This window comes from Aedes albopictus, chromosome 2 (assembly GCF_035046485.1).
Source record: "Aedes albopictus strain Foshan chromosome 2, AalbF5, whole genome shotgun sequence".
Lineage (NCBI taxonomy): Eukaryota > Metazoa > Arthropoda > Insecta > Diptera > Culicidae > Aedes > Aedes albopictus.
The window spans coordinates 196,842,965-197,131,322 of record NC_085137.1 but is presented as its reverse complement, the minus strand read 5'-3'; the positions used below and the strand labels follow the sequence as shown (position 1 = coordinate 197,131,322).

The window sequence follows — 288,358 nt, the reverse complement described above, 5'->3', positions numbered from 1 at the left end:
AGAAGTCTACTGCTTGAATTGCTTTTAAATGATTAACAATCTTGAAATGTTTACATTGGTGGAAGCGAGACAAAGAGGTGCTATTTTTGTTTGTTTGTTTATAAAACAAATGTAAAAAGGCAACACCACTACTGTTGCGCTCGATGATTGTTAGAAATAAGAATCGAAAAAGAAGAGCTGAAATAGGAGTGATACAGGGAGTCACCTTAAGGCGGAACTGGAAGCATTTCCTAATTTTTTTGGTTTTTGATTTTTTATAAAATAACGAAGCAATATTTTCAAAATCGGTTTTCGTGCACATGTTGAGTATGGATCAGGGTATATTCTGATTTTGTTACGCGGCATAAAATGTTTTTCGTTTTTGCACAAACCATTTTTTGTGAAATTTTGTTCAAACATGGTTTCTGCAAAAACGAAAAACATTTTATACCGCGTAAAAAAACCAGAAGATACCCTGATCCACACTCTACACGTGCATGAAAACCGATTTTGAAAATATTGCTTCGTTATTTAATAGTACATCAAAAACCAAAAAATGAGACAAGGCTTCCAGTTTCGCCTTAACTCATCGGTTTTGATAAAAAAAAACTTCTGGAAGACTCTAATTTCACTTTAAAATTGATAAATCTATTGGTTTATTTATTTGTGCACTTCTTCAAGATGTTGAATTCCGACCAAAATTTCCAAGGGGGACCCCTCTGGACTTAAGAGCAAATCAAAATTTGTGTCAGCCTTATTCAGAAAAGCAAGAATTTCATCAAAGCCATAATTGAATTTGGAAACTTATTGATGGCTCATATTCCGACGCTATGTTAAACGTATAGGCCGAGCTGAAAAATATCAAATCTCTCAGTTGACTGCTTGACCACCTTCACTAGCACTGGATGCCAATCATTATCAAGACATTTGGGCAATTTTTTTCTGCGCACTTTAGCCTATATTTTATTATCATTAGTTATAAGATTCATGTAAAATTTGACCAAAAAAAAAGTGCAAGCAATCGAAATTTCCCCTATTAAAGTCCATTCAAATTTCTACCGTGTTACAGAGCGCGAGGACTCAACCAGTTGCATCAAAATTGTTCGCAGTAATTTTAGACGCAGAAGGGGATTGGTGCTATAAAATTTAAATTTTTCATACAACGTTGATCCATCCTACTGTAAAATGACGCCTCAGGAATCGAAAATGATGTAATTTGACAAGATCGCTTAAATTTTTATCAAGATTTTGTTCTTTTACACATATTAATCGCTTGCTTTGATTTTGTTCACCTGCGTAATTTCAGCAATGGATCCAACCCTGATTCTGCAACACTGCCGGTAATCTTAAGTGTGGTCAGAGACTATTTTCTTGCTGCCCGTGTATCTGGTTAACGAACATTTTTGATGATTTGATGTTTCGCATGCATGGGTTTGGTTTTGTTTTTTAATTGGTCACTTCCGACGGGACACCTGGAACCGGTTCCGGAACACAACCGGTTTAGATACGGTATGAAACTGTTTTCTTGCTTACCGTTCATCTGGTTATCGAAACACCCCGCTCTTCCATGTGTCACATGCATGGGCTTGGTTCACTTTTTTAATTCACCACTTCCAGCGGGACAGCTGGAACCGGTTCCGGAACACAACCGGTTCAGATATAGTCTGAAACTATTTTCCTGCTTACCGTTCATCTGGTTATCGAAAAAGCCGCTCTTTGATGTGTCGCATGCCTAGGTTTGGTTCACTTTTTTAATTGGCCACTTCCGGCAGAACATCCGGAACCGGTTCCGGAATACTACTGGTTCAAACATGGTCTGAAACAATTTTCCTGCTTACCGTTCATCTGGTTATCGAAAAAGCCGCTGTTTGATGCGTCGCATGCCTGGGTTTGGATCACTTTTTTAATTGGCCACTTCCGGCAGGACATCCGGAACCGGTTCCGGAATACTACCGGTTCAAACATGGTCTGAAACTATTTTCCTGCTTACCATTCAACTGGTTATCGAAAAATCCGCTATTTGACGTGTCGCATGCATGGGTTATGTTCACTTACTTATTTGGCCACTTCCGGCGGGACACCCGGAACCGGTTCCGGAACACTACCGGTTCAGATATAGTCAGAGACTATTTTCCTTCATCCCGTTCATCAGATAATCGAAAATGCCGTGGTTTGATGGGTCGCATGCATGGGTTTGTTGCATTTTCATATCTGGCCCCTTCCTGGGGTACCGGTCCGGAACACCTAAATGGCCATAACTCCGGAACGGCTGGACCGATCTGAACCATTTTCAATAGGAAACAATGGGACAAATTATCCCGTCGAATGAACCATCGTTCGTTTAAATCGGTTCATATTTACTATCTAAAAATGAGGTGACCTTTTTGTACACATACACACATACACACGCACACACATACATACACACACACATACATACACACAGACATCATCTCAACTCGCCGAGCTGAGTCGATTGGTATATAACACTTGACCCCTCCGGGGTCTCTATCAAATTTTCGTTTTTTGAGTGAACATATAGCCTTTCGGTACACCTTGGTGTACGAGAAAGGCAAAAAAACTCAAAAGAACTCGAAATATTTTGGGTGGAACTTTAGGATAATTCATGGGTATGCGGTAGAATATACGGAAAAAATCTTGGGAAAACTTCTGAAGAAATTTCGGAAAACCTCACTTAAGGATTTCTTAAGGAAATCTCAGGAGCTTTTCTGGAATTTCTACTAGAGCTCGCCTAAGATTTAAGAAATACTTCACATTGACATTTTTCAAGGGAAATCTTCTGTAAAAGTTCCTGGAAATACCAAATAATCCTCCATAAAGTTCTTCGGAAGGAACTCTGAGCGAATGCTACTTAGAGGCTATATTTAGAGAAGATATCCTTAAAGATTTTATAGGGCACAAGTTCTGAAGAATAAGGACAAACATAGCCTATGTTAAAATAAATCAAAATAATAGATGCAAAAAAATCTGGGAGACATATTGCAAAAGTTCCGGAAAAATCTAAGGAGGGAAGCTTCTAAAATTCCGAAAAAAAACTCAAGAAGATATCTCTGGGGAAATTCTTCAGAAATTTCTGGAAGAACTCAAGAAAAACTACCCGAACTACTACTGTAAAAATCACAGAAGGAACTCCGAGCGATATCTTCTCTGATAGAAATATCTGGAGTAACAACGGAAGGATTCTGGGAATTTCTCTAGAAAAAATCCAAAAGAATTCACGCAAGAAGCTATGGGAGCAAGAGATATCCGAAAAAAAAACTTGCAAATTTTACTCTGCTATCACAATAGTGGATTTTTCGATCCGCAGTAGCCATTCAGTGTAATGAGTCGTGCAAATAAAACATTACTGTTCGATTTGTTGTTTGCAAATATCGATTTGCATCAGCGATGACGATGGTTCAATAAAACGCGTCATAAGCAATCATTACTACGATGAGAAAGCTAGTATAGATAATACGTAATTGCATGCGTCAGCTTTCTTGCCACACTGCTGTTGTGCCCTCAAAGATTGCATAATATGTACTGCCCATTAGTTGAATGAATCTTCTTACGTGGGTCCATCCATCGCACGATCAAAGCAATAATGCTGCAATAATTTTAGGAGCGTTCCAACAACAATGATATCTAACTCTTGGTACAGTATTTGCCAGTGGTCAATATCTCATTATCTTATCTACCTCGACGTCTTAAAAAACCCTAGACGAACTACTTTTCTTCAAACGGCTTCAAACAATCAAACAATTTGGAACCAATTTTAAATGAAATGTGGTTAGTCAGTCTTCCAATATCATGAAGGATGGTGGATGGAGGATGGAGGACGGTTTGGAGACACACAGCCATGGACCGAGTGAAATGGAGGCGACTACTATGTACAGCACAGGCCACCGACAGATCCGTAAGTAAGTACGGTCTTCCAATATCTGGGTGTGGCATTCCCCTTGACCCCTCCTCCTTTACCGGGTATTGAGAAATGCCTTGCCACGAGGGTATTTTTCAGCATTTTCATTGAATCTCACACATATTTTCGTTTTGAAGCATCCCAAGCAGAAAAAAATAGTTGAAGAATACCTAACTCAGGTATAGTAAACCGAATACCTTCAAACTGAATGAGGTGTTAAGAAGCCCAGCATAAGAGGTAAAATGCCTTAAATAATAACTGATGTGTATTCTGTGCATAACAAGTGAATGCCTAAATAATAATCGGCGTTTTTTCCATACAAACAGTGATTTTTCCATGACTGAATAATACCTCAAGCAGTCCTCAACACCAAACCAATAACTCGATGAGGTATTTTATCGATATCTGCAAAATACATCAATAGGTTATTTGCAATATCTCCCGAGCAGGAATAAATAACTGACACATAACAGGAGCATACCAAAGTCAGGTATCACACCAAGACAAGGTGTTGGTCGGTTACTCAGGTACCGTAATCCGGGGTCAAATTGATCACTTTAAAACAACTTTTGCGGATAACATCGGCACCTGTTCAAATATTGCCAAAAGAATTTCTGTAAAATCAGTACCCAGTGAATCTCCATGGAACCATGTGACAGAATTTTGTTCAACAAATTTAAACTTTAAGTTAAACTAGCTGTACCCGGCAAACTTTGTCTTGCCTACTGCGTTTTTTGACGTTTCAACTTTCAATCCAAGATCAAGTCCCCGGTCACAAAATGTCTGGAAGATCGATTTTCAAAAACTCTAATTTTTTCCATGTTTTTTGCCTCATAAACCTTCCTTGGGTGAAAACTAACAGAACAAAACTAAGACGACCAAAATCGGACCTTCCATTCTCAAGTTATGCGCGGTCCCACGTATGCCACTGCATTTTTATATATATAGATAACTTCAAATATCAAAATATTGGAAATGCCACTTTGGGGCGAAATTGATCAGTATACAATTAAGCATCGGTTGGAAAGAAAAATTTCCTTCACCGCTTGATTTTGCTCTTCTTAAACCGAATAGCGCGTCTAAAATCTTACAACTAGTGAATTTAATACTTTAAATGCAAAATTAAATTTTGAAATTTCCCCTTAAACGCCTAAAGGTAGGCAATTTCATTTGAAATAAGTGATTTCTATATTAATAAATGACTATTTCTTCATAAAATAAACTTTTTACTACAATTTCATATTCTGATTAGCTGCATAACATCCCAACCAAGGCTCCACAAAAATGTTAAAACAGAGAATTCACGGGATGTCCTATTAGCAATTGATTGTTTAGCAGCAATGATTTCAGCTAAATAAGAAATACATTGCAAATTCCTTGAAAAAATAAGGCAAAACTAACTTTTTCTAAAAAATAAAAAGTCTACACTCATCTCTAGACATCTACGAATCAGTTGACGTAAAAAGTTTAAGATCATTACGACGCTTAAGAGTTCCTCGTATGGAATTACAATGTAGTACCTGAGTGATCAATTTCACCCCGCTGATCAATTTGACCCCGGTTTACGGTATCGGAAATATTTTATTTTGGTATTTTGTAAGTATTGATAAAATAACTCGTTATTGGTTTGGTGTTGATGACTGCTTGAGGTATTATTAAATTATGGAAAAAAATACTATTTGTATGGAAAAATAGCCGATAATTATGGTATGACCATACCTGATGTCATTTTTCACGTGTTATGCACAGAATACACACCAGTTATTATTTTAGGTATTTTACCTCTTATGCAGGGCTTCTCAATACCTCATTCAGGTTGTAGATATTCGATTTTCCATACCTGAGTTTGGTATTCTTCAGCTATTTTCTCTTGCTCGGGCTGGGTAAACCGACTAATGCCTTGCCTTGGTATGATAACTGACTTTGGTATGCTGCAGTTATGTGTCAGTTATTCGTTCCTGCTCGAGTTGAATTGTAAAATGTATTTGGCCATAAAATGATCGCTCTGTGCTTTGAACATATCGCCGCTACGGATCCGGTTGAAGATGTTCCGGATTTCGGTTCTACGTGGTCATTTTAACGCTTTGCGTCCTGGAGTCAGCACAAACGAACTAAAACTTCGTTCAGCGAATATTTACCTAATTTGAATAATGTGTATACAGTATACTCGTATGTCTTGTTGTAGCTTGTAAAAGTGGACTGAACATGACAGAATGGTTCCTGTGGTCGGAGTTGTTCCGGTGGGTCATTGGGTCAGATTCTTATAAAAAGCAGTTTTCGGTACACAGCGTGTTTTCTATTATGATCCGCAATCCAATTCTCTCTATTTCTATTGTAGCTTACACCCCCATCATCGAACATTTTCAATAAGCAGTTTTGGACCGTCCGGGAACCACCGGATGTGGCCACCGCACATAATCTCCGAAGATACCTGCTACATACTGTATAATGGAGTTCATATCGATAATCTATTTTTTGCGGCTTCAAGTATTGAGTTCAGAAGTATGGTGTCTTAGAAGAGTTTATTCTATATATTCTTAACTCTTTATTTTCAAATTTTCTCCTTCATGATTAATCCACCTAAAAGTGCGATGGGAATTCATATTTCCTATAAATGAAATGATTCGTGTATTCTGCAAAGTTACAGAAAAATGTAATGTTGGAAAGTTTGCCGAACAAACAAACAAACCTTAATTGATCAACTTCAAGAGTTACGTGTCATTTTTTGTGGACGACCCCTTGTAATAGATTTTCCGAGACACTTTTTCAAGAGATTTTTTTGGGGAATTTTCGAGTATTCTACAAAGTTGTTCTTTCTAATAAAATACACCTCTTTCTGCTTTTCTCTTTTTAACGCTCCAAGTGGAACACAGCCTGCATCTGAGCAGAAACCTCAAAAGACTTCTCGAAGGAATTCTTGGTAAAATTTCTGCAGGGAACCTAGAATTTTTGGAGAAATTATTGCTGGAATAGGGTATTGTACCATTTGAGCAGGTGTACCTATTTTGGGCACTTGCCGCTTTAACTAAGTCAATTTCAAACCGATTGATTTGAATTTTTGTACAGAGTTAGATACTGTACGTGCCTAACTCTATACAAAATTTCAAATCAATCGGTTTGATTGGCTTAGTTATAGCGGCAAGTGCCCAAAATGGGTACACCTGCCCAAATGGTACAAGACCCTACCTTCTCTTTCACGTGTTTCTGCAGCAGAGTGAGTAAAAAATAGAAAAGCTGCCCTCGCTATTTATTACAGCGGCGAATCCTCTAATAAGTCCTGCTATGATTCCTTCGGGGATTTATACGAGCATTGTTTTTGAAATTTTCTTACAATTTTTTTAGCTGAAATCCCCTTGAAATTCCTTTAGAAATTCTTGTTGGGATTGCTCCAGGAGTAAAGCTGGGAAACATTCAGAAATTTCTGGTAAAACCCACCAGGAAGTTTTGCTAACATTACTCAGGCAATTTTCGCTGGGAATTCTCTACGAATTCTAAAAGGGCTCTCAAGAGTGAAATTACTATAGAATTTCTTGGAGAAACCCCTTGAGGAATGCTTGCAGGTATCATAGATGGAATAAGTTTAAAATTCCTTGGAGAAATTCCAAGTTGAATGCATCCAGGAATACCTGATGGGCTTCTTTAGGGGATTCTTGCTGGGATTGCTGAAGAAAGGGTTCCTTTAAGAATTTCTCCTGAGATTCCTCCAGGGAATCCACGCCAGGTATTGTACCAAGAATTTATTCATGAACTAGCTGTAACCGGCAAACTTTGTCTTGCCTACTGCGTTTTTTGACGTTTTAAGTTTCTAGCCAAGACCAAATCCCCGGTCCCCGGTATGAAAGATCGATTTTCAAAAACTATTCATTTTTCCATGTTTTATGCCTCATAAACCTTCCTTGGGTGAAAACTAACAACTAACAGAACAAAACTAAGACGACCAAAATCGGACCTTCCGTTTGCAAGTTATGCGCGGTCCCACGTATGCCACTCCATTTTTATATATATACTAGCTGTACCCGGCAAACTTTGTCTTGCCTACTGCGTTTTTTGACGTTTCAAGTTTCTATCCAAGACCACGTCCCCGGTCACAAAATGTATGGAAGATCGATTTTAAAAAACTCTCAATATTTCCATGTTTTTTGCCTCATAAACCTTCCTTGGGTGGAAACTTACAGAACAAAACTAAGACGATTAAAATCGGACCTTCCGTTCGCAAGTTATGCGCGGTCCCACGTATGCCACTACATTTTTATATATATAGATATAGATATATAGATTTACCCAAGAATTCTTATGGTACACTCATTGCACAATTATGGGTCACACACAATTATTAGTCACTTTCCACTTTAATCGATAAATACTAATTAATTGCAAGCTTTTGTTAGTTATTATTATTTTTCGCACATAAGTTAATTTGTTTTGTGTCACTATACGTATCGCACACGGACTTATACATCAAAACATTCATATTTTCAATATATTTTTGTTCGGCGCAAAACTAGCTGTCAAAGTAACGCTTCGATTGTGAATACCGGACAGTGCGTGCGCTGCTTTCGTAAGCTCTGTAAAAACGAGATTTAGTGATTTTCAAGTGCGAAATGGTATCGTCGCCAGAACAAAGGTATAATTTACGTTCTAAATGTAGAAATTCATGTGACTGTAGCTAATTAAAGCTTATTTCAGGCAAAATTTAAGTGACTCATTATTGTGCCAAGGAACACCGAAAATCACACAATTATGGGTCACCTTTTGTGCAGCATAATATTGACAGTTCTTCGTACATGGGCATTGCATACTTTTAGGCGTTTATCGGTGGTTGTGTTGGAGAATTTGTCCCAATTTTGAAAAATTGATTTCAAATCGTGAAAACATGCTTCGTTAAGAGGTTTGAGACCAGTTTTGGATTCTACTATAGTTGATCTATCGAGAATAAGTGATCATTCATTGAAAAAATAGACAAAACATTATTTTTGAGCCAATTTCTCTTGAGTGACCCATAATAGGCAACAAATTGACCCATAATTGTTACACAGCCAATTTTGACCCATTATTGTGGTTTTCATTATTCACCAACATTTTAGTAATTTTCACCGCCTAAAGTGAATTTTACAAGCAGATTTTTATTTAAAACAATAAAAAGGGGTTTCAATGAAGAGACTATAAAATAAAAATAATGAAAGTGTTATTTTTGTATGAAAAACGATTCATATTATGAAATGGTTGTTCCTTGAGTGACCCATAATTGTGCAATGAGTGTATTACTATTAGGAATTTGTTTGCTGGGATTCCTCCAGTAATTCCTACTCGGAATCCTCTTGAAATTATTTGAATTGCTACATAACTGTTACTGAGGGTTTTCTAGACATTTCAGTTAGGAGTTTTGCAGGATTTTTTTCTTCTGTTTTTCCCATGCTCTCCTCTCTCTCCTCCTCTTCTTGGCGTTACGTCCTCACTGGGACAAAGCCTGCTTCTCAGCTTAGTGTTCAATGAGCACTTCCACAGTTATTAACTGAGAGCTTCCTCTGCCAATGACCATTTTGCATGTGTATATCGTGTGGCAGGCACGAAGATACTCTATGCCCAAGGAAGTCAAGCAAATTTCCTTTACGAAAAGATTCTGGACCGACCGGGAATCGAACCCGTCACCCTCAGCATGGTCATGCTGAATACCCGTGCGTTTACCGCCTCGGCTATATGGGCCCTTTTCCCATGCAATATCTGTAAAGAATCCTCCAGAAAGTCGTTTAGGACTCTCAAGTGCAATAAGGCGCTGTCCATTAACTACGTAGACTTTTTTCGGCCATCTCAGACCCCCCCCTCCCCCCTCGTACACTTTTGCTCATACAAAATTTTCGAAATTTGTATGGAGCGTAGACTTTGGCCAGACCCCCCCGTCCCCCCCTCAGAGTCTACGTAGTTTATGGACAGGCCCTAATTGGAAATATTCCTGCTGTAAATGTTTGGAAATCTCAGCAAGAATATTAGAAGAAAAATAATTTTAAGAAATCACTACTGTTTAGTTCCGAGAAGAATCTCGGTAGAAAAGTCCCAGAAAGAAATCCTGGAGGGATCCTAAGAGGAATTTTCGGAAGAACCCCAGCAGCTATGCCTGCAAGAATTGCTGGATTAATCTTTTGAGAAATCCTCTTAGAATTCCTCCAGGAATGTGATGTGGTTCTGCAAGAAATTCCTGCTAGGATTCTTCCATTGATTATTCAAAGATTTCTCCATAAATTCTTCCGATGATTGCTTTAGGGATTTCTTCAATGAATCCTTTAGGAATTCATCTCGGAATACCTCCGAGAATTATTGCAAGGATTCCTTCAGGAACTCTTACAGCACTGATTTGCGTTGCGTAATGAACCATTACAGCACTGTTAATTTGGTGTAGGAAAGTAGGCCTTTTCCTGTCAGATTTGCATGAGGTAAAACAGCCTATTACGATGAGAAATTGCAAAAAGTTATTTATGTAACGAGTTGCAAAAAGTTGATTTTTTAGCACGAGTCGTACATTTATCCAACGAGGCTTGCCGAGTTGGATAAATACGAAGAGTGCTGAAAAAATTGAGTTTTGCAACGAGTTTCATACAAAATTTTATGCAATGATTTTTTCATTTTACAACTCATTTGAGTTGCATAATGTTCATAATGCAACTCAAATGGGTTGCATTTTGAACATTATGCAACTATTTTTCATTATGCAACTCATTTCAGTTGCAAAATGAACCAGTTCGGAAAAATGTCTATTATGATACCAAAATGAGTTATATAAAATAGAAATTATAATACTGACTTGCATAAAATAACTATTACAATTGTAATAGTAATTCATTCAATTTCAATAGTTATTTATGTAACGAGTTGCAAAAAGTTGATTTTTTCAGCACGAGTCGTACATTTATCCAACGAAACATGGCGAATTTAATACATACGTAGAGTGCTAAAAAACTCGAGTTTTGCAACAAGTTCCTTACAAAATTGTATGCAATGTTTTTTTTTTTCATTATGCAACTCATTTCAGTTGCATAATGAAATTTGGTTCTACGTGGAACGTAGAAGAGTTTGTTCGATATGCTTAACTCTTTATTGCAAAATTTTCTCCTTTTTTATTAATCCAGCTAAAATAGGATGGGAATTTGCTTTTCTTATAAATGAAGATAGAGTATTAGTGTCTTCTGCAAAGTTACAGAAAAATGTATTTTTGGACGAACCCTTGTAATAGATTTCCTGATATAACTTTTTTAAGGTATTTTTGGGAATTTTCGAGTGTTATTCATTGTAAAAAAAATACAGCCTCTGCTTTTATTTTTTTTACTGATATAACACTCCAAGTGGAACAGAGCCTGTGCCTCAACTCAAAATCCCAAACGGACTCTCTGGAGAAATTCCTGTAGGAGTCATGGAAGAAATTTTAGAGGAATTCCTACAAAGATTATAAAACTCCTCCAGAAATTATTCCTGAAATTCTTCATGCAATTACAGCTGAGATTCCTACATAAAAATTCTTCTGCTGTGATTTTACAAGATAAATACGATGATTCCTTCCGAAACTTTTCTTAGCATTTCTTTCTTCCTGTAATTCCTGCCGGAAATACACTTAAGGCTTTTTACGGCGTCATCAGCGTCGGCAGCCATGTTGGATATGTGGCTCGAAATTTCAAAGTGATAAATCTCAGCCACGAAAGCAAATATTCGTATGAAAAAGTATCATCCCATATGCTCACTCGCAGTGACTGCGATGATACTTTTTCAGCTGCGTTACTGCAGAATTAACAGCTTTTTATCACTTCAAAAACGCGAAGCGCACAATCATTGAAAAGCAAAAATTCAATGATTCGTTTGAAAGCTCAGTGACGCATCATGACACCTTAAGATTCCATTAGGAATTCTTGCCTGAATTACTAAAGGAATACTCCTGGGATTCATTTAGGAATTTGTGGTGGAATTTACCAGGTAGTGTTGTTGAAAATCCACAAGCAATTCCTGCTGATAATCCTCCAGGAATTCTTGGTGGACTCTCAAGCAGGCCCGGATTTAAGGGGGGGCAAAGGGGGCAAGTGCCCCGGGCCCCCCGATGAAGGGGGCCCCCCAAGAATCCGAAATACAATTTATATTTTTCAACGAAACCATATGAAATTCACGTGAATGAGCGTTCATATTTTATACAAAGCCCCTATAGCCACAGCTGTTAAGGTGTTGATATTCAGCATGACCATACTAAGGGTGACGCGTTCAATTCCCGGTCGTTCCAAGAACTTTTCGTAAGGGAAAATCCTTGGAAAAGAGTGTCTTCGTGTCTGCCACACGGTATGCACATACGAAATGGTCATTGGCCAAGGAAACTCTTTGTTAATAAGTAACAGTTCCACAGTTACTGTGAAAGTGCTCATAAAACACTAAGGTAAGAAGCAGGGTCCCAGTGAGGACGTCAAACTAAAAAAAGAACTTATAATAGGGTTCCTAGGTATCTAAACTATGTTTGGCCATTTATCTGGATTTTCTCTTAAGAATAATTCGAAATCAAAAGTTTCATAATTTTTGGTGCAGTATTTGAAAATATGCGATTTTCTCTAAAAACCCTTGAAAGTTCTTATCGAGTGGAAACACTTTTCCGTTACTTCAAGTTGCTACAAAAAGTGTCTCTAAGCAGAGTGCAAGAAAGATTAAGCCTTTGAGCAATTGTACATCAATATAAATTTCAATAGTTTCACAAATTTATTTATTATTTCACAATGATTATACAATTATACATACGTTTGTTGATAATGATTATATTTTGGAAACAATTGTCTTATACTTATTTGCATCAGTTCGCTGCTATCATGAAAAAGAGAAGATGATGAATTCTGGAGATGTTTGGGAGTTAAGGCTAGTTTTGAAAACCGAGTGTCCTGGAAACTGTAACTTTCCATATCTTTATGTTTGGTTTTACTGAAGATATTAAGATTTATTGCTACAGTTGCTCCCAAGAGACTAATCCTTATATAATCCGAATTTTGAAATACTCGTCGATCCCGTACAATCTCAAATAAAGTTGCTGCATGTTTTAGTACATTTTTAACCGAACGCTAAGTTCATAAACTTGTATAAATGTTTTCAATTTGGATGATAGTTTAAAATATATGTACTATCTGACCGAGATGTCATTTACGCTAGCATTTTGACATTTGAGTCAAATATCAAATTAAATGTTCGAATAATTTTCTATTTGTTGGAGTTTAGGAGAAGATCAAAAATCAGAAGCTTTCAATATTAGGTCTAAAATAATACGTAAGATTAAGAAAAAAAAACGTAATTGTATGGTTCATTTATTTAGAAATTTTTATTCTGGGGGCCCACTTTTTAGGGTTTGCCCCGGGCCCCCCGAGGCCTAAATCCGGCACTCAAGAGCAATTACTAAAGACATCTCAGCTGATATTGATTGAGAAATTCCAGCAATAATTCTTGAAAAAATCTTAGTAGGAATATTAACAATATCCTAGCAAGAATTTCAGCTGTTGTTCCAATAAAATTTCCTAAAGGAATCTTTGAGACATCTCTGGAGAAATAACAAAGGGAATTTCTATTGGAACCCTTGGTGGAATTACTGTCAGGATTTGTATAGGAATCCTTCTAGATAAATCCCATCGGAAATTTATAAAGAAATTGCAAAAGGATTTCTCCACAGACTTTTCTTTGGATTCCTCCAACAGTTCCGCTTTGCATTTCTCTGCGGATTTCACCAAGAGTTGCTTCAAGAACTCCCTTGGGAAATACCCTAGGAGGGCCTTATAATTCCACTTCAAACTTCCCAAAATACCTCTTGGAATTTACGCAAGAATACTTCTGGGATTACTTCTACACTTTCTTGTTGAGATTCTTCGAATTATTCTTGATAAAATTCAACCACTAACCACTGCTGTCACTTCTCTATGGGTTCTTCCAGAAATTAACCCGAAGATTTTTTTCCAGAAATTCCTTCAGAATTTCTCTAGGGATTCTTGCAGGTATTCCACTTCGTTTCATTGAGAGTTTATGTTGAAATTGCTCCTGGAATGCTGATGGGATTCCTACAGGAGTTCGTGTTGGGAATCCTCTAGGAAGTCGTGCTGGAATCCCTCAAGCAATTCCTGACGGAAATTATTCAGCAATTCCTGGAGGATTCCTAAGGCTTCCAATAACTGCAAAAATACCATCTGGAAATGCTTGTGAAATCCTAGCAAGAATGCTTGGGGAAATTCTGGTAAGAGTTCCTGAAGGAATCCTTGCAATAATTCTCGGAGGTATTCCGAGATGAATTCCTAAAGGATTCATTGAAGAAATCCCTAAAGCAATCATCGGAAGAATTTATGGAGAAATCTTTGAATAATCAATGGAAGAATCCTAGCAGGAATTTCTTGCAGAACCACATCAACTTTTTGCAACTCGTTACATAAATAACTATTGAAATTGAATGAATTACTATTACAATTGTAATAGTTATTTTATGCAAGTCAGTATTATAATTTCTATTTTATATAACTCATTTTGGTATCATAATAGACATTTTTCCGAACTGGTTCATTTTGCAACTGAAATGAGTTGCATAATGAAAAATAGTTGCATAATGTTCATAATGCAACCCATTTGAGTTGCATTATGAACATTATGCAACTCAAATGAGTTGTAAAATGAAAAAATCATTGCATAAAATTTTGTATGAAACTCGTTGCAAAACTCAATTTTTTCAGCACTCTTCGTATTTATCCAACTCGGCAAGCCTCGTTGGATAAATGTACGACTCGTGCTAAAAAATCAACTTTTTGCAACTCGTTACATAAATAACTTTTTGCAATTTCTCATCGTAATAGGCTGTTTTACCTCATGCAAATCTGACAGGAAAAGGCCTACTTTCCTACACCAAATTAACAGTGCTGTAATGGTTCATTACAGCACTGATTTGCGTTGCGTAATGAACCATTACAGCACTTTTTTCAGTTTTGATCAACTTCTTGATGCTTTCTGGATGCAGTTTTGAAAAATTGTGACAACTGCACAGTATAACCTGCTATGATCAGATTTTCTTAAACATGGCTGTGAGCTTCAGTATGCAGTTTGATGAAAAATTTTGTTCAAGCAGTAATTTATGAACTTGCAAAAAACGTTGTACGCAACTCGGTGCAGAACTCGATTTTTACAGCACTCGTCGTAATTATCCAACTCGGCAAGCCTCGTTGGGTAAATGTACGACTCGTGCTGTAAAAATCGTCATTCTGCACCTTGTTGCGTAAACTACTATTATGTAACGAGTTGCAAAAAGTTTATTTTTTAGCTCGAGTATTAACAAGATTGAGAACAAAAAGGTGTGTGAGATTCAGTGAAATTTCCGAAAAATACCCTCGTGGTGGCAAGGCATTTCTCAATACCAAATAGAGGGGAGAGGTCAGGAAGGATGCCTTACCCAGATATTGGAAGACCAACTAACACTAACCGCATTTAATTTAAAATTGGTTTCGATTTTTTTTTTTTTGATTGTTTGGTCGTCTAGGCCTAGAGCTTTTAAGGGTTAAAAAATGTAACAAATTTTTATCACGCCAGAAGGCAGACGCCGGATGTAAGTTATCTTTATTTGGGATAATGATTTGATCATTAAAAAAATATTATTTCATCTAGATGATGAAGTCGGAAGAAAATTTTGAATTGGACTGTGGATAAGAGCATGTAGAGGTGTAGAGATAGTTTTTTTTTTTAAAAAGGACACTAACGCATGAGCGTATGGGTAAGAGGGGAATAACTCTCCATTTGAGAAAACGTGGTGAAACAAAACGCGGAAAACGCCTTCTGGCCTTTTTCGCTTTGGTTTGTAATAATACACCCAGGGACTCCATCGAATTGTTCACCGCTGCAATAAAGGAAGGAGAAGGAGGCGCATGGTAGTTGATAAGGTAAAACCATGAACCAACACGAAATCTCTAAAATGCTGTGCGCTTCAGATTAGATAGTCTTTGCAAATATGGGAAATATGTTTTTCATTGCTCTTTTCTCGACTGTGTGAGTTGTTTTCTCGCTTGAACAGTTAGCTACCGCTGCTGCTAAGCACATAACTCTCAACTGGCATCCATGGACTAGAGGAATAAAGATGTAGGATCTTGTGAGGAACAGAACTGAGTTAAGAGCTTCATCTATATTGTCAACTTGCATATAGTAGCTCAAAAGACCACTTAGCAAGATCTAATTTCTTACGTTCAATTTGAAACTTTCCGTATCAATCATACCCAAGATCATACCTTATAAATTTTAAACATTACCGCTTTTTACAGTAATTAAATTATATTAGTTTCAGTTAGCACTTCAGCTATTAGTAGGACAGGATCAAATACAGTACTTTTTCGATTATATCACGAATAAAAAAAATAATCGCGTGATATACTGGAGCGTGATAAAATTGAAACATATTTTTGCGAGTGTTTTAATTACTCAAAATACACCCAAATACAAAAAAGCAAATAAAAAACTAAAAAAACATCAAACCACGCAATGGAAATTGAAAATTTCAAAAAGCATTTTGAAAAAAAAAAGCCAACTGTCAATAAAGATCAAGGAGTCATCCTAGACTGTATTTATGCTGCATTGTAGAGCAATGTGAAGATATCCCTTCAACGCCTCAACTAACTAGTGAAGACGAAATGGGGCCACATGAAATGGAACGCATGAAGTCTGAAATGGCACTCAATAGTTTGCTCGAGTGAGCAAGCAATGAGTAGCATTTTCAGTCTTGAGTATTATTTAAGTTATGACATCCGTGCTGTCGGTATTTGCATGGTAACAATTGATCATTGATCAATTTATAACAGCCGTTCAAGTGATTTTAATGGTCTATTCTGACAAACATCTTTGGATTCTCTTATATTAGGAATCTTCCAAAACTTATATAAAGTTGCGAACGGAATTCCATTTAAAGCTTGCACTTTGACATTTTGTCAAACCAACTTTTATTGAAATGAGTAAAATTGAAGTTTTATACAGCTTTTCGTTTGTTAGGTGAATATTTGAGATGTTTTAGAATGCGATTCTAGATAATCAAGTTCAGTACCCGGTCTGAAATCCCTTATCATCTTTACCACTGAAACCATGTAGGGTAGAAGCATTTGTTTTAATCATAATACAGATTGAAACCTTTCATATTGGTATATTGGTAGTTTTAATTGATTAATTTGTATTTTTAGGTATAGTTTCCCTTAGACTGACCAAAACTGGTGAACGAACCCTACTAATGTGCAAAAGTAGCATAATTATGACAATTTATATGTCCTACTTAGCTTGGAATATGTACTTGTAAATATTTCTGTCAAATATCATAGCGTGATAAAAACGAAAAAAATACCGTGCTAGAATCGAGCGTGATATAATGGAGCGTGATTAAATAGAACCGTGACAAAATCGAAAAACCACTGTATTTGACCAAAAACAATGCTCAAACATCTTGTTTGATTTTATCGAATTTTCATTTAGTGTCTAACAGTTGTTGTTTCTTGAGTTCTTTTCTTGTCTAATATTAGACCCTGTGTACTTCAGGCCTCAGCAGTGTGACCCAATAAATAGTGTCCATATATGTCAATTTATATGCTGTAAAGAGTCGTATTCCAAATGCCGGTTTATCTTCTCCTCATAAATAGTACTTCAAGTCCCACCAAAACGCCTCATCATTGTTGTTACTAAATGATATTTCTCACAATCAATTTATCAGCGCCATTTACGGGATGAGAAATTGATGAGATCTTCTTCTGTAGCATCCCGGTCATCCCATCCGCCAAATCACGTCTCGTTTGCCAAGCTTATCCAAAAATCAGTGCGTCATGTTTGCCGGTCGGAGCCGCGTGTCTTGACACAGAAGAAGCACGCGAAATTACGGGGGCATCGCTTTTTTTTTGTTGATTATTTTTGCGTATAGGGTTAGGCATACACGCTCCAGTCATTCGAGGCGTTGTTGTACAGTTCGAGTGCTATAGTCGGGAAGACGATTACAGTCATCGACAGTCTCGCAGTGAAGTTCGATCTAGCAACACATTCCTGGAAGATCATGGGTTCGCAGGTTCAATCGGAATGCGAGCCGGCCAAAAGGTCTCCATTGTTGAATGTGATCGCGGAAGTGCTTTGTATGGTGTTTGATCTGGTGAAAGTGCTTTCAATTTCAATACCTCTTCTGATATTGAGTGTAGTTAAGATTTTAGTGCCATCTAAGCTTAAGAACGTTCGTGGGCAAACTGTTTTGGTAATTGAAATGCCCATTCCATGTGAACAAATATTTGTCGTAGTATATGCAGTATAAATATTTGTCTAGTGTAATGATACCTTCAGAGGTTCTTGATCAAAAGCTTGAGTTTTGTTCTGATTTATGGACCCAAATCAAAATAAAACTTCCTAAAACGCTTGGGATATTCACAAATATCTCCTCTTCGACAGATCACCGGCGCCGGCAATGGACTGGGGAAAGCGATGGCACTCGAATTTGCCAACCGGGGAAGCAACGTGGTGATCGTAGATGTTGATCTAGAGGCGGCAGAGCGCACATGTGCGGAGCTTAGGCGCGAACGGTCGGTCGCTGCTTACGCTTTTCGAGTGGACGTGTCGTCATACGAACAAGTGGAAGCGTTGGTTGACAATGTGTATAAAAACGTTGGGCCGGTGGATGTACTCATCAACAATGCAGGGGTGGTTGGTTTCAACTTTTTACAAGATGCAGACGAAGCCAACATCAACCGGATGATCGATGTGAACGTTAAAAGCGTCATATGGGTAAGTCATCGTGATTTAGGGAAACATTTGGTAGAATGGTAATAGTGGTCAACAAACTTGAAGTAATTGTCACGCACCTTCGCTGTTCTCAGCGTACTCTAATTAGAAATAAGATTTCCTAAAAGAACACTGGGACGAATTCATTAAGGAACTTCTATATTTGTAGGTATTTCTGAAAGAATAATAGAAGTAATTTTGGAATGAGTCATTGATGTAATTCTCGATAGAATTCGTACGGGAATTCCTGAGCGAACCTTTGCACAATGGTCCAGATATGAAAATACCTGGCAAGAATTGCTAAATCGTAGTAGTCTGCTAGTTTTAGCCTAAATGAATGTATTGGAACATGATTTAGCGCTCTGTCATGTTAATGGCATTTTCATTATTTGTCGATTTCTTCGAACAAAATCCGAACAAAATTGATCTTTTTCATACAATTTGACTATACAGTGTACACATATTGTCATGACATGTGTTGGCAGTTGCATTTTTCTTAACCAATTCTACATACATAAACGTGCATTTGAACGGAACAATCTCACGGGGAGCGTTTTGTAAGACACTTTGAAGTCGAAGGGTAAGAATTTCTCGTACTAATGACATGTAATGTCAGTTTTGAATCCAAAAGTGTTATTTTGATCTCTTGCTCCATTGCAGATGTCTGATATTTTTTTTTTGTTATTATTATAGAGGTTTTAAACCATCTGGTTGATTCGCCTCTGAGATGTCTGATATACACAAGGACTTATAAACAAACTTTTGGAAGCAATTGAATTACTTATATTAAAAGACTTTTGTAGTGGTTGAACTTGTTTGAATTCTTTATCAAAAATTCTGTAAATTTTCCATCAGAAGCTATTCAGTGTTGTAACAAGATACAAAATCAATATTTCCAAATTTTTTAAAGGCCAGTCAGTGCTCCTGGTATTATAGATAAATGCTCAATATACTCCAATTAAAATTAAGTTTCTGCCAGCTTTTTTTTTCAAAATTGGACCTCTGTTCTTTGGAGGGATTTCTGAAGGAATCCTTGTAGGAGATTCTGAATAACTTCCTGGGGGAATTTCTGAAGCAATCTTTGGAGAAATTTCTGAAAAAAAAAACTTTGGAAGAATCTCTGCAGAAATCCCTTGAGGAAAGAAGGAGTTTCTTAAAGAAAGCTTGAATGAATAACTGCTGCAAAACCAGATAAATGAACTTTTGAATGAATACTTGGCGTTATAACGCCATGCAATAATACATGCAGTAATGCTTGATGGCATTTTTGTAACAATATCTGAATTCCAATATATCTAAAGAATATTGCATAAATTCCCGAAAGATTTTATGGGGAAAATCTTTGGAGGATTTTCTCAAAAAATCTTGGACAAGTTGCCAATGCACTGAAGGAATTTCTAAACTAGTCATGGCGGAAACATGAAAATATTTCAGAAGAAATTCTTGAACGAATTTCTGAAAGAATCTTTGAGCATTTTTTTAAAGAATTCATGAAAGTATTCCTGAAAAAATCCTTGGAGGAGTTCCTGAAAGAATCACTAAAGGAAGTCCTAAAGCAAACCTTGTAGAAATTTCAGGATGGGTCATTAAAGAAATCATTCAATGATGGTTGAGGGATACAGGGAAAGAAACCCTGGAAGAGGTCTCGTAAGATTACTTGGAGGAATTCCCTGTGGGATTCTGCGATATACTCCAGATGGAATTTGTGCAGGAATTCCTGTTAGTATCCTTGAATAAATTATTGAATTATTGGAAAATATTAAAAGTGGTGAGTTTTTCAGAAAAGCTATACAGAAATGTACCGGTTTTGACCACTCTAAGAGATTTTTTGAATCAACGGCAATTCTATGGAAACTAAAGACAGACACGGACACGTTAATGCTTCCAATGAGCTATTCGCTCTTTGAAGGAAGCACGACACTAGACGACGAACTAGCATGCAACGCCCAGTGGCACAGCCGAAAACTTTTCCTGACATCTGCGGTACGAATCGAACCCAAACTCCTCAGCACGATGCGACTAAATGCTTGGTGACACTAGCCGCACGGCCACGAAGCCACACAAACTAACTATATGTTCAACAAAATTGTATATTAAACAACTATATTTTATTATGGGGGGGGCTTCAAAAACTCGCAGATGATTGCAGGTGGGTTTCAGAGGTGTGTCAAAGTGTTTAAAAGCATTCCATGGCGTTTCAGGAAGTTTGAAGGAGGCTTAAGGGGGCTTCACAGGCTCGCAGGTGAATTTCACGGATGTTACATGGGGATTTAAAACTCGTTGCGAAGCGTTTCAAGGCATTTCAATGCGTTTCAGGGCGTTTCAGCAGGTTTCAACGGTGTTTAGGGCATGTGAATTTCTCGGAGGATTCATGGGGGTTTCAGAGGCGTTTCAAAGCATTTCTAGACGTTTCAGGAGATTTCAGAGAGGCTTTCAGGGGCTTCAGAGACTCTCAGGTGAATTTCATGGAGGTTTCATGGCGATTTAACCCTTTGGAGCCAGAGGGGTCAAAATGAGCCCGGCGATGAAACTGAGCATTACAAACGTATTCAAGGCCAGGGAGGTTGCGACAGCAGTGTGAAATTATCCGGCTCCAAAGGGCTAACAGGCATTACAAAGCGGTTGAATACATTTCAGGAGGTTCCAAGGGGACCTAAGGGGGTTTCAGAGGCTTGCAGGCGAATGTAACGGAAATTTCAAGGCGTTTCAGCAGGTTTCTTGGAGTTCTTCACCACTTGACATTTTTAAGTAATTTCGGAACTTTAAAGTTCACATAAGGTAGCTGGATAGCCTTCTCAGCAGCTTCTGACAGAATTCTGACCTAATCAATGCTGAAACAAAAATGTATTTTTCGGAATCACAACCTTGTTCATGGTATAGTGTGACTCATATCTGAAATTGCTTCTGATAATTACATTTTCACACACGCCATAGATTTGAATTGGATCCTTCTGTGTGATAGCCAGCTGACTTACCGCTGCGCTTCTGAAGACACTTGACAAAGTTAAGCCAACTTCACTACTGTACAAAACTAGCTGTCGACAGAAAATCGATTCAAGTCGGACTTTACCCGTTGTTCATTCTATCGTTACTGTAGAAATGTGGTAGAGCATAGAGCTCTCACGCAGCGACTGCCGGTTCGAATCCGGTGGGCGGTATATTTTGTTTGTTTTTAAGCCTAATATTTATTGATTTGATAAATTCAAATTTGTCTTTGATTCGTGTATGCTCGAACAGTTATTATAGTTATAGTCAAACGACATTTAATCTTTATTGATACACAATGCTACTGAACTGAACTTCAATGAACTTGAAAGTTCCGAGTAGCATCGTAAACAGCTTTAAAGCTGCTTAAGAGGCTAACAATGAGCCTTGCCGGAATTTATGTCCGAAGTTCCAACAAGGCTAATCGTTAGCCTCTTAAGCAGCCAGAAAGTTCCATTCGGAACTTTGTCTGCATTTCGCGGAACTTGAAAGTGCATTTTGTCACGGGATGCGGAACTTTTGGTTACTTGAGTAAACTCCAGCAAGTTCTCGGATACTCCTATATAGTCATAGAACCCACCACTTGATAGAACATAGATGCCAGAGGCAGTAAGAGTAGGAACCTCATTCATCACTCAAGGAAGTTCTTGAAGAGTTCCTTAAAGAATCATTGAACACCCCACTTGATAGACGACCATACCCGGGTAGAGGTAAAATACTGACGATCAAAACATGATATTGGCTTGATTGATATAAGAGATAAAAGATCTGAAAATAATATCTGAAAAATGTTCCTGGAACATCTGAACAATATCAAAATTTGATATTTCAAGATCATACGAATAGCTCGCTGCTATTGGCTAGATCTTACAAAATCTAAATATGATTCGATGATGATGTTCCAGGAGTAAATTTTTGATTTTATTTTTAGATCTTTTATCTCTTATGTCAATCAACCCCATATCACTTTTTGATCTCCATATCAAAATATGCTATTATTGAGTTCTTTTCCTCTACTCGGGTAGTTACCTGTGGCTGTGTGAGTATGGACCTTAGTCATAGAATTCATAGAGACAACCAAGTACTTTAGTAGATTCGATGACCTATACTCAATACGGGAACGCCCTTGGATGTCAAAACAGCTTTTTTTTTCTTTTCATAGAACCTTTATGAAAAGAAAAGTGGGTTTGACGATTGTTTCATCCAAGGTGAACCACTTCTTCTGGCCTATGGAGTTCTTAGAGATCCTCAAACAGACAATGGACTCAGCACTTGACAGCACATAGTTGCATAGGCTCTGTAAGCATAAGTTTCATGCATTAAGCTCAAATAGATCACTGATTATGCCGAACGGAGTTCTCGGATACTTCAACACAATCATGAAATGCACCACTTGATAGAACAGAAATACTTGATGCTGTGTAAGTATCAACCTTATTTATATTTTTTTGTGGATACAACTAGTAGTTATCGTAGATTCAATGACCATTACTCAAGAGAGATCTTAGAGACCCTTAAAGAATTATCGAACTCATTACTTGATAGATAACAACTACATGAGGCTGTGCGAATATGAAACTTAGTCATAAAGCTCTTAGAGACAACCAAATACGTTGGTAGATCCGATGACCTATACTCAAGAAAGTAACTCGCGCGGTTGGCTACCACGTACTGGGTGCAACATGTTATACAAAATACAACTGCGCGATTATTTGAGGTTTAATAATCCTACCTAATAGATACAACTCGTGGCTCTTTTTCGATGATCTTTACTCAAGGGAGGTCCTGGCAGTCCACAAACAGAAAATAAACTCACCACTTGATAGCACATAGTTGCATAGGGCTGTGCAAGTATGAATTTGATTCAGGCTCGCTTCAAAGGTTGCTTTTAACAAATTTCGAAAAACTTGCTTAGAAAGATCCTTGGAAAGATCTTTTGTTTATGTCCACCACGTGTCATTCGATTCTGAAAGCGTGTTGCCAACCGCTGGCCGAATTGGAACAAAATTCGCCTCATATTGATCACGAAGGACACATTATTGAAATATTATTTACCATAACGATTTAGTTAAGGTTTCCACATATTTCAAAAACCAATTCCCACTATTACCTTTTGCAGATGACGAAACACTTCCTGAAGCGAATGATCGAACGGAAACGCGGACACATCGTTTCCATTTCCTCCTTGGCTGGTATCCATCCGCTTCCGTGGGCAACCGTCTACTCCACATCGAAACACGCCGTCAATGGGTTCATGGGTGCCCTGACGGAGCAGTTGCGCTTGCAGGGTCATGCAGGCGAAATTCGGACGTCCTGTGTTAATCCGTACTACATTTCCACGCGGAAGGATATAACGGATTTTCTGAAGAAACCAAGGTATGCCCAGACGATTTGATAGAATTTTGATCATTGGAATGGAAATTGTAATAGATGATTTGTTTTAGGTTTGGAATCCTAACAACCGAGTACACGGCAAAGTGCATTGTCGAAGGTGTACTACGAAACGAGGCAACCATCACAGTTCCTAGGTTCTTCGGGCTAGGTGTAAAATTTATGCAGTAAGTTTTTTGATATACGTATGAATATCAACTTCAGTAATTCATCGTATCTTATATTCCAACTAGGTTGTTCCCTACGAGAGTTCAGCAGGTAATTAGAGATTATATATTACGAGAGTATGAACTGAACTCCGCTTGAATATCTTCGAAGAAGATAAATAGAAAGGTATACAAAAATGTGATAAATTGATAGTAATAAAGGATCAAACTAAATAAAAAGCACATGGAGTTTTTCAATTCATTGTATCATAGCCGTGTCCAAATTAGCCCAAAAAAGTAGTTTGCCAGCTTGAGTTTTGTTTTTCTCTTTCGGATGTTTTTTTTTAATTTTCTATATCTATTACTTTTTTTGAATCTCAATCAATTGTTACATTCATCCACTTAAAACTATACGTTTTGTGTATCGTTAAAAAAACTATCATCCAAATTTGGTGAAGCAAATGTGAGCTATTATCAATCTTTGTTATAGCAGTATAAATTTTTGCAGGCTCTATTTTTCACCAGCGTATCAGAAGTACATTTTTCTAACTTTAACCTTACTTAAACCAATTATACATAGAGCTAACCGTAGCAAAAGAAAACTGTGATTTTACGAAAATTTGTTTTTTTTTCGTTGACATCTGTTTAATTATTTTAATATTGGAAACTTGATGCAACTCATTAGTACTTTACCAGGGAGGCAGCTGAAAAATCATTTTCAAAACATTATTCTTAAGTCTCTGAAATGGCTTCTTTCTGGTATTTCAACAGCTTGACCTTATTGGGACAGCATGGCCGTTCTGAAAATTTGTTGAAGTATCGTACGTTTGATATTACGACAAAGTTTGGATTTTTTTTATTTAGAAGTGGATATAAACACTAGCGTATTTGTTCCATTTAGTTTAAATGTTTTCCACGTGGTTTTAAAAAGTTAATTTTTCGGCTAGCAAGAGTCCTTATACATTGCTGCGCCTTTATATTCAAAGTTCAAATACTTAACCAGAACGCTTGAAGGTATGCAATTTTCTTTGAAAACAGGCGATTACAGCCTAAAATTTTACTTTTATGAATAAATGTAATTATTTTAATATGTAGGATTTTCCGTGGTGAAATCGGATTAAGATATTGCTTGAGATCTAAACATATATTCAACGGAAAGAAGTGGAAGTTTACATGCTCGAAAACACTACGAGAATGAAAGTTTGACGTTGTCTTTAAGTTCTGATCCAAACACATAATTTGGAAAATATTTACTAACTCTATATTTGAGTTTAATGCATTAATTTTGATGAATTTATTCTGGAATCATTGTAGGTCATTTTGACACTATAATGAGTTATAAAAAATATAAAAGTTAGGATATGTACCCATATGGAATATTTTAAGCCCAATACTATAAACACAGTAAGAAGAGTACGCAAAATCGACTCCAACCGGTATGCGATACTGTCAATCGCCTGCATGTATGCAAGCAGACATTCTATTACATTTCGCCTTTCTTGCACTGCTTTAAGCCACCATATAGGCCAACATGTGGCTGCAAGAAAACAAACCGATCGCATCGCGACACATCGTATCGATCGTACGCAAACGAAACGATTGCACATCATACCGTCCTATCATTGAAAGACTCATAACTATGTTCCAAATTTCTAAACCTATCAAGATCTTCTTACAATGGAACATAAGTATTTAAGGTACCTATTCAGAGCCATGTTTCCATTAGTAATCTTACGCTCTCAATTTCATCATATTCGAAAACAAAACAAAAACGGCATCGATTGATGCTGATGGGGTCTAAGGGGCGTTGCTGCTACGATTCAGGTGCGTTTTAGAAGGTCTCTGAAGGATTACAGGGAGTCTTAAGGGCCGGTTCAGGGGCCCCAGGGGCCCCAGGGGGTCTCAGGTGTGTTTTATGGATCTTGTGAAGAATTTGCTTTAGTTATAATTCACGAATAAAAAGAAATGAAAAAATGTGTTTCATGGGATTTTATGGGAGTTCTGGAGACTCAGGAGCATTTTAGGGGGACTCTAGAAAGGTTCCAGGAGGTTTCAGAAGCGTTTCAGGCAGTCTGAAGGGTGTTTCAGAGAATCTCAGGGGCGTTTCTAGGGGTCTCAAGAAATTTCAGATGATCTCATATGAATTCCAGGGGGTCATAGAGGCGTTTCTGGGCCGCAAAACGGTGAGTCGATAAAGAAAGCATTTAGCATAGCTCTGGTCCTCACAACCTACCTCATGCTTCCACGGGTCAAGCGATGATAAAGACCGCCAGCTAAGAGTTGTGTGCATAGCTGGTAGTGCACCCTGGGCACTGTTGTCCTTCTGACTTCAGCTAGATTGAGGAGGTACGAACCGAGCGTCTGTACTCAGTAACGTTTCAAGCGGGCTCCGGAAGGTTTTAGTAGGTCTCAGAATCGTTTCAAGGGATCTCAGGGGCGTTTAAAGAGTCTCAGGGGCGTGTCTAGGGGTCTCATGAGATTTCAGGTGATCTCTGGGGAATTACAGGGGGTTTTAGAGGTGTCTCAGAGGTCTCAAGTGGTTCTAGGGGGCCTAGGAAGTTTTACAGGAGGTTCTGGAAGCATTTCTGGTGGTCTAAGGAAAGGGTCAAACATTCTAAACGAACGAGAATTAAAACCTTAACCTTTGCATTAAGTGTCCCTAATCGTATAGTGCAGACCAACCAGACACTTGAGTTGTGCACAGAAAAAGTTGTTAAGGTTCTCTACGTTACCAAGAAGTTGTTTTCGCCTTAAGGACAGACTTGTTAGAATCCCAAAATGGCCGCCACAATGGCCGACTTAGGCACCTACTCTCGATTTTGAGAGCACAAATCTCTTCGTAAACAAAACCAGCACACTTGAGCTTCTCATTTTAAGCTTATTACAAGTGAGCAAGAACAAAATAATAAAATACTCTGTCGTTTAAAGCTTGGTTCTTGAGATTTGTGCGTCTGAAGTTCTGATGCACTGTTAAGCGGGACTTCAAGACGTTTGTCCTTAAATACCAACAGCACACGCAGTGCATGAGGCGAGCTCCCCGGGAGCTATATAGGGGAGACTGGGGAGACTTGATCCCTTTTTCTTAATTTGCCTGTAACTTTAAGAAAAAACACAAAACTAGATCCATTTTTCGTACAGAATGGCAGGTAAACATCTATTGCAAGTTTATACACAACAGAAGGACTTTAAATTATTGTTAAAGTTTTCAAAACTGTGTTTTTATGGAGGCATGTCTTATGATGTATTTTTTAAAAATGGGTCAAAATTGATCCCCTTTTGAGCACATGGTTAATTTAAAGGGAAAATAACTCTAGAAGATTCCTATTCATTTTCTTTTCAAGTTTTCTTGCATTTTTTATGCATACGGTGTATTTGAAATTATAAGATTTCCTTGAATTGTTAAGGATATGCCGTATCTTGAAAATGGGGAGACTTGATCCCTCTTTTCATGGTTTGTACTAAAATAATATTTATCTGACATGTTTTATCATTGAATATACTAGAATTCCGAGTAAATAGAGGCTTCCATATAGAATTTTATTTTTCACATGTATAATGTGTGTGTAATCCTCGAGGGGTCAAGTCTCCCCATGTCACTGTTGTATACACTAAGCTACATTAATTACAATATTAATAGAACAGCTTTATTTGGATAAATACGTTTGATAGTACTTTATTCATACTATGTACTGTGAAATTTTGACACGATTTGGTTCAATTTTCACAAAGTTATTGAGATTTTTCGGAATCGCCTAAAAGATTTCTGAAAGACTGAAAACAAACCATCAGCCGTTAAAACATAATGCAATACAAAATTAAAATCAATTGTAGCCAAAACATTGTCGTCTGTCCAGATGTCGTTTTGGAAAAAATATGCTAGAAGAAAACTGTTTTTGATTCCGAGAAAATATGGGGGGAACAAGACTCCCCAGGGATCAAGTCTCCTCAGTCTCCCCTACTAAGACGGTTCAAAAAATCGTTTTGACTCCACGCCGCTAATTCGATTCATAAACACATTATATGCCTTCTCTCAAAATGTGAGCTCATTTGGATGAAAGTTGAAACTGCACAAGCAGCCCTTCAATGTTTGTATGGTAATCACTACTGGATACTCCCAAAATACTCTATTAGCTACAACTTCACCGAAGACTTGTTAGAATCCCAAAATGGCCGCCACAATGACCGACTTTGGCACCTACTCACGATTTCGAGGGCACAAATCTCTTCGTAAACAAAACCAGTGCAACTGAGCTTTTTATTTTAAGCTAATTACAAGTAAGCAAGAACAGAATAATTAAATACATTGTTGTTTGTAGATTGCTTCTTGAGATTTGTGCGTCTGAAGTTTCTATGCAATGTTGAAGCGGGATTTTAATACGTTTGTCCTTAATACAGCTAAAGAAACATTAATAGTGACCCAACGAATAGTTTGACTATTACCTATGACTAAAGATTTTGATTCTGGATAAAAGTCGGTAGCTTATGAAGCATGCGATTTGAATTCATTCTTCGGAAAAGTTGTAGCTAATAAAGTAGCCTAGAAGTATCAAAGAACAAACCCATTACTATACACTTTGCTTGCTTTCATGAGTCAATTTAAGCGCAGCTAACTGCGATTTCGAAGAGCTAGGAGACAATTTGGTGGGAGGCTTGCTGTCATATTTATGCACACATGAGAAATGGGAAACTCTGGTCTCAGCAAGGGTCACAGTGGATTTCAGGAGCGATTTAGGGGGTTTCAGATACGTCATTGAAGCTCCCTGAATCCATCTAAAACGTCCCTTAAATCTCTTGCCTCTGAAAATGCTTTAAATTGTCAAATCATATATCAAGCCCCCTGAAATCTTTCTGGAATGCCTCTGAAGCGCCTGAAACTCATTGATACCGCCTTAAGTCCTCTTAAATTCCTATGAAGCCCCCCAAAACTCTCCTGAAACCCCTGGAGCCCCTTATTTTTTTTTTTTTGGCTCCTCTAAAACCCCTGGATATTTCCTCTACATCATTTTCTGTGGAATCAAGTTCCTTCATTTGAAGTGCTGACTTAGTTTATGCATACAAATCCCTCTTTTTATGTTATGACTGGAAAGAGTTAGCAAACGATAGAGAGAAACTAAAAAAAAGCAGAAGAAATTTACAAAGGCATCTGTAGTGAAATTTCAAGCGGAGAGGAAATTGTGTAGAAAACAAAGAAAAGAGACGTTAATCAAGACAGTATTTCAATTGTATGAACATCTAAACAACCAGTTTCAATAAATAGTCAGAATAAGGAAACATACTGTCAAAAGTTCCACTCATTATTGTTTGATGATACTTAATAATGGATTATTCACTAATCATGGAAAGAAAGTATATGAAGCTACTACGTCATGGCACAGGAATCAAAAACCCAAGACATGTGAGCGTACCTTTATTATCGGTTTATATCAGCAAAGGTAAGTCATTATTGAACGATAAAATATTGTCGTAATTTGATGACATATATCTATTTATTCCTTTCACTGATTATTTGACATAGCTTTTTACAATTTCCATTTTTATATTGTGGGGAGAACACTCACACACACCCACGCATACACACGGGGAGGGGTAGCCTAAGGGAGTTAAAAGAAATGATGACCGGACTCAAGTTCGTGGAGTAGCCAGCCTTTTGTCATGAGATAGCAACTTTTGTTGACTACCGAAGGGATTCAGCAATTTTAACTCACCCTGCTACAACAAACCATCAGGTAGATAATTCCCTACCGGAATTATTCTGCAGTCATAGGTAATCCTTGCGCTGATGGTGGGTACACATTTATCATCATCATCATCATCACAAATCCCTCTTTTTACATCCCATTTTAATTTACGCCCAGCACCCAGAGTTCATGGCATTAAAATAGGTTCCAGTATAACGCATTTGAGATAAGTACGGTCACTTCATGCAAAAATGTTGTGGTTACACTAGGGGGGGTCTGATGGTCATTCATCACATTTAATTAAATCAGTTTTGTTTAATTTTGTCACTAGAGTTATGAATTCATAAATAGAGTGGTTAAACAAGTCTCCGTACGGTGGAGCGGACCTGGTGTGATGGTTAGAACACTTGACTATCACGCCGAGGACCTGGGATCGAATCCCACTCCCGACAAACTCGCAAAATGTGAGTTTTTCCTTCGGAAGGGAAGTAAAGCGTGGGTCCCGAGATGAACTAGCCTAGGGCTAAAAATCTCATTAATACAGATAAAAAAAAAGTCTCCATACGCAATTACATGGAAAACAAATTTTCAAAAATTCTCAATTTCTCCATTTTCTTTTTGTCTCAAAAACCTCCCTTGGGTGAAAACTAACACAACAAAATAAAAATGACTCAAATCAGACGTTTCGTTCGTGAAATATGCGCGTCCCATGTATACCATTGAAGCTAGATAAATGTATCATGTTATAAATTCATTTATGTCTGATTTTTAGTTTCTCAGATGAGATTTGTTTTTAATTGACGATCAAAAGTAAAAAGGTAAAGTAAAATAAAACTCAGCATTTCAAAAGGAATATCAGTTTCCTGAAGCTGATATTAATTTCAATTTACTGATCTGATCCAATTATACATATTTACTCATTTTTTGACGTTTTCATTGGCCGTGGTTGTGTAAATATATATAATTTTCAAATCTTTTAACCCGCCCCTAGCTTATAACACATACTTTGAGTGATTTTTTTTCACCATGTATATCAGATAGGGACATTTTTGAATCTCCAGTACGAAAAATGTCAAGTTCCATCACGTCAAGGTCGACCTCAAATGTCGAACTAGAACTATTTACCATTTTACTTATTTCGAATTATTCCTTCGTTCAATTCCGATCAGGATACCGTGGTTGATCGTTTTATTCAATAAATGCGAGATTTCGTCTTTAATTTTAGGACCCTATTGTAGCTGCTCTGCTAACTTGCTCATATCAATATTGGTTGTAAAACAATGCATTGTTTACCATATTTTAGTGGTCGCTTCTAGTTTCTAAAGTTGTAGTCATTGTGGGGTCTCCAGTTAGCCTAGTGGCTCTGGCTATAGATCGCCAATCCGGAGACGGCTTGTTCGATACCCGTTCTGATCGGGGAAGTTTTATTGACTCCCTGAGCATAGTGTATCATTACCCTTGCCTCACAATGTACAAAATCTTGCCATGGCAAGTAACTATGGAAGTGCTCAAAGAACGTTAAGGTTGAAGGATTCGTCATCGATATAATCGTCATCATTGAAAATTCCAAAGCAGTATTCTCGTCCAAAACTGAAAATTTCGCTGTGAAAATATATTGACTGCATTGTGGACGGAGAATGGGGTGCAGTGAATACATTTTCAAAGTGGAGTTTTCAGTTTTGACTGAGAAAACTGCTTTTGAATTTTCAATGATGACGATTATTTCACTGACGAATCCTTCAACCTTAAGTTTAAGTTTTTATTGTTGAAGTTATAACAATTTCAATTCTGTAGAAATAGGGAAGGTTCAATCGGTAGGTATGAAAATATTCCTTCTGCCATTCAGTTTTAAATTAAATCAGATACGTGACATCGTCTTTCGGAAGAAAAGTGAAGTCGTTGGTGCAGCGATGGATCAACCTCAAGCTGAAAATCTCATAAACACAGATAAAAAGAAATAAGCCCCGACAAACAAACAAACCTTTATTTAAACGTTCCAATGCAAACTTGCGTTGTCACTCAGCCAGATCTTAAAACCAAACCACAACAATATAAATTTAATTGATCCAGCAGGCACGAGGCGATCTATCCACAAAATCCACTTTAAATATTTTGCAATCGCAAATAAAATTCCCTCGATTCCTTTTAATTGAACACTTGACGCACATATACTCAAGATTCAACAACATCAGTTAATCTCACTGGCTCTAGCTCTAGCTATTTGTTAGAAAACCTGTTCCTTTATGCTGCTGTGCGTCATCTCCAAAATCGACCTATTTTGTGGAATCACTCTCGAGCGCCCATCGCACTCAGCATGCTATTGACCCCAAGCAACGACGCAACGCCAGGCAGGCTGCATGCTCTATGATTTTTGTTTTCTTAGGTGGTATCATATAGGTTCTCATATTTGGGCAAATCTGTGGACCCGGGAAATGAATACGTTATGTATGGCACTTTTACTGTCGGTCTATGCACGACTGTCCCAACCGGAATTAGTGCAACGTTCACATTATTAGTTTAGCATAGAGTTAAGTACGAGACACTGAAGACGACGTTACAGTTGAGGTCGAATCCGACAAATACGTGTCAAAGGATGCAAATTCTTAGTGGAATTAAAAGCAACAGTATTTATTTATTCGCCGTCAATCATATGTAGACCATTTGTTACAAATATGTTTTCTTAACCTAACATTATTTTTTTAGTAACGAATTACATTCAATTGGGTTTTTAAATTTAAAAAAATATATTGATTTTTCGATTTCATACGAAAGAGCACCTTTCTCTGAGCCACTATGATTTTTTTCAGAATTTTAGAACCTTATTTTGGTACCTAAAATCAATTTCGAAGCAATATTTTGAAATCACCTTTTGACAGCTGGGCAACTGTTTGACAGCTCCGCCCAGTACAAAATCCGACGAGGGGTGATTCATCGAATCGCTCCCATACAAACTTCAAATTGATTTTTAAATAGGTTCCCGGGCTCCAAAATTCATGAAAATTTGGATTTCGGCTCAGTTTGACATGCAGATTCAGAATATCGAATTATCTCAACACCGTTAAAGAAGATAAATTGTCTCTTTAGCTTAGCTTTCGACATACCGAAGTCAATGGACTCACATTGTTCATTATATATCCTCATCATTTGATTTAATACCACAGAGGTCCAATTTTGAGAAAAGCTCAATTTTTGAACATGCCTTTAATGGGTCACAGTATATCGAGCGCTCATCTATAATGTCATGAGCATTGAAAAGCTTTTAAAGAACTTGAAAATATTGATTTTGTATCTTGTTACGGCACTGAGTAGCTGCTGATGGAAAAATCACTGATACAAGTTTGCAAAATTGATTGAGGAAAAATGCAGCTGCCACGATCTATCAAAACATTAGCGCCATATGGCCATATGGTGATATGTATGAAGGCAAATTGTATTAAAAAAGCTATTTTGTTCGGATTTCGTTCGATGAAATCGAAAAATAATTAAAATGACATACTTAACAATGAAAATGAAATTGAGGGCTTAATAAGGATCCAATACATTGATTTAGGCTTAAACTAGCAGACTACTATGATTTAGCAATTACTGCCTGGTATGTTCAAATCTGGCCCACTGTGAGTACTTATTCCTATTTTCTTTGCACTTACAGGTATTCCACTAACACGCCCAGGTTCATCGTCATCATTAAGATAACTTCTCTTTCAAAAATGATAGGTAAATTTCAGGGCTAAGTCCAGTTACCGTCTACCCCCGTTGGTTTGAACAGTTTTCAATTTGACCCCCTCTAATCTGCACATCGTTCAAACTAAAAAAGGTTCAAACGAAGAAGCTCATGGAACGGGGTGAGACGGAATGCAGAATCAATACAAAACAGCAAAAAGGTTTACCATCAGTGTGTTTTTCGATGCTCACAGTGTTACTAGAAGTTCAAATTAAAAAATGAACCCCGTTGGTTTGCATGAGGTGTCGTTCAAACCAATGGGAGTAGACGATACAATCTCTAATGGAATTCTTGGCGAAGCCGTTGGGAGAGTAAAGTATCTTCTCAAGTTCCTGAGGAAATGCCATGGGAATTGGATAAAATTTATGGATTTTTTTATCTGTATATTCTTACTGTTTTTTTTCTCAATTAAAGCTTTTTGACGTAGGACTACGTTTCTGTTGTTTAAGGTTACTTACTTACTTTCAGTCCTGGGCACCCACGGTGGTGCAGAGGGCCGAATTAAATGATCTCGATCCTGTGCGATTGCCATCCATCGCCTTGACCTGTTGCCAGGTCAAATTTCTGTCGACTTGCTTGATTTCGTTGTTGAGGCTGCGCCGCCATGAGCCTCTGGGTCTGCCTCTGTTGCGATGTCCTGCTGGATTCCAATCTAACGCTTGCTTTCAGATTTCGTTTCCACCCCTGCGTATAGTGTGGCCGCCCCACCTCCACTTTCGCTCCTGAATTTCTGTCGCTATCCAATTTGGATGATCCATATGTTATGATATGTTGGAGATCCAATTGAGGCCATCATGCACGAATACCTCAAGCATCTATTGATGAAGACCTGCAGCCGTTGAGTGTTCTCCACTGATACACACCAGGTTTCACAGATTTCACGTTCGAGTTGAAAATTTGGATTTTGGTGCGTCGACTAATCTGGTTGTTTTTCCATACATTTCTTAAACTCGCAAAATCAGCCCTCGCCTTCTTGATCCGTGCACCCATGTCGATCTTGGTGCCGCCATATTATGGCTACCAAGATATTGGAAGCTTTCAACATTCCCCTCTGATTGCCCCAGGGGTGCAAGGTTCTACCCTCAACACCCACCCAAAAATGCCCACTTGCACGCCATCTATTGTTGGTTCTAATTTGTTAACATCTTTTGTTTAATGATTTTATAAACATCAACAGTAGCACAAACATCAGTGTTTTTCTCTCGATTTAGATGCTTATGATCAGTGTTTTCGGTAATTATCGAAATGTCTGAGAAAAATAATCGCCCAGGGAGTTTTCAATTTATAGCCGATTTTCGCACTTCAAACAAAGCAATAACAAAAACAAGCGAGAGTAGAGGCTAATATTTTATAATGGTGAAAACAGAACACTGATTTTTTCGGAATGAAATTTTTTAATCTAATATGCTGAATATAACAATCTTGATGTTCAAATCACATACTGACTTGCTTTTAGCATGATAAAACGGTATTAAATTCAGTTTTGCAATCGAAAATTGAACTTTTCTTGTTTGGTAGTTGAACTAGGAGAGCAACGTCATCAACCAATTCGAAGTCATTTAGGTGCTCCATGTTAATGGGTTGCCACAGCAATCCACGATTTGGTTCACGGTCAATCGCACCAACCAGGATCTCGTCAATTACGATGAGGAACAGCAGCGGTGATAGTATACATCCTTGCCTCACTCCAGCAACGACCCGGATGGGATCAGACAAAACACCGTTGTGCACTGAGGACTGCGAATAGGAATGGTTTTATTTTTCAATCTAGCTAACGCACACCAACACACTTCTGACGCTTGGTTTGAAAACACGCACTAGTGTTTAAATTTCATGCCTCCATAATCAATTTGTATTCGTTAAGAATAAGGAATTTATATTGTTCAAAAAAATGTTTAAACTGGCCCAGAGAGTTATTGAGAGAAACACTTGTAGATCAACAAACAACTGTAAATAAAAGTGTTAGAGTAAAACTTTTTTGCAGGTACTGTAATTTATCTGCCATGATAGCAAAAAAAAAACAAAATATTTAAAATACGTTTTTGCAATTACGTTGCTTATTACCCTACTTTTCACTCGCGGTTGCAACGATAAAACGGCCTACTTTTCTCCACTAAAGCAAAGGTGCCGAAAAGTACTACTTTTCGGCACTCTTAAGAGTGCTGAAAAGTAGCACTTTTCGGCACTTTTGCCATCACATACATTTTGCTCACTACCGCGATATCCGTAGATAAACCTGTTGCTCCTACATCCAATTAGCAGCTCGAATCCAAATCAGGACTATTAACGATTCGATTCGGACCGTCGATCAGGTGCAAAAGCAGCAGCTGAAGCTACTTTCACGGTGCCCCCACAGACCGTTATTATAAAATAAAAATGTCCATCAAAACTAAGCTCAGGGATCGATTCCTGGTACCATTCTGCACCTCTGGGCAAATTTTTAAAATAATCCCTAGGAGGAATTTCGAGAAATCTCGATTTGATGTTTTATACTTGGTTTTATACTGAGAAATTTTAAAGAAATCCACGTTCAGATTGGACAATATTGCTTAAATACCTACAAAAATTTCCCAAAGTTTGAACACTGTTTCAAACCAGTATATATTTATGAACGTTACTTCAATTATACATATTAACTACTTACCCAACTCAGTTAACTGATTAAACTGACTCATTAAATGTTTGATTTTTCCCTTGTTTTTTCCCCATTGTTTTATGAACATATTTTACTTATTTTACTGTGGAGTTATGGCAATAAATGTGAAAAAGTGTTGAAACATTTTTTTTCTGTGATTTTCTACTTAGTCGATGAAGTGCGTTGTGGTGTGCCTCTGTGCTCCGTTGAAATAAAACCAATCAAAATATCAAAATACAGTAGGGTCTTCTATTAAACGCTGCCACCCACTTTACGCCCATTGCGTTTCCCAGGCTGTCCTCTAACCATTTTAGTTCATTTTTTTTGTATATGATGGAGTATATAGGGTCTGGGACCATTTGGGCAGGAGCACCTATTTTGGGCACTTGCAGCTATAACTCAGTCAATTTAAAACCGATTGACTTGGATTTTTTGGAACATAGCTAGATACTGCGCCTTCCTGATCGTGTTTCAAAAATCAAGTCAATCGGTTCAAAATTGACTGAGTTATAGCAGCAAGTGCCCAAAATAGGTGCTCCTGCCCAAATGGTCCCAGACCCTAGTAAGCACTAATCGCACTGAAAATCAGCTGAATTGGATGTAAGACAGTTGAGAAACTGCGGTGGGCATAAAGTGGGTGGCAGTGTTTAACACGAGTCTCGACTATATATAATCAACCAAATTTATGGAAAACCTAAGTGATTTTGAAAAAAATAAATATTTATTTTTAAGTTGGGTACGAATTGAAAATCAGTTGCATAGTATTATTCCTCGCGTAAATCATATTCCTTCAAAAATGTAGCCAAATTTCATAGAAATAGCGCCAAATGTTCACGAGTGGTATCCTAGTTTGTAAGGAAATATCATTTGGAAGATGTTATTCTACTTCGACATGAATCCACAACAACGTATTAAATATGTAATTACTAATTATACGTCGTGGTTTCCTGTTCTTCCAAAATTGGTGTACTATCAGATCTTTATTTAACACATCCCAACAAACATTTTTGTTGTACAAGAGTGGAACAAACCACTCTAAAGCAAACTTTAGCTTAAGCAACTATTAATCAGCTAGTTCTGTTACTTGGGATATTTCTCAGTGATTTTCTAGTGTTCATGTGCAAGAGTATGTAGCACTTTTCATTCAAAAAATTGTTCAAAATTCTAGGCAATATCAAAGAAATTAAATTCGAAGATAACCGTACACATCGTATTTGCTACTCCGTGATTGACCAGAGCAATCGAAGTTGCACAGAGTACCAATGAATGTTAGGCTTGGTACTAGCTAATCATTCTTAATGTGCACAATTCGAGAGTTGAACATTTGAAAGTCAATAACGGCGCTGGCCACGTCCTTACGGTCATCGGATCGATTATGTGTCAATACTCGCCTCACATAGGAGCGATGCATTTACAGCAAGGATCAATATAATACTAAACACTGAGCGCCCCTGTTCAAAATGCTTAGCAATATCGAAAAAAAAAACAATTTTGTTTATGACTATTGTGACTGAAAGCGTTATTCATTTGAAGAAAACTGAGAAATGATTCTGATTTTGAAGATCGTATATCGCATGTATATACCACAACGCACTTAATCAACTCAGTAGAAAATTGTAGGAAAAAACATATTTCAACACTGTTTCACATTTATTGCCATAACTTCACAGAGAACGCAAATATCGCTATGAAAATTGGAGTGAAAATTGCAAACATGTTGTAGAATCGGGGAAAGTTTTAATGTATAACATTTGGAAGTAAAATTTGTTTATGAAACAATGATGAAAAAATCTAAAAATCTTTAAAAACGCATTTAAAGTTTGTTAAAACTAGTGTATGGCTTAGCATAACATACTTAAGTCAGTTTAACCAGTTAACTGAGTTGGGTAAGTAGTTAATATGTATAATTGAAGTAACGTTAATAAATATATACTGGTTTGAAACAACTTTGAACACTTTGGGAAATTTTTGTAGGTATTTAAGCAATATTGTCCAATCTGAACATGGATTTCTTTAAAATTTCTCAGTATAAAACATCAAATCGAGATTTCTCGAAATTCCTCCTAGGTATTATTTTAAAAATTTGCCCAGAGGTGCAGAATGGTACCAGGAATCGATCCCTGAACTTAGTTTTGATTGACATTTTTATTTTATAATAACGGTCTGTGGGGGCACCGTGACTTTTGCTCCTTCTTATGTTGCTGATTGACGACGACGACGACGGAGCTTGAAAATGTGTGGCACCTTCAACACCATAGCCTACCTGATCGAACAAAAAACTGCGCCGGTGCGCATGGATGCTCCCACGTGGTACCTCTTGATTTCATGTATGTGTAGCTATATAGATTATCCGGAGCGAGTATTTTTCGTAATTGCAAAAAATGTTGTATGCAACGCGTTGCAAAACTCGATTTTTTCAGCACTCGTCGTATTTATCCAACTCGGCAAGCCTCGTTGGATAAATGTACAACTCGTGCTGAAAAAATCATCATTTTGCAACTTGTTGCATAAATAACTATTGAATCACATCTTTTGAACATATAAATAACATGTTTATCGAATTGATTAAAATACATTTCAAAAACATCATAGTAACGTATTTTAAACATTCATTCTCAAATCGCTCCCAACGATGTCTTTGGATACTTGTTTTGAACATAAGTATAACAATAACAAACTTGGAGAGAAAAAGTTGCTTTTTAATATTTCGTAGGTTCAAAAACAGTGTTAAAGATTGATTTAGCTGCCACGTAAGTAAGGTACCCCGGGGCAAGTGGGACCTAAAAAATTGCTAATTTGGTTTTGTCATGCCAAAAATTTCAGAACACAATTTTTTTAACAATTCCAATGAACCCAAAAGACGTTGTTGGTAGGGTATCGCGCTACTTGGGCGGTGGTTTTCTTCGTCTGTTATTTTCATCTGTTTTCCACTGTAACTCGGTCAATTTTGAACCGATTGACTTGAAATTTTGTACACGGGTAGATACTATACCTATCTCACCGCATTCCAAGAATTGTGTCAATTGGTTCAAGATTGACTGAGTTATAGTGGAAAACAGACGAATATAGAAGCCACCGCCCAAGTAGCGCGATTCCCTATATTTTTACTTATTAACGTGCATTAAAACTGTTTCAAAATTTTAAAATTCCATATATTATGCATATAATGAAAAGTGTAGCAGATCTTTATTTACTGCGTTTCACGGGGCAAGTGGGACCTATTCAGAGTTTTTGTTCAAAGGGCTTAATATAAGTTGCAACAAATAAGGTAACATAAATCATAAATCTCTTTATGAATGACTATCTTTAGAGATTAAAATAAGAAGAGGTTTATGGTATCGTGCATAAATTACGTAACACATAAAAAATCGCTGAGGAAAAAATACTTGAATCAACTATAGCAGCTCATGCAAAATAAATTATTTTTTTATACAAAAAGCGTCGTAAAGTGAAGAGACAAAGATTTCGAAACTTGGTCTCTATATTATATAGTTGATGAATCTCGCCAAAATTAAATCTGGGGCTTCGAGATTTTCAGTAATATCTTCTCCCTTATATAATCTTACGAACATTAAATAATGATTTTTTTTAAATCATGAGTTTTGAAAAAGTCATTTCCCTATTTTAATTTTTTATGGACGGTTCCTGAATGCTTAAAAGAATTCATTATGCAGCGTTAAGTGAAAAAAAATAATGGAAGACATTTAGAGAAAAACATAAAAATACATGCTTTTTTTTTTTGTTTTACCCAAGGTTTTACAATTTTTAACAAGAGTTTCAACATCTAAATAGAGGTGATAAAGTATAACTCAACAGTAGATTACTTACCGCGTCAATTTTTATTGACTTTCGTGCTAATTTCATCTTAGGCTGGACAAGGCAAGATGAACTCATAAAATTGTGTTTAATTATTCTCATAGGTCCCACTTACCCCAGATAGCGAAATGCACTGGGGCAAGTGAGAGCAGTAAACTAAAGGTAATAAATAAAAATAAAATACAGCTTTTTCTCTTGAAATCATTTGCAAGAACTCCAAATACTATCCTGAAACCGAAAAAGTATTTGTATAATGACAAATCTATTTTCAAACGACGAATGTAGTAGAGCACGTCAATCTCACCTAGTGAATTGAAAATAACATATGAACAACAATAACGTATATGGTCTCTTTATGGTTGAAACAATAACATTTTTTGTATTCAAAGTATCCGTAGGTGTGATACCTATGTTTTTCATGAAGAATGTTAGTCTTAAAAATAAATAATAATAAAAATACTAGCTATAGGTCTCACTTGCCCCCGATTCTCACTTGCCCCGGGGTACCTTACCTCAAATGATTATAAGATGACGGGAGGCCTGATATTTAAGTAAAATTCAATTATGACTTTCTTCTTTCGAGCCATTCAGGTTAAAAAGGTGTTCTACAGTCACCAAACGTTTTAGAGACCATACCTATGTGTTCACCTATTTGGCAAATTCGTACCCTGAACAATTATGAAATATCAAGCCCTAAGGATCAATAATCGCAAAGTATTAAATATATTGATGCTATCATAGTTGAATTGTGATGTATTTTGAAGTACTAGATATATTTCATAAATAATTTTGCACTTAAAGTGATAACAAACAGTGAACTGATAATCTTGCCCATTGACGTATTTAATAGTAAAAATAACGTATTCCAAACATATTCCAGCCCAACAGTTAAAACTATGTGCTGTTGATGTTTTAAATATCAACTTTAATTGAAAAAAGATGATAAATGAACATTCTTGTGTAATCAACGTTAAATTTACGTAACTGAAACTTGCAGAGAAGCTGATAAGATTTTTCAGCAGTTTGTTATTGGCACAAATTGTTAAAACATTATTTCAACACAAGATGTGCGCAGATTATTTTCAAAGATGTTTTCTGTGTTACTTGGGGAATAAGTTATTCTGTTACACTTTGGCATAGTGTTGACCAGCACTATAAACGAAATGTTCGAAATTGAGAACAAAACAGTATTTTACATATAAAAAATAAACAGCATTCCGATATTTCAAGTACCGCTGTACAGCAACACTCAGTATACGGTACGCTCTTCAGCTCAAGCGAATTTCAATTTTTACCGCGAGCGAAATTGAATCGGGCTATGGACACAAAAGTAAGAAATTCGCGAAATTCTGGTGACAAACGATTGTTAAAACGAAAGAGTTCCCAAAAATCGATCAAATTTTGCCAGTGCTGGTGAATTTGTAAGTAAAATAATAAGTGACTTGAAGAAATTGCGCGACGGTTTCGCCAAAGAAAAAAGTGTGCTAAATTCTACATTTTGTCACAAATTTTTGGAATTACAATGAACATTGTACAGGACTAGCACTCAATGCAGAATAAAACCAACAACTAACAGCAAGTAGCGATTCCAATGGGATTTATGCAGGTAAGCTTGCATAATTTGATGAATTTGTTCGTCAGCCTTCTTGCTCGTCGATCATTAGGGCAAGGGCTAGAAGGTGGGTGGGAGTCCGTGAGTGCTACGTTCCGTGAAGGGAACAATTACCCTAACTTCGAGAAAATCGCACAAACAAATCGTGAGAATAGTTGTTTATTTTCGCATTCGAATACCTACAAAGATACCCAAAACAAAATTTAAATCACTCATAATTTTTTGACTTACTGGAGATCGCACCAACTGACACCCTCAGCATGCGCTTGTGGAATCGCTGCTGGCTCGTCGGTTAAGCTATCACTAGCTATGCCAGATTTTGTTGGACGTGAGACTTTATAATGAATAATTTATTTCTAATGCGTTGTGCCGAATACGCCCGGCTTCAGGTCATTTCTCTTTAAAGGCATAGTATGTGATTTTGCGGGATCGATTGACCCAAAAACAACAACTGTCATGAACTTTTGAAAAATTTTGCGTAACCAAAAATGCCTAAGTTACGGCTTTCATTGATAAGTGATTCAAGCTTTATGCCATACGTCATACGTGCTCAACTTTGACTATCAACACAGCAACCAGCCAGCTTGGGTGCTTGTTTCGAGAATGGGGTGTGATTGACAACACGCAAACATCGGATACAGATTATTCAACAAGGCTACCGATCAAGCCCATATTTATTTTCAAAGCGAGATTACTGGTTACAAGCACAGCAAGTACTTGCAAATCAATTGCGTACCTTTACAAGTTTACAGTAGAACGCACCTGCTTCGTTACGCAAATACAAATGCTGAACAGCATCCGCCAACAATTCGCATTTCACTTGTTTCTGCTTATCGAGATCCAAGGGCAGTGAAAAGTGATAATGTAAATTTTACTTCATGGCTCCCGGCCTGTGAAATCTCGAAAATGTCGAGAAACATCTGTTATTGTTTTCACATACATTTACTAAACAAAAACAAGTAGAAAATGTTAAAGAATTTCAGTCGATAGCGCTCTACGATTCCACTATGTTAATAAGGTTAGCAGATTAATCAAGTGTTAAGTTAAGTCTATGTAATTTTAAATGTTTAGATCACGCCCAACGTTCGCCAGATCACGCTCCACCTGGTCCGCCCATCGTGGTCCCTGCGCTCCACGCCTGCTTGTACCAACCGGATGGTTGCAAACACCAACATTACGAAGTTGCTGTCCGGCATCGTTGAAGCATGTGCTGCCTACCGTATGCAGCACCGTAGAGTGAGCTCGTGATTCATCCTTCGCCGTTACACACCGTTCTCCTGTAGGCCGCCGAAGATCGTCCTTTTAGCACGCGTCGCTCGAAAACTCCGAGTGATTGTAGGTCCTCCAGGAGGACTCCTCCTTGAGCATGGTCCATGTCTCGTGTCCGTAGAAAACCACCGGTCCTATTAGCGCCTTGTACATGGTACATTTGGTGCGGGGTGAATCTTTTTTGGTCGCAGCTTCTTCTGGAGCCCGTGGTTGGTACTCATGATGCGCCTTCGCATTTTACAGCTCATGTTATTGTCAGACGTTAGCAAGGCACTGAGGTAGACGAATTCTTTTGCCACCTCGAAAGTCTATCGTAACATTGCCGCCAAAGCTAGTCCTGTCTCGCTCAGTCTCACCAGCATGTATTTACCCAAGTAACACACTTGTCACCGAAGAGTCACGGCGGCGCAGGTTTTTGTTACGCAGAAGTCACTGTGACTTACTTCTAACAAATAAACACTCACTTGCTAGAAGTAAGTCACAGTGACTTCTGCACAACAAAAACCTGCGCCGCCGTGACTCTTCGGTGACAAGTGTGTTACTTGGGTACTTTGTTTCAACCGCATTCACCACCAGTCCGACCTCTGCTGCGTCACGTTTTAGGCGGGTGTACAGTTCTGCCACCGTTCCAAATGTTCTAGCAATAATATCCATGTCATCCGCAAATTAGACAAATTGGTAAGATTTTGTGAAGATTGTACCCCGGCTATTGAGCCCGGCTCGTCGCATAACACCTTCCAGGGCGATGTTGAATAGCAGGCAGGAGAGTTCATCACCTTGTTGCAGTCCGCGTCGAGATTCGAATGAACTGGATAGTTCACCCGAAATCCTTACGGTGTTTTGCACCACACCTCTTATCAGTCTGGTAAGCTTCCCGGGAAAGCTATTCTTGTTCATGATTTTCCATAGCGCGGTGCGGTCGATACTGCCATATATCGCCTTGAATTCGATGAACAGGGACCTGGTATTCACGACATTTCTGGAAGATTCGCCGTACGGTGAAGATCTGGTAACTTTCCAAGAACTCATTTACTTTAGTTAAAAGACAACGGAAGATGATCTGGGATAGCACTTTGTAGGCGGCATTCAAAATGGTGATCGCTCGAAAGTTCTCACACATTAACTTGTCGCCTGCCTTGTGGGTGGGACAGATTATTCCTCCCTTCCAATGCTCCGGTAGCTGTTTGGTTTCCCAGATCTTGTTGACTACACAGATAAAAATAATGAGATTTACACGTCATGTAAACTTCATGTTAGTCATGTAAACTTAGTGTTATGATGGTTTACATGATATATCATGTAAATTTGTGTTATATGTCATGTAAACACTCAGAGTCATGCTGAATTACATGACATATAATGGAAGTTTACATGACATTTCATGACTTTTACATTATATATCATGTAAACTTCTGTGATATCCCACGCTCCAATTATGTGCATCATATGTCACAGAATTTTACACTCTTTTTTAGATCTGTGTACTAAGGCCAAGCCCACTCATGGGCTCAATCAAGCGTTTTAACGTTAAGTAGAGCCCCGAACAAAGAAGCGAACCGCACCGGTCGCTGCTAAGTAGGGCTCGAAAGCGAAAAGTTTACGTACGGTTCGTAGCAGGGCTTAGAATATAGAGACACGCAAAGTACGGTCTCTATCCGTAGGCTCGTGCGCTCTCTCGCGTTTAGCTCTCTGGGTAGCGTAAAGAGGAGACGAAAGAACATGAGTATGGATTTGTTGCCAGGTATATAGTTTCTAGAGAATGATTTTCTTGTTTTGTATAGGTAGGAATTTATTTTAGTTTGCATCAAATATTTAAAATTTTTATTTTTTCTTGCTTTGAAATTTTCAACCAAATAATATCATAGATCGTTACACGAATAACACAACAAATTGTCTGACATATGTACAATTGTGATAGAGTGACAATACAAATGCAGAAAAATAATAGGTTTAAATTGACAAGCTTTGCTTAAGTATGTTATGAATAAAGTTTTCCCTTCTTCGCCAATTTTAGGATCATGCATAACGAAAATGTATTGATTTTCTCTTTAAAATAGTTACGATTGTTCATAATCGCACCTTTAGTTTTTGATTCGGCCGATCGTTTCGAAACTAATATTTGAAGAAATGTATAGTGATTCAATGAGTTTTGCTATTTCAACACGTACATGTTTGAGCCGGGGTTTCTACGCAGCAAGTAAAGTTTGGTTTCGCACATTAAGAAAAATGTCCAAATAAATAACTCGCGAAGTTCGTTCCGACAAGTTCCAAAATGATCGTCATCCGTCGCAGATTCTGGTGAGAAAATGTTCCTATTTTCTAACCCGAAAAGATACCATTTGACGGTAATAAGTGACCACAAGGTTTTCTTTCTTCACTGAGCTGAGATCCCCCGCTTTGAAAGAGCAGTGCCTCGCCTTTCGTTTTGTCGTGTATATTTCGAAAAAGGCAAAGGAGTTTTGGTTTGATTGCTGTTTTTGAAAATGGTGGTCGTCAGTGGGTGGTTTATTAAATATAAATTTAAAAATATAAATTAAATAAACGAGACATTAGGAAGAAAGTGTGCGAAATGGGTAACTTCAATCTTGTAGAAACAATAGGGCAAAGCAGAAAAAAAAATCTGCGAAGACCCCATGTGAATAACACCGATCATACAGAATAGGAGGTTCGATATTAGATCTATAAAAACAACTCAACAATTGGGGAGATATTTCCAATATTACACATTTATTCATAGCTCTATTATCCACATTTTCATATATTTAAAACATATTCATCAACATGTAATCTGGATCGTTTGGTACAATATGTGCACGCATCCTTCCTCCCCTGTAAATTCGAGAAGTACCTTGGGGGCTGTCCATTTATTACGTAAGGGCATTTTTACGATTTTTCAACACCCCCACCCCCCCTTGTAAGATTTTTTGTATGAGAACCCAAATATTTTTGTATGACGTGTAAGATTTCTCAAACCCCCCCTCCCTCCATAAACCCTTACGTAATTAATGGACAGCCCCTTGCCGAAATAAAATATTCTGTACTCCTAGTATTTCGAAGAATCATCTTTGCGCGTAAATACAACGCAGTAGACCTGACCGCTTTGATGCATGTGTCATATCTCTGATATTCTGCAAGCATCAATATTGACAAGAAAAGTAACACGATTGCTTTCCAGGGTGATTCCGCGTATGTATGAGATTAGATAAGAGTAGTTACGATTTTTCAAAGATGCATTGACTGTACCTAACTCAACTCAAATATCATAGAAACACTACAGTTATTTCTTTTTGTAAAAACTAAATCATACCGATAAAAATCTTAAAAAATGTAGTCGAGCTGCCAAGTTTCATCAATTAAAATAGGCGGTGTGCAGAACTGCCATATTGTGGGTTCCTCGTTATAGAAAAAGCAAGGTGTTGGATGTTAAAATACAACAATTATTGTATGAAGTGCCAAAAAGAAGAGTGGGCTCATTATGAACTTTGACAAATACGCAGTCTACTTCAAGCGCATAGAATCTGCTTCCAACAAAATATTCATATATCAGCATCCAAAAGATCGCAATATATATGTTAAGATTTCCGATTCATGCTTTGTAACTAAAAGGTTGTGACTGAGTATAGAATTAGCTGATGTTAAAATACACGTTAATGAAAAAAGGTTGCGCAAACTTATCGCAGACAGCTAGAAGACAGCTTCTACTATGACTAGGATTCAAGAATCTTGACCTACGCGAAGTTGTAAAGGAGACAACTACGTTATAAATGTGTTGGAAATGCAAGGGATGTAATTATTCAATAAACCTAATTGTTAAAAAAGATGCTCAAAATCTTACATTCAGATAAATTTCTTGCGAGAAAGGCAACATGGATATCGAAGAGATGGATATTATTTTAGATAAAAATTCAACCTACAAGTCATACAGTAAGCAACAAACAAAAAAAAATATTGCTTGAATTCCGGGATTAAATACAATCATACATTATTGAGAAAACGATATCTTTAAACGCACCAAAACTGGTACAAATCTCCAAGGGAATTATTCATTTGAGTTCAATTTTTACTAACTGTTTTCAGTCTTATCCAAAACTCCTTCTTTCAAAATATGAGCACAGATTATTATACTGAATAAGATTGGCAATAACACCATAGAAATACACAAAATATTGCGATGATTTACAGGAGTGCAAAAAACCGATGGTACGAATAGAATAGAGACCACCGGTGCGCAAAGGCGACCGATCATTATTTTACTTACATGGAAACGAACGACCGGTGCGAAAATGGGTGGATAACGAATTTAAAAATCGTTAACGACGTGCTGTTGCATGTGTAGTATGAAGCCCACGAGTGGGCTTGGTCTAACCGGTGCAGACAGGTGGCTAATTTTCCGTGTCCATCTGCCTTGATCCTCCGCTGCCTTGATCCTCCGTGCCTACATTCTCTTCGCCATTCAGGTGCTCGTCGAAGTTCTGCTTCCACCTTTCGATCACTTCACGTTTGTCCGTCAGGAGACTGCCGTCCTTATCCCAGTAGATTTCGGCTTGCGGCACGAAGCCTTTGCGGGATGCGTTGTGCTGCTAGTAGAACTTTCGTGTTTCTTGTTACTTGAGGGTCAGACGGACCCTTAGCTACCGTTGTTGGTCACCGGTATGCCAGAGCTTGGGACCTATATACTCAAGGTCGGCTAATCGGGAAGCTAATTAAGGAACAACTGCACGGATTTGAAATTAACTACTAAGTGTTTATTCACGGTTACCTTATAATGTGGGTGTGTGTAGGTGATTGGTGTGCCGGCCGGCTGGAACTGCTGTAGGGATGAAGCCGAGGGTAGGATGGCTTGCGGCTGCTCCTCGGAGTCCACGCTTGGTCGGTCGTACTCGGGGTAACACGGGAAAACGATATCTCGGGAACTCGTCGAGGGCTGGGGTTCTACCATTGGCTGGGGCTCGTCTCTTCATCCAGGAACGATCGCCTGGGGAGTCGAGTCGTAGCGAGTTTCCCTGAATCGTCGCTGTCTGCAAGGATTTCTCGACCTTGGGAGGGTTTTTGCGGTCACTCAATCAAGTCCAAGGATGGAAATCTAGTGATCATGATCAGATCTCGAATGTGTCGCGGTTCAAAGGCATCGCGCGATCATAGCAACAACGATAACATTTTGTCGTCAAGCACCATAACAAACTACGATCCGAGAAGAATGATTCGCTCGGCGTGTGCGGGCGCGATGCGATCGCTATCATGAAGTCGAAATGATAAATTCGCGATTTCATCCACTTTTTGAGCATTCTTACTTCTTTAACTTCCAGATATGTTCATGAATGCATTATTTCTTATAATGAATGAGGTTTACGGGTGCATAAGAGGCCTAAATTGTGATGAATAAAATTTATCACGACTTGTAACATGATCCGATAACGGGTCATCACGCGATAGAGCGTGCATCAGATGCTTTGATTGCTCTGTGATACGAGCACGGTGTGAGGCGTCGGCATCATGCTACTGCAAGAACAAGGCTATCTTGGATTGTTCGTATCCTGTATCATTTATCGCTTGAAGTGATTTTCTTCCATCCTTGATCAAGTCCTTAATGTGGACATGGATCCTGAGTCCAAAGGTCTTGGGTCTGTGAATTCCGGGCAACTCACTGGAACAATCCGTTCCCAGCCATCTTAGCAAACTGCAGTAGAATCACTTGGCATAATACGGAACCTCACGGTGATGGCGACTTGCTCCGCCAACAGTCCACTCGTCAATGAGGCAGCATCACACTGACGACGACCCCGTCATGGTGCTGGCTGTCACTGATGCTTGCTAGGGGAAATACACGCATGGGAAATGCTACTCAGCTTTGTTCATACCCCACAGGGTCCTGGTTGGAAAGAGGGTTATATTTACAGGTTAGGGTATTTGCGTGCTACTGGGTCCAACTCCAACTGAGGTACAGCGTATAGATCAGGCATACCTGGTTCTATCGTAATTCTCGGAGGAAAGATTAACTTTTCCACTCTCTCGAGGCTTCCAATGCGACAATGCGAGTAACGTCCGAAAATAGACACTATTTTTTCCCCAGAAGAGACGAGTCTACTGCTTCCGCTTCTGTCTGTGTATCGCTCCACATTCTGTCGAGTTCCATGCTGCAGCATCCTCCAGGACCGCTCTGCACTCCTCGTCGAACCAATCATTTCGTCGACTTCGTTCTGCGTACCCGATGGTGCTCTCGGCTACGTTGTTGATGGCTGCTTTGACTGTATCCCAGCAGTCCTCAGCATTGAGCCACATCGAGCACACCCTCTTCCAGCAACGCTGTCCCGAGATTCTACGTGTATGCGGTGGCGACATCCGGTTGCTTCAGTCGCTCTAGATGGTACCAAGGTGGCCGCCGGTACTGTACATTGTTAATAACTTAGAGTTTTGGCACAATTCCGGACCAACAATTGAAAAGGCCGCAACAACATTGCGTAAACAAACACGTTTCTGTCGACTTAGGGCCTTCTGGGATCCACCCACGCATTTCACCACCATTAACAGAAAGCTTGATGTTTGCGCTTTCTGTTAGTGGTGGTGAGGTGTGTGGGTGGAGTTCAAAAGGCCTCAAGTCGACAGAAACATGTTTGTTTACAAAATGTTGATGCGGCCTTTTCAATTGTTGGTCCGGAATTTAATTATCACCAGGTATTGTCGCGCTTATCTTTTATTAGAGTGCCACGGCGGTCGTACGCTCGCAAGGCATACCGACGCATGACAGTCGCAAGGCAAAACAAAAGAAAAAGTGTTCCCGCCAAAAACAAAAGCACGTGGGTTTCGTGAAGTGACATATGTTTTTGAATGTATTTGTGACGAACGGCAAAAGTGGCTCAGTGGAATTGTGGAATCAGTGTTCTTGCTGTCAAACCCCATATAATGGAATTATATACTTTTAAATCTGGTGACGGTGTTATGATTAGTGGCTGTCGCGCTAATATCAGAAGCCAGAGGCAGATAATCGCCATATTCTGATTTTTATTAGAAGGCATAATAGTGATCACACAGCAAAAATTTCTGAAAATTACACCCGACGTAAACAAATTTGACATATAAATTTCTATTCAATTTCACTGAATTTTACATTAAACAATTTCTTGTATAGAATGTTGAGCGCAAGCTTCATACTGAGAGCAAGCTGTAAATTTAAAAGCTGATGGAAAAATGTGTGAGATATGACGGGGTCCTTTTGTTACAGGCGATATGATGTAACATTTTCAAACTGTGCAGAGTCGATATCTGCGCCACGATAGGTCCTAACGTCGATAATATCGGAGAAGTGTCGTTCATCAATTAGAACGTGATCAATTTGCGATTCCGTTTGATGTAGTTATCTCTAGGTGTAACAATAAAAGAGGCTGTGCTGGAAGAAGGTGCTACGAATGGCCATGTTCTTGGAGGCGGCAAAATCGATGCGTTGTAGGCCATTCTCGCTCGTCAGCTGGTGAGCGCTGAACTTTCCAATCGTCGGTCTGAATTCCTCCTCCTGGCCTACCTAAGCGTTTATGTCACCTATGATGATCTTGGTGTCGTGGCTTGGGCAGCAATCGTACTCGCGTTTGCGTACAATGCGTCCTTGTCATCATCAGTGCTTCCGGAGTGAGGGCTGTGCACGTTTATTATGCTAATTTTGAAGAATCGGCTCTTGATCATCAACCTGCACATTCTTTCACGCGTCTCTGCATGTCGCCCATCACTATCGATCGTAGAGTTCAAAGTAAGCTCGATTTCCTGCCACAACGCGTCTCTGAGTTTCTCTGCTGATGTCGTTGTTGGCGGTCACCAGTGAGCCCAAGTACACGAGTTATTCCACCGCCACGATTTTATCACCGTTCAAAATTCGGGGTTCCGGCCGCGTTAATTCTTCCCTAGAGCCCTTTGCCACCATGAAAACACGAGACACGGCAATGAGGACGGCCGTACAAGTGCGGCCGAAATACATATCTGTCATGGGATGGAAATACATTGTTGGAATTAAAAGAAACAGTACTCGATCGGATTTTCTTCCAAATAGCATTGTATATTAGTTCAAGAGTCCTTCTAATTGCGAGGTGATACGGGATTTCGTTTCATAAGACATTCTCTAAATTCCTGTTAAAAATGTTGTACATGCATATATGAACAACCAGGGGAGGGAAGGAATGTTAGTTTGACAACCCTTGTTACTAGAAGTTATATGTACTACTGGGCTCTCCTCTGTTGTCACGGGAAGAATTTATCGTTTGTAGCGAGGGATGCGGGTAGTTACAAAGGTCATGATTCTCTCTAGTATGTGATGCGATCCACGTAACCAAGAGCATAATGACGTGATCGGCATCGATATTGACCCAATAAAGTTTCAGCTCTGAGAACGTGCACATTTAGGATGGAGTGCTAATCTCAAACATCATCTATTGATTGATTGATTGATTGATCTGTGCGATTGCGCTAGCTCTGATCAATCACTGAGCAGCAACTACGAGGTGTACGGTTGACAATTCTCATGCTCGATGCTATTGCCATGCGTAGTTGTCATCATCAGTACTTCTGGAGTGTGGGCTTTGATCGTTGATCAGCCGCCCTTAAGGACAAACATCTTGAAATCCCGCTTCAACATTGCATCAGAACTTCAGACGCACAAATCTCAAGAAGCAAGCTTCAAACAATAGTGTATTTTATTATTCTGTTCTTGCTCACTTGTAATAAGCTTAAAATAAAAAGCTCTGGTGCGCTGGTTTTGTTTACGAAAAGATTTGTGCTTGAGAAATTGTGAGTAGGTACCAAAGTCGACCATGGTGGCGGCCATTTTGGGATTCTAACAAGTCTGTCCTTAACATAGGGAACATACACTGTTATAAGTCGCTCCTTCTGGATATTGCTGAAGCAAACCAACTCCCCATTCCTTTCCAAAAGTTTCCAACGATTTTCTCTAAGGTTGCTCACAACTCGGTCGGTACCTAGAAAAGGTAGTGATAGGAACTGCTGAAAGGAGGCTAAGATGGTGTTTATGAACCACGTAAACTTTTTTGGGGGAGGGGGGGTGTCTGGCCAAAGTCTACGCTCCATACAAATTTCAAAATTTTTGTATAGACAAAAGTCTGCGAGGGGGGAGAGGGGTCTGAGATTGCCAAATTTTGGTCTACGTGGTTTATGAACAACCCCTAATGACCTCAATGGGGTCGGTATTATGCGTTACACAGGCTTCACTGTGCGTGCCCAATCGTCATTTATAGTGTAACAACTTATTTTGCTTCCATTACAAAATACCAATACGAAATTATTCAAACATAACTATTATATTGAACGCAACTGTAGCTGCTATCAGGGAGTAATGTCTATACCCAGCAAAAAAACTTTATGCACCTACATCTCAATCACGAGGAAGCTAACCAGCCGAAAAAAGCCGGTTGATTGATTTAATACACCGCGACTTTGAAGACAATCACTTCGACAACTTGATTTCGGGACGCTGTTATAAAATATCCTAAAACTTGGTATCGAAGACGCGAAGGAAGCCACCGCAAAATCTTTTTTTTTTTTCTTTTGTTGGTTCCCAACAAACGGATTGGAGGTCGAAATCGAGGCGCATTTGTGCGAACCGGCAGTCGTGCAAAGGAATTCAAAAGAGCAACATCTAATTGCACTCTAAGCCCAAGACAAAACGGACAATGACGGGCCCTGAAGCGAAACCTCGGTCGCCGGTGCTTACCAAAGTGTGGTCAGTGTTTGATCTGATAGTGGAAGTGGCACTGTTCGTAATAGATGTCGTTAGAGTGTTTTTAATTGGTGTGCCGATTTTGTTTCAACGCACCTTCCGTATGGTGTTTCCTAACGAGCTGAAAAACGTGACAGGTCAACTTGTGCTGGTAAACAGTTGATGATAGTTGGCTAAAAGGCAGATGGTTTTTTTAAAGTTTGTTTTGTTCATGCTCACGTAGATAACCGGTGGTGCCGGAGGCCTTGGAAGGGAGATGGCCATTAAGTTGGCTAATCAAGGTTGCAACATAATCATAGTGGACGTGAACTTGAAACTGGCCGAGCAAACCTGTGAAGAGCTGCGCGGGAAAAACGTTTCTACTTATGCGTTCAGAGCGGATGTATCTTCGTATGATGAGGTCCGAGCCCTGATGGATACCGTCTATAGAGAGATCGGGCCGATAGACATCCTGATCAACAATGCTGGTTTGATCCATTTTACGTTCCTGCAGGATAGCACCGTTGAGGATATCCACAGGTTGATTGATGTGAACGTGAAAGGATACATATGGGTGAGTTGTTTTACACATAAAGTTTTGACATAGTTATTAACGATATCTTTTAAAAAAAATTGGCTTTTTAATCTAATTTCTGATTTTGCTGACTTGGGGTAACATTGATCACCTGCGTAGATGGTTAGTGCAAGAAAGTGCTTCTTGTTCGAGATGAATGTGTAGTTGGGGGATATTGGCAACGTCAAAGAGAACTTCTAGCGCTGCCGTCGGAGTTGAAGAGAACGCTCCAGACATCGCCATTAGGCACATCCTTTGAAGATGACCTAACTTTGATTGGATCGTTCTCATTTCGCCGTTTTGAAACCACACAAGACATCCATAGGCCAATATTGGCCGAACAACAGTTGTGTAAATCCATTTGATGTATTTGGGTTTTAGACCCCAAGTTGTACTGAAGGGTCGCCGGCATTGCCCGAAGGCCATCCAAGCTTTCTTGATTCTGAACTCAATATGAGGTGTCCAGGAAAGCATGGAATCAAGAATAACTCCAACGTACTTTACCTGTTCAGTCACATCGATTAAAGAATCAAAGAGACGTAAAGGTCGAACGCCATTACGGTTTCGCCTTTCCGTAAAAAGAACAATAGATGTTTTACTCGGATTTACCGAAAGGCCATATTGGCGACACCAACCCTCAACTACCCGAAGAGCGTTTTGAGTCAGGTCGAAAAGGGTGCTGATGCACATACCGACTAACAATGTTAGGTAGTCGTCGCCAAAGCCATGAGTAGGAAAACCGCTATTATTGAGTTGCCTCAATAGCGTATCTGCTACGAAATTCTCCAAAAGCGATGATAAGACTTTCCCTTGGGGGCATCCACAAACATTCAATTTTCTAATCCCTGCTAGACGCAATGTCGAGAAGAGATATTCGTTTTTGAGCATTTGATGAATCCAATTAGAAATCATTGGAGATATACCATGACTCCGTACGGCTTCCAATATGGCATCGAAAGGCACGTTGTCAAAGACACCCTCGATCTAAGAAAACACCCTAACAAGATTGATTTTGAGCGAATGCTTTCTCGATATCGTAGACAACCTTGTGTAAAAGAGTCACATTGGACTTGGTACTAGATTGGTAGGCATGTTGGTTCACATGAAGAGGCACGTTGGCCAGATGAACATCACGGATGTGATGATCCACAATGCGTTCTATGCATTTCAGGAGAAAAGAGGTCAAACTGATAGGTCTGAAACTCTTTGCATCTTCATACGACGAACGATCCACTTTCGGAATAAACTTCATTGTAATATCCCGCCAAGATTTGGGAATATACCCTGTAGCAAAACTGCAAACAAGTATTTTTTTCAAAACATTTGAAATAATCAAATCCCTTCTGAAGCAAAATAGGATAAATCCCATCTGCCCCAGGAGATTTGAAAGGAGCAAAGCTATTAAGTGCCCACTCAATCGATTCTATAGTTACAATACACCGAGCTGAAGCCAGGGACTCATAACTACAAGAAAAGACATCAGGTTCATCCGAAGATGTAATATCCACACATCCAGGGAAGTGTGTGCTGAATAAGCATTCCAGAACATCCTCATCAGACACGAATGCCACTACCAAACGTGGTAAAGTGTCTTTAATAAATAAATAATAATAATAATAATAAGAACATCCTCATCGCAGGAAGTCAGATCGCCATTTGGCAAACGAAGATCGTTCACTCGGAAATCCTCAGATTTCGCAAGGATTTTGTTTAACCAACTGACTTCACTCAAACTAGAAACATTTGTACAAAGGTTTTTCCAGCCTATGAGAGATTAAATTCTTCGCAATAACAGCACAACAAAGAACAACAGCAATAAAACCAGATCGGTATCGATTGGAAAACGCCAAAGGCGAGGATACACAGAATACACTGTGTAAATCGCATAATGTGAAACCCCCAAGCAACACACTTGGACGTTAATAAATTCCTATAATTTAAATGCAACTACATTGAATGTTGTGCCCTTTGTACCAATCGTCATATTAACGACTAAATTGCAACGAAAAAAGCGCAAGAGGTGGAGCCAATATAAAACATTCATTCGTGTTATAAACGGTTTTAATTCGCAATCGATTTACAACCGAGATACAACTCATGGTCGACTTACAAATTGTGACCGATTCGACAACTAGTCTGCTAGTCATCACATTCGTCACTGCCAGTGATTATGCGTCAACAGTTTCATCAATGTGATTAATAATTGTGTGGGTAAAATTTACCGCCAAAAAGGCTGAACAAGAACGTCAATTTTTGTGCCGCTCCTGTTTTATTGGTAAATCATGCATTCTGGCTCAGTATTTCCAATGCGCCACACTCTACTTATCATTTTGCGAGTGAAAATTTAGACATTTGTAGTAAAAATGTACGCGCCATATTGCTTTGACTGAGTTCATTTCAGCAGCTTATTTAATGCGCCCGTAAAATGTTGGAAATTAGTTTAGAATTTTTGCTTGCTAAATCATGACAACATTGCTGCACACGGTAGGACATAAATAGCCAAAATATGTTAACACTTGGACGTTTACTTCTCGTCGACAATCAAGGGGATATCGATTTATAACGTAAAGGAATTTGATCATTTTTTGAACCACTTTATTTTGTTTTTTCATAGGAAACCTCAAATATTTTAGTACGGAGCATAAGATTTCTCAATCCCCTGCTCACCATACTATTACGTAATTTATGGAGAGCCCCTAAATACCTTATGACTATTTCTAAATTTATCTAAGTATTCTGCTAGCAACTGTGGAAGTGCTTGTAGAACTCCTGTTTCATTGTAATGATCAAAAGAAGATGATAAAACTTCCGTATCATACATTTAAAAACGAAATGCTGTGCCTGACATTTTGCCTGATTAGGAATCAAAGTTTGCTCGAAAAAATGTCAAAATTTAAGCAAACGGAATGCTGCATCTTTTTGCCAGATATTTTTAGGAAGCTTCAGTCCGACTGTAACATGTATTCAAACTCTTCCAGTGGTACCAGTCGTTCTGTACTACGTAAATAGTGTAGAATTTGACAGCAAATGAAGCATTTCCCAGTGCTTGTACATTCTTCTTGGTTTGAAGAAGGAATGCTATAATGTTCTTTATTAAACAATTTACTGATGTTCATGATGTTATTTCAATTTAATATGGAGCATCTATGGTGTAATAATGAATCAATTGTTTAAATATGAAAATCAACTTGCATTTTTTTAATAAATCAAAGATGTTCAACCTCCAATTAATTTTTTAACCACTTTAATTCAATAAAATTATAGTATATAAAAATATGTTAGACCAACAGGTCTTAGAAAAAAAATATTTATTTGAACTAAAACTTAATTACATTTGAACATTATAGTACTAACTAACTAAACCGATATCGATAAGAACCGAACGCGTCGCGATCTAGAAACTGAATGAATTATGATACCGAGTTGCCTACCAACTGTACTCAATACTCCTAACTGCTGACTAAGCTGGGTGAAGTCCACCGGTCGGATTGCTGATGTCTGCAGTGGCGCGATCGAATAAATTGGGCCATTGGTTTAGGAATGCTGAGCTTGCCGTTATCCAGTATGTAACTATATGTCGAAAAATTTATGAAGAAAATGGTACATTTTATTTGTACATAACTTCGTTTTTTTGGAAACATTTAATTTTTATAGTGCATTTTATTATTTCTGTGATTTCAAAAATCTTTTGTCGCACATTTTGCAGCTTCCATCCCTTCTGTCAAAAATTTTCGTTATGTTCTAAATTAGTTCCAAGTAAACATGTTTATAACAATCAGTATCAATGTTTTGGTTGTTTTGGTTTGTGAACGGTCGTAACTAAGATTCGTTGAAACAATCAGATTATACCTCAGTTACAAATTGGTTTCGCAAGTTTCAACTAACGATGACGTTTATTTACATTGCGCTAGTTGTTATAACTATGTTATTCCTCAGTTTGGCTTTAACAACAGGATTTTAATATCCGTTGTTTCATGAAAACTCAGTTGCAACATGTTTGCAACGATGATCATTTCTATTTTAGTTGCAGGTGCTACTTGGGATATATGTACATAGGTGAAAATGTAAACTAATTAACAACATTTTCATAATCCCGCCCTTATTTAGCCTCAAGTGAGACATTACAGTTATTACAGTGATTTCGAACCTCATAATGTATCTAGTATACATGTCCATTGCCGTACATGAATGTATGAGAATATATCCGATTGCGGTACGATACACCAATTTTCTTATGGTTATGAAAAATCAGTTTATTTATAAGTTTATGAAACTCAATTTTCATGATTTTTTTTTGTTAGGCCGTTACAAATATTTATTTCACTTTTTGTCCCACCACTCTTTGACTGGTCGAGGGGGGGATAAAAATAATAAAGCATTTAATTTGAAAAATATTAAAAACTCATCGGATTTGTTAAAGAATTTTGAGCAAGACCCTAAATTTTGATAAATATTTTTTATCTGCCCCCTCAAAATGTAAAATCCAGCCAAAAAATTTTGAAGGGGGGGGAGACAAAAAGTCAAAATAAAATTTGTATCAGCCTTATTCAGTAGCTAACCAATAACAGATTACGAAATACATTTCATGATCATTTGTTCTTGTGATGAAAATTGCTTGTTTGAATATTATATGAGAATATGCAGGTTATGGCGTTCAGCCTTTGGAGGAATAACTCAAAGACGGATTCTTAAGTTTTCATCCGACGTTTCGTTCGCTATATTGCGAACCTTCTTCTTTTTCTTCTCTTTATTCTTCTTCTTCTTCTTCTTCTTCTTCTTCTTCTCCTTCGTCTTCTTTCTGGCTCTACGTTCCCACTGGAACTTGACCTGCCTTATCTTCAACTTAGTGTTCTTTGAGCACTTCCACAGTTATTGATTGAAGGGCTTTCTTTGTCTGCCATTGCATGAATGTGTATATTGTAAGGCAAGGACAATGATACACTATGCCCAGGGAAGTCGAGAAAAGTTCCCGACCCGAACGGGAATCAAACCCGCCGTCTTCGAATTGGCGATCCTTGGCCTTGTCCACTTGGCTAACTGGAGACCCGAATATTGCGTACTATTGTCCACAGATTCCTTTAGAAGAAGGCGCAATATTGCAACCTATTATTCCTCCGAAGACTGAAAAACCTCCAATTATATAGTAGCATATAATTATCAATCTTTTTATCGTTGTCTTGCTATCAGGTTGAACATTGAACAACAACAACTTTTCTTGATAATCTTTGCAAAAGCAAACATAAAACAGAACTCGCCCATTAAAAAGTCAAAGCTTTTTTTTCTTCACCTCGACTGAATCTGGTTGAAGTACGGTATCTTTTTATGCACCATCTCGCTATTAAATCTGTATTTTCATTGCCACATTGTTAACTAACTAGAGTATCGACGGGTACATGGAACGGAGTTGACACAACGATTGGTTTGACAAAAAACCGTTTTCAGGACTGTTCGTCGGAAAGGAGGTGAAAACGCTACCTGGAAGGGGTTCTGTCACATTCGCCCGAATTCCAAACGCCCGAATATAACAAACGCCCGAAAGTAATTGGCCCGAAAAGACCATTCTCCCGAATGTAACAAACTCCCGAAAATCGTCATAATCTTGAAAACACTTTTCTGATACTAATTTCGCCATTTGGCCAAATATCACCCGGTCCAAGGTTTTTGCTTTCTTTGAGCACAGTCTAATCTAAGGCTTATACTGTGACAGAGCAATATTGCTGCGGAAATATTTATTAGAATTTGTTCTTCTTTTGTGAACAGCTATTTTTTCTCGTTTTACTTATCAGGAAATTAAATTCAGTTTGATGTCATTGCTGATCAAGTGATACATTTGTTCAATTGAATAGCAAAATAATAGCAATTCTTAATATTAAATTTAAATGTCAAGGATAACTGAATTTCCGCTTATTTATTTATTTATTTTCATTTATTTGTTTGTTTAATAATTTCAATTTTAGCCGGGGCCCGTGGCGTAGTTGGTCACACGTTCGCTTCATATGCGGATGGTCATGGGTTTGATTCCCAGCCCCGGTACTTGCAATTTTTCGTCAGTTGCTTTTCCCCTGAGAGCGGCTGGCACTGACCCTCTTCTGAGCCCCGTGGCTCAAACGGACCCGGATACCTGGACATCGGCGAACTGCTACTCATAATGGGCCCCCAATCGGACTGGAAAGGAACAACAGCCATCCATCATCTTTGAACTCGTCCATCTACCATGTATAGAGTAGAAAAGTGAAAGCAGCAGAAAGGCAACCAGTTCGCTAAAGTAGAATAGAATATACATCTAGGCGCTGTACAAAATGTAAGTGCTGCTGTCAATTGAAATCGCTAACGTAGTGCCCTAGTGGACAATAGAGCTGTAATTAGGTTAAGTGTTTAAGAGGCCATGATGGCTTCCAATTTGCCGTTTGTCTAACACGCACACTACTACACAAATCATTCATTGTTTGCATCATTCAGCAATGTGTTCACTGGCAAACGTCAAAGCGATCGAGCACTAGCGCCTCTGGTGGAAGGATCGCGGAAATTAAATGAAATTTGAATTGATCGTTAAATGCATGTGCCAAGCCGCTTTGAAGAGTGTTACGTCTGTTTGTCTGTGACCATAATATATTTAAGAAAACATTGGTAGCTGAAAGTTTTTACATCGCCTTAAATATTGCAAAGCTCCTTCCTGCAGAGTATCATAGGCGCTATTCATAAACTACGTTGGCTCATTCCTGGGCCTCTCAGACACTAATACTCCTTTTGTTGACTCCAGAGTGTCTATGAAGCGTTGACTATGGCCAGAACCAATGTGGATTTACTTATAGGTGCGGCGATAGGAAACTAGCCGGCTCTTCCATTCCTATATATATATACATATATATATATATATATATATATATATATATATATATATATATATATATATATATATATATATATATATATATATATATATATATATATATATATATATATATAGTACCGAAAATCGATCATTAAATAAATATACGTGCATTTCTAAATATGTTTAAACTCAGTTTTCGTTCTTGTACCGATTTTTAGGGCCCTCTAAGCAGAATACCCTCTTCGTATGAGCGTAATCAGTTTCGTACCTTTTAATTCCAGTTTCGTACCTTTTAATTCCAGGGCGGATTTAAAAGGTACGAAAGTGATTACACTCAGTTTTCGTGCATGAAACATTTATTGTTTTGGAGGGATGAGAAAGTTAATTTTCCGACACTTTCTATGTTCTGGGACAGCCTAATATATACGACCATCTTTTTTCCGTGATGCATCTGCCTATAGTCTCAAATCTCGTAATAAAAAAGCAATAAATATCTATATGATTTGTATGAAGCTGGGTAGCTGGGGAATGATAATTCAGTGAATTTTCAAATCATCACGAAAGTCGAAACATCCAATACTAAGTACCCACAGTTTAATCGTAATAGCACAGACAAAAAGACGTCCCACTCTACCCACTTCCCACCGGTTGCCTTTTAACTGTTCAGTTCGCAAATCTCTCTCTCATGGCGCTCGCATCGTTTTTGCTCAAGATTGTTTGTTTTGTTTTGTTTGACGTTTGCTTACTACCGACACCTACTTAGTGGGTTTGCGAAACACAGCGGCATTAGCATTGGGCGATAATTTTTTGTGACGATGATTTCAATCACACTTTGTTCCAAGTGATATGTCTGTTTGTCTGTGTTGATAGGGTTTGTGACGATTTGGGCAGGAGGACCTATGTTGGGCACTTATCACTATAACTAAGTCAATTTCATACATAATCACTTTATTTTTGGCACCCAGTGAGATACGTACAGTATCTATCCCCTACATAAAAGTTCAAATCAATTGATATGAAATTGACTCGATTACACAGCGTAACAAAAATTAACTTTTGGTGTGTCTCTAGAGAAAACTTATGTGTCTCTGACAGATTTTGGGCTGCTGAATCCGAATCCGGGCTCAGATTTGCTCTAACACGTCACAATTTTGAGCTATACCCCAATTTATAGGGTAATATATGCGATTTTGGCCTTTTTTGACTGCAAGCCATTAAGTATGGAAATATTTTTTTTAAGCAATCAAAAGGTAAATTGCTCAATTAACATCTGAACTAACAACTCATGCAAAATATTTTGTTTTTCCAAATCAAATTTGATAGTTTTAAGCGATTTATGTTAGGTACGATTTTTCCCATACAAGTCACCCTCCAGAAGTTGCATGCAAGTTTCGATACTAACATAAAATGCTTAAATCTATCAAATTTGATTTGGTAAAATGAAATATTTTGCATGAGTCGTTAATTTTGATGTTAATTAAGCAATTTACCTTTTGATTGCTTAAAAAAATATTTCCATACTTAATGGCTTGCAGTCAAAAAAACCCAAAATCGCATATTTTACCCTATAAATTGGGGTATAGCTCAAAATTGTGACGTGTTAGAGCAAATCTGAGCCCGGATTCGGTTTCAGCAGCCCAAAATCTGTTAGAGACACATAAGTTTGCTCTTGAGACAAAAAATTGTTTCGCTGTGTTATAGTCGCAAGTGACCAAAATAGGTCCCCTGCCCAAATAATCCCAGACACTATAATAATATCGATAGCAACATAGAACGTATTTCCATACGTTTGAAGCCATGCGACTAGTGCCGTGTCTTATCACCGTGAGTCAAACATAAAACGATGGATTTTTTTTTTCTAGTCGCCGTCTGCATCACCCCTGGTAGGTATTTAACACAAGAGACTCCGATAGTTGGCTACAAGGCAGCAGATGTTAAGAAGCCTAACGAGCAACTAAACGGCTGCAATAGTCGTTTGGTCGTCTCACTATTTTTTGTCTACTGAAAGTCCAAAGGAGCATCCATAAAAGGTGTAGCATTTAGAGAAGTGGGGGTTTTGGATTTAGATATGAATGATATATTAGTTATGGGACTATAAGCTACGGAGGATAGAGGTCAGAAATCGACCAACAATGCTACGTCATTTATAGATGTTCCCAAATGACGTACTGGAACAATGATGAAGACTTCAATAGGATACCATGCATCACAACACGAATTCATTTGATTGAATGGAAAATTTTGATAATCACCTCCGCTCTTGTGTGTTGTGATGAAATGTACACTACGTAAGGGTTTTATAAACAACAGTGATATCCGCCTTATGCAGTTCAGTATCAAAAAAACCCTTTGATCCTGCAGATCAGCCAAGATGTCGTATTTTAGAAAAAGCTCATTGATAAACTACGTAGACCAGTGTTTCTCAAAACACTGTTGGGTTATAGGCTGATTCAAGGGCTGATTTTTGGTAGATCGCGAAAGCTTGGACGATATTTTAATAAATGTCCTACACTAATTTATGTCAAATGAAACTGTTCGTTATTTTCTAATTTACAAATACTTTTTTGGTGAATCAACAGAGTTATTTTTAGCAATAAGCAATTCCTTGTGTTTAAAAAAGAGCTGAAATGCTTGCTGTTTGAAGGTTCAGTTAGATTAGCATGCTAATTTGAGCAGGTCGAATTTCAAAAAATGTGGAAATACCATTAATCGGCGAAAAATTACCAAATTTCAACAAGAAACCAGCGATCGTTTGGTAATCTCTACCGAATTATTTATTTATTTTCAAAGTTTCAATGTTCAATTTAAATTATCTGATCTTTACACAAATCAGCTCAGCTGAAAAGTGATGTCAATAAAATAGAAACAAAGTAAGTGTTAACGAAGGATCTGTTTGAAAATCTCATGACCACTCTACAGTACTATAATTCATAAATCTCGGTTTAATGTTACCACATTTTTAACCCTCTGCAGAAACATAAAATTGCCACTAAGTCGTATTTTTTTTTGCAAAAATACTGTTTTATGTATTTCCGAAATATGTAATAGGGTATCGGTTGCCTTTTTAACCCTTCAGCGCGCGCGCCGTTGTAAAAAGTACAACACTGCCAAAAAACCTCGCTCGTTGTATACAGGGCGAGCGCGGTGCAGTTTCAGCTGCTTGATGACGTGTGTCCTGGAAGGTTAAGCATGTGGCTCCCATTTTCATCTTACGAAAAACAAAGGATTGAAGCGTTATTTGTTTTGTTTCATATTTTCCTATTTTTGTTAGAAGTGAGCACGCATGAAAACAAAAAGAACGGAGTCAATCGGTGCCGTAATCGCTTGTTTTCGAATAGGATGAATATGGGAGCGTGAGATTACTGATGGCACACATACACTACTTAGTGTTGCATGGGACCAGACTGGTTAAATTTTCCGAATGAGTGTAATCAGTTTCGTACCTTTTAATTCTGCCCTACACGCTAAGATCAGTTTACTCATAAATAGGTAGTTGATCTACCCATATTTAGGTTTCATATGCGTTACCAATAATATGGGTAAAATATACTTTCAAAAAACGGTAAAATGTACCCATATTATGAATATAGCCGATGCTGGATGCGGTTAGGCTAAGGCCGGGGTGGCCTCTGCTGTACATAGTAGCCGCCTCCATTCCACTCGGTCCATGGCTGTTTGTCTCTGCGTAGGGCCTCCACTTGGTCGACCCACCTAGCTCGCTGCGCTCCACGTCTTCTTGTACCGGTCGGATGACTCTCGAGAACCATTTTAGTCGGGTTGCTATCCGACATCCTGATGACGTGACCCGCCCACCGTAGCCTCCCGATTTTCGCGGTATGGACGATGGTTGGTTCTCTCAGCAGCTGATGCAGCTCGTGGTTCATTCGCCTTCTCCAAGTCCCGTCTTCCATCTGCACTCCGCCGTAGATGGTACGCAACACCTTCCGTTCGAAAACTCCAAGGGCGCGTTGGTCCTCTGCACGTAGGGTCCATATTTCGTGCCCATAAAGGACGACCGGTCTAATCAACGTTTTGTAGATGGTTAACTTCGTGTTACGGCGAACTTTATTCGATCGTAGAGTTCTGCGGAGTCCAAAGTAGGCACGACTTCCTGCCACAATGCGCCTCTGAATTTCTCTGCTGGTGTCGTTGTCGTCGGCCACCAGTGAGCCCAAGTACACGAATTCTTCAACCGCCTCGATTTCATCACCGTCGATATGAATTCGGGGTGGCGGGTGCGGTGATTCCTCCCTGGAGCCCTTTGCCATCATGTACTTTGTCTTCGACACATTAATGACTAATCCGATTCGCCTGGCTTCACTCTTTAGTCGGATGTACGTTTCCGCCATCGTCTCAAATTTACGAGCAATAATATCTAGATCTGTTACCACGCCACCTTCCGTACTTGCAACGTCGCCATTGAGTTGCTCATCGTAATGCTGCCGCCACCTCTCGACCACCTCACGCTCGCTCGTGAGAATATTCCCGTGATTATCTCGGCACATGTCGGCTTGTGGCACAAAGCCTCTGCGCGAGCGGTTCAGCTTCTCGTAGAACTTTCGTGTGTCCTTAGCGCGGTACAGCTCTTCCATCGCTTCGCGATCTCGTTCTTCCTGCTGGCGCTTCTTCATCCGGAAGACTGAGTTCTGCCTGTTCCGCGCCTGTTTGTAACGTGCCTCATTTGCTCTCGTACGGTGTTGCAGCATTCTCACCCATGCTGCATTCTTCTCGTTTTTCAACTGTTCACATTCGCCGTCGTACCAGTCGTTTCTGTGATTCGGAGTCGCGAAGCCTAGTGCTGTAGCCGAGGTACTACCTATGGCGGATCGGATGTCCCTCCAGCCATCTTCAAGTGTAGCTGCGCCAAGCTGCTCTTCCGTTGGTAGGGCCACTGCTAACTGCTGCGCGTAGTCTTGAGCCACTTCTACGTTACGAAGTTGCTCGATGTTGAGCCGCGGCGTTCGACTTCGACGCGTGGTGATAACTGTCGAAAGTTTTGAGCGCATGCATACAGCGACTAAGTACTGATCCGAATCTATATTCGCACTGCGGTATGTGCGGACGTTGGTTATATCTGAGAAGAATTTACCGTCGATTAGAACGTGGTCGATTTGGTTTTCTGTTTGATCGGGTGATCTCCAGGTGGCTTTGTGGATATCTTTGCGGGGAAAGAAGATGCTTCGGACTACCATACCACGGGAGGCTGCAAAGTTTACGCATCGCTGGCCGTTATCATTCGATACGGCGTGCAGGCTGTTTCGCCCGATTACCGGTCTGTACATTTCCTCCCTTCCTACCTGCGCGTTCATGACGCCGACAACGATTTTCACGTCACGCGGCGAGCAACCATCGTATGTTTGCTCTAACTGCGCGTAGAACGCTTCTTTCTCGTCATGGGGTCTCCCTTCGTGTGGGAAGTGGGCGTTGATGATGCTGTAGTTGAAGAAACGGCCCTTAACTCTCAACATGCACATCCTTGCGTTGATCGGCTGCCACCCGATCACACGTTGTCGCATCTTGCCCAACACTATTTCTGTCCAGTCCAACAAAGTTCCTGCAACGCCACGATGTCGAAGTTGCGGGGATGTAGTTCGTCGTAGATTATCCTGTCACATCCTGCGAAACCTAGTGACTTGCAATTCCAGGTTCCAAGTTTCCAATCGTAGTCCTTATTTCGTCGCGTGGGTCTTTGCCGATTGTATCGAGTCGTATTTTCTCCTATGTTATTCGCAATGGGGATTTTTACGGGTGGCTTATTGGGCCTACGCCAACACTCCTGTCTCGCCGGAGGGCCATCGTGCCAGTTCTGTTTAACCTCCCAACCAACGCTGGGACGACCACGCTGATGGGGCTACCACCTTGGATCTAGCTGGGCGTGGTGCAGCGTTTCTTACTCAGCCGCTGGATGCCAGAACAGACGCTGTTTGAGCCGCACCTCCTTGGTGAACAGACACTCGGATGCTCCCCATGCAACACATCAATTCGTTGCTTTTTAGGCAGCCTGATAACCAGTTGACAAGAAAACAGCCACCGACAATATTTGGGACAGTCAGTAGTGTCATGGAATCGGTTCCAGGTGTCCACCGGAAATGGTCGAACGTAAAATTGAACCAAACCCATGCATGCGGCACATCAAATAGTGGAATTCTGAAAGTGAACAGAATCAATGTTAGCGATAAATCAAATCGTGGCTTTTTTGATAGCGTGGTAAACGTTGGGTAAGATTAAAAGTGAAGAATTAGTCAAAGTCTTCATATATGCAAGAGAATAAAATCATGACCAAAGCAATCTCATCAAATCACACCATTTCAAATTCCTGTGGTGTTAATATAAAGTAGGATGAATCAACGTGGGAAAATAATAATTTGATAGCATCAACACTGAATGTTTTTCCAATCTTCTTTTGCGTCTAAAACTACTGTGAACAATTTGAGGTCAAATTTTACATGAATCGTATTAAGTGTATAAGTGTTCTCAGGATCGGCTAATGTCGACGTAAAGATCATGACTACACATTTGCCGAAAAAAGCAATATCACCACTAGGTGGATTATTCTGGGTTTTTATATGTCATTATATTTTATCCGGGATTATAGGTCATCAAAATGTTGATTTCAAATATGTGGCATAAGTTAAAATATCTGAAAAACTAGAGTTTTCTAAAAAAAATCTGAAATGCTCAATTCATAGAGATTTAAACAAATTAATCGTGATTGACCATTGCCTTACTTACGTACCTTAACGTTGAACTTTTCGTCATTGAAATCATCGTTATCATCAAACATTTGAAAGCAGTTTTTTCGTTCAAAACAAACCGAAACGTCGGGTTAAGAAAACATATAGGGTAATTCGCTAATTGTTGAACACTACCCAAATGTTGAACAGTTTCTGAATATTTTATTATAAATCTTACTTAAGTAATTTTCATCCAACGTAAACGTATGATGTGGATGCATATACATGTGGGTCACGATATTGCTCTAATTAATTTACAAAATTATACATATTTTATGTCAAAAAAATTGATTGTAAATTTAGTACCGCTGATGACACGAAAACTACACAATTCTTAAGATTAATGTTAAGAAATTGCTGTTACGAAATAAGCTTTGCGGGCAAATCAACCACAAATATCAAAGGCACACCATAGTAACAAGAACTGGAAGGATGTCCTTAACAGTTTAACATTGTTTAAAATCACATTTTCATTGTAATTTAATTTGAAAACAATATTTTTCTTATCACACTATCATTATGCATCCATGATCCAATTGTTGAACACTGGCATAACCTACGATGTTAGCATGACTGCTAGAATTTTTTTTCACTTTACCTAACCGTGCATTTCATGGGGTTTCAAGGGCGTTCCAAGGATGTTCTAGGTGTGTTCCAGTGGGCTTCAGAAAGATACCAGTGGTTTTCAATGGGTTTTAAGGGCATTCCAGAGTTGTTCAAGAGGAATTCAGAGTGTAAAGGGGGTCGCAGGAGTATTTCAAGGCGTTCCAGGAGGTTCAGGAGCAACCCACATGTTTTCAAGGGATTTCAGGGTAGTTCCACGAGTGTTCTTGGGAGTTGAGTGGGTCCCATGGGTTTCCAGAAGTGTTTCAGGGACTTTTAAAGGCATACTTTTCGTTTTCGCTTCTAATCTAATCCTTTCAGCCATTTTTGCATCTAGTCATGTTTAAAACGATTTCAGTCCACTAGAGCTCTCTTCAAATGAGTGATTCCTTGTCATTTAAATGAATTGTCACTAGCTCGGACTAACTGGGCAAAAAACACAAAAAACCCGGAAAAAATCCGTCAGAGTGAAAAAATATCGTAACAAATTTTTCAACTAAAGTGGAATTATGCACGGAAAAACGAACGAAAACCAAAATGCCAGTACTAACCGTTCAACAATTGGCGAATTACCCTAGTTGTTTTTTATTGACCAAATTAGACTGAAATGCCAATAAACCCCTCAAAGATATCATCCAACGTACAGTCGATCAGGCAAAGAAATTCAAAACAAAAGTTTATGCTATGAAAATATATTCACTGTACTCCACATGAGGAATATAATGCAGTGAATATATTTTCATGATCCTTGTTTTGATTTGCAGCGAAAAAACTGCTTTTTATTTTCCAAGAAATGATGACGGATGCTTGAGCCTTAACCCTCCTTCTGGTTTATGGTCATTAGCGAGCTATTATTGCCGACGTAATGCAATAAGAAGGTTAAATCGACCATTTTTCATTAAAACAATACGTGCAACCTCTAAATGATTTTGATTAAGTTTTAGTGTATAAAACATTCGTTCCTGATGCAACAATCTCTCATTTTAGGGGTAAGCAAGTTAACTTTTCGACGCTTTTTTCTATTTTTTTATCATTTTTTTGATGTTTTTCTATTTGGAGTACCCTAGTGTACAAGAAAAAAAAATCCTGACAGATTGACAGAAGCCAACAAACTTTCAGAAATCAGTTAAATTTAGAAGCAGGAAGGCTTGAATATAGAACCAGTTTTTGCAAGTCGTAATTAATTTATTCAGCCAGACAAAACGCATTGACACTAAAAAAACTAGCAAACTAAAACAAAACCTGAAAATCCGAATAGAACTAGTTCATTAACCCAACAAAAAATGCAAATATCATGCATCTGCCGTGCTGCGTGGTCCACCAATCGGAAAGATATCTCACCAATGATCCTAGTTATCGTGAATATGCCAAGCCTCCATTCGTTTATATAGCCAACAACATATGACATCTCCAACGGTCGTTAGAAACCTGAAAATTTGCAAATTTGTTTGTTTATTTATTTTTTTAATGCCTGCACCACATACCGGTCACGCATCGCCGAAATCAAAACCGCTAAAATGAAAGGCCAACCTGTCGAAACGTTAAATCAACCAGTTCTATCTTAATTTGAAATTCAATGGCATTCCTGACGTGTGGTGACAGAGAAAATGTGCAACGGCTAAGGGTTGCGGTAACTAGGCGGTAACGGATGTGTGTTTTCTCAAGGTGGTGGCGGGCGAGTCAAAATGCACTGACCTCGCTGGTCTACTGTGACTGTGAGGGGTTAGTTATTCGACATCATCCATTGCATTGCATCGTCACTCGAGCAAAGAATGACATGTAACATCGCCGATAAAACGAAAAAAAAGCAAATTTATCATGGAGGTAGGTGACCGCGAAGAAATCGCTTATTAAATCTATCATGACGAGTCACGTGATGGGGTGGACCGTTTAAATTTATAATTGATATGAAATTGTGCAATGACTGCTTGATTTTAGTAATGCATTAGTTGTAACCTAGTTCTGTTAGAAGTTTAAACTAGGGGCTATTATAAACAACCACGGCTTTCAGGAATAACGAGGGGTCTGGCCAAAGTCCACGCTCGATACAAATTGCCATTTTTTCCAAGTCCACAAGATAAAGTGGCCTAGACCAGTTAGTAACTGTGGAAGTACTCATAGAACGATAAGCTGGGGAGCAGGCTATATCTCAGCCTTGACTCAAATATAAATGATTGTGGTTTTGGGAGGCAATATAATATTGATCAATTACCATAAATGATTTAAAATTAGAACCAAACCCGTTGCCATTTTTATCTGCAACAAAACACCCAAAAGGTGGTTTCTTGGGTATTGTGGAGTAGGAGAGATGGACGCACTAAAACCTCATTCTTTCTCTTCCTTTGCTTCGTGATAGGATCTCTAGGATGACTTCGAGAACAGGGGACTAGGGTGGCCCACACTTATGAGACAAACATAAAACTGCAAAGTTTTACACCAGCAATCTGTTGTAGCCAAGAATCCAAAAACAGAATAAAAATCAAACGTTTACAGCGCCACCTAGTGGCAAAAATTGATAACTCTAATTTCTGCATACGTTTGGCCAAATTTTTCCATACCAACTTCAGGCTTGTTGAGCTCGTTACTTACTTACTTTCAGTCCTGAGCATTGAGGATTTCTCGCATTCGTTGGCTAAAGAGTCCACCCACGCTCCCGTGTACATGAGCGCTTCACTTCCTTGTCGAGAGCCAAATAGCGCCGACGGGCTACGGCTTTGGCTCCTTGAGTTTTAGCTCGCTCTATCGCGGCTTTGGCGTTCCCTCGCTCCTCTATTTTCCTCTATTTTCTGTGATCCACTGCTACCTCTGGATGCGTGGCTTACCCAAGTTACTCTCGCCAGTGACGATGAAAGTGTGTTCTCCTTCTCCTCGACCTTTTTACCGCAGCGTCTTCCAGTCGACATGTGTTGAACCGGCGCCTGATTTTCCCCTCTTATATCGTAGTGATCCTAGTAATGCGCATTACTAGGATTTCACCGATTAGGAGATGACGGTAGCATGCAATGTCGTTTCGCAATGTTTGTTCCGCAAATCAGGAAGGCTCCGTCTCCATTTTCGGCTGATGCAGATGTGGGCGATTTGATTTTCCGTGACGCCATCACAGGAGGGTCGAGTCACAGTCGAGTGTGTGTATATTAGAGTCGGTCAGCCGTTATATGAAAAAATGGAAAATTTGATGGCATCCCATCAGATCAAAGCTATTTTTCGGTCCCATTTAGAGACCCAAATAACTGTGCAAAATTTGGGCGCGCTCTATTATGTCTACGCTTTGCGCATCGCGTTTGAAGTTTGTATGGGATTTTACATGGGAAAACATACTTTTTTGCATTTCTCTCATGAGAAGCTCTAAATTTTTTAAAACCATGTAACTGATAATGTGAGAACACCGCTTAGGATGCTAGGATGCCCTGAAAACCTTTGTCGAAGACCACGAAGTGAGCTGATGCTTATGAAATAGTAGTTTACGCAACAAGGTGCAGAATGACGATTTTTACAGCACGAGTCGTACATTTATCCAACGAGGCTTGCCGAGTTGGATAATTACGACGAGTGCTGGAAAAATCGAGTTCTGCACCGAGTTGCGTACAACGTTTTTTGCAATTTCATAAATTACCCTTGAGGATAGTTTTTAATAAAACTTTTTCATCAAACTGCACACGGATGTTCATAGCCAATGCTAAAGAAAATCTGATCATAACAAGTTATACTGTGCAGTTGTCACAATTTTTCAAAACTGCGTCCAGAAAGCATCAAGAAGTTGACCAAAACTAAAAACAGTGCTGTAATGGTTCATTACGCAACGCAAATCAGTACTGTAATGAACCATTACAGCACTGTTAATTTGGTGTGGGAAAGTAGGCCTTTTCCTGTCAGATTTGCGTGGGGTAAAACAGCCTATTACGATGAGAAATTGCAAAAAAAGTTATAGCGTTGGCATTGCTTGCCCAAACAGCATGATTTTGTTGCTATTGTTATTCCTTTACCTACATGTTAAAACTAAAACACATGCATGCGGTTTGTTAAACATAACTTTTTTACAAGCTTCGGATCGCTTTGCGGTCTACGACAAAGTTTTACAGAACACCCTAGGCTACTATTCTACATTATCGGTTAAAGAATTTCAGACAAACTTTTTCAGCTAATGGAAAAAATGCAAAAAATATGTTTTCCCATACAAAATTCAATGGCAATGCGCAAAGTGTAGACGCAACCGATCGTGCTCAAATTTTTCTCAGGTACTCAGGACCCGAAATTTAATCACCCACGCTAGTGTATGTGTGTGTACAAAAAAACTCACATCACTTTTTGGCAGTAAACCTCAACCGATTTTAATGACCGACGGTTCATTCGACGCGGAATCTGGTCTTATTGTTTCCTATTGAAAACGGTTTGGATCGGTCCAGCAGTTCCGGAGTTATGGCCATTTAGATGTTCCGGACCAGTACCCCAGGAAGGGGCCAGCCAGATATGAAAATGCTACAAACCCACGCATGCGACACATCAAACTGCGGCATTTTCAATAACTGATGAACGGAAAGCAGGAAAATAATTTTAGACTATATCTGAACCGGTGGGGTTCCGGAACCGGTTTCGTGTGTCCCGCTGTAAGTGGCCAAATTCAATAGTGAACCAAACCCCTGCATGTGACACAACAAATAGCAGCCTCTTCGATAACCTGATGAATGGTAAACAGGAAAACAGCCTCAGCCCATATTTGAATCAACCGGTAGTGTTCCGGAGCCGTTTCCGTATGCCCCGCCGCTAGTGGCCAAATATCAAAGTGAACCAAACCAATAATGCACGCGAAATATGTATAAAAGGGAAATAAACCCATGCATGTGACACATCAAATAGTGGATTTTTCGATAACCTGGTGATCGGTAAGCAGTAAAATTGTATCACAACATACCTGAACTGGTAGTGTTCCGGAACCGGTTCCGTATGTCCCGCCGGAAGTGGCCAAATATAAATGTGAACCAAACCCATACATGCGACACATCAAATAGCGGATTTTTCGATAACCTGTTAACCGGTAAGCAGTAAAACAGCCATATTAGGGACTACCCGTAGTGTTCCGGAACCGGTTCCGTGTGTCCCGCCGGAAGTGACCAAATATATCGATTAGAAAGTGGTCAAACGTAACATGCATGCGGCACATAATTAGCGGCTTATCCAATAACCTAATGAACGGTTAGTAAAAAATAGTCTCTGATCATATTCGGAACAACCGATTCCAGTTATGTCCTGGAACTAGTTCCTACAGTGGACAAATGTAAAAGTGTACCATATCCACTCATGGTGGTAAGAAAACAGGTTCAGAACACGTTAGAGACTGTTAGTGTGGCAGAACCAGTGTTAAGTTCTTCCCCGGAATTACGAAAGTGAACAAAATCAGTGCAAGCGATAAATACCTATGTACAAGAGAACAAAATATTGGCAAAATAAAATGATCTCATCAAATCACACCATTTAAGATTCTTGAGGTATAAATACAGCAGCCGTTCGCTCGTTGCAACATGGTTACATTGCAACGAGCGAATTATACTGAAAGACGGTTTGCGGTAATGACAAGCATAAAAATGTTTTCAAATTTTCCATGGCAAAACGTGATCATCGACCAACAAACGCTTCTTGGGGGGCGTCCATAAATGACATAGTTTTTTAGGGGGAGGGGGGTATTTGTGGTCTTGTGACGAAGTGTGACGATAGGGGGTAGGGGTTTATGATATGCTACGTAGCATTTTAACCCAAGTAACCAGCAAGCATTTAAAATAGCATTCCTTCTGCATTATAGTAGTCTTTACGGCAACGCTTTTAATGCAAATTAGCCGCATATGCGCCTTAAGTGCTGCTCCACAGCAGGTTTTGGCAAAATAACGGGCTGTCTTAGTGCTAGCCCTTCAGGAACGTCGTTTCAAGATGTCAAAGAAGCGTAACGCCCACGGTAACACCTCGTCGTCGAGCAAAAAAAAAACAAAAATAGATTTACGCCTGTTTCCTCTTGCTCCCTTAGCGTTCGTTCCCCCGCTTCCTCGACCATGCAACACTCCGGCTTGTCTTACATTTTTTTGCTTGTTTTAGTAGTAATTGGGATTTGAACTTGTGATCCCCAGATAACAAATTAAAGTTGTGCTGCTGCTCCACGTTGCAGGGTATGCTACAGCTGTTGCGATGGTGTGCGATGATTTTATCCCCAATATAAAGAGTAGAATGCGGCATCAATTCCAAACCACAAAACAAATTATTTTCTGAGATATATTCCCTTTGCATAAGCAGTTTCCTTCCATATTCGTTCTATATCATATTCCCCTTCCCTCTTTCGATTTATAACTTAAGATCCACCCAATGATCCACTTATTCGGTGCACTTCCGATTTAAGAAGGAACGGCAATTTTTGGATGGCCCAATCCAAACCAGCTCCAACAATGTTTTCTCCGGTGATTTCTGATAAGGGAGAGAAAAACGAATAAGCAAGTCAGATGTCCAAATTCGTCAACAAGGTCTGTAAACCATGTAAAAGAGACGGCATGAGCTGTCAAATGCATAACATATCTCCCATACTCTTTGCTCGTAGCACTGGTACAGCATTTAAAAAGCATTTTCGATGCTTCCGAGTGAAAACATCTCAGGCAGTCCAAATGCTAATTAAAAGCCGAAAGCTTTCGAGCGGCACAGCTAATGCTAATTCAAGGCAGCTATGCATTCGAACTGCTTATGTAGGGCTGCAAGCAATTCAAATGCTGAAAACGGTCTGTTGTACGGCTTATTCAAATGCTTAGTGGTTACTTGGGAAGCTTATTGGAAAAAAAGTATTTCGTAATTAATATTTTTTTACTTGCATTAGGTATTATTATCCAGTAAATAATAAAATCTTTTTTCCATCACAATAATGTAAATAAGAAATAATGGACATAAATGCTGGCTTCCTTTCATAAGACATGCAGCTATCGGACGAAACAACTGTATCTGAGAAAATGGTTTTGAAATCCTGCGTAAAAATAATGAATAATGAAAGAATAATGTGTACGAAAATCAATTTCGCTCAAATGCTTCTCACAACCAATAGTTTGCTGCTTGCTATAAGGCACTGCACGATTGTTTTTGGCATTATGGCATTATTCTAGAAGTTCCTTATATAGTTTCTACAGGACTTCCTTGAAGATCTCCTCCAACAATTTCTTAAGGAGCTCCTCTAGCAGCTTTATAGATATTCCCAACAGGAGAAGGATAACATTTTCTTAGGAATCCCTACTAGGAATCCCAAAAAGTGCTTCAAAAACATTCCAAAAGGATTTGGAGGAATCTGAAAAGGAATCCCTCAAGGAACTTCCAGAAGAAATTCAGAAGAAACTTCTGGCGGAATCTTATAGAAATTCCAAAAGAAATCCCCTGAGGATTTCCTGGAGCAATTCTAGATGAAACTTTTGGAGAAATCTTGAATTAACTCCTGGAAGAATCTCAGAAGGAGCTATTTGTAGAGTCTCATAAGAAACTCCTGGTTCAATTTCTGAAGAAGCCACGGAAGAAATCATTGAAAGAATCCCGGATGGAATTTCTGGAGGAATCTCGAAAATTACTTTTGGGGAATCCCAGATGAAACTCCTGGTGAAATATAAGAAAAATAATCAGATGGAGTGAATGGATGGATGCCGGAAAAAACTCCTGGAGGAGTCTTGAAAAAAAAAACTTGATAAATCCTAGAAGGAAATCCTCGAGGAATCCCAGAAGAATCTTGGAAGGAATTCCTGCAGGAATCCGTAAAAGAACTCTTGAAGGAATCCCAGAAGCAACTTCTGGAGGGATTTCCTGCAGATATCTCGGAATCAATATCTAAGTGAATTCCTGAAGGAAACCAAGAAGGAACTCCTGGAGGAATCCCGAAAGGGACTTTTTTATGAAACCCAGAAAGAAACTCTGATGAAATCTCAAAATAAATGCTGGTTGAAATCCGAAGAAACCGCTGGTGGAACAGAGGAGAAGAAAATCTTGAAAGAACTCCTGAAGGAAACCATGGATAAACTCAAAAAAAAACTCCCGGAGAAATCCCAAAAGGAACTTTTGGTGGAATCTAAGAAGGACTCCGGATGGAGTTCTTGGAAGGTCCTCTGAAGGAATACAAAAGGACAAAATCTCAAATGGAATCCTAAAGGAAATTCTTGGAAATATCTTAGAAGGAAGTGCTGGAGGAATTAAAAAGGGAGGAATTCTCAAAGGAGGAATGCCAAAAGAAATTTCTTGAGGAATTCCAGAATGAACTGCTGAAGGAATTTTAGAAGAAACTCCTGCAGGGTCCTCCAAATGTCATGGTGAATTTTATTCAAAAGAAACCAATTGATTAGAAAGAGAGAGAACCATTGATATTCATAACAGATTTATTAGTGAGAAAACTAATATCTTCGGCTAATATAGTATTGAACTGCATTGGGAGCATCGATCCCAGGTCCTCAGCATGATAGTCACGTGCTTTAACCATCACACCAGATCCGCTTCACAGTCGGCAATGTTTTCTTGCTATTGCTGATTTTTCATTCAGAAATACTAGAAATCATAACTAAGTTTCTCGTATTTTTTCGTTAGGTACTTGCTTTTTGAAATGAAAATTTTGTTGAGGGGGGGGTGTGTTTAACAAGCTACGTCATTTATCGAGGGGGTAGCCAAATTTGTGACGAAAAGCTACGAGGGGGGAGGTGGGTATTAAAAATCGCTTAAAAAGCTACGTCATTTATGGACGCCCCCTTGTGTGCGTTTTGTTTCCTCTCACATCAACCGGATCGATAACCGAGTGGAAGCGTGCGAGCCTGGTGATTTCAAGGTTCTTGGTTCGAGTTCAGTTGCCAACAGAAGTTTTTTTTTAATTTTAAAGCGGGTCCATGGTAAAATTGAAAACATTAATCTGTTGAACTGAAACGAAAATCAGTCTTCACACATTTAGTGGCATTGTGTATTTAAATTGACCCTCAGAATAATAATTTCAATCGCAAGCCGCCTTTCAGTGTACGTCACTTTGACACTAAAGTGCATCTAAATGCACTGACAGCACAAAATTGACACATGATTGCTTTTTAATTGCAAAAACTTGTCAAATTTTGCAATTGACTTCTTTAGCGGTGTTGAGACAATTCCATATTCTGAATCTGCATGTCAAACTGAGCCGAAATCCAAATTTTCATCAATTTTGGTGCCCGGGAACCTATTACCTGTCAAACGATAAACTGCAACGATCGACGCGCCACCATATTTCGAATAGTGGTGGGTATAGGTACCTTTTTCAAGGTGTTGTTTACGGTGAAGCAACACCGCGAAAAGGGTACCTGTGCTCTCCAACATTCGAAATTTGGTGGCGCGTCGATCTTTCTACGCTAGCGATTTTGCGGTGGGGTGATGACGTTTGGAGGCGAATTTATAAATCAATAATTATGGGAGCGATTTCGAATCACCCCTTGTCGAATTTTGTACTAGGTGGAACTGTCAAGCACTTGCCCAGCTGTCAAAAGGTGATTTGAAAAAACTCTTTGAAATAGATTATAGATACCAGAATAAAATTCTAAAAATCTGAAAAAAATCACAGTTTCTCAGAAAAAGGTGCTCTTTCGAGTAAAATCAAAAAATCAATAAATACATTTTTCAAAATTTAAAAACCCAATTAGCAGACTTGCAACTAAAAAGCGTTGCAATGAGCGGAATTGCAACGAGCGAACGGCTGCTGCATACAGTAGGATGGGTCAACGTTGTATGGGAAAATTAAAATTTAATCGCATCAACACTGAACAAAGTTTTTTCAATCCCCTTTTGCGTCTTGAATAACTGCGCTAAATTTGAATGTGACTGGTTGCGCGCTCACACTCTATAATGTGGTTGAAATTTAAATTTAGTATAAAACATTTCACTTGCTGACAATACCTTTGTCAAATTTTACATAGATCTTGAAACCAATGATAATACAGCTTCCGATCGACAACTGGGCTTTAACGACAATCCAGTTTACGAGCGCCGTTCGACAACTGAACTGAGCTTCTGGAGCCGGAGGCTATTGTTGTATTTTGTTTTGGTTATCGATTTGCAAAATGTGAGGTTATGTTTTGTTTGCTTTTTAACTGGACTTTGGCCCAGTTATCGAGCGCCTAGTCAAAAAGCAGTCCAGTTAAACAGCAGTCAGTTACCGAGTGGATGCTGTAAAACAAAAAACTTTGTCAAAGACCGCAAAGTGATCTGTGATTGCGGAACAAGTTGTAATTATCGTCTTCATATTGATCAGCCTCCAATGCTGGTGAAGGTGGTCAAGCTGTCAACTGAGAGGTCTGATATTTTTCAGCTCTGCCTATACGTTGAACATAACGTCAGAATATGTGCCATTAATAAGTTTCGCAATTCTATGATGACTTTGCAAAAATCTTGCTTTAAAATAAAGTATTACGGATTTAGAAACACTTCGGCTAACGTCGCCGGAAACATCATAACGAGAAAGGCACTATCACCTATTTCAGCGCTTTGTATTTTCAGCCTTATGTTTGTCTCCCTTTACCTCGCGTTGCGTTGAACCACCCAACATTCCTACATGACGTTGAATCACTCAACATACCCAACTTGACCTACATGATTGATCAATTTACCATTATCGTTTCAGACCACCAAGGTTGTGCTGGATAGAATGATGGAACGCAAACGCGGTCACATTGTGGCCATCTCTTCCTTATCCGGTGTGCACGCGTTCCCGTGGGCAGTCGTCTACTCGACGTCCAAGTTTGCCGTCAACGGTTTCATGGCCGCCATGACCGAACAACTCCGCCTGCAAGGCTTTGCTGATCAAATCCAAACGACTTGTGTCTGTCCGTACTACATTGCCACAAGGAAAGATATCGTCGAGTTTCTGCAGAAACCTCGGTAAGTTTCAATCGCGAGTGAAATGGGATTATATATTCGTGGTTCATAATGAAATTACCCATTTTAGATTCAAATTGCTGTCAACGAAATATACAGCAAAGATTGCAGTCGAAGGAATTCTACGGAACGAGTCGTTCGTATGTGTACCTCCCCTGTTTGACTTAGGACTAAGGATCATGCAGTGAGTATTGTCTTTACAATACCTTGAATAGGAAAATATCAACTGAACTAATCATTTCTTTATTTCCTTTGTAGGTTGTTTCCCTTGAAGGTGCAACAATTGGTCAGAGATTTAATTATGAGAGAATATGAACTACATGCGGCTCTATAAAATGAAGATCTATTTGTTAGTACTCAATGTGATTATTATTGATACAATAATATAAAAAAGGAATTCAATGATAAAACTGAATGTACAATGTTCGGTGCAAGTATCTAACGTATATATAGTGTATCTAACAGTTGCTCGTATTTTTTTGGCATATTTCATAACTTTTTATGACGCTAAAATGTTTTACTCATTATAAGCTACATTGATGAAATTTTGAGCGAGATCGAGTGGGTTTTCTAAAAGTTATATACACTCCCGATCAAAAATTTCGGGTCACCCCCTCAAAAACATGTCATTTTTAGGCCCAATTTGCGTCCGATTTCAAAACCCTAGGTCTCATTCAAAAAATAATATGTTAAAGTATCTTTGAACATGATTTATGTGAAACTTTCACATAAATGCTTGTATGTAATTTTAACTAAAAGTTGCCAAATTTTCTAAAAAATGAATATAAACTTACTCTGGAAATTGAGTCGATCAAATTTTATGATGACGGTAATATAGCCTATTTTCCATTAGATTTCATCTGCTTTTTGCCGAACTTGGCTAAAAAATTTAGGAAAAAAGGTATTAAGTAAATTAATTCATGAAGTCATCGACCAAAAGTTTGGGGTCACCCCTCAATATGATGTATCAGCCAAAAATTTGGGGTTACTTTCGTGAAACATGGAAAAGTGATTTGGTAACAGCGATGCCAGATGGATTTCTGTATCACTCGTTCAAAAATCTGTATCCCATACAAAATTTGGGTGGAAAATTTGTATCCTATACAAATGAAAAATCTGTATTCCATATAAACGCAATCTGTATAGATGTTCAAAAATCTGTAAAATACAGATAAATCTGTATATATGGCATCCCTGTTTGGTAATATCTTCGTCATTTATAGTTCCAATAGTGACCCCAAACTTTTGGTCGATGACACCAAGAGATAATTTACCTAATAACTTTTTTCCTAGATTTTTAAGCTAAGTTTGATAAAAGCAGTTGAAAGCTAATAGAAAATAGGTTATTTTACCGTTCTCATCTTAAAATTTGGCCGCCCCAATTCCTTACGACACTGCCGTAAGTTTATATTCGGTTTTTAGAAAATTTGGCAATTTTGGGTTATGTTGACATACAAATAATTTTGTAAAAGCTTCATCTAAAGCATTTTCAAAGGTACTTTGACTTATTATCTTTCGAATGAGAGCTAGGGCTTTAAAATCTGACGCAAATTGGCGGAGATACGGCCTAAAAATGATATGTTTTTGAGGAGGTGACCTCAAACTTTAGATTAGCTTTTGGTAAAACTTTTTAGTGAGCATTTTTTTGTGCTCCACGTACGAATTGCGTATGCAAGACCTTTTTGTAAATCAATTGTAATGTTGCTCATGTTTGATCTTCATGAAAATGTATTTCATTTTATTTGCAGGAGCAAAAGGAATCAATTTTTAATATCAAAAATAGATTCTACATTTAGATTCCTATGCAAACCATGAATTTTTATACATAAGTAACAGCGAATTCAAAAATATTAAATAAATGAAGAAAACAATATTTGGACCTTGTGAAATGTTATTCGGTCTGTTAATTCACATATCTGAAAAAGAATTGATCATTTTTACAAAAACAGTGAAAAAATTCAAACAAAATTTAAAAAGGTCTAGTCATTTCTTTTCATTTATTTAGTTTTTTTAATTCACAGTAAATTAAATACGAGTGGGTGTAGGAAAAAAATCTCATTGAAAACCATACGTAGACTTTATTTTTGGTATAAAAAGATTAAAAAATGCTTCCTTTGCATGTTTTGGAAATCGATGAAAAAATCTAGAAAAAATAGTAAGAAGAATTTGACTATCCTAGGCTACTTGGCAAACTTTGACGTCAGCTTTCTACAGAAAAATAATATAAAAAATCGAAAGGTAATGTTTTTGAAAAGTTTAAAAATTTAAACTAAACGATTTTACTTAAAACTTAAGCAAACAATCTTCAATAGATAAATAACCATCAATTAAAATGCCAGCGAATATGATTACGATTAAAAAAGTTGTGAGCATTTCAATAGATAAAATATGACAAAAATAGCTGTACGAGCAAATATTTAATACACTGTAATCATGAGTGTCAAAGACAACATTGTACATTGGAAAGTATATAAGAACAAAATCTAAAAATCATGTCTTATCAAAACTTTGTTTGATTTTTTACAACAATTTTGAGATTTGAAAGAAATAGGCAAGAATTGAGAAAAAATGTCGGCTTTGACCGTTTCTATCCATGGACCGCACAGTGACGAATGGGTAGAACATAATACTTACCTTACCGATCAGGCTAAGGCCGGGGTGGCCTCTGCTGTTCATAGTAGCCGCCTCCACTCCACTCGGTCCATGGCTGTTTGTCTCCAGATCCGCACTCTGCGTAGGGCCCGCAGATCGTCCTCCACTTGTTCGACCTACCTAGCTCACTGCGCTCCACGTCTTCTTGTACCGGTCGGATGACTCTCGAGAACCGTTTTAGTCGGGTTACTATCCGACATCCTGATGACGTGACCCGCCCACCGTAGCCTCCCGATTTTTGCGGTATGGGCGATGGTTGGTTCTCTCAGCAGCTGATTCAGCTCGTGGTTCATTCGCCTTCTTCAAGTCCCGTCTTCCATCTGCACTCCGCCGTAGATGGTACGCAACACCTTCTGTTCGAAAACTCCAAGGGCGCGTTGGTCCTCTGCACGTAGGGTCCATGTTTCGTGCCCATAGAGGACGACCGGTCTAATCAGCGTTTTGTAGATGATTAACTTCGTGTTACGGCGAACTTTATTCGATCGTAGAGTTCTGCGGAGTCCAAAGTAAGAACGATTTCCTGCCACAATGCGCCTCTGAATTTCTCTGCTGGTGACTTTGTCGGCGGTCACCAGTGAGCCCAAGTACACGAATTCTTCAACCGCCTCGATTTCATCACCATCGATATAAATTCGGGGTGGCGGGCGCGCTGATTCCTCCCTGGAGCCCTTTGCCATCGTGTACTTTGTCTTCGACACATTAATGACTAATCCGATTCGTCTGGCTTCACTCTTTAGTCGGATGTACGTTTCCGCCATCGTCTCAAATTTACGAGCAATAATATCGATATCATCAGCGAAACCAAGCAGCTGAACAGACTTCGTGAAAATCGTTCCACTCGTGTTTATCCCAAGGGACTGTTATGGTCTTCTTGTTTTCTTACCCCGCATTAAAATTATGCTGCTGTGTTGAAAGATAGGTTGTCAGCTTGAGCCCTACGCTTGAGCCGCTGTTATGCTGGCTACGAAAACATTGCATTGGAGGGATAGGGATGCCAATTCCTTGGTTTATCCCCGCTCTCTTAATTACACCCTCTAAAGCAATGTTGAACAACAAGCACGAAAGACCATCACCTTGCCGTAACCCTCTGCGAGATTCGAAGGGACTCGAGAGTGTCCCTGATACTCGAACTACACACATCACTCGATCCATCGTTGCCTCGATCAACCGTGTCAGTTTATCCGGGAATCCGTATTCGTGCATAATCTGCCATAGCTGTTCTCGACCGATTGTATCATACGCCGATTTGAAATCGATGAACAAGTGATGAGTGGGCACGTTGTATTCGCGGCATTTCTGCAACGCCTGGCGGATGGCGAACATCTGGTCCGTTGTAGCGCGTTCACCCATAAATCCAGCCTGATATTGCCCCACGAACTCTCTTGCAATCGGTGATAGTCGGCGGCATAAAATTTGAGAGAGTATCTTGTAGGCAGCGCTCAGTAGTGTGATTGCGCGGTAGTTCCCGCAATCCAACTTGTCGCCCTTTTTGTAGATGGGACACACGATACCTTCCATCCATTCCTCCGGTAATACTTCCTTCTCCCAAATCTTGGTAATGACCCAGTGTAGTGCTCTCACCAGTGCTTCTCCACCGTATTTTAGAAGCTCGCTTGGTAGTTGATCTGCTCCAGCGGCTTTGTTGTTTTCAACCGGTCAACCTCCTCCTCAATCTCTTGGAGGTCAGGATCCGGAAGTCTTTCGTCCTGTGCACATACTCCTAGATCTGTTACCACGCCACCTTCGGTACTTGCAACGTCACCATTGAGGTGCTCATCGTAATGCTGTCGCCACCTCTCGACCACCTCACGCTCGCTCGTGAGAATATTCCCGTGATTATCTCGGCACATGTCGGCACGCTCTTCCATCGCTTCGCGATCTCGTTCTTCCTGCTGGCGCTTTTTCATCCGAAAGACTGAGTTCTGCCTGTTTCGCGCCTGTTTGTAACGTGCCTCATTCGCTCTCGTACGGTATTGCAGCATTCTCGCCCATGCTGCATTCTCTACCAGTCGTTTCTGTGATTCGGAGTCGTGGTGGATTTGATTTACTGTTTGTTGGTCGGGTGATCTCCAGGTGACTGCGTGGATATCTTTGCGGGGGAAGAAGGTGCTTCGAACTACCATACCACGGGAGGCTGCAAAGTTTACGCATCGCTGGCCGTTATCATTCGATACGGCGTGCAGGCTGTTTCGCCCGATTACCGGTCTGTACATTTCCTCCTTTCCTACCTGCCGTTCATGTCACCGACAACGATTTTCACGTCACGCGGCGAGCAACCATCGTATGTTTGCTCTAACTGCGCGTAGAACGCTTCTTTCTCGTCACCGGGTCTCCCTTCGTGTGGGCAGTGGACGTTAATGATGTTGTAGTTGAAGAAACGACCCTTAACTCTCAACATGCACATCCTTGCGTTGATCGGCTGCCACCCGATCACACGTTGTCGCATCTTGCCCAACACTATAAATCCTGTTCCCAGTTCATTGGCGATGCCACAGCTTTGGTAGAAGGTAGCCGCTCGATGCCTGCTTTTCCACACTTTCTGTCCAATCCAACAAAGTTCCTGCAACGCCACGATGTCGAAGTTGCGGGGATGTAGTTCGTTGTAAATTATCCTGTCACATCCTGCGAAACCTAGTGACTTGCAATTCCATGTTCCAAGTTTCCAATCGTAGTCCTTATTTCATCGCGTGGGTCTTTGCCGATTGTATCGAGTCGTATTTTCTCCTATGTTATTCGCAATGGGGATTTTTACGGGTGGCTTATTGGGCCTACGCCAACACTCCTGTCTCGCCAGGGGCCATCGTACCAGTTCTGTTTAACGTCCCAACCAACACTAGGACGACCACGCTGATGGGGCTGCCTTCTTAGGTATAGCTGACGCAATACAGCATTTCATACTCAGCCGCTGGATGCCAGAAAAGACGCTGTTTGAGCCGCACCTCCTTGGTGAACAGCTCGGGACGTACCTCCTCAATCTAGCTGAAGTCAGAAGGACAACAGTGCCCAGGCTGCACTACCAGCTAAGCACACAACTCTTAGCTGGCGGTCTTTGTCATCGTTTGACCCGTGGAAGCATGAGGTAGGAACTTGTGAGGATCAGAGCCATGTTGGACGCTCTCCTTATCGATTCACCGTTTTGCAGCCCGGTTTTGTATGCTATTTTGAATTAAAAAAAACTGATTTATTCAAGCTATAGTACAGATAATTTATTTTAGGGGTGACATTGGGCCATATAAAAGCAAGGCAATCAGTACGAGAACCCTACAAATGTGAAATAAAACAACTGAGAGTATTTACATTATTTTATGCATAATATGGTGCAATTTTTGGAATAAATATTAAATTCATTCAAAATTAAAAATGCACGCATATCAGTCTCTAGGTAGATGATAAATAAATATTACTTTTGTCTTTTGGGAATGCTTATTGGAGTTACATATATGTAACAGACAGCAGATGTATTGTATTGGATCATTGAACGTTACCCGAGCATGAATGAATAACTGACTGTTAACTGCAGCATACCAAAGTCAACTATCATAACACGACTAGGTATTGGTCGGTTACCCAGGTATTAAAAATAACTTATTTCGGTATTTTGTAGATATTGATTAAATACCTCAGTCAGTAATTGGTTGCGTGTTGAGGAATGCTTGAGGTATTATTCAATTATGGAAAAATGGCTATTTGTACGGAAAAATAACCGATTATTAACGACCTTCAAAGAGATGGACTATGCAATTTTGGCCCAATGACACCCCCACTGACGGTATTGTCAATTTTCAAAAAGGCTGGTCCTGCTCATATCACTTGCATTCTACTCCGGGCGGAGATGCATGTGCAAATTTCAAAGAAATGGGGATTTCGGGGTTATTTAAAGATATTTCTTTTTTTGGGGCCGTGGGGTAAGCCAAACCAGCTCCATTCGATACTACGGAAGATTCTACACAAACACGGGTTAAATAAATTATTTATTTTGCACTTCAGTCGGGAATAGATAAGGATTTTCCCAAAATGGTGAGAGAGAGAAAAAGAGCGGGGTAAAACGGGCCCAATAAACCACCTCACGGCGAAATTCTATCTCTTTCGCTCTTTCAGAGAGTTTGAAAACAACAGGACCAGTACCTGTCAAATTTGACAGGTGTTGGTCCTGTTGTTTTCTAATTCTCCGTAGGAGAGAAAGAGAGCGATTTCTTGATGACGTCACCGTGCAATGGAGTATACACTGATTTCCAGCTTCTTGCGGTGAACACTCTTCTTAACTGAAACTAAAGAGTTGTTTGTAGTTTGTTATTAAATTCATTCGAATCCCTCCACTCTAAGAAGAGATGTTGATTTTATTCGCATTTTATACCTATTTTCCCATCGCGCGTTGGTAAAGGCACTGAGAACAGACATCAAAGCTAGAACTAAAGCTGGTAAGAACTCAGTTTTTTAAGCGTTGGCAACACTAACGCCACCATGCAGCAAGTTGTCACAATCAGTGGTGATATCTACACCAGTCCTGCAAAATATCAGTCTCAGTGCCTGTTTTTCAGCCGAAAATGAATGACTGCGGAGGTCGTTTTCAGTTCCTCGATGTGAGAACTGACAGAGTGCGAGAGCTCCATTCGTGAGCAACCCAACAAGGTCAATTCCCAATCATCCACACACTACACTAAAGGCCTGTCGAAAAATTGCAGCACTGATCTACACTCACCCAAATAACCTAAAGATTTCCATAAGGCCCAACTTATGAAACTGCCTTTAAATAATTCATAATAATTCGGATGAATTTTATAAGGTCGCTCTATGACGTAGAATCGTCTCAGAGCTTGGCTTTTATTCATATTTAGCAACATGGTATTCTCAAGCTTCGGTAGCCGTGTGGATAAATAACGGGCTCAGTGATCTCGACGTTCATGGATCGAATCCAGTCTGCATCATTTTAAGATTTTTTCTGTTCTTTTCATAAGTCTATCTTATGAAATTTGTCATAGCAAGCACGATCAATTTTCATAAGGTATTCTTATGGCATCCATAAGTTTTACTTATAGCAGCTGGGTGTAGATAAGTTGTATATTCACCACTGATAACGGCATGGGAACTATGCGATAGCAGTGCCGCCATGAAATTTCCATTTGAAATGACCGTTAAATTCCTTACAGAGTTTCGGAACTGGACTTGAATGTCTGTTCTCTGTGGTAAAGGTATGTTTGAATGTCTTTAATTATTCGTTAATTCCACTTCACTGTACCTCACGCTATTCTGAAGTCCTACCTCGTCAAGGCGTATCTGCCGTACACATCATCTTCTCTGCATATTCTGCTATCTTACAATTCTCGACATCTCCACCAGTTTTCTAATTAAACTATTGAACCAGTTAGTAATATAAAAAAAATCTTTTATGCAATTCAGTATAATAATTTATATTTTCTCTAACTCATTTTGGTATCATAATGGCCAATATTTCCGAACTGGTCCATTATGCAACTGAAATGAGTTGCATAATGAAAAATAGTTGTATAATGTTCATAATGCAACTCATTTGAGTTGCATTATGAACATTATGCAACTCAAATGAGTTGCATTATGAAAAAAGTCATTGCATAAAATTTTGTATGGAACTCGTTGCAAAACTCGTTTTTTCAGCACTCTTCGTATTTATTTAAATGTACGAATCGTGCTGAAAAATACAACTTTTTGCAACTCGTTACATAAATAGCTATTTATTTTGTTATATAGCGTATGTGTTTTTATAATATGATTTTCGTGAGTTCCGTTGCTTCTCCGGGTAGGTTTTTGTAATGTATCTATTTTGGGCGCTTGTCGCTATAACCAAGTCAATTTCATACCAATTGATTTGAATGTTTGGTTTGGGTTAGATACTGTATGAATCTAAGCGTGTGACGAAAATTAAGTAATTGGGTATAACATTGTCATAGTTATTGCGGCAAGTACCCAAAATAGATGCACCTGCCCAAATGCTACAAGACCCTGTTATCATCTTTGAATTTCCGTGTACGTTGTATCCCACTGCGTTGGCCTCCAGACTCCGCTCATCGTCAGGTTCGACGAGGAGTGTAAACGAGTAACTAACTATATGTGGCTGGTAGCCGGCTGAACAGAAGGTAAATAATATAATCATGGCAAGAGCAACAAAGAAACGAGTCCACCGCTGCATCAAAGGCATAACAAAGGAAGTGTGATTGCTGAAGCGCAGAAAAGTATGGATTGGATCACTATGCGGAGGTTTTATAGCTCTGTCAAAGATGCGTGGCAACAAGGCTGATTCAGTAATCACAACTGCAATGGTAGGCAGAATCCATAAGAGCTATTGCTTTTTTTGCACCGTATTCGACCCCCTGCAGAAATTTTTTGTCACACCACAATATGTTCCCACCAGTTTCAGCATACATTGGTTCGTTTCACTGCTAGAAATTTTAAGCGTCGGTTACACTTTTTGGGTGGTGCATGGGATAATCGATTTGTTTACTTGCTACTTTCCTTGGTGTTTGACGTGTGAATAAATATTTTAGACGATTGAACATTTGCACGGTAATCTATAAAGCAAAGCAAGATGCAATAAAACCTGCATTTTTTAACCACTCTGTTACGCATTTTTGAATGAAAATCCTAAAATGGTTGTATCCCAAGTAACATTTTAAGTTTTGTTCGGCTCTACAAGAGATCTTCATGACCAATTTTATAAAACTTGCAATAAAACTGAATCATACATCAAAACCTCTTGATAACCTCTTTAAGAGTTTCTTCCGGCTAAGTGGACCACTCTCGGAGAGGTTTTGCAAACCGCATTAAGAGTAGCAATAAACCCGTTTTAAAACCTAGTTGAAATATTTCCCATTCTCGATTGTTGTTGTTTTTTTTTTTCAACAAAAACTATGACAGCTCAAGATGCAGAGAAGCTTCTTCGATGGCACGTAATATTCAGGAGGATATTGCTGTGTGCATTCGAAATGCAAATATCAAATGCGGGAGCATCAAATGCGGTAAGATTTTCTAACAAGTAACCCGATGTCAGTGGAAGCTTTTGAATCCTAGGTTGGCGGTGGTTTTGACTATGGTTGCTAAGTTGCCTTTGGTAACACTGTGTTACCGCGTTTGGAGTGCATTTGGGCACCGTTTGCATCTTGAACGCACACAGCAATACATCATTCGTAAGTAGGAGGCGATTATTTCAAAGTAGTATTTTAGTAGTTGTTGTGCTGGTAGGCTTATGCGCATTCGAATTTACCGTGAATATTGGGGTTGCAGAATCATAAAATTGATGCGCTTCGAAAATAGTGAATATTATCATCTTGGAGTGAAATAAATCAATCTGTGAATTTAGTAAAACTATCCCGAATCACAAGAAAACTCAGCAGAGAGAGTTTATTTATTTGAGCATGGAATGAAAATGGTTACAAACTACCAATTCATTGCTAATTGAGGCAAATTTTTTTTTTTTCGCATGAAAAAAAAAATTAACTATTTTTCATTCACGTAAGCTAATTGCGGTAATAATGATTGCCAGAAGGTTTACATATCGGAAAGTTTTGTTTACTCTTAAAATCTGTATTTATGGATATCTTCAAGTATACTATAAAACATTTTATGATTGGTTTTCATAAAAGCAGTAATAAAACTGTGAGTTTTAATTATTGCTGTAATAAAACATTAATAAAAATCAAACAAATCCAATCAGCGATGGAATTGTTACTTGGGATGTGCCGTAACGCTCGTCCATACTCCCTCTCCTCATATAGCGTTACGTAATTTGTGGACAGCGCCTTTGCCTTCAGATAAAGCAATGTTTGTTGAATAGTAACAACTAAAAATTGATAAAGTTGATTAAGGTCGTGGAACTATTAGCACTGGATGAGAACAAAAATGCCTTAAATGAGCTAAAAACAATAAGACTGCTGGGAAAACGAGATCCGGGCGCAAAACTAATATAGCTGCATCAGTCAATCCTTTTCATTCTTGGCTTCAGTCCTAATTTGAAATCAACAGTTGTTACATGAAACGAGTTTATTCGAGAAAAAATAGTAGTTTACGCAACAAGGTGCAGAATAAAGATTTTTACAGCACGAGTCGTACAGTCGTACGAGTGCTGTACAAATCGAGTTCTGTAACGAGTTCCGTACAACGTTTTTTGCAGTTTCTTAAATTACCACTTGAGGATAGTTTTTTAACAAAATTTTATCATCAAACTGCACACTAATGTTGTTTAAGAAAGTCTGATCATAGCAGGTTTTACTGTGCAGTTCTCACAATTTTTCAAACCTGCGTCCAGGAAACATCAAGAAATTAATCAAAACTGAAAACAGTGCTGTAATAATTTATTACGCAACGCAAATCAGTGCTGTAATAAACCATTACAGCACTGCTAATTTGGAGTGGGAAAGTAGGCCTTTTCCTGGCAGATTTGCGGGAGGTAAAACAGCCTATTACGATGAGAAATTGCAAAAAAAAAACATTAAAATACATTAAAAAAACATTAAAATACATTAAAAAGTTGTGTATTTACAAAATCATTCACCAAACGCTTTAAAAAGTATAATACACATACAATAAAATTGCCATACTGATGTATGTATTAGTAGTAATTCTTCCAGCAGAGCTTCTTCCGTTACGGTCCACCAACGGCTGGAACAAGGCAATGTCTTCCATTCTGGAACTCCATCCAATTATCTGAAAATAGGGGAGAAAACACATCAACATCGTTTCTGATAATGCATTTCAAATGTGCTACCGGTTCGCCTCTATTTTGCAGCTCCAACCATGCTTCCAGGGGTCTGAAAAAGTCCAACAGCGGTTCCACAGAGAGACGAGACGTTTTACCCCTTGTCAAAAGCTTCATCAACTGTGTCGATGTGAGAGAAGCCCCTTGCTGCATCACGTCACTGAAATCGAAAATGTAAAAGTGGATCAATTATTATTAATACAAATTTAAGATAATCATAAATTGTTGTTTCACGGGTTTTTTCCTGGTGGTTTCAGAGGAACTGGTTTCTGTGGGCTTCGGAAAGGTTTTGAGGGCGTGTCAGATGCTTTCAATAAGTTTCAAGACTTTAAGAAGAATTCAGGGAGTTTCAAATGCTCCTCAGGGCGATTCAAGAGGTATAGTATGTGATTTTGGTTCAGATGTAATAAGTAACTAACCTCAATATTCTGCCGGCTTCCCGCGACCGGTAGAAGTCACACGTGTGCAACGGACCGACATGGTGCGATGCCTGGCACAACTCCGAAAAGACCTGAAACTGAAGCACGGTTGCGACGAAATACTTGATGTAGTCCTGATCGGAAACGACGTGATACTTTGCTCCAGCGTCGAAATGTTCGAAACCACGGCCCACGGGAGGAATGATACCTTGATACCTTAGACGAAGTTCCCACCAGCGAGCGTTCATACCCATTGGACCCTTCTCGAATACGTACCAACGCCACTGAAAACGTCGAAGATAGAAAAAGTTAGAAAAAAAATTACAGTGAAACATATTTGACCGTCTGTTCCAAAACCACACTCAACTTACCTTCTCTAATGCCAAACTAAAAGCCATGAACGGTAGCTTATCCAAAGCCACATTCAAAAGGTATTCAATGTTGACCATGGTATTACCATTCAGAACAGATACTTGTGTGTTCAGTAATCCTAGCTTTTGTAGGTGATTGGGACCTCCTACCGACAAGCTGACTGCATTTGCAAGGGCTTCATGGAATGCTGGATTCGGTCCCTCGCGATACAGAAACGGTTGATTGGTATATTGCATATAATATTGCACGTGAGTCATTTCATGATGAGCGTTGACGAAGTCCTCCAGGTTAACCTGTGTGCACTGTTTAATGCGAAAGTCGACCTTATTGCAGAAGTCCCAAGCCGATGCCGTACAATGACCAAACATTTCATTCGCCTTTTGCAGCATTGAATTACGCCAGAACTCCGGAGCCATGGGTGGTAGTCCAATAGATGTGAAGAATTCCTCTGCAGTTTGGAACATCTTCAAGGGCGTATACCCCTGCCGCACGAGTTCTCCCGTGACGTCCGGCGTCTCGGATGGACCAGGTCTAACTATATCCAAAACGTTACGCCAATTTTGAGCCCACATATTTCCCAACAAATGTGCCGGAAGTGGTCCGTCGCTACGCACCACGTGTTCACCATATTGCCGCACAAGACCTTTCCTAACGAACGTTACCAACTGTTTATAGAGCGGTTGAACTCTGGTCCAAAGATCATTAACGGTAAAGAAGAAGTCGCTATCGTCATAAACCGAGCGCATCTGTTCTCCAGCATCGCTAAATCCATGTCGCTCGGCAGCTTGATTCGCCAGATCCAAATATCTCATGAACGTATTCTTCACCGGTGGACCAGTTTTCTCACGCCAGGCTGTCCAGTAGTATCTCAGTTCAGGTTCAACCCGGCTCGATTCCATTATCTGGGCAACATCAGGTTCCAGCTTTAAGTCGCAATATGCCGTATATCCGGTTACGTAGTTTGAGCTCTTGTAACTATCGGTCCCCACAGCGGTTGCATGAGGCCCATGGTATGGACACACCTTCGCATTGTTGTAGTTGTCCTTCATCAACGATATGACATGTACCAACTGAAATTGACAACCATCACAAATCTTAACACTCAGAATCCCGCAGAATACCTAACACCTACCTCAGCGTACTTGTCCTCGCCCAAACCACATCGACCAGGTTGGACAATACGGCCCAACTGGCGCCGTATGCCGGAATCCACAATGGTGGATGAATCAAACGTGGCCGCCCGTCTCCAGCTAAGGCATTCGAACTTCGAGGCGAGGCTCTGCTGTTCTCGCATACGACGCTTGTTGAACTCGGTTGAGTTGATGGCGTACTTCCACTCACTACTGGCAACACTGTCGAACATTCGAAAAATCATAATTACTACACTTGAACAGGAATTGATTAGATAGATATTACCGATTGCACATTTCAGCAGCCTCCCGATCGAAGTCACGCAGGAACTGAATGGCATCGCCCAAGTTATCATTGGTTGTCTAGACGTGTTGAAAAAGTAAAATCTACGAATTAAATATTGTTCATAAAAGGATTTATAAGTCGGCAAAATCATGCTAAGTACCGTAAAAGGGGTATCATTGATCAGCGGGATAACATTGATCGACTTTACCGACCTCATGAAATGTTCAAACAAGCATTTGTCATTCAATCAGTTTCTGCTCTCGAATGGTATTTCGTAATCTGCTATTACTCAGCTATTTAATGGCATGTAGTTCATGAAAATTTAATTTCAAAAACATTGAAATAACTCGATTTTTCCTTAACTGTGTTTCGTAACGCAATGAGATACATTGTTAAACAATAAACATTCATGCTAAGTATGAGTACTAGATACGATATGAGGTTAGAAATCACTGTATACCTTCAATATGATATCCTAGAGTTGGATTTACTAAACGAAACTTGTATGAAAATGCTCTTTTTAAATAAAATATACGATTTATTTGAAGAAGGCTATGAATTCCTTAAGCCATTGCCTACCTTTAGGCGTTATTCTCGGTTTGAGGGATTTTAATCTTAGAATAACTAAAAAAGTGCATTACTTGTAAGAATTTGGACAACATATTTGAAATCAGAGACCCCAAATTTAGTAAGTAAGGGTATCTTCTACACAATGCTACCCGAAATCAACAAAATCGAAAATAAGATTGGAAAGTTTATTTAAACATGTTTTAAAGTTTCACAATACTTTTTCGAGTAGCTGAACACATACTCAGAGGGCCAGTACTTATTTGAAAAATATAAAACATGTAACGTTTGATTGACCAAGAAGATTGTTCAAGTTAGATTGAGAATTTTGATCAATGCTACCCCGGATCACGGTACCTCTGAATAAAGTCATGTGGGCAAGTTTTAATTTAAAAAAAAACTGGAATATATGAAAACAAATGAATACCGTGCAGAGATTCTCTATAAGGTAAAATTTGGCAGAACAAAGTTTTCTTTTCCTTTTAAGTTATAGTGTTTTTTGTAAGAGTGTTTCAAATTGAAAGTCTTGCTCCCTCGCTGAGGCAAGAGTTCGAATTTCATGTGAAGAAATGAAAATGAGGAGTTTTTCGCAAAAATCAGTTTGGCAGTAATTTTTGACAACTCAGATCGCACTATATTTCTTAGTTCCGCCAGTCGGGGTGACATTGGGCCTGGGGGGTAACTTTGGGCCAAAAATCAAGAAAGATGTTTCGCTCAAAATACTAAAATTTATCAAAGTAATTATCAAAAAGTGGATGGTAAACGGTAAATATAACTTGCGTTGACCATCCGATGTAGAAAAAAGTCACATTTAGTAAATTTTCTATTAAGAAAACTTGATCTGAAATTTATGGTTAGGCATACTGTACAATATCGTTGTTGTAAAATGCCCAGCAGAAAACAGCTAAAAACCGAACATGTAATGAATTACTGTTTTCTCGGTGTGTTGGATAGTTGTTTTAAAAAGTATAACAAATTTTCTTGGTTTAGTATGCTATTTTGCATGAAAAACTTATTTACTCAAGCTGTAGTACAAATACTTCGTTTTGGGGGTGACTTTGGGCCATATAAAAGCAATGCAATCAGCTCGATTCATGCAAAATTAAAATTCACGCATATCAGTTAATAGGCAGATGATAAAGAAATATTACTTTCGTCTTTTGAGAATGTTAGTTGGAGTTATATTTATGGGATAGCGGATATATTGTGTAGGAACGTTGATCGTTTACAATGAATGTGGTAAAATTGTCACGTTTGTTTGTCTGTGATGTTATTTTGAAGTGACTAGACACTGATAAGTTGTGGGCAAGTATCTATATATTTGATAGTTTCGATTTTCAAGCGATATTATCTCACATTGAACTGTTTTGTTTGAATTTTAGTGTTTGGCCCAATGTCACCCCCTAGAAGGGGTGGAATTGGGCCAATTTAATTTAAGTTATATCATTGTCAAAATTAAAGTTAAAGCATTTCCACTTTAAACAATCCTAAACAGTATAAAAATGAACGTGTCTACCAAATACAACATTCATTTAGAGCTTAAACATTTTTGTAACGACCTACAAAGAGATGTACTATGCAATTTTGGCCCAATGACACCCCCACTGACGGTTCTTCATTTTTAGGAATTACAGAGTGCGTGCGATTACTTCGCACTAACTTTCTGATATAATTCCAACAAAACTTATTGACACATTCTACGGGCCCCGTATCATCAATACCAATTTTTCAAAGTTGAGTTATAGCATATTTGACATTTTTATCACATTCTACATTACTTTTGTCATCCAAAAATATATTCGACATGATATTAGTGTGACAACAAATATAAATTGAACGACGATTAAGATTAACATTGAAATCGTGATTTTAAGTCTTTTAGGCACACTTTTCATCCAAACTGTCGTATTTTAAACACCAATACACTGATTTTTCAAAAGTCTTCCATCATTTGTAGATAAATGTATAGAGATTTTTTAGCATAAAAAGATTTTTAATCGGAAGACTTCACAACTCTGAAATATGGCTGATCGTAGCATGGGTTTTTATTGCGTTGTAACGTCACGAAAAATCAACATTTTCAAATTTTATTCAAACACGAAAACGTTACAAATATGAAATTTTGTATGCTCTTTGTACTCGAAAAGATCTTTCAAATGAGACTAAAAGAAAGAAAATCGGTTCACGGAAGCCTGAGTTTCACATGGTTGAAGTTTGCGTTGTAACGTCACGAAAAAAAGTTCTTTGGAAAAGACCAAATCTTTCTGGCTTGGACGGCATCTGAATTGGACAAACATAGTTCTATATTCAAAACAGTTTCTTTCTCGTTGTATATGAGCTCTTTTTCAAGATATCGTTTATAAATTGCGTACCATTGCCCGTTTATAAACTACGTAGACTTTTGAAGGACGGGGGGATGGTGTTTGGCCAAAATCTACGATGTAATTGTACTACGATATTGTAAAATTTTTCAATCGTAATCAAATACCACTCAAACCGAAAATTTCTGTGATATCAGTGGCCAGACGAAACACTGACGAAATTACAAAGTTATTAAGTTGGTCAAAGACTTACAGTTGATGGATACACAGTATTAAAAATCCGTGCAAATTTATGCTACATCTAATGCACATAAAGGGAATGCCAAGAGAAGCATAACATACTGGGTAAACCTTGATGAACAATCTAGATTTTCATGTTCTACTCCACACGAATACAAAAAAAAAACTTGCCAGTATGGCTGACTGCTGCTGCGGCTCTCGCGCCAGAGTCAACAGTGATTGCATGCAATTCATGTAAATTTCAGAAAGAGTTAGCTGAATTTTGAATGCGCTGCATGAAGCTTAAGCGATATGAGGCACATAAGTCAAATAACTGCGGGATTTTCATTGATTTTTTCGGAGAGAGGCATGTGCGTGACAACTCGCATATTTTTGCGTTCGATTACACAGCGCAACATTTTTTTGTCTCAAGAGCAAACTTATGTGTCTCCGAAGGATTTTGGGCCACTGAATCCGAATCCGAGCTCAGATTTGCTCTAACACGTCACAATTTTGAGCTATACCTTAATTTATAAGGCAAAATAAGCGATTTTGGGCTTTTTTGACAGCAAGCCATGAAGCATGGAAATATTTTTTATAAGCAATCAAAAGGTTAATTGGTCAATTAACATCTAAATTAACGACTCATGCAAAATATTTCGTTTTACCTAATCAAATTTAATAGATTAAAGCATTTTATGTTAGCATGAAAACTTGCATGCAACTTTTGGAGGGTGACTTGTATGGGAAATATCGTACCTAACATAAATCGCTTAAAACTATCAAATTCGATTTGGTAAAACGAAATATTTTGCATGAGTCGTTAATTTAGATGTTATTTGACCAATTAACCTTTTGATTGCCTAAAAAAATATTTCCATGCATAATGGCTTGCTGTCAATAAAGCCCAAAATCGCTTATTTTGCCCTATAAATTGAGGTATAGCTCAAAATTGTGACGTGTTAGAGCAAATCTGAGCCCGGATTCGGAGACACATAAGTTTGCTCTTGAGACAGACAAAAAGTTAATTTTTGTTACGCTGTGTTATTATGCGATTATTTGATTACGCGATGCAACTTTCTATGACTTTTGTGATTCCGGTCTCCTTAATATTAAGATTTTTTTCTGTGTAGTTTGAGTTCCACCAACAGGCGGCGCTGAAGAACTTACCAATTTTAAATTTCATACATCTCAGGATCCCTATTACATAGAAATACGATTTCTTCGGCAAAGTTGTTTAATAAGTAAAGGTCTTGCAGTTGATTTACCAATAGATGCGAGTTTTTGCCACTAGAAGACGTTAGTTTCCATTTTGCAAAAGCAGGCAAGCGATAAGAGTTTTTTTTTTCAAAAGTATTCTACAAGCTGGAACTTTTTTTCACATTGGACATATTGTATTCAAATTAAATTGTAATCAAAGATCAATATATAATTCTTAACTTTCAAAATTTAATTTGATTTGATTCACTTATTCCTTAGCTATAAGAGTTAATAGAACAACAGTCAAAAATATGATTCTGCTTAAATCAATCCATCTTTGTGTAGAGCTAACCACTTGATAGTCCAATATTGCAAAAAATTACAGATAACAAGATCAGGAACTATCAGTCAAAATTTTAGAATTTTTGATATATTTTACAAAAAGTTACGGCTTGTTGAATGTGTTTTGGGAAATTAATAAAATTGGCACGCTTTTGAAAGTTTGCAACTACCACCACTGTGTGGCAGAAATTAATACCATACGGCAATTAAACTGAAAGTCCTTGATCTACCAAACAACTTTAATGAAGCAACCATCTATCCAATTAATCACGATCCTGAGATAAGTAAAACTAAAAATGTGTATGCCCTCTAGCGCCTCCTAGTGGAACGATTTGAAATCATACGGCCCATCAATTGAAAGTTCTTGACCAGCCAAAGAATTTTGTCAAGGACACCAACTGTCTAAATAGTTAGGATCTTGAAATATATGGGATGGATATTACGTCAATGTTACATCTATTTTTGATATAACAAGAATCGCCGACAAACAGACGTAACACCTACGAAATTGGAACTCATATATCTCAGGACTCTAATTACTTAGACTTTACACTTTTAGATTGTTGATGTCTTTGGAAAAGATGTTTATCTTGTCAAAAATTTTCAGTTCAAAAGCCGTTTGGTTCAAGTTTCTAACTGACTAGTGGTAGTTGAAATTTTGAAAAATCATGCACTTTATATTTATTCAAAAAATATTCAATATGTTGTAACTTCTTATAAAGTACCCAAAGATTTTCCCAAAAAAAAGATTCTCAACTAGTCAAAATTTGTTGAAAACTTTTTGAGAAATTCTAAACTATTGTAAACTTTTAATAAGCGTCGCCCAGTGTGTCTGAATCTCACATCCAATAGTAAATCAGCTGTAAGTTTTTGACTTATCAAACAACTTTGCCAAAGACACTAACTCTCTAAGTAATTATGACTCTGACATATATAGGATGGATTTTTTGTCAGAATTAGGTCTATTTGTCTCTGGAATCACAGAAATTGATGCCCCTAAGTGGTATGCAGATCCTCAGGTATGTCTTTGTTTCAATAACTGCTCGCACATCTTAAAGCGTTTTTTATTGAATAAATGACATTGCATAAATTATTGAAAAAATGTTTAATTCGACGGCGTGATGAGTTATATGCTGAAAAATTTAAATATCTGGCGGTGCAACATAATGGATCTCAGCGCGCTAGTCTTTGGAACAAAACTAGAAGAATATGGGTGATACTAAACCGAAGATGGGTGCCGGTGTCATTAACCTTCATGAAGGAGTCTTCATACTATTGATAGAAATAACTTGGCCCCCGAGCCATTTATCACAAAACGGATTTTCAATAGAATAAAGTTTCCCTCGAAGCAGTGAAGATAATGCAATGATATATTCACAAATTTGGGTAAATTTGGCTGATTATTCTGATTCTAACATGATGTGCATTTTCGTGACGTTACAACGCGAGCAGAGCCCTGTTTGAAACTGAACGGGCGTTGTAACGTCACGAAATGTAAAAGTCGATTATCCAAAAACAAATCCAAAATTTGAATGTTTTATTCCATTGAATTGAAGAACAAACCAATAAATTTCAATGGTGGAAAAATAATTCAGACTATCATAAAAATACGAGCAGATATTTTAAGATGTTGGTAGCGCGGTAGAGAGGGTCGGATTCTAGCGCGTTGTAACGTCACGCTACAAATACGCATTTTGAACACATTTTTCTAATGAAAAGTAAATGTTCAATAGGCCATATATATATCAAAAATTTTACAAGAAATCCGAATATGAAAAAATATTTTGAGGTTTACGCTCGTTTTCATGAGTTATAGTGGAAAATCTGACTACGAATGCGTCAAAACGTTGTAACGTCACGGTAGAATGTGTCTATTGCATCATATTTCTAGTAAACTTTTAAGAACATAAAACCTATAATAAACAAAAACGTGGTGAGACACAGTGGCACGATCGGTATGCAAAATATGAAAAAAAACACAGAGCAGAAAAAATATGACAACACTGACCATTAAAACCTCATCCAGGAGTGACATAAAAGATTAAGTGGATTTTCAAGGTTTTAAGTAGTTGTTTATACTCAAGTTGTACAATCCACTCTCCATGTCTGTCCATGTTATGTAGAAACTAAAATATGTCATCTTACTTTTTAGTAAATTTATCAATGCCGACGATCGTGTTTTTGGGAAATTTCAGAATCTACTATTAGTTGTGTGGAAAGGCGAAACGAATAACAAATAATTTATAAATGCCTAAAAATCATATTCATGACATAGCGGAACATTGTTTTCAGATTGAAATTCAGTTGAGCCTTTCAGAAGGAAATAAGCTTAGGCAAATGCTTTTGGTCACAAACATCGGATCAAAATAGAGATAATTGAGCACTTTCAGGGCCACCTTGCGACAGAAAACTAAAACTGTATCATTTTTGTTTACGTTTTTCAGCATTTTTTTCCATTTTTATTTCTTTGATCACCGCCTTCCACTTAACACTCCCACTGCCGCCCCCTCAACAGTGAGAACGAGAACGGTAATGTCAAGTTACTATAACTCACTCGCGTAGCCACGGGGGGGGGGGGCTTTACGGTTATTCTATATGTTACGTCCTGGAGTTCGGGGTGACCCGGGAGACATAGCAGTCTAGTTAAACTCCCAGGCGTAGCGAAATAACAGATTAAAACATAACTTTATTTACACTAATAAAATTACACGACAAACACGACACGTTACTACATGGAGGCTACATTACTTCTATTCTAATCTCTGCGATTGTGCATCGTCCGAGGCATAACGAAATGCTATCGGCGAGCACGCAGAACGACGAGTGCATGAGACCCAGTCCAGTGGTTCTCAACATCTCCCCCTCTAATTGGTTGACGGTAAACCATTACAGCGGTCTTCTGGCGCAGGAAGAGCGATGATGGTGGACGTTGGTGTTAGCGTTGCCGGTGATCGGGTTGATGAAAACTGATGTACGCAAGACCGGAGCTTGATCCTGACTCCACCATTGTGTACCATCCACTCAAAGACGTCGCTGCATTTTGAGGCACGTCCACGTGCCAAATCCATCCTATGCCCATGTCGATCCAGAAAGTATTGGACGAACTTTCGATCCGACTCGATCGCGCCGATCGGTGGGCACTTATCGGTGATAATGATTTCTTCCCGAAGTGATCCTACAACGGACGACTTGAACACCTCTGCCGCACACTCGTTCTGCTGAGCGTGTTCGAAAACCTCATCACTACTGTCGTCGTGTGGTGCAGGTACGACAATAGGGTTTTTTATTGCTTGCTTCTGCTGCTGTTGTTCGTCACGATGAAACGTCGACACGGGAACAAACAGCTGATCCACTCGTGGCTGCCGCGGTTGCTGTTCATTTATTACCGCCGCCGTAGAGTCGGCATCATTTGGAAACGGTGCTTGGTGTTGTGTTTCCAGCTGGTGTGTGCTGATCGGGGAAGACTCGTATGTTGGCTGTGATACTCGAGTAGCCCAACATAGTGAAAACATCAACTGCATTTGTTGATTGACTGTTTTAATTCGCTCCGCAAAAGCCTGGTACTGGAGCTCCATCAGCCGATTCATACTGCTGTAGTATTTCTCGCTGGCCTCTCGCATCTGCCGAAACTGCTCATCGAGGTATTCTTCTCGATCGAGTGGAAACCGGCCTGACGATGATGGCGGCGGTGGTGCTTGTACCGCTGACTGCCCATCATATGATAGCGAGTCAATGGGGCATTCATTGACTCCAGCTGGGATTTGATGCGAGGGTTGATTGTTGTACTGGTGCTGCTGAGGATGCATTTCCACGGGCACTGATGGGAATGGAGCATTTCGGTTCCGATAAACTGCTCCTAGAACCGGCGAGTGTAGCCACTGATCCACATGACGCTGGTGCAGATCCTGTCCAGCCATTGAAGCCGAATGCTGGCGCTGTGCTTCATCACTCCGCCCGATGTCCATCGTGTCGCCGTCGCCCATCTTCTCCTCCGCGGAAAACTTAACGCGTCGCGATTCCTCACTACTGCACGCACGGATTTCTCGTCGCCACTGTTACGTCCTGGAGTTCGGGGTGACCCGGGAGACATAGCAGTCTAGTCAAACTCCCAGGCGTAGCGAAATAACAGATTAAAACATAACTTTATTTACACTAATAAAATTACACGACAAACACGACACGTTACTACATGGAGGCTACATTACTTCTATTCTAATCTCTGCGATTGTGCATCGTCCGAGGCATAACGAAATGCTATCGGCGAGCACGCAGAACGACGAGAGCATGAGACCCAGTCCAGTGGTTCTCAACACTATATAACGCGCTTTGTGACGCAAAAATTTTTTGGCTGCGCCGCTATTTTCAAACTACGAATACAATTGCTCATTATTGATTACGAAATGTTAATGTAAATTCGAAAAAGGTATCATTGGTCGTTGAAAACCTCTCCCAGAGACAATTTCTGGCTACGCCACTGCTATAGCTGGACCATTTTTCATCCGATAAACATGTTTGGAAAATCGTTTAGCCGAAGCTGTATTTTTGAGTTCTCAAAAACTCGAAGCAAGTATTTTAAAAAATGGAAAAGTTTTCCAAATGTAAGAGAGTTTCCACAAATATTTTGTTGTTGATAAAGCAAAAATATTGCATTGAAATATATGGACATACCCAATCTAAGAACTATAGAATCTTTATCCCTATTAACAAGGGACAACTATACTTTTTCAGGGCAATTGACAGAATTTCAATTCCCAAAAATCAAAAAATCTTCACAAAATTACGTATAACACAGGAAATTTGTATTACCAGCTGAACTTCACATGTACATAAGAATACTTTTTCAGAGCGATAGGAAGAAGAATGAATCAAATGAATCTAAAATTACAAAATGTTAACTAAATTATGTAATGTTTAATTTTTTAAATTTTTGTTTTAATTTTTTACGTGGATTTCTACACCAGTACATTTAAATTTTGATCATCAATTTCTTTGAAAATGTTTCGAAAAAATATTCATAAAATATTTCGGAACTACTTCGTCAAATTCTTAGGGAATTTCAAAGTCAATTCCGTTGAAAATTCCTTTGGCAAAGAAACGGGAATTTTATCGGTAGTTCATTTCTTTGGAAATTCTGCGTGAAGAACTAGTAAGTAAAATTAAAATTCACAAAAACATGGAATTTTCAACGGCATTTTTTTCGAAAATATTTTCAGTTATTCCACTGTAAAATCATGCGGAATTTCTATTCCAACGTCATCCGGGAATTCCTTCGGCATTCCTTATAACATTTTATCTCTTTTTTTTTTGAAAAACCTTTTGGTAACTCTTTTTAGTTTAAGTTTTTTTCTGCAAATTTAACAGGCAGCTTCCACAGAGATTTAACTAGAAACTCTTTTCGACATATATTTGTTAGAATTTTATCCACAATTCTTTCGCAGTTCCTTCGACAGTGTCTATGTGAATTCCTTTGGATATTTCTCATACCATTGCTTTGGAAAATCAAAAAACGTCCAAATAAAATAGCTGAATTATTAACAAACTTATTTCATGAGTTTTCATAGTAATTGCAAAAAACCAAAGACTTGCCGAAGGAATCTAAAAATTAAATTGCCATATAAATTTTCAAATGAATTCTGATAAAAACTGTCACAGAAAAAACCAGATGGAATTTCCGAAAAACTCCCTGAGAAATTCCCAATGAAAAGGAATGGAAATATCCATAGAAGTTGTAGAAGATATTTGAAAAGATATTGTTAAAGAAATACCTATGATAGTAGCAGAAGGAATTCCTAAAAGAAAAAAAGATTCCAATGGATTTGTCGAAAAAAAAAACAATACAAATTTCCAAAAGCAATCACAAAGAAATTTCTGAAGGACATCTCAAAGTATATGCTAAAGGAATTTCGAAAAAAGGATTCCCAAAGGAATTGTTAGATGAATTAAAAAGTAATTTTCCAAAGACTTTTTAAAGGCAATGCCAGAGAAATTTCTAATAGAATGGCTAAAGGACTCCTCAAAAATTGAAGGCATTTCCAAATGAATTTTCAAAAGAATTGGTGAATAAGTTTTCAGACCTATTTGCGAAGGAATTGCAAAAAACAATCCTAAACAAATCACCGAAAAAAAAATAAAAGCCTTAAAGGTATTTGCCTGAAAAATATTACAGAAAAATTGTCGAAGAAATTTTTGAAGAAAGTTTCAAAACAAGTTCCAAAAGAATTGCTGAGATAATTCACAAGGAATTGCCAAAACATATCTCTCAATAAAATTGCGAAGAAATTCCCAAAAACATTGCCAAATGAAATACTGAAGGCATTACCAAAGGATTAAATGGCATTGCTTAAATAAAATGACTAAAACAATAGCAATGAAAAATTACAAGAAGAATTGCCGAATTAATTGCTTAGAAAGAATGTTTGAGATATTTCAAAAATGATTGACAAACAACAACTGCTAAAAAAATCTAAGTTTACTCCCACAGCAATTGATCAAGAAAACGATCGGATCTGTCTAAGTAGTAATGTAACGATAAACGGGGATACTTTCGAGGTGGTGGAGGAATTCGTCTACTTCGGATCCTTACTGACGGCTGACAACAACGTGAGCCGTGAAATCCGGAGGCGCATCATCAGCGGAAGTCGGGCCTACTACGGGCTCCAGAAGAAACTGCGGACGAAAAAGATTCAACCACGCACCAAATGCACCTTGTACAAAACGCTAAGACCGGTGGTCCTCTACGAACACGAGACATGGACCATGCTCGGAGTTTTCGAGCGACGCTTGCTAAGGACGATCTTCGGCTGTGTGCCGGAGAACGGTGTGTGGCGGAGGAGGCTGATCCACGAGCTTGCTGATGCACTTTACGGCGAACCAAGCATCCAGAAAGTGGCCAAAGCCGGAAGGATACGGTGGGCAGGCCATGTTGCAAGAATGCCGGACAACAACCCTGCAAAGCTGGTGTTTGCTACTGATCCGGTTGGCACGAGAAGGCGTGGAGCGCAGAGAGCACAATGGGCGGACCAGGTGGAGGGTGACCTGGCGAGCATTGGGCGCGACCGAGGATGGAGAGCGGCAGCCACAAACCGAGTATTGGGCGTACTATTGTTGATTATGCCTTGTCTTAAGTGTGATGTTGAACAAATAAATAAATCACGTAAATTAACTCTTCATGTCATCGGCCAAAAGTTTGGGGTCACTATCGTAAAACATGGAAAAGTGATTTGTTGATATCTTTGTCATCTTTCATTTAGTTTTAATTCTAATGGGCTTAAAAAATTGACATGTTTTTGAGGGGGTGACCCCTAACTTTTGATGCGTAGAACAATTTTTTTCTCCATTTATGGTCCTCTATCACCCTTTAAAAAGTTTGCACTCAGGAACCTAACACCCTGTATATATAGAAATGCAGTGGCATATGTGGAACCGCGCATAGCTTGCAAACGGAACGTCCGATTTAAGTCGTTTTTGTTTTGTTCTGTTATTTATCACTAAAGGAAGGTTTATGGGTCAAAAAACATGGAGAAGCTGAGAGTTTTTGAAAATCGTTTTTCTATACATTTGGACGGGGACTCGGGCTTGGGTGATTGGGTGATTAATATTACTCCATATTATCGAAATCAACAATTAGATTGGAGCAGGGACGCATCAGATTTAGCTGAATTCATTCACTTCTCCTTATTCACTTCTATGATTTGAAATACTCGTACAAGCTGATCTAGTGTTCCTTGAGTTGAAAATATACGTCTTATTTTTTATAAACTAACACTTTGTCGTTATTTAATCATTACAATCAATCTTTTATACCATAAAACGCCTAAAAGTAGGCAATTTCCAGCGTTTTCCTATGACACATCGACCGCCTTGAGGACGGACCCCAAAAAGTAATGAAAATTTTAATCTAGAATATGTTTAATTTATGAGAAAAAAATTGAGATAATTAGATTTTATTTGGCCGCCCGAAAGGGATATTGAAACATATTTCCATAGAATTGCTGTTTATGTTTTGAAAAATAAATTCCCTAAGACTGGCCAGAACAGGTACACGTACCTTATAAAAGTAGATTTCGTACGATTTTTTGAGGGCTCATATAGCCACAGCTGCAAAGGTGTGGGTATTCTGCAGGATCATGTTGAGGGTGACGGTTTTGGGTCAGGCCATTCGGCCGAATGATCATTAGGCCGAATGGTCACTAGGCCGAATTGTCATTCCAATTGGGTCTTATTTTTGCCGTTACGTCCCCACTGAGATAAAACCTGCTCCTCATCTTAGTCTTGGGGTCTCCAGATAGTCTAGTGGTTAAGGCTATGGATCGTCAATCCGGGTTCGATTCCCGTTCCAGTCGGGAAAATTTTCACGACTCCCTGGGCATAGTGTATCATTGTACTTTCCTCACAATATACAAATTCATGCAATGGCAGGCAAAGAAAGCCCTTCAATAACTGTGGAAGTGATCAAAAGAACACTAAGTTGAAGCGAGGCAGGCTAAGTCCCAGTAGAGTCATAAAGAAGAAGAAGAAGAAGCTTAGTGTTCTATGAGCACTTCCACAGTTATTAACTGAGAGCTTCCGCTGCTAATGACCATGTTGTATGAATATATCGTATGACAGGCACGAAGATAAACTATAACCAAGGAAGTCAAGGAAATTTCCTTTTCAAAAAGCTCCTGGATCGACCAAAGATTGAACCCAATTCCCATCCTCAGCATGGTTTTTTCCTTCTTTTGAACATAGTTCGTTCTTTCTAATATAATTGCCAAAATAGTTTACGGCGCTGAAAGTGTTGATATTTAAATCACAAATTTATCCTTCTTTTAAACATAGGCTATTCTTTCTAGTTTCATTGTAAAAATAGTTTTTGGCAATAATTGTTGAAAAGATAAAAGTAACAGATCCGCTTCCAGTTTCCTGCTCAATTGCGATAAATCCTGATGACAATTCGGCCTAATGACCATTCGGCCTAATAACCCTGCATCGACGGTTTCTGTTTCCGGACGGTCCAGGAACATACAGCGATAGATATTTTCTTGACTTGTTTGAGCACGCAGTTATTCAATATGCATTTCCACAGTTATTAACTGAGAGGTTCCTTCGACAGTGATTATTTTCTCTCTGTCTCTCTCTTCTATCTTCTTTGCGTAACGTCCTAATTGGGACAAAGCCTGCTTCTCAGCTTGGCTGAGTGCTCTATGAGCACTTCCACAGTTATTAACTAAGAGCTTCCTCTGCCAATGACCATTTTGCATGCGTATATCGTGTGGCAGGCACGAAGATACTCTATGCCCAAGGAAGTCAAAGAAATTTCCTTTACGAAAAGATCCTGGACCGACCGGGAATCGAACCCGTCACCCTCAGCATGGTCATGCTGTATACCCGTGCGTTTACCGCCTCGGCTATATGGGCCCTCATGATTATTTTATATTTGTATATTGTGGCAGGCACGAATATACTCTATGCCCAAAGAAAGACAAGAATACATCCATTTCAAAAAAATTCCTGGAACGCAGGGAACTTGTCATCCTCAGCTGGAATAATCTCGCTGAATAGCCGCGCGTGCACTTTTGTTCTTAAATTGATAATTGCAATGAAACCTTTTAACGAACTAGAACCCAAATTACTCAAAGATTTGACAATGGCAATACTTTGCTGGCACATACGACATTTCAGACATCACAGGCATTATAACGCTTACAAATACTTTTTAAATTATACAATAATGCTTGCTGTTCACCGGTGTTCTATTCGAGGTTTGTTAAAAATATCATCAACCGTAGCAAATCAGAAAAATCATCATGCTAGGCCCTCTCCATACTGGTGCTGCCAGTAGTCTTCAGACGAAAACCTAGAACACCCATCCATTTGGGGGAAAGAAGTTGGTTACACCCGAGTGCACATCGAGGTCGTAGTCTGTACACAATTTAAACGACGCGACGCATGCCAGAAGTGTAATACACGCCCTAACAACTTGTACCGTCTTCTCCTACAAAGTTTGTCGATCGAGACCAATGCCGGTTGTGAGCATGGGAGAAATTTGCATCATACTCTAGTTACTGCCACACTTTACTCGTTTCTGGTAAGCTCTCGAGCATCACAGTTAACCAATTTTTCTTCTTCCGATGGGATTTACCTCGGTATATCTGAGGTCACTTATTTGTGAAATGACTCCGACCGTTATCACGTGTATTATGCAGAACGCCAAAACAGTTCTGGAATCCATCTTCGTTTTCAAATCACATATCTCCCACGAACTAATGTCGAACATCCACTAGAATGTGCCTAAGAAACTGCCAGTTGATCAACACGAACAGATTTCCCACAAAACTTTTCCCATACGACACCGATGAACTGCTAACCGAAACTAACTCCAGTCAAAGTTGCTCAACAGATGCTATCCCTCCGGTGTTACCCTAGAAGCGCACCAACGCGTATGTACCTACTTACGTTTAGGAATCATTTCCTATACATCTTTCAACGCGTTCCCAGACGGCTTGCTGTAGGTACATGCGATGATTATTATGATTGTTTCAGAAATCACTCATTGTGACAATCTTTTTTCGTTGATGCCTTTGAGGTTCATGTCTCAGTGTGTACAGTTTTCGATGAAGATAGTGAATTTGTGCACACCCATTGCCTACATTTGAGGTGTATGTCGTAGAATCGTTATGAATGGGTTAAATTCATAAATCACAGATACTTAATGGGTGGCACGTTCGATACTGCATACGATAATCTTTTATGAAGGAAATAATTCTTTTGGCACATGTCTGACACGTTCAAGCGCCTCTTTTAGATAAGGAGTGCTTTGAAAAGACCCATATTCCTGAAGAAGTAAACGCGTGGGCATTCAGCAAGACTTTGTTGAGGGTGGCAGGTTCAATTGCAAAATGGACATTAATCGAGGATGCTCTAAATTATTACCTGTCAAAGTGTTCATACAACACTTACCTGAGGAGCAGGTTTTGCCCCAGTGGGAACGTAACGCAAAAAAAGAGAGATAAACAACTCTCATTACAAGAAAGTTCTCAAATTTCTTCCATTTATAAATTGAATGAGTTAAAAAAAACGAGTTGCATACAACATTTTTCGCAATGATCAAAATTATTCACTAAAATTTGATCATTTCCATCACTATCATCGTGCTTCTCGCTCCATCATTAAATCTGGATCAAGCATTCAAGCCGTGCTATAACCGTCACAGTTTTTCAAGCTCTAACTGTGGTAACATTGATTGTCAATCAAACAAATGCATTATGATTCATAATGCTACCCAAATCAGTTGCATTATGAACCATAATGCAATGGTTTGGTATAGTACGGAAAATAGGCCTTTAGGATATTGAAACGGCAAGTATAATAGTTATTTATGTGACGAGTTGCAAAAAGTTGATTTTTTCAGCACGTCGTACACGTCGTACGCGTCGTAAATACGAAGAGTGCTGAAAAAATCGAGTTTTGCAACGAGTTCCATACAAATTTTTATTCAATGATTTTTTTCATAATGCAACTCATTTGAGGTGCATAATGTTCATAATGCAACTCAAATAAGTTGCATTATGAACATTATGCAAATATTTTTCGTTATGCAACTCATTTCAGTTGCATGAACCGGTACGGAAAAGTTGGTCATTATGACACTGAAATGAGTAGCATAAAATATAAATTATGACACTGAATTGCATAAAATGAATTTTATGTTGCGGATATTTAGAAAATGTTCCACTCTGCGGTAGCCATCGAGTTCTACCGCAGCTGTCAAAGTGCTACCACAGCCATGAAAATCATCGTGTCATTGAAAAATTTGGTCAAATCAAAGCATGCTTGCAAAATGAAATGTTCTGAAAAGCAACAATTAGTAGTTTACGCAACAAGGTGTAGAATGACGATTTTTACAGCACGAGTCGTACATTTATCCAACGAGGCTTGCCGAGTTGGATAATTACGACGAGTGCTGTAAAAATCGAGTTCTGCACCGAGTTGCGTACAATGTTTTTTGCAAGTTCATAAATTACCGCTTGAGGGTAGTTTTTACAAAACTTTTTCATCAAACTGCATACTGATGCTCATAGCCATGTTTAAGAAAATCTGATCATAGCAGGTTTTACTGTGTAGTTGTCACAATTTTTCAAAACTGCAGAAAGCATCAAGAAGTTGATCAAAACTGAAAACAGTGCTGTAATGGATCATTACGCAACGCAAATCAATGCTGTAATGAGCCATTACAGCACTGTTAATTTGGTGTGGGAAAGTAGGCCTTTTCCTGTCAGATTTGCATGAGGTAAAACAGCCTATTACGATGAGAAATTGCAAAAAAATAATTACACAACGCAACATTGTTTTGTCTCAAGAGCAAACTCATGTGTCTCTGACAGATTTTGGACCGCTGAATCCGAAACAGGGCTCAGTTTTTTACGTGCTGTTCGGGCTCGTTTGGAAGTTAACCATCAATGTTAACTTATTTTCCCGATCAGCCTAGATAGCTGTGTAGTATCGGTAGCGGCTATTGGCTAATAATAACACTATGGACCGCCTGATCCAGTGGTAAGAGTTCACTAAACAGGTGACCCCTAATTCATGGTGTTATGCGGCTTTATGCTTACCGTGCCAAGGAATAAATGGTTAGAGGGGTCTAATAAAAACCTAACCATAAACGGAGCCTGTGGAGAATTAGGGCGTCCTCCACAGTATTACGCCCTTACTGCACTAACCGGAGCAATAGGGTAAGAAATCAAACTTTGAACTAGTCAAATTGTAATCTTAATTTGAACCATTTCAAAATTCATTAAAACGACGTACTTTTCAGGCAAATATTGTCCCGAAAAAGATGTTAAACAGCTTTCCGTAATATAACCTGATAACATGGACTTTAAAAGCATTGAAAAAAGCGTTTTTGTCATGGAAAACAGGCATTTGAAAAATCACTGTGATTTCACCCATTTCCCCCAAGAGAAAGCACATTTTCGGTGCACTCGTACAGCTAATGCATTGTATCACACGCAATATGTGAACACGTCAAATGAAAGCTTATTTATCGTAGAATCGACCAACCGAATAATATTCCGCATTATTTGTCATAAAATTATCAAATTTAAGTGATTCTTACTTGGAGAATGTTATCTTAAGTTGAACCATTTGTAATCTAAATTTGAACTAGTAAACGGTGGTGAGCTTCTAGTGTTGGCCTGTAGATTGCGCTAGTGGTTGCTTTGTTTACTCTTGGGGGATGAAAAAATCCAAATTTAGTTTCCAAATTCCTAAAGAATTCCGAACATTCTGAGTTGAAATTCCACTGCCTAATGAAAAATAGGTATGAGAATTAGCAGATTCATGTGATTTTTCATTGTTTAGCATGGAATTGGCTGTTTTGTGAGTTGCTCGAGCTGCTGCCGCCAGTAGTTCAAATTAAGATTAAAATTGGTTCAAATTATGATTACGATGGTTCAAATTAAGATTAAAATCATTGTTGACGAAAAATCAAATATTTTAATGAAATTCGGTGCAAATACAAACTTTTTACCATTTAACAGAAAGCTTATACCCGTGGCTTTCATGTGCATACGATTTTGCCGTAGTAAATTATTCCCATGTGGGAGAAAAAATCACTTAAAATTTGCACTGCTTCAGAAAGCCGCAATTTGGTTCAAATTTTGATTACCTATCCTAGTGCAGTGGACCTTGCGTTTCTCCGAGATAATCAGTTGCCTTTCTCAAGTCTCAAATTTGAGGCTAAATAAGGGCGGGATTATTCAAATGTTGTTAATTAGCTTACATTACTACCTATACTGCCGTGAATCGCATATTTGTCCCATTTGCATAGGAAATCCAGCAAAGATGGGACTGATATGCGATTCACGGCAGTATATGGTTTCGCATGAAGCGTTTTCGCTATTGGCGTTTTTCAATAGGACAGATCGGTGAAGTACTAGATTTGTAGTAATGAGCTGAATTTTAGTATGGTGAGAAGGTCAGTTCTCCGTTTCTGCAATGAAATGGTGCAAAAAGCGTGGGTATTATGATTCCTTGCCTAATTTGATGCTGTTTGAGCAAAACTTTGGGCAACAGTGTTGTTGTTTTCTTCATTTCTTGCTACATAAACAACATAGTTATCCAAAGTTTTGCTCAAACAGCATCAAATTGGGCAAGGAATCATAATACCCACGCTTTTTGCACCATTTCATTGCAGAAACGGAGAACTGACCTTCTCACCATACTAAAATTCAGCTCATTACTACAAATCTAGTACTACACCGAACGTGCCCCATTGACACCGATTTGGTTTGTCGTTGATGTTTCCTTTTTGTGCTGTGATTGTGAAGAGTGTAATCCTGTCTAGTTTGGGTAGTGGCTACGGCTAGGAAACCTCAGATCAATTTTCAGCGTAAAAAGCGTGCGTAGCCCAAGTGGCTCTACTTAAAAAAGTTCATTTTCGTAGGGTAACTTCTGTATAGGTTACCTTGTGAACCCAGTTTTGCTTCTTTCATTATAAATGAAGTGTCGTGCCTCGAGCATGCTATATCTTAAAATAAGTTAAACAGTATGTTTCAACATTTCCTTATGGATGCCTTCAAGTAAGCTCTTGTTTTCAGCATCTTTTCGCTGCTATTTGGCAGTATTGCTACGATGATTACATCATCTAAAGTAGCTCAAACATTAATTTGAGATGCTTCAGTTGGATGGATTACTTAGGTAGTACAGTTCATGGATACCTTAATATAGAATTGCACCTAACCCAACTCTGCATGAGCAGAATTTGTCATGATGGCGTGCCTTGACTGATTGGGACGTGTCAAATGAAGAGTCTCCATTTGACCTTCTTTGCACTTTTGAGTGTCTTTTCGCAAAATTTGTGTATTCAGGCGACCCTGCTCAACAAACTAGGGAACCTGTACTTATTGGTTGCGACCACATTTTGAGGTATGCCATACCATCATTGTGGTATACCATAACTATTGCTTTGAAAGAAGCTTGTCCTCTGCGGTCTGTGCGGACCGCAAGTTGTATTCCTGAATGGAAATCTGATCTGTTCAAGTTCAAAATATCTTCGGATAATCCTTTCTTTTGTATAGTTACGAATCTCTAGCTTCTGCTTGAGAATTATAGTTATATAATCGATTTAGTCGGCCCTAAAAAGCTCTGCTTACTTCAAATCTCCAGGAGCAAATGGGGTTTTGTCCTATTTTTCTCCAGAGGGATTTGAGTATTTCAAACATGTTGTATAAAGATGGAATGAGTTTCAGATTTATCTGGTTACCTCGTTCTTTCTGAAATGCTTAAAACGCATTATCGATTATCACATCTGTGATGTTCGTCTGGCTGACATGCCTATTCATGTGAACTCACATGCCTCCCAATTTGAGGTGTCCACAGTGACTCTTTTACACAAAGCTCTATACGTTTTCAAGAAAGTACTCGCTCAAACGTAGCTTTTGCTTGGGTGATTTCTTGAATATTGAAGATGTTTTCGATGGCGTGCCTTTCAATGTCATATTGAAAGTCGCATGACGTTACAAGCTACCTCCAATGAGCTATAGGCTCTCTTTACGCTTATGCGTTTTACAATGTCCTTTTCAGGGCACTGATTAAACCCGTTGTGGTATGGGCTCTGAGCTCTCGTTGCGCTTACGCGTTCATTCCCTCTTCTAGGGTACCCTTTCCTATTTCATCACCTTTCCCTTTCCTAATTCCCATCCCTTATCCCATTCTCCCTCAGGTAAATGATGAAATAGGCTTATATGTATGGCGATGGCACAAATGTCCCAAATGGAGGATAACGTGCCTCTGGAGCCGGCCTTCTGATACCTGATACCATGCTTGCAAAGTGAAATGTTCTGAAAAGCAACAATAAATAATTACACAACGCAACATTGTTTTGTCTCAAGAGCAAACTCATGTGTCTCTGACAGATTTTGGACCGCTGAATCCGAAACAGAGCTCCAGCACGTCACAATTTTGAGCTATACCTCAATTTATAGAGCAAAGTATGCGATTTTGGGCTTTTTTGATTGCAAGCCATTAAGCATGGAAATATTTTTTTTAGCAATCAAAGGGTAAATTGATAAATTGACATCTAAATTGGCTTCTTTAGGGGTGTTGAAATAATTCCATATTCCGAATCTGCATGCCAAACTGAGCCGAAATCCAACTTTTCATGAATTTTGGTGCCCGGGAACCTATTTAAAAATCGATTTAAAGTTTGTATGGGAGCAAATTGTCGAATAACCCCTCGTCGCATTTTGTACTGGGTGGAGCTGTCAAGCAGTTGTCCAGATGTGTGATTTCAATAAATCTCTTTGTAATTGAATTTAGGAATCAAAATAAAGTTCTAAAAATTTGAAAAAAATCATACTGGCTTAGAAGAAGGTGCTCTTTCGTATAAAATCAAAAAATCAATACATTATTCTTAATTTAAAATCCTAATTAACGACTCATGCAAAATATTTCGTTTTACCAAATCAAATTTGATAGATTTAAGCACCTTGATGAAAATCATCAGTCTAACAACTTCAGTAGCTTTTCAATCTCCCGTAAGGGGCTGTTCATAAACCACGTAGACCAAATTTTGGCCATCTCAGACCACCCCACCCCCCCCCCCCCCTCCCCGCTCGTAGACTTTCGTCCGTACAAAAATTTTGAAATTTGTATGGAGCGTAGACTTTGGCCAGACCCCCTCTCCCCAAAAAGTCTACGTGGTTTATTAATGGTCCCTAAAGTGGAAAATTTTCTCTAAATTAGGTATCAATAGTGAAGGAACGTTGAATCAGTTTAATCAATAGAGTTAATAAACTATAGAGGACGAATGTCGCTGCTGTTCCCTTTGTTCTTGTTCGCAAACATGTCGGGTACCTATCTGTCAAACTGCATACTTTTTCGCTTTGACACTTATAGCCCGGCCTATCTCCGCCAGCAAGAGATGTTTCGGCAGCGACGTCAGCGACATTCTTCCTCTATAGTTTATTACCTCTATTGTTTAATCGTTTTACGCTGTGTAGAGAAATTTAATAAATACCGTCGTGCGGGGTGTCATTGGGCCAAAGTGGGGTGACATTAGGCCATTATTCCGCACGTTAAGAATACGACGGGAATGCACACAGTTAGAAAAAAACACCGACATCGGTAATGTTTTACCGAAATCTCAACCGTTAAGTTTGTTTTACAGGAAAAAATCGGTAAAGGTAGCAACTTTTACCGAACTTCGTTAGAGTTTGACAGATAAACGATAACATTTTACCGAAATTTGTTATTTTTTTTACAGAATTTTGTTAAAATCCATTACCGAAAGCTCAGCGGTTGAGATTTCGGTAAAAATTACCGAACGCGATTAGCTGTGCATATTGTGTGCTAGACTACTAGAAAACAAAATTCTAAGATAGTTTGCATACACTTGCGGATTCTCTGACTTATATTGAATCCGTGGGAACGATGGATCATTGTTACCCCAATGTCACCTCGAACGACGGTACACGGAACCAGAAATCAACCCAAATATAGGTTCTTTTCACTCATATCGGCTCTTCCGTGCGAGAACCCAAATTTGGCTATACCGCGTTAAAGCTCTGAGTGGGTAGTTTCCGTTTGATGCCGGCAGAAAATTGCAACCCATCGCAAAGTTCTTTCTACCTAGCGTTAACTTTCGAAGTACCCTAGTGGGTTGAAATAAACTCACTATTGGGTAAACGACAAAGAACCCAAATTTGGCTTCTCGCACGGACATTTTCGGCTAGGTAGCTGCTTCTCGCTTTGTTTTTGACAACAACGCGAGCGGGAAAGCGAGAAAACAACCCACTGCTGGTTAAAAAGTTCAAGCAGTATACTTATTTTTGCGTTCTTTTAACGTATTTTTTAGGTAATCTGTTTTTTCCGTGTACATAAATCTATCCATATCAGTTAACGGAATTAATCCTAGTTCCATTCCTATACATTGTTCAACTTTCAATAAACTAAATATTTTTATGCCACAAAATTGGCAAATGGAACCACGACGCAAAAAGAAATCCATATTTTTTATATAGGCAAATCCACATCGCAGTCTTTATCTGTTGATCTTAAATATGGTGCTATTAACGAGCAAAGTGGATATACATACCTACTTGCACCTACATACGTAACTATACTCGGCGCAAAAGGTAATGCGCATTTGTCACACTAACCCTAACCTTAAGCCAAACGGTTCCGACATTTCTGTGTCATTTGAAATGGTTGACTGCTTGCATGCCGCCACATAGAGTATGTGGTACCTATGCGGATAATTGCTTCCTTTTCCCTATTGTCACTTGCGGAGGGGTTGTTGAATGATCTTACCAGGCAAACAAAAGCTTCCACTATTTGCTCTCAAACGGCCAGACACCTATATGTATGTATCTAGCGACTTTTAATGGTAGATTTACATCTTCTTTGAGAATGCTTTTGCCTAACTGACATTAAATATAATTGATATGAGATGTCAAGAAATGTTACCTCGCCATATTAAAAACATTCATGTATGAGTCATCATTTTAGTGTAACAATAGGGGAGTCACTTAACAACGTGAAAAGCTGCGTAAGCCATGATTTTCTATTGAATTGTTTCATGAAATTACTAATGAAATATTCAAAGATTGCCTCGGTGATCGCGATGTTTATGCAGGATAATATTGTCAATCCGGTCAAAACCCAGAATTTTGTGCGAGCGGACTTCGATTTTTCTCCACATGTAGTTCATTAGGTCTGCTAAGCAGTGTATCACTTCCAAATAGTTAAGTCCAACGCATTTATTTGAAGAAAACTCGTAGTTCGCTCGCACTTCGGGTTTAGTGCATAAGTGGATATAACGTTTAGTAGGTACACTCCAAAAAGTTTTCAGGTTGGATTACCGTGAATCAAAGCTTTCAACATAGCTCTGGTCCTCACAAGTTCCTAACTCATGCTTTCACGGGTCAATCGATGAAAAAAGACCGCCAGCTAAAGAGTTGTGTGCTTAGCTGGTAGTGCAGCCTGGGAACTGTTGCCCTTCTGACTTCAGCTAGATTGAACCCGAGCTTCTGTGCTTCTGGGACCTTAAACAGAACTGGCACGACGGCCCTCCGGCGAGATAGGATTGTTGGCGGAGGCATAGGAGAAAATAAAGACTAGACTCGAAAAAAAATGAGACACCCAAAATAATTTTTTTTTATCTGTATTAACGAGATTTTTAGCCCTGGGCTAGTTCATCTCGGGACCCACGTTTTACTTCCCTTCCGAAGGAAGAACTCACATTTAGCGAGTTTGTCGGGAGTGGGATTTGATCCCAGGTCCTCGGCGTGATAGTCAAGTGTTCTAACCATCCAACCAGATCCGCTCCACCCAAAATAATTTATTACTTTTGATTGCGTTCACAAAAATAGCTGATTTTTTAACCAGGAATAGCATGTTATGTGTAGTTATTACCCTAAAAATTTCATCAAAATCGGTTCAGTATTGGCGCAAATATTGTCGATACAATAAAATGTGATTTTGGAAATTTTGGGCTTCCATTTAAAAAATTGTTTAGGCTATAACTTGGTTGTTAGCTCATCTAAACGTCGGAAAATTTGACCGTAAGTTATTCAAGTAAGTCATAATAAGTGGTGAAAATTTCATTATAATCGGTTCAGTACAGTAGTATATGGCAGTCCGAAGCCCTTTCTTCCCCATAAAGCTACCTGGAGGTCACTCGACCATCAAACAGAAAACCAAATCGACCACGTTCTAATTGACGGTAAATTCTTCTCGGATATTGCCAATGTCCGCACATACCGCAGTGCGAATATAGGTAGAATAGATAACTTTCGACAGTTATCACCTGTTTTCACCATGCGTCGAAGTCGAACGCCGCGGCTCAACATCGACCGGCTGCATAACGTAGAAGTGGCTCAAGACGTACGCGCAACAGATCTAGCAGTGACCCTACCAAACGGAAGAACAGCTTGGTGCAGCTACACTTGAAGATTGCTACAGGAGTATCCGATCTACCATAGGTAGTACCGCGGCTGGATCACTTAGGCTTCGCGACTCCGATGCCGGTACGATGGCGAATGTGAGCAGTTGAAACCCCAGAAGAATGCAGCATGGGCGAGAATGTTGCAACACCGTACGAGGGCAAATGAAGCACGTTATAGACAGGCGAGGAACAGGCAGAACTCAATCTTCTGGAGCCAGTAGAAAGAACGAGATCTCGAAGCGATGGAAGAGCTGTACCGCACTAAGGACACACGAAAGTTCTACGAGATGCTGAACCGCTCGCGTAGAGGCTTTGTGCCACAAGCCGACATGTGCCGAGGCAATCACAGGAATATTTTCACGAGCGAGCGTGAGGTGGTCAAGAAGTGGCGGCAGCATTACGATGAGCACCTCAATGGCGACGTTGCAAGTACCGGAGGTGGCGCGGTAACAGATCTAGGAGTAGGACGAAAGACTTCCGGCCCCTGACCTCCAAGAGATTGAGGAGGAGGTTGACCGGTTTAAAAAAAAAACAAAGCCGTTGCAGCAGATCAACTACTAGCGAGCTTCTAAAATACGGTGGAGAAGCACTGGTGAGAGTACTACACTGGGTCATTACCAAGATTTGGGAGGAGGAAGTATTATCGGAGGAATGGATGGAGGGTATCTACGGAAAGGGCGACAAATTGGATTGCGAGAACTACCGCGCGATCACACTACTGATGAGCGCTGCCTACAAGATCCTCTCTCAAATTTTATGTCGCCGTCTATTAGGCTGGATTCATGGGTGAAGGCGCTACAACGAACCAGATGTTCGCCATCCGCCAGGTGTTGCAGAAATGCCGCGAATACAACGTGCCCACACATCACTTGTTCATCGATTTCAAATCAGCGTACAATCAATCAATAGCAGCCCAAATAACAATTCAAAACCATTAATAAGCATGCGCATTGTCAGCGGAGTTTGGGCGGAAAGAATTAAGAAGCGGTCGGTTTTGATAGCGGTTTTGTATTGCTTCAAACTAGAATGTAAATTCAATGGTGAGTATAATGATTTGTTCATATAATTATTAACTTACAATTCGGTAGGCTTTTATTCTCCCACGCCCTCTCGGCTTGGATCTAACCTCTACCCGGGTTTTAAACCTAGATCAAAATTCTTTGATATTATTTGATATTAACACTAATTAATGATTTCTTACTCTTTCTTTCTTTTCAGGTAACTACGACGGATCAAGGACTTTATCGGACTGACTGCAGACACGACCAGGACTAAACGCTACGTGGATAAATCAAGCAATTAGCATCTAACTATCTCGCGGACAAACCTGACTAACCTTATTCGGGCACACCCGTGGTGTGAACAAATTTCGCCAAAGTTGAACGCACTATTTCAACGAATTTAATTTCTCTGGTGTAGTTATCACGCTTTTCCCGGACAGAACACTATCAAACGAATTCCTTCTAGCACTTAATCTTTAATTTATTTCACACTTAATCTTTAATCTAATTCACACACCTACTGCCTGCTGTAACAGAGCTTAATTTTTCACTTCAGTCTGCTTCGATGTGACGAACTAAAAGAAAGTATGACCGGATGCCGCGTTAACAAGACGTCATCTCCGTGGTGACGTCTGTCACTCGCGATGAAGCGACGCGTTGACAGCTGTCGCACCCCCCTCAGAATTGTGGATAGGCCGGGTTGCCAGCTTGCCGACTCCTGCGCCGACACGCGTTGATCAAATGTTCTACAAATGCGCCGGCAGTTGAACAAGCTATTTAGTATCTATTGCAAAAGAATGTTCACGAAGAAAAATGAGTTATCCACTTCAAAAAATGTTTTGAAAAATGTTTGTTTTTATGACCGTCTTCAAGCATACGGGGCAGAATGGACACCCCCATGGGGCAATATGGACACCATGAGACTTTTACGAATTTCGTACATTATTTACACCTATAAAGTCATTTCATTACAAAACAACTATTATAAATGAATAATACGCCGAAGTAGTTAATTTTTGTTCAGTTAATTTAAATTCAGGCTGTTTTGGATAAAGCTTCGTTTTTGTCGGCATGTACAGCTGTGCCTAGAACAACTATTTTCCACTGCTGTCTTTTTTTAATTAATTTGTTTCACCCTGGGGCGGTCCAGAATGTCGAATTGTTTAAAAATCCATATTCACTAAAACTGATGTGGTCAGGGCGTTAACAGTGTGCACCCAAAATAACCAAAATTGGTATTTTATTATATTTTGCATCCTGAAAAAAAAATTTGTTTTTTTGAACTGAAGAGCTGGTTACTCAGTGAGTAACTTAGAGTAACCACGATGACACCACTGCGAGGGGGCGGTCCAGAATGTCGAATTGTTTAAAAATCCATATTCACTAGAACTGATGTGGTCAGGGCGTTAACAGTGTGCACCCAAAATAACCAAAATTGGCATTTTATAATATTTCGCTTCCTGAGGGGGCGGTCCAGAATGTCGAATTGTTTAAAAAACCATATTCACTAGAACTGATGTGGTCAGGGCGTTAACAGTGTGCACCCAAAATAACCAAAATTGGTATTTTATTATATTTTGCATCCTGAAAAAAAAAAATTTTTTTTTGAACTGAAAAGCTGGTTACTCAGTGAGTAACTTAGAGTAACCACGATGACACCACTGCCCGAGGGGGCGGTCCAGAATGTCGAATTGTTTAAAAATCCATATTCACTAGAACTGATGTGGTCAGGGCGTTAACAGTGTGCACCCAAAATAACCAAAATTGGCATTTTATAATATTTCGCTTCCTGAGGGGGCGGTCCAGAATGTCTAATTGTTTAAAAATCCATATTCACTAAAACTGATGTGGTCAGGGCGTTAACAGTGTGCACCCAAAATAACCAAAATTGGCATTTTATAATATTTCGCTTCCTGAGGGGGCGGTCCAGAATGTCGAATTGTTTAAAAATCCATATTCACTAAAACTGATGTGGTCAGGGCGTTAACAGTGTGCACCCAAAATAACCAAAATTGGCATTTTATAATATTTCGCTTCCTGAGGGGGCGGTCCAGAATGTCGAATTGTTTAAAAAACCATATTCACTAGAACTGATGTGGTCAGGGCGTTAACAGTGTGCACCCAAAATAACCAAAATTGGTATTTTATTATATTTTGCATCCTGAAAAAAAAAATTTTTTTTTTGAACTGAAGAGCTGGTTACTCAGTGAGTAACTTAGAGTAACCACGATGACACCACTGCGAGGGGGCGGTCCAGAATGTCGAATTGTTTAAAAATCCATATTCACTAGAACTGATGTGGTCAGGGCGTTAACAGTGTGCACCCAAAATAACCAAAATTGGCATTTTATAATATTTCGCTTCCTGAGGGGGCGGTCCAGAATGTCTAATTGTTTAAAAATCCATCACTAAAACTGATGTGGTCAGGGCGTTAACAGTGTGCACCCAAAATAACCAAAATTGGCATTTTATAATATTTCGCTTCCTGAGGGGGCGGTCCAGAATGTCTAATTGTTTAAAAATCCATCACTAAAACTGATGTGGTCAGGGCGTTAACAGTGTGCACCCAAAATAACCAAAATTGGCATTTTATAATATTTCGCTTCCTGAGGGGGCGGTCCAGAATGTCTAATTGTTTAAAAATCCATCACTAAAACTGATGTGGTCAGGGCGTTAACAGTGTGCACCCAAAATAACCAAAATTGGCATTTTATAATATTTCGCTTCCTGAGGGGGCGGTCCAGAATGTCGAATTGTTTAAAAATCCATATTCACTAGAACTGATGTGGTCAGGGCGTTAACAGTGTGCACCCAAAATAACCAAAATTGGCATTTTATAATATTTCGCTTCCTGAGGGGGCGGTCCAGAATGTCGAATTGTTTAAAAATCCATATTCACTAAAACTGATGTGGTCAGGGCGTTAACAGTGTGCACCCAAAATAACCAAAATTGGTATTTTATTATATTTTGCATCCTGAAAAAAAAAAAAATTTTTTTTTTGAACTGAAGAGCTGGTTACTCAGTGAGTAACTTAGAGTAACCACGATGACACCACTGACCCTATGTCTACTATAGTGAACATTTAACCGAAAATATACTGAAATCGAAAAATTTGGTTGGTTTGTGATTTAGGTTATATTTTTCCCTTGCCGCTTCTTTCAAAAAGGTGAGTGTCCATATTGCCCCGGCAGCAGAAGATATTTCCAAATTTGATTTTTGATATAATAAAGAAGAAAATATAAACATGTTAAGCATGTAGATACAGCAAAACTACTTGCATGTGTTCTAGAAATATCAGGTTTTAACCGACCTGCAGAGCCGTAGCGTGGGGTTGGCCAGGTTGGCCCCCGCCAAGGGCACCAGCCTCAGAGGGGCGCCGAATTGGCCAACGGCTGGAAGAGACTGGATGGTGCTTTTAGCAGGATACAAACTATGCACTGTATCTCAGAAACACATAAGGGGAATGACTAACCTATGTTCATAAGTTATCATGTTTTTGTTGTTGTTGCATTTTTCCTTGTACAGATTTGTTCAGAGTTTCTTTTGAATGTCTACAATAGTTTTTCCTGGGAATTCATACCCTTTTAAGACATTAATCTATATAATTCCCAATTTAATCGAAAAAAAAACTAAAAACCGGAAACTCTGTGTAAATTTTCAAAAATTCCCTTTTTATCGAAAGTTTTATGAAATCCATCTATGTCTCAAGTTAAATTCCAAATATTTTTTCAACCAAATCGTAAAAATAGATTTTCAAAAATTCTTGAACATTCAATTATAATACTTGTTTTCGCTTCCTTGACCTGATCAATAATAAAACCGTTTTCAATCATAAAAAAAAGAATATGGTTCCTGTGAAAATCTAGCTGTATGGTTACAAGTTGTTTATCTTAGTTATGTTCTTTTAATAGTTTATTGGCCATTCCAAGCGTTCTTTTTATAGTCCGCGCTCCCTAAATTAACATAAGTTGATGAAAATCAAGGTTGATACAGTAGATTTTGTTTTTAGAGCAACCAATTTAGAGAATAATCTCCTACCAATCTCACTTGCTTTTGCAATTAACTACTACAGAACTACTTATGAAATATTTCGATTTCATCTTCAAAATTTCATAAAGCACCTCTGTTAGGACTCCAGGATAGTTATACACTTTAGGAGGTATGTAAAAAAAACTGTTGAAGTTGTGTTCGCTAAGAATTCTTAATCAAACATATGAAATATAAAATAGTTTGGTAAAAGTAAACATATGAAAGTCTTGAGATATTTAAAAAAAATATAACGTTGAAAATTCAACAAATTAAATACAGTGCTTTAAAAACAATTTTCAATGGAAAATCAAAATAAATATGAAATTCTTTGAGAATTTTTTTTTCTCAAAATATGTCACCACAATATTAAAACAACTTTTGAAGAAATTTAAAAAAAAATGAAAACAATAGACATTACTATGGGGCGCAAATCTGGATGCTTGCCAAGGGCGCCGTGGAACCACGCTACGGCTCTGCCGACCTGCAATATTATGCTTTTGGTCGAAATACGAAGTGACCGAGCTTGCGAAAATTGATTTTTAACCTACTTAGAAATGTCGCAACTCAATTTGGATTAGTGCAAATTGTTGCGCTTAATTAGCTTAATGATGCGCAACAGAAAAAATAGATTCAAATTTACTTCGCAGCTGCAACTTCGCATGTGCTTCTAGCGACGACTTCGATTTGGTGGTGCGACGATAATAAATTAATGGTGTGAAATGGTGTGAAAATTATAATTTCCATGCCCAAAAAACAGAGGACGCAACTTTTTCGTGTAAAATCAAGTATAATTTTAATTTCGAATGTTTATTTCCTGAAACTACGTTTTAGACAAATGGACTATATTCTCCATTCATTAAAAGTTCAAAAAAGTTCGCATATTTCAAAATATTGAGGGTGTCTATTCTGCCCCGGGTGTCCATATTGCCCCGCCTACCCCTATAAAGTCATTTCATTACAAAACAACTATGGACTTATCCACCGATGAACCGAATTCATCGCGGTCCGAGAATTTTGACACTAGAGCGGGGCCATTCCCAATCAGAATCGTTCAATTCTAATTGGAAAGACCCCGCTCTAGTGTCAAAATTCTCGGGCCGCGATGAATTCGGTACATCGGTGGATAAGTCCATTATGGATGAATAATACGCCGAAGTAGTTCATTTTTGTTCAGTTAAATTAAATTCATGCTGTTTTGGATAAAGCTTTGCCTCGAACAACTATTTTCCACTGCTGTCGTTTTTTGACCAATTTGTTTCATCCTATGTCTACTATAGTGAACATTTAATAGAAAATATACTGAAATCAAAGAATTTGGTTGGTTTGTGATTTAGGTTATATTTTCCCTTGCCGCTTCTTTCAAAAAGGTAAGTGTCCATTTTGCCCTGGCAGTAGAAGATATTTTCAAACTAGATTTTTGGTATAATAAAGAAGAAGCATGTAGATACATCAAAACTACTTGCATGTGTTCTAGAAATATCAGGTTTTAATCGACCTGCAATAAATTACTCACTAAATCTTATTTTATTTAGATGGTGTGAAAATTATAATTTCCATGCACAAAAAACGGAAGACGCAACTTTTTCGTGTAAAATCAAGTATAATTTTAATTTTGAATGTTTCTTTCCCGAAACTACGTTTTAGATAAATGGACTATATTCTCCATTCATTAAAAGTTCATTCAAAATATTGAGGGTGTCCATTCTGCCCCGGGTGTCTATACTGCCCCGTCTACCCCTAGCAGCAGATCAAAATATTTCACTTTCAATCATTCTAACCTGTTATCACCAAAAACGCCATATTGTAACTGGAACTGGGGGTAAGACGCCCACGTTAAGAAAGAGCCCAATTTTAACCACGAAACACCTACCGATTGAAATTTTTGATCATTTAGTATGGGTGAACCAACTGTAGGAGAACGTGCCTCTGGTTCTGGAGCCGACCTACTGATTGGTAGGTGATACTAGCGTTCTCACGCCTCAAATATGAAATTATTATATTGTAGTAAAAAGCATTTGAACTGAGTTATAGGTAAATGAGCTGAACGATTGCCAGGTGAGTGCTTTGACAGACGCTTTTAATAAAAAACATATTCGGACATATCAAAAGAAATGTCTTCAAAATTAAAAAAAATCGAGTTAAGTAGGGTAATGGTTCTCTTATTAAGCATGTGGCTCCCATTTTCATCCTACGAAAAACAAAGGAATGAAGCACTGTTTGTTTTGTTTCTTATTTTTGTATTTTTTGTTAGAAGTGAGCACGCATGAAAACAAAAAGAACGGAATCAATCGGTGCCGTAATCGCTTGTTTTCGAATAGGATGAAATTGGGAGCGTGAGATTACTGATGGAACACAAACCCTACTGTTCCTTTTAATTCCACCAAGAATTTGCATCCTTTGACAGATACGTATTTCTACCTCAACTGTAAGGTCGTCTTCAGTGTCGTGTACTTGACTCGACTTTTATCTCATTTGCAGTTCTTGAAATTGTTTAAATACATTACGTTTGGCCCACACCTACCTTTGAATCAAGTAGAAATACCACTTTGGCGTACATAGTCCATCCAGAAAAAAGGAATGAGTTGATTTTGTTTGTAATTTGAAACTTTTTGACCCAGGGCAAATCGCTGCGGTGTGGAACAAATGCGGTCCAGTATTCCAGCGATTTTTCCACCAACAAGGAAAACGATTTTACCTCAAATGTGGTGTCATCCTTTAGACAAACAAGCTTTGCATCCTCTTATAACTAATGGCTGATGTTCGAACTTTGATTCGTGTTCGGTCAACTAAAAAATCACTGAATGTCGTCGGTTAAGCTTACAAGAACCCCGTCCAAATTTCCGGTGCCATCCAACATATTACAATGATTGTGATTGTCTTAAGATACGCACGCATCCGAAACTTCATCAACCGAATCCTCGCGTCGCAATCAGATATACCGAAGAACTATTCTCATACAATCAAAACGTCTCTTTTGATCTCATAGCGTAATTTTATTCACTTTTGGTTACACATAATTTTCAATAAACGACTAATCGCTGCGTTAAGAGGCATTTTCTTCACATTTGCATATATTACAAGAAATACGGTGTGATGCGTTGGCTCGGCATAACCCTCTCGTTATCCGGGACGGCCTTAAAAATCTCCACCATCGAATCCTTGGACGTGTTGAACTTGAGTATCGCGGCCACGTTTCCACAGCGATAGCAATAGTTCGGGGCCGACCAGACGGTGACCAGCTTCTGATCGAACAAATAGTTAATCCCCTCGTGCACCAGCTGATGGGCCCGGCAAATCAGCTCCAGCCCGTTGATGTGGATAAACTCGCGCGTGACGGCAGCACCGAACAACCAGCCGGCCCCTCTGGGACTCTCCGCCCACGTCTCGATGTCCTCCGGATCGGACCAGACCAAATCACAGAACGCACCCTTGTGGGGAATCTCTTGCTCCCGTTTGATCGACCGGATCTGGTCTAGCGTTTTAATCTCCGGACTGAGCCCACCGTGGACACAGAGAACCTCCTCGTCGATCAAGGCAGCAATGGTCAGCAAATCGAACACCCGGCAGCAGTACTTCCAGGGATTCACGTTGCCGTATTTGGTATAACACTCGTCATAGAACCCATACACTTTGGTGATCTGTCGCGATTCGTGATTGCCTCTCAGCAGGGTGATTTTGTCCGGATATCTGGCCTTCAAGGTCAGCAGGCGGGTGAAAGTCTCCAAACTGTAGTAGCCCCGATCGACGAAGTCACCCATGAAGATGTAATTCGTGTCCGGGACGTGTCCTCCGGTGCGGAACAGCTCCTCCAGATCGTAGAACTGCCCATGAATATCCCCACAGACGGTCACAGGGCTACTCACGGGCTGAATGTTCGATTCTTCGATCAGCAAATCACAAACGATATCACACAGCCTTTTCAGGTCATTTTCCGGTAAGTATTTACAATGTTTGGTGATTTCTATCCACTGGTCTAGATCCGCATTCATTTTGAGCGATGATTAACGTAGTCGACGCACTAATTCTTATCAGTTCCCTTGCAAAAAAAGATACTTTATCCGAAGATGGGAGTGCACCGCGAAGAAATTATTCGTGGACACACTCAAGCTGAGCCAACAATGTCAACAATAAAAATAGCACAAAAACTACTGTCAAAATTTGACAGGGTTGCCAGACTCCTAACTTTTTTAACCGGTTCTTTTCGCAGGGTTGGCACATTTTTTCTTCAGAAGTCTCACACAACATTTAAGAATGGCCGATCTTCGGAACTTCAACAAGCCATTTTTGTGGTGTTTGGGTGCGCAAAAAAAGGTTGAAACTATAGGGCACTGCACTGTTTTGAATTTGTATGGGATATTGACGTTTCTTGGCCTTGTTGTTTACAAAATTTCTTGCAGTGCCCTATTACAGGAAAATTGTCTACAACATTTTCCGTGAATTGGCTTCTTAAGTGGTGTTGAGATAATTCCATATTCTGAATCTGCATGCCAAACTGAGCCAAAATCTTGGCAAAAATCCAAATTTTCATGAGTTTTGGTGCCCGGGAACCTATTTAAAAATCAATTTGAAGTTTGTATGGGAGCGATTTGTCGAATCACCCCTCGTCGGTCGCATTATGTACTGGGCGGAGCTGTCAACCAGTTGCCCAGCTGTCAAAAGGTGATTTCAAAAAATATCTTTGAAATTTATTTAAGGTACAAAAAAGTTTTTAAAATCTGAAAAAATCATAGTGTCTCAAAAAGGTGCGCTTTCGTATAAAGTCAAAAAATCAAACAGTTCTAGATTGAGTTTAAATAAGGGCGAAAGTAACATGAGAGAGTTCTCTTCATCGACTCTCTCTTCTTCAAATTAAAGTGACAAAATGCAAGTATGGTTGAACTTTTTGGTCATAAATCGCTAGGTTGCGATGCAATCTAGCGTCTAAGCACAGACAAACAGACGTAACACCTTGAACGATTTTCATGGAAATCCATCGCCCAGTTCACACTACCATCACCTGGTGGAAAAGTTGCACGAATCACTGTGTTGTGCAATATCGCCAACAGAAGGCGCTAGTGCGAAATGTCAAACGCATAGAAAAACGATGTGCGCGTCTCTGATTGTGAAAGCCACAACTATGAAAACTTAAAATGATCGTTAAAAGCGTGGTCGATGGAAATTTCGCAAGTGTTACGTCTGTTTGTCTGTGGTCTAAGTGTAAAAAAGTTCGATTGAATTTGCATCTTGTCACTTTAATTTGCAGAAGAGAGAGTCGATGAAGAGAACTCTCTCATGTTACTTTCGCCCTTTATTAAACTCAATCTAGAGTTTTGGGTTTCTCGGATCAGTCAAAAGGCAAAATACTTATGCCTGGTTTAGACTGTTCAATTGAAACGAGCATGTGAGTTGCAAACTTCTCAAACATGTTCAATCCAATGGAATGACGTGTTTAGACTGAGCAAATGACTTGGGTGTCCATTTGCACGCTCTTGAATGCATCTCAATTGAAGCAAGTGTTTACATTCTTCAACTCGTGCGGTGCGTAAGCAAACTGAATTGAATTCAGCTCATTTGACAGATGACTTGAATTCAACTCACATGAATTGCGTGTTCAGACGGGGCAAGTGAGATGATTTCGTTTGACTTGAACAAAAAAGTTGAACATGTTCAACTTTCGTTCAAGTCAAGTCAGTTGCTCAACTGAGATGAACGGTGGTGTTTACACGTTCAATTCGCATTCAATTGGGCATTTTCCATTGACTTGAATCAAGTTACTTGCACTGTCTAAACCAGGCATTACGTCCCTTTGAAAAGTCATGATCCGTTCTTTTGCTGAAGCAACCCTGCCGAACCGGTTCATATTTTGACCGTTTTTTTTCGTGACAGTTCACAAACCAACCGCAAAAGGACAAAACAAAAAAAATACGAAAATCTTCTTCGCATCGCATTCGCATATCATCATCAAACGGCGGCTGACGCTGGACTCTGTGTTGGCAAAAAAAGGAAACGTATCAAAAAATACAAAAGCTAGCAAAAACAAAAAAAAAAAAGTCGTACGCCCCGCGAAGCAAAGGTGAGCATTCGTTTCTATTTATTTATCGGGTGAGTGAGTGGGTTGTGGGTTCGCCGTCGTGTGTGATAACAGCCGCTCAGTTGGCAAATAGTGAATCAGAGACGGGAACAAAATTTCATCCCAAAAGTGGCAGGGGAGCTTCGGTGATAACGCCCGAAGAGGAAAAGTAAGAAGATTCGATTCCGTTGCATCGGAAAGGACTTGCATCGGTGGGGAAGATCGTGCAGTGACGGACGACGTTTCCTTTCGTGACCGGAAAGAGAAATCAAAGTGCAAAAGTGAGTGGCCGCCTGGTGAAAGGACTGTCTGTGTGTTGACCAGTGCCGCTACTGATACTAGAGAGCGCTATTTTTGGATTATTTTGGTTCCTCCGATGGCGACGTGCTGCGTGTGTTCATGGATAGTGTTATTATTAGATTGACTTTTTTGCAGAAAAGTCCGGTGGCCGATGATCAAGTGGCATTTGATGGCAAATATCTGAGGATTTGATTTGGCTGGCGAAGCATCAACATATTCGATTGACGTAGTTCTTAGAACCCAGCCCAGAGCAGTAAAACGGTACCATGGGGGCTATAATTTCACGATTTCGGGTGAGTAAATGTCGTTTATTGATATATGACTGCCGTGCACTTATCGGGAGAAATAGGGGTCGAATGGGGATAGGTAAGATATAACGCAAGGTTGACGTTGGATAACCTAAGGCTGTATTGTTGCATATTCTGATAGCACCGTGCTTTCCTCAGGGATGCGATGATACACATAAAAAAATATTATGATGCCATTCTGTTTTGGATTTCGAGACTGAATTGAGACTACTATTTTTTCCACGACAAAAAATCGTTTCTGGAAAACGTGCTTAAACAAAAATTGTTGCAAATTCGCTAAATACAGGTCGGACTCGATTATGCGGAGTATTGATTTTTATTTCACTCTGGATAATCGAATCACGAAAAAAATATTAAATTTTTATTTAAAATTTTATATATATATATAGAAGACGTATATGTTTTTGTTATTTTATGTGCATGAAACTGTGACGTAGCCAGAAATTTAAATTAGGGGACGTCCATAAATTATGTAACACATTTTTTTTCCTTCCTCCTAGTCATACTGCTTTAATGAGACCCCTGAAGTTTTCGTATTGGTCATCACACAATGAGCCATTTTACGAAGTGACAACAATGTTGATGATTATATTGGTTTTCACGGGTTATTGGACGCAACCTCCTGTCAAAATTCATTCATAAAATCGGCTCGTAAAATGGACTATAGGGGGATTCACTTAACAGCGTAGACTGATTAAATTGATTAAACGTTGCGATCACCAAGGCAATCTTTGATTATTTCGTTCGCAAAATCATGAAACATTTCAAATAAGCAGAAAATCATGGCTTACACAGCAATTTAATCTGTTTAGTGAGTACCCCTAATGTTTAATTCCTCTTGTCCTCGTAAAGCGTGACGTAAGTTATAGGCGTTCCTTTAGAATATTGTATTGAGTTGTCCAAAAAATGTCTCACGAAACCTAATGCAAGCCTATCCATATACGTGAGAACAAAAGATGTTTACAAAGTTCTTACAGATAGATTAACAGGAGGAAACCTGAACACAAACCACTACCACACAGGAATTTGGATTGGTCAATACAGTGGGACCTTGATTGTATTTTAGGCTGACAAAATCGACATAGTTTTTTTTTTCCCCTGGGCCTGGATTATATCTTCCAGGAAGCTTTGATTTCAGGCATGTAGTCGATGTGATTTGCAGTAATGATTGGAATAGCTGAATGTATAATCAATGGCAAACAATTCTGTAAAAATCAGATCTTCAAGTCATCTGATTACTGATCATGCTACTGCATAGTATATCGAACATTTGTCGAAGTCATTTATGTGCCGGGAAAATATAATTCCAAGTTGGTGAGAATATTACAAACTGAGGGAGGGTAATAGGCCCAGTCAGACCCCTGAATGGGCAATGTGGGTTAGTGTATGGGAATGCCATTGAAGGTTTGTAATATTCTCCGAGGCTTTCGAAATCCAACAGGGCGCGTCCCCGGGTTGCGGATAGGGGGAAAAGGGAGATTTTTCGCATTTGTACTGTAGTCAGCCAATGTGGTATTATCTCCTATGGTGTTGTAGTGCGAATGAATGATCTCATTCTATGGGAATTCGAACCTTGTAATGTATTGTTTATTAACTCCAATTTTCTAAGCTTGAAAAGGTTTTGAAGACAAACATGTGATGAGAGAAATGCCCAATAGGAAAGTCACATCAGCAAAGCTTTTACATGTGCAAATGCTATCCATGGGGTCATGTCTAGCATTTAATATGTATGGCAATGACTGGTTCTTACCTAGCAGGGGTACTACAAGACCACGCGGACAATTCGATTAAAGGCTTAATTGGGGATAATATATTTTCCAGAACTGAAGGGACATTTTTTCCGGGATGACTGGCGAGTCGGAGAGGGTAGAAGTTTCCGTTTGTTATAATTGACAAAACAAACAATCGGGCGCTTTTTCTTTCTTTGGCTTACTTGGTATTTTGTGGATTATTGTTTTTTGGTTTCGGAAGCTATGTGATTCACTATTGAGCCTTAAAATTAGTTTGCATCTGAATAGCATTGATATTGTCAAGTCTGTACCAACACCCTAATCCCACACCAAAATACCCTTTTCCTATCCCATGGCGTTTATGTGGTCAGCAAAGACTATTCAGCCATTACCCCTCCTTATCATCGGCTTTGGACTGACTTGCGCTCTCATTGCCCCACCAAATGCTGCAAAATGAAAATGAAATGAAAATCGACATAGTTTTTTTTTGTGAATTTTGAACTCCATAAAAAGGTTCTGATTCTATCAAAGGAAACAATACAGTGAAAAAAGAATTGTGAAGGGATGTTAATTTTTGTCAGTTTTAATGAACGAGAAAAAATGTAATGAATTGGGCTGTAGTATTAGAAATGTACTATTGCTATTTATAGCGGAACAATTTTATCTTCTAAGTTTTGTCGCCATGATATGCCTACTGCAACACAGTCTTCTCGGAGCTTATAATACTTCTTCAACAATGTTGAGATAATTCGATATTCTGAATCTGCACGTCAAACAGAGCCAAAATTCAAAATCAATACATTTTTATTAGTGAAGTGGAACAGGTGTAGACAGCTTGAATCATAATTCATAATTGAGCGGCAAATATAAATAAACATCACGAGTGGATTCGTTTTCGTTGCCTTTCCGGGTTATATTACAAAGTCTTCTAACCCAGAGCTTCTGCGCTAAGTCTATGATACACACGTAGTAGGGGTAGGCGGGGCAATATGGACACCCTTTAATATTTTGAAATATGCGAACTTTTTTGAACTTTTAATGAATGGAGAATATAGTCCATTTGTCTAAAACGTAGTTTCAGGAAAGAAACATTCGAAATTAAAATTATACTTGATTTTACACGAAAAAGTTGTGTCCTCCGTTTATTGTGCATAATAAATAATAATTTTCACACCATCTAAAATAAGATTTAGTGATTAATTTATTGCCGATCGATTAAAACCTGATATTTCTAGAACACATGCAAGTAGTTTTGCTGTATCTACATGCTTAACATGTTTATATTTTCTTCTTTATTATATCAAAAATCAAGTTTGGAAATATCTTCTGCTGCCGGGGCAAAATGGACACTCACCTTTTGAAAGAAGCGGCAAGGGAAAAATATAACCTAAATCACAAACCAACCAAATTATTCAATTTCAGTATATTTTCGGTTAAATGTTCACTATAGTAGACATAGGGTGAAACAAATTGGTCAAAAAAGACAGCAGTGGAAAATAGTTGTTCTAGGCACAGCAGTACATGCCGATAAAAACGAAGCTTCATCCAAAACAGCCTGAATTTAAATTAACTGAACAAAAATGAACTACTTCGGCGTATTATTCATCCATAATAGTTGTTTTGTAAAGAAATGACTTTATAGGTGTAAATAATGTACGAAATTCGTAAAAGTCTCATGGTGTCCATATTGCCCCATGGGTGTGTCCATTCTGACCCGTATGCTTGAAGACGGTCATGAAAAACTAACATTTTTCATAACATTTTTTGAAGTGGATAAATCATTTTTCTTCGTGAGCATTCTTATGCAATAGATGCTAAATAGACTTTAAAAGGATACATGTATCAATAAACTAAACTTTTTTGACATCTTGCCAGGTAAAGTTGGCAAAAACCTTAGGGTGTCCATATTGCCCCGCCTACTCCTACTGAGAGCGGTGATGTCAATCCCGCAAAAACATGCTTTAAAAGAATTTGTTGATTTGTCCCTGGATAAATCACTGGAGGAATCTTTAGAGAAGTTTAAAAGAAGTTTCTGAACCACTATTAGAATTACTGTAATTTATAGAAGGTTTCTATAAAAATTTCTTGAAAAATCCCCAGAGGAATTCATGGACAACATCCTGAAGGGTTATACCTGATCAGGAACGAATTAGATATCATACCAAGACGAGATGTTGAGTCATCGACAAAAATACCTCAACGAGTTATTGGTTTGGTATTGAGGACTGCTTGAGGTTTTATTGAATTATAGAACACGCACCATTTATTGATTTAGGTTTTGCATATCTCAGTTTAATATTCTACACCTATTCTCTCCTGCTCGGGTATATGGGAGTTCCTGGAGAAATCCCTAAAAATATCCTGAGGAATATATGGAAGAAACTCTGCAGAAATCCAAGGAAAAGGAGCTCCTGGAATAATCCGTTTAGAAACTCCAGCAGTACTTTTGGAACTTCCTCCCTAAAGGACTTCTTATGCTGCACCAACAGAAAATTCTGTAGGAAACTAGAAAGTCCTTGGAGAAATCTTTCCAAGAATCGCAAGAATAATTCTTCGGACATTAATAGAGAATACCCTGGTGCAGTGCTTCCCAAACTGTGCGCCGCGGCGCCCTGGTGCGCCGCGAACATTTGTCAGGTGCGCCGCAGGCTGTTGAGCCAAAACACAAAAAACAAACTCTTGCAGGCGGAACATCTTTGGCGCCGTCCACAAATTACGTAACGCTATAGGGGGAGGGGGGAGCATGGCCGAGCGTTACGGTCCATACAAAAATTTTCGGGGTTTCATACAAAAAAGCGTTACGGAGGGGGGAAGGGGGGTCTAGAAATGCCAATTTTAGCGTTACGTAATAAATGGACGCTGCCTTTTATGTTTTTGTTTTATTTAGTAAAATTAGTGTCGTCTCAATCTTTCTTGTATTGTATAGCAAAGTCTTCACTTTTAAACCTTCCTTTTGCATCACGTTAGCAACAGCTCGCTGACGTAGTGTACGGTTTTGGTCAAAAATGACCCTAATGCCAAAGGAGGGGATAAGGAAGACTTCGAAAGAGAGGTACTCAATGGAGCTTTCCCTCTTCCAAATTTTCAATTTAAAAGCATTTATTCCAAAGTCTTTTAAAGTTTTCCGAAATTTCTCATATCCTGAAACTTTTAGATTTTTTCCAAATTCAAACATTTCTGGAGATTTAAATTGTTTTTCGCTAAAACATTAAAATTGTTATTTTTTTTTATTTCGATTTCATAAATTCATTGTATTTCAGAGTAAATACAGGGGATGGCCAAAATGTTTGGGATAGGCAACTTTTTTTCTTTCACAAAAAAGTTCAACATGCTATAACTTTTCATAGAGTGCACCAAAAAATCTCAAATTTTGACCGTTTATCAACCTATTATATGTGCATCATTGGTACAAATTTGGGCTTGATTGATTAATCTTTCGCAAAGTTAGAACCGTTCGGGTAAAACACTATTTTTTAAACAACTAATTTTTGAGCTGTCATATCTCGGAAACCAGTGAACCGAATTGAATATTTTTTTTAACGTTTATCAACAATATATTGATACTTAATACAACATTATAAAATGTAATATTTTCTCACGGCGAATAAAGTTATACCGGGTTGAAATTTTTACCCATATAAAGGAAAATAAGTCAAATTTACAATACCACACAAAAATTACTAAGTGTGCTCTTCTTTTATTCTAAATTGGCTTTAATATATATGATTTAAGGTAACTTGAGAACAGAAGTGGAAAATCTTTGGACATCAGCACTAAAATTTATTGACATTGACTTAAAAAAATTACATTTTTTCGAGAAAAATCCAAAAAGTGTAAATCCATGATAATTTTTTTCAACGTTCAAAAAGTATCTATGTTTTAATAGTTTGTGAAGCATTTGTATATTGTTAGTGTATGTTCAAAATTTCATTCAATTCGGTTCACTGGTTTCCGAGATATGACAGCTCAAAAATGAGTTGTTTAAAAAATAGTGTTTTACCCGAACGGTTCTAACTTTGCGAAAGATTAATCAATCGAGCCCAAATTTGAACCAATGATGTACATATAATAGGTTGACAAACAGTCAAAATTTGAGAATATTTGATGCACTCTATGAAAAGTTATAGCATGTTGAACTTTTTTGTGAGAGACAAAAAAGTTGCCTATCCCAAACATTTTGGCCATCCCCTGTATTTCAAGGAACTTTTTTGAAGTTCTTTCCAGAATAATTATTATCAATCTCCCGGTCTTCACTGTCTCAAAAGTTTCGGGACGACAAGTTTACTTTCATCACTACCGTAAATTCTTGCCTTTATTATTGAGATTTTTAGCTGTAGGCTGTTTCATCTTCTTATCGTGAAAAATACGGAATAAAAGATTAAACAATCCATTTTTATATCTTTTTCTCTATAATAGGGTAAACTATATACTTTTTTTCTCAAATTTGTATGTTTTGGTTTGACTTCCTCTAATGTTATTTTTTAAAGATCTGAGAATCTTTAAGCAATTTTGATTTAAAAAGCAAAAGAAAACATGACATTGAAGTTTTGAACTGGAAGTTGTTTTTTTTTACTTATTCGTTTATTTGGAAGGCTCGGGCGCCAAATGGGCATAAGGGGCTGTCCATAAACCACGTGGTCATTTGTTTTGGACTTTTCAACCCCCCCCCCCCGCGTGGTCATTTGGCCATACAAATTTTTTTATTTGTCCATACAAAATGGTCATTGGCCGAACCCCCCCCCCCCCCCCCTCATGACCACGTGGTTTATGGACAGCCCCTAACTGAGCCGAAATCTTTTGTTTTTACATTGATTTTACATTTTACAATTTATTACTGCCTTAAGACTATGTTAGTTTGGGAAGCCAAAGTACTCGCGGCTGTTTCGAGGTTAAGGATTGAAAAAAAAACTGGAAGGTGTTAAAACCATCAAAAATCGTTGTAAGAAGTTGTTGGTGCGCCGCGACATTTTTGAAAATTTCAAAAGGCGCCGCGACATTTTTGAAAATTTCAAAAGGCGCCGCGATAGAAAAAAGTTTGGGAACCTCTGCCCTGGTGGTATTGTAGGTAAAGAAAGGTAAGGAAGAATCTGCAGTAGTAATTCCTAAAGAAATCCCAGGCGGACTGAAGGATTCCATACGGAATTCTTGGAGGAATACCAATTGATACCAAGAGGAATTCATCATCTTATTTGAATGCTTCCAACTGCTGGATGTTTGTATGGGGAATTCATCATTTAAAAAATCTCTGGAGGATTTTTCCATGGAAATTCTAGAGGAATCCTAACAGTAATAGCCGAAGGAATCTCTACAGGCATTGTTTGGGAAATTCCTGGATTGACGTCTGTTACCGTAAACTATATTTTGAAAACAGTCGCATAGTTAGCATTTCTTTTTTCGCTGAAACGTAATTTTAAATGGTTTGGCCCTTTTCGAATATAACAAGAGATTTGTTTGTTAGGGGTAGGCGGGGCAATATGGACACCCTAAGGTTTTTGCCAACTTTACCTGGCAAGATGTCAAAAAAGTTTAGTTTTTTGATACATTTTGACGAAATATCAGGTTTTTATCGACCTGCAATAAATTAATCACTAAATCTTATTTTAGATGGTGTAAAAATTATAATTTCCATGCACAAAAAACGGAGGACACAAGTTTTTTGTGTAAAATCAAGTATAATTTTAATTTCGAATGTTTCTTTCCTGAAACTATGTTTTAGACAAATGGACTATATTCTCCATTCATTAAAAGTTCAAAAAAGTTCTCATATTTCAAAATATTGAGGGTGTCCATTAGTGTGGGTCATCGAAACCGTTTTCTCAGATCAAAGTTTTTTTGGTTCCGTTTCGGGACCTAAGTATCTGTGCAAAATTTGAGCACGATCGGTTGCGTCTACACTTTGCGCATTGCAATTGAAATGTGTATGGGATTTTGTATGGGAAAACATACTTTTTTGCATTTTTATCATAAGTTGAAAAACTTTGTCTGAAATTTTTTACCCGATACTGTAAAATGATAGCTTAGGATGTTCTGAAAAACTTTGCTGAAGACCGCAAAGCGATCCGATGCTTGTGAAAATAGTTATAACCAACGAACCGCATGCATGTGTTTATGTTTTAACATGTAAAGGAATAACAATAGCAACAAAATCATGCTTTTTGCCAAGCAATGTCAACGCTATAACTTTTTTCATAAGCATCAGATCACTTCGCGGTCTTCGTCAAAGTTTTTCAGGACACCCTAGGCTATGTTTTCACTTTATCGATTACATGGTTTTAGAAAAATTCGAGCTTGTTGTGAGAGAAATGCAAAAAAGTGTGTTTTCCCATGTAAAACCCCATACAATCTTCAAACGCGATGCGCAAAACGTAGACATAAGCGATCGTGCCCAAATTTTGCACACTTACTTGGGTCTTGAAATGGGATCAAAAAAGCTTTGATCTGATGGGATATCATTGAATTTTTCATTTTTCCATATAAATGATGACCCACTCTAGTGTCCATTCTGCCCCGGGTGTCCATATTGCCCCGCCTACCCCTACGTAATTTGTACATGATTCCAAAATATATCAACTGATATTTAGATTGATTGTAAAACGGTATGCCGAACGTAAAACACTTTTTCTTGTTTAAAAAAAATGCTAACACAACCGGATCAGAAAATCGATAATATCTGGAGAAAACGCAATCAAGGCCTCCCAAAATCGGGTCAGCACAGTATTATAATATTGAACGATTTTGAATTTCTGCATTAAAGATCAAAAAAATCTCAACAAAAAATACTCCGGATAATCGAGTTTAAAATTCCGGATAATCTAGCCCCGGATAATCGAGCCCCGGATAATCGAGTCCGACCTGTTGTTGGGAAACAATAAACAAAATACTTGTAAATCAATAGGTTTCTGATGTTTTTTTTTCAAAACCTTTTGGAATGTCTTAAGATCTGGGAAGAAACTATTGAAGGAATTTCAGAAATCGCTCGTGTAGAAATTCCCTACAAAACTGCTGGAGATTTTCCTTAAGAAGTTGTTTGAGAAATTTCATAAGGAACTGAAGATCACGTTTTGTAATACATCCATTAAGAATAAACGACACTTCTGGAGTATTTCCATGAGCAAAATTAAAGAAACGTCCAGAATATGTAATGTGCAAGAATTCCAACAAGAAATCTTGCAGCATCCCAGATATCAGAAGAAGTTCTTATAGGAACCCCGGAATGATATCCTGAATGATTTTTTGGATAAATCTTAGAAGGAACTCCAGGAAGAACCTTTACTTATTTTCCAGGAGTCTGGAAGTTCTGAAGAAGATACCCCTGGTGAAATTTCTGGAGAGGTCCTTGATGCCACTCCTGGTGTAATCTTAGAAGAAAATTCTGAAGAAATACCAGAAGGAACTATGAGAGGAACCCATAAAATTACTTCAACAGGAAACCTAGAAGGACTTCCTGAACGAATCCCGGAAGAACTTGACAATCGGATAAAAAACAGTTTCTCCGCCGGCTGTAACTCTGCTGCTCTACGAAGGTCGGTCGCTGAACTTTTGCGTGTCTCCTACCCAAACTTTGCTCACTGGTTTTCTGATGGATCGCTCTCCCATCCAGCTTCCGTCAGCACTAAGGTAACCTATGGAGCCAATCAAGAACTGCTTTCCTGCGGAAAATAAAAGACACGGTTGAACCATGGACTGATTTGCCAGTGCTCAAAGACCAGAGAGTAATCTCTCGATTGCGAACCGGGCACACACTTCTATCACACAACATCGGAGGTGGTCCGTTCCGCAAGGAGTGTGAAGTGTGCCACATCCCAGCCACAGTAGAACATGTTATTTGCGTGTGTCCCATCTACGAAGGCCAACGCCGACTCCACAACATCGCTGGTAATATTGGAGAAGTCCTACGGGACGATCCGGATACCATCAAAACACTATTCAAGTTTCTCCACGATTGCAACCTGTATGAATTCATTTAACAGCTCTCTCATTTGTTCATTAATCATTAATTTAGTGTGTTGAACTAACATTAAAAGTTAAAAAACACAATAATAAAGAATAAAAAAAATCACTGGAGGAAACCCGACGAATTTAGGAATTTAGGAATTTAGGAATGAATTCCTCGAAGGAACATTTGTAATGATCCCGGAAGGAACTCCCGCGAGAATCTCCGAATGAATATCTTAGTGAATCCCGGATAAAACAATACATGAGAACTCCACCTGAATTGTATTTAATAATTAAATTAATTACTTGTAATGAAAATCTCAGAGACATTTTATGAGAATCCCCGGTGAACTCCTGGTGGATTTTTCGGTGGAACACCTGGAAGAATTTCAGGAGGACTTTCTGCGAAACCCCTAATAAAAACCTTCATACGGAAAGAAGCTAAACTAAGCTTTGTATTTCATGTTGGCTAGCATATTCTTACCTGTTTATATTGAGTACGCTCGCTGTAGAGTTAGGGTACGGCCAGAGTGGACGCGTCACGCGACGCGGATTTCCCATACGATTTGACAGCTCCTTATTATTGAATGTTATTCCTTTGCGTTCAAATTTCCGCGCCGCGTCGCGTTGCGCGTCCACTCTGGCCGGTACCTTAGGGTGCGGCCAGAGTGGACGCGTCACACGACGCGACGCGAATTTCCCATGCGATTTGACAGCTCCTTATTATTGATTGTTATTCCTTTGCGTGCAAATTTCCGCGCCGCGCCGCGTGACTCGTCCACTTTGGCCGGCACCTTAAGTTAAGCTAAGCTCACGTCAGGGTGGCCACCCAGTCGGGAATTTCGGGAAAAGCTCAGGAATTCGAAACCACCGGTAAAAAGTCGGGAAAACCTCGGGAATTGTTGCTAGCCACCAGGAATTTCCAAAATTCTAAAATGTGTACAGTCTCCAGAAGCATAAGTACGAGAATCTGTGGGAAATACAGTCAACAACTGTTGAACTTAATAACATAGTGGGTGAACTAACGGCTGCAAAACGGTGAGTCGATAAGGAGAGCGTCCAACATAGCTCTGTTCCTCACAAGTTCCTACCTCATGCTTCCACGGGTCAAACGATGACAAAGACCGCCAGCTAAGAGTTGTGTGCTTAGCTGGTAGTGCAGCCTGGGCACTGTTGTCCTTCTGACTTCAGCTAGATTGAGGAGGTACGATTCGAGCGTTTGTTCACCAAGGAGGTGCGGCTCAAACAGCGTCTGTTCTGGCATCCAGCGGCTGACTAAGAAACGCTGCACCACGCCCAGCTAGATCCAAGGTGGTAGCCCCATCCGCGTGGTCGTCCCAGTGTTGGTTGGGACGTTAAACAGAACTGGCACGATGGCCCTCCGGCGAGACAGGAGTGTTGGCGTAGGCCCAATAAGCCACCCGTAAAAATCCCCATTGCGAATAACATAGGAGAAAATACGACTCGATACAATCGGCAAAGACCCACGCGACGAAATAAGGACTACGATTGGAAACTTGGAACATGGAATTGCAAGTCACTAGGTTTCGCAGGATGTGACAGGATAATCTACGACGAACTACATCCCCGCAACTTCGACATCGTGGCGTTGCAGGAACTTTGTTGGACTGGACAGAAAGTGTGGAAAAGCGGGCATCGAGCGGCTACCTTCTACCAAAGCTGTGGCACCACCAATGAACTGGGAACAGGATTTATAGTGTTGGGCAAGATGCGACAACGTGTTATCGGGTGGCAGCCGATCAACGCAAGGATGTGCATGTTGAGAGTTAAGGGTCGTTTCTTCAACTACAGCATCATTAACGTCCACTGCCCACACGAAGGGAGACCTGATGACGAGAAAGAAGCGTTGTACGCGCAGTTAGAGCAAACATACGATGGTTGCTCGCCGCGTGACGTGAAAATCGTTGTCGGCGACATGAACGCGCAGGTAGGAAGGGAGGAATTGTACAGACCGGTAATCGGGCGAAACAGCCTGCACGCCGTATCGAATGATAACGGCCAGCGATGCGTAAACTTTGCAGCCTCCCGTGGTATGGTAGTCCGAAGCACCTTCTTCCCCCGCAAAGATATCCACAAAGCCACCTGGAGATCACCCGACCAACAAACAGAAAACCAAATCGACCACGTTCTAATCGACGGTAAATTCTTCTCAGATATAACCAACGTCCGCACATACCGCAGTGCGAATATAGATTCGGATCACTACTTAGTCGCTGTATGCATGCGCTCAAAACTTTCGACAGTTATCACCACACGTCGAAGTCGAACGCCACGGCTCAACATCGAGCAACTTCGTAACGTAGAAGTGGCTCAAGACTACGCGCAGCAGTTAGCAGTGGTCCTACCAACGGAAGAGCAGCTTGGCGCAGCTACACTTGAAGATGGCTGGAGGGACATCCGATCCGCCATAGGTAGTACCTCGGCTACAGCACTAGGCTTCGCGACTCCGAATCACAGAAACGACTGGTACGACGGCGAATGTGAACAGTTGAAAAACGAGAAGAATGCAGCATGGGCGGGAATGCTGCAACACCGTACGAGAGCGAATGAGGCACGTTACAAACAGGCGCGGAACAGGCAGAACTCAGTCTTCCGGATGAAGAAGCGCCAGCAGGAAGAGCGAGATCGCGAAGCGATGGAAGAGCTGTACCGCGCTAAGGACACACGAAAGTTCTACGAGAAGCTGAACCGCTCGCGCAGAGGCTTTGTGCCACAAGCCGACATGTGCCGAGATAATCACGTGAATATTCTCACGAGCGAGCGTGAGGTGGTCGAGAGGTGGCGGCAGCATTACGATGAGCACCTCAATGGCGAAGTTGCAAGTACCGAAGGTGGCGTGGTAACAGATCTAGGAGTATGTGCACAGGACGAAAGACTTCCGGCCCCTGACCTCCAGGAGATTGAGGAGGAGGTTGGCCGGTTGAAAAACAACAAAGCCGCTGGAGCAGATCAACTACCAAGCGAGCTTCTGAAATACGGTGGAGAAGCACTGGTGAGAGCACTACACTGGGTCATTGCCAAGATTTGGGAGGCAGTGGGGCAGTCGCTCTACGAACGAGAGAGGTTGGGCTCTACTCGAAGCTATGGCGGGATTGAACGTTGAGATCGCGAATGTCGGCAGTGTAAGCACTTTTAGCAGAAACGGTGCGGAGTCCATCATTGATGTGACCTTCTGGAGCCCAGGGCTTAACCCTAGCTCAGACTGGAGAGTTGATAACGGGTACACGCATAGTGATCACCTGGCGATTCGATACAGTATCGAACAGGGCGGTAGACGGCAGCAGTCGAGGATAAGCGACACTCACCGAGGATGGCTAACCTCGAGTTTCGATAAGCCGGCATTTGTGGAGCGGATGCTCATGGAGCAGAATACAGACTACTTGTCTAGCGACGGTCTAGTTGGTACCTTGAGACGAGCGTGTGACGCGGCAATGCCGAGGCGATCCATACCCAGGAATGGACGAAGACCGGTGTACTGGTGGTGTCAAGAAATCGCGGAGCTCCGTGCATCTTGCCACAGGGCAAGGAGAAGGATGCAGAGAGCCCGGACCGACGAGTCGAGAGCGGAACGAGAGGCGGCATACAGGGCGGCAAAGTTGTCACTGAACAAAGAGATCAAGGCGCGTAAGCGGGCGTGCTTCAACGATCTCTGTCAGACGGCCAACACAACCCCCTGGGGAGATGCATACCGCGTAGTCATGTGCAAAACGAAAGGCACATCTGCACCACCGGAACGCTCTCCTGCGATGCTGCAGAGGATTGTGGAAACGTTGTTCCCGCACCACGAGGTAAGACCATGGGCACCCACACCACAAGACCATCCTGGTCCGAGTGAGGTTCCCCCAGTGACGAATGAGGAGTTAGCCGCAATTGCGAAATCACTTAAGCTGAACAAGGCCCCGGGCCCGGATGGCATTCCGACGGTGGCTATTAAAGCGGCCATCGAGGCTAGCCCTGACATGGTCAGATCGGCTATGCAGAGATGCTTGGATAGCGGCGAGTTTCCGGAGAGGTGGAAAAGGCAAAAATTGGTTCTACTGCCCAAGCACGGGAAGCCACCAGGCGACCCGTCGGCTTATAGACCAATCTGCCTCCTAGACACGGCCGGGAAACTCCTAGAGCGGATCATTCTGTCAAGGTTATTGGTCTATACCGAGAGGTCGGACAACGCTGGGCTATCAGACAGCCAGTACGGGTTTCGCAAAGGTAGATCGACAGTGGATGCCATTAGGTCGGTGACTGGATTGGCCGAAATTGCGCTGCAGAAAAAGAGGAGAGGCATACGGTACTGCGCGATCGTAACGCTAGACGTTAGAAACGCCTTCAATAGTGTAAGCTGGGCCGCTATAGAGAGCGCCATATCTCGCTTAGGTGTCCCGGCTGGCCTAAGGCGTATTCTGGGTAGTTACTTCCAGAACAGGGTGCTGATTTACGACACCGAGGAAGGCCAAAAACAGTACAATGTCACTGCAGGTGTACCGCAAGGATCCATCTTGGGTCCGGTACTGTGGAACGCGGCATATGATGGAGTACTGAGGCTAACACTACCACCGGGAGTAAAGTTGGTTGGCTTCGCCGACGACATTACCCTGGTGGTATACGGTGAGTCGCTCGAAGAGGTGGAATTGACGGCAGCGCATGCGATTGACATAGTGGAGGGCTGGATGAGGTCGAGGCAACTGACACTCGCACACCACAAGACAGAGGTGGTGGTGGTGAACAACCGCCAGTCTGCACAGCAGGCAGTGGTCACCACGGGCGGGTGCTCGATCGAGTCCTGTCGCTCACTGAAGCTCCTTGGAGTCATGGTCGACGACAAGTTGAGCTTCAGTAGTCATGTCGAGTATGCTTGTAAGAGGGCGAGTGTAGCGGTTATGGCATTGTCTAGGATGATGTCAAACAGTTCGGCAGTTGTCTCGAGTAAGCGGAAGCTGCTCGCGTCAGTCGCGGTGTCCATACTACGGTATGGCGCCGCCGCATGGTCGAACGCGCTCAAGCTGCAGAGGAATGTTGACCGACTAGAGAGTGTACATAGGCTGATGTGCCTCAGGGTGGCCAGTGCATACCGGACTGTCTCGAAAGACGCGGTATGCGTGCTAGCGGGCATGATGCCGATAGCACTGGTGTTGGCCGAGGATGTTGAGTGCCACGATGAAAGAGGTACGAGAGGTGCGCGACGAAACGCCAGAACTTCGTCTATGGTGAAATGGCAAAGAGTCTGGGACTCTTCAACAAAGGGTAGGTGGACACACAGGCTCATACCGAGCGTGTCCCGGTGGACGTGTAGACCCCATGGCGAAGTGAACTTTCACCTGACACAATTCCTGTCGGGCCATGGGTGCTTTAGGTGGTACCTGCACAGGTTCGGGCATGCAAACTCACCCTCATGCCCGGAGTGTGCAAACAGGGCGGAGACGGCGGAACATGTACTCTTCGAGTGCCCGCGTTTTGCGGAGCAGAGGTCGAGCATGTTAGAGGTATGCGGCAGGGATACTACTCCCGATAACATTATTGAGAGGATGTGTACGGGGGTGGACGAGTGGAATGTCGTGTCGAACACGGTATCCACAATTGTGCTCCACCTCCAAAGGAAATGGCAGGCCGACCAACAGTTAGTCGAGTTGGCCCCCTAGAGATATGCCGAGTGTGATGGCTGACAGATGAGCGAGAGTGCGAAAGCACAGTCCCCCCCCTCCTCTACGAAGTAATCCCTAACGGGCGTGCCGCGGAGCAAGGTCAGGTAGTGCAGAATGTGGTTTTCCTACGGTGTTGCTAACCAACAGGTTTCCTCATTCTATAAAAAAAAAAAAAGATTTGGGAGGAGGAAGTATTACCGGAGGAATGGATGGAAGGTATCGTGTGCCCCATCTACAAAAAGGGCGACAAGTTGGATTGCGGGAACTACCGCGCGATCACACTACTGAGCGCTGCCTACAAGATACTCTCTCAAATTTTATGCCGCCGACTATCACCGATTGCAAGAGAGTTCGTGGGGCAATATCAGGCTGGATTTATGGGTGAACGCGCTACAACGGACCAGATGTTCGCCATCCGCCAGGTGTTGCAGAAATGCCGCGAATACAACGTGCCCATACATCACTTGTTCATCGATTTCAAATCGGCGTATGATACAATCGATCGAGAACAGCTATGGCAGATTATGCACGAATACGGATTCCCGGATAAACTGATACGATTGATCAAGGCGACGATGGATCGAGTGGTGTGCGTAGTTCGAGTATCAGGGACACTCTCGAGTCCCTTCGAGTCTCGCAGAGGGTTACGGCAAGGTGATGGTATTTCGTGCTTGCTGTTCAACATTGCGTTAGAGGGTGTAATAAGGAGAGCGGGGACCGCCGACAACGACACCAGCAGAGAAATTCAGAGGCGCATTGTGGCAGGAAATCGTGCTTACTTTGGACTCCGCAGAACTCTACGATCGAATAAAGTTCGCCGTAACACGAAGTTAACCATCTACAAAACGTTGATTAGACCGGTCGTTCTCTATGGGCACGAAACATGGACCCTACGTGCAGAGGACCAACGCGCCCTTGGAGTTTTCGAACGGAAGGTGTTGCGTACCATCTACGGCGGAGTGCAGATGGAAGACGGGACTTGGAGAAGGCGAATGAACCACGAGCTGCATCAGCTGCTAAGAGAACCAACCATCGTCCATACCGCGAAAATCGGGAGGCTACGGTGGGCGGGTCCCGTCATCAGGATGTCGGATAGCAACCCGACTAAAATGGTTCTCGAGAGTCATCCGACCGGTACAAGAAGACGTGGAGCGCAGCGAGCTAGGTGGGTCGACCAAGTGGAGGACGATCTGCGGACCCTACGCAGAGTGCGGAACTGGAGACAAACAGCCATGGACCGAGTGGAATGGAGGAGGCTACTATGTACAGCAGAGGCCACCCCGGCCTTAGCCTGATCGGTAAGGTAAGTAAGGGTGAACTAACGTCAAAACAATTCTTGGGAATTAATATCTTGTCGCCGAGTCATGACAAATCAAGTTAATCATAGTGATGTTATCTAATATCACAATTTGAACAATTTCAAAGATATTCTAAAGAACATTCTGGTGGAAACACTGGTTGAGACACATACAAATATTTATAGATTCATTTGACACTTATGCATTTCAGGATGTACATGATCCAGAAAACATCAAGCGTCCTATAAAAGTTTTATAAAACAACGAAAATATAACTTCTTTAAAAAAAAATATTCTTGTGCAATCTTAGGAGAATATTTGATACAGCCCACAATGGAAAAACATAGGTATAAAACGCGAATAAATTCAATATCTCTGTTCGGAGTGGACGGATTCAAATAAATTTTTGACACAAACTGCAAAAATCTCTACAGTTTTAGATAAGAAGGGCAAACCAGTCGAGAATAGATGAAGATTTTCTCAGAAAAATGTAAGAGAGAGAGCACGGGGTAAAACGAGCTCAATACACTGATTTCCAGCATCGTGCGGCGAATGACACTCTCCTCTTCTGAAACTAGAGAGATTTTTGCAGTTTGTGTCAAAAATTCATTTGAATCCATCCACTCCGACCAGAGATATTGAATTTATTCGCGTTTTATACCTATTTTTTCCCACTGTGCAGCCTTTGTCCTTTGAGCGAAAAGTCTTTGAGAAATTTGGATAGGATGCTGATAAAATTTTGAATGAATGAATTGCTCCAAGAAGAAATTCAAATTAAAAATTATTAAAATCTGGATGAGGAATTCTGGTGAAAACATTCGTACAATTTAAAAATAGTTAGTGAAAAACATTTGAAAGAATATTTAAAAAGATTTTTTATAGGGTAGAAGCTTCAGTTTTGGCCAGTCCGGAGTTTTGGCCATAGTGCGGTATTAAGCCTGTTGCGATCTAAATCGGCGTAAATTTAATTTTTACTAGTAGATCCTAATACAATATAATGATTACAGCTGTGAAAACCACACATTTTGATTAAAAACTAGAAGAAAAAAATACCGTAAAATGGGGTGTTAAGGGATTCGTCTTCACATACTACTTTGAAAAATCGCCAAACCGTATACAAATTGATTTACAATTTCCTAATTCGCTTAAAATGTGTGTTGGAAATAAAGGCATACTATAAGGATTACCACTCATGAAAATACGACTTTAACTGGACACTAGAATTCAAAAACTTAATGGTATTCCTTTTTCTCAATTTCGCTACCAAGGAAACATTTATTTGTAAGGTCGGAAATATTATTAGGAAAAATATGTGAGTAATCGTTATGTGTTCTACAACTCATTTCAAACGAAACTAGGGTAAAATATTTGATGTAACTAAGGTGGTTTTCGAACACCAACATTTTTTGTGAAAAAGTCTAGTTTTAGAAACTGGTGGGGTGTTAGGGGATAAAATTTCTCATATATTTTTTTTATTTGTATCATAAAATTTTGAGGCGATTGATTAATTGTTTAGCAGTTACTACTCTGAATGACGTATAACGGATTTCATTTTGGGTCATAGACATCCTAACAGTTGCTATGAATGATAAATTCAACTAATACAATATAGATCTTAAGAAACAAGTGCTAGATTGATACATATAATTAGAAGATTGGTCAAATATTTATCACTCAACTCCGCAATAGTCCCCTCTTTACAGAAATTTGTGTTCTTTAGGTGTTTTGGTATGTTTTATTGAAGGCGTATTCTTCAAAATAGATTTTCCATATGTTTTCTTATTTAAATATTATTATTGATTGGCGCTAAAACGTGACAGCTTTTTGTAAATGTGAAATATGCTCATTTGTTCCATATATTATGTAAACCAGACTGCCACTAACTCTTGCAATAGAAAATATTTATGAAGCCATGAGTCGCTGCTAAAATATCTCAGAATCTAAAATACGACCTACTCCAGCGTAGAAATATCAGCATTGAATACACAGTTTACACCCTAGGCCATCTAAAGATGCTTGCATATAAAACAGTTCAATATAAATGAGTTTTTAGTGAACAAAAAACTGTAAATACACATACTTGGTTTACAACCTGTTGGTCAGTCTGAACTATTCAATTTGGTTACTCTAAACAGTAACTGTGAATAATGTGTTTGTTAAAAGTTGAAGCCACTCAGATACAATTGACGGGATTTTTTTCAGATTTCGAGGCTTTAACATAAAGAAAACTCATATACAAAGGTAGATGACAATGAAACATTCCCTGCACCTTCAGGACTATGATAATCTTTTTCGGTGATGTTCAAGATATATTACAGTCACTGTTTACAATTAATCATTTTTTATCTTTCTTTGAAATATATGTAAGAAAGAACTTTTACATGCATTCCTTTAAATTCCTTAACACCCCTTTTTCATATTTTCCAAAAATTCACACACTTTGTTAAATATCTTCAATTTCTCCAAAAAATCATCAAATTTTGTAATCTATATGCGTAGCAGGCAGCAAGACAGTGATCGGACTGCTTTTCCTGAAAGTTTTAAGAAGTAGAACCCATGAATTAATGGGGACGAAAAATTTTTCCGTCCCTTAACACCCCATTTTACGGTATATTTCCTTTAAAAATCTGCTCCCATATATCTATTTTGGCCAGGGTGTTTCTAATTTGGCCACTCCCATAAGAAATGCACGTGATTGGCCAAAATAGAAACCAAACTTAAGAATATGGCCAAAACTGCGGCAGAGCTTCTATTTTGGCCAGTGCCACTTTTAATACAAAAATCAAGTATTGGCTTGATTGCTGCATTTTTCCTTCAAAATATAGATTGGAAGCTTTCATTTGACGCATTGGTTGTTTTCATAGGATTATTGGTTATTTTTATAAAAATGATTTCCCTTAGACTGGCCAAAACCGGTGCTCGCACCCTATCTGATGGAATTCCTCAAAGCACGCCTAGTGTAGTTCATAAAAGTATTTCTAATATTTTGTTCGAAAGATTTCTGTTGATTTTCATGAAATTCTTTGATGTACTCATTTGTTCAACTGATGAAAAAAAATGTTCGGAGAAAACCGGAGTAAGTTATCGGGAAAATCCCCTTTTGGTGAAGCTTTAGCATAAGTCCCTGGTAAAACTCCTGGTTCAGCAAATTCTCGAGAATTTCGAGTATTCGTGAAACTACCTCTAGTGAACCTACCAATGAAAATTTTCGCGGGAGTTCGAGCGAGTATTCAAAAGCATCTGTAGCAATATAGTTGTATGGTTTATGGAAATAAATAATTCCCAAATATAGAATCTGCCTTTACATTTTGGGAGAAATATTTTCTCAAAAACTAATCTTTCAGGAATTCCTGGAGATATTCCTGACATATCTGAAAATGTGATCAGAAAGTAAATATCTAAGAACTTCATATTGCAATCGCTGATGAAATAATTGAGTGCTAGACGATTATCAGACAAAATCTAAGGCTTTTTTGATCTCTCAAATTTCTCCTAGAGTTTACGGTTTCAGTCTAAGTAGCTTGCCTGACTTTCTGCAGTAGCCATTTACGCTACCACAAAGTTCACCACTGGTTTTCTTTTGAATTATCTTAAAAACTACCATCAAAAATACTGCACGGAAGATTTCCCTAGAAATCGTTTCCAAAATTCTTTCACGAGTAATCTTTCTAGATATTCCACCAGAAATTCCAGAATGTTTTTTTTTGGCATTCGATTATTGCCTATTAGTTTCCCAAACAAACTTACCAAGATTTTTTTAGAAGAGACTCTTGGAATACTACTAAGAAATTCGTAAAAGATTCGTAAATCCTATAATCATATTGTATTTTCTGAGAATTTCGACCTTCCAGGATTATACTTTTTACTTTTATTTGCATAACCCTTTATAAGGCAGTGGCAACTATATTGCCACTTACTGTTTGTATGTTTTCTGTTTTAAAACAATTTATTTCGAACTTATTTTTTGTGGTTTACGAAAAACTGGGATTGCTAACAACGCCTGGTATTTTTTGGTACTAAACAAAGCTTTTACACAACAAGCCATTTGTAGTCTCAAAAATGGCTAAATTTAACCGCGTGAAGAAAATTGGCTCAAACTTATAGTAAAAGTATAGATTTGGTAAATATTTTAAGAAATAATCAAATTATGGGTTGACATGAGCTGAACTACGCAGTTTATATTATGGGTTAAGTCCTAATCCACTCTAAAATCTCTTTTCCGGCTTTTTGTCGAAGTCAAAAGAAGAAAAGTACCCTAAACGGGCAGTGGCAAGAATATTGCCACCAGCGCTGGTTTGGTTGCCTAAACGGGCAGTGGCAACTAAATGCCACCTCAAAAGCTAGTTTTTCGACTAAATGGGCAGTGACAACTATATTACCACCAGCGTTTTGGGCTAAACGGACAGTGGCAACTGTATTGCCACCTAGATTCCAAATTTTCTGAGTAAGTTACGTTTAATTTCCACTGTAAATCATTCTATTTTAAAGTCGTGAAAAATATAAAAAAAACTATCGGGAAAACCGGAAAAAACTCGGGAATTTTATTTGCCGCTCTGAGTGGCCACCTTGTCACGTTCCGTGGCGCCTTCCTCGTGGAGTCCAAGTAACATGCCATGAATGCATATGATAATTGAAGCACATTCACTTTAAAGCTTAAATCTCGTTGATTCGTGCATGCGGTCATTCATTATATCGTTACTTTGCCCATTCGTTTTCATAACATCAAACCTTCACCGACGCGCTTCTTCCGTCCATCAATCGTTACAGAAAGAGAAAACCACCTACGAGGTGTTGGAAAACCTGGAAGAAAAAATCAAAGACATCGAAGAGTACACGATCACCACCCAGCAACGGCAAAAGCGCTTCGTAGCCAACTTCCTGGTCATCTCGATTGGGCTGTACGTGATATCGTTTGCGGTGTTCTACTTTGTGTTCTTCCCGCCAACATGGAACGAACGGATCATCCACTCGCTGCCGCTGCTCATCTGCCCAATGATGTAAGATACCTTGCCATTATCGGTTTATTTATCATCCAGCTTCGTCGATATCGCATAGATTGAACATTACGCGCGCTAATTGAGCAATTACAAATGCAAACAAATTTGCTTTCTCTTTCGCAGCATCACATTAATCAAAAAAGTGCTGGCCTGGTACTTCGAGCGGAAAGTGATCAGCAACACGAACGAGCTGAAAGAGCTCCGGGCGGAGAAGAAAAAGATTCTGGAAAAAGTTATGGAAAAGGAAACGTACAAGGTGGCGTTGGGCATACTGAACAAATTCGGAGACAAATCGCACAAAATGCAAACGCAGACGATGAGTGGTAAGAAATTTTGGGAATTGTGGGCAGCCTTGTGTATTTTCTTGTTTCTCTCTCTTTTTGGCGTAACGTCCTCATTGGGACAAAGCCTGCTTCTCAGCTTAGTGTTCTATGAGCACTTCCACAGTTATTAACTGAGAGCTACCTCTGCCAATGACCATTTTGCATGCGTATATCGTGTGGCAGGCACGAAGATACTCTATGCCCAAGGAAGTCAAGGAAATTTCCTTTACGAAAAGATCCTGGACCGACCGGGAATCGAACCCGTCACCCTCAGCATGGTCATGCTGAATACCCGTGCGTTTACCGCCTCGGCTATATGGGATTTTCTTGTTTATACAGAACAATTAGTGACTTGGTTAGTATTTTTGGGTTAGTCACTATAAATTCTCAACTACAGAGACGTTCCCGCTAAATTGACCTTTTTTGTCCAAAAGTCACTATTATCAACTATTTTTGAGCATGTCATATCTGATAACCTGAATGATACAAAATATCGTTCGACGTGATGAATAGTTCAAATCTGTTATTACTTAACCCTTTGAAGCCGGAATTCCAAGCAGAGTTTAAAATTTTCATTTTCAATGAGTGAAATTCAACATGAATTTTTAAAATTCTCAGCTGAAGGATCAAAATAAAACCAAATCTCTGAAATGTAAATGTAAATATTAAATGTAGTAACGCTGAAAAAAAAAGGATCAAAATAAAATTCATTTTGGTGAATGAATTTTCTCACTTATTCATTCATTTTTCTGTCACTGACAATTTTCACTGAGACCGTAACTCCCGATTATTCTTCCAATCACCTCAAAACTTGTGTATAGTAGTTGATTAGATTACTAATTAACTGCTCTATTTGTCCATTAAGCCGGATTGTGCGTCTGTTAACAGAAATTGGACATTTTACGACGTGCGAAAAAATATTCGTGACAGAGAATTGAATGGAAAAAAGAAAGACATTCAGCTGACAATGAAAAAAATGAGAATGTCAATCTTCACTTCGATTTTTTTACACACTGATTCCAAGTATTATTATAGAGCTTTTTCTATGTTTTTCTGTAGTTTTAGTGCACTACAGCTTGAATATGATGCAGAATATTTTTTCTTGATATCGTAGGTCATCCAAACTGTTTTTGAGTTTAGATCCTAAAATCTACGGGTGTAAAGGTAACATCTTTCAACATACACAGCTACGATTTGTAATCTATCATGTCCAATAAGTCTTTTGAAAGTTCAATGGACAGCTAGCTGTGTTGTGTTACTTGGGAGTATCAGATCAGTAGGGTTTCCTAGGTCATTAAAACTGTTCTTAAGTGTAGGTGTAGATCCTCAAGCACTACGGATGTAACGGTAACTTCTTTCATTATACATAGCTACGATTTGTAATCTATCATGTCCAGTAAGCCTTCTGAAAGTTCAGTATCAGATTAGTCGGGATATCGTAGGTCATCCAAGCTGTTCTTGAGTTCAGATCCTAAAGTCTACGGTGTAACGGTAATTTCTTTCATTATACCAAGCTACAATTTCTAATCAATCATGTCCAGTAAGTCTTCTGAATGTTCAATGGACACTATCAGATCAGTTGGGGTCATACAAACTATTATAATGTTTAAAATTTAAAATGGGATACAGTACATCGAACATTCATCTATAATACCAGGAGCACTGACTGGCCTTTAAAAAAATTGGAAATATTGATTTTGCATCTTGTTACAGCACTGATGGAAAATTTACTAAATTTTTGATAAAGAACACAAACAAGTTCAATCACTACAAAAGTCTGTTAATATAAGTAATTCAGTTGCTTTCAAAGGTTTATTTATGAGTTCTTGTGTATATCAGACATCTGCAATGGAGCAAGAGATCAAAATAACACTTTTGGCTTCAAAATTGACATTACATTTCATTAGTACGAAAAATTCTTACACTTCGACTTCAAAGTGTCTTACAAAACGCTCCCTGCTACTCCCCGCGGGGATATTCCGTTCAAATGCACGTTTATGTATGTAGAATCGGTTAAGGAAAAATGCAACTGCCAAGAGCTGCCAAAATAATAGCGCCATGATGATATGTATATAGTCAAATTGTATAAAAAACATCCATTTTGTTCGGATTTTATTCGAAGAAATCGTCAAATAATAATAATGCCATTAACATGAAATAGAGCACTAAATCATGTTCCAATACATTCATTTAGGCTAAAACTAGCAGGCTACTATGATTTGGCAATTTTCGCCAGGTACATATTTTCAAATATGGACCACTGTGCGCTCGGACGTTTTGAGTGCTTGAATGTCCTTTTCGTGTCCAGGTCTCGTGCCCGTGCTTGAAAAACTACTGTCATAGCCATAGATTTTTAAGAACTGAGTGTTTTATCTATTCAGTGGTTATTATTGATAATGTCGGGTTACTCTATGTAGCGGGAAATAATAGTGATACAAATGTTACCTGCAAGTTATTAGTTGTAGGAAAGTTTAGTAATCCTGAAATACCTCAAAGGTATTTTGGAATGGCTTTGAGTTTCACAGAAGTTCACGGATCTGGGTGGGTTAAACTATGTAACGTAACTTTCCATAGTCTACAACGAATGCAGATTTCAAAAAAAAAAATGAATCATAAAAGTTTTTACAACCTTGAGTTATTCAACGTACAGAACAAAGCCTACTAGTATTTGAAGAATATTAGTAAGAATGAGTTTTTATCATTATTCAATGTAGTACGCTAGCATTACAAGTGTAGATCTTGAGTTGTGTATCCTATTTGGTTATGTAACGTTACTATCTAAAACGAAATCGGCAGTGGTTGTTTTTATCAGCAAAGCTTCGGAAGACCTATAATATCCCAAACATATACAACAACGCTCAATGTTCCTCTAACTATCTAAATGCAGTTGATTATGTAACACTACTTAACGTACTGGCAAAACTATTAACACAAATGTAGACCTGAAGCTATAGTCTCCGGAGTAGTTTGGTTGATAGTTTGGAATATCTCATAAGTACTTTGGAATGACTCATGAAATGCAAGGGGGATTACAGATAAAAGTTGAATGTGTAATGTTACAGTTCATAGTGAGAATAGCTACTGTTACTGCCAAGAGATAAACTTCACGACAGTTTGGATGACCCTAAGTATCCCTAAGGTTTATAATAAATATCTAGTAGACTTCAGGTTGGTCCAGTAACCGCGATTGGTTATGCAACGTTACTAGGTATATCAGATATGACTGCTGATACGAGTGTAGACCTTAAGTTCTGAAATATAAGGTAGTTTGGCTAATCTGGAATATCCCTAAATTATCTCTTAATGGCATTTTAGATTTCAAGAGCTTCACGGATCCCAGTAGATTATGCAATGCCTAGTGCAATGCTATTACTTATGGCGAAAATATATATTTTTTGTAGATTTGAAGGACTTCACTTGAGGACAGTTTGGACGACCGTGACTGTCCCAAAGGTTTATAATAATATCTAGTATACTTCATATTGGTCCTATAATCGCGGTTGATTATGCAATGTTACTCAGTATAGCATATATGGCTACTGTTACGAGTATAGTCCTGAAGTCCTGAAATCCAAGGTAGTTTAGCTGATCTGTAAAATCTCTATAGTGTATCTAAATTACATTTGAGATTTCAAGAGCTTCGCGGATCCCAGCAGATGAGATGCTATTATTTATGGCGAAAACACATAAAATTATTCTTGTAGATTTGAAGGACTTGACTATATGACATTTCGGAACACCTAGAACATCCCAGACTACAAAACACCTTTTGATATTCTTGACGAAGGTTAACCGTAACCGATATCCATATCCAGCTTTTACAACAACTGGTATATTAATTATTTTGTTTCTACAAACTTTATGGTGTCTATCACGCCGAGGACCTGGGATCGAATCCCACTCCCGACAAACTCACAAAATGTGAGTTCTTCCTTCGGAAGGGAAGTAAAGCGTGGGTCCCGAGATGATCTAGCCTAGGGCTAAAAATCTCGTTAATACAGATAAAAAAAAACTTTATAGTGTTCAGGATGTTCTAGGTTGTCAATAAAGTATCAAATACAAATATTGCCATTTTTCCCTAATAGAAGACTCAATTTGCAACAAGACAGTGTTCTGTTTTATTGCATGTGTGAATTAATACAGCCGTTTCTATGTTGGGGTCATATTTGACCCTCCGGCTCCAAAGGGTTAATTGATACCTACTTGATGGACTACAACTCGTAGCAGTGAGTCTACGCCAAATGAAGCAATCGCCTCCATTAGTCTCGATGACAAGACTCCTCCTGGGAGCAACCATAATCTGTATAGATTGGTAGGCATGTCCGTATACGAGAAACATGTTAACCACGCACGTCCCCCTTTCGAGATATCATGTCAGAGTTTTTAGCCGAATGTCAAATAACTGTATATTTTCTTTCATATTGCCCATTCCTAGGACTATCACCAATGAAGGCTCCCCAACCGATGATGGTGACTCCGAAGGGTCCCGCCCCTACGAGAACCTCCCTTGGACCACAGTCCGCTCCAGCTCCACAACAGATGACGCCGATGCGGCCACAGATGCAGCCCAACACTCCGATCGGGTTCAATGTCAATACGAGGCAACAAACTCCGGGCATGCAGAGTTCCTTCTACCAATCGCAATCTGCTGGTCTCATGCAACGACCCATTGGAATGGCGCCCCAATCGATGCCCTACCGGCGGACACCCTATCCCATCATCAACCACAACCAGAAGGGGGTCCTTGAAAAGATGGTGGACTACCTGGTGGGCGATGGGCCCAGCAGTCGTTTTGCGATGATCTGCCGAGAGTGCCTCATGCATAATGGTAGGTGTTTTTCCTGTAATCGATCCAAATCAGAGATTACTTACGAGTGAATCTATTTCCAGGTATGGCCCTGCAAGAAGAATACGAATATTCGCCATTCCGGTGTGCCTTCTGCGGGGCATACAACCCGGCGAAGAAACAGCGACCACAGGCACCAAAGCTTCCATTCGAAATAGCACAGCTGGAAAAAATGAAGGAGCAGCACGGGTCGTCTTCTTCCCTGGCAGAGTCAGAAGGATCTTCTTCCGAAGGAAGTCCAAGTGGGGAAGGTGAAGCCGAGTGTAAGTACCTCCGGTTCATACAAGTCTTTGTTTTCCATTTCCAGTCCGATTCTGTCTAACTACTGATTATCATTTATTTTATTTCATAGCACCCGAACAAGAGCAAGCCACTGCGCTCGATCAGGACGATGAACAACCACAGGAGGATGATAAGCCAGAAGCCGATATGGCAACCCTTTCGCCCAATGATCCAACGGACGAGGTAGACCCTCCCCAGGATTTGAATCATATGCCAGAACAACCGCAGGTTGGTACAAAAACTGACTGAAGTGTGATTCACCACAGCCAGCCCAGATGGAACCGCTCCCTGGGAGTGCATCCAGTTTCATCACTTGTGAATATGTAGTGCAGCACACAAACTCACACCGACACGAAGCCATTATCAACCGTAGTTGCGGATGGTTTCTTTCTCATCTCCTTGCATGACTTTGTACGTCGCTTACGAAGCTTTGATCAAAAGTACGCATGTGCAAAAGCAAAGCCATGGCCAACGGAATTACTGAAATGTCTGGAAACATAACGATCTTCCTCTGGACAAGCACCACTTGCATGCGACACTTATCCCTAGGTGGTGCAACGAGGAACGATTAGAAATTGTAAATTTTTAACTGGTTTTCCGCACCATTCTAAAAAAATCATTTCTATCAACAATTTGACATTTTATTGAATTTTTCTTTATCTAGTTTAACTCCGCACTATACTTTCGAAAACAAACTGTTAGACTTTGATTTTTCCCCAAACGTATACATATTACATAGAGAGTAGACTGATTTGTTGAGAAGAAAAACGCCTAGTTGTTATTCATTTACCGAGAGATTTCACCGGATTGTCGCAAAAGGGATAGTGGATTATAACAATCATTTTAGAGAGCAACATTATAATTAAGACAAGCATTTAAACAGCATACTACTGGACGCAGATACTGTGTGAAGGGACAAAGTAAACGGAGAATTTTAGACGAAACGCTTTGGACTCGACTGTGAAGTCATTGATTTGGATTGGTAAAAGCATAGACAGAATTAGTAGGGAAATGCATGGTTTAATTTATTGAAAGTAAAACAATTCATAACATGAGTGTTACTATTAATTAAAAAATTCTTTTCATTTTATACGAAAAAAGCAGCAAAAAAACTATCGATAGAGGTAACAAATATAACATATTGTTATTAAAAATCTTGATTTTTTTTATTAAAAAAAACGATCCGAAATTTTCTCGAATGTAGGGATAGGTGGGACATAATGAGCAGGTTAGGCATGTTGTCACCAAATTAAGCCAATTGAACGTATAATCCTTATTTGAACTATAAAACACGTCAGCTATTATATTGCGCTTTGCAAGAAATATTTTAGTTTCATACTTTTATCGAACTGGCAGTCAGTTGTGCGCAAGGTACAACAATGTTCAACAATGGCACAACCAATCGAATCAGCATCAATTCCAGAAAATATTGTTTTATTTACATTTCATTAAAACAATCTTGAAAGGGATCATAATGATTTAACTTACCTTTCCACGCGAGTTATCAACAACAACGATCAGCCGGTGGGCGAGCGTCGATGTTTGTTTTGGTCGCAGACAATTGAAAAGTGCTGCGTGTAGCTTTGGCACGCAACGACGTCGTCTGGTTTCTTGCTCCTGATTGGCTGCGCACAACTGGAGTGGGGGCTGCGCGTAACTGCCCGGCGCGACGAAAGAAAAACTTGACAAAATATTCGCAATACATCGAGGTCTTGAAATTAGTCTATGGTCTCCGTTTTCTCTTGCACTCGTTCGATCAACAATATTAACTAACGCTACTACCAAATGTCAGCTATCCGGAATGTTCTTCTTTTTCTGATTGGCTCTACGTACCCACTGGAACTTGGCCTGCCTCTCTCCAACTTAGTGTTCTTTGAGCACTTCTACAGTTATTAATTGGAGGGCATTCTTTGCCAGCCATTGCATGAATTAGTATATTGTGAGGCAAGCACAGTGACACACTATGCCCAGGGAGTCGAGAAAATTTTCCCGACCGGAACGGGAATCGAATCCGCCGTCTCCGGATTGGCGATCCATAGCCTTAACTACTAGGCTAACTGGAGACCCCAGTGGAATGTATCATCTTCTAAATGTTCACGGTTCACACCGTGCACCTGGTCAGACGCCTGTCATTCTAAATATCAAAAATTTAATTTCGTTGGGTATGTCTAAATTCAACCACCTAACAGCCCAACTAACATTTTCAGCGCTATAAGATTCAGTCATTTGCTTTCTGTTGTGTAACCATCGAGTAAAAGCAGTCAACGCTGAATAAAAGGAAAGCTAGTCAAATATAAATCATAGGCTAATACACGATTGCAAAACAAGCACCATACAGCTACCGAACTCGGTTTTCAGAAATCCATTGCTTGTCACTGGGGCTGCCTTTACTCCACCCTATTCCAACTCCGGGAGATTTCCCGGAAGATGTGAAAACTTGAACACATCGAATAGGAGTCCCCACTAACAAAACAGCTGCTACTATACAGTACAATTCGTTATACTGACAAATCCCCAAACCAGCAGCGCTTTAAAGGCCGTTATGCGATTTCATTACGGCTAGAAGCTGTAATAAAGAAACTGTTGGTTTACCAACACGGCTTGCCGGATATAAACATTATTGTCAAAACAAACTTTAAACGGGATATATAGCTACTACACAAATTCATTACAGCTATCCATGTATGCGCTGTGAAATTATTTGGGTTGCTTTTATTGCACTTTTATTCAATGCCGGAAGATTTGCCGGAAGATGTGCAAATCGAGTAACAGTCCCAGCCACTACAACAGCTGCTTTTATACAGTACGTTTTGTAACGTTGCCAAAACACAAAACAGCAGCGCTTCGTAGCCGTTTAAAGAACACTCTTTCAGCTAGAAGCTGTGAAGAAGAATCTGTTGGCGCAATCACACAGCTTGTTCAATGTAAACATTATTGCGTTTGACGTTTTACAAGCTTTTACAGCAAGATGAAGTTGAGTAAGGTTTCTTGTGGCACAATTATGAAGCCTTGTCTGGAGTAAAACAAAACGGGCTATTTTCTATGTTATTTATATATAGCAGTGTGGCAGCGAGGGCATCATCGAGACCAGTGGATACGGAGATCGGGAGTTCGATTCCAAGTAGCGGCAAGTACTTTAATTATTCAATTTTAAAAGTGATAATTCCAGTTCCACATGTATTGCGTCACGGTATCCATAACCTAATTATATTCAATCGTTTAATTTGGGGATGCCGTAAAACTATTATTTAACAACTGCGAAAAGGCTGAAAAAGCGCCTTCTCAAGATGTTATTCAGTTAGTGGTTACATAGGAGCCGAGAAAAGAGCTATGACTAGGTGGCATAGAAGCTGATCGCACAGCATGTACAAGCTGATTAAGTTCGCCAGATTCATTGGTATAGGGCTTGCATAGAAGCTTCCGTCCATATGTACAACACAGTAACTCAGCATCAAGCCGTATTAAGAACGCTTTGTTGACGTTTACATTCACAATAAATGTTAGTTGGGAGCTCATTTTGGAAGCTGAACCTAAGAATATGGTATATGGTGGAGCTGGCTCACCTACACTTCCGATCCGCTTTAGTGCTTTATGCATCATTGTGGCCAGGTGTTGTTCTACACTGAGCCAACTTTCCCGATCATCGTTATATGTCAGTCCTATATTACTGCACTATTGGAATATCATATGAATCTAATATTGGGTTGAAAATGGGAAGTGAGAGTTATATGCGACGCATGTGGTATGACTCTCAGATCGCCATTATACTTCTATATGTATTGCATTTTGCTTCTATCATGTGGGCTGGGTGCGCCAATGTATATGCAACTCCAATAATATCCTTCACATTTTGAAAAAAAGTCTCTTTAGGCTGGAGCGGGAATCGAACTCACAACGCCTAAACGACCGTCGCCGCTAGCCGCACGAATCTCACTTAGAGGAATTGCGAAATTCTGCAAAACATATTCCACTTTATCTGCCAATGTTGCTTTTCGACGCGGCCAAAGTTATATGCACAGCTAATGTATCGATCGTGTAATGTGCATATAACTCCGATATGCGCAAGTGCCATTGAGTTTTATTAGAAGGTTTTTCAATCGAAACTGTTTATCGTATGATACGTATAACGATTCATTTGATGTGAACGTGTCCGACTACGGGTACAATGTATGCGTGCAGTGTCTGATAAAATGGTTCAACTTAAGATAACATTCTCCAAGTAAGAATCACTTAAATTTGATAATTTTATGACAAATAATGTGGAATATTATTCGGTTGGTCGATTCTACGACAAATAAGCTTTCATTTGACGTGTTCACATATTGCGTGTGATACAATGCATGAGCTGTACGAGTGCACCGAAAATGTGCCTTCTCTGGGGGGAAATGGGTGAAATCACAGTGATTTTTCATTTGCCTGTTTTCCATGACAAAAACGCTTTTTTCAATGCCTTTAAAGTCCATGTTATCAGGTTGTATTACGGAAAGCTGTTTAACATCTTTCTCGGGACAATATTTGCCTGAAAAGTACTTCGTTTTAATGAATTTTGAAATGGTTCAAATTAAGATTACAATTTGACTAGTTCAAAGTTTGATTTTTTGCCCTAATACATCTCCCAACCACCCACTCCGTAGTACTTATGGGAGTTTCACTGAGTCGGAGGCCTCTTTATATAAGTATTACATCAACATTTCCTTCCCATATCCCAAGTTACGGTAAAGATGGGCGTGGCCGGGAATAATGACATTTGTGCTTTTGGTATTCTTGCATAAGATTGGAGCGAAGTTAACTCCCCAGCTTTGTTCCGAAAAGCAATCCGAGCAAGATTAGCAAAAGGTACATGAATGTTGTTAGTATCCAATCTACGAAGTATACCGTAGCTACGCTAACGCTAACGACATTATGCTAAACGGGGTAGACTAATTTTGAGAGAGTGCACCGAAAATTCTTAAATTTTGACTGTTTTTCAACCTTCTATAGATATATGTGTGTATCTTTGGTACAAATTTGAGCTCGATGGCTACACTGAAAGACGGCTTGCGGTTGAAATTACTATTCTGAGGGTCAATTTAAATACACAACGCCACTAAATTTGTGCAGACTGATTTTCGTTTCATTTCAACAGATTAATGTTTTCAATTTTACCATGGACTCGATTTACAATTAAAAAAAATTTCTGTTGGCAACCGGATTCGAACCAAGAGCCTTGAACCGTTAGAACCGTTCTCGTTAAATACTAGACAACTAACTTTTGAACCGTCATATCTCCGAAATCAGTGAATCGAATTCAATGAAATTTTGAGCTAATAGGTTGACAAACAGTCAAAATTTGAAAAAAATGGATGCACTCTATGAAAAGTTACAGCTTGTAGAAATTTTTTGTGAGAGAAAAAGAAGTTGCCTATCGTAAACATTTTGGCCACTCCCTGTATGACAATACACCTTAATAATAAGGAGGAGTGATATTACCACACACTACAAACCAAACAGTGATCTCATTTCATTTTCTAATACAGCCTCGTTTATTGGAAGCTTTTCTCCTGATTGCGTCACGGATGTCAAGAATAACGGTATCTGACCCTTAACCCTTTCCTAGCGTGGAACAAGCACCAAGTCCCAAAATAGGCAATATTCCTGTATCGAAGGGCAACACTCGAATCCAGATATTCTCCCGGCAACGCCTTGTTAGCCATCCGAAAAGCCCCCATGTTTATTTTCCTGAAAGCTTCTATACTTACTACACACTCACAAGAACCATGGTGCAAATATATTCTACCGATCATGTCCGTTTCTCCAGCTTTCACACGTGTCTTATTCTCAAACTCAAGAATGGATGGAACATTTCTCACCGGTCTTCGGTGGATTCCTCTACTTTGTGGGTAGATCCGGTACCCCAAACCGTATGATCGTTTATTGGTGCATGTTGTGCGATTGTTTGGTTAGTTGTTCACTTTTTGTTGTGCAGTTCAACAGTTTTAACAGATTTTTTTTCCCTCTGTTTTTCTACTCATGTTTTTCAAACAAGTGCGCTCGGTGCAGGTCGCGGCTTTTGCTGCTAGGCATTTATGCCGTCGAATAATTTAGAGTGCAAATATAATAGTTTTTAACAGTGACGTTGTCATATGTTAGTCAACAAGGCAACAATAATCAATAAATAGATTCAACATTTTTTTTTTATTAAGCTCTAAGCTCATCATTTTTAGTTGACTTTAGCATAAGCACAAGCATTACTTACTCTCCATTACTGCTGGAGACCGAAGAATCCTCTGCATCTGTCTTTGCAGGGCAAAATGCCCTGCATGGTAATGGAAATAAGTAGCTCATTATTCGACCAATACTGCAACAAGGGATGGGAAACGTCCCAATGAATTTCATGGGAAAAATGTCATGACATTTTTCAATCAACATCACTTCCTGTGCGAATATCTGTCCATGTGCAACACCAGTTTGTAATGCAGGTTAGTTATGGGAAGTTAACGAAGTCGCCGATTTGCATGTCTTGCTAGGGACAGAGACATTATCAAATAACAGAATAACATTTTCATGACATTTCCCATCCCTGGCTGCGATTTTCTTAGAGCTGAATAAAAACTGTTGGAACTGTAAAAATAATAAAACAATAGATAAAGGAATATTTCGAATCCGTGGCACGAGACCAAATAAATAGAACAAACGAAATGTGAAAGAAATTGGGTCATCAGTTTATTACAATAAAACTGTAAAAATTAATGATTTACTTACAACAACGAACGCAATTACAGAAAAGTGACCGAATTGGAAAGTAGAAGAAATAAACACAATTTCACTATACAAATCTGCTATCATAATGGGTAGAACGGAATAGAAGAATAGTACGAAAACCACAATGTAAACTGAAGAGGGTCACAGGCAAGTAAAAAATCGATTTCGAACGAAAGAAGAGACATCATCATAGACCGTTACGAACAAAAATTACATCTTATACGGATCTTCGCTCTTCATAACTTAGCCTTAACGAAACAAAAGAAAAATGAAATGTATCTCTTTCATGTAGTAAGGATCCCACCTAATGAAGAAACTGTTTATATACTTTTACGTATACATTTACCAATAAGAACTAAACGCACAATTGTAGTCACATTTTCCGTCCACATCTTCGTCGGGGCAATAGAATATAATTTTTTACACTTAATTATCATCTTACAGTTTAAAGGGGAAATAACTTAAATTTGATTTGGATTTAAATAGATTTGTTGCAGTTTCGCAGTTTTCAGCTCTTAATATGCATTTTGCTTTTTTTTTTTTGAAATAGTAATGTTGTCTCGATTTTTTTGTTTAAGTTACAGTTTTATTTTATATGGCGATTCAGATTTTTATCGCCATGGGGGTGTCGTTAGAGGGATAAAACTTAAGAATGGATGTTTCAAACACGGGCATAGTTTATGAATTGTCCTTCCGGGGAAAAAATGATAAATGCATCATCAGATAGAATGTAGATTTTGAGGATGAGAAAGTAGATGAAAACGAAGGAATTTTAGGGGAAAATGTTAACATGAGAAAACGGGAACTGAATCTAACAAATGGAATGAGTTGGATGTGTTTAGTTAGGAAATTCCATCGTTTCTCTTAATCTACCGTTTGAACGAGATTCTGTTCGGTGGACTCCTCTTCGGAGCCACCAGGTGTGTCAATTTGTTTAAACTGTTCAACAAATGAACGAAGCCCAAAATGTTGAAAATACAGACATCTCTCAGTTGTGCTATGTCAGGTCATTAGACTTAAAGCCCTCCCCTCGGTCCTTTTTTTACGATGGAAACACACACACTCCTAGTGCCGTCCGTCCGTCCTTCCTTCCTACCTTCCGTCAGTCAGAAGCCCTTCCTTACTTTAGTTGTATTGTTCCGGAAGCACGTACGAGATGTCGTCCCATGGGTGGCGGTACAGACCCTGCTTCAGACGCTTCTGGTCCATGTAGTGACCGATGAAACCGACGCTGCGACCGAGCACGAACAGCGAGTTGATAGCACCGATATTGATGTACTCCTGGGCTTCCTCGCTGGAATGGTAAGATTACACGAGAGTTAGTATGGAGGACATGCGCGTTGCACAATGGAACAAACACTGTTTTCTGTGGATGAAACTATGAATGACTTGGGTATACTGATCCACATGTTTATCCAGGGAAGGGGACGTTTGGCATAAAAGACTGATGGCTTAATCCAAATGCAAGCTTCATTGTTATTCCACATGCCCCTTATACAAAATTCTCGTTGTCAACAGTCCTCTAATATCTATTTCACATGGCATAAAGTTGTTTATTTTGAGATCATTTGGTTCAAAGGATAGTTGGCATAAGTGCCATTTGACAGAAAAAAAGGAAGCATTTCGGTTATGTCAAATGTCCATTATACTAAATGACCGTTATGCCGAATAGCTTTATGCTAAACGAGACGACCTCATTTCGACCGACATTGTGCTATAGAAACGATATTATGTCAAATAGCACAAACCCTGGACAATATTTGCCATACATTCGGTTTGGTATTGGTCAGATTTGCTTGAACAAATTTGACATACAAACTATTTGGCATAACGTACGCTTTAGCATATTGTTTCACTATTAAAGCTGCCTTCTCTATTGTTTCCGCAGCTCAATATTTCGCAACTCAGTAATACCTAGATAATTTACGTTTTACACAGGAACCTCCACTGAAGTATGAGAAGTCCGAACTGCCTCAATAGAATTTTTAGGATTTAGGATTCAGTTTATTATCTAAATGGTTTTCAAGGTCCCATATAGCCGATGCGGTAAGCGCAGTACCCCAACGCTGAGGGTGACGGTTTAGATTCCCGGGCGGTCCTGGAACTTTTCGTAAAGGAAATCTTGGGCATAGAATATCTTCGTGTCTGCCATTCGATATACACATGCAAAATGGTCAATGGCAAATGAAGCTCTCAGTACAACTGCGGAAGTGCTCATAGAACAGCTGAGAAGCAGACTTTGTCCAAGTTGGAATGTAACGTCAAAAAGTGTAGGGTTTCAAAGTTGCAAAGAAGCTTAAGCAGGGCGAGGGGCTTGGACATATAAAAGGGGGATATGAGGGGTAAAAGATGGCTTCCGAAAAAGTTTCAGAAAGCTTCATAGAGGGTTTTGAGGCTTTAAAGGCTACCCGATGAGCTTCTCGAGGTTTCATGGGGTTTCAGAGATGTTTCCAGGTGATTCAGGGCATTTCGTGAGCTTTCAGAGGATTCTCTCTCATGCGAGCTTCACGTGGGCTTCAGGGAGTTTCACAGATGTTTCAGAGAGGTTTCAAAGTCGTTTCGAGACATTTTATAAGATTTCAAAGTGATTTTAGGGAGTTTAAAAGATTCTCAGCTGACCATCACGGGGATTTCAAAGGCGTTTCAGAAGGATTGAGAGGGGTCCACTAGCTTCCAGATAAGTTTGAAGGTGGTTTCAGAAGCTTCTTTCTCAGGTGAACTTCACGAGGATTTGGGGGAGGGGGGTTTGTTAGGAGTTTCAGATTTGTTTCAGGTCATTTCATGAGATTTCACAGAGGTTTTATGGGGACTTCACAGAATCTCCGGTGGCCTTCACTGGGATTCAGAGGCGTTTCAGAAGGTGTCAGAGGGGTTTTGAGAGACTGTGTAGGCTCCCAGATAAGTTTCATGAGGGTTCCGGAGGCGTTTTAGAACTTTCTCTTTCTAGGGAGTTTCCGAATGTTCCTGAATGGTTTTAGGGCACTTTTATAGGCTCTCAGATGAGATTCACGGATGATTCATGGTGCTTCTAAGGGATTTTAGGGGGCTTGCAGGGTCCTCTTGTGTGTTTCATGGAGGTTTCAGACTTTCAGCGGTGTTTCAGAAAGTTTTGAAAGCTTTCAGAGGTCTTTTAGTGGACATCATAGGCTCTCAGGTGAGCCTCATGGATGTTTCAAAAAGGTTTCAATGAGTTTCAAGATCAAGGCGTTTCAGAGGCGATTTTCGGGGGTTTCATATGCTTTCAGGTTAGTTTTGTTGAAGTTTCAGAAGCAGATTTCATGGCGTTTCAAAGCCTTAAATAGTCCCAATTACCCCTCAAATTTCATCCCCTGAAAACTCCACGCACTATATTTTTCAAAGAGTATAGAAAATTATGCAAAAATGCGACTTGGTATAAATAATCTGCACTTATTCGCACAACAGTCCCATGTTTTCTGGGTATTCTGTTCACATTGGACTGTTATGCGAGTGGGGGCAGTAATTCCCTTCGAAAACAGCGTTCTGTCCAAAAAGTCAATATTAATTTCTCTCTCACCTGGTGAAGGATCCGCAGTTCCGCAGCATATCGACGAAGCAGGTAGCAATGACTCCGTCCACGTTCAGAATCAAGTTCGGCTTCTTGCTGGTGGTGATTTTCTCCACCTCCAGGGCGTACTCCAGCAGAGGCTTGGCCGGGAAGTTCTCCATGACGAATTCTTTGATGATCTTGACTCGAATGTCCGGATTGTTGATTGACTTGACACGATGTCCGATACCCATGATCAGTTGGCCCTGCGGAATGGAAGGATGAAGTTGATTAGTGTCCCATTGTTTTGGAAGTTTTACAATGCTAAATATCAAGGTACCTTCTTTCTCATGGAGTTAACAAACTCCATAGGATGCAGGTTGGAATCGTAAGCTTCCGAGAATTGCTTAGCAGCACCATCCAAAGCACCACCGAAACGATCGCCCTGTGAATATAAAACAACTTATGCATCAAAACCATTCTCAACCGATGTCGCACCGATCTAAAACTTACAATAGTCAGCAAACCGCTGACCACCGACGAGACGAGATCCTTGCCTGCACGGGCACACACAATCGTGTTGTGAGCTCCGGAAACGGCCGGTCCATGGTCAGCCGTCACCATCAGACACATTTCGAAGAACTTGCAAACGTACGGTGGCAAGCAGCGTTGGAACCAGAGTAGCGAGACCACACCGCCAATGCCGACGTTCTTCTGCAACACATCGCTGATGGGCATGCCAGCGTACAGCAGTTCCTGTCCTCGCTCGTCGCAGATCGAAGTCATGAAGGAAGCCGGCTTACGGATCAGACCCAGCTCGCGGGCCCACGAGTAATCCATGGGCACGGTTGGCGGTGGGACTTCTTCTGCCGGAACAATAACTCCACTCTTGACCAAATCGGCATACACGGATCCAACCAAGTCTCCAAGGGTGTCGAACGAATCCGGAACGTGAGCACCGGCGGCACCCAACGCTTTGTTCTTGGCGGTGGCAGTTTCACGATCCGAGTTGGCACAGGATCCGGCATGACCGAACTGCACTTCAGACGTGAACATTCCTGCGCAAGTACCAATACACCATGCAACCAGTGGCTTCGTGATTCTTCCGTCCTGAAGCGCTTCGCACACTTCATACTCCTCTACACCTCCTACTTCGCCGAGCAGCACGATCATCTTGGCGTCCGGATCGGCCTGGTATCGCATGATGTGATCCATGAAGGTGGTTCCCGGGTAACGATCGCCTCCAATGGCCACGCCCTCGAATACTCCGTTCGTTGTTAGCGAAATGATGTTGTTCAGTTCGTTCGACATACCTCCGGAACGGGATACATAGGCCACACTGCCCGGACGGTACAGTTTCGAGTGCAGAATGTTGTCCAACATACCACCGGTGTTACCGATCTTGAAACACCCTGGCTTGACTCCGCCAACCGTGGCCGGTCCAATGATCGAAACATTCTTGGATCGGGCGGCCATGTTCAGCTTGCGGGTCAGATTCTCCGGAATACCTTCGGCAATGATGGCGATGGTGCGGATCTGCGGGTAGTCCAGCACTTCCATCGAGCTTTCGTACGCCGAGCGGAGCGAAGCGAAGTTCACCAGGACGTCGGCTTCCTTGTGCTTGTTGATGGCCTCGGACATCTTGGAGTACACCGGGATCAGCACCTCCTTGTGGCCCCAGTAGAACTTCTGCTTGTGGTACCCGGTGAAGGGGTACACCATGGCCACTACGGACGGTTCATCGCGGCTGTAAAAAATGATGGTTTGAGGTTTTGCGAAAAGGTATTTGTAAAGTATTATCCTCGAAGGAGCCACCATTTTCGGTGTAAATTTGGTTCAGTGTTGGGAATGATCACTTGCTGCTATTTTAGTTCAGAAGCATGCTATCAAAAACAGTGTATGAAGGTCATTTCAATTGTAGTTTCATCTAAACATTTACCGAATAATGCGACTTTTACGCACACGCAAACAAAAGTCGTGAGAGAGTTATGAGCACAAGGTGAGTATAAATTAGATTCACGCTGTGAGTCGTACTCACATCTCTTTCACAATTTTAGTATACGTGTGCGACCTTCACTTTACTTGGAAAACTTTTCGATTACGATGTATGTATAGGAAATGCAGTAAACAAGTGACTGATATACGATTCACGGCACTATAGCTCACTGCAAGTGAGTATTTCCAACACTGATTTTGTTATAGAAAAGCAACTAAGCGCAATCAATGAAGCTCAAGCTCAAAGGCTCATTCGCAATTTTGGCTGTACGGAGCCGAAATTCAATAGCTTATGTTTTATCTTAACCTCATCTTAACATCTACGTTAACAGAAAGACATACTAACGAAAAACTACCTACCGACAGATGAAGTCAAAGTCCAACATCGATTGGACGGCACGAGTCTGCATGCCCCATACCAGTGCCTTGGTACGGTTGGTGAACATCCGTTGGTACTCGCCGGAGCCGATCTTTACCTGGGAGTATTTGACTGCGGTTCCACCTGTTTTGTTACGCGTTTGTTGCGTGTGATATAAGCGATCGAGAAAGAACATCCACAATTAGTCTATTGTTTCAAAAGGTCAACTTCGGTATATAGAAAAAAATGGTCCGATCTATTACTGCTCTTGTTTACTGGTCGGCTGCTTGCAGCGGCAGTGCCGTTGTTGGTGATGCTGTTGCCGGTCGCTGTTGCAGCCGCCGATTGCGCTGCACTAGGTGTGGTAACTGTTGATGTTGATGCTGTTTTGCCCGTATGGTGTTTGTTTTGTGTGTTTCATAGTTTTTTAAGGATTTGTGTCAACCACGGAACAATATATGATTCGATGATAAATAGCACACACGATCGCGCGCGCACATACACACACAGTCACACGTGGGAACACGGAACGGAGAATGAATTTGGGCGCGCAACACACGTGATTTCGTAGCATGGTTTTTGGGCGTGTTGCACGACACGGATGAGGTGGGGGCGTGTGGTGGGGTACGATTTGGAATTGATTTTGAACCGGGGATAAATGCCAACAGAACCGATAAATAAAAAGAATGAAAACAATTTTGATTAGGAATATATTCGAAGCATGGAACGGTGAGTTAATGAACGTGAATAATTTTGAAAAAAATGTTTTTTTGTGCAGGATGGGCGTGCTCGATTACTATATTAGACACAGTTAGTGGAAAAGGTTAAAAAGGTTATGATTGATTTGGGATTAAGGACATGATAAGTTATGAGGATATACATTTTTGTTACGAGAAATATTTTGTGAATGCAATCAAACTTTTGTTTGGATTTCTATAATACGATGCCAGCCGCTTGGCGCCCACTGTGGCTTCAGTAAATTAAACTGATTTTTGCTAGACGAAAACACTCTAAGTCGAAGAAAGTCAAGGATAGTTCCATTACGAAAATATCCGGGACTTTAGGCACCCTCGACATTGATGAATACCCAAACCCATATAAGCCTTAACTAATCCAAGCTGAATGATAATTGGAGTTTCCAATCAACAGTAATCTAATCGATCTCAAAGTCGATAACCGGCGAGAGGAAAATCAGGTTTCGGTTTGACAATAATCCGTGTTACGGGCATCCCGGAAGCTGGCAATGTATCAGGTATCAGTTGGTTGGCTCCAGAGGCACGTTCTCCTCCATTTGGGAAATGTGTGCCATTTGTGCCACAAATGAAATGCTCCTGTAAACACGACACAAGAACACGCTCGAGCATAGCCAGACTCCCTAGGCGACGAAGGTGAGAAAACCGTAAGGGATCTTGAACTAAATAAGGAGAAGTTTGACGCAATCTCCATCAAACGCAGGCAGGATTCCGTGCCGGACGATCCTGTTTGGAGCATATTTGTTTATTTGTTAATACTATCAACAGGCTAACTTATGCTCTAATCTGCCGTAATTCTGCAAAGTGACGTAAGCGACATTGATAATTTAGGCACCTTTTTGGTTATTGTGCCTCAAATGCCTGGTCGTTCTTTATGTTTTTTCCATGAATGCTAGATTACGACAAGATCTTGCATTCAAATATAGCGATCACACCCCAGTGTTATTATTTTGCTAGATATATATCAAAAGACATGGGGTCTCCAGTTAGCCTAGTGACTAAGGCTACGGATCGCCAATCCGGAGACGGCGGGATCGATTCCCTTTCCAGTCGGGAAAATTTTCTCGACTTCCTGGGCATAGTGTATCATTGTACTTGCCTCACAATATACTAATTCATGCAATGTCAGGCAAAGAAAGCCCTTCAATTAATAACTGTGGAAGTGCTCAAAGAACACTAAATTGAAGCGAGGCAGGCCAAGTCCCAGTGGCGAGGTAGAGCCATAAAGAAAAAGAAGATACCAAAAGACATCAAAATTTGGAATTTCGCTTACGTCACTTTGCAGAATTACGGCAGTAATGGCGTTAGATCTACATAGAAAATCATTTTAAAATTTTTCTCAATTACTGCTCTTGACAAGTGAATGTCGAAGCCATTTGCAACCGTGTTGAAAAGTCTAAGAAGACCACTAAGGATCCCGTAAACAGCATGGTTTGTGCGACGGACAGGAATTTGCAGAAACCTCTGCGGCTTCGTAGAGCTCCACATTGTACGTGCAGATGGATATTATTCAACAAACTGTCGCTGCCCAAAAGATGACGTCAAGATCGTGCATCATAGAAGACCTAAACGCTGTGTTAGGTCAGGATAAGGAATTCAGACTAAAGGTTTCGAAGTTCAGCGCCTACCCACTGACGAACGAAAGCGGCCTACAAATCATCGATTTTGCCGCCTTCAAAAACATGACCATACGTTGCACCTTTTTCCAACACAGCCTTCCTTATCGTCAGACTTGGAGGTCAAACGGCGCTCAAAACTTTCCGTCGTCAACAATGTACGGGTTGGTACGGGTACCGCCGACCGCACACAGAATCTTCAGAGAGCGTCGCCAGACGAGGATGAGCTCGATATTTCCCCTCTAGAAGACTGCTGGAGTACAGCTAACCCTTCAGGACGCGCGCCGTTGTAAAAAAGTACAACACTACCAAAAAAAACCTCGTTCGTCGTATACTGCGTGAGCGCGGTGCAGTTTCAGGTTCTAAAAGGCGCGCATCCCGAAAGGTTAATCAACGACGCAGCCGAGAACACCATCGGGTAAATGGAACGAATGATTCGACGAAAAGTGCAGGGCGATTTGATTTCGAAGGAGAAGAATGCACTGCTTGTATACTGCAGCACTGGTAATGCTGTAGCATGGAACCCGGCAGAACGGTTTAAATGGATTCGAAAGCAACAGGCCCGTTTCTTTGCGGAGAAAAAAACTGGTAGGAAAAAGCGGAATGCGAGGAAATGGAACTGCAGTGCCGTTTTCAAGAAGCACGGAATTACTATCAGAAGCTCTACAGATCCCACAACAGCTTCGTGCAGTTTAAAGTTAAGGGAAATTAAGAATGCTATCCAGCAGCTATGGACAAGCTGTGGAACCTCCAACGCTAGACGAGGTCAAGACAGCCATAAGGGGACTGAAGAACAACAAGGTTGCTGGGAAGGACGAACTCCCGGCCGAGCTTCTCAAGCACGGTAGTGAGCAGCTGTATCAACTCTTACACCGTATTATATTGAAGATATGGGAGGAGGAAGAACTGCCTGCTAGTTGGTTGGATGGTCTCATTTGCCCTCTTTTCAAGAAAGGGCATCGACTGGAGTGCGCGAATTACAGAGGAATAACACTCCTCAATTCAGCGTACAAAATTTTGTTCGGAGTTCTGTTCCACAGGCTGAGGCCGATTGAGGAGTCCTTCGTCGGCGAATATCAGGCAGGATTTCATGAGGGCCGATCAACGACGGACCAGATGTTCACCCTGCGACAGATTCTCGATATATTTCGGGAATACAACTTGCAGACCCATCATCTTTTTATTGATTTCAAGGCAGCGTACGATTTAGTGAAGAGAAACGAGTTATGGCAGATTATGATCGAACATGGTTTTTCGGCGAAGCTGATTCGACTGATTCGTGCGACGCTTGACGGATCGAAATCAAGTGTACGGGTTGCGGATGAAATTTCGTCATCGTTCGTAACCTTTGACGGACTGAAGCAGGGCGATGCTCTTTCGAACTTACTGTTCAACATAGCACTGGAAGGAGCGATAAGGAGAGCTGGTGTGCACAGGAGCGGAACCATTGTCACGAAGTCGCATATGCTCCTGGGCTTCGCGGACGATATCGACATCATCGGAATCGACCGTCGGGCCGTGGAAGAGGCGCTCGTACCTTTTAAGAGGGAGACTGCTAGGATTGGACTTACGATCAACACCACAAAGACTAAGTACATGATTGCTGGTGTTCAACGTCGGTCCGGTTGTGGTAGTGGTGACGAAGTGGTGCTAGGTGGGGAAAAGTTTGAAGTTGTGGATGAATTTGTTTATCTTGGTACTCTAGTGACGTGCGATAATGATGTTACCCGCGAGGTGAAAAAACGGATTGCGGCAGCAAATCGGGCCTTTTTCGGTCTGCGAAACCAGCTCAGGTCCCGCAGGCTGCAAACAAAGACAAAACTCGCGTTGTACAAGTCTCTGATTCACCCGGTCGCTTTATACGGTCATGAAACGTGGACGTTAAAAGAAGTTGATCGGAGAGCCTTTGGAGTCTTCGAACGTAAAGTGCTACGAACAATACTCGACGGTAAACTGGAGGACGGCATCTGGCGGCATCGCATGAACTACGAATTGTACCAGGTATATAAACTGCCGTGAATCGCATATCAGTCCCATCTTTGCTGGATTTCCTATGCAAATGGGACAAATATGCGATTCAGGGCAGTAAAGAGATGGATATAGTGAAGCGAATACAACACGGCAGGCAGCGGTGGGCTGGACACGTAGCTCGTATACCGGAGGAACGACAAGCTAAAATTATATCCAGCAGAGAACCGGGAAAGGGTCGTCGGCTATCGCCCTGGAAGGTGTTATGCGACGAGCCGGGCAACGAATTTCACGGAATCCGGTCAATTTATCTGTTTTGTGAACGACATGAATAGGGTAGCGAACCACTTGGGCAGCGGCCGGTATTTTGGGCACTCTTCGCTATAACTCAGTCAAGTTCAAACCAATTGATTTGTAATTTTGTACACGGCTAGATACTATACGTACCTCATCGCGTTCCAAAAATTGTATCAATTGGTTAAGAATTGGCTGAGTTATAGCAGAAAAGTGCCCAAAATAGGACCCCTGCCGAGATGGTTCCACTTCCCTACTAGAACATTTGAAACGGTGGCACAACTGTACACGTTTCAAGCAGCAAAGGTCGGATTGATGATAACCGCGTAAAAAACGAAGTACATGATGACTGGAGGAACCGCGAACGACAGGGTACGCCTAGGCAGCAGTGTTACGATAGGCGGAGGAGACACTTTTGAGGTGGTGGAGAATTTCGTCTATCACGGATATTCAATAATAACAGATTACAACGTTAGCCTTGAAATACGGAGGTGCATTAGGCCGGAACAAATCTCATCCAAACACAATTAGGCAAAACCGCCAACAATCTCATCGGATTTGCTAAGAAATTTTCTCGACGAATCTAATTTTTTTTTTAATTTCTTAAAACATTTTTGAGTCTCCCCTCAAAATGTCGAAATCTAAAAAAAAAATTTGAGGGCCGGTTGTGACATAAGAGAAAATCGAAATTTGTGTCAGCCTTATTAGTGGAAGTGGAAAAAGATTCACCCACGTACATAATGTACCAAGTACAAGACACTGATTCTGCGGGCACAAGACTTGAGTTATGCTCGAGGAGGACAAGCAAACACTCGAAGTGTTTGAACGTCGTATGCTTAGAACCATCTTTGGCAGTGTGCAGGATAGCGGTGTGTGTAGCTTAAGGATGAACCAAGAGCACGCTGCACTCTACGGCAAACCTAGCATCCGGAAGATGGCGAAAGCTGGAAGGATGGGATGGGCAGGGCATGTTGTGAGAATGCCGGACAACAACCCTGCAGAACTAATGTTTGCAAGGTACAATAAGAACGTCCCTATTACCTGAAAACATATGTGGTTTTCGTCCACCATACTTTTCATGTAAGAATGACATGATTCGAAGTTAAGGGAACTCACAACTGAGAGATATGTGATTACCGTGCCATGCCCTAATACCGTGTGCCTCCTAATACCGTGTATTTGACAAAAAACTCAAATATTTTACTAAGTGTATTATTTTTTTAACTAAGTAACTAATTTAATCATTAGCATATTAAACCTTCTTAAGTTAGGCGTAATAAATTTGGCACATATTTACAAAAACAAGCAATTAAAAATATTCACAAAATGTGAGTGCGAAGTACCAATACACGGTATTAGGGCATGGTTCCTTTTGTGTTCCAAATACCGTGTTTCGGCTAAAACTGCAAGCTGAAAATATTATTGATACTTTTTTACTTTATGAATCTATTGTACAAACCTCTAGGCAACGTTTAACGCACAGATTCTTTTAAGTATGAACTTAGTATGATTGATATAGTGATGATTCAAAGGACCACCAATGTACGCGGGTCACATACACGGTATTAGGCACAATGCTATGTTTTACCATTTTGTTTTTAACAATGGTTTAAACATTTGGAATATTATTAATTATATTTATTATACATAATATACAGAATAACCAATAATATAGCGTTTGAAAAATCAAGAAACACGAATAATTGATTTTTACAGGGCTCTTTGAAGTGAAGAGCATTCTTAAGGTCACGGTATTAGGGCATGGCACGGTACCGGAAATTCATGTAACTTTGTTCTAATTTTTTTATTCAATTTCTAATACTTTAAAAGAGAAATAACAAACACTGCACATAATTTAACTTTCATTTTATCCATTTTTATTCCAAATATGTATAATAATAATTTTTTTTTTAACTAGTTCATTTATTTCGGGCTCAATCGCGTTTAACGCTTTGCGGAGCCAAAACTCATTTTTTGTATTTTATGTACAAATATAATCCCAAGCAACACAAATGGTTACAAAACAGTGACGGCAGCGTATGTAAGGGTTGTGCAAAAAGTCACAGTGACTTCTATGCAACCCTTACATAAGCTGCTGTCACTGTTTTGTAACCATGTGTGTTGCTTGGGATTCTTATGCAACATAGTTAGTACGGGACGGAGCCAGGAAATAATAAAATTTGTGAAACAAAACTTTGACGGCAAAATAGGTTCAGCTCTTGGAAGAGTTTTATCAGACACAACTCCAGTCCAGACCAGGTTTGTTCCTGAAAATACGCTATGTATTCGTAGTAGATATCTTATGAGACATCTAAAATCCAGCTAAGGATGATGAATTTCACGCCTAAAAGCTTAAAACTTAACTATTTATTATAATAAGCAAGTAAATTGCGACGTCACAATGGCAAAGATAAACAAATCGACGCCATGTTGGCCACTCACGATGCAAAATCACTCATTATTTTTTGCATACCTGATAATCAAATCACTGTTACATGAAATTAATGTCAATCTGACGTGACCCCAGGTGAGTTTTACATGAAGCATGTGAAAGAAGTCAAAAGAGTGAAAACGCAAGTCTATGTGATTTTTCACGCCAATTGGACGTGAAGACTTTTTAGAGTGTGGAGGGCAGCGTGCAAAGTGGACAAATCAGGTGGAAAGAGATCTGGAGAGCGTTGGTCGTGACCGAGATTGCCAGCAACGAACCTTGTATTATGGAGAAATATTGTTGGTTCAGTTTTATCTTAAATGATGTACATAATACTGAATAAATTGAATGTATTAATAGTTCACAGAACCGAGCAATCGATACTTGATGTTAACATATCCGAGATGAATAGGACACGATAACCTTCCAATATCTTAACAGTGTCAAATTGCGGCACAACAAAATCCGAATATTCAACTCAAACATGAAATCTGTTCTGCACCACAGTGAAACCTAGTGTGTATCGATGGAGAGCACTCAACGATTGCAGAACATCATACCAAGTGGGATTATGCCGTACGGGTCAGATCTGCACCTAGGGGCGCTCAGCACCTATTGATGGCCGAGTGAAAAAATCCTCCAATAAGTTATGTGTTGCTGTTGCTACGACCCCCTACTGAATTGGTGATCTGTTTTCTCTCACACAGTTCCTCGTTGTAGAACACATTTTTTTTTTTTTGAAAAATTGATTATCACCTCTTATATCAAATAGAATTAACTGCAAATTTAGATCAGGTATGTGCTTCAATCACCAAAAGGTTATTCTGGCAGGAAGTACAGGCTCTTTGTACAAAATAACGAAACATTTTATCACTCACCACCACAGACAAAGAAAAATTGATCGTTACAAATGTAGGTATATACAATGCCCAAACAGTGCATGTTTGGTTTAAAACAAATATCACCAGCAGAATAGTGCCACTCAGAATCAACAAATCGTGCAATTTAAAGTAACATGATACCTGCTTCACTGCCAGAACTACCGTAGAAAATTTTCGTAAGCAATCTTGCTATCCCTAATCGTGCTACAGTACCTGTAACTGATATAACTCAAATTGGTATGATTTGTCCAAACAATTCTTACGGTGAAAGACTTTAGTGTTATCGACGACGACACAATGTGTTGTTGATGTTTAGTTGTGTTTGTGTGTATGTGTTAGCAACAGTATTTTGTTAGTGTGATATCAGTTTCGGAAAGTCTCAAAACGTAAAAAGTACTAACCGTTAACGGCATCGCTGCTGGCAGTGGACGACTTCTTGGCAGCATCGGCAGCCTGTTGTCCTCCGGGAAGCAGGAAGTTGGCCGTTGCAAAGTGAACGTTGCAACTCTTGGGGATGGCCTTAGTTCCGAGAGCCATACCACAGATGGCAGTCATGTGGGTTTCCGGACCAAATACGAACAGTGGGATTCCTGGAAAAAAGATAAAAAGATCAGTTGTTGTACTGCTGGACGCACGCAAGTAATCAAAAGTTTAGCACCTCTTTGCATAGATCAGCTCAAATTGAAATAGCTAAACATGCAAGTTGTCTGTAACCGTGAAAGAATTAACTTACCCAACGTGCTTCCGATTTCGCGCATTTTCCTCAAACCTTCCTGGTAGTTGGGACCGGCACGTCGGACGAAAATGGAAACATTGTGCTCGATGAGTTTCTGCTGGAATTCCCGCAGCGCCGTAATGATACCGCTGAATGTGGCCGCCACGTTGGTGAAGTTGGCAATGCCTCCACCGGTGATCAGGACCTTGCCCTGCGGGTGCTTCGGGCTGCTGGTCATCAGGCTAAGAATGGTCTTGGCATACTCGTAGGTCTGCTGCTCGGACGGTGCCCCGCTGTATTCGCCGTAGTTGGCCAGCTCGGAGGCACCTCCCAAATCACAAATGGTATCGGAATAAATAACACTAGCGCCACCGCCGGCCACCATGGTCCATATCCGACCGTTGCGGTTCAGAATGGTAAGCTTCAGCGAAGCACCGCTCTTGGCGTCCAGATCGGCAATGTAGGCCTCCTCCGGGTAGGCATCCCGCCCGAATGGCGGCGGGTAGTCGATCTCACCCCACTTGGGACGGCACACGAAATCGGCCGTGGCATCGACCTTCGCTGCCAGATCGAGAATGTAGATGGAGCTGTCTGTTACGACCAGGGGGTTAATTTCCAGATAGGTAAAGTACAGGTCTACATAAAGTTTGTACAAATTAAAGATAAAACTGGCGACTCTCCTGAAAAACAGAAAACAAAAACGGATTTGAAGACTTCTATCCAAAAGAAACTGCAAGCAAAATGACATACTTCTTTTTAGCGGCTGCTACTTCAGTGAGTAGCACTTTTTCGATGCTCTCCAGGGATACATCTTGTCCAACAGGTACATCTAGTTTCAGTGCTTTCGAGTCTACATCTCCAATGTCGACACCTCCCTGGTGGTAGAACAGAATGGTGTCTGCCGTTCGGTGAGAGTAGATACAGACGTAGGCTTCTTCATTCTAAAATGGATAAAATTCTTGAGATTTGAACGAATCTAAGACCGTGAATCCGCAGTGACTTACATCTTTATGTGGGACAAACGGTTCGATGATGAAGTTTCGCAGTTTGCCGGTGGCGTTGCCCACCTTCTGGTCTTTGCCCATGCGTTCGTCGACCCATTGTTTAACCTGGGTGAAGTTCTTGTTGACGGCAATCAGTCCTAGTTTACCTCGTCGTTTGATCAGCTGATCCGGCTTTACAACGAGGGGCTGTGGGAGAAATAACAAATAAATATAAACGTTAGAAAAATAAGTTATCGTTGTGTTAATCTATTCTATTCTATTCTATTCTAGTGCTTGCACAGCCAGTATAGAAAAGCATCCTGGAAATACCAAATTAACTTCTGGTATTTTCTTGTCTTGTCGTTGTGTTAATCATATTGAAACATTCTAATAAATAATCTTCTTGGTAGCAATTGTTTGAAAACAACATGCCACCGCCTTTCTATGTCTGCCATTGAATAAATTTGTGTCTTGTGCACTGGAGACCCAAACAAGCAAGGTAATAACTGTCTTGAAAAACAGAGCATTCTCTATTGTGGCTCATTATGGCCGCCTCCGCATATCTCTATATTTGGGATATCTAAAGCAAAAGAACTCCCTCCTGAGTGTATTGAAAGATGCCATTCAACAATTGCAGCAGGGGAGTCTCGTAATTCGACTTCTTACCTTTTCAACGACCCAACTAGCAAATGCATAACATTGCAAATGCATTCTTCAAATAGCTCACAAAAAAATATCAACTCACGCACGATGATTCTAGTGATTCCTCGGTGATGACCCGATAAATTGGTGTAGATCTTGTGATCACACGTCACCCATTGTGATTCCCGGCGAAATTTATAGCTCGATTACACAAAAGTCGAGTCAAGTACGAGACACTGAAAACGACCTTATAATTGAGGTCGAAATACGTACCTGTCAAAGGATGCACCCTCTTCTCTTCAGCTAACCGCAACTCTTCTTTTACTTACAGGTATTCTACTAACACGCCCAGGTTCATCATCAACAAATTCCTGAAAAATTCGTCGTTGGATCCAATAAGAACGTGCAGATTGTTCCAAATCAGGCCTCACTTAAAAGTGACTGCCGATTTCAAGGATCTACTCTGTTTAATCACTGTATTGTGCACTCGTTTGCTCAACTAGCAACTTGACGTAATGTCGTAATGTCAACTCTTGGAGGAGTCTCAGGAAGAACTTCTGGAGAAATTCCAGAAAGAGCTTAAGGAATATCGGAAGAAGAAAGAAGAACTAGAGTCTTATAAGGAACTTCTAAAAGAATGAGATACCTGAAGAGACCTTGAATTTCTTCCAGAGATTGCTTTATTACTCATGGAGCTCCTTTTCAGGATTCCTTCAGGAATTTCTTCCAGAATTCATCCAGAAATCTTTTCGGAGATTCCTCCAGGAATTTCTCTCGAAGGCTGCCAAAGCCCGAAGAATACGATGGGCAGCAACCCTGCAAAGATTGTATTCGCAGGAGACTCGGTAAATGCGCTGGTATTCAGCGCGACCATGCAGAGGCGATTCCCGGTCGGTCCAGGGATGCAAAACGGTGAGTCTATAAGGAGAGCGTTTAAAATAGCTCTGGTCCTCCCAAGTTTATACCTTATGCTTCCACGGGTCAAACGATGACATAGACCGCCAGCTAAGAGTAACGTGCTTAGCTGGTAATGCACCCTGGGCACTGTTGTCCTGTCTTCAGCTAGATTGAGGAAGTACGACCCGAGAGTCTGTTCACCAAGGAGGTGCGGCTCAAACAGCGTCTCTTCTGGCATCTAGCGGCTGAGAAAGAAATGCTGCATCACGCCCAGCTAGATCCAAGGCGGAAGCCCCATCAGCGTGGTCGTCCCAGTGTTGGTTAGGACGTTAAACAGAACTGGCACGATGATGGCCCTCCGGTGAGACAGAAGTGTTGGCGTAGGCCCTATAAGCCACTCGTAAAAATCCCCATTGCGAATAACATAGGAGAAATTACGACTCGATACAATCGACAATGCCCCATGCGACGAAATAAGGACTACGACTGGAAACTTGGAAAATGAAATTACAAGCCACTTGGTTTCGCAGGATGTGACAGTATAATCTACGACGAACTACATCCCCGCAACTTCGACATCGTGGCGTTGCAGGAATTTTGTTGGACTGGACAGAAAGTGTGGAAAAGCGTAACGTAGAAGTGGCCCAAGACTACGCGCAGCAGCTTAGCAGTGGACCTATCAACGCAGTGGCGCAGCTACACTTGAAGATGGCTGGAGGGACATCCGATCCTCCATAGGTAGAACCTCGGCTACAGCACTCCGCTTCGGAGGCTTCGCGACTCCGAATCACAGAAACGACTGGTACTACGGCAAATATGAACAGTTGAAAAACGAGAAGAACGCAGCAAGAGCGAGAATGATGCAACACCATACGAGAGCGAATGAGGTACGTTAGGCGCAACAGGCAGAACTCAGCATTCCGGAGGAAGAAGCGCCAGTAGGAAGAACGAGATCGCGAAGCGATGGAAGTGCTGTACCGCGCTAAGAACATACGAAAGTTATACGAGAAGCTGAACTGCTCGCGCTGAGGCTTTGTGCCACAAGCCGACATGTGCCGAGATAATCACGGGAATATTCTCACGTGCGAGCGTGAGGTGGTCGAGAGGTGGTGGCAGCATTACGATGAGCACCTTAATGGCGACGTTGTAAGCACCGAAGGTGGCGTGGTAACAGAATTCCTAGATCTAGACCAGCGCAGGACGAAAGATTTCCAGTCCCTAACTTCCAAGAGACTGAGGAGGAGGTTAGCCGGTTGAAAAACAAAAAAGCCGCTGGAGCAGATCAACTTCCAAGCGAGTTACTAAAATATGGTGGAGAAGCACTGGTGAGAGCACTACACTGGGTCACTACCAAGATTTGGGAGGAGGAAGTATTACCGGAGGAATGGATGGAAGGTATCGTGTGTCACAAGATACAAGATACTCTCTCAAATTTATGCCGCCGTCTATCACCGATTGCAAGAGAGTTCGTGGTGCAATATCAGGCTAGATCCATGGGTGAACGCGCTATAACGGACCAAATGTTTGCCATCCGTGTTGCAGAAATGCCGCAAATACAACGTGCCTACACATCTCTTGTTCATCGTTTTTAAATCGGCGTATGATACAATCGATCGAGACCAGCTATGGCAGATGAGCAGGCTTGTCCGCACTGAGCGCATGGAAATTCTGCTCTTTGGATTTACACCATCAAGCACATTATAAATTAGAAATCTTTACATCCTATCAGATAGAAGGATGTTGAAATATCCTATATGTCATTTCGAACTGTCAAAAAACCGCACCGCAGAGCCGCACGGGCCGTTCAAAGTGAAATTCACTGGAGTGTTTTCACCCGGGTGAAAATCTCTTTGCGCGCTCCGTGTGGCTCTGCGGTGCGGTGTTTTGACAGTTCGAAATGACATTTAGGATATTTCAACATCCTTCTATCTGATAGGATGAAAAGATTTCTATTTTATGATGCGCTTGATGGTGTAAATCTAAAGAGCAGAATTTTCATGCGCTCAGTGCGGACAAGCCTGCAGATGAGTATCCGATTCCCGGATAAACTGATAAGATTGATCAAGGCGACAATGGATCGAGTGATATACGTAGTTCGAGTATCAGGGACACTCTCGAGTCCCTTCGAATCTCGCAGAGGGTGACGACAAGGTAATAGTCTTCCGTGCTTGCTATTCAACATTGCTTTAGAGCATAGCTTCCCAGCCTTCATTTCGCGACCCCCAACCGCTTGCAGGCACGCTCCGATTGTTTTACGAAAAGCGCAGTGACGACAGACAGGGGGGTCGCGAGAGCCAAGGTTGGGAACCGTGGCTTTAGAGGGTGTAATAAAGGAGAGCGTTGCGTTGCGTTGCGTGGTAACGGAGTAATTCGTAGATTGCATACTGAAAGTTGTCATGTTAAAACTTTAATACTCCTATTCTAATTGCTTATGGAATGCTATTTGGGAAGGAATAGGTATCCAACCAAAGGTTGAAGTAGAAAAGATATGAGAACTTTCATTGCCGGCCACGCCCATCTTCTCCGTTACGAGGATAGGAAAGGATGTGATGATATGACACCTACTTTACAAGAGGTCAGCGACTCACCGACACTCCCATAGGTGTCAAGGAGTTGGATATTTGGAATGGAGTGATTGGGAATCACTATAAGCGAGTGATGCGACAAGATTCAGATTGTGTAAGTGTATTTGAGTAAATCATGTAGATGTGTTGAAGTGAGTGAAAGTGTTTTATTATATATAAACACCAACGCTGGGAGTGACATAGCTAAGAAATTTTGTCACTCCAAGGGCCTTTTTCCTTCCGGGATGGGGCACAGGCATTTGGACCATGTGTCCTGGCTAACAAGCCTAGGCTTAAGCGCCATTGATCGCTCTCTGAAACGATAAGAAACACGTTATGTGGATGGGAAGGGATAGTAGGGAAGGGATAACTATTTATCAAGATGCCAGCGACTCACCGACGCTCTCGAAAATAGAAAGGAAATAGGAACTTGGTACAGGAATGGTCAGGAATTCAGTATGATTAGGCAATGCGTTATATATGTAGCTTGAAATGGTAAAAACTCCAGGTATATGCGATTGTGTAATGTTGAATTAAATGGTAAAATTTGAACATAAAATAACGCAAGGTAAACAAAACCAGAAGGATCTCACCAAATTGTTTTGTTGTCCAACGATGTGCTTCAGGTTCCTCCTTTATTGACTCCGGTGGGCCATGGTGGGGTCGTTTGGGAGCAGGAATGCACAAATTATCTTCCTATATTGACAACTGCTCTCTTGGTGGAACACGTGCATTCACAAATAACTCAAAACCCATCAGAATTTCACGAACAATTCAGCTATTAGTCCAACACTGTAATATACTCTCATTGACTTCATACTACAAATTATGCGGAGCCTTCCAGGCGAAGCCGGTGATATAGTACAAAATGCCTCCGTACAACTACAATCCGGCACTTGGGCGTTTTAGGCGAAAACTTGCAGTTTTTCCTGTGGCGGACATATAAACACTCAAATTTCCAATTCATTTGTCACTAAAAACCGCTACGAGAACGTCGCACAATTTCCCGTAGAAACCGGTTACAGCACTTCCATTTTTTTTCCTTGCCCTCTTCTTTCTCTTTTTTTTTCTTTATGGCGTCCAGCGGTGTTCAGCGAACTTGCACGACAAAAATTTCACCACCTCCCAAAACTTCCCGTTCCCCGCGAGCACACTCTATCCATTCCCACTGGGGCCCGGATCGGCGCACCGGAAGGACTACACTTTGACAGTAATTTCCGCAATTATCCGCCGAATCGAATTTTACGGACACCAAAAAAGTCAGAGAAAAATTAAACGTCTCTTAGAGGTTGTAATAAAGGAGAGCGGAGATAAACACGAGTGGAACGATTTTCTTTAAGTCCGTTCAGCCGCTTGGTTTCGCCGATGATATTGATATTATAGCACGTAAATTTGAGACGATAGCGGAAACGTACATCCAACTAAAGAGTGAAGCCAAGCGGATCGGATTAGTCATAAATGTGTCGAAGACTAAATACATGATAGCAAAGCGCTCCATGGAGGAAGCACAGCGCCGAAATCGAGCTTACTTTGGACTTCGCAAAACTCTACGATCGAACAAAGTTTGCCGTCACACGAAGTTAATCATCTACATAACGCTGATAAGACCGGTAGTCCTCTATGGGCACGAAGCAAGGACTCTATGTGCAGAGGACCAACGCGCCCTTGAAGTTTTCGAATGGAAGGTGCTGCGTACCATCTACGGCGGAGTGCAGATGGAAGACGGGACTTGGAGAAGGCGAATGAACCACGTGCTGCACCAGCTGCTGAGAGAACCAACCATCTTTCAAACCGCGAAAATCGGAAGGCTACGGTGGGCGGGTCACGTCATCAGGATGTCGGACAGCAACCCGAACAGAATAGTTCTCGAGAGTCATCCGACCGGTACAAGAAGACGTGGGCGTGGTACGCAGCGAGCTAGGTGGGCCGATCAAGTGGAGGATGATCTGCGGACTCTTCGCAAAGGGCGGAACTGGAGACACACAACCATGGTCGGAATAGAATGGAGACGGCTATATACTATGTACAGCAGAGGCCACCTAGGCCTTAGTCTAACCCAGTGGTGCTCATCCTGCGGCCCGCGGGCCGCATGCGGCCCTCCAAGCCTTAAGATGCGGCCCGCGGAGTACTTTAAGACAAATCTAAATTTTTGAATGATTATTTGAAATAACTCGTTAAATTTGATAAGGAATCAAACAAAAAAAAATGCTGATCAATTTTCACAGTGTTGAACTCAAATTAAATGATAAATAAACAAAAAAAAATCCGTTCTGGCAGATTCGAAATCGCAACTCCGAAATATTTCGGCATTTCAGCTAGGTCACGAAGCCAGCTTATAGTTATTTGTAAGTGGTACAAATCAAATGAAAGTTTGTTAAAATTGTAATTTTGAATTTAAAAATTAGTTGCAGTTTTAAAGCGCAGTCAATGCAACGCTGAGCAAATATTTCACATTTCGCCTTTCCGAAGAACATAAAAACACAAAGCACGAAGTTTTTGACAAAATTCTCAACTTGGTTGCCAATATTGTTTAATTTTCACTGTTTGTTTAAATTTCTATTATAAGACTCACGCATTTTTAGAAACTTACGAATCCAATTTTAATTGTCCAAGTGAAACTCTTGAACGAACTTAAAGAAAAAAAATCTCCTGTGCCCTTTTGGAGAAACTTTTGGATACATTTTTCGAGAAACTCCAGGAAACATTATTGGAGAAAAACTCTAAGCAAAATATATGGGAAAACTCAAATCACCCTGGAGAAAATGAACCTGAAGAAACTCAATGAGAAAGTTGTGGCCATGTGTGAAGAATTAGCAATAAGTTAAAATTCACAAATACAAAGAAATTAAAAAAAAAAAAAAAGTTGTGGCCATACTGCATGGAAATTATAGGAGCATCTTCTAGAAAAATGTTCTGGTACCACTCTAACAGAAATTTCTTAAACAACTTCAGAATAAATTCCGCGAGCAACAACAAGAGAATTTTCAGGAGTAATAACAAACAAGATTCCAGGACCAACTGCATCAAGACACAAAAGATGCCTAGAACGCCTGAGGAAAATTTGAACAATAAATTTGAAGCAACTTATGCAGCAACTTTAGCAGATAATGTTGAAGAAACTTCCGGAAACAATTGTTAAAAATCTAATTTTTGAAGAAATTTAATGATGAAGTATTTCATCAACTTTAGAAGAGACTTATGGAAAGAATTTACTAAAATCTCCAAGAAACTCCTGAAAAATTTTCGGAAAAATCCGGAAGCTATTCTAGGAGAAATTCTTGGAAACGATTATTGAGGAATTCCTGAAGTAACTTCAGGGCAGTTCCAAAGGCAAATCTAAGAGGAGTTCTTGGAGGTGTTCCAAGAGAATTCTAGAAAAACTAAAGGAAACTTCAAGAAATTTCTCGAAAACCTTCTGGAGCAACTCCACAAGAAATTTCAGGAGAAAACCCAGCAAACATTTTTGGAGCGATTCAAAAGAAATCCTTGTAAAAGTTGCTTGACAAATTCTTGAAGTGGTTCAAGGCAATTCTAGGGGCAACTTCTAAATTGTTTGTTTGAATTTCAATTTGAAGCTCAAACGTTTTTCTCAACCAAACTTATGAATCTAAATTGAACTCCACGAAGGGCAATAGATTATGAAGTTTGACCCTTACACAAATTCTGAACAGGTCCGGTTTTAATAAATATGCTTTAGAATTGTTCTTTTTGTTGTTTTTGTGCATCGATGTTTTATGCGGCCCGCAGGTCGATCCCGAATTGCAAATTTGGCCCATGGCATCCTCCAGCCTGAGCACCACTGGTCTAACCGGTAAGGCAAGGTAAGACCAGGAACTTTTCGTAATGTAAATTTCCTTAACTTCCTTGGGTAGAATCCTCAAGCAGGCCGCAAGATACACATGCAAAATGGTAATTGGTCATTGGCAGAGAAAGCTCCCAGTTATTAACTATGGAAGTGCACATAGAACACTAATCTGAAAAGCAGGCTTTGTCTTAATGAGGACGTTACGCCAAGAAGAAGAATCGTTCAAAGTGTTGAAAATTCAGTTTACTAATTGTTTTTACTGTAATTTTTTATGCTTAAGGACAGACTTGTTAGAATCCCAGAATGGCCGCCACAATGGCTGACTTTGGCACCTACTCACGATTCCGAGCGCACAAATCTCTTCGTAAACAAAATCAGCACATCTGATCTTTTTATTTTAACCGTTATGTGTTCAACAAATTGTTTGATTTTTCCCACACCGTGCTTTTCAAATGGGCGCTGGGTACCCGGGTACCCGCCGGCCACATAAGGGTTAAGTTTATTGCAAGTGAGCAAGAACAGAATAATAAAATGTACTATTATTTGTAGCTTGCTTCTTGAGATTTGTGCGTCTGAAGTTCTGATGCACTGTTGAAGCGGGATTTCAATACGTTTGTCCTTGACCAACGATGGACTAAAAAGAGGTTGAAGAGTATGGCATTACTGATTTCTCCCAGTGGCCACAAATCTATATGACACGCTATCTATTAGCAAATTCGATAACGTTGTCTCTTCTATCACCAAGAGCAGTGCAATCAAATTAAGTTAGAACAATGATAACGAAGAGACAAAAACAACCTTCCAATCGCCACCCGGTAGTACCGGGTCTACAAACGTGCACTTCACACCTGCTGCTCACTCAATTTCCAATTGCATCGATGGTGATACCATTCAATGCAATAAAAAAAACCTGACTCGTTAGTAGGAGCAAGTGTGTATGTCACTCGATTATCACAGCGGAAGAGAATGTCCGAACGAACGGTTTATATTGGGCAAATTTACACCCCACCAATTCACTTTCCAGACACCGGCCCGAACAGCAATAGTGTGATAAGATTGAAAAATTGTCCACCTCTTAGACACAAAGTTGGAAATCGTTTTGAGACCGATCGTTTCAATTACAGCAATTTAACCAAATTGGCACCTTTGATCAAGAATGAAAGTATAACCGCCGTAGGGTGAATGTGTGGTAATTTGATACGATTCAACGGGATAATGCGACCAGCAGGTTGGTTGGCTACACAATCTGAATGTTAGCACTAGGGCAAGTTCGAAAGTACACCCAGATGAATACATGTGATTGATACAACTCCAAGGATGTTTGTATTAAATGTTTAGTTGGACTGTATACGAGACAAGATGCTAAGAATTTAGAGATTGATAATAGACCCATTTTGTGATTCACCAATACCTAGCCAGGCTAAGGAAAGGATGTTATAATCTAGTCTAGATAATGAACTGCTGTATCTTCTTATCTGTGACTGAATTATTTGCGATTATGGCGCTTTTAACCAACCATTATCGAAAGCTTCGAACCGGCTTGTCACTTGTCAATATCGATCACAAGCCAATTTCTCGATTGAATGAACAGTGCACCTATCGCTCGCGTATGATTGATTTACGATGTGGCGTGCCGAAGCTATGGCTTGTAGTTGATCCGCCTAACACCAGCGAAACCGATGCGCTAAGATGCATAATTAACCCTCTAATACCCAATATAAAAATTGGAGTCCCAAATTAGAAATTTTAAAAATTAAAATGGGAGAAATCAATTCACAAACTCGTGAATAAAAAAAATAATGATGAAAAAGAAAACATGTTTGAACCGATTTAAGATGACGATTTAGTTTAGGCCAAAATCAATACTTTAGGACTTGGGTATTACAGAATTATTATGTTATCTAACTTGTCTAGATGGCAGTGGTTTGCAATTCATTATAAATCAACACCATAAAATTAATTGAAAATTATTTTTTTTCATATTTTAGTGACGTTAAGTTTAATTGAATAAAAAATGGAACGAGCTCACCAGCTTTCCCATCAATTTTATTCAACACGACGTCACCAGAATTCTTATTTAACTTCTTGAATTATGAATTTATGCTCATAGCATTTTTTGCATGGGTACATAAAATATTAAACGGGTAATAGTGTTGGAGTTTAAACGGTTAAACGGCCTCTAACCGAAGCAACAAATAAACACGTAAACTAGACCTATAATGATAATGATGGCGGACGACGCACCGGAGCAGCATTATTCACCACCAAACACAAAAAAATAAGCGTCGCGTCTTCATTCATATCGTTATGAAACAATTTACAAACAAACGCGAGGAGGGGTGTCCGACACTTACGGTGCTTTCCAGCCAGGGGTTATCGGCGACCAGCTGGCTCCACTGTGTGCTCTCGTCAACGGATGCGAACCGGCACTTGGCAGCGCCATGATCTCCCACGAGGTGTCGGTTGATGATATCCTTACCGGTGGCTTCGCGAATTGCTTTGGCGGACATTCTTTGATTCTAGTTTGGGACCGTGATGGGTGCTTTCTCTGTCGTCGGTCTCCGGGGCTGAACGCGTGTTTCTATGCGTTTAATCTGCGAGAAAAAAAGAAGGAAACGTACGATGGGGTCTAAATTAGATGATGGAAGCACGCTAAATTTGCACATAATAAACTAATCTAGTGGAGTGGCTGTGGAGACGTAGAAGAGATTCGGGATTGAACTCAGTTAGCTAAACGATCGACACAAGGCGAACATTGGCCGCGATATTTGGCAAGGAAATTCAGAAACAACTGGCAGAGATGTATACATCAAAATAAACGAGGTAATTGTTTATGCTGAATTCAGAAACGATGGTTTTGACTTTATTGCATTTTAAGTCGAAATCACTATTTGGACTTCTTACGCACTTTGATAGGTGTTGACATTGGCTCAATGTTTTATTCAATCAACTTGGTGTAATTCCCTAGTTCACTCATTTGAAGTATGTGTTATACATAGTTATATGAATCACAATTGAAGCATACTGTATTAGCGTATCTCAGTGATACCTGGTAATAAATCCGAAAAACACATTTTTCCCAGCAAAACCGATGCGCTAATATGCACACTTAAAGCTCGTATGGATAGCGGTGGGACTCCCACAATACAATTTCGCTAGATTTCCAAGTCGTTTGTAACGAAAAATGATCTCGTTATGAATCAGCACCACCATTGAAATGAATTGAATAAAATATATATAAAATGGAACGAGCTCACCACGATTTCATTCAAAAAAATAAAAATAAAATGATAATTACTCCCGATCTCCGTATGTACTGCTTCCGATGATGTCCTCGCTGCCACACTGCTAAAATATTATAAAAATAGCCCGTTTTGTTTTACTCCAGATAAGACCAGTGAATCAAAATTCAACCATCGCGCAACAATAACGACAATGTCGCAACCTGAATTTGTTGCGACATTCTACCCAATGCGACATAGGTTTGTCCCAACTTGAACAGAATAGGACAAAGATCGTGTATTGTGCTTTTCGAGCGGTAACTTCGAGTCGGTAAACACTGCAACGCTGCTGAAGATGTATCATCAAAAAGTTTCGATTTTGAATTGGTAATAATTGATTATTCACGAGTTGAAAAGTACGCAACAAATTCAGGTTCCGTTTTGTCTGCAACAAAAATTTTCGAGATCATGTCATTATCTGTTACCAGTAGGGATAAAGAGTAATCGCCGCGCCATCTTTGTTGCTTGTTTTGTGCCTCTTTTGTCTGACAATTTTCATCACTGGGCAAGGCTTTATAATTGTGTCACAAGAAACCTTACCCAACTTCATCTTGCTGCCAAAGCTTGTGAAACGCGTCAAGCGCAATAATGTTTACATTGAACAAGCTGCGTGGATGCCCCAACAGGTTCTTCGTCACAACTTCTAAGTTACAGTATGTTCTTTAAACAGCTACGAAGCACAGCTTTTTTATGCATTTGGCAACATTACAAAACGTACTGTATAAAAGTAGCTGTTTTGTTGATTGGAACTCTTATTCTATTTGCCCATCTTCCGGCAAATCTTCCGGAGTTTATTGAAGTGCAATTCAAATAATTTCACAGCACATAGATGGATGGCTGTAAAGTATTTGTGTAGTAGCTATGCATCCACCTTAAAGTTTGTTTTGACAATGCTTACATCCGACAAGCCGTATTGGTTACCAAAAGTTTCTTTATTACAGCTTCTAGCTGTAATGATATCACATAACAGCCTTTAAAACGCTGCTTGTTTGTAGATTTGTCAATATTACGAAATGTACTGTATAGTAGCAGCTGTTTTGTTAGCTGGGACTCATTCAAGTTTTCACATCTTCCGGAAAATCTCCCGAAGTTGAAATAGAGTGCAATAAAGGCAGCCCCAGTAACAAGTGTGAGATTTCTGACAACCGAGGTCGGTAGCTGCGTGGTGCTTGTTTTGCATCCGTGTATTAGCTTATGGTTTATATTTGACTTAGCTTCCCTTTTAATCAGCGTTGACTGCTTCAATTCGATTGTTACACAACAGAAAGCAAATGACTGAAGCTTATAGCGCTGAAAATGTTATTTGGGTAATCATACAATGTAAATACATTGTAATATCGTAGTCGTTAGAGTCTTGCTGCTGTAAAACAACCAGTACTGAGAAACTAACTAACTCAGAAATTTCAGCAAACTACCAAAAGAGACCACTAACTTTACTGGATTATCGCCACAGTACATCAACAGGATGCTCTAGGAATCACACTGCCAGTATTCTATGAATCTCTCAAATACCTATATGTCGGTATCTTAAAAAAAATCTGAAGAATTTATAATTTCTTTCAGACTTGTCGTTGAATAACAACAGCCGTAGTTTCCAAGACCGGTTTGGTATTCTCTTTCTTAGAAAATCCAAACGCTGGCGAAGATCACATTTGTTTTCTTTTCGTCACAAAAGCCAAATAAAATCGATATGATAACTCTGAGATGCGGGCCTAAGCCGGAGATACCTGCGCTCTCCTCCGCCTGGCACCTGGCAACAAAACCTGTTCAGTTCGCACTAAATCACAGCCATCTCCCCCGGCGGTGGTGTTTGCTGACGCTAAAAACACCCATACGTGGCGCGCGCGGTGTCAATCGGCCATACACGTGCTACTATTTTTTGGGCTTTCCAGCAGCAGAGAAGATGAGTCTGCTCTACGACACGAGTGAGACTTATGGGGACGTACGATGACTGAACAAATCTCGCGCTACGACAGGCGCACATCTCTGCCTTAATCTGGGTCGTTACTGGCAACAGCAGCAAGCAGTTGCGCAAGCAATCGAATGACGAAAAACAAACTTGGGTAGCAAGCACTCACAAAACTATACGACGAGGTTCGATAAAAAGTTTGCGGAATTGTAAGTCATCGCGGACAAGTGTCCATAACGTTGCAACCGGTAAGTGGCGATATGTTTGGATGAACTATTCGCGCCTTGTATGTATTGGTCTGTGCTGAGCTAAACAATCACTCACGGAAATCTCTCGCAGAGATTTAGCACGGGTGACAAGCCCAATGTTGATGGTATTTGCATTCCATTGTGCTATTTTAGAAATACACTGGCAAAATTTCAGTTTTGTTTTATGGCACGATGGAGTGATGTGCTTCGTCTTTCCACATACTGTTTTCTCAAGCGAAAAACCTGCAGTTCATCAAATGCAAAAAATCATAATATTGCTCTTTGTTTATTGCGGGTAAGTCAATAAGTAATAAATGAAAATAGCAATAAACAAACGTAAAATTACATTTTAACACAATCAATAATTGGTTGAAAAAAAAACTAATAGGTATATGCCAGATGCTCATCGAAGATACCAAACTTTTTGAAACTTAATTTACAATACCAAAGGTTCCTAGCGCGTACATATGATAGAACATGCATTTGCATGTCCATATTAGGGTGACAGTGGGTATTATCGGCAGGTTTGTTCTCTTCGTCATGGGGGGTTTTTGTCAACCAAACTGCCTGAAACTTGGCCATATCATTCAGCTTAGTTGGGAAGGATTTGAGGCCAACTCTGAGTTCAATAGGGTTAAAAAAAAACCCCCAAGACGAAGAGAACAAAACGGCCGAGAATTGGTAATTTCCCCTAATTAGTGAACTCATTTTATATATTTTTTAAATTGAGTTTTCAGAAACTCTTCCTACAGGACCATAACATTTCCCAGTGCCCATATAGCCACAGCTGTAAAGGCATGGGTATTTAGAATGACCATGCTGGTTCGATTCCTGGTCGACCCAGGAACTTTTCGGAATGAAAATTTCCTTGACTTACTTGGTCTTACAAATGCAAAATGGTTATTGGTAGAGGAAGCTCTCAGTTAATAACTGTGGTAGTCTTCATAGAACACTAAGCTGAGAAGCAGGCTTTGTACTACTGACGCCAAGAAAAAGAAGAAGAACTATGAAACGTTTTCTTTACATTACATGCACAATTAAATTCAGTAGCAATGCACTACTGAAAATTTGGGAATTCCTGAACTTTATGTCGATGAAAAGGAAGATTGAACACGTCTGTACTGCCGTGAATCGCATATCAGTCGCATCTTTGCTGGAGTTCCTATGCAAGTGGGACAGATATGCGATTCACGGCAGTGTAGTACTATCTTCCAGATTCTATCAGCTCGTTGCATAAACATATTTTTTTCGTTGTTATCTCCGCACACCCATATTTTTCTCAACCTGAGACGAACTATCAGTAGATCAGCTCGAGAGGCACGTTTCTCTCCATTTGAAAAATGTGTGCCATAAGTTCAGTTCCCTTTAGGAAAGAGCGAGATACCATCAGTTGGTTGTAAACGTTTGCCAATGCAATCTCTTGGAACTCCACCAGAACTATACTTTTTGGTTTCCCCAAGGAGTTCCTTCTAGGATTCCTCCAAGAATGTATCTGGTATTTCTCTAGATTATCTTGTACCATTCCACGCGGCCATCTTTTGGGATTCGATGAGAACCTTTTGAAGAAAGATTTTTTGACCCCTGGAATGCAGGGAGCTGTATAGTCGGCGCAAAAAGTAAACAGTGCGCGCGTAAGATTCGGAAGTTCGCTTGCCGGGAGTTTGTTATTTGCCGCGAACAGTAAACAGTGAGCGATCAGTTCAGCGTTCGCTTTATGTCATCCGTCGTCGTTTGTGAGTTTGTGTGCAGAAGAAGATGCAAATTTTGCGGGATCACGTGCGCGTTGACTTTAAACACAGAAAACCAGCTGAATAGGATTATCCGGTGAGTTCGTTCTTTTTTGTTCCCTTTCATATTTGAACATGACAAATACTTTGGGGATTTCGGGAGAGTGGTCTAAGGAAGCTTGATGAACTGGTTTCCGGGCAAATGTTCGTGGGGGTGGCCAGGCCATCGTTTTCCGAAGGTCGCCAGTGAATTTGGCTTACCATGCTTCAACAAACCATCGGGTAGATCACTCCCTGACAGTATAACGACTCTACAGCCGTAGGTCATCCTTGCGCTGATGGTGGGTACACAATCAATATTATCATTATCCTGGGATTTCTACAGGATGACTATTTCTGGAGTTTTTACGAAGATTGTTTTAGGAGTTGCACCAGATACCGAAATGCATTGGAGATCTTATTCTGGGTCACCAAGATATGCCCTCTGAAACTTTTCCAGTAGTTTTTTCTAGGGTTTCGTCAGAATTTTCTACAGAAATTCTTCCATGATTGTTTTCTGAAATAATCCCAACAGCACCACCCCCCCCCCCCCCCTCCGTAAATCCTTTTTGATGTTCTTCCAGTTGTTCCTTCAGGGGTTCTTCCTAGGAATCCTCCACAAGTTTTCCTGGGATTTCATCAGGTTTTCTTAAAGAGATTTTTCTAGAAAAGTCTCATGGGATTCGACCAACAATTTATCCAGGAGTTCCTACTGGGATCCCTTGTAAATAAAGCTAATAATAATAAATTCTTCTTAGTATTCGATTTTGAATTATCACAAGAGCTTTTGATTTATTGTCTATAAGATCGTCTTTGAAAATTTTCCAGGATTTCTTACTGTGCTTCCTGCAAGATTCTTCTAGAAATCCTTCAGGAGGAATCTTCCAGAAGCTTCTTGTAAAAATCTCCGGGAGTTGCTTCCGGATACAATACGTACACAACTTCTTTTTATGGCAGAACACTTGTACAGCTAGCTTTCACCTTGATACGTCTTGATACCTAGAGAACGCTACTTGCCTTGTCGCTGGACGTTAACATAGAAAAGAGGCAGAGTTGCCATTCTTTATTTTTTACTTTGAAGACATTGGAGCTTGACAAAAAAAAAATGGAATATGGATATACCAGATACATAGGTATTTTGATTTTTTTTTTTATTTTCCAAAACTTAATTTTGTTGGAAAAAGATTCGACATTTTTCTCACAGAAATATAAGCTCTTTTTTCTTCAAGAAGTTTCACATAAAGTTCCCCCGGAAAAGAGCTTTAGCATGCTCCCAGAATTTCACCAAAGATGTCAGAGGGATTTGGGAAAATACTTTTCCAAGGATTCTCTCATCAATACTCATCAATACTAAACCGAAGTACTCTTCTGAATTTCAGACGAGCATTCTCTCACGGATTTCACTAGGAGTACTTCTATGCTTTACTCATTTCAAACTTTCAGAATTTCAGAATTTCACCTGAAATTCTATTTGCATTTTTCAGGAGATCCACTCTACATCATTTATCTTTGGAGAGAATTCTTTTCAGAGAATCTCAAATAGGGTAACCAATATATTTTGGACCCCCATATATTTTGGATAACTTTCACAGATTTAAAGAAGAGATGACGAAAATTTTAAGAATCATTCGCTTAATCAGGTTGTTCTGCACGAGCAGCAATCATTTTCTCACTGGAAATATCGTTATTTGCCTTGAAATTATGTTTTGTTAATCTCGTCATCCGTGCGAGTGTTGCGGCTTGTTCACGAAAAGAAAAAGTGGTACTGGGCAAACTTGCAGATGTTAACAAAAACGTTTATCATTTTAGCGCATTAAATTCGCAAAATTCGTCTAATCAGCCTTTGTCAATCAAGTGATTAGGATCTGATCCAGCATATCCAAGTGGCAGATTCTTCGAAAATAGTTTCAAGCGGGTTTAAACACCGAGTGTCCAAAATATTTTGATAATTTTGATTAGTAGGCAGGGACCTCCTAAAAATCTTAGAAGAAATCAGTAGAAATACAAAAAAAAGGGTTCTGAGTAAGACCAACTAAGTGCCTGAGTAGATATTTGTTGGGTCATCGGGTTTTTGAGATATTATGTTAGAAAAAAAATAGTAAAATTAGAGATTTCGGTAAAATTCTTCGAGAAATTTTCGACAAAAATCCTGTGTAAATTTATTTTTGATAATGAGATCACGATTGGTTATAAAATTCGTTCGTTCGTGTATCAAAATTTGTCAAGGATCATTGGATGATAAATCATTTCAACTCCAGCATTTCATGAAAAAAATGCAATGGGAATTTTTATTTTGTTCCTGTCAGTATTCTTGAAAAAAAAATTGAAGGATTCCGTTTCCAAAAAATCTTTTTATGATTCTTTCAAAAGTTCATTTCGCATCAGCATTTCAGTCACTATTACAAATACTTTCGGAAAATTCCTCTGGAATTCTTCCTCTTCAGATTTATATTCTGAAAGTTTGTTCAAAGTTCATTCAGAATTTTTTTGTCAGAGAAATTTATTCTTCTTTGAAAATTGTCTATCAATTTTTGTCTATTATTTTCAAGTACTGGTTCATGTCTTTATTTGGCAGATTTGCCGAGTTATTTCAGCAATCGTCTTGATGTATACATTCATAAATTCCATTGTAAATAAAGTAAGGTTAAACATCTTTACAAAACATTCACAAACTTCTAAAAAGCATCGGTCACCAACTTCCTTCGAAGATTTGTAAAAATTCACTACAAAATTGCAAAATGCATTGTAAGTCAGAATTTCTTCACGATTTACTGCCGTGAATCGCATATCAGTACCATGTTTGCTGGATTTTTTGGACGTATGCACGCTAACGCCGCTCAGCACTAAAGTGCATAATTTCCAGACTACACCAAAAATGTGTAACCCTTGCACATTTACAAAATCAGCTCCAGTGTCCGCAAAATTGTTAAAATCGCAAAAATTTTTGTACGCCAGATTACTAGTGACCTTGGAAAACAAAAAAAAATCAACATTTCGCATCTAGAAGAGTGTACGAGCTGTTTTTTGAGAATGTGTAACTGCTACACATTTTTGTGTGGTCTGGAAATTATGCACTTATGAGTAGGTCTTACACATTTTAGTGCTGAGCAGTTTTAGCGTTTGGGATAGATGTGCAGTTCACTGCAGTTTAGATGACGTTATTTTCTCAATTTTGATTGACACCAGAATTGTCTGATAATTCCAGGTTTTTTTCAGGTAGCAGACAGCTTGCCTGGTAGAGTCATGAGTATTATTGATTTTAACCCTCGAGCGAAAAAACACGTACATATGTACAACACGTTGAAAAAATCTCGCTTTTTGTATTCAGCATTGGCATGGTGCTGGCGGTGGTGGCAAACCACGCGAATTACGAAAGGTTAAGGAAATTTGAAGAAACGGTTTAGCCACATTGTTTAACCTTCCAGAAAGGATTCTCCAAGATATTATCATGATTGTTTTAAATGTCTTGGAAAGCGGACAATGGTTTTACAAGGAAATATTCAAAATCTCGTGCCGGTTTGAAGATGAAAGATTTTACCAATATTCTCTGTATGGTGAAGGATCGGTTCTAAGGAATTTAAAAATTTGTATGGAACGTAGACTTTGGCCAGACCTCCCCTCCCTTAAAAAGTCTACGTGGTTTATTAACGGTCCCATAGTGACTTTTATACTAACAAAAAAGTACCTCGTTATTAACCATGAATTGTAATGAGATCAACTCAAGCTGATCGTAAACTGCACTATTTACACTTTGCACTATTTTCACTTGACGCGAAATTCCCAGATCAGAATGTGGTACTCCTGTTCAAAAGCACGTAGGTAGTACTATCGGTGGGTGCCAATGATTGTGCGAGCATAGTAAACAAACCAGTACACGGCGTAATCTCAGGGATTATCATGTAACAAAGTTGTTTTGTGTTTGAATGTTGCACGAGCAAATATTCAATATTTGGAAAAGGAGATTACCTATTTTAAGCAAGGCAAATCAAGATGATTCGACTGTAGTTTGACTTATCACTCAAATAGTATGTTTAATTAGATTTATTACATAAAACGGCGTAAAACATCGATTAAACTCATTTTTACAACCGATCATTCCGACGGCAGACAACTGGCTCCGATATCTTTATTAATATCGGAAATCGGAACTTCAGCCTTATCTTTCCACTCGGCTCTACCGTAGACACATGCCTAATTGGCGCAAAGAGTGCACAAAGATAACAACACTGGGTTGTGTAACAAATATCCACCAAGGCGTTAAATAATCGAAAAATCAAGTCAACGCGCCTTCCAACCGTCTTCCCCCAATGAACCACACCATAGGCAAACCGAAAAGCTTAACGGTCGGTACGGTATCACACAAACCGTGAATCACACACCACTTCTCTTCCTGGACCGCTGAAGTGGGGGGCTTTCGGCCGAAAACTCTATCCACGTGCCACTTTCACTTGTAACAACGAAACGAACGAAGACTCGAATCGAAACACACCACACAGCGAATTACGGAACGCAGACAAAACTATTTGGTAATAATGCTTCGTGCAAGCCAACAAAACCTGACCACTCGCGTGGTCCGTCTCACCTAGTCACCACAATTTCCACTTTGCACTGCTTTTCGCCACTCAGACAATGCTGATGATGCTACCCCGAAACAGAAACCGACCGAAGACACTGGACAACTGAACTGGATTCCGAAACGAACGGTGATCAGCTGGAGCTGGAGCTGAAGTTACGATCCGTACTCTCGCGCGGTTCCCTGGTAACTGACTGACTCAGTGACTGACTTAGCCCGACGACGCGCCACACAGAGCAGAGCGGTGGCTTAACGTTGACCGAGTCGCTCTGGGCTGGCTGGCTCTGGCTTGCGTAAAACCGTGATCAAGCTCCTTCGATGACCGACCGACCGGTCGTTCAGTTTTTTTTTTCTGTTGGGTATGTCTGTTTTTGCAATCTGCTTCATTTGTTTGTGGTGGCCAACCTGCCAGGCTTGAATGTGTTGTAGAGCTGCGTTTTAATGTTATCAAAGAGATAGTCGGATGCACCGGAGCGGCGCGGAGTCCGCCGGCGAGGTGAGGCGAGCATTCGACAGACCCATTATAGATTACGCCGACCACACGAACAGCTTGGCGGTGTACACGTAGTCCGGAATTGACAAATTTCTTCCACATTATCTGCGAAAATTGACGCGGCTTAATCAGAAGCGCACATACATTGACTGTGTCAGGAAATGGTCAGGGGTTTAAAACGTGTCCGTTTAGCCCATGCATGTGAGTGATGGCACACGATTGGTAGAGGACCCCAGAAATGTATTTGCAAGTTTAGTTTGGACTGCTACATAACAATGGTTTATCCTTGACGATTGATCAAAATTGGTTTAAATCCTTCCTGAATTCATGACGAAAAAGTCATTAGGTCATAAAATATGCCACGTCATAATATCACGACTACGGGTCGTGATATCATGACGCTAACGACGATCATCATAAGTATTTGTAACCTTTCATAAACAATAGACATGGCTTGCAAGGGCGTTACGACAAACCTATACTATTTTTATTTTTTCATTTATCAAACACAATGACTGTGAGTCATGAAATCATGCCACTCAGTCATAAAACCATAAAACAGCGCCATCAAATTATGTATCAAAACAAACGATTTCTGCTCGTTACACAAACCTGTAAAGCCGTTGCTTTTCCATGTCAATTTTGATTGGCGATGTTTCGCGGTAATTCAACAAAGTATTCTTTATTTTGAAAAAAAAACTAATTATTGTATAACTCATAACTAATATGTACTGTAGTGTTAAGTTTTCAGGACCGTAGTGTGAAGAAAGTAGCCAGTTCAGTGACTTTTGCTGCAAGAGGTAAGTGCGTTTGTTTTGAGGTATGAAAATGATACCTACTTCCCATATTTTTTTATCTGTCATAGCAACGCCCAATTCCAATCACTATTTAGTGGATCTAAATTCCTTTCGCACCATTTAACAAAGATGGAGCAAGTGGAATTAAAAACCATCAGAAAGTAATTGGGACACATTCTACCGTGACGTTACAACGTTTTGACGCATTCGTAGTCAGATTTTCCACTTTAACTCATGAAAACGAGCGTAAACCTCAAAATATTTTTTTCATATTCGGATTCCTTGTAAAATTTCTGATATATTTGACCTATTGAACATTTAGTTTTCATTAGAAAAACGTTTTCAAAATGCGTATTTGTAGCGTGACGTTACAACGCGCTAGAATCCGACCCTCTCTACCGCGCTACCAACATCTTAAAAAATCTGCTCGGATTTTTATGATATTCTGAATTTTTTTTTCCACCATTGAAATTTATTGGTTTGTTCTTCAATTCAATGGAATAAAACATATAAATTTCGGATTTGTTTTTGGATAATTGACTTTTACATTTCGTGACGTTACAACGCCCGTTCAGTTTCAAACAGGGTTCTGCTCGAGTTGTAACGTCACGAAAATGCACATCATGTTAGAATCAGAATAATCAGCCAAATTTACCCGAATTTGTGAATATATCATTGCATTATCTTCACTGCTCCAAGGGGAACTTTATTCTATTGAAAATCCATTTTGTGATAAATGGCTCGGGGGTTGGGGGGGGGGGCTAGTTATTGCTATCAATAGTATGAATACTCCTTCATGAAGGCTTATGACACCGGCACCCATCTTCAGTATAGTATCACCAATTGGGCCAATTGAGAATTACAACCATTCGTGGGAAGGTGAGTCAATCCCCAACACATATTCTTCTAGTTTTGTCCCAAAGACTAGCGCGCAGAGATCCATTATTTTGCACCGCAAGATATTAAAAATTTTCAGCATATAACTCATCATGCCGTCGAGATAAGACGCATTCTACCGTGACGTTACAACGTTTCTACGCATTTTTCACTATTTTTCACTTCATAAAAACGACTGTAAACCTCAAAATATTTTTTCATGTTCCTTGTAAAATTTCTGATATATTTGACCTGTTTAACATAAAGTTTTCATTAGAAAAACTTGTTTAAAGTGCGTATTTGTAGCGTGACGTTACAACGCGCTAGAATTCGACCCCTCTACCGCGCAACCAACATCTTGAAAAATTTGCTCGGATTTTTATTTGAAACTGAAACATCCTCCCACCATTGAAATTTATTGGTTTGTTCTTCAATGCAGTGAAATAGAACATATGCATTTCAGATTCGTTTTTGGATAATCGACTTTTACATTTCGTGACGTTACAACGCCCGTTCAGTTTCAAACAGGGTTCTGCTCGCGTTGTAACGTCACGAAAATGCACATAATTTTAGAATCAGAATAATCAGCCAAAACTGCCCGAATTTGTGCATTATTTTCACTGCTCCAAGAGAAACTTTATTCTATTGAAAATCCGTTTTGTGATAAATGGCTCGGAGGGCCAAGTTATTGCTATCAGCAGTATGAAAACTCGTTCATGAAGATTAATGGTACCTATCTCTTCGGCCTAGTACCAACCATATTCATCTAATATTGTCCCAAAGACTAAACCGTTGATATTCATTACTTCGCAACAACCAGATATTTAGATTTTGCAGCATAAAACTAATCACGCCGTCGAAATAAAAAAAACTCAATAATTTATGCAATGTCATTGATTCAATTAAAAACGCTTTAAGAAGTGCAAGCAGTTACACTAAATTCTGTTTTTACGCGATTTTTTGTTCCGCGTTAAAAAAATCGTGTAAAAAAAGTTTTCAAAACTTTTTTTTATCGGATCATCCTAAAATTTTGACAGGGTATCAAGGATGATAAGAGAGATCTCTGGTAGAAATTTGAGCCCCATCGGAAGTAAATTGCGACCAGGAGAGTAGAATCTTTCCAAAAACACATCGCGTAATTTCGAGAAAATCGTGTAAAAAAAATCGTGTAAAATAAAACCGCGTAAAAAAAGATCGTGTAAAAAAAGAATTTAGTGTATTGAACCAAAGATATACCTGAATTTCTGTGATTCCAGAGACAAATAGACTTAATTCTGACAAGAAAATGCAACCTGTATATGACAGAGTCATAATTACTTAGAGAGTTTATATCTTTGGTAAAGTTGTTTGATAAGTCAAAAACTTACAGCTGATTTACTATTGGATGTGAGATTCAGACACACTGGGCGACGCTAATTAAAAACTTACAATAGTTTAGAATTTCTCAAAAAGTTTTCAACAAATTTTGACTAGTTCAGAAACTATTTTTTGGCACAATCTATGGGCACTTTATAAGAAGTTACAACATGTTGAATATTTTTGGAATAAATATAAAGGGCATGATTTTTCAAAATTTCAACTACCACTAGTCAATTAGAAACTTGAACCAAACGGCTTTTAAACTGAAAATTCTTGACAAGATAAACAACTTTTTCAACGACATCAACATTCTAAAAGTCTTAGTCTAAGTAATTAGAGTCCTGAGATATATGAGTTTCAATTTCGTAGGTGTTACGTCTGTTTGTCGGTGATTCTTAATAGATACCTATCAAAAATAATGTAACAGTGATGTAAAATCCATCCCATATATTTCAAGATCCTAACTATTTAGACAGTTGGTGTCCTCGACAAAATTGTTTGACTGGTCAAGAACTTTCAATTGATGGGCCGTATGATTTCAAATCCTTCCACTAGGAGGCGCTAGAGGGCATACACATTTTTAGTTTTACTTATCTCAGGATCGTGTTTAATGTGAAAGATGGTTGCTTCATTAAAGCTGTTTGGTAGATCAAGGACTTTCAGTTTAATAGCCGTATGGTATTAATTTCTGCCACACAGTGGTGGTAGTTGAAAGTTTTCAAAAGCATGTCAATTTTATAAATTACCCAAAACACATTCAACAAGCCGTAACTTTTTATAAAATATATCAAAAGTTCTCAAATTTTGACTAATCGTTCCTCATCTTGTTATCTGTAATTTCTACAATTTTGGACTTGATTGGTTAGCTCTACACAAAGATGGAGTGCTTTAAGCAGAATCATATTTTTGACTGTAGTTATATTAACTCTTATATCTAAGGAATAAGTGAATCAAATCAAATTAAATTTTGAATGTTAAGAATTATATATTGATCTTTGATTACAATTTGATTTGAATACAATATGTCCAAAGTGAGAAAAGATCCAGCTAGTAGAATACTTTTCAAGAAATTCAAACCCCTTGCCTGCTTTTGAATAAAAGCTAACGTCTTCTAGTGGCAAAATCTCGCATCTATTGGTAAATAAACTGCAAGTCTTTTACTTACCAAACAACTTTGCCGAAGAAATCGCATTTCTATGTAATAGGGATCCTGAGATGTATGAAAATTAAAATTTGTAAGTTCTCTAGCACCGCCTGTTGGAGGAACTTTAAATCAAACTATCCATCAACTGTAAGTCTTTGATCAAGCTAATAACTTTGTAATTTCGTCAGTGTTTCGTCTGTTGGCCACTGATATCACAGAAATGTTCGGTTTGAGTGGTATTTGATTACGATTAAAAAAAAATACAATATCGTAGTACAATTACATCGTAGATTTTGACCAAATACCATCTCCCCCGTACTTCAAAAGTCTACGTAGTTTATGAACGGGCAATGGTACGCAATTTGTAAACGATATCTTGAAAAAAAAAGCTTATACACAACGAAAACGAAACTGTTATGAATATAGAACTTCGTTTGTCCAATTCAGAAGCCGTTCAAGCCAGAAAGATTTGGTCTTTTCCACAGAACTTTTTTTTGTGACGTTACAACGCAAACTTCAACCAGGTGAAACTCAGGCTTCCGTGAACCGATTTTCTTTCTTTTAGACTCATTTGAAAGATCTTTTCGAGTACAAAGAGCATACAAAATTTCATATTTGTAACGTTCTCCGTATTAGAATAAAATTTGAAAATGTTGATTTTTCGTGACGTTACAACGCAATAAAAACACATACTATGATCAGCCATATTTCTGAGTTGTAAAGTCTTCCGATTAAATATCTTTTTATGCTAAAAAATCTTCATACATTTATCTACAAATGATGGAAGACTTTCGAAAAATCAGTGTGCTGGTGTTTAAAATACGACAGTTTGGATGAAAAGTGTGCCTAAAAGACTTAAAATCACGATTTAAATGTTAATCTTAATCGTCGTTCAATTTATATTTATTGCCACACTAATATCCTGTCGAATACATTTTTGGATGACAAAAGTAATGTAGAATGTGATAAAAATGTCAAATATGCCATAACTCAACTTTGAAAAATTGGTATTGATGATACGGGGCCCGTAGAATGTGTCTTGGAATTATGAGAATCGACAAATAACACAAAATATAAACACAAAATATAAGCACAAATTTTATAAAAATGGCTTATGATTTGATAAACTTTTATCATGTTTCTAGAGTACATGCGGTATGATATTATGACTCAAAGTATTACTTTTTGGCGGTGGAATAAAAATCATAAATTACTAATAGTAGCTTCATGAATAAGTCTTACGAATTCATAAACTTTCATCATTTCAAGTCACTGGTTTATCGTGGAAAATATGCGATTCTTAACCTTTCAGGACGCGCTATTAAGCAGCTGAAACTGCACCGTGCACGCGCTGCATACGACGAGCGAGGTTTTTTGATAGTGTGTTAATTGAGCCTTGACAATTCTTAGTCAAATTCGAAGACCACATTATCAAGAAGACTTGCAGCACTGCTGAAAATCGGGAGTCTCTGCTAGCAGCGCCATCTTGGATGAAGATGGCACTATTCATGATAATATGTGTAAATTTTCATACTCGCATCAATACACTCTTACACTTTTACACAAAGGTACCACCTTAGTTCACCAGGCGGCGGTGCCGTCGGTGACGCTTGCCGTTAGTATGGGAAAATAACAGAGTTGCATGTCTTCTTGATAAAGTAGTCTTCGCCAAATTGATTTAGTATTCACCCTGGGCGTTAAAGGACAAATAGCTGGGTAACTCTCGCTGAGATCGGCCCACTGTTTACACCTTGTCTTCAAAAATGTTTAAGGTGCCGATTTTCTGGAAGTCCTCGCTAAAAAAGTAAGGAAAATGCATTTGGTTACTCAAATTGATGGACCCCCTTCCCTTAGTTAGAGCCACAACATTTTTGCAGACCCCGCGATTTTGGTCAAATGGTGGCTCATTTAAACCGTTGTAACTCGAAAGTTTGTCTAAAAACCACCTCAAAACGAATTGTTGTTGAAAAGAGGAAAAATAGAGCTGGATCGGCCATATTGATTTTGGACGCCATCTTGGATTTTTATACCAAAACATTTTTTTTCGCCATGATGGCAACCACCGATATTCAAAATTTTTGCATCAATTGAAAGCTGAGACATTTATACGTATCAAAAAATTAGAGATGTCTTTTTCTTCTTTCAAAAGTTATCTGCAGTTTTGTAAACTAAGCCACGTTCTCTCCAAACATTTCTATGCTAACCGACAACGACATGCAACAGCATCCGAGTTTACGCCTGCATGTATACACAAAGGCACCTGAAGCAAAATTTGGGCAAATCGGTGGTTCGTTTCCGTTTTTGACTGTTTCTCAATGATTCTGGCATTGCTTTTAAACCTTTTTTAGTTTTTTAATCTGTATTAACTCTTTTTTATTTTTTTTATGTGTTTTGAAAAGCTTAAACCTTTAGCTTTCCATTAGTAGGTTCAAATTTTAAATTCGTACGTAAACACTGCGAAATAACGCTGCATTTATGTAAACGGCCGGCACCGGGCCCAGTGCGCAAAAGTGGCATGGTTTACAAAACGGCAGATAACTTTTGAAAGAAGAAAAATATAACTCTAATTTTTTGATATGTTATGTATAAATGTCTCAGCTTTCAATTGATGCAAAAATTTCGAAAATCGGTGATTGCCATCATGGTGAAAAAAATGTTTTGGTATTAAAATCCAAGATGGCGGCCAAAATCAATATGACTGACCCATCTTTTTATTATTGTAAATAGGGTAATTCGCTAATTCTTGAACACTAACCAAATGTTGAACAGTTTCTGAAAATTTTATTATAAATCTTACTTAAGTAATTTTTGCTCAACGTAAGCGTATGATGTAGATCATAGGTTCCCAAACTTTTTTGGTCGGCGACCCCCTTAGCTAGTGGTCTAACTTTTCGCGACCCACCAGGGAAAAATGTAAACTTAAATACTAAACAGAAGTTGAACTTTCTCACGAAACAAAAAAAAGCTGCAATTTTACTATATCCTAACTATGACCATATGTAATTTAGGATTTATTTAACCATCATCAGCTAAGAAGTATCATAAAATGAAAATATAATCCACACTTAAACCAATATCAATAAAGTGAAACTGTCTCTGGCGACCCCCCTTCAGATGACCGGCGACCCCCCTGGGGGGGTCGCGACCCACAGTTTGGGAAACTATGATGTAGATGCATATACATGTGTGTCACGATATTGCTCCAATTAAATTACAAAATTATACATATTTTACGTCAAAAATATTGATTGAAAATTGTGTACCGCTGATGACACGAAAACTGCACAAATCTTAAGATTAATTTTAAGAAATTGCTGTTACTTAATAAGCTTTGCGGGCAAATCGACCACAAATATCAAAGGCACACCATAGTTACAAGAACTGAAAGGATGTCCTTAACAGTTTAACATTGTTTAAAATCACATTTTCGTTGTAATTTAATTAAAAAAAAAAATATCACACTGTCATTATACCAGTTTTGAACACTGGCATAATCTACGATTTTAGCATGACTTTCAGTTTTTTTTTCACTTTACCTAACCGTGCATTTCATGGGGTTGCAAAAGCGATCCAGGGATGTTCCAGGGGTGTTCCAGCGGCCTTCAGGAAGGTTTCAGTGGTTTTCAATGGGTTTCAAGGGCGTTCCAGAGGTGTTCAAGAAGGATTCAAAGTGTTAAGGGGGTCCCAGGAGTACTTCAAGGCGTTCCAGGAGGTTCAGGAGCAACTCACGGGTTTTCAAAGGTCGTTCCATGAGTGTTCTTGGGGGTTGAGTGGGCCCCATAGGTTTCCAGGAGTGTTTCAGGGGCTTTTAAAAGCGTATTTTTCTTCTGTCGTTTTCAGCTATTTTTGCATCTAGTCATGTTTAAAACGATTTCAGTCCACTAGAGCTCTCTTCAAATGAGCGATCCCTTGTCATTTAAAAGAATTGTCACTAGCTGGGACAAGCTGGGCACAAAACACGAAAAATCCGGAAAAAAATCCGTCAGAGTGAAAAAAAAATCGGGTGTCGGGCCAAAGTCGGGTCAAATTTTATCAAATGTTGGACCATTGTTGGACCCACATCGGGTAACTGTTGGGTCTATGTTGGGTTTGGTGCCCAAAATAATAACAGGTGAATGATAGGTTTATGTCGGGTTATACGTCATCAATTACGAACAAAACTTCAACCGTTCGACAATTAGCGAGAACCGTCCAAAATTAGGATGAGCTACCTTAACCCTAAAAGGGATACCTTCATGGCCTCAGTTTGTCACCTCGCTGAGTGTGTTCCATCAAAGACGAGCTCTGCAAGGCGCCTGGGGTCCAATGGACCCCAGGTATCCCTTTTAGGGTTAAGGAAGCGTTCAACATTTGGGTTATAGACTTCCCAGACAAATGTTCTATTTTCTCTTAGAAAATGGAATTTAAGGGAATACAAATTCAATGAGCAGTAAAAGGAATAAGTGGATCTAGACGTTCACTGGATATTTTCAACTAAAGAGGATTTATGCACGGAAAAACAAACGAAAACCAAAATACCAGTACTAACCGTTCAACAATTGGCGAATTACCCTAGTAGCTCTATTTTTCCTCTTTTCAACAACAATTCGTTTTGAGGTGGAGATTGATTGTTCGTAGCCATCACTAGAATCACAAACGGATTGAAAAGGCCGTTTCTCTTCCTTCTCATTTGCATCACAGCACAGTGTTAATCTATCATATAACGCCTACAAGTTAAGCAACCAAGCGAACTGCGCCGCTTCACAATTCATAATGCTCTCACGGTGTGCCAAAAACCGTATAAAAAACTCATATAAGAAAATTCCAATGGAAATGGCTCAAAATCTTCAAAACACAAAAACTTTAGTTTCAATCGGGCGGTCAATAAAGCTCAAATCTAGCGTAACATGTGAAAAGGGCCTGAAGCCCTTTTGTAAACAAACATGTTTCGGTCGCTGTAGGACTCATCTTGATCCACCCACGGACAACAACACACGTAACAGATAGCCCGAAGATTACTCTTTCTGATGAGCGTGTTGATGTGCGTGGGTGGATCAAGATGAGACCTACAGCGACCGAAACATGTTTGTTTACAAAAAGCCTGCAGGCCCTTTTCACATGTTATGCTAGAAATTCAAACTCAAGCTATGAGCACTTCCACAGTTATTAACTGAAATGTTCTTGGATCGACCGAGATCCGTTCACCCTCAGCGTGACAACCTTCTTAGCAACTCCTACATGGTGGTGAGGATGAGGTTTCAGTTAGACAAAACATTAGACAAAAAAACAATAAATTAAGTAGTTAGTCCTCAAGAAGATACTAAGCCTCGTTTGTACAACTTAAAATGTTTATGTTGTGGTAACCACTGTTGAAATTCAAAATTGTAATGAGCGATTTCTTCCAAGATCTCTGTAGCCAAAATTATTAGTAATCATATTTTCAAGTTCCTAGTTCAGTTAAACATGGACAATGAAAATCATCAATTCTGTAGCAGAACGGTCTGAAATCTGAATCATATTTAGCGTGTGCGCTGACACGGTGGGCGATATCTGTCTGCATAGCGACCCGTGATGGTGATAAGGCGCGTGATTTTTTTTTACCTAAAAGTTGACTCAACAAGGTAAAAATAAAAGGGAACCTAGCTACAAGAACGGACGTCAAGTAGCAGCATGCACTTGACTGAGATAGGTGCTCAATCGTGCTGGTGCTGCTGCTGCTAGGTCAAGTGTGGCATGATGTCGCATGATGTGGCTCGCGTGTTTCATGAACTGATGCATAAAAATGGTGCAGGGAAATATTGATGTATTAATCTATTGGGTTGTATTCTGTATTTATTCTATATCACGAAATCTACTTTACATAGATTTTCTTAATACTTTGATAAGATGTAAAAGGTTCTAGAATACTTTTGAATCTTTGCACAAACTAAATACATTTTCGATCGCACAAGACAACAAACTGTATTTACCACTTTGCAATTTCTCTTATTCGTCGATGCATTTCTCCCGAATCTCTAGCCAAAGGCTAAAAGGTGCATTTTTGACTGAATAAACAAACCAAATATTTCATTGGAAAGCGACAGCGAGAAAACCTGCTTGCTGGCTGTTATGAGTGCACACCATTCCCGTGCATTCTCAAATGTAGCGAACAGGTTGCAGCAAAAGTTGCAGTTCATAATTTGTGATTTGAATCGAAAAAGGGCTTGCGAATGGAGTAGATGTAGATAGTTCACAGTCACGACTTCATATAAACTAGCACAAGGATTGTCAGGTTTACTATCATCAAACACATATGCAACCTAACGCCGCCTCGACGTAGTGTGAGGTGTTCTAAGAGAAGGGAAGTTCATTCCGAACGTCCTGTACTTTCAATTTAAAACAAATAACAAACGACCCTCGCACAGTATAACATCGCTCGGAGTCGCGCCATCCAGAGTCCGAGCAGTTGAATAGGATTATCTAGAGGTCAAATGAAGAGTGAAATCGAACGCTCAACACTGACGCCGCGTCCCATGATCGGTGTGTATCGGCAGGCTGGCAGGGCGCCTGGTTGCATGATTTACGGTCACAGTTATTGTGGTTACACGGCGTAATAGCATGTAGCCTCGGTCGGTGCTCGCCATATTCGCGAAAACTGAGCATAAGAAGTGACAGTGATAAGGTGATTACGCGTCGCGTCACGTGACGCGCCTTCTTTGGCGGTACCCTTATATTAGGATTTGTTTGCTACTGCACAGTGGGTAAAACGACAAATTACCAAAAAGGGATCGCAATGCCAGAATGTCACTTTACTTACTTTACTTTCAGTCCTGACCATTCATGGTGGTCTGTCGATTCGATTATACCCTTGGTTTAGGTTGCACCACAATGAGCCTCTGCGCCTGCCTCTGATGTGTTGTCTTAACGAATTCCAGTCTATCGCCGTTTGCAAGAGAGTTCGTGGTGCATTTTCAGGCTGGATTCATGGGTGAACGCGCTACAGCGGACCAGATTTTCGCTACCCGTCATATGTTGCAGAAACGCCGTGAATGCAACATGCCCACACATCACTTGTTCATTGATTTCAAATCGGCATATGATACAATCGAACGAGAACAGCTATGGCAGATTATGCACGAATACGGGTAACTTCATACTGATTGATCGTATCAGGTGACGATGGATCGAGGGATGTGCGTAGTTCGAGTATCAGGGACACTCCCTAGTCCCTTCGAATCTCACAGAGAGTTACGGCAAGGTGATCGTCATTCGTGCTTGCTGTTTAACATTACTTTAGACGGTGATGAATTCGAGGCGGTTGAAGAATTCGTGTACTTGGGCTCACTGGTGACCGCCGACAACGACACCGGCAGAGAAATTGAGAGGCGTATTGTAGCAGGAAATATCGTACTTACTTTGGACTTCGCAGAACTCTACGATCGAATAAAGTTCGCCGTAACACGAAGTTAACTATCTACAAAACGCTGATTAGACCGGTAGTCCTCTATGGGCACGAAACATGAACCCCACGTGCAGATGACCAACGCGCCCTTGGAGTTTTCGAACGGAAGGTGTTGCGTATCATCTACGGCGGAGTGCAGATTGAAGACGGGACTTGAACCACGAGCTGCATCAGCTGCTGAGAGAACCAACCATCGTCCACACCGCGAAAATCGGGAGGCTACGGTGGGCGGGTCACGTCATCAGGATGTCGAATAGCAAACCGACTAAAATGGTTCTCGAGAGTCATCCGACCGGTACAAGAAGACGTGGAGCGCAGCGAGCTAGGTGGGTCGACCAAGTGGAGGACAAACTGCGGACCCTACACATAGTGCGGAACTGGTGACAAACAGCCATGGACCAAGTGGAATGGAGACGGCTACTATGTATATCAGAGGCCACCCCGGCCTTAGCCTGATCGGTAAGGTAAATAAGTCGATACATGTACTTCGTTCGTTAGATATGTGCCTCCAATGTTTGTATGCAGAATAGAAATAGGCTTCCGCGAATACGCTGGCTGCTAGCGGTGAAAGAAGATCTAGGGAACCCTTAAGGCGAAACTGGAAGCATTTGCTCATTTTTTTAAGTTTTTGATTTTTTTAAAAATAACGAAGCAATATTTTCAAAAACTGTTTCGAACACATTAAGAGCATGGACCAATGTATCTTCTGAATTTTTTTGGTGTTGAAAAAGTTTTCCATTTTTTCTAAAATCATTTTTTTGTGAAATTTCGTTCAAAAATGGTTTCCGCAAAAACGAAAAACATTTTCCACTACAAAAAAAAAAAATCAGAAGATACCTTGATCCATCCTCTACATGTGTACGAAAACCGATTTTGAAAATATTGCTTCAAGTGCACCAATCTTGAAAATTCGCAACGAATGCTTCTGATTAGGGTTAACCAGACCGCTTTTTGCAAGTAAGCAAAAATGATACTTTATTCGAAGTGAGTTTCTAGTTATGGAATTACTCATGAATGCTAAGTGTAGATTTTAAAACGTAGAACATATTTTTTCACTCGATTTTGCCCACAGTGCAAGTGTACATCCAATGCAACATTTTGAATCGTTCTAGTACCAATCCGCTGCTAACCTCTGCCTCATGATGAATGACGACAAGAAAAGAACACGTTAAAAAAGGTGATGCTTGTGTACAAACGTATTTGCATGTTCGTTATCAGCAATCACGACGACACAACTGACCTCAACTCCCTCTAGCAGCGCACGGTCGCCCGGTAGGTACCTACCTAGTGCACGTTTCTTTGGCTGTTCGTGGTTGGGCTTGGTGATAGGCGCCGCGAACTGCTGCTGGCTGGACGATTTATTTCGGTTGTGATGATATGGATTTCGTCAAGGTTGGGATGCTGTTTGAGATGATGCAAAGTATTGGGGCAATTCGTCACTGAGAATATTCTTTTTAACCTTCAGCAAATCTTGACACTGTACAAAGATCACCAGACACATCACATCACGTCATTCCTGAGATGCTGATAACTGATTATCAATTTGTAATCATCCGATGAAATCGTTTGTGTTACGTAAAAGTCGTAACCGGTGAGGGGCTGTCCATAAACTACGTAGACACTGAGGGGGGACGGGGGGGTCTGACCAAAGTCTACGGTCCTTACAAATTTCGAAAATTTTGTATGAACGAAAGTCTACGAGGGGGGAGGGGGGGTCTGAGATTGCCAAAATTGAGTCTACGTAGTTTATGGACAGCGCCTGATGATGATCGGAATAAATCCTAACACCAACGAGCACATAGAAAACTTCTCCCATGGAAGACATCCAAGTGCATTCAATTAATCGCAAACTACTCCGTACGAGCAGCGCGAACGTAAGGTTTCCCCGCTTTTTACAAGACATTCGAATGTTTTTTTTTCGTCAAACAGCAGCACAGCAGTAGATTGCTTCTCATCGATTTTTGTTTCCTACTTCTGACAAAACAAATCCCAACTTCGGAGAGCCGCAGAGGATAGGGATATGGGGAGAACGGGGAGCGGTCATAATTGACGTCATTTGCGTCGAATTGTATACAGCGTGACTTACGACGACGACGACGACGACTGTGTTTTGTGCTGGATTGGGCATTAGGCTCATCTGATTGCAAGAGCAACGTCAAAAGGTAAATATCCACATATACATGTGATGAGAGGACTAGCATCGTCATTCCATCGATTGGGAAAGTTTTTGTTCTGCTTGGATCAGAGGTGTACTAGCAAAAAACGGGAAAGCATAGGTTGACGTGAAACCGAGGTTTCTTCTTGTGGCGTTCTGTACCTACCTACATCTTGCTCCATTGACGAATGTAAATGATACGGTGGGTATATAGCTGAATGTACATTTTCGAACACACAATTGTTCTATGAGCTTATAAATTATTCAAACATTTGGAAGATGTCGTGCATGCTCAGATCGACGGAAACCAAAAATAATAAGAAATTGTCTTTTGGCATTGCAAGGTCAGCTATGGGATCGATAAAACGGTATCCCACAGGCATAAACCACACGCCATTAAATGTTGCATCTGTTAGTACAGATGGTTCAGAAAATGAGATATAATTCATTTCAGATGAACTCTGAGTACTGATGTGATTAACCCTAAGAGGGATACCTTCATGGGCTCAGTTTCGTCACCTCGCTGAGTGTGTTCCATCAAAGACGAGCTCTGAAAGGCGCCTGGGGTCCAATGGACCCCAGGTATCCCTTTTAGGGTTAAACTCAACATGTAAAGGGCTTTTAAAATAAATAATCGTAAGAGATCCATACCGATCTGGTTTTATTGCTGCTTATGTGATTGCAAGGAGTTTAATCTTGCCTAGCTTCGATAGTGGCTACGGTTAGGATAGCTCAGGTCAATCTTTAAAAATCAACGATCAATCTTTCCAGACTTATGCAAAATGGCACAACCTAAGTGGCTTTACTTCAAGAACCTCACTTTCGTAAGGAGAAATTCTATCTACGAAACTCAGTGAAACCGGAGTTCGCAACTTTCAGCAAAAGTGAATTGGCAAACTCACATATCATGCCTCGAACATGTGTGCTTGTCAACAACACAATTGGCGAAACACTCGTCTCTGAATTAACTACCACAGATTGTTGTTACAATTGACGTATCTGTTGGCAATCTCACGAAACGTTACGAATCTCACTCGACGTTAGCGCGAAGCGAAATCAAAATAAAGCATGATGAACCATCCCTTTCGCATGCTTTCAAACAAGTCATCGTAAACTGCACTTCATAAGACCTTCCGCTAATTGTTGGCAGTGATGCTAATGCTCACTATATCATCCAAGATGCAAATTCAATCGAACTTTTTTACATTCAGATGCTAGATTGCATCGCAACCTAGCGATTTATGACCAAAAACGCAAGTGCAACCACTTGCAGCTTGTCACTTTTATTTGAAGAAGAAAGAGTCGATGAAGAGAAGTCGCTCATGTTACTTTCGTCCTTATTTAAACTCAATCTAGAGATGATATAGCTCAGACATTAACTAGAGAGACTCCAGTTCAATGGCTTAAGTAGTACAGATCTTGGATTACTTAACATAGGCCACATGGTACGTGCTAGAGAGGAAATGGTAGACATAACGCTTTGCTCTAGCAGAATAAGTCACGACCAATGGGCATGTGTCAGATGAAGAATCTTTGTCTGACCATCGGTACATCTTTTTTGAGTACTTGAATGTTACTTCACAAACTTCTAGTTTCAGGAATCCCAGTCAACCAACTGGGATCTCTTTACTGATTTGGTTGCGGCCAAATCTAATGGATAATCATCATCCTTTGACACTCCAAGTGATTCAGATGATATCGTGGATACTGTTGAAGAAGAGTAGTGTCAGCCCCTTGGTAGAGACGATTACAGTTATGTATGTCTGTATTTGCTCTGTATGTGTTTGTTGACAAAGCATAAAAGCTGATGTGTTTTGATTATGTATGTTTAAAATATTTTGCCAGTCCGTACTAGCTCATTGAGCAATAAACAAGCTGAAAACGCATACGAGTAATTGATTCATTTTCTTTCATCACGCGATTCCCAGGGACGGTAAATGTCCGGTCGAACAGCTCGGTAGTGTAACCGTGTCTAATGCGCCTGATTTCAAACAGATACTACTACTACAACAGCCTTCATCATAAAAGCTTTTGAAGAAGCTTGCCCTCGGCGATCTGTGCAGACCACAAGAAGAACCCCTTGGTGAAACTCTGATCTGGCGAAGCTCAGGAAACGATGTAGAAGGAGTTGGAACAGACGATATTCGGCTAGTGCTAGTCTTTTCTTCTATGTATGTAGTTATGATTCTCTGGCTTCGGGCCGAAGTATTGTAACTATATGTTCGATTAAGTGGGGTATAAATAGCTTTGCTTCTTTTAAATCTTCTGGAGCAGATGGGATATATCCTATTTTGCTTCAGAAGAGATTTGATTATTCCAAACATGTTTTGAAAAAATTACGTGTTTGCAGTTCTACTACAGAGTATATTCCCAAATCTTGACGGGATATTACTGTAAAGTTTATTCCAAAAGTGGGTCGTGCGTCGTATAATGAAATCCAAGAGTTTCAGACCTATCAGATCATCACATTAATGATGTAAATTTGGCTAATATGCCTCTTCATGTGCACCAGCATGCCTACCAATCTGGTAAGTCCACTGGGACTCTTTTACGCAAAGTTGTTTACGACACCGAGAGAGCATCAAGTAAAAAGCAATCTTGATTGGGTGTTTTCTTGGACAACGTTCCCTTGGAAGCCGTACTGACTTATGGTATATTTCCAATGATTCCTTTCCCTTCTCGACATTGCATCAAGCAGCGATTAGGAAATTGAGTGATTGTGGATGTCCCCAAGGGGGAGTCTTGACACCGCTTTTGTGGAATCTATTGAGCCAACCCAATAATAGCTGGCACTTATGGCTGTGCCGGCAATCAACTAACATTGTTAGTTGATTTGTGCTTTAACACCCTGCAAAGCGCTCTTCAGATAGTTGAGGGGTGATGTCGCCAATAGGAAGCATCCATTTATTACGTAACGCTAAAAAAAAAGTTTTTCGAAACCCCCCCCTTCATAACGCTCTTTTGTATGAAAACCCGAAAATTCTTGTATGAGCTGTGACGCTCGGCCATACTCCACCCCCTCCCCCTAGAGCGTTACGTAATTTATGGACGGCGCCATATAACCTTTCCATGCTGTCACGACCCCTCGGTCGGCGCTTCCTATCTAGCCGATCGTTCTTCTAGATCAACTATGGTCGTCGGGCGCAAAAGTCATTCTTCACAAAATTATGACTGATCGTTGCAGGTAGTATAGATGATAAGGAGAAAAGGCAAATTGAGGAGTGATGTGTAAACGTGGCACGTGTTCTATATGAATTGATAAAATCCCTTATATTATTAATATTATTGTATCCTATGAATTCCATTTAGTTAATACGTAAGGTAAACCTTATTCCATGAACTCTTAATTACAGTATATAACTGAATTCTAAATGCCACAGATTGATGAATTAGATTGTAACCTATAATCGAGCAGAGTTTATAGATTCATCCTGGATAGATTTGGATTCGCAATCGAATTGCAATTCCAATTGAAGTGCGTATACTTATTTCAATTGGAATACTAGAGATACAAGTTTCTTTATTTAGCTCCAGGTAACTTCCAGAGTCGATCGCTTAACCCTTAAAGGAGTGTCCCCGTTAAAAGAACAATGGGAGAGAACTAAATGTAAGTGACCAAAATTGAATTAGAATAATGTGAATTAATGGGTCAATTTATTTATTTGTAGGATTATTTTAACTCTCGCAATAAAAAGGGGAATAAAGAAATCAGAAAACCTCTCGTTAATCACTCCTTGTTGACTAGGAAGCCAACACATGGCTTTCGGTAAATCCGAGTAATACATCTATTGTTCTTTTCACGGGAAGGCCTAACCGTAATGACGTTCAAGCTTTGCGCCTCTTTGATTCTGAAATCAATGGAGTCGTTCTTGACTCCAAGCTTTCCTGGACACCTCACATTGAGTTCAGAAGCAAGAAAGCATGTGCGGGTTTTGCCGGCGAACCTTTGGTAAAACCTTGGGATCAAACCCCCCACGTATATCAAATGGATTTACACAACTGTTGTTCGACCAATATACGATGTCTTCTGTGGTGTTAAAAGGGGGAAGTGAGAACAATCCTATCAAAATTGGACCATCTCCAAAGGATGTGAATAATGGCGTTGTCTGGAGCGTCCTCTTCAACTCCTACGGCAGCGGTCGAAGTTCTCTTTGACGTTGCCCCACTACACGTTCTCAAACAAAAAGCACTTTCTTGCACTTACCGCCTATCGGTACTCGGTTTACTTGTGGAAACTCCTGTGAACTGCAGATCGACACACACCTTGTTATTTTCACTGTTGGTGAATTGGGACAAAGGTTGCTTACTCCAAATGATCTTACAATTGCTTGTAATTTCCACATATTGGACATTTTCCACGTAATTCCGTTCCCTTGAAGAGTAGACTTCTGGTTATCTGAAGAGACATATGTATTTCAGACGGCATCGGCAGACAACCTTCTCGAAGGTCGAGCCGGTCCTGGTGTCTATTCTTGTGAGCTAAGGCTACATCAGTTTTACTCACTTGGTATACACTGCTCCATTTTTTCAGGCCGAAATCTTTGCTTTTATATGCTGAGTGCAATCAGCACTTCAGCAACACGTAATGAGCAAAGTTATATACTTCTGTTCAGATAGCCAGGCTGCTATTTATGTATTTATTTTGGAACAGGGAACTACAAGTCAAAGTTAGTTCATTTGTCGAAATCGAGGAGCTGAATTCAGCAGATGCTGTTCACTTTGTATAGCCCATATAGCCGAGGCGGTAAACGCACGGGTATTCAGCATGACCATGCTGAGGGTGACGGGTTCGATTCCCGGTCGGTCCAGGATCTTTTCGTAAAGGAAATTTCCTTGACTTCCTTGGGCATAGAGTATCTTCGTGCCTGTCACACGATATACACATGCAAAATGGTCATTGGCAGAGGAAGCTCTCAGTTAATAACTGTGGAAGTGCTCATAGAAGCTGAGAAGCAGGCTTTGTCCCAGTGAGGACGTTACGCCAAGAAGAAGAAGAAGTTCACTTTGTACGGGTGCCTTGCCATTATTCCATTGTTGGAAATGAGTTGGCTGATGAGTTAGCTCGCACTGGAGCATCACATGACTTCATTGGCCTCTAGCCAGCTATTTCGGTACCGTAATCCGGGGTCAAATTGATCACTTTAAAACAACTTTCGCGGATAACATCAGTGCCTGTTCAAATATTGCCAAAAGAATTTCTGTAAAACCAGTACCCAGTGGATCTCCATGGAACCATGGGACAGAATTTTGTTCAACAAATTTAAACTTTAAGTTAAATGACTTCAAATATCAAAATATTGGAAATGCCACTTTGGGGCGAAATTGATCAGTATACAATTAAGCATCGGTTGGAATGGAAAATTTCTTTTACCGCCTAATTTTGCTCTTCTAAAACCGAATAACGCGTCTAAAATCTTACAACTAGAGAATTTAATACTTTAAATGCAAAATTAAATTTCGAAATTTCCACTTAAACGCCTAAAGGTAGGCAATTTTATTTGAAATAAGTGATTTCTATCACAATAAATGACTATTTCTTCAAAAAAAATGAACGTTTTATAACAATTTCATGTTCTGATTAGCTGCATAACATCCCAACCAAGGCTCCACAAAAATGTTAAAACAGAGAATTCACGGGAAGTCCTATTAGCAATTGATTGTTTAGCAGCAATGATTTCAGCTAAACGAGAATACATTGCAAATTCCTTGAAAAAATAAGGCAAAACTAACTTTTTTCTAAATAAATAAAAGTCTACACTCATCTCTAGACATCTACGAATCAGATGAAGTAAAAAGTTTAAGATCATTACGACGCTTAAGAGTTCCTAGTATGGAATTACAATGTAGTACCCGAATGATCAATTTCACCCCGCTGATCAATTTGACCCCGGTTTACGGTATCGAAGTTTTGGATAAAGCTTCAGATTGACACCTGGGCTGCGACTCAGCACAACCAATACTGGAATAGTTAGGAGTTACTGTCGCCAAATAAATTGCATTGTACGGTACGGAGCCATCTTCAGGGATGGCGAAGTATTAAGGCCGGACGGGACAGTGACTGAATCGTCCGCCATTGCTCTGTTGTTAAAAAGATGCAAATCTCAACTTCTACTTCATATTTTTGACTGAAAATTTGATCGTTCATTTGCTCACTTTCGGTGCACAATCGACTAAAGTTTCAGCTACGTCAGTGCAGTAGAAATTGACATTTCCTTCTTCAAAATCGCGAGGCAAATTGTTAGAAAGAGAGAAAAGATAGCAAAAATTACACGTCGTCCCGTGCGGCCTTAAACTAAACTGTCTAAGCAGAATTGCAGCATGCTGGTCAAAGCATTGACTGCTAATAACCGACTTAGCTATTAAATGCCGAATATTCAGCAGGCTGATTCATTTGTACGTGATAACTGTGAATCCGATGATAATCGCGTTTAAAGTTTCGTGCTTTGCCTTGTCCTTATGGAGGTTGCACGCTACAATGGGATGTAACGTTGGTTCTAATGATCCAAACTTTATGAAATTTTAAATTTGTATTATCTAGCTAGTATACTTTCAGTTTATGCAATAAAAAAAATATTTTTTTTATCCCCGCAAGGTTTGTAATCCCTTAATTCATTTCCTGTTGAGAAAAGGTAGGTAGATGATGAATTTTATGGCGATGGCACAAATTTCTCAAATGCAGGAGAACATGCCCATGAAGCCAACGTACTGGTACCATACCATGGAAAATAGTAATAAGCTCGTAGGTAGTTCATAATATGCTGCAGAATCCGAGATTTGTATGTTGATATCATATCAGCAGAACTTTCATCTGAAAGCAAAATAATGTAGACTATCAATAACCAGTCCCTCTAGCACTGGAAAAATTGAAATGGTGGGCAAAAATATCATTTGAAATATTTTGGACGTTGTCAAGGTTGTTATTCTAAAGCTACATCAACATCCATCACAATTCAAAAGCTTTCTGCTCAATCGTACTTTGAACACATGATTTGATTTGGATTGCGAAGAACTTATGGACTTTTCGAATAAACACCTGCGATCATATCATAATTTTTTACCATTCCATGTACCATAGTGCCACGTAGACGGTGTGCCGAGAATTGAATACAGGTTGTGCATGATATAGACGTGAACTAGATAGAAATAGGATTCGAGGGACAATTTATTCAATCTTATAATTTTGAAGTGGACACGAATGCCAACTTATTTGTTAAAGTGTCTTTAATAAAGTATAATAATAATAATAATTTTGAAGAAATTGTAGTTCTTCCACAATGTTTTCTACATGATATGGAAGCTAATTTATATATTAGTAATTGATACTAAATTGGCCATGAAGGCATGAAGGTTTAGGTGAGGTGCAGGAATAAATTCGGTCGTTACTGGTCGCTGATTAGTTAGACGAGAATTAGATAAAACCCCTATTTCGTCGTTATAAATTCAGAAATATTAAAAAAAAATTGATCTGCTGATACAAATATAAATTTTGCGGCCCAAAATCTCTCATTTACACATAGGGTGATTTTAGAGATAGAACAGTCTAATGAGCATTTTAGTAAGAGCTACAAAAATAGTACGTGATTCATAAGCGGCCCCTTGGTCACAAAACCCAAACAAACCCGTTTACAGGGGATAGAACCGCGTGTACACGTAGATATACCCACCCTCTTCAATGATCGTTTACACATCTTCATTCAACGATCTTCACACAATCGTGCCGCAATCATCACTATAACAACCATCGTCATCGTCATTAACAAACAACACACCACCACTGTGGCGCAGAGTCCGGCAAACATCATGCCACAGCATCGTACGATATCCACTGGTAAGAAGCAAAACAGCCAAATCGTCGAAGTGGCGTCGCACCTCCTGCGACCGAACCACCTGCCTCCCACTGTGAATCACACAATTTGGAAGATACGTATTGCTGCTGCTGCTAGGCGCAATGTAATCGCGCTGAACAGCTCTCAGCTGTTGTTGTGGATCTCACTTTTTCGCACATCATTTGCCGGCTTTAGATGGTCAACCCGGATCAACTGAATTTCACCATTCGTGATTTGGGCTTGGCGTTTTTTGAAATTGAAAATAAGCATGCACATGGCAGCACTTACAACAAGAACGTTTAACCATATGGTTAAAACTATTTTAATTTTTTACCGGGAGGAAATGTAGTTTGTGCTTGTTCACTATATTGTGATTCAGTGTCTTACTGTTATAAATAATGTCTTGGATAATGTATAAACATTGTATCAAATTGTTTATTTATAATTGTCAACTGTACGAGTTATGGTCAACAGTATTGTCCTTAAATAGTATCTACGATTCCATTAATTGTTATATTCCATATGGGTCACCTATTGATTTTTTTTTTGTAGGCCAGATGTCAAAATTGTATAATTCATATGGGCCATGATTTGCAAAATTATTAAGTAGAATCTTTAAAAAATCCAATAATTGCTGGTAAGGCGCATAATTGGTAAACCTTCTGTTTTTCTCCGTACGCACATTGCGATTTGCAATCATTGCATGTGCAACGATAATTTTGTTTACATCACTGGCTACTATCACAATTATCCACAACTACTACAACAGAAAAAAAACTTAATCCGCGTACCTGTTTCGCTGCTCAAGTCTCCGAACGGAACGAACCGAACCGGGGTGTAACGTGTTCTGTGAAGAAAATAAAAGAAAAGACGAAGGAAAAGGTAGAATTAGTACGGAAAACTTCCTAATATGCGTACGATCGAACGTAAGTACAAATACGTAGGTATGTGAGGAACCATTTGCATAATTCGCGTGCATATGTAAGTCGATAGTTCAATAACTTTGCGGTGTTTACTTGCATGCGAATTTATTCGATCGGAGTCCCTTTAGCGGCACGATCTTTCTCCGCACCACGACGAACACATTAAACTCATTCTGACTGGTTTAAATATGTAAGTGTGTGCAATTTGGTCCACAACATACCGGCACTTTTGCGCTGGTATGAATCAATATCGTAGTGGATAACAGTCACAGTTTTCTTATCAAATTGGGATAACAAAACCAGATAAGCGTAGGTATAAAGGATAGTTTAATAAAGCATAGGTTTGAACAGCATAGGCTTTTTGGCCTTTCAAATTGGCAATATTTTTATATTACTAATCAAGGAATGTGCCTCACGACACGTCTTAGACTTGATAGGGGAGAGAGTAAACGACATATGCGTCGTGCGTCGCATTAGTATATGCACGTAATACACGTGTACGTGTACCTACAATATAGGGAGTGTATCTAACTACAAACAGAACTGGTGGAGATCATGGGGATAAACGATCGGCATAATGTTTACTACCTTATCCATTTAGGGATTGCATTTATTTATTTAAAAACACATAGATATTTATGATATGTTTGACTTCATTGAGTATAGAGTAACTTTAAACTGCCACAGACTAGCCAAAACTGATCATTGGCAAAGAAAGATTTTAGTTAATAGCTGTCGAAGTGCTTATAGCAAACTAAGCTGAGAAGCAAAAAAAAAACAATATAATCTTATTAAATCCTACACAAATTTGTCGAGCTCCTCTCCTCTCCTCTTCTTGGCGTAACGTCCTCACTGGGACAAAGCCTGCTTCTCAGCTTAGTGTTCTATGAGCACTTCCACAGTTATTAACTGAGAGCTTCCTCTGCCAATGACCATTTTGCATGCGTATATATACGTATATATATCGTGTGGCAGGCACGAAGATACTCTATGCCCAAGGAAGTCAAGGAAATTTCCTTTACGAAAAGATCCTGGACCGACCGGGAATCGAACCCGTCACCCTCAGCATGGTCATGCTGAATACCCGTGCGTTTACCGCCTCGGCTATATGGGCCCTATATTTGTCTAAATTTGTCGAGCTAATTTATTTAAAAATTCTCAGCTGTTTCTGCTGAGATTTGTTTGAAATATAAAAACAGGGGCTCATGATATATATATATAAGTCCTCCAAAAGTCTCACCAAAAATTCCCCTGCTTCAGAATGTTTTCCTGAAATTTCTACAAATCCGCCCGGTATATAGGGGTAGGTGGGGCAATATGGACACCCTAAGGTTTTTGCCAACTTTACCTGGCAAGATGTCAAACAAGTTTAGTTTTTTGATACATGTATCCTTCTAAAGTCTATTTAGCATCTATTGCATAAGAATGCTCACGAAGAAAAATTATTTATCCACTTCAAAAAATGTTTTGAAAAATGTTAGTTTTTCATGACCGTCTTCAAGCATACGGGGCAGAATGGACACCCCCCTGGGGCAATATGGACACCATGAGACTTTTACGAATTTCGTACATTATCTACATCTATAAAGTGATTTCATTACAAAACAACTTTTATGGATGAATAATACGCCGCAGTAGTTCATTTTTGTTCAGTTGATTTAAATTCAGGCTGTTTTGGATAAAACTTCGTTTTTGTCGGCATGTACAGCTGTGCCTAGAACAACTATTTTCCACTTCTGTCGTTTTTTGACCAATTTGTTTCACCCTATGTCTACTATAGTGAACATTTAACCGAAAATATACTGAAATCGAAGAATATGGTTGGTTTGTGATTTAGGTTATATTTTTCCCTTGCCGCTTCTTTCAAAAAGGTGAGTGTCCATTTTGCCCCGGCAGCAGAAGATATTTCCAAACTTGATTTTTGTATAATAAAGAAGAAAATATAAACATGTTAAGCATGTAGATACAGCAAAACTACTTGCATGTGTTCTAGAAATATTAGGTTTTAATCGACCTGCAATAAATGATTCACTAAATCTTATTTTAGATGGTGTGAAAATTATAATTTCCATGCACAAAAAACGGATGACGCAACTTTTTCGTGTAAAATCAAGTATAATTTTAATTTCGAATGTTTCTTTCCTGAAACTACGTTTTAGACAAATGGACTATATTCTCCATTCATTAAAAGTTCAAAAAAGTTTGCATATTTCAAAATATTGAGGGTGTCCATTCTGCCCCGGGTGTCCATAATGCCCCGCCTACCCCTACTTATCTAAAAATGTGGTTGTCCTTTGTCTCATAAATCTTTCTTGGACTTCTGCTAAAAAACCTTCTAATGTATCAGAACTCAGGGCAAGATATTTCCTTAATGTTGAAAAACCACTTTGATTGGAATGGCTTCGGTACGTTTCCACTCACTACAGTCTTGGATCGATGTTATCATCCCCGGTGTTATCAGTTTTTAACCGATTTCATCACTATCTGAGATTTTATAAGTTGTAGTGTAGATTAGAGATGGTCGGGTCTCAGATTTTACAGGCCCGCACCCGACCCGTACCCGAATTTTAACCTAACCCGTACCCTACCCGAACCCGAAAAATTTTCTTCGATCAAACCCGAACTCGAGGGAAATATTGCTCAATAAACCCGACCGAAACCCGAGTTTAAAAATGGTTGTTAAATGTATAGTGTAAGGCAACTAGAGTATTTCTGGCGTTCGATTTGAATAGGTCGAATGTTTGCTGTGATTCCTATGTTGAATAGGTCAAATCGAATGCCAGATTTTATGAATATTGATTTATTTTTACTGATGACCAAACCCGACTTGAACCCGAGTTTATTCAAACCCGACCCGACCCGTACCCGAAAGTTTTGAGATTTTCAAGCCTGAATCCGACCCGTTCCCGTCGGGTAAGGGTTCGGGTTGGGTTTCGGATCTAAAAACCTGAAACCCGACGACTATCTCTAGTGTAGATCGACTGTCCTGCCGTGAATCGCATCAGTCCCATGTATGCTGGATTTCCTACGCAAAAGGCACATATATACGATTCACGGCAGTGTCCATACTAGCAGAATTCGATTGCTGATACTTTCACTTCTTGTTTATCTTTATCTTGCAGTCATTACGGCCTTAAGGTGACATAGCTTGTGTTACACAACAGCAATAGGACACTGGACTAATATCTGGACGCAAGTATCCGGAGCTATCTCGAAAATATGTTATTCTGTTCTGTTATTCTGTTATAATCAACGCAATCTAGAAAATATGTTATTGAAATAAAAAATGTTTTGCACTCAAAATTTAGGATATTTGTTGCACTTTAAAAAGAAAATGGCGTTGAAATTATTCCGACTTGATTTTAATAAGATCTCAAAACTTTCTTTGAATACCACTAATCATGTCTTTAGTCGGGCCCGTGGCGCAGTGGCTACACGTTCGCTTCATAAGCGGATGGTCATGGGTTCGATCCCAGCCCCGGCACTTCGTCAGTTGCTCTTCCCCCCGAGAGCGGCTGGCACTTGACCCTCTTCTGAGCTCTCATAGCTCAAACGGAACCGGATAATTGGATATCGGCGAACGGCAACCCATAATGGACGACCCCCAATCGAACTGGAAAAGGAACAACAGCCACACATCATTTCATCATCGTGCTCATCATTCTACCAAAGACAGGGTAGGAAAGTGAAAGCAGCACAGAGGCAAACCAGTTCGATATACAGGGTGGCAACGTGAAAATGATACACTAGTTTGGCAGCCATACGTTGCCATTCATGCTATTGCATTGAAGACAAGTGTGCTTGGGGAAACGGGATCTTAGATGTGGTTTTTTTTAAGAAACAAAGGATTCACGGATCTACTCTGAAGAATATTTCCGACAGGGTTGCCAGATCTCGCGTTCTGCTCAAGACGCACGCTGCTCAAAACATTTTTTTTTTCGGACGAAAGTTTTTCACTTTGGAAGCGTCTCTGAATAAACAAAATTATCGTGTGTATAAAGCAAGTCATCGTGAAATTCCTGCCGACAAACGAGAGGTTCAACGATATCGAAGTGCTACAGCGGTGATGGTTTGGGGCACCATATCAACAAATGGCCAATTACCATTGTTGTTCATCGACAGGGCCATAAAAATCAACAAAGAGTACTTTTTACAACACGTCATCAAAGATCACCTATTCCCCAGTGTCAAAAAACTTTTTGGAAAAGAAAATTTTTGTTTTCAGCAGGACTCAGTACCGACGCATAAGGCAGTGGTTGTTGAACAGTGATGCAAGCAAAATTTACCGTGCTTCATCAGCTCATCGGAATAGCTGGTTTCGTCTCCCGATTTAAACCCACTGGACTTTTGTACATGGGAATACATGCTAGGGAACCTGGGCGATGCGAAGAACTTGGTTTTGGATACCTTCAAAAACCGTTCGGTAAAAATTTGGGATGAAATGCCGGACGAAGAGGTGCGCGCGACTTGTAATGACTTCGAAAAGAGTCTGCGGACCGTAATTCAAAACAAAGGGGAATGATTCTAATTGAATTAAATACTTTGTAAGTTTAATACTTTGTAGTGTTATCAAAAGTGAATTTGCAGAAAAACTAAATCCTGTTTGAATTTTGCATCAGTTTTCGAGTGTATCATTTCTACGTTGCCACCCTGTAGTAGAATAAGAATATAATACATTTAGGCACTGTACAAAGTGTAAGAGCAGCCGCCAATTGGAATCGCTCACGTAGTGCCCTAGTGGACAAAAGAGCTGTAAAATATGTTAAGTGGTTAATAATAAAAAAAATAATCATGTCTTGAACACTCCGTTGATCAACTTCGGTGGCCATTTTCTTCCACCATATCTTCATCTCCGTTGCATCCCTAACCACCTCTCCACTCTTGTTTCATTTTAGCTTGACAATTGCCCAAAATGTCACAATTGGGAGGACCTGAGGACAATTTGGGAAATTATTCTCCTTTTTTCTTGAAATCCACCTCGTTGCCTCGGTACAACTGTAACAATTCTCCACTGTAGTGGCAGCTTGTAAAATAAGGCCAAAAATTCATAGATCCATTGTGAGCTATAATGAACGAAAAAACACAGTTTTTCAAGCACTCCTGCTTGTAAATTTTGGATTTCTAGGTCTTGTTTGTCACGTAAACTTTGTTTTTTTTTGTCTACAGCTTCGAATACCTTATCAAATCAGCAGTTTCCTTGCAAATTCATCGGTAAAAACAAATTCAAACTTGCTAGAGACATCACCCCGACCTGTGGTTTTAAAGATCTTTTGTCCGGAAAGCTGATCCTAGTCCATTTCACGTACGTTTTATCCTCCCTGAAAATGCATCCCCTTGTGTATCTCACGTACTTTGTCAGAACCTCGTCATACAACTTCCGGGCACGTGTTTTGGTCACTACACTAGGTTATGCTTTAGTTTAGTATCCTGTTTGGCAGCTTACTGGCCCGAAACTTTCTCGCAGATGAATTCTCCTGGCGGTACTTTGACTGGCATTGTTTTTTTTTTTTGACGGCATGGTTATCCGACTGCCTAGGATTTGCCCTAAATGTTCTTAACACCTTCAAATGCAACTTCCGATCCTTAGTTTCACTATAACGCTTGTTATGATCCTGCCAATCGATAGTATGTCCCTGACGGAAACGTTTGAGAACGCTGCACACGATCGATTTGGCCAATTTCAACGATTTCGCAAGTTTTGAACCTGATCACGGCGGATTTTCGAAGTGAGTGTCCAAAACTAATTTTCGGTTCGCAACGTCTATCACACACACTTAATCCCGTGCTCGATGTTCGGTACTTTTTATTGCGGATAACTTCGTCAATGATATTAAATTGCTGTGCCCTCGGTTATAAAACTTTGCTTTTGACGACAACAGCAAGATTTTTGCTGAACTTTTGTAATTTAAAAAAAAAATTAACTGTATTCAGATATTTTTCGTACCGAAGTGTTCGGTAAAGACGAACTGTCAAAAAACTTCGGTCGGTGACATATTGCTGAACAGTCGGCATACATACTTTCTCATGCTGAACGTTCATCAATTTTCTGCCGAACATTCCGCTAGGTTTTACTGAACAGATTGTAGAACATCTGTCGCTAGTTGAATGACTAACAATGGCTCCGCCATTTGTTATCATAGTGTGTTTTTGTGCGCAGCAACGTCGACAACACTGCCGATTAGGATTCTCTGCATTTTTGACTATCAAAAAGGAAGTTTAAAGGTGAGTCCGTTTTGTTTTCATAGTTTTAGCTGGAAATTACATATCGTTCAACTACTTTTCTACAGATTTTTCAACGATAAACGTAGCGTCGGCATCAGCAGGATGCCAGACAGGATGAATCAGCTGCGAACTAAATGTTCTCGAAAGGCAGGAAAACAACCAGAACGTTTCAAAATTTTGTTTCAAATGTAGAAAAATAAAGGGAATAATGGAACAAAACTGTTTAAAACATGTTTTTAATGAGAAATTCTGATAAAAATTGCTTGGATATCAAGCTACGTCACTTTCATATTGTTGCTGAATGAACCTCAAAAAAGTACTGAACGGTCGTCACAAGTTTACAAACTATTCGGTACTTTTTGACAGTTCGAAAATCTTTCTTGACTACCGAGTGTTCAGCATTCGTTTTAATTACCGAAACGATCGCCGAACGTTCAGCTGTTCTAATTTCGACAAAAATATTACTGAGTTCGGTAAAGATGAGTTAGTGTGCATGTAACTTATTCGAAACAAAACAAATCGTGACGAAATTTTCAGCATTGAAGGGGGCAGCATTCCGAAACAAACTGCTGTCAAAATTTTTCATATCCGATCACTAGGAGCGCTGCCGTAAATTAAACGATGCATAGCATAGTATAGCCGACCGTACACATCCTGGGGTGGCTGTCGATAGAGACGTTCTACGCGCCAGAAAAGTTGCCTGGGACTTGACAAACCTTTCATTTAACGAACTCTCGACACCTGGCCAAGTCCTAACGATCAGCGGGGATGGGGAGGAAATGTTGATTAGCTATCTACTCAGAATATGTCCAAGAACTTGGCCCACTTCATAGATACAGTATGCGGCAGGAAAAAATGCGAAAATGTTTTTCAACTTTAAACCTCGTTTTCGTCCATTTGACGTTAACCAATCTACGAGGAATTTTTCCAGGAACTCCTCTACGAATTCCTCTAAGAATTAACCCATGAATTTCTCCAGGAATTCCTCCAGCTATTTCTCCTGAGGTTCCATCAGGAATTGCTTCAGGAATTCCTGCAAAGATTTCTCCACGAATTTCCAGGAAATCCTTCGTAGATTCCACCAGGAAATCCTCCAGAAGTTCCTCTTAAGATTATTCCAGGAAATTCTCTTTGGAATTCTTCAGAAACTCTTCCAGGAAGTTCGCCAGGAATACCTTCATGAATTTATCATGGGTTCCCCCAGGTATTCCTCCAAGAATTCCTCCAGGGATTTCTCCACAAATTTCTTTAAGGATTCCTCCAGGGATTTCTTCAGAAATTCCTTCGAGGATTTTTCCAGGAGTTCCGCTTAAAATCCTCCAGAACTTTCTTAATGGATATTTTCAGATATAGAAAAATAACAGAAAAAGAAATAGAAATCTCTCAGAATTCCTCTAAAAATGCAACCAATAATTCTTTCACGAATTCTTCTAGAGATTCCTCCAGCAATTCCCACAGGAATATACCTGGAAATTCCTCCAGGCATTCCTTCAGGAATTTAACCAGGGATTTCATAAGGATTTTTTCCAAGCATTTCTCCCGGAATTGCTCCTAGACATCCTTCAGAAATTCCTCAAGGAATTTCTTCAGGAAATCCTCCAAGAATTTCTTCAGAGATTCTTCCAGGGATACTTTAATTTCAGGAATTTTTCAGGCTTCCCTCCAGACATTTCTCCAGAGATTTGTCCAGGATTTGCTTCACAGATTCCTCCAGGGATATTTCCAGGGATTCCTTCAGGGAATTCTTCAGAAATTCCTTCAAGGGTTCTTCCTAGAAATCTGGAATCAAGGGATTTTTTCAGAAATTTCTCCAGCAATTCTTTCTCGAATTCCTTTGGATGATTTCCCCAGGATTTTTTCTCGGGATTTCACCAAGAATTTATCCAAGAAATTTCTCCAGGAATTCCTGCTGGGTCTAATCCAAGAATTCTTCCAGGAATTACGCCAGGAATTTGTTCAGAAGTTTCTCCAGACATTCCTCCAGGATTCTCTCTAGAGATTTTTCCAGGAATTGCTTTAGGGACTCCTCCAGGATTTTTTTTCAGGGATTTCTTGAAGAATTCCTCCAAGGATTCCTTCTGAAATTTCTTTTAGATTTCCTCTAGGAATTCCTCAAGAGATTTCTTCTGAAATTTCTCTTAGATTCCCTCCAGGAATTCTTTTGAATTTTTCCTAAGGATATCTCCCAGAATTTTCCAAGAATTTCCTACAATTAATCCTCCAGAAATTTATCTGAGATGTCTTCTAGGATTTCCTCATGAGATCTCTTCAGATATTTTCCTAGGTATTCTTCCCATAATAATTTGTATTCATCCCATGGCACTCCTAAAGTGAGCAAGGGGGGCCTTACTCATTTTTGAGCTAATGCTTGCTAGCCAAAGCAGCATGAGTAAGCTTCACACATTGAAGCTTTTCGAAAACATTCCGGAAGAATGAGTAACTGTTACACATAAATGCGAATGCTTCGCTTGCTCTGAAAATTTGTGATAGTTACTCATTTGACTAAATTAATTATTGTTTTAAGGTTTTTGAATAAAAAAAACAGTAGTTTCATTTAATTAATAATTTATTTATTACTATTACCAAAATTCGAGTAAAAAAATATAATTCCTTGGGCGAATATGTCGTCAAATTCGTGGCGGTTTGTGTTCCAGCGATGCAGTTTATCCAAAGTCTTTAGTTAATCGCCTAAATTGAATAAAAAAATAATTCAACAACTTATTTGAATAGATTCCTTACTTTAGAAGATTTTCCTTGTGATCATCACAAAGAAGTAATTTTTTATTTTTTGTTGAAAACTTTGACAAATGCTCGCTTTTTGAAGCGTTTGTCAACACAAGCCAGGAGCTCAAAATTGAGTAACTGGCCATCAGCTCACGGTGTGAGTAAGACGTACACATAATTTTCACACATTCTCCCGGATTTGCAGCGATGCTCCACAGTGAGTTACTGTTACTCATGCGATGTGCAGAGCAGTTTAAGCGTGTTGAGTCTTTCCTTTTAGAAGGTGCGTGCTACCCCGACCTCCCCAACAACTTTTTTTTGTTTGTGTGAAGATCATCATCGCAAGAAACCCCAACGACGATGACGTTTCACGCAAAAGTATTTTCTCCCCATCGGCATGGCATACAAACACACAATAATCGTCGTATATCGCGTATATCCATCGTAATGGTGAGGTGAAAACGCAACATTCGATCGTTGCTTTACCGTTGTCCGTCGCCGTCTTCTATTCCAAAATGATATGAAAATGTAAATTCCGCCATCGATATTACAAAGCGCTGCTGCTGCTGCGTTGACATTGCCTTTTCAAGTTTAGCCTAATTTATGCAATACCTCTCGCTGGGCAATTTCGAAAAGTAAAGCGGAAAAAAAATCGAACGTGCGGGAGAAAGTGTCCCCATCATCCCCATCTTTTGTTCCGTCTCGTAATCGATCTGGTACACGATACCATCCTCCATTTGTACAACGTTTACCGCTATATCCAGGACGGATTAACAAACGTACCTAATAATCCAAACGGGCAGTTGATAAGAAGCCAACGCAATTTTGTCACTTTTTACTATTTTACACACAATATTCACGAATCGCGAAAACTAAAACCTCATCCACCGAGTTTTTCGATCGAATCCGCGGAATGTACGCGAGTATGAAAAGGATCGCACGAGTGCCGAGTCAGTCAGTCTACACACACTTAGTACAGGAGAGAAAAGGTCACAACAGGGATGACTTTCTTTCCCACACTGATTTCGGTTGATGGCTCTTTGCTGATGAGAGAGTGAGAAAGACTTTCAATCAAACACCACAAACAACAACGCGCGCGCACGTACAAAATCACGTCTTGATGACACGAAGATAAAAACCCGACTGGAAGCTTGCGACTGCGGGAGCTTCACCGTCGCCGTTCGAGTTCGAATTCGCGAGTCCGCGGATTTCTTGAATGACAGACAGAGACAGACAGACAGAGGTTTGGATATGAGCCTCTGCACGAATTTGCCCTGTCCTGCTCACTCCCACAGAACATTTGGAAACAGCGCGCACAGTAAAAGTCAAATTTGACTTTTGCTGTGCGCGCTGTTTTCATATTTTCTGTGGGAGTGAGCAGTAGGCCAGATTCGTGCAAAGGCTCATGGCGGTGTAACGCGAGAAAAAGATGAGTTTGATCGATTTTGCGCAGAACAGAGCTGCATGCACTGAAATAAATTTTGTTGTGGAAACTACCGATTCCATAGTAAAATTACTAACCGTACCTATGATTCTCAACCGACAACAATTCCCAGTTAATTCCACTAAAACACTGTCAACTTAACAAGCAGTGCAGTTAACATAACCAAAAGTAATCTTAATTTAACAAGTGAGCATTGTATTTTTAACCATACTGTGTTGTAAAATGCGTGTCCTGGAAAAATTAACAATGTTTTGTTGTTGAGACGACTATGCTTTTAGTTGAATTTACTACAATGCATTGTAATTTCAAGCATATTTCAGTTACCTTAACAGATTTTGTTGTCGGTTGAGAATCATAGGTACGGTTAGTAATTTTACTATGGAATCGGTAGTTTCCACAACAAAATTTATTTCAGTGTGCAGGGTCAAGTCCAAAAAAAACCTTAAGGGTCTGTGTCAATTGGCGAATTAAAATTAATTTTTACTTAAATTTGACAGTTCAACACTTAAATTTGACAGTTTTCCCAAGGAAATAATTATCGAACTGTCAAGTTTAAGTGAAAATTAATTTTAATTCGCCAATTGACACAGACCCTAAATGTGGATTGAGTAAACAGGGCGAAAGTAACATGAGAGAGTTCTAGATTGAGTTCAAAAAAGGGCGAAAGTAACATGAGAGAGTTCTCTTCATCGACTCTCTCTTCTGCAAATTTAAGTGACAAGATGCAAATTCAATCGAACTTTTTGACACTTATACGCTAGATTGCATCGCAACCTAGCGATTTATGACCAAAAACTGCAACCATACTTGCATCTTGTCACTCTAATTTTTCAGAAGATAGAGTCGATCTATTAATATTATTGCGATTTTTTTTTCACTTAGACTCTAGTGCAATAAATTTCGTCGTTCTCCTATTTCGCTTTCGATTTCGCTGTCGCTCTCTGCTGCCGGGCTTTAGCAACTCGCCCGATATAATATGACAGATTTCGCCGGCCGTCTTAATAGAGCTTGCTGACGTTTATTCACCTTTCTCTTTCAAACATGCAGGCGGAATAGGATTTGTTGTCATCAGGAAAGGTTTCTCGATGAAAACAAATCCTATCCCTCCTGCATGCTTGAAAGAGAGATGCGAATAAACGTCAGCAAGCTCTACACTCAGAATAAAAAAACATATCTAGATTGAGTTTAAATAAGGGCGAAAGTAACATGAGAGAGTTCTCTTCATCGACTCTCTCTTCTTCAAATTAAAGTGACAAGATGCAAGTTTCATTAAACTTTTTTACACTTAAACGAAAGATTGCGATGCAATCTAGCGTCTAAGTGTAAAAAAGTTCGACTGAATTTGCATCTTGTCACTTTAATTTGCAGAAGAGAGAGTCGATGAAGAGAACTCTCTCATGTTACTTTCGCCCTTATTTAAACTCAATCTAGATATTAAATTTAATAGTTCTGCACTTAGATTAAGACCAGTTGCTTTTACACTTGAAAACTATGTGCAGCGCTGTTGAATCATTATCGATTCAATCATGATAGAATTTATGTGCGTCGCTTTCGGTTTTCAATCGTTCAGGGTATGGGTTATATTGGATCGAATAACAAAACCATTTTCAGGTGGGATTGGCTGCGAAACTTAAATAAATGCAATATTTCTAGATTGAGTTTAAATAAGGGCGAAAGTAACATGAGAGAGTTCTCTTCATCGACTCTCTCTTCTGCAAATTAAAGTGACAAGATGCAAATTCAATCGAATTTTTTTACACTTAGACGCTAGATTGCATCGCAACCTAGCGATTTATGACCAAAAAGTTCAACAATACTTGCATCTTGTCACTTTAATTTGCAGAAGAGAGAGTCGATGAAGAGAACTCTCTCATGTTACTTTCGCCCTTATTTAAACTCAATCTAGATTTTAATAATTTGCAACCGAGCTTACTTTATTCCATGAATAATACCAGATATTTAAGCTGCTGTACACGAAGAGGGTTAAGTGATCCCGTCGTGGACTCCACCGTTCCTTCAGCACTTTGGGGGAACCACCGGATGCTGGTGTTGGCATGACGGAGCTAAACTATTTCGGTTGCAAAGTTCGCCACTTTTCACCGTTAGTGAAGCGATCGATCCTGATGCTGCAATAGGAATTCACTCACTGTGAGCACCAAACATATTTTAAAGAACGAATTATGTACTTACCCTTGAGTATATCCATTATTTCGGTCGGTCATTGAATCCGACAGCACGCGTTCGTGCAAAACATTCGTCTCCTGTGCGCGCCATTATGGTTTCTTATCTGTTTGCTTTCTTTTAAATTTTATGTGCGAAAGGTTACTTGTTATATTGTTGCACTTGGAATATATTTTAGTAATAATAAAAATCATGTGTCTTACTTATAGATTTTATCACTTGCACATAAACGAGCGATTCTCTCTCTCGCCGGCAGTCTATGCGCTTAGCGCACTTAGATTCTATCAGTCGAATAATTTGAGTGTATGTTTACACATTTCTCTCATTGTTCTCGGTCCACCAGCTGATCATGTTTACACAACAAAATCAGCTGGACATCCGGTGTTTACGTTCATCGTCATTGTTCGGCAACCACCAGCTGATCTTGTTGTCATACACTCAGCGAAAAATATTAGCGAAATTCATCGAAATACCTTATGAAAATTTGCTATAACTAATTCTTATGGATGACATAAGAATACCTTATGAAAATTGATCGTGCTTGCTATGACAAATTTCATAAGATAGGCTTATGAAAAGAACAAAAAAATCTTAAAATGATGTAGACTGGATTCGATCCATGAACGCCGAGATCACCGAGCCCGTGTTTTATCCACACGGCTACCGACGCTTGAGAATACCAAGTTGCTAAACATCAATAAAAGCCAAGCTGTGGGGCGATTTTACGTCATAGAGTGACCATATGAAATTTATCCGAATCATTATGAATTATTTAAAGGCCGTTTCATAAGTTGGGCCTTATGGAAATCTTAAGGTTATTTGGCTGAGTGTAACAAACCGCGATAATTTCGCCTGAATCGTGGGTCGAAAGCGAAAAGCTGTCGGAGATGACAGATTTGTACGATTTTCTGGCGATTTCAATTTCGTCACGAAAGTCTGAATATTCGTAAAAAATACAATATTATTCACTAAACCCAATTTTAGTTTATGTTGCCAATAATCGATTAATCCTATAGTCCATTTTACGAGCCGATTTTATGAATGAATTTTGTCAGGAGGTAGCGTCCAATAACCCGTGAAAACCAATATCATCATCAACAACATGGGCCTTTTCAGCTGACAGGTTCGTGTATGCCACTGTTTACAACCGCCGAACAAAGGCGCAAACGCTAAACTGTCATTTTCATAGGAGAACTGTCAAAGGCCCGAAAAATCAGCTGATTTTAGACGACAAATGAAAAGGCCTATTGTTGTCACTTCGTAATGGCTCATTAGGCGCTTTCCAAATGTTGCTCCAGTTTTCTTCCGCCGCTGGCGGCTCGTGTGACATTTTCGGTTTCATCGATTACACCGCTACGACGAGTTTACCGCCGAACAAAAACAAAACAAAAGAAACGAAAGAAACACATCGTGCGTGCATGCAAGTTGACGGACGTTCAGTGAAGGTGCGTTTTGATTTCTTGAATCTCCCAGAGTTCCAACCGTTTTTTTGGCTTCTCAGCTGCAAAAGTGATACAGGTGTTTTGTGCTTCCTGAAAACTCGTTGGCAAGTGTTTTGTTTGTGCCGGAAAGCGACGATGGAAGTCGGAATGGATGGTTTTGTGGTGCCAAACATGCAGGCCTGGTTCCGGCAGAACAGCTTCATCAGCACACCGGACAACGGCCTACTGTACCATTCGCGATCGGACGTAAACTACGTTGCCCCACTGGCCAAGGATCAGATGCCCCGGGTGAAGATCATCAGCCTCAAGTCCACGTAAGAATATTGCTATTTTACGTAAATGTTTTAATGTAAATTATTTACGGAAAACATCCGAAACACAAAAATATTTTGTTTATTTTTTTCTTTGTTCTGAAGGATCGAATCCTTTTAAGGTTATAAAAGTTGTTTTTTTAAACTTGCAAAGTTTTTGTTTAAAACTCCATGACCCTAAAAATGGCAATGCTAATCAGTTCACGTTACGTTAACAATAAAATTACAATTCTTTTATTATTATTAAATTACAACACTATTTCCTTGACCTAACAAAAAGTGTTAAACTAAAGGCTTACGTTTTACTAAGTAAATACAAATACAAATTATTATTATATTTTATTAAAGACACTACCAAATAAGTTGACATTCGTGTCCAATATAACAATTCTGTTAACCCTCGAGCAGTCGCACAGGATATGGATCGCTCAAAAGCCGAATGCCACAGGTAAGCTGAGCTTACCTAGAGAAAATTTCTCTCGAAATAAATCTCGTAGCAATCCCCGAGGAAATTGAAGGATTAAGGAATTTTCGTAGAAAAGTCTTAGAGTGTACTCCAGGAGGAATTCGCTAAAGAATTCCTGAAGGATCTCATGCAAGAATCCCTGGAAAATGATCCTGGAGGAAATTCTGATGAAACTTCAAAAAGAACCATATTATAAGGAATTCTGGGAAGCATCACAGAAGAAACTCCTAGAGAAATCTCTGCTGGAACTCCTAGAGAAGTCAGAAAATAAATTTTAGGTGGAATCGCTGGATAAACTTCATGTGGAACTTTCAAAGAACTTCTGGAAGAATTCTGGATGGAACTCCTTAAGGGAGTTCCTGAGGAACTCCCGAAAGAGTTTCCGGAGCAGTCTGCGGAGTAGTTCCTGGAAAAATCTCAAAAGCAATTTCAGGTAAAATCTCCAGCAATTCCAAGAGAAATGTCTCCGAAGGTATTTCTGTAGCAATCCATGAAGAAACATCTAGAGGAATCCTTGAATGAGTTCCACGAGAAACCTGTGACGGATTTTCTAAAGGAGTTCCTGAAGGACCTCCTAAATGACTTCCTGAGGAAGTGGCTGATGAATTTTAAGAAGACTCCCCGAAAGAGTTCCTATAGAAAGCCCAGAACGCTTTTGTGGAGGAATCCTTGAAGGAGAAAAAAAAATCCCCGAAGAAAATCAATGAAAATCCCTGAAGGTATTCATGGAGGAATCCCAGAGAAATCCCAGAAGTTGTTTCTGCAGAGATATCTGAATAAGTTCCTGATGAAATCCCTAAGAAAGTTTGAGAACAAATTTCTGAATATTTTCGTGGAGGAATCCTTGAAGGAGAAATCGCTCGAGGAATTTCAGAAAAAAAAAACTGAAGAAATTTCTAGATCCTGGAGAAATCCTGAAATTCACCTTACGGAATCCCTGAACCAATTGCTGGGGAGTATTTAAAAAGAAATGTCCGGAGGAATTTAAAAATGAATCCCTAAAGCAATTCGTGGTGAATTTGCTAAAGAAATTCCTGTAGGAAACCAAAGGTGAATTCCTCAAGGAATCCCTGTTGAAATTTCAAAAGAAATTCCTAGAGAAACTCCAAGAGAAATTTCTGGAGGGATTCTAGGAGAAATTCTTGGAGAAAGTTCTAGAGGAATAGGACAGATCGGTGAAGTACAGTGGGGACCCGATTTTGTCAGCCCCCGATTTTGTCTACCCCCGATTTTGTCTACCCCCGATTTTGTCTACCCCCGATTTTGTCAGCTTTTTGACCCGATTTTGTCAGCCTTTTTTGAAGTAGAAAAATAACTGTGTTTTTCATCCAGAATTTCAATTTTATAATCAACATTAATGCAGTTGATGTCTTTAGGCGTTATAGAAAAATTACGCAATGAACAAAACTCGTGTATCTTTTGAAAACAGCCAAACTTTTTTTGCAAACTAACACATTTATGCCATTTAAGGACCCAACTCTAGCCAATGTTTTAATGCAATATTGTTTTAAATTGCTAAAAGATTCCAGTTCTCTCTCTTGTTGGCGTAACGTTCCAATTGGGACACAGCCTGCTCCTCAGCTTAGTATTTTATGGGAACTATTAAAAATTTTAACTGAGATCCCCCACAGCCAATGTTTATTTTGCATGTCCCAAGTAACAAAATTAATTTTATAATGCTTTTGAAGTATTCTTCAACACCTGTTCTTTAAAACCATGCATAAACCAAATTGCTCTGCAAAACGACATCAACTCAACCATAAACCCGCCATAAGACCAAAGAGGCCCATCCTAAGATGCTCTTGGAGAGTTGTTTTTAAATTTCTCTTAAAACTTGTTGTACTTCCCAAGTTGTCCTCAAGGCGAATTGCTCTCTCCTTGTAGAGTTCTTCAAGTGCACGATAAAACGATAATAAATTTGTAAGTGTTGTTGCTGATGCAGCTTTTATGTCGACAGAAAAGTTTGGTGAATTAAATTGAAATTAAAAACACAATGAAAATGACACATTATTGTAATCGGGATTAATTTATTACACAAATTGGAAATATTTCCGTGGTGTAACAAGGATGCCAAATGCCAAGCAAAATTCATCGTATATATGTTGCAAGATACTTCCAAAAATTGCAACGCGCTTCCATTATAACGCACTAATAAAATATTTAAAAATATTATTCCTGGTCATGCGAACATTTCTCATGAGTTTTCTCAACATGGCTTCTGTTGAAATCTAGGCTGGTGGTCGGTCCATTATCGATGGTTTCAATCAACATCACCATAAGATCGTCTTAAATTTCTTTCAACTCATGCCAGAGCTAAAAGCATAACTCAAGAACACTAGGATTTATAACGTTCTCAATGCAGCCTGGTTGGCCTCCATCAAGAACGTCTTAAATTTATTTCATCTTATGCAAGGGTAATAAGTATTACTCAAGAAAACTCAGGTTTATAACGTTCTTGATGTAGGTTTATGCAAACTCCACCAAGAACGTCATAAATCATGTACGCCAAATTGTAAACAAACAATAAATTATCGCACCGCGGTGGATTTTGTGAATCCCGTCCGATGAATTTAATTATCAGTCCGGTACCGTTGCCAACCAGGCAGACCTGTTTCGATAACCGGCCTTGATGCGGTGCAGTGCCTCATTCCTCCGGTCAGCACTTCCAACAGATAAGTAGTTGTTGATTTTGAAGATCGATGATTGGAACCCCGATTGCACGGGAATCGACGTCCTGGAAGACCATACCCACCTCATTTCGGATGCTGCAACCGTAGGAACTTGACACTGCACCGCGTCGCGGTTGGGTTTCCGGGTGGGTGTTCTTGATTCGCAGCAATAATGGAACGATGAGAATCAAAATCCGATGCTTGAGTTTTTTCTTGTATTTTTCATGTACCAAACTGTTCTTATGCGAGAACAGTTGCTCTTGATCAAGAACGAATGATTGAAGATAACTACAAGAACCTTATAAAACTGAAAATAAGTTCAACAGTTCTTGTTGTGTTTATGGTTTTATGAACTGAACCTCAAGTATTCTTGGGGGTGTTTTTAAAACCACATATTGACGAAGAATAGTTGTGCTCAGCTGAAACTCCGATAAGATCAACTAGAATATGCAATGTTCCGATAAAACTATGATAAAAACAAATAAAACCAAATAGAATTAGGATTGTTACTTGGGGTGTATATCGTGTGTGAAGATATTTTATACACATGGTAGTTAAATAAATGTTGATTATGAAACGGATTCTGGGCTTACCGGGAATCAAACTCGCCAAATGGTTTAGCTGATTGCGTGTGCGCTTGATGGCTATATGAGCTTAACTCTTTGGAGCCGGAGTGTTTTGCTAGTATGGCCGCAATATCGCTGGTTTCGAACAAGTTTCTATGATCGGTTTCAACGCCGGGGTCATATACATGATGTCCCACCGGCTCCAAAGGGTTAAAGACTATTCTTCTTAATTTCTTCTGGAAAGCGAGCAGAATGTGACGTCTGTTTCTCTGTGTCTTACGGTATTCTAGGTATTCCCACAGAAATTATTGCGGCGATTCCTTCAACAATTTATGCTTGATTTATAGTAAGTATTTTGCAGGTGTTTCTACAAGAATCGCCGGAGGTTATTATTATTATTATATTTTATTAAAGACACTTTACCAAAAAAGTTGGCATTCGTGTCCAAAATCGCCGGAGGTTTTAAAAGGAATTCTTTTGGAGATTTTATAACGATTCGTTCAGATGTGTCTCTTTATGATTTTTCCACGCATTCTGTTTTCTCCAGAAGTTTTTTCTTGATAGTCGTTCAGGAACTCCTGCTAGGATTCCTCCAAAATGTTTGCTGATATTCCTGCAGGATTTTTTTCCAAAAATTTCTGCATGAACTCCTACAGCTATGTATCTAGGGGTTTCTCTAAGGATTTCTCCAATAATTCCTCCCACAATTGCTACGTGGATTTATCCAGGGATTTTCCTAGCGATTCCTTGAAGTCGTCCCGCTGAGATTTTTCCACATATATCTGCTTTGATAGTCCAGGAACTTCTGCTGGAGTTCCTCCAAGAAATTTTCTGGAAATTTCTATTAGAACCCTTTCAGATATTTCCCTAAGAATTGTTCATGCATTCTTCCTAAGTATGATATCCTCAGGGATTCCTTCAGGAACTCCTGTTGAGATTCCTTCAGAAATTCTTGCTGGTATTCCTTTAGGACTTTATTAAGTAATTTCTACAGGATCTCCCCTAGTGATGTATACAGAGAATTCTGTAGATACTTCTACAATAATTCATCTCCGTGCATTAATCCATGAATTAATCTACGGAAGGCACGAATTTCCCAAATGGAAGAAAACGTACCCTTGGAGCCAACCTACTGATGATTAAATCTAGCGATTTTCCTAGGGATTTTGTCAAGAATTTCTCTTGGGATTCCTTCAGGGATTCTTCTGGGAATTTCTTAAAATGTTCCTCTATTAATGCCTTCAGTTATTACGCATATAGAAATTCCTTTAAAGATTTCACTATGATTTTTCTGTTAGATTTCCCAATTGGGCATCATCTATGGATTTCCCAGTGGTCTTTCTTGAGATTTTTCCAGGGTTATCTCTTGGTATTCCTTATACGAAAATCTTATGGTATTGCTTCTGAAATTCCTTTAGAAAATCTCGTTGGAAATTCTTCTGGAATTCATGCTAGAACTAAACATCCCATTTCAGCTGTTATTTCTCCACTGCTTCAGATATTTCCTCAGTACTTTTTCCAGCAATTCCTCCATGGATTTCTCAAGCAGATTTCTTCAAAGATTGCAATAGGGATTCCTTCAATGATTTTTCAGAAAATGCTCCGGGAATGCCTCTAGGGATTTCTACGGAGGTTGCAGTAAGGATTCCTTCTAGAAGAGATCAGACTATAGCGAAGCTCAAGTTTTTTTTTTTTTGCAGAAACGGGCTTCCTTCGGGAATGTTTTGAGGGTTACGTTTAGAAATTCCTCGGGTATTTTTTCCAGAAATTCCCCCAAATATGTATTCAAAGATTTCTCCAGAGGTTGTTTAGAGATTAGGTTCTGGAAATTAAAGTGGAAAGGCAGCGGAAACGTAGCTAATTCGGGCAGTATGAGTGTCTATCATTGTCAGTCAGATGTTGATTCATTTTCATTTGTTGACAGCTTAAGTTAGATGTTATGATCGTTGTGCTAACCAGTGACAACTGTCTTCTGTACACCACAATTGTTATAAGCTAGGAGAAGACTGTGTTCCAGTAGGGATGCTATGACAAGAAGAAAAAGAAATATAACATTAAATAGTTCTGCTGTAAAAAGCACTGAATGTTAACTTTACCAAATACCATTTTTTTCTGTGCCTTGATACCCAATCGATTTTTTTTATCACAAAAGGCTCATTCAAATATTACGTAACGCAAAATATGGAAAAATTAAGATGCTATCCACTATCCCTCCCCCGCGTAACTATTTTTTCTAAGAGAAATTTAGAAAATTTGTATGAAGCGTAACACAGCGCTGGACCCCCCTCCCCTCATTGGCGTTACGTAATTTTTGAACGAACCCAAAGCAGACCCTCCACACCTATCTCCGTCTCTGACGTACTCAGAACAACTTTTCATGAATAAAAAAATGATTTTAAAAAATGTCCCGATTTTGTCAGGTACCCGATTTTGTCAGCCCAAAATGCTACCAGGGGCTGACAAAATCGGGTCCTTACTGTACTAGAATTGTAGTAATGAGCTAAATTTTAGTATGGTGAGAAGGTCAATTCTCCGTTTCTGCAGTGAAATGGTGCAAAAAGCTTGGGTATTATGATTCCTTGCCTAATTTGATGCTGTTTGAGCAAAACTTTGGGCAACAGTGTTGTTGTTTCCTCCATTTCTTGCAACATAAACAACATAGTTATCCAAAGTTTTGCTCAAACAGCATCAAATTATGCAAGGAATCATAATACTCACGCTTGTTGCACCATTTCACTGCAGAAACGGAGAATTGACCTTCGCCCTCCCCCTGGATATTCGATCTTAACGCGATGGGAGGGCTTAACCCATTAGCACTTTAGCGCCAGTTTATTCACCATCGCTTGGACTTTAAGCTAGATATATCTGGTTTACAAGTTAGCGCAAGTGAAGGGATCGGCCGTAAGTGCTAATGGGAACCAAAGGAGTATCCGTTGTGCATTTATCACAAGTCAAAGACAAGTTATAATACAGCTTGCATAGACCTACTCTTTGCATTCTTTGAATTTTTCAAATTTAACAATAATTGTTAAATTTTATGTAACGCAAGAGTGGGTAGGGGAGGTCTCTGCGTTACACACTCTTCATTCAGGACTAAGGACAGGGGACGCTATGATAAGATGACTTACCGCCTTACAGATTAGGTTATGTGAACAATTAAATACATTACCATTAGAAAATTATGGACTGATTAGGTAAAGATTAAACTGTTGACTTTAGAAATGAGTTTATATTTGTATTTCTTGTTTTGTAGGGATGAATATATAAAAGTAGACAAATAATCTTTATCATTTTTATTTTTGACACAAAGCTCAGCTGACAGAACTTTTTTGTTTTTATCTCCTAGACGGTATTATAACACTGATCAAAAAGAAAGCAGGAATTTAGTTACATGTTTGTTTAGGACTTAGGACGGTTGACAATGTAAATGGTTACGGTGGATATAAGAATACTTCGGACTGAGATGATCACAGATATGCAGAAGACGACTAGCGAAATTAATAACACAATTTGACACATTAGACTGTATTTTGACGTATAGGGTTTGACTGATTTACAACATCGAATGGAAACTCAAAAAGTGTTATCTAACACTAATATGAGAGTTATTTGGCGATGATGCTGGTGCTGTCAATGACCAACATCGGTTATTGACACTATTGGTAATCAGCTTGAAATAAGTTTCAGAATGTATTACAAAATAACTTAGGATATTATTTGATTGTTGTTTGGAGAAGCTGTCAGAAAAACTAGTTGCCCATATCGGCTAAAAACGCTAGCTCTGGTAGCTGTCTCCGAATAATTTTCAGAAATATCAAATCTTTAAAAATTAGCTATGACATATATATTTTTGCTCTTCTTTGTAATATTTCTTAGAAATAGTACTTTCAAGCGTTAATATAGACAGCCTTTTTTCTCTCTGAATGTTGTCCAGTGACCACGGAGATTTTCGATTATTGAATTATTGTTCAATTATCAATTCATCTTTGGAGCTTCCATTCGGTCAAAACACTAGTGCGATGGGAATAGTTAAAACAGAGCATTTTAGAAAACTACTACGACCCAATACTAATTACTACACACTTTGCTCAAGTTGACGACATCGTCTAGTTCATCGTGAGTATTGGTCCTAGTAGGGGGAAAGTTGGGAAAGGGTCCAGGCTTTGCTAAGGACTGTTCAATTTATAAAACGGACAACTTGCTTGTGCGATATCTTTTTTATTTTTCAATAAAATCATTATCAGTTTTTTGTATAATCTATAGCTATTCTCAAATGTAGGAAAAATATAACATTAAGGAAAACGTTCTTTATTGCGTAACTGAAGCGATTTTCGTAAAACATCAATAAAAACCCATTTCTCAAAATTCGACATAACTTTCCACATACTTAACATGCACATTTTCATGAAGTTTTTAATGTATTGGAATCTTATACTATTCTACTAAAGGTAAAGTTCAATAGTTAGTCAGTAATAATGCACCAAGCATTCTCCAGCTTGATATAGCGAGTTGCATTGTTTTCATAGAAATTATTAAAAAATGTTCATTTAGGTCCTGTGTTGCAATAGCATCACGGATTCGGCTAAAAATTTGTCCAGAGTAGTAGAATATTGCTCTCTGAATGATACAGAAGAGAAATTTACTTTTTATTGCATTTTTCATCAAAAATTTAATCCTTAAAGATGGTCATATTGAAAAATTCCATACTTTTTGCTCCATTGATGCAGATTTTCGACTCTAGCCAATCTTGTTATTATTTATTTTCAACAAAGTTGGTCCTATGTTATTGTACACCTTATTTAATAATAATCGGGTGCAAAGTTTTTATTTCCAACATCATTGTTATGCAAAATTTGTATTAGGTTGCACGGTTATTTGGAAGAACTTTCAGAGAACGAAACTGTTTTGATTACTTTGTCTGTAATGGCGCACAGTAATTAAACCAGCAATGCTATTAAGACTCAGTTCTCTTCATTTAAAACCACATTATTCCCACTTTCGACTGGATGCATAAAAAAATTGATTATTTAATTATTTCATGCCCTGTTTGCTTTACAAATGAATTTTATTCAAAAAAATCGAATCTCATTTGATAATTTAATATCTCAACATTCAATTCTCCAATTGAGTTTAAATTCTGCCATAATGTTTATAACTCATGCTGCTGCAGCATGGCATATACTTTTCTGGAATTAAAAACGATATACCATACGTGAACAGTAATTTAATATATATTTTCAATTTTCAGCAATCGAAAAATTCACCTTATTTAACACCTGGCCGATTTTCTATAAAATAAAACTATTTTTATTCGATTCAAAAATGATTACCATAATGGAAGATGACGTACTGAACAACAAAACAAGGGTGGTTAAATTTGAACTACGCGTCTTCTTTTTATAGCCTTGTAAAGTTGTCCGTTTTATAAATTGAACAGTCCTTATTAGCTGTCCTGCAGCTCCACCTGGTCACTCTTCAAAAAAAAAAAAAGAAACGGAGAATTGACCTTCTCACCATACTAAAATTCAGCTCATTACTACAAATCTAGTACTACGCCGAACATGTCCCATTATTTGAGGAATTCCTGGAGGAATCTCTAGAGAAATCCCTGGAGGAGAAATTCCTGGATAAACTCCTGGAGGAAACCCTGAAATAATTTCTGAAGGAATCCCGGCAAAAAAAAGTGTGGAGGAATTACCGAAGAATTTCTTGAAAGACTCTGAAGGAATTCTTGGAGAAAAATTCCTGGAGGATTCTTTGTAGAATTTCATGAAAGAACATCTGAAGTAATCCATGCAGGATTTCCTGGAAAAAATCCTGGAGGAATTCCTGATGGAATACCTGGGCTTATGCCTGGAGGACTTCTTGGTGGAATTCCTGGAGAAGCCGCTGGAGAAATTCCTGGATGAAATCCTGCAGGAATGCCTGGAGGACCTCCTGGAGGAACTTTAGCAAGAACTCCCGGAGAAACTCTTGGATCAATACTTGGAATAATTCCTGGATGAATTCAGGAAAAAAATCCTGGGAGGATTTCTGAAGGAATCTCTGGAGGAGTTATTGGATCAATTCATGAAAAAATTTCTGAAGAAATTCCGGCGGCAATTCTTGGAGGAGTCTCTAAATGAGATCCTGAAGGAATGCCTGGAGGAAACCCTATATGTAGAAATTCCTTGAGGATTTCCTGGTGAAATTTCTGAAAGTGCTTCTGGAATGTAAGTAGGTACTGAGGAATTCCTCTACAAAAAGTCTTCGGTGAATCCCTGGAAAAGATGATGGACGGATTTCTGAAATGAGATCCCAAGAGGAATTTCTGAAGAAATCACTACAGAAATTTGTGGAGCAATCCCTGGAGGAATTGCTGGAGAAATCCCTAGAGGAATTGGGTTCTTTAGGGGTGTCCGGATTATTTTATAATCGGATTCTCCGCCCAGAAATTAGTCGAAATCTAAAATTTCATATTTTTGGGAGTCCAGGAACTATTTTTAAAATACATTTAAAGTTTTTTCAGACTCTAGTTTAATTTAAAAACACTTCACTAATACTTCACTTTTGCAAAAGAAAATAAAAAATGAATAACTCTTTTAAAGAAAACTAGAAGAACGAGCAAATTCCTTTTAATTCTACTACTGTGCTTATCTTCGGACAGATAGGCCTATTTCGTCTGTGACTTACAGACTTCTTCAGTGTCAAGTGCTCGACTGAAGAAAACCTCGCATTCGTTGTGGTATTTATACTAGGAGTGTATGTGTAGGTACGTGTGTGGGTAAAAGTGTAGGTACAAAATTGTAGGTACATATTTGTGAAAAAGGGGGTGTATCTACCTGTTAGAAAACAGGGTGTCAATAAGATACCTAAAGCTAGGAAAATTCCTACCGATTTGGTAGGTAGTCAATTGGTGTTTGTTGTGTTATTTTTTCCTGCCGATTTGGTAGGTAGTCAATTTGTGGTTTGTGTATTGTGTAATGTTTTGTGTGTGTTAGGTAAAAATTTAAACAGCCACGTGTACCCATTGCCCTGATCCTTGTTAAGTAGTTTTTTATTGTTTTGTTTGTAAATTTCTAAACTTTCTGCAACATCAAGTTTCCATGGGTTTGTAATGTGTCGTAAGAGTTTAATATTTGAAGTATTCAAAAAATGTCCTTCATTGAAAATATGTTCAGCAACTTTAGATTTAAAATGATGAATGAGTCCCTTGTCTGTGTCTTTGTGTGCTTTTGATACTTCCGTTATGTGTTCTTTGAATCGTGTGTTGAGTGTGCGTTTTGTTTGTCCTATGTATATTTTGTCACAGTGATTACATGTTACTTTGTAAACACCAGATTTTGTTAAGTTGTCCAACGGGTCTTTCGTAGATCCTAAGAGAGTTTGAAGTTGGTTAGCTTTGCTTGTGAAAACTAATTCAAAACCAAACTTTCTGAGAATTGGTCGGAGTTTTTTGGTGTCATTGTTGTAGTTCACAGTTCTCCGTTTAAGTGTAGGTTCTGTCCGTGTCAGTGTAGTCAAAGAACGTCTGTATTGTTGTTGTGTCTTTTTGTTGATGATCTGTTGTATTGTTTGTTTTGTGTAACCGTTCAGCTGTGCTCTTTCGAAAATGTAATTAAGTTCTTTCGTTTTTCCTGTTTCACTAAGTGGAAGTGTCTGCATTCGGTGTATCATGTGATTGAAGGATGCAATTTTGTGTTGATGTGAGTGATTTGATGAATTTGGAATAGTGCGTTGAGTGTGTGTCGGTTTTCTGTAAATTTCGAAGGAAAGTGTTGATTCTTGTTTTACGATGAGTATGTCCAAAAATGGTAGTTGGTTGTTCTGTTCAATTTCACAAGTGAATTCGATGTTTTTGTGTGCATTATTGATATTGTTCAAGATTTCAGGTAAAAGATGTTTCTTAACAATGCTAAACACGTCGTCAACGTATCTCCACCAGACTTCAGGAAACTGTTTGTTGTTTTCTAAGCGTTTTTCCAAATTTGCCATAAAAATTTCACTTAAAAATGGAGAAAGTGGATTGCCCATGGGGGCACCATTAAGTTGTTTGTAGGTTTCATTTCTGAACGAAAAATAATTTTCTTCCATACAAAGTTTGGTTAATTTGATGTATGTACGAACTTTCTTAATCCAATCTGAATCTGAATCTTCATATTGGTTCAGAAGCCAATCTTCTAGTAGGTTAATGGCCTCTTTAACTGGAATGCTTGGAAATAGTGATTTAACGTCGAATGAAACTAAAATTTCATCGTCGTTAACGGATAAATTCTGTACTAGTTCTGTGAATTGTTCGGAATTCTTGACAGATCTACTGTGAAATTTTTTAGGCATGTTTTGGAATTCTTGTACTAAATATTTGGCAATTTTGTGTGTAGGTGAACCAATGGCTGAAACAATCTCACGCATTTCATTTCCAGGTTTATGAACTTTGGGAAGTCCTTTTATTCTTGGCAATGAAGGGTTAGATTCTTTCAGGCTTTTAATGACGCTTCCTAAAACTGGTGTAGACTCTTTGAGAGTTTTGTCAACACGTCTTACTAATCCTGGAAGAGGATCAGTACGTTGTTTTCGGTAAGGTCCATTTTGAATCTTGTTATTCATTATTTCATCATAGTCCTCTTTGTTCATGATTACTGTTTTGTTTCCTTTGTCAGCTTTCAGATAGAAAACTGGTTTCTGGTTAAGTTCTTTGATTATTCGTTGTTCTTTCAGGTGTTCTTTGTTCAATCTGTTTTGTTGTGTGTTTTGAATAGTGTTAGCTGTTTGTGTTCTGATTTCTTGAATCTGTGGTGTCTGTAAATTGTTGGTGTTGATAGCTGTTTCAATGTCGATTATGGTTTGTGTTGAATCTGGTTTAGAGTGTACTGCGTAGTTAAGACCTTTGTTGAGAAGGGTCAACTGTTCTTCCGTAAACTGTTCGGAAGAGCGATTGACCACTAACCCAGTTAGTTCTTGTGTTGTGTTTTGTGGTTGTGTAGAAGAACATGTTAGGAAGCGTCATTAAAAGCCTGAAAGAATCTAACCCTTCATTGCCAAGAATAAAAGGACTTCCCAAAGTTCATAAACCTGGAAATGAAATGCGTGAGATTGTTTCAGCCATTGGTTCACCTACACACAAAATTGCCAAATATTTAGTACAAGAATTCCAAAACATGCCTAAAAAATTTCACAGTAGATCTGTCAAGAATTCCGAACAATTCACAGAACTAGTACAGAATTTATCCGTTAACGACGATGAAATTTTAGTTTCATTCGACGTTAAATCACTATTTCCAAGCATTCCAGTTAAAGAGGCCATTAACCTACTAGAAGATTGGCTTCTGAACCAATATGAAGATTCAGATTCAGATTGGATTAAGAAAGTTCGTACATACATCAAATTAACCAAACTTTGTATGGAAGAAAATTATTTTTCGTTCAGAAATGAAACCTACAAACAACTTAATGGTGCCCCCATGGGCAATCCACTTTCTCCATTTTTAAGTGAAATTTTTATGGCAAATTTGGAAAAACGCTTAGAAAACAACAAACAGTTTCCTGAAGTCTGGTGGAGATACGTTGACGACGTGTTTAGCATTGTTAAGAAACATCTTTTACCTGAAATCTTGAACAATATCAATAATGCACACAAAAACATCGAATTCACTTGTGAAATTGAACAGAACAACCAACTACCATTTTTGGACATACTCATCGTAAAACAAGAATCAACACTTTCCTTCGAAATTTACAGAAAACCGACACACACTCAACGCACTATTCCAAATTCATCAAATCACTCACATCAACACAAAATTGCATCCTTCAATCACATGATACACCGAATGCAGACACTTCCACTTAGTGAAACAGGAAAAACGAAAGAACTTAATTACATTTTCGAAAGAGCACAGCTGAACGGTTACACAAAACAAACAATACAACAGATCATCAACAAAAAGACACAACAACAATACAGACGTTCTTTGACTACACTGACACGGACAGAACCTACACTTAAACGGAGAACTGTGAACTACAACAATGACACCAAAAAACTCCGACCAATTCTCAGAAAGTTTGGTTTTGAATTAGTTTTCACAAGCAAAGCTAACCAACTTCAAACTCTCTTAGGATCTACGAAAGACCCGTTGGACAACTTAACAAAATCTGGTGTTTACAAAGTAACATGTAATCACTGTGACAAAATATACATAGGACAAACAAAACGCACACTCAACACACGATTCAAAGAACACATAACGGAAGTATCAAAAGCACACAAAGACACAGACAAGGGACTCATTCATCATTTTAAATCTAAAGTTGCTGAACATATTTTCAATGAAGGACATTTTTTGAATACTTCAAATATTAAACTCTTACGACACATTACAAACCCATGGAAACTTGATGTTGCAGAAAGTTTAGAAATTTACAAACAAAACAATAAAAAACTACTTAACAAGGATCAGGGCAATGGGTACACGTGGCTGTTTAAATTTTTACCTAACACACACAAAACATTACACAATACACAAACCACAAATTGACTACCTACCAAATCGGCAGGAAAAAATAACACAACAAACACCAATTGACTACCTACCAAATCGGTAGGAATTTTCCTAGCTTTAGGTATCTTATTGACACCCTGTTTTCTAACAGGTAGATACACCCCCTTTTTCACAAATATGTACCTACAATTTTGTACCTACACTTTTACCCACACACGTACCTACACATACACTCCTAGTATAAATACCACAACGAATGCGAGGTTTTCTTCAGTCGAGCACTTGACACTGAAGAAGTCTGTAAGTCACAGACGAAATAGGCCTATCTGTCCGAAGATAAGCACAGTAGTAGAATTAAAAGGAATTTGCTCGTCCTTCTAGTTTTCTTTAAAAGAGTTATTCATTTTTTATTTTCTTTTGCAAAAGTGAAGTGTTTTTAAATTAAACTAGAGTCTGAAGTAACAAGTTCTACTAAAAGCTCTAAATTAATAGTAAAGTACATTTAAAGTTTGTATGGGAAAATTTTTTTGTTCGGGTCGAACTGTCACTTTATCGATTGAACTGTCATTCTATCCACGAAAATTAAAACTGTTTTTCTAATTTAACCATCGAAACAAAGGTATTGGAATCCAATAAAATCACGTTATACTCAGAAAAATGAGCTCTTTCGATTAGGATATAGAAAACAGCAATATTTTATTCACTAAACAACCCAATTCCTGCAGGTATCCTGTAGGAATTTCTGAAAGTATACCTGGAGGAATCCCTGAATAAATGTCTGGAGGAATCCTTAGAGCAATTATGGGAGGAATCCTTGGAGAAATTTCTGAAGAAATCTCTTGGGGAATTCCTAGACAAATTTCTGGAGGAATCCTTTGAGCAATTTTTGGACGAATTTCTGAAGAAAACCCTATAGGAATTCTTGGAGAAAATCCGTGTAACCTGGTGGAATCTCTAGAGGAATTCTGGGAGTAATCTCTGTAGAAATTTCTGAAAAAAATCCTAAAGGATCTCTCAGAGAAATTTCTGGAGGGATTCCAGGAGGAAGTTCTGGAGGAACTATTTGAGGATTTCCTGGAGGAATCTGTAGAGAAATCCCTGGAGAAGAAATTCCTGGATAAACTCCTGGAGGAAACCCTGAAATAATTTCCGAAGCAATCCCGGAAAAAATCTGAAGGAATTCCTGAAGAATTTCTTGAAAGACTTTCTGAAGGAATTCCTGGAGAAAAATTGCTGGAGCAATTTCTGAAGAATTTCATGAAAGAATATCTGAAGTAATATCTGAAGCTCTGAAGCATTTCCTGGAGAAATTTTTGGAGGAATTACTGGATCTATTCCTGGAGGAATTCCTGATGGAATACCCGTGGTTATACTTGGAGGACTTCTTGGTGAAATTCCTGGAGGAGTCGCTGGAGAAACTCCTGGATGAAATCCTGGAGGAATGCCTGGAGGAACTTTAGGAAGAACTCCCGGAGAAACTCGTGGTTCAATACTTGGAATAATTCCTGGATGAATTCCGGTAGAAATTCCTTGGGGAATTTCTGAAGGAATCCCTGAAGGAGTTATTGGATCAAAGGAACTTCGCGGGTAATTCTTGGAGGAGTCCCTGAATGAAATTCTGAAGAAAAGCCTGTAGAAAACCCTATATAAATCCCTTGAGGTACTCCCGGAAGAATGCCTGGAGGTATTCATAAAGGTATTCCTGGAGGAATTCCAAGAGCAATCCATAGAGGAAGAACTGAAGGAACTGAGGAACCCCTGAAGAAATTCCTGGAGATACGCCTGTAATAATTCCTGGAGGAATCTCTAGAGAACTTCCTTCAGAAATTTTTAGAGAAATTGCTGGTGGAATTCCAGCATGAATTCCATGAGTAATCCCTGGAGGATTTCCTTGAAGAGATACGCCTGTAATGTGGAATCTCGTAGCAGATACGCTATTGATACAACTCAATAATAGCGGTTTTCCTACTTATGGTTTTGCCGACGATTACCTAACATTGTTAGTTGGTATGTGTATCACCACCCTTTTCGACCTGATGCAAAGCGCCCTTCAGGTAGTTGAGGCTTGGTGTCGCCAATATGGCCTTTCGGTTAATCCGAGTAAAACATCTATTGTTCTTTTTACGGAAAGGCGAAACCGTAATGACGTTCGACCTTTGCGTCTCTTTGGTTCTGAAATCGATGTGACAGAACAGGTAAAGTACGTTGGAGTCATTCTTGATTCCAAGCTTTGCTGGATACCTCATGTTGAGTTCAGAATCAAGAAAGCTTGTATGGCCTTCGGGCAATGCCGGCGAACCTTTGGTACAACTTGGGGTCTCATACCCAACTACTGTTACACAACTGTTGTTCGTCCAATTTTGGCTTATTGTGTGTGTGGCAAAAGGGCGAAGTGAGAACGGTCCAATCAAAATTAGGCCATCTCCAAAGGATGTGCCTAATGGCGATGTCTGGAGCGTTCTCTTCAACTCCTACGGCAGCGCTCGAAGTTCTCTTTGACGTTGCCCCACTACACATACATCTCAAACAAGAAGCACTTTCTTGCACTTACCGTCTATGGGTACTCGGTTTACTAGAGGAAACTCCTGTGAACCGCAGTTCAACACACCCCTCGTTGTTTCCACTTTTGGTGAATTGGGACAAAGTTGTCCTTGCTCCAAGTGATCTTACAATTGCTTGTAATTTTCCATATAGGACATTTTCCACGAAATTCCCTTCCCGGGAAGAGTGGACATCTGGTTATCTGGAGAGAAGTATTTCAGACGGCATCGTATGTTACACTGATGGCTCCCTTCTCGAAGGTCGAGCAGGTGCTGGTGTTTATTCTCGTGAGCTAAGGCTGTATCAGTCTTACTCACTTGGTAGACACTGCACCGTTTTTCAGGCCGAAATCTTTGCTCTTATGTGCGGAGTGCAATCAGCACTTCAGCAGCACGTAATGGGCCAGGCTGCTATTAAAGCGCTTGCTTCGGCCAACTCCAGGTCGAAGATAGTTATCGCTTGTCGAACTCAAATCGAGGAGCTGAATTCAGCAAACGCTGTTCACCTTGTATGGGTACCTGGCCATTCTTCCATCGCTGGAAATGAATTGGCTGATGAGTTAGCTCGCACTGGAGCATCACATGACTTCATTGGCCCTGAGCCAGCTATTCCGGTATCCAAGTGTTGGGTGAAGCTTCAGATTGACACAGATTGCAGGGCCCATATAGCCGAGGCGGTAAACGCACGGGTATTCAGCATGACTATGCTGAGGGTGACGGGTTCGATTCCCGGTCGGTCCAGGATCTTTTCGTAAAGGAAATTTCCTTGACTTCCTTGGGCATAGAGTATCTTCGTGCCTGCCACACGATATACACATGCAAAATGGTCATTGGCAGAGGAAGCTCTCAGTTAAAAACTGTGGAAGTGCTCATTGAACACTAAGCTGAGAAGCAGGCTTTGTCCCAGTGAGGACGTTACGCCAAGAAGATAGATAGATAGATAGATAGACATGGGCTGCCACTCAGCACAAACAATACTGGAATAGTTTGGAGTCATGTCGTCAAACAAAATTGTATTGTACTGAGCCATCTCTAAGGGTGGCAAAGTATCTAACAAATCTGTCAAAGCAGAATTGCAGCATGCTGGTCAAAGCATTGACTGGCCACTGCCGACTCAGTTATCACATGGCGAATATTCAGCAAGTTGATTCATTTGCCTGTGATAGCTGTGAATCCGATTATGGAACTACATATCATTTCAGTAACACATTTTGAAAACGACGTATAATCAATGGTGTAGCATTGATTATAGGTACGTCGTTTTCAAAATGTGTTACTGATTTAATATGTAACTGTTCAGTTTTTGCGCAATTGCGTTTCCGAGTACTCGGAAAACACTTATGCTATTCTATTCTATTCTATTCTAGTGCTTGCACAGCCAGTATTGAAAAGCATCCTGGAAATATCAAAATTTCTTCTGATATTTTCTTGTCAGCATTAATATTTGCAGCATATCATAGATGTGATACAAATATTAAAATGGCCAGGCCCACTGTGCAGACTATTGGATTGAAAGATAATTCAAAAATATAAGGCAATCAGGTTATCCACTTATGAATGACATGATTGACAAACCTTTTTGAATTGAATGAAGGAAGAAACGGGGACAACCGTACCAACCGTTTCTGTGTAGGGGAATGGTTTTTGAACATGAGATCGTTGGGAGTGATGCAGCTAAGAAGGTTATTGCACACTCCGTTATACACTGCGGCCACTTTCTATAGCCGCACCCACGATTTCGCACTTCTAGCAATTTTTACGATTCAATCGATATGTGGAACGATGTGTATCAACTAGTGTTTGTAAAATATATGATTTACATGAATAAGTATTGTAAACTATTTGTTTGTTAAGCGAAAAACACGTTATTTCCATAATTTGGGCGATCATTTTCTATAGCCGCACTACGGGTTCTTCTTCGGTAATCTGATTTTTTATACGAAATCATTTGATCAAACTGTCTCAAATGACAAAATTAAGCAAATGGGAAATAAAACTAACGAAAAGCAATGAAAAAATCAACCAATTAGTTTTCTTAGTACAAAAAACTAGTTATTTTTCACTATTTTTACTTAAAAGTTCTCTTTAAATCACAAAAACAATATTTTAAGTTGACAAATATATTGTATTGCTTCCTATCGGCAATATTTATTTGAAACATGATTTCTTGGATGATTTCTATAAGATTTAAGGCTGTAATAGCAATATAACAACCACTTTTCTGGAACTTTAGAATTAAATTTAGCCTAATATTCGCTTTATTTGGATGAATACGCAATATTTATGACATTATATCACTGAAAATTCAACTAAACAGTTGCTAATGATCCTCATGAATACAGATTTCAATAATCCTAATGGATGCAAGAGCTTAATTTTGCGCCAGCACTTCATTAAATTTAGCCCAATTTTACAATTTATGATATAAAATCACCCAGAACTACAGGAAGGCTACAATCATAACCCCTTTCTTTTCTTTTGCCCCAAAATGAACAGGAACATCTATATTTGAAATCTTTTGATAGAAACACATCATTTTTACTTAACCAAATATCGTCAAATTGATGGAAAGTTGGATAAAAGCTGTTATAACAAATCGTCTTCATAATTTAAAATATTCATCTTATGTTTAAATGGTAGCGAAGACAATGCTGACCTTCCAAGTTGAGTTTGATGAATTCCCGAAGTATCTTCATTGTATATTGATGTTGTATACGATGTCTTTTCCAAGTTTCATGAGGATTGATACACAAAAACTTATGAATTTTCCATTTGAAAGCTGAAAAAATCGATTTTTTTACAATTTAATTAGATTAATAAGGGTTATACGCAAACAATTGAAACCGGAAGTATAATGCAATGATTGTTTTGAGTCAGCAGCATTTATACTTGAGATTTAATTCGATTTTTTTTAGTTTTTTTTGGGATATCTTTAATAACTTATCCATAAAACACCAGTTTACCAAGTCTGTGCCCTATTTCTCGTATTAAAAGACCTTGTTACTTAAGTATTTCGTTAAACTTCTTTGGTTTGGTCTTGATAAGCTTTATTTGGTCGTTTAAAGCAGTAATAATGAGCATACTTTATGATAAAGCAGCTGATCTGAGGAAAACCCGAAGTGCGGCTATAGAAAATGGTCGCCCAAATTGTCGAAAAACTGTATTTTTGATATGGAAAATATACACATGAAGAAAGTTATGCTTGCAAACATCATATTTTGCAATAACTATCAGATGCATATTGTTTTCCATATCGATTCTATTTTGATATTGCTAGACATGTGAAACTGAGGGTGCGGCTATAGAAAGTGGTCGCAGTGTAGTTGGGGTCTCTTCTCCTGGGATGGGACACAGGCATTTGTCCATATGTCCTGGCTTTAAAGCCTAGGCTTAAGCGCCATTACTCGCTCTCTGAAATGAAAAGAAAGAATAATGGTCCCATTCCCAAATAAACAGAACAATAATCCCATAATAAGCACAACCAAAATAATAAATTAGTACAAATAAGTTAGCCTATCACAGCAACATGGAATGACAAGTTCAGAAATTCATGTCATGATTTACTAAAATTTATAACTTCCTGAACCTAGGTTGAATCTGGCAATTACAGCAACTATCACAATGCCCCGATTTTGTTTCGCTTGCAATATGTCATTTGACATATGTACATTTTTTGTTATCATAAGCCTATGCTCAAAATGAAACAAGATATTACTGCGGATAGTCTGAAGCTTCAAAGATGCTGCTAAAATGCTAACAAGTTTTTTTTTTTTCAAATTATGCTTCAAATCGACACTCATAGGACAAACTGTACAAATATGATGGAAGAATAATTAGAAGATATGTATACATATAAGTGAATCCAAACTATTACCTATTGTAAAAGTCTGATATAATAAAATACTAAAAACAGAAACCAATACAGCTCAATTTACTTTTAATAAAATGTTTGATTTTTTAGAAAAAAATAGCATAGCAAGATAACAAGGAAAGATAAAAAAAATCAGCGTACAAAAATGTTTTAAGCACCAAGATGACCGCATCAAAAGAAAATTTATCATTTCTAAGCTTTCACAATAGAATAATAGCATGAAAAGAACTCACCAATCTCGATGTTCATCCCTCAATTGCTCTGTTGCTAGTGGCGTCTCAAACACTTTTTTCGTCCTAGAGAACAAAATGAAAACGAACTAGCGACTGATTGTCACCATCAGCCAATTTCCTTAGGAACCGATTTTTCAACACGAATTTGACCACCCCATTCACCGATCTACACACACCAACGGTTCAGAATGAGATAATTTATTTGCAACATAAACCAAGTTTTCCACACATTTTCATTGAATTTTCGATGATTTTCTTCGTTTGCTACAGTTCCGTATATCTTAAACTGACCAAAGAATCTTCACGGCTAAACGCACGACCTACGAGTACTAGCCCCAGATCTGCCAGTTTGACACTACGGGACGCGACGGAGAGAAAAGTAACAAAACGACGACCGATTCCAACGGAAACATTGTTACCGTAAAAAAATCACTTGCCAACGGTGGCCACTTGTCGGTGTGTTTCAAACCGTTCAATCATTGTTTTCTTCGGAGAATCAATTTCCCCAAAAACTCTTCTTCCACTTTTATGCACTTCGCTGGATGTTACTGGAAAGCTTCACCTTCAACTCATGTTAGCACCATCCAAATAGAAATTCGCACAACATTGAATTATCTAATTTTTATACAAATAAATTTACACAAATTCTCGGCCGAATCTAAAATCCGCGGAAGTCTGAGTACTCGGAAAACACTTATTAAGTGAAACTGACTTCAGAAACCTGAATCTTCAGGACGTTCTGTTGTTCTTGACCCGCTGTGTAACGAGCTTTAGGCTCTCTTTACGCTTTATGCGTTATCACAGTGCCCTTCTCAGGGCGCTGTCTGAACCCATTGTGGTACGCTTATGCGTTATTACAGTGTCCTTTTCAGGACGCTATGTGAACCCATTGTGGTACGCTTTTGCGAGTATGACGATCCTATTCCCTTACCTGTCCTTTCCCATGTCCTATCCTTTTTCCTTGCCTTGCCAAATGGAGAAGAATGTGCCTCTAGAGCCGACCTACTGTTACCTGATACCTGGATGAATTCCGGTAGAAATTCCTGGGGGAATTTCTGAAGGAATCCCTGAAGGAGTTATTGGATCAAAGGAATTCCGCGGGTAATTCTTGGAGGAGTCCCTGAGGAACTCCCGGAAGAATGCCTGGAGGTATTCATAAAGGTATTCCTGGAGAAATTCCAAGAGTAATCCCTAGAGGAAGAACTGACGGAACTGAGGAACCCCTGAAGAAATTCCTGGAGATACGCCTGTAATAATTGCTGGAGGAATCTCTAGAGAATTTCCTTCAGAAATCTTTAGAGAAATTGCTGGTGGGATTTCAGCATGAATTCCATGAGAAATCCCTGGAGGATTTCCTTGACGAATCACTGCAGCACTTTCAGGAGGAATCCCTGGAGAAACTCCCGGAGGGATCAATGGACGAATTCCTGCAGGAATCCCTGGAGGATTTGTAGGAGGAATCCCTGGAGAAATTTCTTGAGGTTTCTCTATGGTGGAATTTCTGGAAGATTTCCTAGATGAAGCTCTAGATGAATTCCTGGAAGAATTCCAGGACGAATCTCTGATGGAATTTTTAGAGGGGTCCCTGCAGGAATTCCCCGAGCAATCCTGAAAGAATTCCTGGAGAACATACAGAACAACTTGTAGTTAGAAGGCACAGAATGTTGCCAATTGACAAATTGGAAGATGAATTTGTGGATATAAAATCGCGTTCTGGTTGGATTCGAACCCACGACACTGCATTCGCTAGACCGGCGCTTTAATTAACTAAGCTACAGAAGCCGTTCACTATGAACATTCCTTTTTTCACGAACCATCTCTCAACGCTATTCGGCGGTCGGCTAGAAACCTATCGAAAAAATAATAATATTGTCGATTTCACGATGTAATCTCTCAATGTGTTTTTCTTTTCTGCTTATTATAATGCAAAAAACTGATTCTTACTGTTGACTAACTTCTCTTATTGCGATCATTATTATATTTCTTACAGAATCAAAGCTTTAGCCTGTTCCCCGGATTGGAGTGAAAGGCGCGAGTTCGCCACCTTCGATGACCAGAACAACCTGCAGGTGTGGGACGTTGACCAGGAGGCGGCCACCAAGGGTCACAAAGGTCACATGTACAAGCTCCGAGGCGGTGGCGGCGGCGAAAATCGCGGCGGTCAAAGCAATGAAGTGACCTCTGCCATTTGCTTCACCCAGACGCAAAAGATCATCTCCTGCGATCATTCGGTGATGGTGGTCTACTGTCTGTCGTCCGATACGTTCAAAGTCTACGGGGATTTCTTCAAACCGTACCAAACGGTGGTAGTGCTTTCGCCTTGTCCCACCAATCGGGACGTTTTCGCCGCCGGAATGAAGAATGGGTTGATCCAGCTGTTCTCGCTGCAGGATATGACCATTTTGCGGAACATGCGAGGACACGATACGGAGATTGTTTCCATCGATTGGATGCAGGTCCGGGTCAAGTCGGAAGAGGCCAAGAAGACTAGCTGGCGGCAAGAAGAACGTCCAATCAAGGAAGCTCGCAAGAAGGGTAACAGGGCTGCGGCAAGTACGTATACTTTATTTCTTCTTTATTTCTTTATTGGCTGATTCAACTGACACACGGTCTTATTGAATAACTTAAAAACTAAACACAAGACTTAATAAACACAAGAGAAAATGAAAGCACAGACAATATTTCAGCTATACACAAACGAGAACTTTCACATATAGTCATAACAAACATCAATTAAGCATTCACAACATTACATCTTCTTAACTACTAGCTATATACTTAGAACAATAACAATATATTCATTGAAGGAAAAAGAACATCTGGTTTGCTTTTTTGCACAAAATTTAAAAGCTTACTATAATTGAAAACTAGGTTTTACACTCGGGTTTCCATGTATGATCGAACCGGTTAATGAACTCTCTAAATTTTATTCCTCTTGGCCATGTAGACGCAATTAATGCTCGCAATTTCAATTTCTCGTGTAGCACTACTTTAAATGAAATAAAATCAAGTTTGCTGCAGTCTACCCATTTGGGAACAAGCTTTCTAACAGATATGAAGTCTTCATTTGAGACTTCTAAACATCGAGAAACCATCGAATTGATATCATTCTCTGAAACCGAGCTGTCAATGTTCGTTAGATATAGAGCAAAACTATCATTGTCTTCCCCTGAACTAGTGTGGATCTCATTGAAACAATGTTCGTTGCTGTTCGATCCCTCCAATAAAGTTGATGATGAAACAGGCTTAGTATGATACGATGGTAGATCTATTGACGTCGAGTTCATCTTGGATGTCATTTCAGCAAGCGTAGTGATTATACCGGATACTTGACACTGTAGTTCAACGATTTGTTGCTGTGTGGTCTCAACAGCACACAATGGAGGTTCCAGTATTTATCATTTATCGCATAGCCATAATACTCGATCCGAAACTGATAATACATTCAACTGCTCAGAGGTAATAGCAGCACAAAGGTAGTGGTACGGATTACTGCAGAGTCTACATCGTACATATTGAAGCGCACTGGTGTCGATAGGGAGCGGGCATCGGCTGCAAGGCAAAATCTCTGTCGCGTTCATTGTTGGTCGATTTTAGGATTGATAATTTTATCAGCTGAATCACTGTTTTACTCGGTGAATGTTATCCAGTTCGTGAAGATGGAGAAAAGCACAACAGAATGACATGCACAGTTTATAATTTCACTATTTAATTAACTGTTTCTCGGTTAAAACTAGCGGACAAAAAACGGACGTGCGATTCACATGGATACTTCGAATAGTAGTGCCTTTCGGAACAGTTCTTCTAATGGTACCTACTGAATCAAACCGCTAAATGTTCAACAAACTTAGCATGAAATCCGTTAATATTTTTTTGTTTTAAGAAAAAAATGTCCAAAAAATCAATTTCAAAGATGCCTAGTTTTAAAAGGTTAAAGGTTAAAGTGGCAATTGTAAGATTATAACTAGGGACAATGGAAATTCGCGGCAAAATTTCCTAAATTTAGCGGGCTACTTTTGTACTTTTGTTCATTTCGCGGTACTGTCGCGTTCCCATATTTTTGGCCGTTTTGCTGAAGACAACTCTAATTTTGCTTGCTAAATGAATAATTCACTTGGTTTTCAGAGGTATAATCATGAATTCATAGAAAAAGTAAAAATTTGGCGAAAAATTAGAAAAGAAGCATACATTGAAAATACAGTAAACTTGTATAATGCGATACAGAATCATGTATAATTTACCATTGTCTAAAGATATCAGTCAATTCATGTTTAAAAAAAATAAACTGATGAAAGCTTATAAAGCATTTTAACTATTTTGTCGAATTTCGCGGCTTTTCGCGGGATTTGTCACATTTCGCGGCCAAAGGTCAATTTCGCGGATTTCGCGGCTTCCGCGAAATCGCGAATTTCCGTTGTCCCTAATTATAACTTTCAAATCCAACTTTAAGATGCTTGCTCTAAAACTTAATATGTTTTACTCACACGGAGTTTCTTTTTTGTAAGGTTTGAATGTAGAAGAGCCAGAAGAGCACACATATTCAAATTTTCAATAACTTTTGAAAATTGACATCCTGATCATGTGTAAAGTGACTATGGTGGCTCTAAATTATGTATTACGTTTCGTTTTCATTCCAGAGTCAGCGAACGCTTCAGCCGTTGCGAACGCGTCCGCTGCCGCAGACAATTCGGACATTTTCGACATCTACGATTTCGACGACAGCAAGGAAGAGTTCGGCACTATCATCAACCGGGAGACGTCGAACTACGATCAACGGGATCGCTTCCGGGATAAGGTTCACAAGACGGAGGGATTCAACTTTTTGGAAGAATGTCAGAGCTTGAAAAAGGATCTGGCGGAAGCAAGACAGCGGGAAAAGGAACACCAGGATGATGACGATGATGACGTTGCCGAGGATGCCGAAAGGTCACGCGAGATGAACACCGACGACGAAGCTGAGCTGGACGAGGCGGAGAAATTCCGGGACTTCATTATCGTCGACGATCAAGGGCAGGAAGGGCCCGCGGATGCCAAGAATGAGGACGAGGAGGGAGAACCGAAGATGATTCTGGTGACGGGAAGTCGTGAGAATGTGATTTTCTTCTGGGATCACGAGACGGGAGTGCCCGTGGATAAAATCATGTTGGCCAGCAATCAAAACTCGAACAAACGGCTGTTTCCGGGCATATTCATTACGGTTGCGTGGGTGAATCCGACCAAGATTGTCGCCAATAACGTGTCCGGACATGTGTTCGAATGGAATTTGTCGTTCTTCTACCAGGGATCCCGAATACGGTGAGTATACCTAGAACATTAATAGAATTGTTGGTAAACAACTAACCAAAAGGTGTTACTACCCCTAGACAGGCAAAACGGTCGTGGTCGTGATCTCATAAATGTTCAACGATCGGCCACCGATCGATAGAACCGAAAATATCGCCGAACAACATTTGAAAGACCACGACCAGGATCTTTTTGCCTTCTAGTGTAGTAAAATTCATTTAACTAGGGTGGGGCGGGGCAAGATGGGTCGCGGGGCAAGATGGGTCAGTGCCATTTTCGGGCGCATTACTCATTGAGTTGTCCAAAAAATGTCTCACGAAACCTAATGCAAGCCTATCCATATAGGTACGTGAGAACAAAAGATGTTTACAAAGCTCTTACAGATAGATTAACACGGGAAATCTGAACACAAACCACTACCACACAGGAATTTGGATTGGTCAATGTTTTGATTATGTTAATAATTTTGTTAGATTACCAGCATGAATATACAAAAGATTGAGGCATTGATTGGATCCACACTCATTGGAAATAAAAAAATAAAATGGTTTCTAGCCATTTTTCTTATGCGATAATTCCACATGCATGAGACATAGTTACTCATCCATCTCCGTAAATAGGTCACGCGGAATATCCGGCACATCATCGGAAACCTGATGGAGGTGAACCACGACCTGTCGAAGATAAGATCTTCGCTTCTGCGGGTGTACGAGAAGAAGTTAAGCACATATTATCAGGAGTACGCCAACCTTCACCAGGAGATCTTGGATCGCATCCAGGCAGCGGGGTTCGAGGAGCAGAATGAGCTGCAGATGGATTTCGACCGGCTGCATATCGAAGCGCTGCTACGAATTAAGCAGTTATCCGCGAGCTTGGCGGATAAGTACCAACTCGGTGAGAGTGAAACCCTTGTTTTGGAAGATTTCCAAAGCAGGCAGCCGTCAGAGCCAGCTCAAAAGGAGCATTCTAGCCAGTCCAACGTGAAACCGCGACGATCGGTAGCAATATGGAGTCCGCTCAGGAAGAGCGCCCGAATTGCTACAACGTGACGCCAACAAATCACACCGTGACACATATCCAGTAACTGTAGGAATTTGATATTGTAGTCATAAAATAAAGAGTGGATGATTTACTTCGGTGTCCCAATACATGTGCTGGTTGTTAGGAATAACGTGAAGAAATGATCACAGTAGTCGAGAACCCTCTGGAAGGAGAGAATTTCGAGAGACGTTGTGCAAGAAGGTCACCAGTTTGGAAGCGCATCATGTCAGCTTCAAAGAATTATTTGTTGATGCTGCAAATCGTCCGATTGGGTTTCCTCCTTTTCGTTCTGGACTCGACCCTATAGTAACCACTCAAGTTGCAATCGAGAGAGAACGGAGCTTTTGGTAATCCCCATAATGGGCATCAGGTGAAGTCCGTCTCAGAAGAACTCTTTAACTAATCCAACCATCCTGCGAGGAATGGCGACCTTCAAGAGGAACGCGAATTCATCAACAATTGCAGTGTGGTCGCAAGGAACTCTCCAACGCGTCCAGAGTAGAATCGTCGATTCTGGGAGTACGATCAGACAGCAAACTGGTCAGTATTCTGAGCCATCGCCAGTCGGAGTCCGTTCGGGAGGAACTCTCCGACTCACCAAGTCATACCGTGGAATCTGACAGTTGTCAGCAGCCCCGTGGTCGTCTGCGTAGTGTTGACCATCGACACCGCTCGGTGCCCGCTCAGAAAAAGAACTCCAATCAGCCAAGAGTGGAATCCGTATCCAAACGTCCATTCTACGACATCCGTCGAGCATCCGGAATTAGCTCGGAAAGAGCATTTCAAGCCGACAAGTTTCAAGCATCTACGTCATGTGGAGGCTAGCTCCGAGACTGTGATAGTGGCAGCCGGAACAGTCCGTTTACACTGTAACATTCGACAAAGGATCTGAATTCATCCCGAGAATGCAGACTTAGCCGTCTGTAATGGAGCTGACGGATCTCCATACACGTACCACTGAGTCTGCCAAGCAAGAAAGAATCAGAGTTCGTTCAGGAGAAGCTTTCTGATTGTCGTGTGTGCAACAGTCCGCTCACAGGGAGCACTCAATGCCGGGCAGTGCACTATGGGGCGACTTCATACAAACAGGTGGCCAAAATATTTTCACGTCAATTTTATAATGTCTTGCCTCCTATTCGTAGGGTTTATGCCTTAAATTGCGTTGCGTGGTCACGGAGTATTTCGTAGATTGCATACTAAAAGTTACGAGGATAGGAAAGGATGTGATGATATGACACTAACTTTACAAGAGGTCAGCGACTTACCCCATAGGTGTCAGGGTGTTGGATATTTGGAATGGGTTGATTAGGAATTCACTATAAGCGAGTGATGCGGCAAGATTCAGGTTGTGTAAGTGTATTGGAGTAGATGGGTCATCGGAACATTTTTGTCCGATCAAGGTTTTTTCGACTCCATTTGGGGTCCTTAACAACTGGCCAAAATTTGAGAGGGATCGGTTACGCCTACGTTTTGCGCATCGCGATTGAAATTTGTATGGAAATTCGTATGGGAAAACGTGCTTTTTTGTATTTTTCCTATTTCATCTACTAATTTAACTAAAGTCAAAATACTAACCCGTTAAAGTATAGTTCATGATATACCTTACAACTTTGCCGAAGACAGCAGGGTGCTAAAATGCTCACAAAAAAGTTATTATGCTCCAAAGTGAGGTATATCGAAATATATGCTGAAAATGACTTTTTCTGCCATCACTGCCCGCTGGGTCAATTATAAACTGCTATAGCACTTTGTGGATGCATTCTATCAATTTGGTGTCTTCAGCAAAGTTGTTTGGATTTACATGCTCTTTGAATTGCATTTGGACATTTGTTCGAAATTTCACCGCATAGGTGGCGCTGCGATACAAACTTTTTTATTTCGCATCCTAGAGTTTTGGCGTTTTTAGCAATGTTGTAGAACACGAAAAGTTATGAAAGTTTGTCGAAGACACCAAAGCTCTAGCACTTAAGGACAAACGTCTTGAAATCCCGCTTCAACAGTGCATCAGAATTCCAAACGCACAAATCTCAAGAAACAAGATTCACACAACAGTGTATTTCATTATTCTGTTCTTGCTCACTCGTAATAAGCTTAAAATAAAAAGATCAGGTGCGCTGGTTTTGTTTACGCAGAGGTTTGTGCCCTCGAAATCGTGAGTAGGTACCAAAGTCGGCCATTGTGGCGGCCATTTTGGGATTCTAACAAGTCTGTCCTTAACACAGCGAAGTTATAGCAAAAGTAGTTAAGTGAGTGACGTAGCTAAAAGAATTTGTCACTCCGTGGACCTTTTGCTTCAGGGATGGGGCATGGGAATATACACAAGCCTAGGCTTAAGCGCCATTGCTCGCTCTCTGAAACGATAAGAAACAAGTTATGTAGATGGGAAGGGATGATAACTATTTATCGAGATGTTAGCGACTCATCGACGCCCTCGTAAATAGAAAGGAAATAGGATTTTGGTACGGAAATGGTCTGGAATTCAGTATGATTTGATTAAGTTATGCGACTGGATTATTACTTAAACTTTTTCCTCATTAATAGTAAAGCAAAACTGATTCATTAAATTTGATCGAATAGTCGAAAAATCAGCTTCTGTGAAAGTAGCAGCCCATGTTCGAAATTACCATTATGTGGTAAAAGTAATACACCAACATGCTTAGGGAACGTTCAAAAATTATGTCTAATCTATTATGTCTAATCTATTATGTGTTGAAATAATATAGTTAAAATGCAATGAAATATAAAACATGGAACATGCTCACCAAATTTTGCCACGAAGTTGGTGAAGATGGTCCTCTCAGGTCTCGAAATTTCTACAACTCGTTTCAGTGTTGGTAAAATCACACTCAAAGCACAACCGCTCCTGCGTGATCAAACTCGCGCGTGATTCTGAATCATTTTCTCACGCGCGAGATTTTCAAGCGAAATTTCGCTCTCACGAGTCAAGCGCCGAAATCTCGTTGAATATAAATGGACCAGTAAGAAGATAGTCCGTATAAACCGTGCATTTGCATTATGTGATTCTTAGACTGAGGGATTGGCTGCAACGCAAGGTAGGAGACATGGTAATGGTACGCAATACAGGACAACTGCATGGATGGCTAGGCAACGCAAGAAGCTCGCAAGACATGTTAGAGAAGGTTAGAGAGCAGGATTATCGAATGGAACTTCGTGGTCTTACCTAAGCGAATAGGTAGATCCTGAAGGTTGGCAGTAGAAGGGGTCTGTGTCATTTGACATAAAGTCGTTTGGCATAAAATCACTTGGCATAAATACATTTGACATAAATACATTTGGCATAATGGTCATTTGGCATAATGGACACTTGACATAATAAAGAAGGGTGCATCTCGATTATGCCAAACGGTAATTTTGCTAAATGACCGTTATGCCAAATGTCTTTATGCCAAGTGACTTTATGCCAAATGTCCCGCTTCCAAGTAGAAGTATACAGAAAAACAACGCGAACGAGGAGTCTGAGACGGAGAAACCTAGTTGGAGCTCGATATGCGAGTGCAGATCTCGGAGAAGCATCGGAGTAACGGACAGGGTGGATATTTTCTGTTGGATCAAAGTGATGGGATTCGAAACCACAATTCCGTATTCGCAAGACCGGCGCTTCAACCAAATAGGCCATAGAACAGTCTGCGGATTAGAAAGCCGAACGAGCACACACCATGAATCATGCATAAATAGAAAACATTTTTTTGGAGTTACCCATAGTTACGCATGGGACTGACATGCGAAGAAGGGCTATAGGGTAGGACGGGGCAAGATGGCCACCCGGGGCAAGATGAGCACTCCTTCGTTTTACTACTTTTTTGATGAATTTTGCCCAAACAACTTCATAATCCGTTAGAATAATGTTCATCCTGCTTGTAAACCTGATAAAAGGTACCTCATAGTGAACGAGATAAAAAATATCGTCAAATTAGTCAATAGTATGGATTTTTAGCATTTTCTTATAAGAAACCATCAGAATAAAATAAGGTTTTTATATCAGAATCAAATTTTTACCATAATTCTGGTTATCAGCCAACATTATTAGCTTACTGCGAAGCATTTTAATTTACATCAGAAAATATTTTCAAAAAAACAAACATTTAAATTTATTCAATTTTAGTTATTTACCTATAGTGGGGCAAGATGAGCACTAGTATGGGACAAATATCAAATCCTCGCTCCAGTCGACTTTTTAGATTCTATTTAGGTCCCATATGAACTGTACAAAATTTCAGCGCAATCGGTGAAACTATAATTTAGCGCAAGCGGTTCAAAGTTTTCATAGGATTTACTATGGGAAAAGTTACACTTTCAGATAAAAAATCCCAGAGGTCGTCCCTTTTCTCCTTAATTCAAATCGATCAATGTTTCTTCTATAAAAATCAATTATGAAACTTTCCTTCGAAGACCGCAAAACAATTGGATGCTTGTGGAAAAAGTTATTGATTTATTACCGATTAGTGATCCAATGAACGGCTTTTTGTTTTGTTTTATTAGCAGCACTGTAGCTGCTGCCTTAGCTGCTGCTGTTTCTGGGGGTGGTGATGCCTCCCGCCACCCATGTAACAACGGCAGCAGCAGTGCTGCTGATAAAACAAAACAAAAAGCCGTTCGTTGGATCACTAATCGGTAATAAATCAATAACTTTTTCCACAAGTATCCAATTGTTTTGCGGTCTTCGAAGGAAAGTTTCATAATTGATTATTCTACAAGAAACATTGATCGATTTGAATTAAGGAGACAAGGGACGACCTCTCGGATTTTTTATCTGAAAGTGTAACTTTTCCCATAGTAAATCCTATGAAAACTTTGAACCGCTTGCGCTAAATTATAGTTTCACCGATTGCGCTGAAATTTTGTACAGTTCATATGGAACCTAAATGGGATCTAAAAAGTCGACTGGAGCGAGGATTTATTTTTTTCCATACAAGCGTGTACCATACTAATGAGCACCCCTGATGGGAATATAGAAAATATGTTGAAATTATTGTAATCCACTTAATAGTGCCGAACATAGGTTTCCGTAACCTCTGCAACTATTTGGTAGCGTAAATTTCTAAAAAAAAACAACTTAATAATCGTTTATTGTTTTTTGGATCCTTTTGTATTAGTAAGTCAACAATCGAAAAAAAATGATATTTTTAGAACGAGATATCATAGCTATAAACAAGGATCACTAAATCAATCACTGTATGACCAATTTATTGTTAAAATATTGGGATTTTAATGAAGTGCTCTTCTTGCCCCGTAGGGGTGCTCGTCTTGCCCCGTAGCATGTTCGAACTGACCATAAAACATCTTTTTTGTTTAGTCAAATATATCATCCTTATGGGGCACGTTCGGTGTAGTACTAGATTTGTAGTAATGAGCTGAATTTTAGTATGGTGAGAAGGTCAATTCTCCGTTTCTGCAATGAAATGGTGCAAAAAGCGTGGGTATTATGATTCCTTGCCTAATTTGATGCTGTTTGAGCAAAACTTTGGATAACTCTGTTGTTTATGTAGCAAGAAATGGAGAAAACAACAACACGGTTGCCCAAAGTTTTGCTCAAACAGCATCAAATTAGACAAGGAATCATAATACCCACGCTTTTTGCACCATTTCATTGCATAAACGGAGAATTGACCTTCTCACCATACTAAAATTCAGCTCATTACTACAAATCTAGTACTTCATCGATCTGTCCTATTGTGAATTTTGAACCCTCCCATGCTTATGGGTGATAGAAAACATTATATAGAAAAGAATTACTGAGAGGTACTTTGAAAAATTGTGTTAACTTTCAATAAACTCAACGTGATCCTTAGGGTGCTCATCTTGCCCCGCCCTACCCTACAATCTGTATAATCGAACTCTCATCCAATTTGCGCTTTGCTTTTTCTTAACCCAAACAGTGTACTTTCTCATATGCATTAACTTACAATAAACTTATTTTACGTTTTCAGGATGACCGCCCACCAGGGCATCCGCTATCCCGTCGATATGGTGATTTATGTGACCCGGTCTTGCGGTCCCATTGCGGACTACGACCCCAATACTAACTACGTCTGGTGTCAATCGATCAACCGAAAGATTATCGGCGTGTCGGTCACCAAAAACCCGGAAATCGTCGCCGATCTCACTTGCCTTGCGACCGGAAACTCGTGCATCACCGAGAATCCTTTGGAATCGACGGTTTTGGCCGTGGGATGCGTCGATCGGAATTTGGTCACACTGAACCTGGCCAGTATGGCGTACAACGAGGTGACCTGCGTTCGATTCTTGAACAAGGTCTGCTCCAAAGTGACGGCGCTCGATTGGCACCCGGAACGGGAGAACTACATCGCGTTTGGGACGTCCGAGGGCCGGATCGGCCTACTGGACACGAACAGTCCGAACAACGTTCCGACGCTGTTGAATTCGTTCCTCTCGAATGATGTCTACTCGCTCAAGTGGTGTGAAATGACGGATGAGTTCTTCCAGAAGAGTACGGTGTTGTTCGCCACCGGGAAGGCCAAACTGGCGTATTACAAGATGATCGGAGGTAGTAAGCACGGTAAGTCTAGGATTTGTCGGACATGCGTCCTTTGCAATAGATAGTATTTTTTACATTTTCAGACCCCATCGAGCTGCGCCAGTTTGGAATGGTTTCCAGCGTGTCGGCGTCTGGGCATTATTTGTTTGTCGGAACACAGGACGGATTTGTGTTTGTTAACGATCTCAGCAAGAGCTTGGCTCAACTCTACCATCGTAACGTATCCCGGCGGTACATAATCTCGATGCAGTTCAAGGACAATGTATTGGCGGTATCGTCGAATGAGTGCAGCATTCGGTTGATCGACTTCAGCAACGGAATAGACGGTAAGTTTCTGTCGTTTTAAATGTTTTGCAAATCTTCCATTCAGTTAATGTCGTGCTCCATAAAATTTTGATGCTTAATCTTAACCTAATACACAATCAATCACTACCTCAGCACCAAAACCACAGTCCTGCCTCTGTCTCTAGACGCGATCATGTACTTTGTCTTCGTCGATATGTGAACATGTGCGATCGTTTATTGAGCAATCCCATGCATGCCAGATCTCCTTATCGCTCCTTATCGAGTGCAAAAACCACCCATCGTTGCACCTACTTAATGAGTTTCGCCAGAAGACCATGTCATTAGATCATCATAACTGCTTTGAAATCAATGAACAGATGGTGACGATCAGTTTGCAAGTTGTTTCCATGAAATTCGTCTAGGATCATTCGCAGAGTTAATAATCATCTAATCCGTCGTTGATCGTACATTATACATACATTACATTTATTTGTTCAACATCATTAAGACAAGACATAATCAACAGTAGTACGCCACAATACTCGGTTTGAGGCTGCCGCTCTCCATCCTCGGTCGCGCCCAATGCTCGCCAAGTCACGCTCCACCTGGCCCGCCCATCGTGCGCTCTGCGCTCCACGCCTTCTTGTGCCAACCGGATCAGTTGCAAACACCAGGTTTGCAGGGTTGTTGTCCGGCATTCTTGCAACATGCCCTGTCCACCGTATCCTTCCGGCTTTGGCCACCTTCTGGATGCTGGGTTCGCCGTAAAGTGCAGTGAGCTCGTGGTTCATCCTTCTCCGCCACACACCGTTCTCCTGCACACCGCCGAAGATCGTCCTTAGTACGCGTCGCTCAAAAAACTCCGAGTGCTTGCAGGTCCTCTTCGAGCATGTTCCATTTCTCGTGCCCGTAGAGGACCACCGGTCTTATTAACGTTTTGTACGTCGTTGATCTCCGTCCTGGTATTTATCGATGAAGGACTCCTCAAGGGATCTCAGTCTGTTAAACAAAACACGTGACAGTATCTTACGTACAGAACATCGAAGTAGAAAGCGTGGACCCTCTGTAATTGATGCACTCAGGCTTGTGTTTTACTTGTAGATTGGGCAAAAACAACTGTATTGATCAGTTTAACTGTCAGCAATACTGTTCTTCATAAATTTCAGATAAAATCGACGATAACATCAGGGTTCTGGAGGGTCATACCGAAGGAGTTTGTTGTCTGCGATGGGGCCACGGCGACAGCAAACTGCTCGTTTCCGGAAGTTTCGACAACACGGTCCGAGTGTGGAATTCGGTGGACTGCAGTTGCCTGGCCCTGTACCGGAACACCGATTCGGTGTTCTGTGCCATGTTTTCTCCCATTCACGACAACATTGTGCTGTTAACCGGCAAAGGCACAACGCTGGCGTTCTTTGATTATACCAAATACCCGGTGACTGAGGCTGCCTTAGCCAAAAGTGAGTAGATTAGTCTTGTTTGTACTTTTTGGATGCCTAAACTAAAGTGATTTCTTTCGTCAGAAACTCGCATTCCAATCAAGTGGGCAACCGAGGAGGGAAGAACCGACAAGAAAGCATCACGAGAAAAGAAACGAGCCGGCAAGCCTTTGGAAGTGGTTCAAAAATCACTCGATACATTTCAGATCTCGGAGAAAGGGGTTACCTCTGCTGATGCTTCCGTGGCGCCGGACGTTGTTCCGACCATGGTAGTAAACGGACAATCGAGTCATGCCACAACCTCCAAAAAACAAGCTGAACCAGAAGCTAAACGAGCACCGGAAGTCGATGAGCTGGCGGAGCATTTGAAAACGATCAAGTTCAAGGAGATCAAACCGGTGGAGCTGAAATCCAATGTTCCGACCACGTTTCACCTGGCCAACAGGGAGATTAACAAAACGTCCGATGTGCTGGCCTGTTTAGTCAAATTGATCGACTACGAAGAACCGGACGAGGATGATTTGGAGGAGCAGGAGGACGAAGCCGAAAAGAAACAGCCAGTGCAGACCGAGGGCGCTAAAAAGCGATACTTCAATGAGAAGCTTTTCATGAGCGAGAAAGATCTGAAAGAACTGATCGACGAGGAGAGTAAGTGGACTTTGAATTTCGGTAGTTTTTTTTTTATACTAACTAACCCAAACATTTTAATATCTTCCAGCTAAGAATCATCACATGGCCAATACGGCATCAATCGGAGCAATTCTGCTACCACAGATTGGTTTCCGCTTGAAAGAGGAAATCATTCGGAGAATTGCATCCAAACGGCTCACGGATCAACTGGTAGCTTTGGCGCCATCCATTTCCTACGAGTAAGAAACTTTCATAAAATGGGAATGTTGTTATCCATGAACGATAATATGTTTATGTTCATTTACTTTTCCAGATTTTGGCGAAAAGTTTGCGAGGCCTACGGCTATCAGCTTCTAGAGAAGCAATACCCCTTGGCATCGATTCCCTACTTTCTGGCTAGTCATAAGGTTGGTTAAGAGACAAGCATTTGGGTCAGAGTGGTTCTTACGTTACTCAATCTCTTTCCTTCCAGATAACCGAAGCCATTGACTACCTCTGTAAGCACAAGTTCTTCCGCGAAGCGTTGGCCATTTGCAAACTGCGGAAGGCCCGCGATGATCCCATCCAGGAGCAAGTAGCCATCGAGTGGGCCCAGTATCTGGACAACTCCGGTAATTTTGAGGGTGCTGCTCTGGTGTAAGTTGATAAACCAATCTTTCCGGATCAGATAACATTTGACCTTGTATCTGCTTGTCCTCAGGTGGACCGCCGCCAAAAAGTACCAAAACGCCGTCACAGCGCTTTCGAAGCGGAAGGAAATCACCGACGAAATCCGAGGTGCCATCGATGCGCTGAAAGTGAAACTTCAGCAAACCACTGAGTAACAAGTGACCTGCAGTATTCTATAGGAAGGCTTAAACAAGCCATTCTCTTTGATATTTTATTCAAGAGTTATGGAACGTTACCTCCATTGTTTTTATCATATTGATACTGGCTATGGCAGTGATAACAGTAGAGTAGATGTAGGCGATTGAAATGGAAAGCTAAAGTTAATAAAAAAATCTGTATTTGTTAAAAAGTATGGAAAAAGTGTCGTTTTTAAATTATGTGTATTTTATTTCAGATATCAAGCAAAGCAGTTCTCAAGTGTCAAGTCTGATTGACGAAGAAGAAAGGAAAGAAACCTACAATCATCGATAAATTTACGCGGACACCCAAGAAGAAGTGCGGTTAATTGGTTTAACCAGACCCAAGGAACCCCAATTTAAGGTGTCGAGAGATGAATGGTCGAAGAGATTTAAGTTTATCCCTGAATGTGCTAAAACAGGGCTCTGGTGCGATCGACCTTTTTCCCCGTGCTTTTCGTGGGAATCTTACGGGGAATTAGCTTCAACCATACACATTTAAACAATAGCGTACGTAGTAGTGAGGTTAACCCCTTCGCAAGAAATAGGTTGTCTAGGTCTCCGCAGAGGAAGGCGTATATCGAAGGAGTAAGCAGTGTGCGTTGCGCAAGCCTAGTGAACTCCATTACACCTGCTTTGAAAGTGGCTGGATCATCGATTTATCGTGCTCTATGCTTGCCTCTATGAGGAATACCAGCAAGGACCTCATGCAAGGATTACCGAAACTCCGGATGTCAAAGCCAATTGACACCAACACCATGACAAGCTCTTGGCAACAATGGCAACCACAAGGCTCAAGACGGAGGCGTTCACATTCGCGACAAAGGCAGCCGATGCAACTGCATTCGAGCAACTCACCCGAAAAGGCTGGCCCATTCCTATGTTGAAGGATTGGATGTGGTTAGAGTCCTCCACCACCGCAGGTTAAAGTGGATCACGTTTTTTGGAATCTTGTGGAGTTGGCTAAAAAGCCAATAGGAGGTCATGTAGGGCGGTTGCTCATCGTTAAGAACGACGAATCCAAGCCCAAGCTAAAGAATCTGGGAGTCGACGTACGCAGTATCAGACTCGTATCGGTGAATTGATCCTCGAGCGTCGAAAAAACATCTGGCACAAAGGTATCGACTCCCGCTTAATGTTTGGTGAAGAAAGACCTTGACGAAGGAGTAGAGGTGAGAGCTCTTACTGTTGAAGCGACTTTCCAGTGCAAAAGCCTGGATGAGATCACAATTGCGGCAACTGTAGGTGACTATCGCTGTAGGTGACTATCGCGGCCGTCAGGATGCGTGAAAGCCTGTTAGGGAGACAAGTAGCTCTGATTCGATTACCGGGTTGCTCGGTGAGCTCGTTGAGCATTTACCGGAGGTTTGTTTCAGGCGTTTCGAACCGGGACACAAGTCTTGGGACTGCAAAAGCCTAGACATGATCAAGTTATGTAGGCTATGCGGATGCGAAGTCCATAAGGTTTGAATGCATGAAACCTCCCAAGTGTTTGATCTGTTCCAGTAAATCCGAGAAACAGCAAACACTCGACGGGAGGCCGAAATTGCGCGGTCGTCAAGAAAGCCTATGCTGGTAAAAAACAGGGAAAGCAGTCAAGAGAATAATGCAGCGCGGGCGATAATGTTGCAGCAAGAAACTCGGCAGAACGTGAGACGTTACAATCATAAACAACAGCAGAACCACTACTTTCGAGAAAAGAAAAAAGCGCCGCCTGGAAAAAGCGGAGTGTGAGAAAATGAAACTGCTGTGCTGTTCTTAAGAATCACGCACCCCCACCAACGGCTTCATGTTGCGAGCCGAAATCTGCAGAATTAAACATGGTAGCAGTGTTGCCATCTTTTATGGATTGCTTTCAACCCGAGTAGCACACATGTTCTACATAGGTCTATGCAACTCTTATATGACCAAATTCAGTCATATAGGAGTTACATAAACTTGTATAGAACTTGTGTGCTACTAGGGAAAATTGCTCCATGGATTTTTTTCAGAAGGTTTCCTTCAGAAATATTCTTGATAATTTCTCCGAAAATTAATCCTGGAATTCTTTTATGTAGTCTTCCATGAGTTCCTCCTGAAACTCCGCCAGGAATTGCTTCAGAAATTTCTTCAGTGATTACTTCTAAAATTCTTTCAAAGAGTCTTTCGTAAATTCTTCCAGTGCAGTGGTTTCTTTATAAATCTACCAGAGATTCTTTCAGAAATTCGTTCCGATGTTTCTAAAGGAAGTCCATCAGAGTTTTTTTCAGGAATTGTTCTAAGAATTCCATTGAAAATTCGCACCAGAATATGTCCAGTAGTTTTGAACCATAAAATCTTACAGGAATTCCTCCAGGATTTCCTCCAGATATTTCTCAAGATGTTTCTTCATAAAGAACTCCGGCATTCCCTTAAAGGATAACTCTAAGAATTTCTTCGTGGATTCTTGGAGGAATTTATGCAGAAATGTTTCCAAGTAATTTCTACAGAAGTTCCTTTTGAAGTATTTCAAGTTTTCAAGGATCTTTACAGAAGCTTATCTAAGCGTTTTTTTAAGTATTCTTACAGGAATTTCTTCAAAAATATGTCCACAAATAGCTTCAGGATAATTTTCAGCGAATATTTCATAAAATCAAAAGTTCAAATTTAATCTAGAAACTTCTCCACGGATTTCTTTTGAAAATCATTCACAGACTCCTTTAGCAATTTTATTCAGGGTTTTCTTCAAGAATTTTCTTGAGGTTTACTAAACTTCCTGCTGGGATTTCTTTTAAAATTCCTAGTGTTTTTTTTTACTGGAAATTTCTTCGAAAATTCCGGCAGAGATTCTTGCTGGAGCTCCCGCTCAGATTTCTTCTGATATTTCGTCAGGAATTCATTCAAAAATGTCTTAAAAACTCCTTTAGAGTTAAAGGGATTTCTTCAAAAATTTTAGTGCGTGATTGCTTCAAAGAAGTCATGGAGTTTTACAAAAAATCATACATTTTTTATTTCTCCAGGGATTTTTTTCATTAGTTTTTCCAGAAATTACACAAAAATGCCTGGGAGATACTCTCGGAAACCGACCCGGCAACGAAATAAGGACTATGATTGGAAACTCGGTACCTGGAACGTCAGGACCTTAAATGAACCTGGACGAGTGAGCCTTTTGGCTCGTGAATTGCAGAAAGTTGGTGTCTACGTGGCTGCTATACAGGAAAGGGGGGGGGGGTCAAAACTGGTGAACGTGAATTCAGGGCGGTGGATCCCGTCGCCAACACATCGTTCAAATATAACATCTACCACAGCGGCAGCGATAAGGCAGAACATGGGGTCGGATTCATAGTGATCGGGAAACAGATGAAGCGAGTTATGAGGTGGAAGCCGATCAACGAGCGGATCTGTGTATTGAGGATCCTGGGCAAATTCTTTAACTACAGCCTGATCAATGTCTATGCGCCGACAAATGAGAAAACCGATGATGTGAAAGATGCGTTTTATGAATGTCTTGACAAGACCTATGGAGAATGCCCAAAACACGACGTTATTGTCATCGGTGACGCCAATGCACAGGTCGGAAGAGAGGACTTTTTCCGTCCAATCATCGGTACGGAGAGCCTTCACTCCGTCACTAATGACAACGGCCTGAGATTAGTCAATTTTGCTGCCGCCAGGGGGATGGCCATTAGTAGCACCTACTTTGCACGCAAGCACACCTGGAGACACCCAAACGGCGAGACTTGCAACCAACTCGACCATGTGCTGGTAGATGGGCGACATTTCTCGGACGTAATTGATGTTAGAACTTTTCGAGGTCCCAACATCGACTCAGATCACTATCTCGTAGTTAGTATGATTCGAGCTCGGTTATCAACCGTGTCGGACTCTAGGAACCGGCGATCGATGCGTTTCAACATCCAGCGGTTTTCAGCAGACGGTACGGTAGCTGACTATCACCAGAAGCTGAACGAGCGGATAAGTGAGATCAACGAGAGCGATAATCTTAACACTCTGTGGGAGTCTATCCACGGAGCGATGAGTACAGCAGCGCGGGAGGTGATAGGTACTGTTCAAAGACGACCTAGAAACGGGTGGTTTGACGAGGAGTGCCAGAGAGTAACGGACGAGAAGAATGTTGCCAAAAGCCGGATGTTGGTGTCGGGGACCCGGCAGAGCAGGGAGCGATATAGGGAAGCAAGAGTAGCCGAAATCGAATCCACCGCAAAAAGAAGAAAGAGCACGAGGAAAATGTGATTGCTCAGACGCAAGAGAGTATGCAACAGAATGATATGCGGAGATTTTACGAAACTGTCAATGGCGTGCGGAGAAAAACAGCGCCTTCTCCCGTCATGTGCAACGACCGTAATGGAAACTTGCTGACAGACAAGACAATGATGGCTGGCAGGTGGAGAGAGCACTTCGAGTTATTGTTGAACGGTGGGAGTGGAAGAGCGACGGACAGAATTCGAATCGATGACGACGGACAAGCTGTGGAACCTCCAACGCTAGACGAGCTCAAGGCAGCCATTAGGGGACTGAAGAACAACAAGGCTGCTGGGAAGGACGAACTTCCGGTCGAGCTTCTCAAGCACGGTAGTGAGCAGCTGTATCAACTCTTACACCGTATTATATTGAAGATATGGGAGGAGAAAGAACTGCCTGCTAGTTGGTTGGATGGTCTCATTTGCCCTCTTTTCAAGAAAGGGCATCGACTGGAGTGCGCGAATTACAGAGGAATAACACTCCTCAATTCAGCGTACAAAATTTTGTCCGGAGTTCTGTTCCACAGGCTGAGGCCGATTGAGGAGTCCTCCGTCGGCGAATATCAGGGAGGATTTCGTGAGGGCCGATCAACGACGGATCAGATGTTCTCTCTGCGGCAGATTCTCGATAAATTTTGAGAGTACAACTTGCAGACCCATCATCTGTTTATTGATATCAAGGCGGCGTACGATTTAGTGAAGAGAAACGAGTTATGGCAGATTATGATCAAACACGGATTTCCGGCGAAGCTGATTAGACTGATTCGTGCGACGCTTGACGAATCGAAATCAAGTGTACGGGTTGCGGATGAAATTTTGTCATCGTTCGTAACCTTTGACGGGCTGAAGCAGGGCGATGCTCTTTCGAACTTACTGTTCAACATAGCACTGGAAGGAGCGATAAGGAGAGCTGGTATGCAAAGGAGCGGAACCATTGTCACGAAGTCGTTTATGCTCCTGGGCTTCGCGGACGATATCGACATCATCGGATTCGACCGTCGGGCCGTGGAAGAGGCGTTCATACCTTTTAAGAGGGAGACTGCGAGGATTGGACTTACGATCAACACCACAAAGACTAAGTACATGATTGCTGGTGTTCAACGTCGGTCCGGCAGTGGTAGTGGTGACGAAGTGGTGCTAGGTGGGGAAAGTTGTGGATGAATTTGTTTATCTTGGTACTCTAGTGACGTGCGATAATGATGTTACCCGCGAGGTGAAAAGACGGATTGCGGCTGCAAATCGGGCCTTTTTCGGTCTGCGAAACCAGCTGAGGTCCCGCAGGCTGCAAACGAAGACAAAACTCGCGTTGTACAAGTCTCTGATTCTCCCGGTCGCTTTATACGGTCATGAAACGTGGACGTTAAAAGAAGTTGATCGGAGAGCCTTTGGAGTCTTCGAACGTAAAGTGCTGCGAACAATACTCGGCGGTAAACTGGAGGACGGCATCTGGCGGCGTCGCATGAACTACGAATTGAACCAGGTATATAAAGAGATGGATATAGTGAAGCGAATACAACACGGCAGGCTGCGGTGGGCTGGACACGTAGCTCGTATGCCGGAGGAACGACAAGCTAAATTATATTCAGCAGAGAACCAGGAAGGGGTCGTCGGCTTCGTGGGAGGCCGCGCACACGTTGGCTTTTTGCAGTTGATCAGGACCTAAGGACTCTAAACGTTCAGGGCGACTGGAAGCGATTGGCCCAGTGGAGGCGGATACTTCATTCGGCGTAGATTCACCGCTACGAGTTGTAGCCCATCAAGTATCAAGTATCTAGTAAGCCTGGGAGAATTCTTGAAAGAAACTATGATGGAAATCACTGAAGAAATCACTTGATGGTCTTAAGGTATCCCTTCTTGAAAAATACCTTTTCAAACTTTGAAGATTTTCTTGAAAATTTTCTGGAGCGATTCTTTGATAAAAAATCTGGGAAAGTACCTGAAGAAACTCCTTGAAATACCCCCTAAATTACTAGAAAAAAATCATGAGAAACTTCTTTAAGAATTCTGAAAGTTATTGTAAGGAAAAAAACCCATGCAGAAATTGCATACAAAGGTACTGGTAGAAATCTTGTATAAATCTATCAATAAATTTCTGTGGAATCTCTAGAGGAATCCTTAGAAGAACTCCTGGAGATGTATCTGGAGGAATTCGTAGAAGAATTTCTCCAACAATTTCTTCAGGAATAATCTTGGGGATAATTACATAAAAATCCCTTAATAAAATTTCCACAAGGAAATCATACAGAAACAATATAACATCCTTGAAAAATGTTTTAGAAAACTTCTGATTGAGCTAAAAAAAAAGAATTGTATGAAAGCATCTTTGAAAGAATACCAGGAAGATCAAGAGAACCCTCTGCAGGTATATAGAAGGATTTCATGATAACTATCATCACTGGAGAGCTTCCAGAAAGAATCACTGGAAGAATTCTTGAAGGAATCCCTGAAAGAATTCCTGGAGGAATCTCTAGAGGAATTCCTTGAGGTATCTAAGGTACACCGGAGCAAGTTGAAACGGGTGGGGCAAGATGAAACGCGAAGTTTTGAAATAGATTTCAATATAATTTGAAATTTTTTTTTTCGCCAAAATATTGTTTGAATCAAAAACTATGTGTTATGGTATTCAAGCTGTTTACTATTATTGGATAACATCATGTTAACCCGCTGTTTCATCTTGCCCCACCCGTTTCAACTTGCCCCGGTGTACCTTATAGATAGAGGAATTCCTTGTGGAATCTTTCGAAGAATTCCAAGAGGAATGTGTAGCGGGATTTTTAGGGGATTATTAATCAATTAAAAGAATTAATTTGAGAATATTTGATGCCCTTATACCTCGAGGAAATCCTCTAGCGATTTCACCAGGGATTCCTCCACGAATTCCTCCAGGCATGATTCTTTAAGAAAATCCTCCAGAAATTAGGGATTTCTCCAGGAGTTCCTCTGGAGATTTCCTCCGTAATTTCTCTAGAGATTCCTCCAGAAATTGTTATAGGCATGTCTCCAGGAATTTCCCCAGGGGTTTCTCCAGGCATTCCTTCAGTCTAGAGAATCCTCTAGGGATTGCTTTAGGAATTCTTCCAGGAACTCTTTTAGGAATACCGTAATCCGGGGTATCATTGATCAGCGGGGTAACATTGATCGGCTTGACCCACCTCATGAAATGTTCAAACAAGCATTTTACATTGAATCAGTTTCTGCTTACGAATGGTATATCGTAATCTGCTATCATTTAGCTATTAAATGACATGCAATTTATGGAAATGAATTTCATAAACATTGAATTAAATCGATTTTTCCATAACTGTGTTTCGTAACGCAATGAGATACATTGTCAAACATTCATGCTTGGGGTGAATACTAGATACAATATGAGGTTCGAAATCACTGTATTATTTATTTATTTATTTATTTATTTATTTATTTATATCACCGTCTTCGACATACATCGTACAGACTGAACTTATATACTAAAAACAATTAACTTATCATAAGATCTAAACAATTCTTCTAAGTCGGGCTTTAAAAACAGATTTTGACATATTAAAATCGAACACATCACAAACATCATTAAACAAGCGAATGCAAGAGTCAAGTGGATTATTGTAACCGTAGTTTGTTCGGTGATAGGGGACAGCCAAAAGAGAAGAATGCCGGAACCGACGAGGTGGAATGTTGAGCGTTGTTGTTACTTCAATATGATATCCTAGAGTTGGATTTAATAGACGAAACTTTTAAGAAAATGCTATTTTCCAGTAAAATATACGATTTATTAAAAGTCGGCTATCAATTCCTTAAGCCATTGCCTACCTTTAGGCGTTATTCGTGGTTTAGAGGATTTTAATCCTAAAATAACTTTAGAAGTACATAATTTGTAAGAATTTGGACAACATAATCGAAATCAGCGACCCCGAAATTAGTTAGTTAGTTTAAATCAAATGAAGCAAGCTTCACACAACAAAGCATTTTATTATTTTGTTCTTGCTCACTTGTAATAAGCGTAAAATAAGAAGATCAGGTGCGCTGGTTTTGTTCACGAAGAGATTTGTTCCCTCGAAATCGTGAGTAGGTGCCAAAGTCGGCCATTGTGGCGGCCATTTTGGGATTCTAACAAATCTGTCCTTAATTCCTCCAGAATTTTTTTCAGGGATTATTCCGGGAATTCTTCCAGGGTTTTCTAAAGAGATTCATCTAGGAATTTCTTCTCCAGAGATTTCTCCAGGAATCATTTCACTGATTCCTCCACAAATTCCACCAGAAATTTACCAGGAATTTCTCCAGAAATTTACCAGGAATTCCTTTAGGGATTCCACTCAATATTCTCCCAGAAATTCCTCCAGGAATTCCTCCGATGATTCCTCCAGATATTCCTCTAAGACTTCCTCCTGGAATTCGTCCAGAAATTCCTCTAGGAATTTCTCTTGGAATTTCTTCGGAAGTATCCCAAGAGTTCCCATAGGGATTTCTCCAGGAATTCCGCTAGGAATTTGTCCAGAAGTTCCTCCAGGCATTCCTCCTGAGGTTCCTCCAGAAATTGTTTCGGGGATTCCTCCAGGAATTCTTCCAGAAATTCCTCAAGGGATTCTTCCAAGAATTCTCAGGGGATTCTTTCAACCACCCACAATTATTACAGGAACGAATCGTGAAAATTTCAGTCATTTGAAGTAATTCATATGGATGCGGAACCAGCTCTGATTTTACCATAAGAGCATTGCATGGGAGTAGGGTTTCTTGTTGAGAGCAAACCCGGTAGAGTCGATAATTGAATGGACAACATGTTTTATTGGGATTTCTGAACTTTTTTGCTTATGATATAATGTTATACATTTAAAAAGTAGAAAAATATACCATTGAAGATTTTGCGATGTGAGATAGTCGTTACTGGTTGAAAGAGCTGCAGCCCAACTAGGTTAACTAACGTGCAACGGAAGATAGTTCCGATTCCGGGACTTGCAGCAACACCAATATCTTTTGAAAATCGCGCACCAAATTTGTCCACAAAGCAGCTTCAACGGGATGATCATCAACGAGTAAACCGCCAGCTGGTAGAACCGTTGCGATGTCCAAAGGACCGTATACCTCAGCTCGTCACCATCCAACACCGCATAGCCGTAGCCGATCTTCATGACGCCCATCCGGTACGAACAGGTCGGTACCATGATCTCCAGCAGCTTTTGCTGGTAACGGAGATCTACGAGATTAAAGGACGAGATTTCATGCCGCTTGTTGCGATCGGTGTTGAGCGAAATTGGATCAACGGCCCGGAACAGGTCGTTCCTATGGGTGACGACCATTTTGGACACGTGATCGTGCGCTGAGAATATGACGTGCGGATGAAATGCGTCAATTGCCTGGAACAAAAGAGAATCAGTTTTGTTGGTTTCACATTCGAATTTATCAACCGACCTTCTCCGCGAACAAATCTGCATTTTTCAATAAGCTCGCGTGACTTAGAAAAATCGAATACGAATCCGGATCGCTATTGAAATCTTCCGCTGGCGGCATGGATCGTGTAAACCGATTAATATTGAAGAATTTCGCCTTGTGCTCCAGCACCCACGTGGGTTGTTCGCTGAAATACTGCCGGAAACGTTGAACTGTTTCCTCGGAGATCAAGTCCCGACCCTCGCCACCGATGTCGTTATCACCTGCAATGTAGATCTTTATTGCTTCGTTAAGTTAGAGGGAAATCTGCGATGCGAGATGAACTTCGATCTGTTTGGTAGCCTACCATCGATGTGCTCGCCTTTGGTTGTGGGAAAATGTTTGCAAATCTAGCGTAGTATTCGTCGTACTGAACGGCACTGGCCACGCTTCCCTCGTCCATAAGGTCGCCTAAGAAAAGGATTACATCCGGTGTGGTGTGCTGCAAGGCCTTGCGATATGTTTTTGAGAGATGCCTGTTGAATGTTGGAATTGTCAAAAGGGAAGATTTTACGTGTAAACTATTAGACGTAATCATTGACTTCTCGAAAAACTTTGTTCCGAGCGCTTTTAAATAGCTACGAAGCGCTGCTGTTGTGTGTATTCGGCAACATTACAAAACGTACTGTATAAAAGCTATTTTATTGATTGGAACTCTTATTCGATTTGCACATCTTCCGGCAAATATTCCGGGGTTGGATTAAAGTGCTATACAAGCAACCCAAATAATTTCACAGCACAAAGATGGATAGCTGTGAAGTATTTGTGAAGTAGCTTGAAGTTTGTTTTGACTGTATTGTTTACATCCGACAAGCCGTGTTGGTATACCAACAGTTTCTTTATTACAGCTTCTAGCTGTAATAATATCGCATAACGGCCTTGGAAGCGCTACTGGTTTGTGGATTTATCAGTATTACGAACTGTACTGTATAGTAGCAGCTGTTTTGTTACTGGGGACTCTTATTCGATTCGTTCAAGTTTTCACTTCTTCAGGGAAATTTCCCGGAGTTGAAATAGAGTGCAGTAAAGGCAGCCCCAGTGAAAAGTGATTGATTTCTGAAAGCCGTGTTTGGCAGCTGTATGGTGCTTGTTTTGCAGCCGTGTATTAGCTTATGGTTTATATTTGACTGGCTTCTCTTTTATTCAGCGTTGACTGCTTCAATCCGATGGTTAAACAACAGAAAGCAAATGACTGAAGCTTATAGCGCTGAAAATGTTAGTTGGGTGATCAAGATCAAAGCCGACAAGACGTAAGAATATATAGCACCAACTAATTGGAAGGACTTTACCGAAGACTGCCATTCTACAAGATTTATATTTAGTGCTCTGGACAGTCATATAAAAAAAAAATAGTTACAGCAGATCTATACCAAAACTAAAGATGTAAAAATGTAGCAACTTTCAACCTAAAACACTTTAATGAAGACTGCAATTGGAGCCGCGTAGCCGTGCGGTTAGGGTCACCAAGCTTATAATCGCACCATGCTATGGGGTGAGGGTTCGATTCCCGCTTCGGGCGTTGAAACTTTTCGTGAGAATAGTTTCTTCCCCGTTTCCACTGGTGCATGCTCCGTTTGTCCGTTGTCAACACATTCCTGGAAAAACTCCTAGAGAAATCTCAAGATATCCATGGATAACTTCTTGGAGGATTTCTTGGAAAGAAACAAAGAATTTCAAGATATATTCCTGAAAGAATCACATGACCAATTTCTGAATGAATTTTGCATTCCTGAATAAATCCGTGAATGAACTTCTAAAGGATCTCTTCGAGAAAATTGGGAAAATATTTCTGGATGCCTTCTTGGAGAATTATCTTACAGAATTCCAATACAAATCGCTGGAGTAATTCTTCTACAAATCCTTGAAGTACCGAAAAAAGAATCTGCAGGAATTCTTGGAGACATCTCTGAAGAAATTCATGATGAAGATGATGAAAGCACATATGAAATAACTGAAGGAATCCCTGAATTATTTATTGAAGATATTCCGAGAGGAACTTCGGGAGGAATCATATGAGGAATTCTTGGTGTAATCCCTAGAGGAATTTCTGGAAGAATCCCCGGAGGGATTCCTGGACGAATCTCTGGAGAAATTTCTGGAGGAGGAATTTCTGAAAGAATCCTAGGAGTAATTCCTGGAGGAATGCCTGAAGGAATTCCTGAAGGAATCCCTGGAAGAATTCCTGAAGAAACTCCTAGAGGAATTCCGGGCAGGATGAATCCCTGGTGGAATTTATGTAGGAATTCACAGGGGAATTTCAGAAGGAATCCACGGACGAATTATTGGAGAAATCCATGGAAGAATTCCTGGAGGAACCTTTTGATGTATTGCTGGAGAAATCCCTAGAGGAATGGTGGAAGGAATTTCTAGTAAACATTCTGAAGAAACCACTTGAGGAATTCCTAGAGGACCTCCCGGAATTTCTGGAGGAATACCGGCAGGAATTTCTGGAGGAATACCTGAAGGAATTTCTGAAGGAATTCTCGGAGGAGTCTCTGGAGGATTCCCTGGAGGTATTGTTTGACGAATCTCTGGAAGAATTTTTAGAACAAATTCGGACTTGGAGGAATTCTTGGTGAAATTCCTGGTTGAATTCTTGAAGGAGCTCTTGGAATCATTCCTGGAGGAATGCCTGGAGAAGTTGCTGAAGAAATGCCTGGAAGGATGCCTGAAGGAATTCCTAGACTAATCCCTGGATTCCAGAAGAAATTTCTTAAGGAATATCTAGTGATTGCTGGAGTGATTCTTGGAAGAATGAGTATTTCAAGAGTAATTCTTGATGGAATCCCTACAGTAATTCTTGGTGGAATCACTGGAAAATTCCTGGAGGACTTTTTTTTTATTTATTTTTTGTTTAACTCATTTCGTCAACCGACGACGAATACTAGTACACAACACATATTTTTTTCTTATTTCCTAATATAGTAATTATCACAGGGCCCATATAGCCGAGGTGGTAAACGCAGCTCTCAGTTAATAACTGTGGAAGTGCTCATAGAACACTAAGCTGAGAAGCAGGCTTTGTCCCAATGAGGACGTTACGCCAAGAAGAGAGAGAGAGAGAATAGAGGAATGCCTGAACTTATGCCTGCATGAAGGAATTCCTGGAGAAATTCCTAGACAATTTTCTGGTAGATTTCTTGAAGAAACTCCTTGAAAGATTCCTGGAGGAATTTTTTTACGGAATTCGTGGTGGAATTCCGGGCAGGATGAATCCCTGGTGGAATTTCTGTAGGAATTCACAGTGGAATTTCAGAAGGAATCCACGGAAGAATTATTGGAGGAATCCATGCAAGAATTCCTGGAGGAACCTCTTGATGTATTGCTGGAGAAATCCCTAGAGGAATGGTAGGAGGAATTTCTAGTAAACATTCTGAAGAAACCACTTGAGGAATCCCTAGAGGACATACAGGAATTTCGGGAGGAATACCTGCAAGAATTTCTAAAGGAATTCTTGTAGGAGTCTCTGGTGGATTCCCTGGAGGTATTGTTTGACGAATCTATGGATAAAATTTCTAGAGAAAGTTCAGACTTGGATGAATTTCTGGAGAAATTCCTGGAGAGATTCGTGGAGAAATTTATGTAGGAATTCCTGGAGGAATTCTTGAAGAAATTCCTGGATGAATTCTTGAAGGAGCTCCTGGAGTCATTCCTGGAGGAATGCCTGGAAGGATGCCTGAAACTAATTCCTGGATTCCAGCAGAAATTTTTGAAGGAATTCCTAGTGATTCCTGGAGTGGTTCTTGGAAGAATTAGTATTTCAGGAGGAATTCCAGGAGGAATCCCTGCAGTAATTCTTGGCGGAATCACTGGAAGAATTCCTGGAGGAATTTTTATTTATTTATTTTTTGTTTTATTTATTTATTTCGTCAACCGACGACGAATACTAGTACATAACACATATTTTTATTCTTATTTCCTAATATAGTAATTATCAAAAAAAAAATTAAATGAGTAGTGTTTTTAAGTATTTCTATTTCTTATTATATTATTATATTATTTTTTCAAGACATGGCACATTGGTCGGGCTCCATACAAAGGGGCGGCCAAAACTCTCAAAAAACGGAATTGATATTTTTAAACTTTTTTTCGCCTTATAACAAAGATAATGTATTGTAGTTTTATGATTCTTAATTAAAAGCATACCAGCTTTTGTATTTCAGTGACATTTTCACTGCCAAAGTGGCCTAAGTCATAAAATTGAAAAATGAATTATTCGAAAAAAGTAAAATAATAATACTTTGAGAATGGAATATATGTTTTATGTTATCCAGCATATGAAAGCTTGTTATTGGACTGTTTGAATGCACATATGGTGCAAAATTAATATGTCACAAAACTTTTCAAATTTTCATATATTGTACCTTAGGAATTTTGGTAATTTTTAAGTTAAAAAACGGTTCGTGTCGTCACGTGTCGCCGCAATTTCGAATAGTACATCTTAAACATCATGCTTAGGGCTGCATAAAAACGTTTAAACTTTTTGCAGAAATTTGCAGTTTTTCAAATTAGAGTTATTTAAAAAAGTCGTGTTTTTTCATATGTTTTACGTTATTTTTCCATTTTTGAGTAAAATAAAATATATCTTCGCACATTTTTCACACGTTTTGAACAAACTTGATTGGATTTGATTGAAAGATGATCATTATCATGAGAATTATCTCTGTGAGTTTTCTAAAAAAAAATCCTGGAAGAAATTCCTTCAGAAATACTTTGAATGATTCCAAATGGCATAATTGGAGCAATCTCTAGCAGAATCCTTGAAGGACTGTATCCGGAAATCCCTGAAGAAATCTTTTAAGGAATACCTGCAGAAATGCCTAAACCGATCCCTGGTGAAATTTCTATGGGAATCCTTGGAGAAATTCCCGAAGGAATCCTAAAAAAAACACTGGAACAATCACTGAAGGAACCTGTAAGGATATTCCTGGAGAAATTCCCGAAGGAATGTCTGGTGGAATCCCTAGAGGAATTCTTGAAAGAATCTCTGGAGGAATCTATGATGCAATTTATTCGCCTCGGAAGAATTCTTCGATGCATTCTTGCAGAAGTATCTGCTAAGAATTCATGAAATCGTGGAAGGAATTCCATGGAGAAATTAAAGATGAAGAAATTCCCGGAGAAGGCCTTTGTGGAATTCATGAAGAAATCGACACTGATTTTTCATTTGGGCCTAACTGACATTTTCGAATTCTCTTGATCGATCCTCTCTTTGTGTTATCACAGAATGTGTATTGAGTTTTCCAAAGATTTTTTTGGTTGAAATGCGAAGAAGACGACTACATGTTGCTATAGAAACAAAAAGAATAATGATTTTGTTTGTTTTGATCAAATTATTAGCGAAAGGGAGAGTCGACGAAGAGAAATCGATCAAGTCAGTTAGGCCCTCACGAAAAATCATTGTCGAAATATCTGAAGGAAATCATGAAAAAATCCCAGGTCTTTTGGCTATTTGTTTGAATTGAATATTAGTGAAAATTCATATATTATGAGCTCCTTCACGCTAGCAGTATATGGTTCTAGAAAATCCTTCTCCTTCCCTACTGGAAATGGTTCCGATATATCCGGAATATTTGGCAAGCTTGTTTTTGTATTCCATGAATAAAAGTCACGAAATTTAGCCATTCAACCACGCTTGTTATTTGGTAAATTTTTTTTGTTCGATTGAACTGATGCTCTTAGAGAATAATTTGGCGAAATTTCTAGTGGTTTTCGAGAAAAAGTTTGACAATTACGGATAATATCCTGAATTAGAGCTCTTTATTTCTTTATTTTTTTCTGGAACTCTGAATTATTAACTATCTTGAGTTGAGCACGCCCCCTGCCCTCGCTGGCTATGCCCATGATTCATGCCAAATGGCCATTATGTCAAATGACTGTTCTGCCAAACAACTGACTTTTATGCCATATGACTTTTATTCGAAACGACTGTATGGCAAACCGGGTAGACCCTTTTCCAAGTATAATCACTTTTGAATACTAGAAAGTTGCTAAGAGATGAACCAGCCTAGGGCTGAAAATCTCTATAATAAAGAAATAATAATAATAACTAGAAAGTTATTTCAATGCGTAAATTAAGCTTGTTTTTGCAGAAGTGATTGATTAGTTCAACAACGTAAGTCACGTGAAGCGCTACAGCGCTATATTATCGATTTCAATTACTCACCAGTCAGAGTCGAGATTTGCCAGGGGCCAATAAAGCTTGGTATCGAAAGTGTTGCCCAATATTTGGGGATCCGCCACAAGTAAAATTTTGAGACATTTATCTAAAACGGATTCATACATTACATTCCTGTGTTCTTGTTATGCCAAGGCAACAAACTGAAAATACCGTTCAAGTACCTGTCTGACAAGGAATCTGGGACCATTGCAGACTGTGAAATATGTGGATGAGATATTCATTGTAGATAATCAGCAGACACAACGTAGACAGGTAGATTTTCCAAAACAGATGAAGCCTGAGAAGATAACGGGAGAATGATTAGAACCATGAAGAATATTCTCGTAAACTCCAACTGTACTTTCCCAAACTCCGTGTCCGACACTTGTCGAACATTGCAATTTTAATATATTGACTTCCAGGTATGTACTATCCAACTAGCCTGTATAGTGTTCACTGGCCGAAGATTCGACTACTAATGGAGTGGTCTATAATGGCCCAAACTAAAATGCGTCCCATTGGAGATAACGTCTCCAATAAATGTGCAAAGAGCTATTTTTTTTATTTATCAGTTGATAACGGACGATTCGATTTGCTCTAATCTGTCTCCACCTGAGTCACAATGAAATCGCATATTTGTCATGCATCTACCTAGTTTAAACGAACACACTGTACTAGGGTGACTCGTGTTTATGTGAATAACAATCCTAATGTACAAAACAGACAAGCAGACCGGATATGTTGTTTAAGTTACGACATGTTCAACAATAGTACTTCACCATGCTCTGTTTGCGGCTGCCACTCACGATCCTCGGCCACAAGAAGGCGAACTGTATCAGTAGCGAACACCATCTTTGCAGGGTTGTTGTCCGGCATTCTTGAAACATGCCCTGCCCACCGTATTGCTATGGTCACCTTCTGGATGCTGCGTTCGCCGTAAAGTGCAGCGATCTGTGGTTCAGCTTTCACCGATACCGTTCACCTTCACACTGCCGAAGATCGTTCTTAGTACCCCTCACTTGAAAACTCCCGGGTGCTGCAGACAAGGCTGCAGGTCTTCATCGAGCATGGTCCATGTCTCGTGTCCACAAAGGAACACTGATCTTATTAGCGTTCTATTCAAGGTACATTCGTTGCGTGGATGAATCTTTCTAAACCGCAGTTACATCCGGAGCCCGTAGAAGGTACGACTTCACTGATGATGCGCCCTTGTACTCCGCATACTCACGCTGTTGTCAGTCGTCAATAAGAATCCAAGGTAGACAAACTCCTTCACTAGATGGATCCGGTTCGATTCCGCCTGCCAGCATGTAC

General features: G+C 39.7%; 8 protein-coding genes and 1 long non-coding RNA gene across 17 annotated transcripts; 5 read left to right on the top strand and 4 right to left on the bottom strand.

The window, feature by feature from the left end:
- The first annotated feature begins 3,798 nt into the window (after positions 1 to 3,798).
- On the top strand, positions 3,799 to 24,417 carry LOC109425086 (17-beta-hydroxysteroid dehydrogenase 13). Of its 2 annotated transcripts, none has more exons than XM_062848253.1 (5): positions 3,799 to 3,895; positions 18,323 to 18,655; positions 23,757 to 24,013; positions 24,082 to 24,195; positions 24,262 to 24,417. In XM_062848253.1, exons 1-5 carry the CDS (start codon positions 3,839 to 3,841, stop codon positions 24,332 to 24,334), a joined length of 834 nt encoding a protein of 277 aa, XP_062704237.1. In that variant the 5' UTR covers positions 3,799 to 3,838; the 3' UTR covers positions 24,335 to 24,417. The 2 variants fall into 2 exon arrangements, with proteins under 2 accessions (XP_062704237.1, XP_029725013.2); XM_029869153.2 differs by lacking the exon at positions 3,799 to 3,895 and adding an exon at positions 17,844 to 18,131.
- Positions 24,418 to 52,368: 27,951 nt separating this feature from the next.
- Positions 52,369 to 80,742, top strand: LOC109429448 (17-beta-hydroxysteroid dehydrogenase 13). The gene is made up of 5 exons (XM_029868938.2): positions 52,369 to 52,771; positions 52,844 to 53,173; positions 77,967 to 78,223; positions 78,291 to 78,404; positions 78,479 to 80,742. Exons 1-5 carry the CDS (start codon positions 52,574 to 52,576, stop codon positions 78,552 to 78,554), a joined length of 975 nt encoding a protein of 324 aa, XP_029724798.2. The 5' UTR covers positions 52,369 to 52,573; the 3' UTR covers positions 78,555 to 80,742.
- Positions 80,743 to 89,357: 8,615 nt separating this feature from the next.
- Positions 89,358 to 106,828, bottom strand: LOC109429410 (angiotensin-converting enzyme). Its single transcript, XM_019705359.3, has 7 exons — positions 106,577 to 106,828; positions 91,805 to 91,881; positions 91,521 to 91,740; positions 90,388 to 91,458; positions 90,017 to 90,300; positions 89,607 to 89,757; positions 89,358 to 89,545 (listed from the first exon to the last, which is right to left on the bottom strand). The coding sequence occupies exons 1-7, from the start codon at positions 106,709 to 106,711 to the stop codon at positions 89,402 to 89,404; spliced, it is 2,082 nt and encodes a 693-aa protein (XP_019560904.2). The 5' UTR covers positions 106,712 to 106,828; the 3' UTR covers positions 89,358 to 89,401.
- Positions 106,829 to 124,383: 17,555 nt separating this feature from the next.
- Positions 124,384 to 125,543, bottom strand: LOC109425135 (serine/threonine-protein phosphatase 6 catalytic subunit). The gene has a single exon (XM_019700366.3). It carries the CDS (start codon positions 125,398 to 125,400, stop codon positions 124,486 to 124,488), a length of 915 nt encoding a protein of 304 aa, XP_019555911.1. The 5' UTR covers positions 125,401 to 125,543; the 3' UTR covers positions 124,384 to 124,485.
- Positions 125,544 to 127,300: 1,757 nt separating this feature from the next.
- Positions 127,301 to 156,290, top strand: LOC109425134 (endoplasmic reticulum junction formation protein lunapark-A). 3 transcript variants are annotated; one of them, XM_019700363.3, is made up of 7 exons: positions 127,301 to 127,463; positions 127,896 to 128,053; positions 149,456 to 149,685; positions 149,809 to 150,008; positions 154,444 to 154,836; positions 154,899 to 155,117; positions 155,207 to 156,290. In XM_019700363.3, exons 2-7 carry the CDS (start codon positions 128,027 to 128,029, stop codon positions 155,383 to 155,385), a joined length of 1,248 nt encoding a protein of 415 aa, XP_019555908.2. In that variant the 5' UTR covers positions 127,301 to 127,463; positions 127,896 to 128,026; the 3' UTR covers positions 155,386 to 156,290. The 3 variants fall into 3 exon arrangements, with proteins under 3 accessions (XP_019555908.2, XP_019555910.2, XP_019555907.2); XM_019700365.3 differs by lacking the exon at positions 127,301 to 127,463 and adding an exon at positions 127,490 to 127,629; XM_019700362.3 differs by lacking the exon at positions 127,301 to 127,463 and adding an exon at positions 127,588 to 127,741.
- A 5,524-nt stretch (positions 156,291 to 161,814) lies between these two features.
- Positions 161,815 to 230,153, bottom strand: LOC109425132 (ATP-citrate synthase). 4 transcript variants are annotated; one of them, XM_019700358.3, is made up of 13 exons: positions 229,783 to 230,153; positions 219,922 to 219,977; positions 187,638 to 187,877; positions 177,397 to 177,582; positions 177,143 to 177,333; positions 176,411 to 177,072; positions 176,079 to 176,267; positions 167,999 to 168,118; positions 167,738 to 167,879; positions 165,896 to 167,129; positions 165,723 to 165,827; positions 165,413 to 165,648; positions 161,815 to 163,171 (listed from the first exon to the last, which is right to left on the bottom strand). In XM_019700358.3, the coding sequence occupies exons 3-13, from the start codon at positions 187,791 to 187,793 to the stop codon at positions 163,003 to 163,005; spliced, it is 3,390 nt and encodes a 1,129-aa protein (XP_019555903.2). In that variant the 5' UTR covers positions 187,794 to 187,877; positions 219,922 to 219,977; positions 229,783 to 230,153; the 3' UTR covers positions 161,815 to 163,002. The 4 variants fall into 4 exon arrangements, with proteins under 4 accessions (XP_019555903.2, XP_062706943.1, XP_019555902.2 ...); XM_062850959.1 differs by lacking the exon at positions 167,999 to 168,118; XM_019700357.3 differs by lacking the exons at positions 219,922 to 219,977; positions 229,783 to 230,153 and adding an exon at positions 197,070 to 197,328.
- Positions 219,984 to 229,363, top strand: LOC134287864 (uncharacterized). Its single transcript, XR_009997608.1, has 2 exons — positions 219,984 to 226,275; positions 226,341 to 229,363. It is a non-coding gene; the product is annotated as an uncharacterized LOC134287864 (long non-coding RNA).
- Positions 230,154 to 233,940: 3,787 nt separating the features above from the next.
- On the top strand, positions 233,941 to 271,419 carry LOC109429400 (protein rigor mortis). Of its 2 annotated transcripts, XM_029868935.2 has the most exons (12): positions 233,941 to 234,069; positions 234,126 to 234,380; positions 257,194 to 257,756; positions 259,841 to 260,498; positions 267,476 to 268,065; positions 268,128 to 268,370; positions 269,496 to 269,789; positions 269,853 to 270,416; positions 270,487 to 270,637; positions 270,712 to 270,805; positions 270,871 to 271,034; positions 271,099 to 271,419. In XM_029868935.2, the coding sequence occupies exons 2-12, from the start codon at positions 234,202 to 234,204 to the stop codon at positions 271,220 to 271,222; spliced, it is 3,624 nt and encodes a 1,207-aa protein (XP_029724795.2). In that variant the 5' UTR covers positions 233,941 to 234,069; positions 234,126 to 234,201; the 3' UTR covers positions 271,223 to 271,419. The 2 variants fall into 2 exon arrangements, with proteins under 2 accessions (XP_029724795.2, XP_029724794.2); XM_029868934.2 differs by having other exon boundaries at positions 234,013 to 234,380.
- Positions 271,420 to 280,222: 8,803 nt separating this feature from the next.
- On the bottom strand, positions 280,223 to 287,658 carry LOC109425082 (uncharacterized). Of its 2 annotated transcripts, none has more exons than XM_062850958.1 (6): positions 287,406 to 287,658; positions 287,216 to 287,342; positions 287,051 to 287,150; positions 281,192 to 281,360; positions 280,867 to 281,121; positions 280,223 to 280,811 (listed from the first exon to the last, which is right to left on the bottom strand). In XM_062850958.1, exons 2-6 carry the CDS (start codon positions 287,250 to 287,252, stop codon positions 280,371 to 280,373), a joined length of 1,002 nt encoding a protein of 333 aa, XP_062706942.1. In that variant the 5' UTR covers positions 287,253 to 287,342; positions 287,406 to 287,658; the 3' UTR covers positions 280,223 to 280,370. The 2 variants fall into 2 exon arrangements, with proteins under 2 accessions (XP_062706942.1, XP_062706941.1); XM_062850957.1 differs by having other exon boundaries at positions 287,227 to 287,342; positions 287,406 to 287,643.
- Positions 287,659 to 288,358: the final 700 nt, after the last annotated feature.

Bases quoted from the DNA above. Each gene is read 5' to 3' on its own strand.
- LOC109425132 (XM_019700358.3), bottom strand. From the start codon at position 187,793: ATGTCCGCCAAAGCAATTCGCGAAGCCACCGGTAAGGATATCATCAAC. The intron at 177,334-177,396 runs GTAAGTCACTGC...TATCCATTTTAG, and splicing joins CGTTTGTCCCACATAAAGAT to AATGAAGAAGCCTACGTCTG. The intron at 163,172-165,412 runs GTGAGAGAGAAA...TTACCATTCCAG, and splicing joins AACTGCGGATCCTTCACCAG to CGAGGAAGCCCAGGAGTACA.
- LOC109425086 (XM_029869153.2), top strand. From the start codon at position 17,940: ATGGGTTCGCAGGTTCAATCGGAATGCGAGCCGGCCAAAAGGTCTCCA. The intron at 18,656-23,756 runs GTAAGTCATCGT...TACCTTTTGCAG, and splicing joins ACGTTAAAAGCGTCATATGG to ATGACGAAACACTTCCTGAA. The intron at 24,196-24,261 runs GTAAGTTTTTTG...TATTCCAACTAG, and splicing joins CTAGGTGTAAAATTTATGCA to GTTGTTCCCTACGAGAGTTC.
- LOC109425134 (XM_019700363.3), top strand. From the start codon at position 128,027: ATGGGGGCTATAATTTCACGATTTCGG. The intron at 128,054-149,455 runs GTGAGTAAATGT...CAATCGTTACAG, and splicing joins CTATAATTTCACGATTTCGG to AAAGAGAAAACCACCTACGA. The intron at 154,837-154,898 runs GTAGGTGTTTTT...ATCTATTTCCAG, and splicing joins AGAGTGCCTCATGCATAATG to GTATGGCCCTGCAAGAAGAA.
- LOC109429400 (XM_029868934.2), top strand. From the start codon at position 234,043: ATGCAAGTTGACGGACGTTCAGTGAAGGTGCGTTTTGATTTCTTGAAT. The intron at 260,499-267,475 runs GTGAGTATACCT...TTACGTTTTCAG, and splicing joins TACCAGGGATCCCGAATACG to GATGACCGCCCACCAGGGCA. The intron at 270,806-270,870 runs GTTGGTTAAGAG...CTTTCCTTCCAG, and splicing joins ACTTTCTGGCTAGTCATAAG to ATAACCGAAGCCATTGACTA.
- LOC109429410 (XM_019705359.3), bottom strand. From the start codon at position 106,711: ATGTTCGACATTAGTTCGTGGGAGATATGTGATTTGAAAACGAAGATG. The intron at 91,741-91,804 runs GTAATATCTATC...AATGTTCGACAG, and splicing joins GCTGCTGAAATGTGCAATCG to TGTTGCCAGTAGTGAGTGGA. The intron at 91,459-91,520 runs GTAGGTGTTAGG...TGTCAATTTCAG, and splicing joins GCGAGGACAAGTACGCTGAG to TTGGTACATGTCATATCGTT.
- LOC109429448 (XM_029868938.2), top strand. From the start codon at position 52,574: ATGACGGGCCCTGAAGCGAAACCTCGGTCGCCGGTGCTTACCAAAGTG. The intron at 53,174-77,966 runs GTGAGTTGTTTT...TTATCGTTTCAG, and splicing joins ACGTGAAAGGATACATATGG to ACCACCAAGGTTGTGCTGGA. The intron at 78,405-78,478 runs GTGAGTATTGTC...TTTCCTTTGTAG, and splicing joins TTAGGACTAAGGATCATGCA to GTTGTTTCCCTTGAAGGTGC.
- LOC109425135 (XM_019700366.3), bottom strand. From the start codon at position 125,400: ATGAATGCGGATCTAGACCAGTGGATAGAAATCACCAAACATTGTAAA.
- LOC109425082 (XM_062850957.1), bottom strand. From the start codon at position 287,440: ATGTTCGACAAGTGTCGGACACGGAGTTTGGGAAA. The intron at 281,361-287,050 runs GTGAGTAATTGA...AACATTCAACAG, and splicing joins GCAAATCTCGACTCTGACTG to GCATCTCTCAAAAACATATC. The intron at 280,812-280,866 runs GTCGGTTGATAA...CTTTTGTTCCAG, and splicing joins CAGATTTGTTCGCGGAGAAG to GCAATTGACGCATTTCATCC.